The 244,355-nt window shown below is 38.7% G+C and overlaps 9 protein-coding genes and 2 long non-coding RNA genes across 14 annotated transcripts; 7 read left to right on the top strand and 4 right to left on the bottom strand.

Moving 5' to 3' along the window:
* Nucleotides 1–19,784: 19,784 nt before the first annotated feature.
* Nucleotides 19,785–22,929, top strand: LOC127946457 (ATP synthase F(0) complex subunit C2, mitochondrial). Its single transcript, XM_052543053.1, has 5 exons — nucleotides 19,785–19,892; nucleotides 21,320–21,367; nucleotides 22,199–22,273; nucleotides 22,354–22,541; nucleotides 22,615–22,929. Exons 2-5 carry the CDS (start codon nucleotides 21,329–21,331, stop codon nucleotides 22,727–22,729), a joined length of 417 nt encoding a protein of 138 aa, XP_052399013.1. The 5' UTR covers nucleotides 19,785–19,892; nucleotides 21,320–21,328; the 3' UTR covers nucleotides 22,730–22,929.
* Nucleotides 22,930–24,221: 1,292 nt separating this feature from the next.
* LOC127946468 (ubiquitin-conjugating enzyme E2 Z) lies at nucleotides 24,222–31,161 on the top strand. The gene is made up of 7 exons (XM_052543065.1): nucleotides 24,222–24,938; nucleotides 25,950–26,022; nucleotides 26,481–26,668; nucleotides 26,909–27,020; nucleotides 27,145–27,257; nucleotides 27,930–28,020; nucleotides 29,397–31,161. Exons 1-7 carry the CDS (start codon nucleotides 24,562–24,564, stop codon nucleotides 29,571–29,573), a joined length of 1,131 nt encoding a protein of 376 aa, XP_052399025.1. The 5' UTR covers nucleotides 24,222–24,561; the 3' UTR covers nucleotides 29,574–31,161.
* An 8,310-nt stretch (nucleotides 31,162–39,471) lies between these two features.
* On the top strand, nucleotides 39,472–78,544 carry LOC127946472 (insulin-like growth factor 2 mRNA-binding protein 1). 2 transcript variants are annotated; one of them, XM_052543077.1, is made up of 15 exons: nucleotides 39,472–40,304; nucleotides 41,555–41,615; nucleotides 66,620–66,668; nucleotides 68,209–68,260; nucleotides 68,466–68,529; nucleotides 69,151–69,441; nucleotides 69,585–69,719; nucleotides 70,061–70,183; nucleotides 70,286–70,421; nucleotides 70,544–70,660; nucleotides 70,849–70,965; nucleotides 71,346–71,420; nucleotides 71,523–71,654; nucleotides 72,188–72,301; nucleotides 72,444–78,544. In XM_052543077.1, exons 1-15 carry the CDS (start codon nucleotides 40,130–40,132, stop codon nucleotides 72,588–72,590), a joined length of 1,788 nt encoding a protein of 595 aa, XP_052399037.1. In that variant the 5' UTR covers nucleotides 39,472–40,129; the 3' UTR covers nucleotides 72,591–78,544. The 2 variants fall into 2 exon arrangements, with proteins under 2 accessions (XP_052399037.1, XP_052399032.1); XM_052543072.1 differs by having other exon boundaries at nucleotides 39,555–40,304; nucleotides 70,538–70,660.
* Nucleotides 78,545–79,817: 1,273 nt separating this feature from the next.
* LOC127946485 (ZW10 interactor) lies at nucleotides 79,818–85,291 on the top strand. Its single transcript, XM_052543091.1, has 10 exons — nucleotides 79,818–79,880; nucleotides 80,253–80,349; nucleotides 80,573–80,696; nucleotides 80,795–80,952; nucleotides 81,140–81,196; nucleotides 81,315–81,457; nucleotides 81,841–82,006; nucleotides 82,409–82,548; nucleotides 83,030–83,192; nucleotides 84,080–85,291. Exons 1-10 carry the CDS (start codon nucleotides 79,858–79,860, stop codon nucleotides 84,143–84,145), a joined length of 1,137 nt encoding a protein of 378 aa, XP_052399051.1. The 5' UTR covers nucleotides 79,818–79,857; the 3' UTR covers nucleotides 84,146–85,291.
* A 1,049-nt stretch (nucleotides 85,292–86,340) lies between these two features.
* LOC127946486 (nuclear receptor subfamily 1 group D member 1) lies at nucleotides 86,341–93,761 on the bottom strand. Its single transcript, XM_052543105.1, has 8 exons — nucleotides 93,420–93,761; nucleotides 90,405–90,716; nucleotides 90,240–90,328; nucleotides 89,949–90,093; nucleotides 88,284–89,002; nucleotides 88,014–88,199; nucleotides 87,710–87,920; nucleotides 86,341–87,348 (listed from the first exon to the last, which is right to left on the bottom strand). Exons 1-8 carry the CDS (start codon nucleotides 93,448–93,450, stop codon nucleotides 87,152–87,154), a joined length of 1,890 nt encoding a protein of 629 aa, XP_052399065.1. The 5' UTR covers nucleotides 93,451–93,761; the 3' UTR covers nucleotides 86,341–87,151.
* Nucleotides 93,762–105,844: 12,083 nt separating this feature from the next.
* Nucleotides 105,845–121,146, top strand: LOC127946491 (protein CASC3). The gene is made up of 13 exons (XM_052543117.1): nucleotides 105,845–106,076; nucleotides 107,467–107,491; nucleotides 107,819–107,874; nucleotides 111,809–112,003; nucleotides 112,230–112,366; nucleotides 112,528–112,704; nucleotides 113,528–114,369; nucleotides 115,358–115,419; nucleotides 116,105–116,213; nucleotides 116,408–116,524; nucleotides 118,522–118,727; nucleotides 118,823–118,945; nucleotides 119,649–121,146. The coding sequence occupies exons 1-13, from the start codon at nucleotides 105,891–105,893 to the stop codon at nucleotides 119,685–119,687; spliced, it is 2,274 nt and encodes a 757-aa protein (XP_052399077.1). The 5' UTR covers nucleotides 105,845–105,890; the 3' UTR covers nucleotides 119,688–121,146.
* Nucleotides 121,147–133,904: 12,758 nt separating this feature from the next.
* On the top strand, nucleotides 133,905–167,656 carry LOC127946511 (rap guanine nucleotide exchange factor-like 1). The gene is made up of 15 exons (XM_052543136.1): nucleotides 133,905–134,950; nucleotides 148,542–148,620; nucleotides 151,284–151,434; nucleotides 152,204–152,301; nucleotides 152,983–153,095; nucleotides 153,857–154,024; nucleotides 154,240–154,337; nucleotides 155,589–155,711; nucleotides 156,988–157,166; nucleotides 157,602–157,692; nucleotides 158,071–158,121; nucleotides 159,065–159,152; nucleotides 160,962–161,026; nucleotides 162,092–162,146; nucleotides 166,027–167,656. Exons 1-15 carry the CDS (start codon nucleotides 134,569–134,571, stop codon nucleotides 166,149–166,151), a joined length of 1,866 nt encoding a protein of 621 aa, XP_052399096.1. The 5' UTR covers nucleotides 133,905–134,568; the 3' UTR covers nucleotides 166,152–167,656.
* A 510-nt stretch (nucleotides 167,657–168,166) lies between these two features.
* On the bottom strand, nucleotides 168,167–203,263 carry LOC127946503 (neurabin-2). The gene is made up of 11 exons (XM_052543128.1): nucleotides 202,852–203,263; nucleotides 199,884–201,314; nucleotides 179,581–179,713; nucleotides 178,440–178,560; nucleotides 177,267–177,371; nucleotides 176,050–176,185; nucleotides 173,179–173,322; nucleotides 172,952–173,005; nucleotides 172,577–172,806; nucleotides 172,358–172,454; nucleotides 168,167–171,375 (listed from the first exon to the last, which is right to left on the bottom strand). Exons 2-11 carry the CDS (start codon nucleotides 201,228–201,230, stop codon nucleotides 171,322–171,324), a joined length of 2,421 nt encoding a protein of 806 aa, XP_052399088.1. The 5' UTR covers nucleotides 201,231–201,314; nucleotides 202,852–203,263; the 3' UTR covers nucleotides 168,167–171,321.
* A 3,747-nt stretch (nucleotides 203,264–207,010) lies between these two features.
* Nucleotides 207,011–221,139, bottom strand: LOC127946521 (uncharacterized). 3 transcript variants are annotated; one of them, XR_008151114.1, is made up of 6 exons: nucleotides 220,932–221,139; nucleotides 220,771–220,839; nucleotides 211,469–211,540; nucleotides 210,666–210,693; nucleotides 209,076–209,172; nucleotides 207,011–208,049 (listed from the first exon to the last, which is right to left on the bottom strand). It is a non-coding gene; the product is annotated as an uncharacterized LOC127946521 (long non-coding RNA). The 3 variants fall into 3 exon arrangements; XR_008151111.1 differs by lacking the exon at nucleotides 211,469–211,540 and adding an exon at nucleotides 220,354–220,425 and having other exon boundaries at nucleotides 220,932–221,137; XR_008151113.1 differs by lacking the exons at nucleotides 210,666–210,693; nucleotides 211,469–211,540 and adding exons at nucleotides 219,552–219,579; nucleotides 220,354–220,425 and having other exon boundaries at nucleotides 220,932–221,137.
* LOC127946529 (uncharacterized) lies at nucleotides 207,708–218,279 on the top strand. Its single transcript, XR_008151115.1, has 2 exons — nucleotides 207,708–207,856; nucleotides 218,020–218,279. It is a non-coding gene; the product is annotated as an uncharacterized LOC127946529 (long non-coding RNA).
* A 4,120-nt stretch (nucleotides 221,140–225,259) lies between the features above and the next one.
* Nucleotides 225,260–241,874, bottom strand: LOC127946536 (collagen alpha-1(I) chain-like). Its single transcript, XM_052543172.1, has 51 exons — nucleotides 241,554–241,874; nucleotides 239,971–240,162; nucleotides 239,575–239,597; nucleotides 239,327–239,362; nucleotides 238,624–238,716; nucleotides 238,200–238,271; nucleotides 237,870–237,914; nucleotides 237,450–237,503; nucleotides 236,902–236,955; nucleotides 236,640–236,693; nucleotides 236,456–236,509; nucleotides 236,304–236,357; nucleotides 236,172–236,216; nucleotides 236,029–236,082; nucleotides 235,688–235,732; nucleotides 235,499–235,552; nucleotides 235,056–235,154; nucleotides 234,919–234,963; nucleotides 234,671–234,769; nucleotides 234,470–234,523; nucleotides 234,144–234,251; nucleotides 234,007–234,060; nucleotides 233,750–233,848; nucleotides 233,585–233,638; nucleotides 233,357–233,455; nucleotides 233,105–233,158; nucleotides 232,938–232,991; nucleotides 232,599–232,652; nucleotides 232,445–232,498; nucleotides 232,166–232,210; nucleotides 231,960–232,058; nucleotides 231,702–231,809; nucleotides 231,466–231,573; nucleotides 231,318–231,371; nucleotides 231,167–231,220; nucleotides 230,932–231,039; nucleotides 230,744–230,797; nucleotides 230,569–230,622; nucleotides 230,297–230,458; nucleotides 229,446–229,553; nucleotides 229,123–229,230; nucleotides 228,961–229,014; nucleotides 228,761–228,868; nucleotides 228,618–228,671; nucleotides 228,403–228,510; nucleotides 228,248–228,301; nucleotides 227,973–228,080; nucleotides 227,600–227,879; nucleotides 227,290–227,480; nucleotides 226,947–227,189; nucleotides 225,260–226,625 (listed from the first exon to the last, which is right to left on the bottom strand). Exons 1-51 carry the CDS (start codon nucleotides 241,633–241,635, stop codon nucleotides 226,479–226,481), a joined length of 4,347 nt encoding a protein of 1,448 aa, XP_052399132.1. The 5' UTR covers nucleotides 241,636–241,874; the 3' UTR covers nucleotides 225,260–226,478.
* Between the last annotated feature and the right edge of the window lie 2,481 nt (nucleotides 241,875–244,355).

A 244,355-nucleotide genomic window follows, 5' to 3' on the forward strand; every position in this document is an offset into this window, starting at 1 on the left:
TCCAGGGGTTGGCAGTCAGGCCGGCCCGGCACAGCTCCGTGAGCACCCTCCGCAGCCACTCCAGATGGTCCTCCCAGGTCTCAGAGTGGATCACAACGTCGTCAGATAGGCCGCCGCATAGGCCTGGTGCGGCAGAAGGAGGACATCCGTGAGCCATTGGAAGGTGGCTGGGGCCCCGTGGAGGCCGAAGGGAAGGACCCAGTAGTGCCAGTGGCTGCTTGGAGTGGAGAAGGCCATCTTAGGTTTTGCCTGTTCCGTCAGTGGGACTTGCCAGTACCCTTGGTAAGGTCGAGAGTGGATATGAGCCGGGCCCTTCCCAACCGGTCCAGCAGCTCATCGACGCAGGGCATCAGATAGGAGTCAAACTCGGAGACCTCATTCAGGCGGCGGAAGTCGTTACAGAAGCGGAGGGTGCCGTAGGGCTTCGGGACCATAACGATGGGGCTGGACCATGAGCTGCGCAATGGTTCGATCACCCCTAACCTCAGCATCTCCTGTACCTCCTCCTCGATGGCATGTCACTGAGCCTCCGGGACATGGTAGGGCCGCTGCGGGATGATGGTTCCTGGTGGTGTGAGGACGTCGTGCTCCAGTATGTGGGTCCGCCCAGGCTGGGGGGAGAACACATCCAGAAACTGACTGACCAGGTGCTGCAGCTCTGACTTCTGGGCGGCGGAAAGTTGGCGATCCATATCGACAACCACGGGAGTGGAGCTGGCATAGGCGGAGAGCTGGGGTCCGGTCCCGACCCAGCGCTTCAGCAGATTAATGTGATATAGCTGTTCCTCTCTTCTCCTATAGGGCTGTCGCACACGGTACGTAATGGGGCCAACATTTTCCGTGACTGTATAAGGGCCTTGCCAGGTAGCTAGGAATTTGCATGCGGCTGTGGGCACAAGGGCCAGGATGTGGTCTCCCTTCTGGAACTCCCGTGGTTAGGCCGCCCTGTTGTAATGCCGTTGCTGTGCTTGTTGTGCTCTCACCCTATGTTTCCGGATGATGGGCATCACTTTATCAATCCGTTCCCTCATTTCACGCACATGCTCGATGGTGGTTCGGTGTGTCGCCGGTTGTTGTCCCCAGGCCTCTCGGGCCATGTCGAGCAGTCCGCGGGGGTGACGGCCAAAGAGCAGTTCGAAGGGGGTGAAGCCTGTGGAGGCTTGAGGGATTTCCCGAATGCCGAAAAGCACATAGGGGAGCATCTGGTCCCAGTCCCTTTTGTCTTCAGCTTCCACTCGGTGCAGCATCTGCTTCAAGGTTTGATTGAAACGCTCGACGAGCCCATCAGTCTGGGGTGGTACACCGTGGTGCGGAGCTGTTGTACCTTCAGTAGCTTGCAGACATCTGCCAACATCTGGGACATGAAGGGGGTACCCTGGTCAGTCAGGATCTGTGACGGGATGCCGACCCAGCTGAAAAGGAGGAAGAGTTCCTGGGCTATGGCCTTGGTTGTTGACTTCCGGAGGGGGACAGCCTCAGGGTACCGGGTAGCATAGTCCACGACGACCAGGATGTGTTCTTGCCCCCGGGCAGATTTCGGGAGCGGCCCGACCAAATCCATCCCAATCCGCTCGAAGGGCACCTCTATGATGGGTAGTGGTATTAGCGGGCCGGAGGGAATGGTTCGAGGTGATGGCCGATGGCACGTTGGACAGGCCTGGCAGAATCGACGGACCTCAGCCTCGAGGCCTGGCCAGTGGAAGCGATCACGGAGGCACTGTATGGTGTTTTGGGCTCTGAGGTGACCTGCCATCGGATGGGCATGGGCGATCTCGATCACTGCCTCCATCTTGCTGCGTGGAACCACCAGCAGGGTCTTCTCCTCCCCCCACTGCTGGGCGACACAGTAAAGCAGGCCATTTTCCACAATAAAATGTGGTGTTGGTTGGGGTGCCGGTTCCTTCCCCTCGGCGACCCTCACCTGGGCCCAGCAATTTTTGAGGCGATCGTCCTCATGATGGTCCTTAGAGAAACCCCCTGGCCTGGTCACCTGCTGAAACAGATCAAATTAGAGGTTAGGATGAGGGCGGGATAACTCACCATCCCTGGGGCTGTCGGAGGCAAGTTGCATGGGAAGTCGCGGGGCCTTCCTGCGGGGCTTCCTGGAGGGTCAGTTCCCGGCCGGGCTGGTGGGCTTGGTGATGGCGGCGAGGAGGTGGTCGGACCCTGGCCAGTCTCTTCCCAAGAGGACTGGTACGGGGAGGTCTCGGACAAGCCCAACGTCTATTGGCAAAGCGCCGACCAGTGCAGTGATGGTGACTCGCCACGCCGGCACCTCCCTTGAGTGTCTGCGCCGTTGCCAGGGCGACGCTGATGAGCGCCTGGGACACGTGTCACAGCACCTATTAAGTTGTTCTTGGGGGCAGGAGTTGACCTGGCTTTCTAGTCAGGAAAATAAAATGATGATTTCTGCTAAAAACGTTACCACTTCAACAGTGTACAACTATGTGATTGGACTATTACATGCAAAGCCGATTTGAAAAGCTTTGCTCTGATTGTTCAAATTGAATGTAACAAGAAATTACAAACTTACCTAGTGTCACAAAATAATGAGGTTCCAAATCTATACACATAGACGCTTTAAGAAGCATGAAGCTATAGTAAAAGTATAATATTTTGTCAGATCCATTATGGAAACTTGTGTACTTTCAATTTAATTTGCACACAGTATTGCAAAAGCACGATGACACAAAAATGTTTTGAAGAAAATGTTAACAAAGGTTCTGAGTACGAGTTCTGTTATTGAAAATAATAACATATAAAAATACAAAACAATAGAACCTAGTAAAGTAGATCTCGAGAAGGTACAGTTGGTACATAAAATAATCCGCCCATTTAAAATAATATTTTGTTGCTTTGCCGCCTGAAATTAAGATGGAGACAGTTTTTGCTTTATCCAGCTGTATTTACTTATGACATCCAAGTGAAAGATATAACGAAAGAAAACGGAAACAGACACAGAACAAGTTGGAAAAATGACTTTTTTATCAAGGTATGGTGTCCCATACTCTGAATTTGTGCTCTGTATTTCACCCATACAAGTGCACACACACAGTATTGAGTAGTGAACACACACCCGGAGCAGTGGGCAGCCGTTCCACTGCAGTAGCCAGAGAGCAGTTGTGGATTCGGTGCCTTGCTCAAGGATCCCATCTCATTTGTGGTATTGGAAGAGAGCGCTGGTCATTCACTCTGCCCACCTACGATCCCTGCCAGTACCCAGACTCGAAGCCACAACCTATGCGTTACAATTCAGACTCTCTAACCTTTAGGCCACAACGTTAGGCCAAATGGTTCACTCTGGACCCCTCACACCCAGCACGCTCCCTCTTTGAACTTTTGCTGTCTGGTCGGCGCTACAGAAACTGAGCACCAAGACAGCCAAACACCAGAACAGCTATCCATAGTTGATTGTTTGCTTCAGTTGCACTACCAAGAACTGAAATGCTCTAGCAAAGCTCTTTTCATGCTGAGCTAATCAAAATGATCACAGGTAATCACTGTTGAAAGTCAAATGGCTTTGTGTGCCACTGAGAAGGTGATTAGCTTGTGTTCGTCTTTATGTCAGGCTGCAAAGCAACAAAATTTTATTATTTTTAAAGGGGGGTATTTCTTTTCTATACCCACTGTAGATGTTAAGACATATGTACAGATGATACCTATTCAATTGTTGTGACAAATGCATGACTGTCCCCTTCCAGTTACACTGGTATTGGATTTCAGTTTTGGAAAATGTGGAATGAAGTTTCCTTTTTCAAGGTATTTGTCATTTGTTTATTATAGTGAATGATAAAATGGTGTCATTGTATCAATACAGTCTCATGCATAGTTCCCCTCTGGTAGCCTATTTTGCCTAACTAGACTGTGGTCTATAAACATATACAGGTGCATCTAAAAAAAATGAATATAATGGAAAAGGTCTTTATTTTTTGTAATTTAATTTAAAAAAAAGCTAACTTTCATATATTCTAGATTTATTGCACACAAACAGAAATATTCAGTTTTTTTATTTATTTTTATTCTGATGGTTAACACGTAGAGCTTAGTAAAATTAAAAATTCAGTATCTAAAAAATTATAATATTCCATTTTGAGCTTGATTAGTTATTTTTGAGTAAAAATACCGGGTTCCTCTTGTGCTCGTTTTAGAACATGCAACCACAATAATGGGAAAGACTGACTTGAAAGTTGTCCAGAAGACAATCATCAACACCATCTACAAGGAGGGTAAGCCACAGAAGGTCATTGCTGTTCACAGAGTGCTGTATCAAAATATATTCATAGAAAGTTGACTGGAAGGAAAAAGTGTGGTAGGAAAAGGTTCACAAGCAACAGGGATGACCACAGCCTTGGGAAGATTGTCAGGAAAAACCAATTCAAGAACTTGGGAGAGCTTCACAAGCAGTGGACTGAAGCAGAGTCAGCGCATCAAGAGTCATCACACACAGACGTCTTCAGGAAAAGGGCTACAGCTGTCACATTCCTAGAACCAAGCCACTCCTGAACCAGATAATATTGTCAGGAGCATTTAACCTGAGGTAAAGAGAAAAAGATCTCGACTGTTGCTCAGTGGTCCACAGTCCTCTTTTCAGATGAAAGTAAATTTAGCATTTCATTTGGAAATCAAGGTCTGAAGTCTGGAGGAAGACTGGAGAGGCACAGAATCCAAAGTCCAATGTGAAGTTTCTGAAGTCAGAGATGATTTTGGTGCCATGACGTCTGCTGGTGTTGGTCCATTGTGTTTTATCAAGTCCCAAGTCAATGCAGCCATCTACCAGGAGATTTTGGAGCATCTGCTGACAAGCTTTATGGAGATGCTGATTTCATTTTGCAGCAGGACTTTAGCACCTGCCCACAGTGCCAAAACCACTTCCAAATGGTTTGATGACCATGATGTTCCTGAGCTTGATTGGCCAGCCAACTCACCTGACCTGAACCTCACAGAGAATCTATGGAGTATTGTGAAGAGAAAGATAAGTAACATCTGACAAACAATACAGAAGAGCTGAAGGCCACTATCAAAGCAACCTGGGCTTCCATAACGCCTTAGCAGTGCCCCAGGCTGATCGCCTCCATGCCATGCCGCACTGAAGCAGTAATTCATGCAAAAGGAGCCCCTACCAACTACTGAGTGTTTTGTAAAAAAAATTTTTATTGATCTTTGAGAAAATATTCCTGATTTTTTTTAGAAGTCATAACCTTCAGAATTAAAACAAAAACTCTTGAAATATTTCAGTTTGTGTGCAATGAATCTAGAATATAAGAAAGTTAACTTTTCCATGATATTGAAACTTTTTAGATGCACCTGTGTGTATGTTTTGTATCTCTTACAGTGAAGATACAGGTCTATATTCCGAGTTACTGATCAAGTTTTATTTATTTATTTATTTGTATTTATTTTATTGGTCCAAATATGATTTTTTTTCTAGCTTTTTAGTGATTTGGTTTTATTAGCAGTGCTGGTCTGAAGAAACTGCTATTTGTCAGGTATTAATAAAATCTGCCTATTTATCCCTGTAAAAATATTTTGACAATCTCATTTGAGCTTTTAGCAATACATATAATAATAGTATTTAATTTTAGTACTATACAAAAATGTACGTTCATCTGTGACAGGTATGAGTATGACTTTAATATCAGGCCAGATCAAAGCTTCTTTAAGTGCTGTTTCTTATTTATTTATTTTTTATTATTATTTGTATACTTTGCAACCCAAAAATCTTCACCTATATAGTTCAATTATGGTAGTAGCTGCATTTTCTGGTTTATAATGCTGGTTTAAAAAAAAAAAATACAGCAAACTTAGAAGCCCTGTCTCGGATGCCCCCTACTGGTCAACAGCACACATGGCATCGGATTCTGCCTTGAAAGCATGTGTGAATGAGATTATTATCAGACTATATAATTATTCCCACAAATTGCAGTACAATTACAAAAATACTTTTGAGACTATTCTTATACATCATATATTCATTCCTTGCCTTTTACCTCAGAAACTGTAACATTAGTACAGCACAGTCAATGCATAAACAAATTGTGGAACTAAATAATTTTAATGACGCTCAGTTCTATAACTGGTTCTTGCAAATCTGCATTCTTTCACCAACAGAACACCTTAGTAAATACTGTTGCTTACTACAGCATAGCATTCTTAATAATTCTTTAAAAATGTCCTTGGGGTTCAGCAAAGAATCATTTTTGTTTGCACAAGGTTCATGAGTTCTTCAGCTGAAATTGTTTCATGGAGATTTAAAAAATGTGTTGAAGGTTCTTTATGTTCTTCAGATCACTGTAATGGTTTCTGGGTAAAAGAACCATGGGCATGGTTTCTAAAGAGCTAGAGAAGAACCTCTTATTACATCAGACCAGACAGCATTTTTTGGAACCTTTATTTTTAAAAGTGCAAAACAAAATGAATCATATTTCAGTTCAATTCTGTCATCATTTACTCACACTCATGTCCTTCCAAACCGGCATGATTTTATTTCTTCTGTGGAAGCATATATTTTGAGAAATGTTTCAGCGTTTCTTTGTTTTTTTCTCTTTCTCTCCATTTAATGGAAGTCAGATGGTCACTAAAACTATTTGCTCACCAAGATTCTTCAAAATATCTTCTTTTGTGTTCTGCAGAAGAAAGTACATCATGCATATCAAGTATATCATTACAAAATAGTGCAAAGACATAAACATGCATAGATTTCTACTGTGTTGTCCTCACCGGCGAGGATCTGACAGAATAAGTGAATAATTTTAGAAGACCAACTAGCAAAATAAATAAATAAATAAGCCAGATATGCTTTCCTAAAGCTGTTGAAATAAAAGAGGCAGGATTGAATTGAATTGTGATTGGCCTGCCTGTAAAAATCATACACCCTGATAGTAATTAAGCAAGAGGGCGATCTGACTTTTTGCGGTTGGGGAAGAGTCTTAAAAAAGGCTCAGCTCTTGTAAACAGCATCAGAGGGAGCTCATTCAGACCGACCTGCATCATTCACATGCCACTTATTACTCGTTCCCCAACCGTTAAGCCTTCTCTCTGCATTGTAAAAAAAAAGGTGTGCACCAGTGTGCAGTAAAGAAATCTGCAATAAACCGCCTTCACTGGAACTAAACAAGAGCCCGATCTTTAACTCCCCTGACTCAGAGTCCTTCAGCAGGCTCTTGAATGTCAAGGGGAATGTGAGATATTTTAACAGGGCTTGAGCTGGTGTGCTGGGTGCAAAGGGAAGATCTTAACCCTTAGGAGACAAACATGCATCTGCTACATCGCATGGATTAGCCTGGAGCTTCTGTTTAACTACTGCTTATGCTGAAATTGATGCCTGTACAGTTTGATGACATTCTCAAAGGAAGATTATCTCCATAGAACTGGCTTCTAATGTAACTGAGCTACTTTCCAAACCTTGCACATCAAAATTTGGAAAAACAGTGCTATTGCAATGTTGAGTGATATGTTTAAAGGCTCTCCCTTGAGTTAAAGCATCTCTGTGCAAATTTCCACGCACCACCCAGGCACAACTCACCCATGTTTGGGTGCGAACGCCCCTTAACCAGGCACAGACATCAAACAAGGGCTCATTAACAGGCCAGGTTTGTAGAGGCTGCAACCCAAGACATGGCTTTCATCGTTGGTGCTTTTCGGGGAGAACCCTGGGGGGTCTGGAAGGAGAGGGATGCTGGACACGGGAGTGGTTTTTATAGACAGGTACAGTAACCCGAGAGCACTGCTCCTGCCTGCTTCAGCGTCACCCGCTTTCTTTACAGACAGCCAGCTGGCCATAACCAGTGCCTGCCTCTGGGCATCACGTCCCACCACCCTCTGCTCACAACCTCCCTCATTCACTCACTCTCTGTCCTTTGGTTTGGGAAAAGATGGAATCTATGGTGATTTTGGCCAGCAGAAAAATAAACAGAGTGTGTGTGTGTGTATTTCAAAGCATACATGTAGTCTAATGAGTCATCATGGGGGGAAAAAACTAACTTTTTATGTTGTTTAAATTTGAGGTTCATGCAAACAACTAGCCAGGAAGATCTTTTAAAATCCTTAATTTGACATCTTTTCCCTTGGTTTTTTAAGATTTTGGGGCTTGAGATGAACCCAGCCCAGACAGTTTTGCCTAAGCCTTTTTAGAATCATGCACTCTTTAGTGAAAAAACAAAAACAAGATTAAATAAATAAATAAATGTTAGTGTGTAGTAAACAAATGCATTAAAATACCATTAAAAAGTAATATTGTAAAATATAGTAACAATTACATTTTTCCTTTTTTCAGTTTGACTCTTTTCTATTTTCGCGATGGCAAAGCTACATCTTCAGAAGAATTACTCCAGTGTTCAGTGTCATGAACCTTCAGAAATCAGTCTAATATGATGATAATATGATGATATGATGAACTTTATTATCACAGCCAACTTTTTTCCGGATTTATTTGAAATTGAAATTTTGTAACATTATGAATGTCTGTCCCATAAAAAAAAAAAATATTGCTAAATATAAGTATTACATTTGTTATGAAAATCTTTGAATTGCAGTATTTGTTTTTCTTTTCTCTTTTCTTCAACCCTTTCTAGGAACATATCATGTCTGTTTTATCTATGATTATGTTTTTGCAATATCCCTATACTCGTAATAACTAATAATAATGATAAATTTAACTCTCTCTATATATATCAATTTAATAAAACACACACAATTTCACACTTGTATAATATTTTATAAAAGCCAGTCACTCATATTTTTACATTGTTATAAATAAACGGAATAATCCTAAAAACAGGGTTAGTTGTTGGTTTATTCAGGAGGCGGTGGATCTGTTTCATGTTTTTGATCTTCAGGACCTTGATGGAAAATGATACATTCTTATCGCCAAAAGAACGGGATAAATAGGCAGATCCTATTTTGCACTCAGCTCAAAGAGCAAACATTAAACACATTTATTAACAAAAGTTGGTGCCACTGTAGTTTATTCTTTAACTTGCCTCATCACATTGTCTGACAGCTAGAGATGGCAATAAAGATTCACTCATGCTTACCGTACAGATTAAAGGTTAATGTTATCAGCAGAACAAAACCTTTAATCATATGCCGTGATATTTATATTTTTATTTTTTTTACAAATGTGTTTTCTACCTGATTTTTTTTCTGTAAATTAAATGACATTTCTATATTTTCTATAAAAAATACAGATCAAAATAACTTTTACAAAGGGTTAATCTTGTACAAATGTTATTAATAAAGTAAGCTGATTAGTTCCTCTATTTAAAATACAAACCCAATTTCAAAAACGTTGGGATACCATTCAAGTAAAAAAGGAATGGAATATTTTACAAATCTCATATATTTTATTCACAATAGAATATAGATAATTGTGATAATTTGTTGAAAACGAGACATTTTGAAATGTCATGCCAAATATTGGCTCATTTTGGATTTCACGAGAGCTACAAATTCCAAAAAAGTTGGGACAGGTAGCAATAAGAGGCTGGAAAAGTTAAATGTACATATAAGGAACAGCTGGGGGAGAAATTTGCAACTTATAACGTCAACTGGCAACATGATTGGGTATAAAAAGAGTCTCTCAGAGTGACAGTGTCTCTCAGAAGTCAAGATAGACAGAGGATCACCAATTCCCCCAATGCTGCGGTGAAAAATTGTGGAGCAATATTAGGAAGGAGTTTCTCGAGAAAAATTGCAAAGAGTTTGAATTTATCATCATCTACAGTGCATAATATCATCCAAAGACTCAGAGAATCTGGAACAATCTCTGTGCGTAAGTATCAAGGCCGAAAACCATACTGGATGCCTGTGATCTTCAGGTTCTTAGACAGCACAGCATCATTTTGCAAGACCTTGCATTTTCCAACATGACAATGCCAGACCACATACTGCATCAATTACAACATCATAGCTGCGTAGAAGAAGGATCCGGGTACTGAAATGACCAGCCTGCAGTCCAGATCTTTCACATCACAACATTCCTATTCCTAAACTTGAGGAACTTGTCTCCTCAGTCCCCAGACGTTTGCAGACTGTTATAAAAAGAAGAGGGGATGCCACACAGTGGTAAACATGGCCTTGTCCCAACTATTTTAAGAAGTGCCGATGTCATGAAATTTAAAATCAACTTTTTTTCCCATTAAAATTATACATTTTCTCAGTTTAAACATTTGATATGTCATCTATGTTGTATTCTGAATAAAATATTGACATTTTAAACTTCCACATAATTGCATTTAGTTTTTATTCACAAATTGTATAGTGTCCCAACTTTTTTGGAATCGGATTTGTAAGTAAAGCATGCATATTTATTTATTATAAATATTTTAAACTATTTACATGTATAATACAGAATGCATTTTTTTAATAAAGCAAAGGTAATGCAAGATAGGCTAATAGATGAATAAGATATAGAAGTATTGATAACGGTGTAGTGGCCAACATTTGGGACACCACAAGGGACAGAACTGAAAAAAGGAAGAACTAAAAATTGTTCCAAAAAAGCTCTGCTGCGATGGGACATCTGGTCTGCACTGGCCTTAGTGTGCAAAACTGACCGCAGAAGAAGAAAGCTGTAAAGGAAGGAAGATGAGATCATGAGCAGTATTTGAGTGGACCATCCTTATATTTGATGAAATACTTAAATCTCCTTTGTGTGGTGATGAATGAGTTTCTAACAATAGACCAATGAATGTTGAATGGCAGCCAACCTGAAACCAGCTCATCATGTCTCCAACAGCAAGGTGGCCATTTTCTCCTCTTCTTCTGAGTGAGACCTATAAATCAATACACGCCCCGCACCTTCCCTCCTCCATCCCAGTCCTTTCAATTAATCCAAATGATTTCTACAGGAAATCTGAAGGGCCAATCAATTCACCTGCACATCTCAATACTCTGCCCAATCCGTCCATAGCTCGCTCATGCCTTCATTGCTCTTGTAAAAACATTATTAATTGCTGCTCCAGCGAGCCATCCATCTTCCACGACCTCAGCAAGGGGGCCAAGCAGGCAGTGTTCAGCCCAGGAGTGTAATAATACTTTGAATGACTGCTCGGGCTCTTCACATCCCTCTCAGCCAATTAAAAAAACAGCAGCAGCTCCTCGGGAAAGCACTTGCTCACTGCGCTGACAAGGATGAAGCTGATGTCTGTGAGGAAAGGTTTGTGGGGGATGGTTGTGAAGAGAATCAAGGCATTTGTTCTATTGATTATGTGTTTTTTTGTGTGTATTATTATTATTGTGCTGTTATGGAGTGGCTAAATATTTTCTGAACACAGCAGTTGGGAGGTTTGAAACTGCTGGACCCCCAACAAACCTGTCACGAGTCTTGTATTCTTGTATTGTATGTTCAGATGTCCGCGTGTGTCCGTGTGTGAGCGTGAATGTGTGGCATCAAAAGGACGGGATGAGCCTTATTTACAAGAAGCTGTAACCAAGTGTTTCCCTCCCCCATCTGTCTCTTTTTCTCTCTCCCTCTCTGGCCAGAAACGAGCAGCTGGTCTCTGGGCTCCAAAGGGTTTTTTTTCTAAAGCCAAAAAGTCACACACACACACACACACACACACACACTCAGAGCTAGTCATTGCCTTTACTGTTATCTGTAAGGAAGGGTTACAACAACAGAACAATAATAAATCTGAGCTTTCAAAAAATAACAAAAATACACTACATTTCTCTTACTGCAAGTACAACAGATAAGACCTAATGTATCCCACATCTGCAGAAGTACAACACTTTCCTAGATAGATAGAATTTACCGTAAAATATCAATATTTACCGTATATACACTATTCAATCATATCATAAATATTCATATTCCAACATGATAAATACAGTTTTTGTGGACTGGGGTGACAGAACAAATACATTTTCCCACAACACATTGTGTTGGATTTAGTAAACTCCAATTAAACTTGCTGTGGATATTTAAATTCATGAAATAAAAAAGTGACCAACTCTGAATTTTGCACAAATCTGCCATTTGTTAACAGTAAGTAAATTGAAGTGAAATTTGCTTTTCTTTTGTAAATACATTTTTAAGTAAATAATGGATATAAGTAAATTATGAATATAAATTAAGTCAAGGAACTGAATTGACTGGTGATTTTTTTATCATAAAACCTTAGCAAACTCCATATAGACCCCATCCTCTCAGTCATAATTCCTTTGTCATGCTACTTGTTCACATTCATTATAAGATTCACGTGACTAAGCTGAGATTTGTACTAAAATTAGCCTGTGCATGAAGATGATTCATGGACATGATTTGATGTGTTAAGAGCAGGCTCACTGCAGCAGATGTAGTGATCAACCCTACACGCTCACTGTGAGTGTTAAAGGATGGTTCGCACATAGTATTACGCAGAGAACATTGTGAAGGCTGTGCTGATCAATTAGCACACACTGCCTCATTTGTCAAGGCTGAGGCCGGGAAATAAGCCTAGCTGGCCTGTTAAGAGCCTATTGATTTTACACCTACAGTCAGAGGATAGTGCAAGAGCAGACGTAAGAGGCAGAATGTCGCACGAAGTAGCATTTGCAGCAGATTTGTTACCAGTTTTGTGAATTTATGTGACAAACGATTGAGTGTAAAAGATCTAAGTAGTGCTGGTTATAGATTAGCACATCGAAACTTGTGAAAAGTCCAATAACTGTCACAATCAGTGATAATTTATAAGAATAAAGATTGTAATATATAAGGTGTCTACGTCAGCCAGTAATAACATTGCTTTTACTGAGCTTTTTGAAAAAAGTTTTTCAATTAATGTGCGTGACATATTATGCATTAATATGTCATTACATTAACCACGCCCACTTTACACTCAGTACCACCCACTCCATGTGCCAACAACATCCTGTTTCTGTGGCCACCACAATCCAGCTGTGCCTTGTGCTATAACCAGGTGTGATTTCATGGAAAACATCAGTCTGAGCCCCGTCAGACTGGTTGTGGCGGGGGTGTTGCAACAATATATAGTGATATTCTCAATGTTACCCAGAAAACAGGATACAGGTTTAACTCTTTTGAAATACTTCTGCTAAATGTTACTCTGTCAGACATGCAAAAGAAATCTAATGTATCTCTTGCTCTGGCTACTGTGTATAGACCACCAGGGCCGTATACAGAATTCCTAAAAGAATTTGCAGATTTCCTCTCAGACCTTCTGGTTACAGTTGATAAGGCGCTAATCATGGGAGATTTTAATATTCACGTTGATAATGCAAATGATGCATTAGGACTTGCGTTTACTGACCTAATAAACTCCTTTGGAGTCAAGCAAAATGTCACCGGGCCCACTCATCGTTTTAATCATACACTAGATTTAATTATATCGCATGGAATCGATCTTACTGCTATAGATATTGTACCTCAAAGTGATGATATTACAGACCATTTCCTTGTATCGTGCATGCTGCGTATAACTGATATTAACTATATGTCTCAGCGATACCGTCCGGGCAGAACTATTGCTCCAGCCACCAAAGAAAGATTCGCAAATAACCTGCCTGATCTATCTCAACTGCTATTTGTACCCAAAAATACACATGAATTAGACGAAATTACTGACAACATGGGCACTATTTTCTCTAATACATTAGAAGCTGTTGCCCCAATCAAATTGAAAAAAGTTAGAGAAAAACGTACTGTACCCTGGTATAACAGTAATACTCACTCTCTCAAGAAAGTAACTCGTAGTCTTGAACGCAAATGGAGAAAAACTAACTTAGAAGTTTTTAGGATTGCATGGAAAAACAGTATGTCCAGCTATAGACAGGCTCTAAAAACTGCTAGGGCAGAGCATATACACAAACTCATTGAAAATAACCAAAACAATCCAAGGTTTTTATTTAGCACAGTGGCTAAGTTAACAAATTACCAGACGCCACCTGATTCAAATATTCCACCAACGTTAAATAGTAATGACTTTATGAATTTCTTCACTGATAAAATAGATAACATTAGAAATACAATAGCGAATGTAGATTCTACAGCATCTAACACTTCAGTTTCATCCATCGCACCCAAAGATAAACTGCAGTGCTTTACAACCATAGGACAGGAAGAGCTAAATAAACTTAGCACTGTATCTAAACCAACAACATGTTTATTAGATCCTGTACCCACTAAATTACTGAAAGAGCTGTTACCTGTAGCCGAAAAACTGCTTCTCAATATCATTAACTCGTCGTTATCTTTAGGTCACGTCCCAAAACCATTCAAGCTGGCGGTTATCAAGCCTCTTATTAAGAAACCAAAACTAGATCCTAGTGTACTGGCAAATTATAGGCCTATTTCAAATCTTCCATTTATGTCTAAAATTTTAGAAAAAGCTGTGTCTGCTCAATTGAGCACCTTCCTACATAAAAATGATCTGTATGAAGAATTTCAGTCAGGTTTTAGGCCCCACCATAGCACAGAAACTGCACTTGTTAAAATTAGAAATGACCTGCTCCTTGCGTCAGACCAAGGCTGCATCTCATTTCTAGTCTTACTTGATCTTAGTGCTGCGTTCGACACCATAGATCATGACATACTCATAGATAGATTACAAAACTATACAGGTATTCAAGGGCAGGCTCTAAGATGGTTTAGATCCTACCTGTCCGATCGCTACCAATTTGTTTACTTAAATGGGGAGTCATCTCATTTATCATCAGTAAAATATGGAGTGCCACAAGGATCCGTCCTAGGTCCCCTTCTATTTTCAGTATACATGTTGCCTCTTGGTAATATTATTAGAAAATACGGAATTAGCTTCCACTGTTATGCTGATGATACTCAGCTATATATCTCAACGAGACCAGATGAAACTTCCCAATTATCTAAGCTAACAGAGTGTGTTAAAAATGTAAAAGATTGGATGACAAATAATTTTCTCCAATTAAATTCGGATAAGACAGAGATACTAATTATTGTACCAAAAAACACTACACAGAATCTTGTAGATTACAATCTGCAACTAGACGGATGTACTGTTACTTCCTCTACAGTCAGAAATCTGGGTGTTATATTAGACAGCAATTTGTCTTTTGAAAATCATATTTCCAATGTTACAAAAACTGCATTCTTCCATCTTAGAAACATTGCCAAGCTACGAAACATGTTATCTGTTTCTGATGCAGAAAAGCTAGTTCATGCATTCATGACCTCTAGACTGGACTATTGTAATGCACTTCTAGGTGGTTGTCCTGCTTCGTCAATAAACAAGCTACAGGTAGTCCAAAAGCACCTAGAGTCCTTACGAGGTCAAGAAAATATGATCATATTACCCCAAAGTTAAATTTCCTAAAGAAACAACACTGGATCATATAAGACTTGTTTACATAGTTTATATATTGAGTTTAACTGTAAAATAACTGTAAAATCTTTTCAGTTGTTTTTAAATAGAAATAAAAAGTGATGAATCTGACAGGCCAGTAAAACAACCTACAGTTAATAATAATTTATCATAAGTAATCAAACACAATTTACCAATTTAAGACCAAAAGGTTGTTTACATGTAGATCAATAAAATTTTCCTCACACTAAGATTTGTATTTTTATTTTTTAGAACTGTTCACTGAAGGGCTCTTTGGGGAACAAAAAACAATTATTCTGCAGCATCATTGCAAAAAAAAAAAAAAAAAACCTTTCGGATCTTTTATTTATGTGTATGTGTTTTTATGTTAGCCATTCTGTGTTTGAATTATCCATTATTTCATGTGCATGCTGCTCCTGCTGCTGTTCAACAAAAGTGTTCTCTTAGACTCTTAAACTCTGCAGCGCCATATGAATTACTGTCAGGGTGGGCTGAGGGGAATTTGACACCCGTTGACCAAGCTGGCACACATTTTGGTTGACCGGAATGTCCTGTTAATGTCAGCTGTCAGTCAAACAGATCCACAAAAATGTAGTCATATGCAAACTCATTAACATGCCGTGTGCGCATGTAATAGTTAATTCGATTTTGCATGATTGCTATTATTAATCGTATTAAAAATACCTTAATGAATGTGTGCAAAGTGATTTAATTAATTGCAGGAGCAGCAAACAGAGATAGTTCCTTCCTCAAGGACAAAATGGGTCTGTGATCAGTAACTCCAACTTCTGGGATAAATTCTGCAATGTTTTTGTTTAGCGCGCCCTTTCACACTGAACTCATATGAAATCTACATGTGTCGAAAACAGCCTGAAATATCACTTGGACATCTATAGGCCTCCATGGTGCAGTTGTTGAGCCTACCTCAAAATGCTTTACTTAGCAATAATAGGGCATTACAGTGGCGCCCTCTACTGGCAGAATTAATAAACTGACAATAAAATCACATTCTTTTTTGATGTAAAAGTTACATTTCTTGTTTCTTATTTTTTTATAAACATGCTTGCTCAATTTAATATTTTTATTGTTTCATTCTGATTTCTAAAAGCTATTTCTCAATATTATTTTATTCCAGATAATACTTTGAAGATTTATTTCTGTGTAATGACAACATTAAAGCCAATTAAATGTATTTAGGGGAAAAAAAAACTTATCAATGTCAATACAATACAATATCAAATGTGTAAGTATGTTTATACATGAAAATATGTAACAGTAAGGGCATCCTTTGCAAAGGAAAATAATTTATGTTTTTTTGGCATCTGAAAACCCCTGCAAACTACAATCAGTTCAGTATATATTTTGGTGGTTTAGCATACGTATTTCACATGCATTCACATGTTTCTTAAATAAACCAATACATGTTCATGGTCCTGTTCACATGCAAATACTTTTTTCATTTCTGAAATGTGTTCTGGTAAACTAACTGCTTTGTTTGTTGATAAAACACTTGACATATGTGAAGTGTGTGATTACAATTACTATGGATGTCACTCTGAATGAGCCCAGTGGCAGATCTTAGACATAACTCCACAACTATGCTTCAGCTGCGGCTCTTTGTGGAAAACCTCGCCAGCTTTATCTTGTAAAGACCTGTAATTTATGGCCGCTGTCATCTGTAAAACTTATCAAATCTACCTCCTGCTGAAACTCTTAGAAAGGGTCTGTTTCTGGAATATTCAGAAAATACTTTCATGGAGACCTGCAGCCTTTTTATCAACAAATACTGCTTCAAATTCAATTTCCAGTTTATTTCAACAGGTAAAATGAATTACTCATTTACGACATTAAAGTGGGTTCGATTCTGTGTGAACATAAAATTAAGGCTTTAATGAAACAACCCTTTCTGTTTCAAACCTCAGGCGAAATCCTACTTGAATCTTTCCATTTATCTCACGCTGTACACCTCTGATGAATTGCAGACTGTATCTAATTTCTTCAAAGTATGCTAAAAATCTGTGGAAGCTTTGGATGAATTATTGTGCAGTGAAACACATTTACTTGAGGGATGTGTTCTGCTTCATTTACTGTTTAATCAGTGACACAAGGGCTACACTGTGAGATTGTATTATCTAGGGCTATTTTTGTTATTAACATTTTAAAAACAAACAGGCATATTATGAAAATCAGACAAAAATGGTATAACTTGCCAAGCGAAATGAGTTACAGCAGTAAAACGAAAATTAGAATTTTATATTTACAAAATATATGCATTCATGATTTAGATATCAAATAGGCTTATAAATCAAATATCCATTTGCATCAGTCAGTCATTCATTATCATAAATCAGTTGAAAAGCTTGTTATTGTGCACCATAAACATGTTTCTGAAGGCAGTTTTCCAAAACAAAACAAAAAATAGAATAAAATCACAATTCAGCTTTTGGGGCTTCATGGTTTCAATCAGGCAGCAGATGAAAAATGTTAAGGAGAATATTTTTTTTGTTTTCTTTTCCAACTTGAGGTTTAAAGGAAGAGTTCGATTTGATTTATCATGCCCATAATGCATAAAAGGTCTTGTTCAGAAATGCAGTTAAAATGATATAGACACACTGGGGAGTACAAATGAAACTTAAACAGAGAAAGGTGAAGATCACACCAGACAAAGGTATTCAAGTCTCAACCACTAAAAGAAGCGGTCAGATATACTGCACATCACATGAATGGAATAAGACACGAACGCATGGTACATTGAGGGGGCAAAGCCAGGTTATATGTGAATCTTTCTCAGTGAATTGTAAGATAATGCATTCTTGTAAATGAATATATCTATATAAACTACACATAAAATGTATTCATTTATAATTGGAGCCTCTACAAGTTAAGTAGTTCTTGACTGAATACTGCTAAAATACATGTATTCATTGTTTTATTTTGAAATGTTTTGCAGATGTCAGGGAACATTCTCAAAACTTTGGCTAATGCTGTCACTGCACGTGATGCAAGAAACACGGCGAGAGAACCAATTGCGGGTAAGTCGTTTATTTGGGGATAATCCAAAGGGGTAAACAGTCCAGGCAGGGGTCAAAACCAAACATAATCCAAATCCAACATAAACAACACACGAAGACAAAGCAAGGCAAGAGTTGACGGACCTGAATAATACACGGCATTAAACAAGGACTCTGTAACACAAACTAAGACAGACTGGGTATAAATAGACAGAAGGATAATGAAGGAACAAGAGAACGATGGGGGACAATCAATTACACAACAAGGAGTAAGGTGACCAAATAAGGGAGGAGGAAGTGATCTGGTGACAGACACCGTGAGCAAGGAGGACATCTAGTGGAACCCCGGGGAACAACAACCCAGACACTGTGACAAATGCTCTGGCAAGGTTCGTTCAGAGTTATCTGCTTTAATAATGCTCTCAAAACATTAGCAAAAAAAATGTATTTATACATTGTGGATTTTTTTTCTTTTCTTCCTGAAACATTTTATTTGGATGTTCGTTAAACTTGTTTAATGTGTTTCAGTGTGTTCAAAGAACATTCAAAAGTAAGATTTCCATAATGTTTGCAAAACTATTAAATGGAATGTTTCCTTAATGTTTGCATAACCAAGAAAAAAACTTTACACAACAGTCAGAAATAACGTTTTTATAACTTAATGGGAATATTATTAAAAAAAAAAAAAAATTAAAAAAAAACTTCTGATAGCAATATTATAAATTAATCTGCATTGTTCCTATACCTGCATGAATGTATCACTTTCCTTGAGGCCAGTGTGGATCCAGTGAATGTGCTGCTGAAAATGATGAAAACACAAAGCATATATTAACTAATAATTATTAAGTTAGCATATGACATTTTATTATTTTGAAGTAAAATGTGCATATGCCATCTAAACCTGTCTTCCTTGCTGTGTTTCTTTAATCTGAAGTGATCGTAATATGAGGATGTGCACAGAGTTTGCGGATATTTTTATATAGATAATATTACATATAGATTATATTACATACATTTTCCTTTACTAAATGGGTGCCACGAATATGACATTGTACTTAAGTTACAAACTGAATGGCCTTTTGTAATGACTACTGACATTTCAAAGATATTTGAGTCAAAAACACGAAGTATTTCTTAGTCTATACAAAATACATCCGCTGCCACCTACTCTCAATTTCACTCAGCTGAGAGAGCACGGGTCGCCCTCTAATGATATTCAGCAGCTATTGCAATTCAGCTGCAGTAACCCTGTCCTCTAAAATCTACGAAGGCAGGATTTCCACCCAGAGCATCCAATAGAAACAGGGGACACGGGATGCGATTCCCGACTTTCCCGGTGTTCTTCCTCAAATCATTTAAACCAATCAAAGAGAGGCCGCCTTCTTGACAACGCACATGATTGGGTATGTTTTATGTATTGACATGCCTTGTAGCCAATCAGAGGAGGCGAACGTGACCCTCTGCCCAATCACAAACGAGGACGTAGTTCCGAAGCTTATAAATCACAAGGTGACAGTTTTACGGCGTACTCGTTACCTCTAGGCGTATCACTGCGACCCCGGTCCTCTAGTGCTGTATCTAATAGGTGAGTCTCTGCATTCATCTGGAGACGCATAATGGGGAACTCTTTGTTAGTTTGTTGTTTTAATGTTGTGAAAGTGTGCTGGAGTTGTCGGCTCGGCTAAGATGATTAGGTTCCATTCAGAGAAGCGCGTTGCTAAAGCTCCGCTAGCCGGCCGCTTGTCAAAGTCATTTCATGTGAATGAATGAATTAGTCAGTTTGCGATCACGTCTCAGGATCCTGACACAAAGTGCAACCGGTAAATAACAAAAATGTTCCGTGTCTTAGATATTTGTATTGCTTTTTAAATGCACGCACGTTTTATTCACGTACTGTTCGTGACGCTTCCAAAATGTCTGTCTCGCGCTGGGCCCGCAGCAGCCTGAGAGCTCGCGCGGCACCGAAACCGCTCAACTGCGAGTATTTTAATATCACCGTGACGTGCAATTATAAATGATGTCCGTTTCATGTTGTAAGACGGTTTATGCGTGTCTAGGTTTCAACAAAGCACCAGTCAATGCTGTCATTGACCTTGTCAGCCTGTCCGCGCGAGCAGTTGGGGGGCAAGTTCGACACCTGAAGCTTAAAACACAATCTTAATTTTAGCCAATATTATTAACGTCCTTTCTTTTATTATGCATTTTGAAACGAATAGCATGGACCTTATTCTCAGGCTGTTCAAAAGGTCATCTATACAGTCACCTGAAATAAGTCAAAATAGACAACCTGGGTAACTATGAAGAGCCTGTATGTAATATAACCCATATTGTTATTAAAAACTTGCATGAGAGGGAAATGATTGAGTAATCCGTAAATTGAGCAAAGAATTCATGAGTGGACATGGTTTGCTTCAGGTGTCATAGTGTGGACGATTTAACTGGTTTAATCTAATAACCTCAGATTAGATGGCTTAAACTGTTCCTTCAGTCTACAGTAGTCAACCTTCGAATTGGATAGTTCAGCAAAGTTGTCCTTTGACAAGAACGCATTTTGAGTTTTAGGACAACTTTGAACAAGATTTTTATCCACTTCAAATGTTGACTACTGACTGTGTATATAGTGTTAGTTAAAAACTTGAATAACTGTACTCAAAGCATCCAACACATTACCTCTGTGATGATCTTGCATCCTCTGGTTGGAGATTCACTTGTCCAAGCAGATCTAAACCTATCTTCTGTGTGCATACAAGGGGTCTTTTGGTTTGTGTGCTTATGAAATTATGGAACATAATTTCATATTTCTCATTAGCTTTCTCTGAAATGGTTTGGTCTTAAATTGGAAGTCACTTCATTTGTAACTTGAATTCTTGATTGCACAGACCTTTCCTGTTTTTGACTTTCCCATCTCTGTCATGTGTATCTATATAACTTAAGGACACGTGATGAACACTACATTTAATGTGTTGGACATTATTGCTTCTCTCTCACCTGTGTAACGTCTGTTTTCCCCAGGCTTCAAGCATGTACGCGTGTGCTAAGTTTGTCACCTCACCTGCTGTGGTACGTATTCAAGCCCAAATACACTCCAGTCACTCTCCATTGACTTGTCTCAGAAAATGACCTTAAAGGATTAGTTCACTTCCAGAATAAACATTTCCTGATAATTTACTCACCTCCATGTCATCCAAGATGTTCATGTCTCTCTTCAGTTGAAAAGAAATTAAGGTTTTTGAGGGGAAAAAAAATCCCGAATTTTTCTCCATATTAAATGGGACCCAACAAGTTGAAGGTCAAACTGCAGTTTCATTGCAGCTTTAAAGGGCTCTACATGATCCCAGCTAAATTTTAATTATGTATTTGCAGAAAACCTTAATTTCTTTTCAACTGAAGAATGAAAGACATGAACATTTTAGGTGACATGGTAGTAAATAAATTAAATAAATGTTAAACAATGAAGTGAACTAATCCTTGTAAGTTATTGTCTTTATTCTAACCACATTTATAATCATGCATTTTAAATGCTTGTATTTAAATTTTACGTTTATGAATTTAGAAGGTGCTTTTATCCAAAGCGACTTGCCGTAGAGGAACATAAAGCAATTTGTTGCAGAGCCAGCAATATTCATAGTAAACTATGCCATGTTTATTTGAAAGCTAGATTAGGAAAGGAGCTAAAGCAGTGCTGGAAAAACTTCTCTTCTCTGCAAGTGCAGTGGTTTAGGTTTGTTAAAAGTTGATAACATTAACACCAACTGGATCCTTGCACTTATTATAACTTATTATATATAAATATTTAAATTGGAAACGTGCTTTCTGTCAAGGTTTGTTGATAGAAAAACATGTGCATATGACACAGTTCTCATTCTGAGTGTTTTGTTTTTCGTCCCTCAGCTCCGTGGAGGATCCAGGGCTTTGGCCCGGCCTGTTTCAGTGCTGTTCAGCAGACCTGAGGCGAGAACTGAGCAGGTAAGATGAATAAAAGGGCTTCCTCAGAGTAACTCACAGCCTCTCTTGCATGTAGTTAAATTTCTTGCCCTGTCTTTCAGGCTGCTCTGTTGCCAGTCAGTGAAGCAAGCCTTCTTAATGTAACCCGGGGGATCCAGACCAGTGCTGTATCCAGAGATATCGACACTGCGGCCAAGTTCATTGGTGCTGGCGCTGCCACAGTCGGTGTGGCCGGATCAGGAGCAGGAATCGGGACGGTGTTCGGCAGCCTCATTATTGGCTATGCCAGGTAATCGGCCTCTTAAACTCAATTTGTTTCTTATACATTTAGCTCGTGCCTAAGTCTCTTTCTGCATTTACAGGAATCCCTCCCTGAAGCAGCAGCTCTTTTCCTATGCCATTTTGGGCTTTGCTTTGTCTGAGGCCATGGGTTTGTTCTGTCTGATGGTGGCGTTCCTCATCCTGTTCGCCATGTAATTTGGATGTCTTCTCCTCTCTCGCGGTTCGACTCATGATCTGGAGACTGGACACACAGATTAGGCCGTGGCACCGCCATTCCAACAAAACAACGAGAAGCTCTCCCTTTTTATGTTTCCCCCATACAGTTTTTCTCGATCTGAAAAGTTTTATGTAAGAACTCACTTCTCAAGACCATCTGAATAAATTGTTGAAATCTGTTTGCGGTTTCTCTCGTTTTTTTTTTCTGCTTTGAGGATGCATTGGAAAGGTAGAATGGTCTGGTGTGTTTTTAAAACTAATATTGGATTGGAGGAATGTTTATCAAAAAACTGAAATTAATTTAATGAACTCTCCATGCTGTCTAAAAAGTCACTCAGGCTAAATGTCTTAAGACTCTTTGGAGTAATTTGTTGCATGTTCACATTTCAATATACCCAGTATAAACTATTGTTCATAAGTTTGTTAAAGGGATAGTTCACCCACAAAGATTATAATTTTGATTTTGTGTGTGAACTATCATTTTAACATCCAAATTAAAATATTTAGCAATGCAAAGATGTGATCAAATCATAGAGTAAAGATTTCAACTGTTTTTGAAGAAAAAATTACTAAAAGGTTCATAAAAGATGCACTGTGTGCATATTGCAGTGCAATTTGACCAATATTACACCTTTTTCCAGTCTCCGTTTCACCACAAATAGCTTAAACCAGACCGTTCAACAGATTTTCAGTTTCAAACTTTACTTATTGAGTGTTTATAATGTTTACTTGAATTATAAGTGTGCTAATTTGAAGTAATATACATTGTTACTACTATGGTATAATTTATTGTACCATTTGTAAAATTGTAGTAAGTATAATTACCATAAGACATTTCTCCAAGCTCCTTACATTGTTTGAGGGAGATCCATGTTTCGTTTCTAGAGGAATAATTGTAGAAATGTCGGTAGCCATGGTCACCTGCTAAATATATTGTGGGTTGTCAGTATTAAAGTAATGCGCAAACTCCCTTTTTGTTTAAGCTAGGATTGATGATTTAAGATAGACGTAATGATTCCGTCTAAACGGTTAACATTGACGGTTCTTGAACATGCATCAGCGACTGCTGACCAAAAGGTCCTCCTTTCAAGTGAATCAAAAACATTGAAGTAGTCTGATTCCCTAACGAATGACTCTTATGAATCGATTCGTTTTAGTGAATCAAAATCAAAGCGCGACTAATGTAATCCGATTTCAGCGGATAAAAAAACGATTCCCGGATCTTTTTAACGAATCAAACACTTAACGGTTAAATACGACTCACTGAACCCCAGGTTTAAGCTAACCAAGAATGGTTACTGTAATATAAGACCGTTTTATATAACAAGTTGACGTGTGGTTTAAAAATTCATTACACGGAGTTTTGTTATAACCAGATAAAGTAATACTGAACGAATCTTTTGACTCCATCACGACTCCGGTTTAGCCTGAATCTCCTCCTCCAGGAGTGCACCGTTAGATGGCACTGTTTCCTTCTGAACCAAGAGGAAGTGCGGAGAAATAAAACAACATTAGGCCGAAGCAGGAGAAACTACGTTTGGGTGCGTTTAGACTCACTTGCTCACTGATGTGAACGTTAAGTGCTCCTCTGAGCTCAGCTACTTCAGATACAACATTAAAATCATCGGCGTTGATTTCGACATAGGTTGTTATAATTGAGGTCGGAAGAGGGGAAAAGGTAGAATATGTAACTTAGGAGTCATTTCTCTCTTCCTGCTCTCCTCCACTTGCCCCCCGAGCGAGGAGAAACAGAAACTAACCCAGAGACCGATCGATCTGAGAGCGGATCCGACGGTTTGCTCCGAACGTCGATGGCGGACAGCGCAGGGGAGGAGGCCGGCGGCTCCGGGGGCACGGCGCAGCTCCACGGGACGCAGGTATCCTCGAGTTTGGGTAATTCTGTCCCGGGGCACTCATCGGCCTCTCCAGAGCCCGGCCTGGCCGTGGTAGCCCCCGTGCCCGTGATCGCGCACACCATCAGTCCGGCCGTGGAGAGCGGGCTCGGTGTGTTGACCCACGCGGTGCCCCTGATGTCCGTTCCTCCGTCCGTGCAGCCCGGTCTCGGATCCGGAGTCCCGGCCGGAGCGGGCCTCCTGTCCCAAATACACGCCACCTCCTGGGATCCCACCTTAAGCACCGACTGGGACAACGAGAAGGCGTCTCAGCAGTGCATTCTTCGGATAAAAAGGTAATGCTGGACTGTCATATAGGTCTGTATCTGTTTTGGCAGATGTAAGAAAACTTTTTAAATTAATCTGCGTGATATTTGCATTGTTAATTTACTTTCCAACCCAAACATATGGTGAAGAAGGCAATGTGTGTCAGAAGACTTAATAAACAACTACTGATTTAATGCAAAAATTACCCCCCACCTCTCCAAAAAAAAATTTATTACTAAAAAACGAGTATTATTCATACTAGGTTGTTCTTCATTCCGATTTATTTTATTTTAGGTGTGCATTTCTTTTCTTTTTGAGAATTGATGCCTGATGCATAAATTTATTATTATGATATTTATATGAATAATACTTATTTTTTTGTTGAAGGAACTATTTCATTTTGTAGTTTAGTCGTTGCATTTCTTTAGAAACCCAACAAATGATGGCATTTATCAGTAGAACAGATTATTGCTTAAGTAGAAAAGATTATTGTATATAGGTAAAAAATATATATATATATATATATATATATATATATATATATATATATATATGTGTGTGTATATATGTGTATATATATATATATATATGTTTATGTGTGTGTGTGTGTGTATATACGTATATTGCACAAACCAATAACCAGTCAATCTCAACGTTGGCATGCTGAAACATTTTACAGCCAAATGTTGCAAGTGGATTAATCTGTCATAGGCGACTGTATTTATAAGACACTATGTTGCAACTTTCGGGAATTGTCACTTGACAGAAACTTTGGCCTTGGGATGAATGATAAAGGTCCCCGGAGGACTAATAATGGAGATGTGGACACAAAAAAACCACTCGGTTACAATGAGTCAGTTATGTTTGTGTCTTTAATCCAGGCATTCAGTGATCTGATGATTTTCTTGGCAGAGCGTGCATGTGACACTTGTTTCCTCCTTGTGTTTGGACAAAAATGGTGCAGACCGATGTTTCTTCATATTAGTGACGTCTCTGTGCTTTTAGGATTCTCACACCCCTTTCTTCTTTCCTCCTTTTAGAGACATTATGTCAATATATAAAGAACCTCCTCCGGGGATGTTTGTGGTTCCCGACCCTCATGACATGACCAAGGTAAGCATCAGCACACTTCTTCCTCATAATTACGGTGATTATTTCAAATAAACCTCGTTCTGTTCTCTGCTCCCTCTCTCATTGCTTCTATTGTTATGTTCTTAAAAAACGATAAAGGCATTAATTGCATGTGCACAGTTACAGTATTATGTTTCACCAACTAACAAATGAACAGTACTTTTACAGCATTTATCATTCTAGATTAATGTTAATTTCAACATGCACACAACTAAAGTTCGGGGGTTTTTATTTACCGTTTTGAAAGAAGTTCATACTTTTTTTATTCAGCAAGCATGAAATGTTGAAATTGATCAAAAGTGACTGAAGATTTTAACATTGTTTCAATGCAAATAAATGCATAATGTAGAAATCGCTGTATGTGTAATCGAGTGAATGTCTCTGGTTATTCTCTCTATAGTGTTTTAGAATAAACCCTGTCTCTTCTCGTGTCTCCACAGATTCACGCCCTCATCACCGGCCCCTTCGACACACCCTACGAGGGAGGCTTCTTCCTCTTCCTGTTCCGCTGCCCCCCTGACTATCCCATCCACCCTCCACGTGTCAAACTGATCACGACCGGCCACAACACGGTCCGTTTCAACCCCAACTTCTACCGCAACGGCAAAGTTTGCCTCAGCATCCTTGGGTAAGAATGATTGCTTTCTGTGTTCTGCTTTTCCTAAATGAAGACCTGTGTACACAAAAACAATAGCTATAAAGTTTTAAGATTCATTCTTATTCTAGTCCACACCACATGATCAGTATCATTGAAATCGTTTTCAGAGTTTTTAAGCAAAAGAACAATGATGATGATATGTTTATCATTATAGTTAGCTTTATCAGCTTGCCCTTTATTCAGATCCTGTTTTTTTTTTTCTATCCCCAGCACTTGGACTGGTCCAGCGTGGAGTCCTGCCCAGAGCATCTCCTCTGTCCTCATCTCCATACAGTCCCTAATGACAGAGAACCCTTACCATAATGAGCCAGGCTTTGAGCAGGTTCTACAGCTCCCACAATGCACTCTTAGTATAGAAGGCCTTTATGTGGTCCTCCTGTAATCTGATATGTGTTTTGTTCACAGTAAACGCTATAGTTTATTCTGCACTGTCATCTTTTTGATAGGAAAGGCATCCAGGTGACAGCAAAAACTATAACGAGTGTATCCGCCACGAGACCATGCGAGTCGCAGTGTGTGATATGCTAGAGGGCAAGGTGTCGTGTCCTGAGGCCTTGTGGTGAGTGATTATCCCTCAAACATTTTGCATAACCAAGGTTATTATTAAAGGGCTCTTAGGCTGTGCTAAACCTTTAAAAGTATTACTATTAGTGATGCACCGACATTTTGGCAACCAATCGTTTTCAGCCGAAACTGTAAAAAATAAATGTAGAGTGTGAGAAATCTACATTTTAATCTTTTTCTTTTAACTAGCACAAAATAAACATTAACGAACATGAGATGGCATGTTGAAGGAAATGGTAATTTACTGAAATGTATTTGTCTCATGTAATACATGACAGGAAAAAAATATATATTGGTAAAAACAGCTTACAGCGTTGTATTTACCTCAGGAAAGACATTCAACATCTATAAAGTGGTTCGTCAATAAATAAATGCAGTCTATTACATATTCATTATATCTTTACTTAACCTGTTGTTGTATAATGTTTATATACAAAATTCTGGTATAAAAATTTGACACACAAACTCCATTATCTACTATTTGAATGTTTGTAACTTTTTAATTGATTTATTAAATAAATTAAATTAATATATAGATTTTTTTTTTTTTTTTAATTTCGGTTTCGGCTAAATGAAAACTTGAATTTCAGTTTCAATGTTCAAAAAGTTAATTGTTAATTACTATTCCCTGAACACCCTTATAAGAGCAATGTTTTTCTGTTTCTAGGAGCGTGATGGAGAAATCCTTCCTGGAGTACTATGATTTCTATGAGGGGGTCTGCAAAGAACGTCTGCATCTCCAAGGGCAGAACATGCAGGTAATGACTGTTTGTAAATATGCTTTGCTACAATTCACATCGCGTCTTATGATGCAGGGTTTCCACGAGTCTTAAAAAAAAAAGTCTAAAAAAGTTTAGTTGTTCCTCTGCATTGCAAGGATCAATTTTGTTAATACTGATTTCATGTGCATGGTGAAATCCCAAATTCAAAAATCTTACTCCAAAGATGCACACTTTTAGAAAAAATGGCTTAAAGGTAAAAATGGCCATAAAACTATTTGGAAATTATTAATTTCTATTATTGCTGTGAACTTACCACACAGAAGACAGCAAGCTGTTAGCACAATTAGAGATATCAGCACAATAACACACTCTATAGCAAAATATTATCTAATTACCATTATCGATTAAATCCCCGAAGATAATCGAAATAAATCCGGGGTATGCGATATAGACAAAAAAAAAAACATTTAATTTATATAATTTTTTATCAATAATAATTAATTCTTCTTAAAATTGGCTCTAATATAGTTAAGCATTTTATAAAACGTTATGTTTTTGTTAAAACTTGTATCTGAACTGTAAATACTGCATTTTACAGTTTAATATGGTACTATAAACATCGCCCAACCCCCCTCATATGGTATTAATTTTTATTTGTGCAGGTCTTAAATTTGAGCTTAAAAATCCTGCAGAAACCCTGTGATGTGTCATTTCGATTGTCATTCGATTAACATTAGAAATATAACCTTATGCAAACATTTAGCATTGTAGCATTACAAACACTCCTATTCGCTGCGGTGAGTCACACACGTCAGCATTTACAGGAGACCAGCAGGAACAAAGAATCGAACACCTCCCAGTACAGAGTTGAGCTGAATCACTCAGCGCCAGCACACATTTCTGTGGGATTTCCAGAGTTGTTATTGTCCTCGAGTCACGCTATGAATCAGCATTCAGGCATTTTGTAGTCGTGTCGCACAAAGTTGAAAAAAGTGGAGCTGTTGTTTAAACTGTGATTGAGATTATATAACTATTTTGTAACTATTGATATAATATCGATTATAGAGAAGGTTTAAACAATTTCTCTTTTTTTCCACACAGACTGCACTTATTTTAAAAGGCAGTAAAAACAGAAATATTATTGCAAATGAAAACAACTGTTTTCTATTTAACTCTGTATTCCTGTGAGGACGAAGCAGAATTTTCCATAGACATTTCTCCAGTCTTCAGTGTCCCATGATCCTTCAGAAATCAATCTAATATGTTGATTTGGTGGCCAAAAAACATTTCTTCTTATTTTTTCCAAAAGAAGAGTTTTTATTTGACTTGGCATCTTAGTTTGATTTAATATCCTAAATGCTATCATTTTTGTTCTCCATCAGATGTATATTTTTTTGTAATATTTCTTGCAGGATCCTTTCGGTGAGAAGAGAGGTCGTTTTGACTACCAGGGTCTGTTGACCCGTCTCCGAGCCATCCAGAGGCGATTACGGGAAAAGTGCCCGCCCGAGGACAACAACGGCGACTCGGACTCGGACACCAGCTCTTCTGGCACCGATCCGGACAGTCAGGGCAGCTCACAGCCTTAGCGTGCCCTCTAGGGGTGCGAAGCCAGCGAGGTTAGATGGTTTCCCTTTACCTGCAGCTCCGGACTCCTCTCAAGTGAGCACAGATGTAAGGAGAGCTGAAAACCTGGAGATTGTACTGACGGAGGGCAGACAGAGTTTTGGTTAATAGTTTTCCTCTCACTCCTTGTGTGCTGGCCAGTGATTGCCTTTTGTTTTGCTGTTTTGCTTTGTTTTTCCCAAATGGAGAAGAGGTTCAGTCAATAGAGGAATGAGGTGTGTATATGTATGCGTGCGTATGTACATTTGTAAGTGACAAAGATGTATACGCCGGTCATCACAGCCTCCACCTTTGACTCCATGTTTCTCTGTCCCTTCCTGCATCCCGTGTAGCGCTTACTGAAAAAAAGAAAAAAAGAAAAGGCATACCTAGTCAAATAATTAAAGATTATAATAAAAACACTCTTAAAAACAAACCGGTTTACTTATAAATTCACACATTTTGCACGTCGTTTTCGAAAGCATTTTTATTTCGCTCGTGAAATCCTTTAAAAATGAATAAGATCACACATTTAGATGCAAATTCAGAATTAATTGAATACCACACTTTAAGAGCAAGACAAACGGATGCAACTTTAAAAAACAAAATGTGTATATATAATTGTTCATAGAGACGTTTTATCAGCCGCCTGCCAAGCGCTTCTAGGAACGGTTGGCTTTTGAGTGTCGTCGACTTGTTTGGTGAACTTCAGTCTGTCTCTAATTGTGAAGCTGTTGAGTGTCAGGTGACACATCTGCTCTGTTATTGTTCTGGGAATATCCTCGAATTTTCAGCAAGACGGAAACGTACTTTTACTCCCTTTTCTTTGTTATTTCACTCAGACAGCGATTCCAGTCCAGCCTCCACTCGTGGTGTCCCTCGACAATGCTACAAATGTTGTTCTCTTTACCGGGATACTGTGGTCACTGGTGTCCTCATATGCAACGGGACGAAGCTGCGTAATGCAGTCTGAGATGATCGTGGGATGATATTCAACTGTTACTTGACACAGAGGTTCATGAGTAACTGTGCTCCTAAATATTTTGCAAAAATCTATTGCAATCCATCCCTTTAAATAGCAGGCATATAGTTTTAAATAGCAGGCATGCTAAACCCAACCAAACCGGCAGCCTTTAGTATTTTGTATACATGTACAATTATAATGCATTTTATTCATGAACAAGCAGATTGCATATAGTCTTCACAAAACAACTGCTTTTACTTTCTCTGATGGGCCCAAGTACAGTTCTGAGGTTTTTTGCATGTGCTAGCATTTTGGTGCAGTTGATTTCTCTTAAATGAGAGAGAATATATTCTGGTCTAGAACATCATATTTCCGTAAGACAACACTGTTAGGTGGCTTGATTGTTTGTTTTAAATGAACAATTTGACTCTTAATAAAGTCTCTGTTTCTCTTCTAGAATGCCTTGCAACAGGAAACAGTTCCCTGACTATAAGTTTGACTTTGTGATGTACTAATGTTAGTGAAATGAGAATGAATTATGTAAATAATTAATGTATGGATCAGTTGCAACTGTAAGGAGAAAGTATATATAAATCTGGTTCTGATTACTTGTGCCTCTCTTTGATTTCATTAGTGTCTTCAACTTACCTTTTTTTTAATCATTCAAAATTGCAGGGGCAGTTGGAGTTACTGCACTTATAATGTGATTAAGGTCACGTTTTGGTAATTTATGTATTTATTGTTGTTTCAAATGACAGTCGAGAGTTATGTATCTATTATTTCCTGAATTTCTTTGTTAGATGTTTATGATTACATTTAGAAAATAAATCGATTCTGTTCTCTAAATGATCCATTCAGCTTTATGTATGATCATAGTAATTTTAAAACACAAAAGTGCCAAAATATAAACTTTATATATTATATATGGAAGATAAAACAGGGGTTATAAGTTATTCACTTTCATGAAGTTTCATACAGTGTTTTGTCAAAACCATAAGACAACAACAACAAAACGTATTCAGTTTATATATTTCTAAAACACTTAGGACTGTGATTGATTTGGACACCTTTAATTTAAATATCTTGTTCAAATGTTTTATGCACATTAGATCAACATAAAAAAAGTTACATTTTAGTTTCAGGGCACAAAAATAGTCCTTGTGTTATTTGAAAAATTTATCTGATAATCAAACAATTCTATATACACACATTTATTCCTGAAATGAGCTCTTTTAATAATGGAAAACAGTCGCTGTGTGTATAAAACTTGTGGTAGGGACACTGCTCTGTCATTAGGGGGCAGTAGTGTGTAGCTTTTGTCCCCACAGACTGATTCAACTATCATAATGAAGAAAAAAAATACCCAAAGTTCTGAATTTTTCATGATTTTTAATTTTTTAGATGTGCTTAAATTTTTAGAGGCCATTTGTGTTTGTTATGTGGATGAAACCATAAAAAAAAAATTATGTACAAAACTGTCAATGGGGTGATACCCAAAAATACTAATATGTAACTATAGGAGTAAATAAGCTATTTAAAAATATATACTTTATAGCTATTGTAAAAAGTAACATATTTGTGCCTTTTTTCTGCGAGCGTAAGATCATCAACAATCTATTTGACAAAGAATGAATCTTGGTGGAGATGTTCTAGAGTTAAAACATCTTCATAACATCCCCAAACTAAATGCTTAAAAACAGTTAGAATAACAGTGACCACAAAATTACTAACAAACACACTGATAATCAACACAGAACAAGACATTTATGTCACGGAGATTACATTTTTTAACTGTTCTTTTTTCTTTTCTTTTTTTTTTACTGTTTAAACCTTTTTTCTGTTTTGATATGTGAAACAAACAGTTTTAGGTGAAGCAGGTAAATTATTTTAATTGTATTGTTATATGCTATTGATCACCCGGTGAGAGATTATTAGTTCTGAAATTATCTTTGAAAACAGAACCCCATCGTCTTTATAAGCTTCGGTTATTGAAAGCATGGACCTTCAGCCTCTCGAGTAACGTTAGCTATTCACTCGAATTTAGTTTTTAATTCTTTTCTCTTCAAAAGTATAGCCACATGTGCTTTCGCAATGCCGTCACATGGATTCTGTATGATAGCTTTCGTCTACATGCATCTTAAATCAAGTGGAGCTTCTTTGTGTTAGTTTTTTATGAATAGTGCCTCACTTGTGCGGGATTTCTTACACAACCATAGCACAACTATGACAACATTTGAATTTTAGGGGAGGGGCGATGAAACCTGACGTTCCATTACGTCACTACATCCATCCCGCGTAAATTTAAGCCATCAGAACTCTAACCAACAGAGATCTAGAGGACCAACAGGCTACAACAACAAGACCGTGCACAGGGAAACTAAAGTTGAACATGACAACGAAAGTCAAGAAACCACGAGTTTGAGTCATTAACAGTATATATTACGTTTATTGGAAGATATCAGAGGAAGTCGTGAGGAAAGGTTAGATGGTGAACAGAGGAAAGTCGTGTCTTTTTATGCTTCGTACCTAAGATTTGGACAGCATTGTGCGATATAAAGGCGTTATCCAAGCTACAAAAAGTTGTATTTCTCTGAAAACGGCCCATTCTGAACTGTTTGAGTTTCCCTTGATTTGTTTATTAATCCAAAGGATTTATTTTCTAAGATAAATTATTATCTTTAGAAAAGTCATTTGATTGCCTCGAATTCGATTTGACTTTGGTCTTTCGTTACAGCTGACTGTTTATTTAATTCACACAATTATTACAGAGAGCTGAACATCTTGGTTGTTGTAACAGATTGACTTTGCACCTTTAAAATGTTTTAATAGCTAGTTAAATACACAGGACACAGTTAAATTTGTATTATTTATTTTCTTTACACGTGCTGAAAGTAAATAACAATCTTAGCAATGTGGGGGGAAATGTCAGAATCTGATATGTAGCTATGCTGGAAAATGAAATACGAATTAAGCACAACACGTTAACACAATATTTCGTTTACTTGGAGTTATTTTTCAGTCTTGTCGCGTTGAAAATATCTATAAATGTAGCCTATGCCTTTGTCAGTTAGCATTTGTGCACTTGACCAAATAAATAAATGAAACCAATACAGCCTACACGGGCTTTGGGTATCAATATGTGTAATATTGCTAACAGACCTGTCACATCCAAGTGACACATAATGAATGAAATGTCTGGTAAACAACACTTTTTTTCTACACCCCACGTGACATCAATCTGGCAGACGCTTCAAGTAAACGAAATCCATTCTGAATCGATTCCGAAGACGCATGCAATCTTCAACAGCCGTTTGGGATTTGCTCTCAGAATATAATGAAAATGTCACTGTGTTCGCTTGAAATATGATATTAGACATTACATGTCTCAAAGATGAATCCGTTTAATCGATTTTCATATGTTACATGTAAACACCTGCAAGAAATAAATTAGAATATCCACTTAAAATGAATTTCTTACAGTGAACAAACAATTCTCTGCGTCTCAGTTCTTCCGAGCATGCATTATCTCAAAATGCCCGCTTGGTGGAAGCAGCCACGTGCAAAACATTGCCCCAGTAAGCATAATATACTTAAAACCCCAACTTCTGACATCTAGCTGTCTCCTGATCTCGTTTTGGGGCGTTAAATATAATTTGTTTGTTTGCGTAACAGGGAGCTGATACAACTGCAGATAAGTTTGATCTCTGATATTAGAGTCAAAAGTAGCTTGTTTTCCAAAGCGCTTTCTCTCTCTCTCTCTCTCTCTCTCTCTCTCTCTCGGGTCAATCAAGCGCATTGGACACGGATAAATTAATAAACCTTGCGTATTGTGTTCAGGCTGTCAGTACGATAGAAATACTTCAGATTTGTGAAGAATAACATACACTTCGAACTGAAACATAACTCGTATATGCAGAAGAGGGATATGCAACTAGTGGTGAGTGTAATTGTTCAGATCGTACGTGCGGGGGTGTGTTTTGTACGTCACCCGTTTAGAGGCGAAGCACTTCTCTGATTGGACACGCCCTCCCCCTCTCCATTTTGTTAGAAAACGCATATTAGCTTCATGTTGCTGGTCATAAAAACTGTTTCTTTGTTGCTGGAAAACCGGATATCGAATATTCAACTTGTTATCATCGAGAAGTTTAATACAGTAGAGGAACTGATGATATGAATCAGTCAGGTAGTTCAACAACAGTGTGTGCATTGAATTTTAGTTACTTTTTCTTTCTTTCTCATTTATTAATCTTGTTTTGTTTTATGTTATTGTATGATTGTAGTTTACGTCAAACCGTTGTAAGCCAAAGCCACTTTTCTTTAGTCTGTTAACAAAACAACATTTTTTAAAAAAGCCTTGCATGATTAAATATTTCAGTGGTAGCCAAATACAATTGTGCTATGTATTTATTTTAAAAGTGCGTGTATTATGCGTTTAAATTACATATTTAAAATGATTACATTTACTTGTGTGTTGCTATTAAATACTTAGTTTTGTTGGAAATAATTGTCTTCCTAAAGGCTTCAAATAGGTTGTACTCTAAACTTGTAAACTTTGTTTTTATAAGAGAAAGAATCATCTTATTTAATTAAACTTTAGTGACTTATTTTATTAGGTCATTACATCATACTTAAACTTGTATTAGATTTAAGGAACTTATTTTATCTTGGGGGGCTTGATTATATCAGATATATCAATTAATTTACCATTTGAATTTTATGTAAAATCAAAAAACTGCTTGTGATATAGTGTAAATAAATTATATTGATTTATTTGCACTCAGGATTTTAATGAAACATTTCTATAAACCCACATGTCTTTTTCTGGGTTTGAGCAACAGGTTTTCTTTTAAAAAGTCATCTATTTTCAAAAAGACATCTAGTTTAGATGAAAAATATTTATAGATATGTGTTTATATTAAAGAGAAGACAGATTGAAACAGTTTGTTCAAAAATTTCAATTATGTATGTGTGCAACTAAACAGGAGTTTCAGGAGTTGGAAGCAACACATTAAACATACCTCCGGGTCTTCATGCGTCTTACTCCTTAGATTAATAAAGATACAGTTGCAAGATTTTACTAACCCAGGTTATGATGTGTTATTACTCAGCAGACAGCAGAGAGGATCTCGCATCATTTGAGGGGCATCATGGGAAATCACAGGGAACTGCCAATGGTTTTTAACTTCCTCCAAGAGGGCATAAATTGCATCACTCTTACCCAGTATTTAGTATTTTAAGCCCATTATAACCGTATACCCAATGCTGTTTAAGACAAATGTAAAAGATTTTAAAAATAAAATAGATGCATAAAACTATTTGCATGGTCTTGACGGTGAAATTGTATTGTTCCTTATTCCATGGTATTTAGAGAAGGAAATAACTTTTTGAAACATTTGTGTTCTCATGTTTGTTCATGCATTAAGTATAACTAAATGTATCATATTTAAAAGGGATTGAATTCTCTTTATAAAATGGATAGTTCCAGTCCATGGTTCTGATTAGTTGAGCTGTGTTCGTGTACACTACAAACATACACTTTTATTTACTTCTGTGTTGCTCTGAAACCACTTTGTTGTGACCAAAACGGTTTCTGGGGAACTACATTGCTTGGTGGAAGAATACTGTTTTTATGTAGATCATTACTCTTTATTTGCTCTGTTTTATTCCGTGAAACCTTAGTACGTATATGGAATAACCATTTTATAAAAGCAATAAGCCCCTTGAAGCCGTGGTTTACAGTAAATTTATTAACAGCTAAGGGGGTTTTAGGCACTCCACTTCGCATCGTAGCTAACAACACCCCTTAGCTGTTATAAATTCACTATAAACCATGGCTGCTTGGAGCTTAATGCTTTATTTTAACTGTCTAACTGAATTGTTTAAAGCGCTACTTCCAATTCAATATTAAAAAAAAATTATAAGATTTGATTAATGATCAAAACTATTTTCAGTTATTGTTGTATTTAATTTATAATTTATAAATAGTCAGAAAAGTTAATAAAGATTGTAAAGATCTTTCAGTATTGCCCTCCATGATGAGAATTGCATGAATATACAAAAGAAGCAAGAAAACAAATATGGAAACATTAAAGCAGACCAGAAATAATGAAGTATTTACCTCTTGCACTCTTAGATCTTCTTCTGAAAAATCCTTGAGGTGATCATGTGGGTTGCACAAATATGCATACTAATCTGCCTTTCTTGTAACAGAAAAAAAAAATGAAAATCTATTTTGGGTTATATATAAAAAATCTTGAGGTCTAATCCTGTTCAATAAAAAGCATACAATAAAAAGTAATTTACATGCAATAATGTATTCCTAAACTGCATTTCCACAATGACACAATCACTTATTGTGTTTATTTTTTTTCTTATTTATGTCACTTTTTTATATGTAAAGAGGCTGATTAAAAATGCATCACCGATTACATAAAAAAATAATTAACTGTCTATGATTTTTTTTTTCAGCTACTGTCTTCCCTTTCCAAGTTTAAGCCTGACCTTGCCTCTAGTTTCTATGCAAATGTTGCTTTCCAACTATGAATTGTTTGAAAATATTCTAAGAATTACAACATAAACATATGGACTATATTGGACTTGACCAAAACTAATGTAAGCTTTATGTATCAGGTTTACCTGTACTTTGTGTCTTTCTGATTTTCTTTTACACCATTCATTAGGCAATTTTCTTTAAAAGGTAACCTTAAGTTACTGAAATCAACTGAATAGCATGTAAGCTGTAAAGAAACACTTTCACAGTCTTCGTAGAGTCAGCCCCGCTTCTCTTCAGAACTTCCTCCCCACCACGCTTTGTTCCTCTGAGTAAGATCCTGAGCCTTATTGCTAAATGCAACATGACGCAAAAGAAAACAAAGCAATTGCTCATATTTTATAGCATCTAAAAACAATGTTATCAATAAAATAATTATTTAGTGTAATAAGCATAGCAATTTGTAAGGAATTGCAAGAAACTGTTTTCACTTATGCACCATGAGACTCTTAAATTCCTTGTTGTCCTGGATGAGCCCCATGCCTGTGGTCCTCCTCACCCAGAACAGAGATGCCCTACCCCCACACCAGCTATTCCTCATCCCCCTCACAGTGTGTGGTCAGGTCACAATCTCAAATCTCAGAGTACCTCTTAAACTCACAGGGGGTTGTATTGACATGCCAATGCCTTCACAGGACCACATAGTGCACCCCCTTGCAACAGTTACTGAGTGTAACAGGATTATGAAGAGAAATTAACATCTTTTGCAATGCAAGTGATGACAACTGTCTGTGGTTTTGCATGATATACTTGCCATTATAGGCTACACATGCATGTGATGCAATAACTTAAAAGCTTACTCAGTACAACCACTCACAAAACAACAAAAACAACAACCAGTGTTTAGACAGAGGACATCAGATCAGTGACCCCTTTAGTTCTTATCAGATCTACCCTGCATGTCAGCTGGAGCTGCAGCAGAGACATCAAGCTAAGGTGTGCAACTGAGTGCTCAATCTGTTAAAACTCATGTATGCCTAATAGAGTGAATTACCTTCGAATGACTTGGAGGCACGACAAAGAGCATACGTTTATGAATGGTGGTAAATGCATATAAAAATCAGGAGAGTAATCATCAAATCATCCTTTATTTACATTGTAGTAAACCTTGCGCGAGGGTACCTCGAGATGCGTAAGTGCGTCAGGGAACGTTTCATATTATTCCAGACATTAAAAAGACAGGGTGATTAATCACTACAGACGTGTTACAATTCAGATAATATACACAAGCTCTTTAGTCAACTCATCCTTGAATTAGACATCCTCGCGAAGTTGTGCTTCGAGGCCGTCGTGTGTGATTCAAACATGCGCGAAGGAACTAATGGAATGGGTTTCGTGAGGATCTGCGCGCTTGTTTCGCTTAGAATGTTGCTCTTAATGCATTTCATTGAGCAGCAGTTCTGGACCATCGTAGTACTCTGCGAGACGTGAAGCGCTTCTCACTCTTTGCTGTAATGGACGGGGAGCCATTTTCTCACAGAGAGCCAGTACTGCCGCCACGTGTACAATTTGAGAGCCACGTAACAAAAGTAACCGCTTGAAATTGCCATCTGATTTGCCTTTAACTCGTTTGAATGGGAATTTGAGGTCGGATTTTTCAGACCTGAGTGTATAGCTGAAAACCCCTAACAATGAAACATCATACACAGCGTGTACACACAAGAGGCAATGCAACAGTTGCTCACTTCCTGTTGGTAGGCGGTATCCCCGACGCTAGGCCCCGGCCTGATGTCTTCTCGTGACTCGGTTTGGAGCAACATGGAGGTGAGCACGAGAACTTTTGAGATGTCTGTGGAAACGTGTCTCTAAAGCTTCGGAGAGCTCGCTGTTGGAGCTGACCGGTTACAGTAAAACTGGATTCTGCGTTACATGCAACTGCCAAGTCCCCAAGAGCCGAATTAAAAAGGATAAAGTGTTTCAATAAAACCATGCATTGAATATGTGTCTTACTGCTTAATGTTTACTCCACCTCAAAAATGTTTGCCATAAACTTTGGTTGTAAAACTACTCTAATTAAATATTTTACTTCACCGCCCTGGTCGTGACCCACTGCTAACAATGTCGCGTAGGCTACATAAAGGCCATTGGTTTTAGTATTCAAAATACGTGTTTCATGATCAACTTAGCAAGCGACTATAAAAAGGGCAAGAATAAGTAAAGAGGCCGAGCGGCATCACAGAGGGCTTATATATATATATATATATATATATATATATATACATACACACACTTGTACAATTTAAAATTGCCTTTTTGTTCTGTAAATTGTCTCGTTGAAATACAACATGTCTTCGTGCATGTAGAATCAAAACGTTTTAAAGTAAAACAGGAAACGTTGAGCACATAAGTAAAACTGAAGCATGTGTGGGCTAGTATGAATATGTATGTCTGTGTGCATGCAGAGCATATAAGGTACAATGTACAGAAAATGTGCTTTCCAAGCACAGCTTGAGAGAGAGAGGGAGCGCGCGCGCACGAGAGAGCGCGGAGGACCGGCCCCTTCTCTAGCTACTCTGAGACCACGTGGTTTCTTCTTTGCAAACAAAAAAATTTAGTAAATTCGACTCGGTTTTAGAGGCGGTGCCATCGCCAAGTGGTAGGATCTGTGTGACAGTGCAGGGTACAGCTTTAGGTTGAGGGGCAGCGAGAGGAAAGATTTTCTCCCGATCCCGCTACATACTCGCCACTATTCCATCGTAACAAACATCAGCTTAATTCAAACTGATATCATTTCTGCACCGTGCTGGGAATTCGCGAAGCTTGCTACAGTGAAGAATATTTACCACTCGCCTGCAGGACCTGATCAGACTTCAACGTTTACTGTTAGTCGAACTTTCCCCTTTTTATTTTGGATTGTCTTGCAGTTAGATTTTTTTTCTACCCGTTTTTAATTCCAACCGGCTGACATCTACATGGTTTTATAATCTGCGGCGTGTCTTAGTCCTTTTTTTAAATTAAGAGCGTTTTGCCGAAAAGTTTTATTTTCATTTCTATTTTCGGGGGGAAGCGTTACAGTTTTTTCCACAATGAATAAGCTATATATTGGAAATCTGAATGAAAACGTGACCGCAGAGGACTTGGTTAAAACCTTTGAAGATCACAAGATCCCATACTCTGGACAGTTTCTCATGAAAACTGGCTATGCGTTTGTTGATTGCCCGGACGACCAATGGGCAATGAAAGCAATTGAAGCATTTTCTGGTGAGTAAATAGATTTTAATGGGCCTTTCGTTGCCGGTTTGCTTCTTCACCGGTTTTCTTTCGAAACTCACCTTGGTTAAGCTCCAATAAGTGTTTTTGTTTATAATTTAATTCCACTGTTAAGATAAAGATCTCGGGTTTTTATTGTTAAAAGAGAATCAGTTTCTACTCTTTGCCATTGAAGTCAGGGCAATGTAAGGCACTATAGTGCAAAAGTGCCCGAGACAGTGAACTTTTAAGGGCAGATGTGTTTGTAGACACTAAAAGCATTCATGCACACATCAACCACGACTTTACTTTCTTTGCTCTGACAGGTTTAAAACATGCAGTGTATTCTACCATTAAAAAATAAATATATAGCCTATTTAGCGTGATTCTGAACTGTAGGACGGAGTTCTCCTAATCTCAATCTTTAGGTTTAGTCCAGCCTACCCGGCACAGCTATAGATTCAAGTCCCACCCCTCCCCCTTTTGGCTAATAGGCCAGTGGAGCTAAAATGAAACATGTTTCGTAAAGCCCCTATTGAGTTAACCGATACAATACTAGGGGAAACCTTCTTGCCTTTAACACATCCGACCATGTTGCATTCTTAAATCCAGACTTAATGCCTTTTCACTGCATGTGTCCCACTGACCACAAAGTCTCTTCTCGGTTCTCCACATAGGCTATGTAGCATGTGACGTGTGCTCTATATAGCACGAAGGTCGCCATGCCGATAAGGATCCAGTTAAAACTATCCACCACATGAAGTCATGCACGGTCAAGATTATTTCATCTTTTTATCGCTATATGTCTCTTAGGTCTCAAGTAAACACGAACAACAAATAATACCCTACACGTATGGATTCTGTCATAGTGGACGCCAGCTTGTGTAGCCCTGAGCAGTGAACCTCGAAAGCGTCCTAAGATTTTTGTCATTTGACCTGTACCAACCAAATTTTTTTTTTTTTTTATGATTATTTATTTAATTTTTAGTTTAATTACTTTTTATCAACACCTACCCTAACGACCCCAACTCCTCAAAAAGCTCGTTTTGGCCATTCGCAATGCAAGTTATACAGTAAAAAAAAAAAAATTTTGCACACAGGGAAGGATAACAAAGCATATATTAAAATCGTTGTGACACACATTTATTATGTTTTAGGTTCTTAAAGTTTATTTAGATTATTAGGGCCACTTGAGTTAACTGGTGGTCTCTTTGTGAGTGGGATTAAAAAGAAAAATATATATATTTCTTTCCTTTTTCCAGGTAAAGTGGAACTTCACGGCAAACGAATTGAGGTCGAACATTCTGTCCCTAAGAAGCAGAGGTATTTGCTTTCTCTTGAATCGTTCAAAAATTGTTAGCTTACTGTATATAAAAGCTGAATGTATATATGTCGTGGTGTAAATATGAGTGCAGTGTAACCAGTGGATCCGTTTGGTTGTATCGCTCAAGTTGTTGTTACTTTTGAAGAGTCTAGCTCTCTGTAGCTATACGAATATTCTTTGTTTCTCTTCACGTGACGGATCTTATAGTGCTTGGATATTCAAGTGGCATATACTCGTAGCATTACACCACGTGCTGTTACATTCATAGTTACTACGGCGCTGTATAGCACTCATCCCCTACGTTATGCATATGCGTCCGTATTTGTCAAACATATAACAATGCTGGTCTCCGTGTCATTTCAATCACTTGTTCCCTGTTGAGTAGGCCTTGGCCTACTGCAAGGCCTAGGCCTCGGTGCTTGATTCGTTTAAACAATTCATGCAACACAGATTTAGTCTCCTAGCCCGCTGTGGTTTTAAAAGCTGCTATTACTTTGGAACACCATCGTTGTTCGTACTTTTGTTGCGGATATTTAAAGGATAGACTCTGTAAGAGAACGACGCTTCAGGTCAGCGCAGGAGAAACAAAGCGTAGTCTATAATGCATGGCTATGTTCCATAAACTACAGTTTGAACGATTTGTTGTCTAAATGATCGTTTCTCCCGTATTTCTGCCATTAGTTGTGAGTGGATGTGAATTTCAGAGTGTAACTTTTGCTGTTAAAAATTAAAATGATATACAGAAATGTATTTATTTGTGTTTTGGGGAGTTTGCATGGCGCGCAGAAGACTGTTTATGTGGAACGAAAAGGTCTCCCCCTTCGTCCCCACCCAGTTCAAAGCTGTTTCTTACCTATTTACACCTTAAATGCATTTTTTTCACAACCATCCGAGCTACACCTGTTAACCTAGCGTTTAACTCGATGGTATAGTGTTTTTAAAACGTTGCATACTGTGGAGAATCTTAATGGTGAAAAGATATGTGCTAAAAAAATATAAATAATTTTTTTTTAGCTAATATGCGAGGATCTGCTGCTCAAATATGTTTGAATAATTCTGTGGTAGGTACGTTGTTTTGATTGAACGCTTTCTAACCAGTTGAACCAGCGCTTTATTCATATTCCCCTGCTTTACGCGCTTTAGACATACATCTTTTGTCAGGGGTGTTGTGAGGAAACGTATGCTTTGCATATTTGATATTACACTCTACCTATGATATACCTGTTTTTGGGTTTTTGCATATTTTTGATGCATAAGCATTACGCGTCTCCAAATGTCTGTACTTATAAAACTGCCTTTTCATAAAATTATTTTGTAGCAGATACATGTTTTAAATAGATCTTAATGGAATTTGTTGTAATAAGTGTTGGGAGGCCACCGTTACACTGGTAGCCTAGTATGACACGTGGTCGCCATCAGTGTGAAGAGTAACTAACGTCAGCAATTGAGAAAATGGCGTACAATGTAGTCCTCTGTCGAAGGCTGTATTTGCATTAACTTGAATGAGTGCAAAATGCATAGCTACACATTCATTTGATAGCGCCATGTAAACAGTTTACTAATCCGCGAACTAATCCTCAATATAATTGTTAGGTGAGGTATTTTAGATAAAAATACCTTTTGCTCTTAAAATCACATATTTTGCCATTTATGTTTATACTTAAGGATTTTTTTCCCTCTCTCAGTGCGTATGATAATTTTAGAATTCATAAAGTCTGCTCTGGTGAGACACTGTGTGGTTCTTTTGATTTGAAAATTCCAAGTAACCAGAACGCACGTGCGCCCACACAAAACACAACCAGAGTTGTGGAAAATGCATTAGAAATGTTAATTAGAGTGGAACTGTTACTCGTCGCCATTTTGATAAACGTCTTTGTGGGGCTGGCCTCTGAGGTGCGGGACTTTAAAAAGCAGCGTACACCCCCAGGTCAGCATATATGTTGATTTGACCCTTTGTGATTGTGTATGCTTATGGGCTGCTCGAATTATTACTCTGAGGAATCCAAATATATATACATTATAAATAAAAATTGTGCATGGATACATTTTCAATTGCTTCGAGATACATTTGTTGTATTGTAGAAGTGTGAATGCAGGATGAGTAACAAGATTTAGGGTGGGGCGGAGGGTCAGAGCAGCTCCTTTCCCATTGTGCACACTCCTTGCGTTTGGTGACATCGGGTCTGTCTTATGTAATGCTTGTAAGTAAAATGAAAAATGTGTTTCATTGAAGATGTCTTATTGTTGAAAATAAACAAATAAATAAACTGAAAGGCCACCAGGAGCTGATATCAAGAGCATTTTATTCCATTGTTTAAAGTAATATGCATGTAAAGTAGTTGCTGGTAAAACTGAAGTTAAATGTGTGTAAAGAATAGAGTGAAGACCATAGAGGGTGTAGTGAGTAAGCCATAATGTTTTGTGCATAGAGCTGTGTGGGCGGCTCCATGTCTCACGCCTTGAGTTTCTCCCTGCTTTATGTAATGTTGCATTGGTGTGACTGGGCCATTTGCAATGGCTTGATGGGCCACTTATGAAGTTCTTTGGCAGGAGCGATTTAGAGACAAGAAGGAAGAGCCACACCTTTATGACAATACCGGGTGTTAAAAGTGTAACAATGGCCCTTCCCCCTTCTTCCAGATGCTACTCTGCGTGCTCCCTTCCCCTTGTAAGCAACTATCAAGATCCAGCAAGCAGCATGGGTTTTGTTGCTCTTAAAAAAATTCTCATTGTAACACAACAGGAATGTATATTGACAGAATGTGGCAATGCTGGCAAATTCTTTGTGAGCTGAACAGAAGTAGTGCAAGAGGCCGGTATGGTGCAAGTCGTTGGTGTAGAGCTGCAATAGAAATATTTATTTTATATGTACTAATAAAAATTGCATTGAACACATACTTTGGCAAAGGTGAACTAGACTGACTGAAATATTTCCAAAATAGGTGTTTAAAATAATATAGCCGCTCATCTGATTGTATGTGTGTATTCTTATATATTACGGGATGGGGGGGGGGGGGGGGGGGGGTAGAGCACTGTAGAACACTGTGTTCATGTTAATTGATAAATATTGAAGGGGAAGACCTGTTGTGGTGTTTGTGTGTGTGTAGTGTTGGCAGTTTCTCCCTGTTGTTGTTTTTTTTCTCTCTTCATGATATTCCTTATTATGACCGTCCAGTCTTGATTTTTCTTTCAAGTGCTCAATTTTGGAGTAAGCTGGAGACTCATTTAGCATGGCCCATGTTTTCTGTCAAATCCATTGTGCTTAAATAACAGCAAAATATCAGTTTAAAGAACAACAACAAATGGATTGGCTGTTGTCTTGCAATTAGTGAGTGCTGTAAATAGGCGGTTTTATGTGTGTGTTTTTATATATATATATATATATATATATACACACACACACACACACACACACACACACACAGAGAGAGAGAGAGAGAGTAATACACCCAGTATCTAACAAATGCTTTGGTTGCTTTGACTGAAGGAAAAACCTACAGGCTTACAGCAGAGTGTAAATAACAGCAGTTTTGTATAAGTAAGAATTTGTCCGTTTAAAGAAACTATGTCTTACCAGACCTTTGCAAAGTGGATTCAGAGAGAAAGAGGGAGAAAAAGAAGCTTCAGCTTTGAATTCGAATCGCGGCGTGTCGCTGGTTAAATAAACGAATGTGTTTTGCGATTGCATGCTCAGGCCGTCTTAAGCTACACTTGCCTGCTCTGTCCTCTCTCTCCCTCTCTCGTTTTCTCGCTGGCTCCCTCCCTCCTTTTCTCGCTGGCCTTTTCTCTCCATCTCCGCTTGTGATTGTAGTACTACAGAAGGCAGGGGGAGGGGTTTTACGGAGAAGGAGGTGCGACCAATCGGGGGCCAGGAACACCTGTGTGCAGTTTCTCAGAAGCCGTTGATGGTGCTGCACGCGAGGCCACCTTGTTCTCATTCTTCCTCTCCCTCTCCCTCTCCCAGCAGCATGCTCGCTCGTGTACAGTTTTTTCCCTTTTCTCTTCCTGGCTTGCACTTTTGCTCTGTCTGTCTCTTTCTTTCGCTCTTTTCCTCTCTTTGTCCCTCTGCATAGGCCGTCTTTCCTTCTGCTACTAGACATGCCTTTTTGATTGATTCCCACATTTGCAGGGTTACAGAACGTGCAGGCAGGCAGTCTTGTCAGTTCGGTCCTATGACGTCCTACTCGCAGGGCTTGCCTGAGCAGGAAGAGGGAGGAGAGTAAAGAAGAGAGGAGATAAGAGGAGAAGAGGAGAGGAGGGGGTGGGGATTGAGGAGGGAATGCATGGCAGCACTTCCTTGTGGGCTTCCCTTTTTCTGCTGTTACGGAGAGCGATTCTCTCAAAATGACCGTTGTGTTGAACAGGGAAAATAAGAGAGATTGAGAACCAGGGACAAATGGAAAAATGCTCATAGCATGTAGACATGCTGAAAATGTGAAAGCTAAGTGTGTGTTGTGCCTTTAAGAGCACCCCTCCCATTTTAACCCCTCACCAATGTTGTCCTCTTCTTTCCCCCTTTCCCTATTTTGCACCATCTGTGCTGTTTTTTTTGTTGTTGTTTTTTTAAATGGATCAAAGTCCCTTTACCTCAGCTTTGCACTAGTATCAGTACCACAAGCATAATCACACCCCCAAAGGCTTTTACACCAAAAGTAGATGATTTTGTGTAAACAGTTTACAACACATGATAAAAGGGAGCGTTTTTGCTGTGTGTTGAGCGAGGGTTTGGATGAACAGAGTTGGTAAGAGCGGATTGTTGTTCATTCTGTGGTCAAGGAACTAGTAATGGAGAATAATAACATTCTTGTCCATTGATAACATTTGTGACATGAGGCATCAGAAATCCTCTCTCAAAGATGAATATATTAACTGCAGAGGCTTGCTGTCAGAAGGCAGCGTGAACAGGTGGAGGGGACTTGGCTTGAAGTTCAGATCATTGGTTGGCGCCATTTTGCAGCATGGCTGCCCAAGTTGCTGTGGGACGGGTTTCAGTGTCTTGCCTGATTCAGATTCATATCTAAAATGTGACCCTGGAGCACAAAACCTGTTTAAAGTCACTGGGGTATATTTTTTAGCAATAGCCAAAAAACATTGTATGGGTCAAAATAAGCGATTTTTCTTTTGTTGCAAAAATCATTAGGATATTAAGTTAAGATCATGTGCCACAAAGATATTTATCAAAACGTAATTTTTGATTAGTAATATGCATTACTAAGACTTTAATTTGGACATCTTTAAAAGCGATTTTTTTTTTTCATTATTTAGACTTTTTTTTTTTTTTTTTTTTTTTTTTTGCATCCTCAGATTTTCAAATAGTTCTATCTCAGAAAAATATTGTCTGATCCTCCAAACCATACATAAGTGGAAAGCTTAAGACAGGTTTTGGGATCCAGGGTCACAAATGTAAAACGGTTCAATTTTGGAACAGACTTAGAACATTTAAATATTTAAATCATAAACACTGAATAAATTTGACTTCTGGAGTTAGTTCACATTGTGTTTAAACTGTGTTGGCTTTTCTACAAAAATGGTGCTGTTTGTGCTTCTTGGACTGAATTAATAAGAATTACTTTTAAATTCTCATGCGTCATTTTTTTTTTTTTTTGTACCTCAACCTTTTGTTTTCTTTTGAATGTTCAGATAGCATTGTGGGTATTTCCTCCAAAAGCAGTGCAGTGTGACAGTCTAGGGCTCCATGTGCTTTTGTTTTTTAGTGTGTGTGTGTGGGAGAGTTGTGAGACTAGGGGTGTTTCCCAAGGGGGAAAAAGTTCATGGTGGTTTACCCCTGTGAAGTATGGGCCCCCTGTTTGACCCCCCCATGACTCTTTATTTCTCTGGTACACAGGCCGTTCTGAAGGCGTCGCCATCATAAACACTGGTGGATGGGGGGTGCCCCTTGAACCTAAAATACTTTACATTTTTCTTTCTCCAATTTTCCCCAAATGGGCCACTGGATATGTATTGAAAGCCTGTGTCATAGTACATATGATGTTGACACAAGCGACTTGAACTGATTACTATTCATTCAAGTTTTCATTGCATATTTAAATGTATGCTCTGCTTGTTTAGGAGTGAAATAAATGAGTGTGTTCCAAACTGGTTTTGTTGCATTGAAAATAAAGCTTTTTTTCACATTGTTCCTCCGCAGCATGTGTGTGTTAAAAATGCTGCTGGCTTAAATTCCTGCACTATTTGTGCTCCTGATCCTGCTTGGGTGAAGAAAACTCATGCACAAGCAAATGCTTATTATTCACCTTATTGATATATTTAGACAGTATTTTATATTTCCACTCTTATATATTTGAGTGACTAATTTTCAAACTGAAATTGAATTGCTCAAAGATTGTTGGTTTTGACGTCTGTGTGCTTTTTCTTATTCTGTGTTAGTTTCTTATAGTGTTAGTTCTAGTTTAACAGCGTGTTCAAGAAATTTCCTCAAATCGCATGCTTTTTGTCATTTGTTTGCCATCTCTCTTTACTGACTCGTTCATACATACTTGCTTTTTTGATTTATATTAAGGTATACAGGTCAGTCAAAACAATCCTGTTTTCCTGAATGTTTCCTGATTCATACATGGCCAAACATTTACTCTAGCATTTGTGGAATTGGGTTCTAATAGAAGAAACCTGGCCCCCATCATAGGAGGGCGAAAACTAGGCTTGGGACATTTTTATATGGCTCCTAATGATTTCTTGTGATGCAGTTTTGGTGTTATCTTCCCAAAAAAAAAAATTCATACGTGCTCCTATTAATAGCTTCACTCTTTTAGTGAATTGATTGAGGATATAATTGTTCCTTGCACCTACAAATAATTAGAAACTAAATTAATGTCCTATTTGGGTTCCATCTGTTTTCGTACATTGCAATGTAACAAATTGAGAATAGTTTGAAAGCTCTTTCTCTCTCTGTTGCATTAATAATTCAAAAGGAGAAAAATCCCGGAAAATTTAAAAATGAGGATATGAGTCAAGTCCTACAGAATCACATTACTGCTGTATTAATCATCACAAGAACGTTACACCACACATTAGAACGGACGATGTTACTTATTTTCTCTTTAGTGACCATCTCCCCTCTATCTTTGTACAGTATATGAATAATATATGCATTTATATAATGTATCCATGTATGTAATATGTTTTAGAGAGCTGTGTGCCAGCTGACCTGCCATTGCTAGCTGTTCTGACCAAATTCAGCATTAAACGCAAATTTACCATTTATTTGAAGTGCATGTTATTAATCATATTGTGAATGATTCATCTATGCATATGTTTCATAAAAAAAAGGTTTATCTGCAGTTTCAAATTAAAATCTCTTAACTAGGTTTTCCAGAGAAACGTCAGACTTCTCTCTGGTGAGGCATGCTGAACTTTTTCAGTCATCTAGTCCACTTAAACCCTGAAGTTGCATTCAATGCTTATTTCAAAATCCAGCCAACAACTGATGGATAGAATAGTTTTTTATTTTCTGATAAATCATTACACTTGTATGTACGACACAGTATGGAAAAAGACTGATCAGTATTTTAATATTTATCTGCATTAGGATTGGTTTAGTCGTTTTTATTTCTATTTGTCATTTGCACAGTTCATAATGTTCAATCTGTGTTCCTTCATGAGCTGAGGAACAGATACTTTGACAAAACATTCATTAGAAAGCAGAGATGGGACCAAGTCACACATGTGCAAGTCTCAAGTAAGTCTCAAGTCTTAACCTTCAAGTCTCAAGTAAGTCCCAAGTATTTTTTTCTTGGGCAAGTCAAGTCAAGTCAAGTCACAAGCTATGTCAAGTCAAGTCCAAGTCAAGTCACCTTAATATTGTTATTTTACCTGCAGAATCTGATCTTAATAAAGTTAAAAGACAAGATATAAGTAACTGTCAGTAAATTAAAATAATTTGGATTTGCATTGTAAATACTCATGTTCAGTAAAATACATCATGGAATCAAACAAAATTGTAACTTCCTAAAATTATTTATTTTTCACTTCTGCCAACAGTGTTTGAAATGTTTTACATTTTCAACATTGAGTCCATAAAACAAATAACAGCTAAACATCCAACAGACTCCTCTCTGAACACCTATATCTCTCTCTCTCTCTCTCTCTCTCTCTCTCTCTCAAACACAGTTTACATACAACATTAAACTTTGTTACATTTCTCCTCTCTCTCTCTCTATCGCTCTCACACACACACACACACACACACACACACACACTCTCTATCTCTCTCTCTCTCTCACACACACACACTCTCTCTCTCTCAGTATAGAATATAAATATGAGGTATTTTCAGTTGTTTCATACTTTTTTGTTATGTACAGTACAGACCAAAAGTTTGGACACACCTTCTCATTCAAAGAGTTTTCTTTATTTTCATGACTATCAAAATTGTAGATTCACACTGAAGGCATCAAGGGCTATTTGAGCAAGAAGGAGAGTGATGGGGTGTATATATATATATATATATATATATATATATATATATATATATATATATATATATATATATATATATGCAATGTGCACTTCTCATGATTGGGTAATCGCGGCAGCTACATTTGTTTTTCTGATTAATTGTTTTGCTCAATATGAAAGACAAGGTAACAAAATATTCGGGGCTTATGCCCCCTTAGCCCAGCCCTAGCGCCGCCCCGGAATGCGTTTTTTTGACGGCCTGCTAGCGGATCATTGGGGGCCGTACACATCACGTCTTTTGCGCGCGCAAGTTCGCTATTTCCAATGTAGGCACGCGGTATGCGCGCTCATAATGGAAGGCACCGCATCGAGTTAAAAACATCTAAACTTTTCAGAATGCCGCAAGCGCACCGCGGGTCATGTGACAATAACTAACCAATCAGCTTCATCCTTTCCCGTAACAACGTTGAAAGCTCAGCTAAGATGAAGGAACAGCTGTTCATAGCTGTATATGGATTGCCATTTTGAAATTAATTTAGTAGCAGAGCTACTGCGAGCGATTTTTAGTGCTGCAAATCCATTTATCCTTTGCTGAAATTTCCGCGTCTCCATTGAGAGAGAGCGTGTCATGGATGCTTAGCAACGACAGACGCCCCAGGAGCACTTCTGCCCAAGCTCTTTGGAAAGAAGGAGAAAGCGGCGCACCCAGGCGCGAATTATTGAAGACAAAAGCGATGACCGTCGGTAACCCTCAGGCTGACATGTTGATGTGATGTGATATCTGATTTAAGTGGGCGTGGTGTGCGTAAGGTAGAGAGGGCATGACTGATGATAGTGTCCTGATCCAGTCTCGACGCTATTCTCAGCCTGCGCTCCAGCTGAGTAATCAACTTTATTTTAAAAAATAATTTATATATTTTATATTCAAACTGAAAACATGATGTGATTAACACTCAAGTCATTCAAGTCATCGTGTCTCAAGTCAAGTCAAGTCCCGAGTCTTTAACTTCCAAGTCCGAGTCAAGTCTCAAGTCCTAAAAATAGCGACTCGAGTCGACTCGAGTCCAAGTCACCAAGTCACAAGTCCCCATGTCTGTTAGAAAGGTCCACCTTTATTTTTATTTTTTTTGGTTAAAGGGATCACCGGATGCCCGTTTGATTTAATTGTTATAAGATGTGTTCCTGTAGCTCAATTGGTAGAACATTGCTTATCAACCACAAGGTTGGGGGTTAGATTCCCCGGGAACACATGATAGGTAAAAATTGTTAGTCTGAATGCACTGTAAGTCACTTTGGATAAAAGTGTCTGCTAAATGCTACATTTCATTTAATATAAGTTCATATGATTCTTAGGGTCTTAATGAAAAGTCTATAACATTCTTTGCTTATAACTTCTCAATGGTAGTCCAAAAGACACCTTTTTTACCCAGTCAAAATGAGCTCTGTTTTTAGCAAGCCATTCTAGTCCATGTTGCTTTAAATGCTAATGAGCTCTGCTGACTCCACCCCTCTCTGTTCTGTGGAGTGAGCAGTACAGTTTTCTTTAGCCGTGAAATTTTTTACTAGCACATATTAGGAAAGGCAGTTTGCAAAGATTCATAAGAAAAAAAATCTTATACTCATTTCTTGTGTATGAAGCTCGATCACGAATGATTTGCGTGAACATAGACGCATATATATAGATCGGGGGCGCATTCCCTTCAAAAGGAAAGTAAAGTAATGTTAATCCATTGCGTCTGTAGCGCCTCAGATGTCGGGAGTAAATGATGACTGCTATGTTCACTATTACATTCAACAACAAAAGACCTCAATCTGGTAATCGGAGATATTCTTGTCTTCCCCTGCATAATGGCAGTCAGCTCTCAGCTCACTCAGGGCGGGTCTTAGGTTAGACGGCCTTGTCAATCAACTATTGTGGGAGGGGCCTGTGCAGAACTACGTCATTCTGACAGGAATCTCAGAACAGCACTGATTTGAGAGAGAGGATTTAAAAAAAACAATTGGTGAATTTTTAGCATTATAGGATGGATGTTTACACACACTTCCAACACACATTTATGTTCAAACAACAACAAAAGTGAATGTTGCATCTGTTGGTCCTTTTAGCAACATGAGAGCTAGTATTCAGTTGTCAATATAAATGAACAAAAACAGAAGTTTGTAGTTTAATTTATTAATTTTGCTGTTCACCATGAAAATCCATCATATGCATGGCAGTTTGAAAGTGACAGAGAACCTAAATGGCTGCTTCACGTCTTTACCCCATTTCTCTTCATGAGGCCATAGAGATCAGTCAACGCTGTTCTTCTCTTTTTATGCTGTTTTCTCTCTGTATCCCTCTTCCTCCCCCTCTTCTTCCACATTGCAATTCCCTCCTTACCAGTCCAAATCACTTAAAATGGAGCCTCTAGATCACATGGTCTCATAACAGGCATGTGCTGGTATGGTCATGCTATCCTCCCTTTATACGCGCGCACACACACACACACGCACACAAGCATTTTAAAAGCACAGAAAGGGGGGAGGGGCTGGCAACACCCCCCTTAGACATACATGGAGTCATACCTTCCTCTTGCAGGGTATAGAGCGTAGGCCTTCTCAGGGGGAGGAGAACTGCCATCTGTGTACACACATACGAATATATATGTATGTTTGTATATATTATGACTATCCATTATATTTTTAGATTGCATGCATTTTAATGTGATGGTATTCAGAGAAACACTGCAGTGGACTTTATGTTCCTGATAATTTCTGTGCTATCAAAGTTCATTCAGATATTGTTATAACTTAGTGCAGAGATTGGTGTGAAATAGAGCTGACCAGGAATTGATTTCAAATTGTAAAGACGTCTCCTGCTTTGTTTCGTTTGTGGAAGATTTGCTGTTTATACAGAGAGAGTTGATTTAAAAAATGCTGTTTCTGTTTGTTGCTCCTCTTTTTTTTATATATATATATTTTTTTAATTATCTAATACTGTTTTAATACAGTAGTATAACATAATCAGGGAATAAATTGTTCATGTTTTGAATTTGTTAGTGTAGCTTCTTGTTTGGACTGGGTTTCTTATGAAAACTTTTTGTTTGGAGTTTGGACTGTGTAATTTAGTGTTTTCTTTTTCATGAGGTTGTTCTGTGGACTACTGAGCAATTTATAAACTTAATTTCTAACCCTTTTGGATGGACTAAAGAATATTTCCCCTCAAAGGAAACCACAAAAAAATAAGTCTTAGACAAACTGCAATTTCTAATCGTCATTATTTTTAAAGACATGGCAGAAAGGAGAGAGAGGAGAGATCATGAAGAGAGGTAAGAGGAGAGAGCTGCAGAGCTTGACTTTCATCAGGGGTTGACGTCACACTTTGTGAGGAAGAAGGTCCTTCACTTGGAACAAAAGAAGAAACTGGCTTTGAAAGAAAGACTCTGTCATCCTTCTGAAATTTAAGTAAAAATGTGTCTTGAACCCACAATATCTGTTTTGAAACACAAGGAACAAATTTATTAAACATTTACAAAGTAGTTTAGTGATTTTTTTCAACTTTTTATTAATATTGTTTTAAAACTCTTTTTTTTTTTTTTTACATTTAAATGTTAGTAATTTTTGTAACTTCTTGATATAACATTGTCTGTTTAAAAATACTGAGAAAGTATTCAGAGAGAAAACTGGCTTTTTTATATTTATATATATAAACTGTATTAACAAGAACTGTAAGACAGCATTTCTTACTGTAATGTATTAATTTAATAAATTTGATTTGGCTCAAGTTTAATGTCCAATTATTTGTTTGATTTAATATAACAAATCTGTTGAAATGCAGATCCTGTGAAGGTTGAGGTGTACTTGCTCCATTTTAAAGTTTTGTTTCTAACAATGCAATGAATTAAATATGAACAATATTTTGTGAATGAAAAGATTTAATTTGTTGGACTATGTAAGGCATTATGTAAATTAGAACATGTTGATAATTCAGAGTCTGATGAAACATATAAGAATATAAAAAAGTATAAATTTGAATTTAATAGTACTATAAATATCTGCCTTAAAAGCTTACCTTGTTTGTCTTAATATGAGATTATTTTTCTCTTTATTATTATTTTTTTGTTCATCTTAAGAAAGCCAGAGATTTTGAATCAAGTTACTTTAAATTTGCAAACAATAAGTAGGCATATATAGTAATCGATAGAATAATTAGTTTCTTCAATTTCTTAAGATAGAAAGTGGGAAATTTTTTTATTTATTTGTTTATTTAGTCTGTGCATGCAAAAATTCAGTTTTAACCAAAAAAAAACAAAAAACAGCAATTTATTTGATATTAGATGGCCTCAAAAACTTGCTGATTTTTTTCATTAATTAGCATAATACACGTAAAAATTTGGGAACAAGGCAAACTTCTAGAAATGTGACTATACTGTTATAGTGTATGCTTATTTGACTTAAACTATGCTTTTAAGAAACAGATAATTTATTAGAGTGAAACAATGTAAACTATGCTTTATGTGGGTCGAAACTGAGCAGGCCTTGCGAAATATAGACTGAAATATATGCACAAGATAATATCAGACTTTTCCATACACAGGGCATGTTCATTCACATTTGCAGTGTTTTAGACCATGCACTTAAATGAGTCGTTGTGTTTAAAATGTGACTTTCCCCTAACAACCTTATGATTGCCTCTTTTAAGTATAAAAAGAATAAATTATTTTACACTCGTATTGAATCTAACATTCAAGATCAGTTCAGAATGGAACGAAATTATTTATTCGAAATTATTCCCAGGCTTTTTATTGCGCGTTTTATCACCAGAACTATTAATTTGCTAATCGAATGGCAGAGACACGGCACATCCATAGGCTATGAGCTGTGCTCTTAAAGAGGACAGCACTGGAAGCAGGGCGAATTGTGACTAAATCGTTATTAAACCGTGCTGAGTCAGGTGCACTGCATTGTGGCACTTACAGCGTGGACCTTTTGGTTCTGCACGAGACAGTTTCTGTTCCGTTCCACACCCCCGTTTCCTCGTCACAGCGCAGATCTCCTCTCTCTACCAACCCCCTCCGTTCCTCGGCGGTGGGCGGTGCAGTGACTGTGTGCACCGCCTCTTTCACGGCGCTGTAGTACTCTCGAGTAGCCCGGTGACTTTATGAATGAAGGCATGTCTCCCCTCACTGCCTGCGAGAAGCTGAAGCCGGAGCGCGCGCGCGTAAAGATGACTGATCCAGAGAAGCGCGAGAATCGGCTCGCCAGCGTTTGCGCAGTGCTCTAAAGACAATTCCTCACATTCGACATCATTAGTCAGATGTGGCTCATATAAAGGAGCTGGTAATGGAGTATACAGTACTGTAATTAGCAGTGTACGTTGATTCATACACAACAGTGGACACTACACAGTGCAACAACAGTACATAATAGGCTACTGTAGTTTAAAAGATGAGGGTGGTATTAGAATTTGAAGCCATCAAATAAAACAGCAACATTGGAGTTAACATTTCATATTGTTGAGGTCACATGTAGCACTATCATATATGTACGCTATCGCAGTTTCCACATGCACGTCTTTTGTTTTGCAACAGCAGCCTTACGCAAACCACATTTTGCCTTGTGCTGACATGGATGCTTATTCGGCTCCTATATGTCACCTATGGTTTTCTAGCACATTCTGCGCCTGCTCACGTGACTGGGATGTGGTAATTGGGCGTTGTCACTGGAAGATGGCTGAACGCACACTGGCCCACATGGTTGAGATGTATGCAGGCCTATGAATGTTATCACACATCTTTCGCCTGGCTACAGTCAAATTGTATAAGTTTGCGTAACCTGAACTTCCGCGCCTACCTGTTCGCATTGGATATAATGGTATTAGAAAATAAAATGGGTAAAAGGCTAATCACGCAACAAAGGACACTGGCGAAAGAAATGTGAATGTGAATTTTAGTGCACATATTTATTGTGTGGTTCATGATTCACTATATATTTGATAAACTTTTACAGATAAGGTTATTTTACAATTTTCTTTTCTTTTTCTTATGTGTGTGTGTGTGTGTGTAAAAGCTCTGGTAAAGCTAACTGTTAAATTGCGCTTCTCATGTAAAATAGGCAACGTGATATCACCAAAATAAAACAGTTTAACTTTGATAGTCTTGTCTCGGTAAACTTTTTTTTGTCATGGGCTATGTAAAACATTAAGAATTTTATATATATATATATATATATATATATATATATATATATATAATCATTTAAAAATATATATTTTTAGTGTAAACTAAAAATGTAAACTAAATATGACCAATTCAAATATAGACCAAGTTTATTCATTTTTCCACCACTGCGAGTGTGCCAGTAAATGAAAACGCGCGTGAGACAGAAACTTAAAAAAATAATAATAATAAAATAAAAAATCATTTAACACGTTTGATTATCTGAATATATCGTGTGCACGTGTATTATCCAAGAGCAGCTCAAATGTGATTCTAGACTTTTGAAGCTGAACAAGTGTGTTTTGAAGTGCAACCTGCCATTTCGTTTCTTCCTGTACACTTGGCTTTCATGAGATGGCGAACATGCGAGACGGGGGAGGGCGGGATAATATTGCACTGATTTATTAAAAACTCATAAAACGTTATTCAACATTCAACACTGGAACGTCAGATTAATTTATAATTATCTTTGAAACTTGACTGGCGTGCAAGAGTCCTCATTCATTAAAGCCTGCAATGCTTGTCAGATTACGCCTCGTTAGTTAGCTTCATTCTTAAATCGTGTACGTGTTCTTTGTTAAACAACTTTGTGTGTGAATGAATAACAATGCAAATGTATTAGGACATATTAAGCTCACTTTATGTCCATGCACTCTTTAGTCAGTCATGCTGTCCCGTGTTCTGCTCCTGAGTCACAAAATGGAGGCGCGCGCTTCCATCTTCTCCACGCTGAGTAAGGCACAGCAGAGCGAAGCATGAACTTTGACCCAAACTAAGGACATATCGCCTTTTGCAAACTAAATGGATACTCAAGTTGTTACTCTCTACAGTTGTTAATCACATACCATCCACCAAACCAACCCCACCCGAGGGGGGGGAATGCCTATACGTATGGAATTTCTTTTTAGAAAGATGCAAGCGCGCTCGTGCTCGAGTTGCTTTTCTCCGAATGTACTTCGATAGGCTGCGCACTGTTTACATAAATATCGTGCAAGCCCAGAAGAGATTAGTTGCTTCATTTATGCTAGTTTGTTCTAGTAATAAAACATTCAGAGAAGTCATTCTGTTATTACTGATGAATTATGATTCAGGCAGCCCCGTTTTCAACAAGCCTTTTCACTTACCTGGCGGCCTGTTCTGAGAGCGAAGGATTGTTTTTTTTTTTTTTTTTTTTTTTGCAGCTCACCACAAATGTAATCAATTGTGATTTTAATATTTACTGTTGTATGTTCTGTAATCCCTTCCCCCTTGTTAACAGAGCCGCCATACCTCTGCATAATCTGCAGCCTCTTTGAAAAGTTCAATTGTTTGCTAGTAACCCCAGTCCCCTGCCCTGCCCTACGGCTCTTTTTAAAGTCCCGGCCAAAGCGTTCCCCATCCACATTGGGGTCAAGGGTTGAGATGCAAGGTTGAGAACTACTTGCAGACAAAACTCTTTGTCGATAACATGAAATCTCTCTCTTTCTCTCCGTGGCTCTCTGTCTCAGTCAAATCAAATAGCCAAGAGAGAGAAAGAGAGGATGACGGATGAGAGGGAGGGGTGTTTCACATGATAATGTGCAGGAAAGGACCTCAGGTTCTCTTGGCTTCACCCCCACCGGCTGCTGTTTCAGAGGCCGTTTGCATTCCTCAGCTGAGCATGTCGCTCCCTGCACACTTTGACATGCTCAAAAATCTGCAGCCGAAAGCAGTCGTTTCCCCATGCTGCTGGGCCCAAAGATCGGTTCAGGTCTAAACTCTGAAAACATTTTCATATCATTTGGAATTGCTTTCAGTGATTTATTTGCATATGATTCTTAATTTGGATTGTATCGATTTTTAAAATCACAGCTAAAGAGTTTGGTATATCAAGATCATTTGTAGAAAGAGAATGTGAAGATTAATTGTTGGTCTTGTAATTTATGCATTTTTAGCAGTTTGAATTGTTTTCAACTAGCATTCAAATACTTTTTTTGCTTGTGACAATGAGGGCATTCTTTCCTAATTGATTACTTTTTATAAAAATTCTATGCTGCTTTGTGATGGAACAGAATTTAGTAAAAAAAAAAAAAAAACAATACATTGCAGGCAAAAAACGTAATACAAACAAATATGTAAGAACTTTATAAAACATGTCACATTTACTTTTTTGTTTGATTTCATTTGAGAAGCTTAAGTTTCAATCTAAACTTTACAAATTATTATACTGTGTATCTGTTCATCTCTCTCTCTCCCTCTCTCTCTCTCTCTCTCTCAAATTAGTGTGTTGTAACTTTAAGTGAAGAATTACATAATCTTATGATGTAGCTTGTAATGAAAGCAGTTACTTATTGTTGTCTTTCTCACTTCATCCATCTTTTGGAGTTTATTGGTTCATTAATATTCGCATAATTTTGATTTATTTTAAGATATCTAATTGTAAAACATCTGGCTCACATCCTTGCAGCTGTTTAGAAGATTTGGCTTACTCAAATCTTTGTGTTTGTCTAATCCATTTTAGAAAGACACTTTCAGTCACTGGTCACTTTTGCATGGACTATGAAATATTTACTCTGATTTTTCTGCCAGTAGCATAAAAAATTTACTGTCACTGCTCTATAGCAGTCTATGAGAACAATTTGTCTCTTCTGTTACATTTGAATGCTTGAATGTCAAGAGATACATTTCTACTTACACACACACACACACACGTATATGTGTGTGTGTGTTCATGAAATAATCTGTTTATAATTATGCATTTGTAGTTGAATGCATTATTGCACTTTTTCCTGCTCACAATTTCATGATTTTAAAGACTAAAAAAGTTTCAGACCGCTTTTTGTTTTTAATTTTTAAGCAGTTACTTAATTCAGGACTTGAACATTTCAAATGAAAACACAAAAACGATCAGTAACTCGAGTCCCAGATTGGACGGTTTAATACAGATATTGTCCACTCCTGTCATGCTATTGGTCAATACCAGTGTTCAACGGCAAGAGGCACCTCTTAGAGGCGGGAGATTTATTTTTATTGGTTTCATTGTTATACGACTGTATTGCTGGGGCCGGCAGTAAGCAATATATTGCCCCTCGCTCTCTTCTTCTGGTATGTTACGGGTTGCATCAGCATGTGATGATTGCGAAGCTTGGGGAGTGACCTTTCACCTCTCAGAGGAATAGGGCAAGGGGAAAAAAAGTGGAGCGGCGAGGGGGAGGGAAGGCCTATCAGGTATTGCAGAGCAGAAAGCTCCACAGGGAGGAGTGTAGAAAGAGGGAACGTGAAACGGAGAATGAGAAAAAGCAGGAAAAGGGGGGGATGGGACGTCTGTTATTTCTGGTGAAGTCGTCTCTCCATTGCTGCTACTCTGTAGACCACTTTGATTTATGGCTTAACCCTTGCTGTTCCATTCAGCGACTGGTCCCCTCGGGCGAGAGGGTATCTCCAGTGCCACCCTGCATCTATAGCTTTCTGCAAACTGAGCTCCTTAATGTCATCACGAGGATGTTTTCATTGACTTGAGGAACCTCCACGTCCATCTAGACCTTAAGTAGCTTACAACGTCCCTCCGTGGACTTGCTGTTACGCAAAGAGCGGGAAAGGGAGGTGTGTGGCACTTAGGATCCGCCCCTTCCCCTCACACACTTACTTACCCGCCATTTTCAGCGTTGGCTGCAGAGGCCTTGCAGTAATGAAGCTCCGCTGGCAGTTTACTGACTGAAGTTCTGTTGCGTGTCTTCGTCTGTCACAGTGCCTCATGTCGAAAAGGTGCTTTAGCTTTGCATCATTTCAGTTTGGACTGTATATATACACGTCTATACATGACTGATTGAGTGGTATTGAATAGTATCTTGTGTTTTTGGGAGACTGATTAGATTTGGATTTTTAAATGTGATTTTATTTATTTTTTACAAAAATGATATTTTATAAAATAAGAGCTGCTTGTTGAAAGTAAAAAAAAAAAAAAAAAAAAAGAAAGTAACTAAAAAAAAAGCGTTTAATCTCAGTTTACTTAGAATTGTTAAATTTTACTTTATCATATATGTTACTCTATTTGACATTATTTTAATTAGCCTAGCAAAAATGACACAGTTTTTTTTTTCTTCATCAGGTGCAATGTCTAGCAAACTCTTCTTGGAGTGAAATATTTCTGCAAAGCTTTGCGGTGCGGAGTAGCCTAATCACGGTCTGCTTCCCTTTTTACTAGTTGATTTTTATTAAAGAAATATTATATCTTTGGATGTATTTTCCTGCATTTTTGTATTTGAGTATTTTGTAAAAGAGTATGTATTTTAAAAGAAACGCTTTGAAAATATTTAAAACAATAAAAGTGTGGTTTATTTAATTTCTTTGATTTCTTTCAGGAACGTTTAACATACAAAAAAAATAGCTAGGAAAATTTCAAATCGGTGCAGTGTGATTATGTGGACCAAGCTGGCTGTTTAGAAAATAAATGTATTTTTTTTTACTTAGTAGTAGTGTTATAATAAATAGTTTTTTTAGATCAAAATACAGGCTTCACGAGTCCTTTGGATTTTTGCTATTATATATTTAATAAAGTTCTTTTGGAGAAATTTAGACAATAAATTCTTCAAATTGCCACACTGGTTGAACTGACTCTATTACCTGCGTGAACGAATGCATGATGAGTTACGCGTGCTTCATTTGGAGGACTTGCAGCCTCTCATAAATGTTTTAGAAATAATCCGGGATGCAGTTTAATTTCAGATCCCTCTGATGTTCACATGCAGTTGAAATATGGGTTGATTATTTGCTACTTAATTAGCAATGTATGTTGCATGTGTATTATCCTATTGTTATGTAGCTCCAAAAACATTGGTGACTTAAATTTCATTTGATATTTTTTCTTGTAATTCAGGTATCTGTTATCAGTTACACTCCAGCCCATCATAGAAATAAAGACATAAAGCAGTGAATATATATGTGTGTGAGATGCATGAATACAAGTGAATAGTCTTTATCTTGCCGGCATATTCTCTCTCTTTCTGTTCATCTGCCCTTCCCCCGTTTCTAAATCAACTTCACCTCTGATTGGCTGAGGTGGAAATGGCAAGACAGGAAGTTGCACGATGAGGGTTGCGACTTCTAAGGGGTGATTTTTGACTTCCTGTGTACACCGTTTCCTGTTGGACCTCTCACATGGTGGGCCTTGAATGGTTAATGAGAGTTAGATCACTACATTATAAAGTCCTGTAATTTAATGCCACTGCGCCATCAGACACTGAGCTAAATGTAAGTTAACGTAAACTTCAAATCACATTAACCTCCTCTGACTAGTGTATGTCAAAATATTGTAGCTCCCTGTATTTCTCCTGCTCTTTTCTCCAACAAGTGTTACTCTGTAAACAATAAATAAAGGTGTCTAAAGCTTTTAAGATGATTGCACGCTAAAGCTTTTTTAATACAGTGTATCTGTTGAGACTAAACGGAGAGCGATGCTTGTTTATTATCCTCGACAACACTTATTTGTCTTCCAGATTTGGGTCTTTTCTATGATTTCCTTTGTTCTCCTCAGACGTGGTTGGGTGGATTTGAGCATGTTTCGTATGTTGCCTCGCACCTGTGTAGTGCTGATGGTGTAGGAGTCTGTCTATCTGGTGAACGTCAGTGTGACACATTTGTTCCCTGCACTGTGGGGTTGTTTGTTGAAATGTTTAGATTGTGAGTCTGTCTCGCATGAGCATGGGAGTAGCAGTTTTGCTTATCGTTTGAGAATTTTCATAATCCTTTTGAAGGAGTTTTAGATACCACGGCCAGTTCTGTTCAAATTAAATGTTAATTAATACTATCATACAAGACAAACTAGAAAACTAGAGCATGTAAGGGATATAGGCAGCATGCAATGTACATACTAGTGTGTTAGAGTTTGTGTTTTTGATATGGCAGTGTTAATATAATATGTGAATAAAAGAGCTGATCTGATTAAGAGAGCTCTGTTGATTCCTTCAAGCCCATCATGCATCTGGATGTGCTGGAGGTCTCGCTGATATTTAGCAAAGGTTCTGGTGGTGCACCTGCTTTGTGTGTGTGTGTGTGTTTGTGGATTTACTTGGCTATAGCTATTTTCTATAACTAATTATAGAGTTGCCTAAAAAAAAGACTGTAACCCATTTTTACTTATTAGTAGTTAAATGAACTATGTGCATATATAAAATATAAACAAATTATATAGCTTAATATTTACAAATTAAAATTGACATTAAAATCTAATACAAATATGAAATGCTGATTTGTATACATACAATATTTGTTCAAAAGTGTGTATGTTTTTGGAAAAAGTTGCTTGTGCTTGATAAGGCTGCATTTATTTTCTAATAAAAAAAATTTAATAAAATCAAACGTTGATATTGTGAAACATTATTGCAATTTAAAATAGCTATTTCTTTTAGAGATATTTTAAAATGTAATTCCTTTGTTAGCATAGTTGTTTTCAGAAGTCAGAAAGTCACTCAAGTCTGCAGTGTAAAAAATATAAGTAATAATAATTAGCTGTGGTTGCCAGAATAATTCTGTAAAAATACAATAAAGGGGGACATTTAAAAAAAAAATGTAAACACATTTACAAAACGCACATTTTACAGTATGAAACTGTTATTTACAATAAACAGAAGCTAAATGTGCATATCAGATAACAAAAACAAAAAGAAAACAAATTATTTAAACAAAATACTTTCAAATGTGAAAGTATCACACAGGGAAATCTGGGAATATCCGTTTACATTCTTTCACTGCAAATCAAATTAAATTTGATTTGCCTGTTTTACTTCTAAAATCTGTAATTTAGCAGTATTTTACTGTAATTATTTTTTTTTACATGAAATGTCCAGTTAGATCTTTTACATTTTTCCCTGTGTATGTAGTATAACCTATCAACACATTTTTGTTTCCCATAGTATTTTAACAATATTTTACATATAAAATTACATTGTTTTTTTACAGTGCATGATCCTTCAGAAACCATTTTAATATGCTAATTGGCTGCTCTTAATGCTCTTTATTATTTTTGTGGAAACTGTGATTTAATGCATCCTTGCTGAATAAAAGTACTAATTAAAAAAAAAACAATTCTCACTGATCCCAGTGGTTTGATATGTCAGTATGCCCTCTTTTAAACCGCAAAGTGTATGTGTTTGTGTTTAAGTACGACTGCATGATGCATGTGTGGAGGAACTGAATGTGCTTAACTGTGTCGAGACAAGGGTATTTTGGGGGGGCTCATGTGATGCTATGTGTGTGGAGCAGGGTTTTGCAAGACGCTCAAGCTAGTTTGTTTCTCTTTACTAAAAGAATGATCTTTTTGGATTATTTAATGATTATAATTTATATATATTTTTATCATTATTATTATTTTATCAAAAGCACATTTCAAACTCCTGTTATAGTCTGTGGAAAATCTTATCTCAGGGCATATTGTCATATCTTTACTGTTTGTTAGTTTTTTTTCACATTAACTAGTTCAAGATAGGGGTAAACTTCAGTAATGTGCTGCTGAGCCGTATTGCTCCTGTAGGACAATACCACATACCAATCCTCAACATACACACACCCTCCCCCTAATGCTATTTGCTTGCCTACACAGTCCTCACCTTTGACCCTTGTAGGGGGTGAATCCTTTTTTTGTTTTTCACTCTCTTCTGTTCATGTTATTTGGTCTTTTTATGAGCATTTTTATTGTCTTTTAGTGCTGCGTGATTGAACTTGCTGTGATTCAGCATGTGTTGAGATTCCCATTTTAACTAAAGCCAAATCTAAACATAGATTTTATTTGCCACACCAATAAAATCCAGTGAAACCCCATGCAACTCTTTCTGGAGACCGTGAGCATGTCAACAGATTTGGTTCTGTGATTGGTATCCCATCATACACTGCTATGGCTGGACGTAAGGCCTGCTGCACATCAGGTAAATTGAGTAATGCAAAGTTAAAGCTCGTTTTCATCTCCCCCCAAAATAGAGACCAAAACCGATGTCAGTCCTCCTCACCTCTTTCATCGGAATCTTTAATTTCCACGCCGTTGACCAATCAGAGTGGCCAGAGACTTGGTGGGACGTGACATGAGGGGTTTAAACTGGTTCAAAGGTGCCAAACAAGAAGGGTTGTTTTTTTAGCATTGGGGGTTGGGCTGAAAAACTCTGTTGCGGCTGAATGTGGGTGGGACGTGGAAGCGTCAGCTTGGGGGATGGGTTTGGGAACGAGGTGATTGATCAGCGGGAGAGCGAACAGATTGGTGGTCTCACCCATCGTGTTTATGTGGCCTTTGCCTTTTGTTAACATGTGTAGTACCTTTTGGTGCTTCCCTGGTCTTAACTTAATTAAAACATGCATGAAGTCATGTTGCTTTTCTCCTGATTTGTGCATAATCTTGGAAGCCAATGAAAAAGAAAGTATGTACTCTGATAAGTGCATCAAGGCCTCCAAATCTGCATGGCCATTTTCAGTATTGGACCATGTATGATTTCAATTGGTTTCATTTGGCCTAAACATGCTCCCATTGCTGATCTTCGTGGCGTGAAACACCCTTGCAGGATTCTTTGTTCTCTGATTGGCTGTTTTGCCCGCCATTTGCATGAAGAGAGGTTGAAAGCAGGCAAAAGGCGCCATTTTCTCAGCTTGTCAACTGGTGGGCGTCAACCTTCCCGAGTTCAGAGGTCTTTAGGGTTTCAGCTCTCAGTCACAGGAAGAGGGTTGCCCCTCCCACATGACCCCTGGCACCCATTTTCCTTCTTGATCCTAAACATATGCATTGCATCAGAAGTTTGCTGCTACGCCCTCTAGAGGTTCCAGAGGGCTACAGCTTTGTGTAGTTTATCAGGTCTCCTTATGTTAATGGTGATGGAGCAATGTCATGCTGCACTCCTCTATTGAACTTTATAGTTGATCCACTCATTTTTCCTTTGTTCCCCAAACCTTGCATTGCTTGGACATTGCTTTAGTTACTTGCATTTCTTTCATTTTCTCCCTCTCTCTTTTACGGGCGATGAGTTTTGGATGCTTCCGGGGCAGCTGGCATTAAACTACATCAGTGTTTAGTTTCAATATACCCATTCAGTCTCCTCTCTCTCTCTCTCTCTCTCTCTCTCTTCCTCCTCTGCCCATTCCACCTCGCTTCCATGAACGACGAGCAGGACGGATGCGCCCAGGCATCTTCACACACACAGTTTAATATACCTATAAATAATACTTTCTAGATCATTTTTAGATATTTTGTCTAACCTCACAGATCCTGTCCTCGATTTTGCATTGATACATGCTGCTAATTTATGAACATAAATCATGTCATATTAGAATTATCTGAATTATTATACAATCATTCTTCTTATGGTTTTAAGGTCCAGTCCAAGTTCTGGATTGATCCACATCTAATGATTATGTTTCCATTTATACTTTTATCTTAAATGACTTGGATTGCATTATCAGTTTTATTTTGAAATGTCATTAAAAAGAAACCATGAATGTGTTAAACGCAAGGACTTTAATACCATTCTTTTGTTATGAGCACACTTTTTTAATTTCTCAGTTACAATTAATCTAATTTAGTTTTTAGTAATATTTTTGTCATTTTTATTTTAGATTAGTAATTGAGTTTTGTAATGAGCTGTGTGGTGCAACTCTCCTTTTTTTTATTATTATTATTTAAAAAATGGAAATAAAGAAAAATTTACTTTGGAAAAAAAACATTTAGGAAATTATGATAAAGAGGTTTCAGTGTGTGTTGAGATTCCTGTTTTACCATTTACAATTTAAGGAAAACATGTTATTACACCAGCCTGAAACTTTTCTTGAAAATTGCATTAAAAGTTTTTTTCTTTTTCTTTAATTTGAAATCGAGATGAATGCAAATTATAAAAACTTGACATGTTTTAAACTAGACATTAAAATATGTTTTGAATGCTGTCGATAGCCTGTTGATCAGTACAAAAACTTTTAACTTTACATTTAAACTTGCAGTGTTAACATTTTCCTCAAAAAATTGATCCATATCTGTTTGTTTGATTTATATCTGTTCGTTCTTATGACATGTGAAAGGATGACATTTTTTTATATCAGAGTTAAAATGAAGTACCACAGATGCAAGTTACCATTCATGTGGATTTATCCCTGTTCTGACTTTGACTTTCACCTTTCCATGCATCTCTTTCCACATCATTTATATAAAGACGAGACCAGGACCTTTCTGAACACTAGCTGTCTGCGTAAATCAGCGTTTGGATGATGTTAGGTGTCATTAGTGTAATTAGGTTTTGTGTGATAGTGGGTGTAAACTTGAGCAGTTTTTGTTGAAGATGTCTGCAGCTGTAACTGCTACTCTCATTAGTTTTGTATTGGACATATTGACTGCTCTTGTTTCATGAAGCAAAGTTGACGAGGAAGCCTTTTTTAAACCTCATTTCTCTGTTTTGTTTCTCCCTCTACAGGACCAGGAAACTCCAGATCAGAAACATTCCACCAAACCTACAGTGGGAGGTGAGTCTGGGTGTGACTTCTTCAGACTTTTTCACTTTCTCTCAATCAACACAATGATGCTCATCACCCAAGCATTCTGCCGGAGTGCCAAGGTTGCTCTTAAGGTTGTTGTTGTTTTTTCAGACAGATTTAAGCATAATCTTAATTAATTATTTTTACTTGATGACTCTTCTCCATTCATAGACATTATTTTAAGTATGGCATGGAAAACATTAGGAAATTGCTAAAATGTTACAATGGTTGGACAAAGAGATAATCTTAACGAAAAACAAAATAGTGCCACTAAAATACTACAGTTTTGCTCATCTTCTGAATATTTGAGCTACATGTAAGATCTCTTTGCATATTTGGTGGGTAGAGAAGTTTTTTAACATCATCAAAATTACTTTTGAAAATCAGTATTAATTACAAACTAATTACGATTTAATAAAAATTCTATTTTAAAATGTAAAAAAGTATTTTTCAATCTCTTCAAAAAATATTATTTTATTTATGTTTTATTTGAAATATTCTTAAAATGTACATTATCATGTGCTGGATGGGATGCTTGGACGGATCTGTTTCAGTGCCACTATGTTGCTAAAAAGTTTATACTTAAAAAAAAAAAAAACAACAACAAAAAGATTTAAACAATACATTTGAAAATCAATCAATCCTTTTTAAAGTCTTTTCCAAAAAGAAACCTGACAAAAAGCAGAATTTTTTTTAAATGCATATTATATTTGTGTAAATTTCTGCAACACGTCTGTTTAATCTGACTCAGAGTAACAAAGTTGGAGCTTTCCCTACATGTTCTGGCAGGGGCAGTGCCTTGTGTTGATTTAAACTCCAAGTTTTATCCATGTCATTCAGGTTAGGTGATCTGTGTGTGATTATGAGATTACAGTGTCTGGGTGTGTGTGTGTGTGTGCGGGCGTGGCACAGTGTGTGTTTTCTCTGATGGTTGTTGTACTGGCTGATGTTGTTCTGGCGGGGCGGGGTCTCTCTTGGCTCGTCTCCAGCAGGCCCCACTTCTGCCCGCCACTTGTGCCAACATCAACCACAAGGAGGCGACCCCTTGGTGGCGAAAACCAGTCTGATGCCAACCAGGTTTTAATGGGTGAAACCTGTGGTTCAGTTTGACAGATGTACATTTTGTATGGGAAAAATTAAGCTTACTTTCATTCACAAGATACACACCTGGTTTGGGAGAAGTTTAAATCTGAGTTTGTAACTTTTTTTATTTTATTTTTTACAATACTTAAACTTCCTATCTTAATTCTTGACAAAAGATTAGAAAGTTCCGAAGTCCTAAGTGAAATTAGCATGGTTTCCAAACCAATAAGACCGGATTCTTAGTCAGTAATACAGAATGACATTGTTTAAACTAATTTTTGAAGAGAGCATCCTGGGTAACTTCATTAAATGAACTATACGCTCATGGCCCTTAATTTATAACTCTTGTGTGAAACTAATTCAGTCGGCAGGTGCATTGTTGGCTGCTACAATTTTAAGCAAAGTCACCATCTTCTCTTCTTTCGCTCTCTTTTATCGATTGCAGGTTCTTGATAGTATGCTTGCCCAGTATGGAACTGTTGAGAACTGTGAACAAGGTAAATAGTTTTTAGTGCAATTTATGTTATGAATTATGTAATACTAATGAAATAATACAGCAATTTGTATTACTTATGTCCAAAATCTATGTTTAGAAATCATACTGAATACCTGGAGATGTTGCCAGTGCTTTAACGGCATTAGCAGAGATTCAGAAGTTGTAGTTATTTACACTCTTTCTCTGCTCTTATTTTTTTCCCGTAGTGAATACAGACAGTGAGACTGCAGTTGTGAACGTCACGTATGGGACACGGGAGCAGGCTCGACAGTGAGTGAACCTTTCCCTGAAACCTTCAGTTTAAAGCTGAAGTGACGTTTGGTGACTGGTGGAAAAATACTGACTTTTGTCAAATAGTTTTCCCTTGTCTGCCATTGTTCGGCCAAACAGCTACTCTCCTTAAACCCACACGTCGCTTTGTTGGGTTGGTCTGGTTTCTCAATGTTTTAAAAATGCCACTGTGGTGTATACAATTTTTTGGTAAAAAAAATAAATATACAAAAGGCTGTCTGTGCATAATAAGGTGTGTTAAAAATAACGTATTTTAACCTAAGAATTGCACATTTCAGCTTTAAAATCACTTGTCTTTCTGTCAAAGTAGCATGCGTCCTCTCATTACGCTTTTTCCTTGTTTGCGGCTGACACCTGCTGGTGATTCAGCTGCTTTGCAAGCTTTATTCAGGTTAGCTAAATATATATATATATCTGTGAGTCTGGATTCTTCATTGGATTTAATTGTAATGTAACCATTAAATCAAACCACTTCTGTTGAACTGTGACATCCGTATGGTTTAAGCCTTGTAGAGCAGTCAGCATTCATCCACACCATCCCAAGATCCTGTTAAACCCTCTTGCATTCATGCATATCTTTCATGCTTTTCGTCTAAAAAGGGCAATCCAGAAGCTCAACGGATACCAGTTTGATAACCACGCCCTGCGTGTTTCATACATCCCCGACGAAAACTCCGATGTCGACTCGCAGCGAGGCCCAGACAACGGCCGTCGTGCCGGGTACGGTCCACGAGGACATTCCCGCCAGATGTCTCCTGGTTCTGGGATCCCCAGCAAACACCAGCACACTGACATCCCGCTCAGGCTGCTGGTGCCCACGCAGTACGTAGGGGCCATTATCGGCAAGGAGGGCGCCACCATCCGTAACATCACCAAGCAAACTCAGAGCAAGTGAGTGATTCAAATTATTAATTGTATTTATTTTTTTTGACTGATTGTTTGGATTTTCCTGGTGCCTTTTGTATATTTTACACTGTTTGTTGCATAACCTTTTACGATGCCGCCCTGTTTTCTCTTCTCCTCTCATCCCTCAGGATCGATGTGCATCGTAAAGAGAATGCAGGTGCCGCTGAAAAGCCCATAAGTATCCATTCAACCCCAGAGGGCTGTTCAGCTGCCTGCCGCATGATCCTGGAAATCATGATCCAGGAGGCCAAGGACACCAAAACGTGAGTGGCAACGACTTACACTAATAGTTTTTTTTTCTTCAAAATATAGAAGAAATAATGTCCACTGCATATAAATACATATCTACCTTGATCACAGGGATACATGGAAAACCGTTATTTTTATTTTTAATATTATTTCACAATATCAGGTCAAGTCAGCTTTATTTATATAGCGCTTTATACAATACTGGTTGTGTCAAAGCATGTGCTGATAATGCAAGAAGACAACTGAACCCAAACTTTCGATTACATTTCTTTCAACCTTCAGTTCATTGAGAGGTCATGATTGGGTCATGTCTGTCCTCAGATCAGTATTAACAGATATTGTTCACTTCTGGTAGTGCCGATGAGGTGCCTCTGAAGGTTCTTGCTCACAACAACTTTGTTGGCCGTTTGATCGGCAAAGAGGGACGCAACCTGAAGAAAGTGGAGCAAGACACTGATACCAAGATCACAATTTCACCGTAAGAAAAGAAAAGACACAAACACAAAACGAAACCAGATGCATCGTTTTCTAGAGTGTTCTTAACATGATTTTGTTTTTTCTGACTTGTCTCTTGATGCAGACTGCAGGATCTGACTCTTTATAACCCAGAGAGGACGATCACGGTGAAGGGCTCGATCGAAGCGTGCTGCCTGGCAGAACAGGAAATCATGAAGAAAGTGCGGGAGGCGTATGACAATGACGTCGCTGCCATGAATGTGAGTTTGTGGAAGAGAGAAAAATGTGTAGGAACACAAAAATAGAGAATGCTTTGTTGGGGCCAATAAACATGAGTTTTAATCCTAATCTGAATATCTATTCCGGCTTCATCCAGCAACAGACTCACCTGATCCCTGGACTAAACCTGGGAGCGATCGGCCTCTTCCCGCCTTCCTCTGCCATGCCGCCTCCTGCCCTCGGAAACTCTGTGCCCGGTCCCCCTTATGGCCCTATGGGGGTATGATTAACTTTGTCACTATTCATAATTGTAAAAAAATCATAGATATTGATGTCACATATACTAGACCTCTGTGGCATCTTTACATTATTATGGTCCGTTATCGCAATTCTCTTTTGTGGCATTCACCGTATAGTGTGGTGGGACGCTCTAAGCAGTCATTCATTTTTTTGTGTGTCTCCCCACAGGCCTCTGAACAGGAGACCGTCCACGTGTACATCCCAGCTCAAGCCGTAGGAGCCCTTATTGGCAAGAAAGGACAGCATATCAAGCAGCTGAGCCGTTTTGCTGGAGCTTCTATTAAGGTAACCTTTATAAAAATGCATCGTGGGTAATCTGTTTGGTTTCCAACACTTAAAAAAAAAAAAAAAAAAGAGTATTTACTTTTAAAAGAGAGAGTTCACCCAAAAATGGAAATTCTTTTATTTACTTATCGTTCATTGTCTTTCCAAACCTGTTGCAATGTTTTCGTTTGGTAAACAAATAATGAAAATCAATCTTACAGGTTTAGAACAACATGAACTTTTTCTCCTTTGGGTGGTATTACTGTTAAAATAATGATTACACAGGTAATCTCAAAGCTAATATTGTGTTGACATGTCAGGTAAAATATTAAGGTTCATGCTCTCTTTTTTCTGAAGTTCATAGTTGTGTCAAGATGACTCTCCCATGCATTTTTCCTTAGATTGCACCAGCAGAGGCTCCGGACTCAAAAATGCGCATGGTCATTGTTACAGGACCACCTGAGGCCCAGTTCAAGGTTTGCTTGAATGCATGCTTTGCAAACTCATTTCAGAAAATATTTGAGAGGAATATGCTGTCAGGAAGACCCAAGTCATTTAAGAAACCCTGTGTGCTTTAGGCTCAGGGCAGAATATACGGTAAGCTGAAGGAGGAGAACTTCTTTGGCCCCAAAGAGGAAGTGAAACTGGAGACACACATCAAAGTAGCAGCTGCGGCAGCAGGAAGGGTCATCGGAAAAGGCGGGAAAACCGTAAGTGGCACATCATTAACATATGGCTGAAATATATTCGATGACTTAAAGAAAAAGTGTGTTTTAAGTTACTTTGTTTAAATGTTAAAGAGATTATTACAGAGACACTTATTAGGTGTGCTTTATATATATCAGTGACAGTATGGGTATCAGCCATAATTATGTATTATGGCTTTAAATCATTTTTAGTTATTTGATGTACTATGCCAGGCCAATTGAGATATTAATACACATTTTATGATGTTATTTGTTTTCATATTATTGGAAGTAGCAAATAGTACACTTTATTTACCAAGCTCAATATGCGTTACCTTTTCTAGTCATCTGTTAAATGTTTTAATTGCTGATTACTAAACTAAAACCATAAAAAAGTGTTACTTACATTAAAATAAGCATTAGCTGAAAATATGTATGTGTACTGTATATATGAGTGTGTGTATGCATGTATGATAACTTGATGAATGATGAATGGAATGTGCTGATCAGGACTATGCTGCTGATTGAATTGATCTGTATTAAACGACCCATCACAGGTGAATGAACTGCAGAACCTCACCGCTGCAGAAGTAGTGGTTCCCCGAGAGCAGACCCCTGATGAACACGACCAGGTCATCGTCAAAATCATCGGCCACTTTTACGCAAGTCAGGTCAGTCGCACAAATGTACTTCGCTTAGTAAGGAGTGGACACTTAAAGAGTTTGGTTGAGGTTTCATTTGGCTAAAACATTCAAATAAACTGGCAGCGCAAACAATGATAAAATAGTGTATTTATTTTTGTCTCCTCTTTAGTTGGCACAGAGGAAGATCAGGGACATTTTGACACAAGTCAAGCAGCAGCAGAAAGGAGGTACAGGAGGTTCGCAGGGGTCCCATCCGCAGGGCATGTCTGAGCCGGGGACCCCTCAGGAACTGGCACAAGAACCCAGGAGGAAGTGAGATGCCGGGGCCGCTACCCAGGCAGACGGACAGACAAATGGGAGGACAAACGAGCGGACTGACTGAGAGAGAGAGAGAGTGACACACAGACCCAGCGGTAGACAGGGACAAATGAGCAGCAAAACGAGAGTGTATTAAAAAGACAAAAAAAAAGATGCCTGTGAGAGGGCGAGGAAGCAAGTTTAGTGAAAATGAACAAGAAAAAAAAAAAAAGTGATTTTTTTTTTTTTTTTTTAAAGAGAGATAACTAGTAAACAGAGACCAGATGCCAGGCCAGGTGGAGTGACTGAGGATGCTGAGGAGGTCTGTCAAAACGGAGCGCCCTCTGGTGAGAGCTTTTTACATAGGGAATAGGGTGTAATGAAGGTCACTCAAAAGTGTGTATTCATAAAGGATTCGAGCTTCATGGGACTCTCAGCCATCAGCAGTCACTTCAAAAAAATTTCCTTTTTTTTTTTTTTTTTTTTTGAAGATAGAGATATATGTATAGAAATGTTTATTCAGAGGTATTATTAATGAAATGCAGTGAGGTAGAGTCGGGAAAGAGAGAGCAGAGAATCCATCAAAATGTATGGTGGGGGCGGGGTCACTAATCAAGTGACTTCTCAGAGACGAGGGGAGGGGCCACAGTTGTTAACACTGCTCATGAAGTCCCCCGCGCTGAACTGCTGGGGGTGACGAGATGAAAAAAAAAGAAACAAATGAGGTTGTAAATATAATCTTCATGACTAATGCTGCACGTTTAACCATCGACAATCGGGTCCCTGGTTTAAGAGGGTTGCAGGGGTTTTCCTTCAGCTTCCCTTTTAGGCTGCGTGCCGTTTGTCCGGCGGGACGTGCGGCGAGAGTTCAGTAAGTGTGTGGGCTAAAGGTGACCTCTGCAGTTGTATTGCAGTGGCTCAGCTTTGATGTGCGGAGACCCATCAGTTCTGTCCTAAACCACGCCGCCGATGATGGATCGCTGCAGCGCTGCTCACACCCAAACGGCATATTTTATATATATTATATATATATGATATGTGAGTTAACCTGGCCCCTCATTGCATTAGAGCAGGCAGACACTGGAAAGGAATACATTGTTCTGTGTTTTCCTGGGAATAAATATGCAGAGACAGAATCAAGTACGCCAGGTTTGAAGTGACAGGGAACAAGTCTGCATTTAGGTCAAAGGTCAAGAACAGCTGAACACAAAATGGTTTCTGTGCTCTCTCTCTCCCCCACTTTGTTTGACATTTGCCGTTGAGGTTGCCAGAGTCCTGGCCTTGCTCACTGATCCTAGAACAGATTAGATAAAATGAAATTAAGATTAAAAAAAAAACTACCTCAGGGTATTGTTACCTCAGTATTCCTAATTTCTTCTTTCCTTTTTTTTTTTTTTTTTGGCTTGCTTGCTGGTGTTTTTATATAAAAGCTGATAGTCTTGAATATTTTATTTTTTTAAGGAAGAAGTATTTGACTTTTTCTTTTTGGGTATGAGTGTATGCGTGAGTGTAATTGAGGGTGTTTTTCCTCACCTGAGCTCAGAAGGACTCCCAGGAAAAATTCTGAATTGTTTAGGTGGTCTCTCTCACCTGGGGTCCTTGAAGAGTCGCACTTGAAATCACTGTTCAATGGGACGTAGGACGGGTCATACCATCTCTGACAGGAGCATAATGAACGTTGCCATACCACGGGATTTTAAATCTGACGCATATGCGTTTGTTTGTCATACAAGCTGATCGTAGAAATCTAAAAATGGCTTCTTTTTCTAACTTGTGCCATTTATTTTTGCACCTGTGGTGTGATGTTAATCATTCTGCACTGATGGATTTTGACATCATTGGATGACTTGCTTGAAAGGGCTCGACTTACTCGCCATGCTTGAAAAAAAAAAAGAAAGCATGATGACAATCTACAGCCCCAAGACACTGAATGTGAACCATTCGACATCTCTCTCTCCTGTATTTTTTTTTTTTTTTTGGGATTGAGTCTCGTCCTTCCCCATTGTCCTTGAGCAAGTGTGCGCGAGTGTGTTTTCTAAATGAGTTAAAGTGTTAAATCTTTATGTTGGGGAAGTGGTTTGGGTGTTTTAAAAAGGCAGGAACATAAAAAAACACTCAATTAAAAAAAAAAAAACTGACTGAGAACATAAAAGGTACCTTTGCAAAAACGGAAGCCAAAAAATATTAAGTAAATTCAAAAAACAACATTCACATCTCTCGAATTGAAACCTGTAAATAATTTGTTTAACGGAACAATCGGATTAAAAAGCTTTTTGTATTATAATTATTTTTTTTTTAAATAAAATACTAATTGGATAAAGGATGGAAAGACTTTTAAGCGTTAAAGATGGATGGACACTGCCAGACCACATCCTTTTCGGGTTTCATTCAGACAAAGGGTTTGCTAGCATGTTCATGTGCTTTAACCGCTCATGGTCTTTTATTTTGTTTTTGTGTAAGCTTCCCTTTCTCACAATAGATGGCAGTCTTCTGTTTTCTGCTTGAGGACTGAACTGTCAATGACTCCTCTCCATTGAGACACAATACAAACTGCTTTTCAGGCGGGACAGAAGCGTCTGTCCTGTTCCAGCCCGTAGACACACTCAAACACTTCTGCTCTGTTCAGACTGCAGCAGCCTTTTTTTTTGTATTTTGTTTTACTTTTTTTTTTTTTTTTTTTGACAGCAAGCTTTATTTGGACATGACATCTGGTTGCGAACTGTTTCATCAATAAAAGACAAAAAAATATGTGAGCGAGAAATAATAGCATAACAGCAGATCTCCAAGAACTAACATAGTGTTGTGACAAAAAAAAGAAAAATAGTAGATATATTATTGTAATTGCATTTTTTGTTATTTTGTCTCTTTTATTATTAATATTCTTTGGGTGAAAGGTGGAAGAGATGAGAGGGAGATGCCCTGGACCGTTTCAAAGGCCACATTTGTCCCCTTCCTCTTTTCCCCCACATGTTCTTACCTTTCACCCCCTTCCACCACTCGCTGCCTTCATCCGCTCATTCTGGTTTTGTGTTATTATCCGATTCAAAAGAGACTTGGTCGAGCGACCTGTGGTTTCATTTCTGGAGCTGAGCGCCCTCTCTCACGCTGGCCTCGTTTGTGACCGTTTCCTCTGTTCAGTTCAGTCGTCTGATATTAAATTTCTTTTAAGTTTTATTTTTCCTCATTCGTTTTTCAAATTGTCTTCATTTAGTTTGGATTATAGCTAGGTTTCATGATCAGAGTTCTTTATGCACAGACACCTCTTACACTGCTACTAGTTCATTTGAAATACTAACAAATGATTCATTCTTCACGTAATACCTGTGCCAAACTGGGGTTGGTTTTGTTGTTATACTCCAGGAAAAAGGAACTAATTAAGACTGTTCGCAGTCAGGAACGGATGCAGTGCTCATGTAGATACACAGTTCCCTGAGTACTGCGAGTCGGCCTCCCGTTTGGCACTTGGAAGTGTTTTCTTCTCTCCTTTTTTATTTCAAGGTCCTCCACACGTTGTCGGTGGCGAGGGCTTGGACAAACCGTAGAACCGTTTAGCATACTTGAGCTCAGAAAGAGATAGTATGTTGTTTACTTATGCAATTCTGTGACGAGTCAAGCGAATTGCTTTCGCTGGTCGCACGGACTGTTAAGTGTCCACTGGGAAAAGTTGCATTGCAGTGATAGATCACAGGTTGAAGCGCGGCTTAGTTGGGTGTGATCATCATATCGACGTTGCATGCCACTGTTGTATCTCACCGTGCTAGTTTCTGGCCTCTCCTTAAGGAAGACATTTGGGTGCTACAAATGACGAATCAAACCTCACATAACTAGGAACGCTACCTCAAGACTTAGCCATAAGATTGTTTTTATCAAGCAGATGAGAGCGAAAGTGCATGTTACATTTGACTTTTGAGTTTTAATTTATTTTTAGCTCTTCATTTCTGTAGACGTTTTGCGGGGCAAGGTGGCAGGACAGGAAACGGATGTGTTTGGTGATGGTTTGCACGGGAGGAGGACCGTTGAAGAGCCTGTAAAATTCTGTTAGTGCACACAGTTAAGTTAAAGTTACGTTGTGACTTATGGTGCATTCAAGTCATCTCGGAAAGATTTATGGGTTGAATGCACATGATTGCCACCGCAAAGTTGTGGGAAACTCTTTATTGGCCTTCCAAGATGTAGATGAGGTTGTTTCTTCATTGGAACAGATTTGGAGAAATTCAGCATTACATCAGTTACTCACCAATGGATCCAGCTGAACAGCTGATGAAAACATTACAACAATCCACAAGTAATCCACAAGACTCCAGTCCAACAGTTAAGTGAGAAGCTGCGTGTTTGTAAGATTGAACCCATCAAGATGTTTTTTTTAACTTCAAACTGTTGTGAAATGCAAGCCTTTTATCCATAATATTGCTTTACTTTGTGGATTACTTGTTATTGTGATGCTTTTTTTTTAACTCCCATTCTGACGGCACCCATTCACCGCAGAGGTGAGCAATTACTCAATGCTAAATTTTTCCAAATCTGTTCCGATGAAGAAACAAACTCCTCTAAGCCCTAAATTTTCAAGTCGGGGGGCGTCCTTGAGGAAAATATTGCAGGCACAATGGATCGCATGCACAAAATAAAGTAGTATTGTACAATTACGATTACAGCATGCATTTAATAAAAACATTTGCATTCTTTATACATCATATATGGAAGTAAAAAAATCTTTCACACCCATCAAAGTGACTTGAACACACCTGACGTCGTAATTTATAACTTCCCAACTCATAAATACAGACTGAACGCACCATAAGACCAGACTATTATGAAACTAATGGCACAAACGTAACCAGGCCAGCATTCGTAGAGTGACTAACGATACCTCTGTAGATGAAACACACGACTGTGCCTGCTGCGCTATTTCCTCTGTGTCCTTTCCCTTTTCGATGGCACCACACTACCTCCATGCCATGCAGCCTTGACCCCCAAGTACAACCCTCCCCATTTAGAAGCCCTTTTCTCACTGGTCTTGAAACAGTTTCACCTTCTTTCCTTTTCGGTGAAACTGGATTTCAGTCAGCAACAAAATAGAGCTTCTACTAATATTCTGTCCTCCACCTGTAGTCCCATCTTCTCACTTAACGGCCTGAATCAAAAGGCGCGACTCCTGTAACCATGTGTTTTTCATTTCTTTTGTTGATCTACCTCTCAGAATAAATATAAATCGATATAGAATAGATCATAAAACTAAAAAGGACACAAAAAGTTAATTTTGAAAATGTTAAGCTTAATGAATCAATAATAATAATAATAATAATAAATGACTTGAGCAACTGGGTAGCAGCATCTCCGTATACTGTAGTGCATAGGAGTCTTTTACTTCCAAAGATGATTTTTCTTCAGTCGTTTTTGAAATTGTTCTGGATGAATTTGGAAATGGAAATGTGGGAGGGGTAATAAACATGTCAATTCCACTATCCAGTCTCTTTATTTTATAATTTTTTTTTCTCCATTATTATTAAACTGACTTTATTTTTAACTTACAAGTTGTTCATCTTTCTGATTTATAGTTCTGATGGCTTTTTAAATATGGCATAGGATTGTATCTCTTATGTTTGCAATAGAATCCGCTCTCTTTCTCTGTGAACCGCAACATAATAGTATCTTTTCAGGCCGCACAGAGCAGCATGATGTTGAAATCGTTTGCATTTTTATTGTTTCATTTCACCTGTAATGATGCAACAGGAGAGGGAAGGTCTGTTGAATTAAATGGGGCACATTTTGGGAGGATGAGAGAGGAAGGAGACTACCTTTACTGGACTACCTTTATCCCTTCACTCTTCTTCCAGCAGGTGCCACAGACATTATCAGGACTTTCAGCCTCTGCCTGCCTGATTTACTTTGATTCTCATCCACAATTGTTTTGAACTCCTTGTAAAGAATACAGAGCATAGATATGAATGTGACAATAAATGATGAGTAAACCGGTGTCGTCTTGTGTCTGGACTGAATTTGTGTGTTTTTGTTGCATTTGGCTTAGAATTTCATCCTGATTTAAAATGCTTTATATTACAGTGCACCATTTTTAATCTTGACTGCTTGTGTTCTTCAGTGAATTTAATCCTTAGAAATTCAATGTAATTTTAATGCAAATATTGCTATTATTTACATAAATACAGCATGTTTTTTGATATGATCATGAGATTAATGTAAACTAATTTGACCAAGATTTGTTGTGACTAATATATATATCAGTAAATATAAGGTTTTGAGTCTGAAGTGCAGTTACACAACTATATTTTGTAAAAATTGTTTTGTATTTTGGTTTCAAACACTTTAACACAGTGGGACTACAGTGAAAGCAGATTTAAAAGAAAAAGATAGGCATGTGTTCTCAAGATAAGGAGATTTGTATAGGTCACAGAAAGTAATTAATTTTAAATTATCTTCTAAATGAATACATTATGGCAGATTCCCATTATGAGTCTGACAACTATAGGCCTGGTCTCCACATATCATTGAAAGAAAAAAAAATGAGAAAGCATTGAAAACTATACATTTTCTTCAGGTGGAATTTTTATTTTCTAAAAGTTGTGCAGACTTGAGTGTTTTTTTAAGGAGGAAACGAAATTTTGCTCCCCTCCGGTTTAATTGAGGAAGAGGATTCATTAAAAACTTAAAAAAAAAAGGGTTATTACAGAAATCAGGAATGATGAAACCACGACTGATAATAATAAAAAGTATTGTATTTAAGTAATTGTTTGTTTGTTCCAAACTAGCAGTTTACTGTTGCTTCATATTTTAATATTTTTTTTTGCATCTACGCATTTTTTTTTAATCTATTTATTGATTAGTCGTATTAAACGACTGACATACAACTGCTTAACTGTATTATTTAAACTAAATGAGAACGCTTTTGATGTACGCATAAACATTAATGTGCGCATAAAAAGTCTATTTCCTGTATAAGTCTATGTTTAAATAGATAAATATACATTATTAGCCTGTTGAAAACATGAATTAGGTTAAGTAGCCTACAGTGTGTGTATATATATATATATATATATATATATATATATATATATATATATATATATATATATACACACACACACACACACAATGTATGCAATGTTGTGGATATAATTTAAATACACTAATATGTTGTTATTTGGCTGTAAATTCTTGTCTTTTATGTACAGCTACATGTTTAGTTTATAGATCAATGATTGGTTGACATTTGTGACGTAGGCGTCAATGTTCTGACCAATCAGCGTTAGGCGGTAAGTTTCAAAACACAAATGGCGACGGAAAGAATTGAAGCGTGAGTATTGTCTGTCGAACCATAAAGATATATGGAAATATTTGAATTGTTTTTATAGCGCTTTATACGTTAAGAAATGCCCTTTCGCTATAAGAATCAAACTAGTTGTCTAGCAAGTCGTTATTTGGATGGCGAAAGCTAAACGCTCGAACTAAAAGTGCGTCGCCTTAAGTCACAGCTGTAACGTTAAGTTAACTGTAGTTTTACACACTGAACCGAGTACATTTTAATTTAATAATTAAAGTCATTTAGTTATTAATGCGTATATTTTGTATATTGTAATACAATACTGACGTGCTATGGTCCTTGTTTTTAAGAGCATGAAATATGAACAAATACGATTTGATAAACACTAATATTTTCTGCTTTCAGGCTTCTGGAAAGGACTGACCCTTCCTTCCTGAAATCATGCAACACCACCGAAGTGCAGGAAACCGGAGAGGGAGAAATTATGGCTCCCTATCTGATTGTAAATTTGTGTTCTGCTATGTGTAACTGTAGTTTATGCCAATAACTAATTTTTCCTTCAAATAATTTTATTTATTTTCAGTTGCATTGGCTAATACCCAATTGCCATGGTTTTATTGTAGTAACTATAACTCTAGAGCTGTGTTATAAAATTAGTTACATTAAACATATATATAAAGATGAATGAAATATTGCTGTTTTATGCTCTGTGTTTGATTGCGTAGGACTGCAGGCGAAAACAGAAGCATGCATTCAGACAGCTGTGTGTGGTGGATGACATGATCCAGCTGCTGGCAGGTCTGGAGTCAGTGGATCAGCTGCTGAGAGAGCCATGTCCCCGAAACCCAGGTGACACACACCTCATGGATCATTCTATATTACTGTTCATCGCTGTTCATTTGCTAAACGACGAGATGGTGCCTTGGTTCGTGTGTGTTGGCACACAGGTAATGAAGCTCGTTCTGCATGGAAGGCATTAAAAGCTGAATATCAAGAGAAAGTTCAGGAGGTGGAGGGGCTGATCAACACTCTCCAGGCTCGCACTGAGGAGCTTCAAGCTAAACGGAAAACCCTGGAGACTCTACTGTCCACTCTGCAGATAAAGGTAGACTTTTATCACTAAATTCAGGAGGAAAAAAAGCTCTTTATCGGATTTATCAAGCACATAAGATTTATGCATTGGATTAATCTTATAAAAAGCAGATTGCTGTTGTGTGGCCTTAAACTCGTGAATTTAAACACTGATAGCTGAATATAGATACATTTTTACATGAAATCTCATTCTTGTTCAGAAAGAGGAGTGCAAAGAGAAGGAGAGAATCACAGCTAAACGAAATCAGAGAGCTGAGGTAAGCCATCCACTCACTTTAGACTTCCAGTAGTGTCCACTTTTCTTCACCGAAAACGGCTGTGGGACAAACTGGTAGAATCAGCTTGCTCGAATTCTTACTCCTTTCTCTCACACAGAAACAGATCAGCTTTCAGTTGGAAGATTCCCTCCAGGCAGCGCAAAACGCTCTGAATGTGTGTGATTTGCAGCTCTCTAAGCTCAAGGATGAGGTTGAAAAACAGCATGCTCGAATTAGTGACTGGACAATATTAAGAGACGGGTGAGTATGTATAGACCTTTTTTTTTTTTTTTTTGCTACTGTTTTTGCTGTTATTCGAACTTAAAGATTCATCAAAGAATCCCCCCAAAATCTCAGATTCCACAGAAATACTGTTTTGAAAAAATAAAAAATAAAAAAGATAAAGGTTTCTTCTGTGGCAAATCAGCATATTAGACTGATTTCTGAAGAATCATGTGACACTGAAGACTTTGTCAGGTTAGATGGCATACTAAACCTGAGAAAGAGATAAATCCCTAATTTAGTCACAGTGACTGTGTTGGGTTGATGATTACAGTGAAGATTCTTCAAATATTCAAAACGTTTTTCCTGCACAAACACAATAAGCTCCCCTTCTCTTCCTCTAATGTTTCTTTGTCTCTCAGGCTGCAGACCTTGGTCTCAGTGACTCACAGAAACATGCAGTACAGGCTGCTGTCAGTCAGTTCCTCTGAGCTGTGCCTCGAGCTCTTGCCTCGTGCTGCCGAAAAATCACTCGAACCCCTGCGTGTGTCCATCACCATGACAACCAGCGATGAGTTTCATCTTCAGGTACTGTGTCTCCGCATATATTTCCCTATAGTAGTGATGCTGAGATCTGTGATACATGAAGTGAGTGATGAATTGCCAAAGAAAGAAGGTGCTTCAAAATTATAAAAAATATGTAGTTTGTAGTATGCATACACACACACTTCACTCACAGTACGATGATACTATAATTTGTTATGCTGAATTAAATAGGACTAGAATGAAAAAAAAAAAAAATTATATACAGCACTATTTACACTAACAAAACTTGGAACCTCTAAAACAATTTTAGACAAGCTTTTGAATCAGACTGATGCTGCCGGTATTTAAAAAAACGGATATTTTGTTTATATATCTTTTTAGCCTCATCTGGTTTAAATTTTCTTTGATTACATCAATGTAAAGGTATCTTTTTCTGTGTTCCAGGTGTTTCAGGGCACTGCTGGTCTTGTCGAGGAGGCGGTGGACGGGCGTCTTAGGCATGTGAGCGCCGCCCTTGTGGAGGTGATGGAGCGGTACATAAGTCAAGGAGAGATGCTGTCTGAGATTCAGGCTCTGCACTCCAGGTACAGTTTCCTTTAAAGTCTATACAAACATCTCTCATTAATCTTATTATCATTTCTATATTTTATGGCAGTGAAGTTCAGATTCATCACAAGTTACTGATGAAGAAAAAGGTTCATAAAACCAAAAGACGACATGCATTTCAGGCCTCTTTTTTTTCTTTAACCTGTGAAATGTTGTCGGCCAAATGTTCTTTTTTATTGCTTTATTTTTATTGCAAAAAAAAAAAAAACGACATAAATTATTTTTAATACTACACCATGCAAGCTTGCAGTAATGCATTTCATTCAAGTAACTTGTTCACCATTGTATTTAAAAAAAAAAAATGTTTCTGGTTTTATTAGATCTCAGTTGCTGAGAAATGTTTTAATTTAACAACACTTGATCTCAGCATTCTGTTCTATAAAGCAAGAAAACTGGGTTTACACTATAAAGCAATTTACTTCCTGTATCTCATTTGCATTTTTCTGCTTGTCTGGTCAGGTTTGCGATCGATTGGTGTCCTGCTGAAAAGCTTCTGATCTTCCTCAAGACTGCGACCACTGTTTGTCACCTGAGGGTCGAGGAGGGATACCCTTCACACGGCCGAGCTACTCTCCTGTCTGTGAGGAAAGACGGCAATCTGCTTGATATCGCCCATCTACAGGTGAGGAAGAGTGCAAAGGTTTTATTACAGTTCACTAATTCATGTTTCTTTTTTACTAGTCATGACACAAAGCATCAAAATATGGAAATATCCATGTCTTTGCTGATTTATGCACCAAATTTGTGCCTTATTCAAAATTCTTCAAAATTGTGCTCAACGTGTTCATGCTGACTTGGTTGGTCTTTGAAAAACATTTAAAGTTTTAAGAATTAAGTATGAAGAAGTACCATATTTTTCTTACACATTTAATGCATGTGAGTTTTTAATTTCAGAAACATTTTCAAGGTAAAAAGTTAAATAAATAAATATATATATGTATATATATCAGAAATTATTCATTTTCAGTTATCATTACCCTTTTGGGAAGTTGCCCCACATGTCATTTTACATCCTGAACTAACCTTACCTTAAAGTTTTTTTTAAATAGTAGCATAAATTATGCCAAATTATTTAACAGTGATTTCTTTTTATGAATTGAATTAATTTAATGATACATTCAAGTAATGATTTTTTTATTTTACTTTGTATTGCTTTATTACGATGTCAGAACAGTTGTGTGAGTGTATATATATATATATATGTATGTATGTATGTTCCAAAAGTATCAAAATTAATTTTAATACATAATTTGCATTAAAGTAATTGAAAGTATGAATTGCATTTTAATGCAAGTTAAAAGATCTGTCTTTTTGCATGTAATGTGAGCATGGTTGAGAGCCTTATCATGCAGCTTTGTGACCCAGCATTTTCTGAAAATATTCCCTAAGCCAATTAATTGTTATATCCCCTCTTATAGGAGGTCATGATGTTACCAGCTCAGATCCTTGCAATGTTTTTCTCTGCCATTTCTGAATTCAGTTTATTCATTCATGCATCACTGTTTTCAGCCGCCGGTGCAGCATCCTGTCCTGACAGAGTGGCTTGAGTTTCTCTCCTCCAATCCAGACATCTGACATCACCAGATTTACTCCAGCCCAGATCTTCTGGTTTGACTTCACCATGAATGTCATGAGTCAGAGTCTATTATATTACACGTAATCCACTGTACAGTTCTGGTTTCATTGCTGATACATATAAATTAATGTTTGTGTCTGCATTGTGAGTCTATTATCTAACCAACCCAGACTGCCATAATTATTAATAGAATTATTATTGGCATAAATAACCCATGCCAAAGCATTGTAAAAAAACAGCATTTCAATTTAAGTCTCATACTGTATGTTTTCAAGTAGCAAAGAGTTGTGCATTGTTCACTTCAGTAAATACAGGTCCCATGACATCTCTCTACAGTGTAGTTTAAATTTCCTGTGTCTAATAAAAAAATCAAAAAAGGTAAATAAACTGAATCTAAAATGTATTAAATGGCACCCGGTTTTCACTCCCTATTTCAGCTCTTGTTTCTCCACACTAGAGGGCAGCACTTCCTGTGTAGAGCCCCACATGCACATCTTTCCATCCACTATGGTCTGACATAACAGGTTAGGTAACGATATCTGGAGACTCAAGTTTATTCCTCTGCTGCCTGTATATTTAATACCCTTTTTTTTAACTTCACAACAGTTGTTTAGAATCATTGTTCCCTTCTGAAGTGTTGTATAATTCAATCTCAGACACGAAAAGCTGCTATCACGTTGGCTTCTGGCTTGTTACGAAACAAGAGATCAAATTTACAGTCTTTTTTTTCTTCCTGTGGTTGTTCTGACATACTCCACTCGACACTTGGAGCATGACTCCACTTTCTGAACCAGTTATCTGCGGCTTCAGGTGCTGCACAACAGGAGCTGCTCTCATTGGCCAGATAAGCTGTGAGGTTTGCTCTGGATTTGGCCAATAGGGAGCTGTGAAGCTGATTACGAGGGCACAGTGACCCAGTTCTGTGTGCATGTGTGTGGAGAGCATATTCTTAGCTTAGTCTGATGTCTGCGATTAGAAAGGGCCTGGACTACGTGATGTGCTTTGACAATAACCTTTGTAGATCACATAATGACTTCTGACCTTTTGAGTCCGTCGTCATCACCTCAGTAAACTATTGCTTTCTGTCCCTCTGTTTATCCTGAATAAAATCTGGTTTTGTCTATGTAATAAAAGCTTTAAAAGGATCTACAGAATTTGTAGTATCTTGTAATCAGTATTTTTTTTTTTTATATAGATATATTTGAAAATACTTTCTTTTTTTTATTTTCACATTGCTTTGTCATTTTAAAAAAGTACCGTTTATTTCTTGGTATCAGGGTAATGAGTTGATTAATAAAGTGTAGGTGTTTTTTCTCCCACTTGCTCAATGTTTTCTGATTACTCATGTTTACTGTTATTGGATGTTTTACCTTTATGCAAAAGTGTTCCTGTATTTCCTGTGTTAGGTAAAGGGATTCTATTGTGTCAAGATTCCGTTTATAGAACGTCACGTATGTAAATTTCCAGTATTTAATATTTTCAATATTTCTCCACTTTTTCCCCCCTTTCATATATGTGTAACTGTTCAAATACTTGGGGTTGGTAATTTATTAGTGTGTGTATACTTTGAAATATTTTTACAATATACGTAAACTATTCTATATTTTTTTTTACGTATTTATTTATAGTGATTCCTGTGTTGACAGAGCTGCATTTTAAGCATCATTACTGCAGTTTTTTGTGTCACTTGATCATTCAGAAATCATTCTGATATGATTTGCTGCTCAAGAAACATTTCAAAATATTAATTGCTGCTCGTTATTTTTTGTGGAAACCAAGCCTTTTTTTTCAGGACTTCATGAAGGGATAATTCAAAAGAGCGGCATTTATTTTAAATATATATATTTTTTTAAATATACGTGTGTGTGTGTGTGTATGTATTTTCTGTGACTTTTGATCATTTAAACTAGTTTATTTCTCAGTCCTGTTCAATGGCAGAGCTTATGGAAAGGAATTGGCATTATTTCCTGTCTTCTGTGCTTGTTACACACATCAGCTCCCACTAGAGGACCCAGTCTCAACCTTACTATTGAGGACAGAGATGGTACATTTTGCTCAGTGCTCTCTTGACATTAAAAAAAACAACTATTTAGTATACCTAGTATACTATATATATTACTTCATAAAGGTTTTTTTTTTGTCATTGAGTTAATATTTTATAAATTTTTACTTTCTTTACAATAAAAGTGTTCAGTACACAGATAAACCCAAATTTATTCAAGATGCAGGTTAAAAACATTACATAGAGATTTTTTTTCTTCAGATATCTACTTGAAAAAGATAAAACACTACATTCTCGTTTCATAAAATGCCTTTGTGAAGAAAACAACTGAAATACATGTCTTGATATTCTATAATATGCATACACTCTACTTATATATATCTGTGCTTGAATAGATTTATCATTTGTGTTGAGCATGTGAACTTTACAAAAAATATATATATATTATACATTTTAAAACATTTAAAGTATGTATACCATATTTACACATATTTTACAAAGTCACAGGGATGTGAATGTTCATGCCACGCATAGCTTGCATTATAGTAACAATGATCATCATTTTCTCTGAGTGTGGGTTTAGCAGGAACCCAGGCCGGACTGGGCACGAGGAGACGCTTGGTGTTTTTGTGCTGTCGTCCCCTCTCTGGAAGTGGCCTGGAGATCCCTTGCAACAGGCATTATGCACTTGTTCCCCGTGTAGATGCAGTCCACTTGTGATTGTTTTTGTCTGCTTTATTATTAGCTTAATCTTACCACCCATTTCAGGCAAGTACTGAAATTGGCTCAAGGACCCTTTTATCTGCCCTATATGGTGGTTATCAAGCCATAAAGGCTACTGACCGGCCATTAGACACCAAATCATCCCTTTAAATGTGTCATCAAGAGCTGTTAAGTGCCAACGGCATGAGTTTGCTTTCTGGTGTGTTCTCTTGGAAAAGAGTTCTAATGTTTGTGCCCGCTCTGTCTTTCAGTGGCCCACTTTCACCAGCTTCTTGCAACCTCAGACGTCAATGCGGAATGAGAGCAGCTTCTCTGAGTGCATGTTATTAAGCGTGCGCAGGTCAGGGAGTTTGAGCAGCAGCTTGGTGAATCGGGAGGCATCACTAGGGGCGTTCTTGCTGACGAGGGTTCGGAGAGCCCGGATTAAACTTTCCTGAAGCATCTCCACTGAATTCACGTTTTCAATGCCAGAACGGTCTGTGCAACAGAAACAAATAATGAAAGATTGAATTAATGAGTGGATCAAACTATGGTACACATATTTTTGAAGCTTTGGAATGACATGATTTAACTCATCCCTTTAAAGGTATAGTTCAGCCAAAATGTTTAATTATTTCATTATTTACCAAACCATCATGTTGTTTCAAACTTAATAAGGCTTTGGTTGATCTTCACAAATTAAGACATTTTTTATGAAACCCGAGAGGTTTCTGTCCATCGGTTGAAGACGTGTTTAGAGATCAACCAAAGTCTTCGGGTTGGGAACAATATGAGGGTGAGTTGATGACAATTATCACATTTAAGTGAACTTTCTCTGTAACACTAATATGCAACTGACCTGCAGACACCAGCACGACTGCAGTGAAGAGTCCCAGTTCTTCTGCTGAGAGCTCTAATGCGTTGAGTTTTTCACTGAAGTCGAACATGGTTCCCAGCAGATCGCCCATGCCCATGCTTTTCAGGGCCTCCAGGCTGTAAGTGGTGCCTGAGATGAACGTTACGGTCCTCTCTTTCACATTAAACAGAGAGGAGAAGCGCACCATGAGGACCTGCAGGAGATATTCAAAAAGAAATACGCACTTAGTAAAACTATCAAGACGTAGCTAGCATCATGATCTTGACACAAATCGACATCGACTTACCTCAAACGTTCCAGCCTTCAGCAAAGTGACCTGGTCGTTCTGGGGCAGCGTGCTAAACCCTGGGATGTGTTTGGCAAACTCCACCACCTCTCGCACCGCTGGGGTGAAGCTAAGAGAGAAGTCTTCCCAGATTTCGTGTGGTGTCTTGCTGGGGTCTGAGTAAGGATGCATGTTCATTGGGCAAGCCTGGAAAAAATATATTTTCGTCACTTCCAACTCTTATTTACTTGGAAATCACCTTTAAAGTCATTTTAATATCAAAGTTCTTACCAGCAGAATCTCCTTGCGTTTTTTCCACGGACAGCTCTGCCCCTGGGAGCTGCTGTTCATCTCCTGACTGTGGTGGAGGCTGAAGAGGTTACTGTTTGGAGGTCGTTGGCTGTTGTTGTTGAGCTGCTGATGTTGCCCAGGAGCTTGGGAGACCTGAAAATGGAGGCTACTGTCTGGTGGCACCTCGAAGTTGTTACAGTGTTGAGCGACATTATTATCATGGTGGTAGACGGTGTTGTGGCTATTGAGGTGGTATCCAGCCATGCAGTGGTTGCTGCTTCGGTTGTCCAGCTCATCGTTTTGGGGCAGCAGTGCTGGACCTAACTTATCATGGGTGTAGACAAAGGTCTCACGGTGTGCTCTGGTTATAGCGGCGATGGTTTTATCTACACCAGGACTGGAGCACGGTGGTGGAGAAGAAGTAAGAGCCGGGGGACTCTGAGCCGGCTGCACCGATGGGGAGGTTGGGGTCGGAGGGGAAGGGGACGGTGCTGTGGGAACTGTGGAGGGCTGGGCTTGCGGTCCCACTGTAAGCCCCGTGCATGGAGATGAGGAAGAGGTGGATGGGGATGAAGAGGAAGAGCAGGGGGTGTTGGATGTGATGCTCGCCAGCTGGAATTCATTCTGAAGCTGGTTGTTCACCATGTTGTTCATGGCGTTCTGCATCTCGGCCAGCATACGCTGTTTCTCGCGTTTTGGGATACGGCCGAAACGAACAGCTAGGGGTTAAGAAAGGAGAGAAAATGTCACAAACTCGTCATGTTTATGTTATATGAAAATGTTCTGTTTAGAAAAATTTCAAGGGATGTAGGATATAATGGTTCCATATCAGATACTGGGTGATATTTAAAAAATAATAATAGTAATAATTTATTTATCGTATCAGCTGATATTTGATATGTAGTGGTGTGTGCTCATTTTCACATTACTTAAGCCATAATCTTTAAAAAAAAGAAAACTAATAATTTAAAAACTAGTGCTATCAAAAGATTAATCGAGATAAATCACATCCAGAATAAAAGTTTTTGTGTACTGTGTATATTATATATATATATATATATATATATATATATATATATATATATATATATATATATATATATATATATATATATATATATAAATATGCATAATACAAATACACGCCATGTATATATTCAACAAAAACATGTTATTTTTATATATAAAATATATTTATATATAATGTAAATATATAAATGTACATGTATTTAAAAATATATATATAATGTATGTGTGTGTATTTTTATATACATAATAAATACACAAACTTATATTGTTAAAAAAAACTTTTATTTTGAATGCGATTAATCGCAATTAATCATTTGTCAGCGCTAATAAAAACATTTTACTTTTAACATTGCTTAACATTAGTACTAATATTAGTAATATTACTTTTAAGTATAATATTTAGCAAATATCAGAGTTAATATAAATTGTTATTCTGTACAATTATGTATATTGAAACTTTTTGTTAGTTTTTAAATAGTATAAAGTAAGTAAATTGTATTCATTTTAATATTTGTATTTATTGGTTATAATATTTTCGAAAGATACCAGGTTATCTGTATCATTCAGAATTCTAATATCAGTGCATCCCTAAACTTTTCTCTGTATTTTTCTAAGTCTGGTTGTATAGATATTTACCGTCACGGGACATTCCCACAGACAGACACTTTTTGAAACGGCACTGCTGGCACCGGTTCCGGTTGATCCTCATAATGGTGCAAGTTTCGTTCTTCAGGCACTTCTTGTACTGGATATTCTGCTGGATGCTGCGTCGAAAGAAACCCTGCAGACAAAGCAGAAAATATAAATGTTTTTCAATTAATGCTTCTTTATAAAAAAATATATTTACATTATAAAAGATTTGTTACAGATTGCAGTCAACACTATTTTTATGGTGCATGTGTATGTAAAGCAATGCTGTTGTCTTACCTTGCATCCCTCACAGGCATGGACACCATAGTGAAAACCGGAAGCCACGTCGCCACACACTTTGCACAGCAACACCATTCCATTCAGCTCTGGGGGGAAATTCAGCTGTTATAATCTTGCTCCTAAATACCATACTATACATTACTCATGTTTTTTATTGCTTACTAGTAAGGGTGGCAACTGATTTGTTGGGTGAATTGCGTGCACTTCCACCGTCTTCGCGGCCTCTTGGGGATCCACCAGAGCACGATGAGTTTCCGTCCTCTCCTGATCCTGAACTCGAGCTGCTGCTGCTGCTGTTGCTGGTGTACATACGAGAGGAATCATGGGATCCATTGGGGGATGGTGGGAACGAAGAGCCAAAGTAGGGTTGTGAAAGGGACTGTAGGCTGCTGTTGGAATTCTCATTGTACATGGACACAGGGCTGGTGCGGTTGGGAGAGCCACCACACGATCCGATGTATGATATTACCCCACCTAGTGACAGAAGAGAAAGTCACATTTAATAGATAGTCCTCATTGCTGCAATGTGGAAACACAAAGAGAGAGAGAGGCCCACCGAGAGGAAGCTGAAAAAGTTCTCAGGTATTTTTTCTCCTCCCTAAAATGGCCTCGTTAAAATGTTCCCATAAATACTTCTCTCCGCTATAAAAGCAGCTGCACCAAAACAGATGGTGCTATGGAAACAAGGAAGCTGAGGGAGCTAGAGAATCTGTTTTTGTGGAAAACGGATACTTTCTAGGAACTGTTATTGTAAACTGCATGGGGGCATAAAAAAAGAGAAAATACAGCGACCGACTCTTTTCTTCCTGAGTTTGTGCATCAGACGGCGTTTTTTGTGGTTTATAGTTTCAGTTGCACCAGTGTTTCATGTGAGCGAGCCACTTTGGTTTATTATTTCCGTTTATAAAACACGCAACCTTGCATGATGTGTCAGAAGCACATGCCTAACCATGTGTGCATTAATGCATGCTATTTACAACTCTGTTTTGTTTGAGTTGGATCCTACTCATCAGCGTCCATAAACTCAAATCAGATAAGACTACTCTTAAAACCTTGGCATTGACTCTAGCATGTGCACTATTCCCTAGTGTCTGATACTTCCTTCTGCCTTTTCCGCCTGAAATTAACCACAGTCCTTCGCTCTCATTTTACAGTTTCCTCATCAATGCACATGATGGAAACCATATTTTGGTGAGATTTGTGCTTATGTTGTAAATGATGGATGGATGGATGGATGGATGGATGGATGGATAGATAGATAGATAGATAGATAGATAGATAGATATTGCTAAAAAATGGTATTATCCTATGAGACTAGAATTATGTTGAGATGTCTTTGCAAGTATAATCTTTACAGCACTTTGAATGTCAAATGCAAACTGCTGTAGGTGTTACATAACAACTGTACACTAGCACAAAAGGTCAAAAAGTCACTGTGTCAGGTGGAGCCAAGACAGAGAAATGTGCTGTAGCTTTGACTGCCCTGTGGTGCTCTAGAAAACTTGTCTCGCATTAGATTTATCAATGCATGTCCAATAACCTGCAATTTTGACTTAGTGAGTGCACTGTGGATATTTCTGGTAGGCTATAGTTATATGAAACGGTGGGTTCAGATGGTCAGATACGTTCCTTTTCTGGCTCCTGGTTGTGTTTCAGTCCAAACACATAGACTGTCAAAGGAAATGTGTGAGCACAACGCGCGCGCGTGAGCTGTTAAAGCGCGTCATTGGGGAAGCACGCCTCCCTTCCACGTGCGCCATACAAGGACCGCCTTTCAACGGGACTCGCTTCTTTAGGCACGCCTCTCAAAACACACCCGCTTTTTAAAAAAAAACTTCAGCGTTGATTTACGCCTACACGCAATGAGCAAGCCTTTTACACTATACTACATTAATAAACGCTGTCAGTGTTTACGTTGTCCCGTAAGCCACAGTTAAAGGGTATTGTAAGACGATGCGAACCGGAAACCGTCTCATTCGTGATTAAAACTAAAAACTACATCGCTCAGTAAATAGTAAACATTAAATAAATCCTAGTAAACCTTTCCCCAGTTCATCATATGATTTATTAGAATTGAGTCGAAAACATTCGACGAGGACAAACAATTTCATAGGCTAATTAACTAACTCTAAAACTCTTTCCTAGTTGTTTTATTAAGTAAAGTTAGCAAGCATAACTCGCTCATAATAAATGTGTTAATTGCAAGAATCTATAAAAGGCAGAGGAGGGGATATTTTGTGACGCTGTATTCCTGTCAAAGGGAGAGAAAAAAACTGTTACGTTAAAGTGGATCAATTTCTCGTCCCACTTCTGCAGTGAACACGGGTTACAGTGAGGTCCAGCCCCGCGCATCGCTCTCCGGTCCAATCGCAGCGCGCACATGGCTCAGACTGCGGCGTCACACACGGGCTCGCGCTGGGAGGGCAAACACGGCGCGAGGCGGAATTATGTAATGAGCGCCTGCGCTTACCAATGACTGTAGGCGGAGATCGAATGAAAACAAAAAGCACATGGCTAGGCACGGCGGTCCATGTGAATCGAGCGAGGATCTTCGACGCTCGCCTGCATCACAGGGATGTCCGTACACCTGACTTTGCAGTTATGACCTAGTTCCCCGAAATTCACGAGAACAGTGCCTTAACCCGTGATGTCCTCCTTGCCATAGTTATAGTATTTACCTTCTATACATATCCAGAACTTTTATCACACCAGATACCACAGAAACATTAAAAGTATGCATGCTAGAACAGCCGTTTTCATTTCGCACATATTATGTTTTGAGAAGGCATAGTGAAGTAGCCTATTTACACACGCAAAAAAGGTATTATCATAATACTATTATGTACATATTTAAACACACCTTCGGGACTGTTTATTTCAGAACCATGTCTTAAATAGGCTGTTACAAGTTGACGAGGTTATTCGTCGAGCTACACCGCTAAATCGATTTACTAACATGTCAGGAAGGGAAATTATTAGGCTATATATCTGTGCCGCCCCACTGCGCCAAGATGTGCTTATAAATGTACAGTGTAGATCCGTAGCGCAACGCACAGTAGTGTGTAATACAAACATACTAACATGCAATTTGACAGTGAAGCAGAGAGGCGATTGATGAATAATAATAACAACAACAGAATGATCAACGAAGCTGTTTCTTAAAGCAGAAAGACTCACCTGTGTTGTTTGTATCTACTGCAGTCGTCATGTTGAGCCTCAGTAAAGTCACGCAGGTTTATGACAGAATCTCCAACGCAACACACAGAGAGATTCACTCTCTCCAGATGCACTTCAGTGTTTCTTACAGATCAGTTATTTTTTACGATAAAGTCATAACTGTAACGTAATGACCGTCCTATAACCGCATAAAATACGAGCAAAAGATGAGAAACTCTGCGCAAAGACGTCAGGGAAATTTGGTTAATTCAGTTCAAGTGTATCATACGCCAGTGCGCTCGTCACTCGCCCTATCTGTGTCGCTCTGAACTGTTCTGTCAAGTCGACCCGGTTTTGCTTTTGCCTCGTTCCAAGGAGCATGGATGAGATGAGCGCAGGCGCGCGGCTGCACGAGGCTTGAAATGTGTACATGTGACCCCATGAGCCTCGTGGCCCAGTGACACAGTTTCTCCAGAACACATCTCGGTGCGTATTTCAAAAATCCCCACGCACGTGGCTGCATCGGCATTGGGAAATGTAGTCTAATGTGAAGAGTTTGAAATCGCCTGTTGTCGAGAGGAATAGTTTGTATGACTGTATCTGGTTTCTTGCATCTCATGCGTGAAACGTGTTTCTGATTGAGCCAATGAGGGGAAGTAAAGGTGAAAATCTCCGGTACCTACTCCTTGAACATTTATTCAGAATGGTGGAAGATCTTTGCTCTCGCTACAAAAACAATGCATAAAAATGTAATCGCGAATATTACAGATCATGTCTAATTTGCAATTTCAAATTGTTTAATGTCTGATATGATGTCTGAAAATAGAATTCTTCTGTATTATCACCTGAGTGTATTGATTATTCCATAGAAAAACACAGAGAAATTGCAGATAGGTGTAGGATATATATTATACAAAAAAGAATAAGTCCATATTTAGATAGCTAAGTAAACGTGCATGCTTATGTTTTGGAATTTCTTGTTATTTAAATTGTTGTTATTTAATAATTCCACAGCTTAAGAACGATAGTGTAAACTTCAGCAGATCTTCTATGTTAAACTTATGTGTATATATCAGTATATGGTCATTGTTCTTAAGGTGGATTTCTTCCCCCAATCTTCCCCTATACGTGTGTGTGTGTGTGTGTGTGTGTGTGTGCTCTTGTTTTTGTGACATATCAGGACACAACTCTGTATAATGACATGGGTATGACACAGGTATTACAAGGAGAGAGTGACTTATGAGGACACAACCCATTGTGCATTTTTACTTTCTCAAAAAAAAAAAAAAAAAACTCATTCTGTATGGTGAGTTTTTTTTTTTATGAGAAAGTAAAAATGCACAAAGTTTCCTGTGAGGGTTAGGTGTAGGGGTGGTGAAGGGCGATAGAATATACATTTTGTACAGTATAAAAACTATTACGCCTATGGGATGTCCCCACTTTTCACAAAAACAAACGTGTGTGTGTGTGTGTGTGGTTATAATATGCAGGATGTACAAAATCCTAATGTCTAAAGTCGTGTGTTTTGGAGTTATTTTGACACTTTTTTTGTCCCTTTTTAGCATTTGAAGCTATTTTAAGGTTATTTTCAAAACAGCAATTTACCCCCAAAATAAGTTTCCACTGTGTCCCAGATAAAGCGCCTCCCTTAGAGAAAAACGCACCAGCCTTTGGAAAGCCATTATCCTCTTTTGGGGCTCCGGCAGGCACGTGGCTGAGAACAAGCAGTGCTACTTATTAAAATAAAATAAAAAAAATAGACCATCTCGCAGAAATGAGAGGAGTCACATCTGTAACATCTATTATGCTGACCATGGTGGCGCTGCATGAGCCGCTATTGCATTCACGTGAATCACTCTGGAGCCTTACTGCAGGTATGAATAATCGGTCTCACCTGTATAAGAACCGTGCATGACGCAACACGTGACAAGCGGGTGGAAAACATAAACGTGATGATTCACTGGTGTGACGAAGAACTGTTTGCACCAAGTATTGCCTGAAGTTGTGCATTGACCACGCCTGATGCTTCTATTTTCGGACTGTGACTTTATGAATTTTTGTGCTGGTTGTTTAGACTATCGCGGACACGGATAACATAGCATAAGCGAGATGGTAAAGCTTTCGTCACATTTGCACATCACGTTACCTTGACCAAACACAGTGTAATCAATTGAGTGGACTTACAGCTCTTGTAGCAAAAGCACGACTGTGTCCCAAGTGTGTTTGACACGTCGCTGAGTTATCACATGCAAAATCACTCCGCTTTACACGCGCGCGCACACCTCACATGGAGCGCATCGGTGTACCATAATCTTTGTTTATACTGTTACCAGACACTCAGTATCTTGGTGCTAGATTTTAAAGGCAAAACTTAAACGGACTTTTATGTCGAACTTCGAATTTTATGCTACAGTGAGAAGCATTAATTAATAATGAGTTATTTTGAAAAACAAACAAACAAAAATTCTCCAGAAAGTGATTTGACACTTGTTTTTAAAGATATGCGTTCATTTTTAAGTAACGCCCCTCTGACACGCTTACATAAAATATTTAAAGCCAGTTGTTGATTCGATTGTATACAGAATTAATTAGCTGCAATACTAAATCCTACACTGTTTAAAAACCTGTAATATTTACAGTAAAATAGGCTATTGGCAGCTATGGTTGCTGGAAAAAAATTCAACATTTTAGGTTTTACAAACTTGTGATACCACCATGAGAAAGGTGATGAGAAAGGCACATGATGAACCAAAGTTCATCCCAGCTTTTCCTCAAGCTGAGAAGGGAAATACTTATAGAAGGTGCACAGTGTCATTCACACAAATACCAAAACACATGATACTGATATAATGCAATAAACATTATTTTAACAACATTAGATGTAAGATAAAACCATAATGTATATAAGAAAAAACTGAGAAGAATCCTTTTTCTAAAAGAAAAAACATCAAATGTGAATTGACAGGGTTTTGCTCTGACAATGTTTTTCTTGTGTTTTGGTTCATGCGTCTATGTCTTGTTTCAGCCTCGTTTGTTTTTCTTGTCCATGTGCTTCCTAAGCCCCTCCTCCTTGTTTCCTCTTTGCCACGCCCTCTTGTCTATTATGCCGCGTTTCCACCGCAGGAACTTTACCCAGGAACTAGGGACTTTGGTCTGTTACTCGGTGTGTTTCCACCGCAAGAACCAGTAACTAAATAAAGTTCCGGGTAAAAAAATGCCCCTCAGAAACAGTGGCGGATACAGAACGTCATTAATAGGTGGGTCTGGTGAATATATGGAGGGGCCTCTGGTTTTTTAATCTTATACACCTGATTCCCAGGCTCCGTATTATAGAGCTTTCACACTACGCGCAGATGCGGTCCGGCGATCCATTCCATGTGCAGTGCAGTGCAGAGATCGTTTCCGCACCGAGTCTATTTCTGATGTGCTGCACGCGCTGAATTAAAGTGACAGGCTGACAGTGCATGGTTCCTCAAAATGAACACAGATTGACATGAAAATATAATAATCTCACCATAAATGCATTTAATGAAATGAAATGTATTAATCTCACCATAAATGCATTTAATTATACTCTTTTACACAGTCATCTTTTTTTTTTTACTTTAGGACCGTGGTAAAGCAAGAAAAAATAAAATTTACTTCAACAAGGCGACATAATGAACTACTGTCGTCTCATTCATGGTGGAGGTGAAAAAACAATTTCTTTGTGACATGCAATATTTATTGTATTAAAACTTAAATGCAAAAGAAAAGGCATGATAGTCGGCTGTTTTGTCAATTGTAAGTTTTAATTTGAAATGTTTGCGATTTAATATAAGTACTACATGGTTAAATATTTTACCACCTGTTTGAGCAACTTAATATATAAATCTATATAAGTAGCACTGAATAATACGTTGTTTAAATTGTGTTAAAACGTTTATTAAAGAGTGTATATGTACAAAGAGAATCGCAATGCTGACAAACCTTTTTTTTTTTTTTTTTTTACTTTTTTAATAAAAGTTTCTGATAACTTCTGGATTTGAAATATGTGGTTATGTGAGTATGTGTTTGTGGTAGCCTACAGTCATGGATCAGTCACGCACTGCACACACGGTATGTGTGTTTCACAGTGTAACAGTGGCGTTAGGCCACTTTTAAGTCAGTGCGCGCACAGAGAGCGTGTGGCTGGCCCGTGCAGAAAAAAAAAATCAGAAGACAATGAGCTGATTTTGTGTTTTAAAAAGAATCATGACAGAAAAAAACAGGTATGCTATGTGTTATATATTCACAAGGCAAACAACCAAATGCTTTTATTAATCTAATTGGGTGGGCCACCCATAAATCCGCGCCTGCTCAGAAAGTCCCTGCTGGCGAGATGGTACTTTTTCAAAGTTCCGGAACTTTCGGGGGCGGGGCTTGGAGCACTAAACATCCTGATTGGTTGAGTTCACGCAGCATTGGTTGACTTCAACCACCATTTATTCAGATCAACATTTTCAAAATATTACTGTTATTGTGTCATGAAATGTAATTTAAAAAGTATTTCAGGCGACAATGTAGTTGTTTAAAACTCAAATCTGTTGTTTAAATAGACAGCGCCTATTTAAAAATGTTTTTTCGCCGATCTCGTAGACGGTGAGCTCCACTCGATCAGCAAAGCTCAGTGATCATCTATCTGCCGAGAAGCAGCCTCACCTCGGCTAGACCTTCTCATATGTGCTGCTGGCTCTGATGTCTCTTTAGTGGTTAAACATAAAATATAATTTGTTTTGGGTAAATCTAACAGGTTATCTTTGGTCTGTATTCAATTTATTTATATGTTAAAATGAAAATAAAAAAGGCAAATCTATATAATATTTCATTTCATTGTAATGGCTGTATATACACATATCCCTGAACTAAGTACATTTCTGCAGCTGTTATTATGTTTAAATGAAAACGAAAAGAGGCAGTGGTATTTCATATCCTATTTCGTTTTATTGTAACTATACAGAGAGGAAAATTGCAATTAGCCAAAGCGAGCTGACTGAAGATATCAAGTACGCTGCTGTTTTCAGATTTACCGGATTTGCATCGTCGCGGACATCACACTCCTGAGTCGAATAAGCAAAGTCTGAACTACCAAGGATGCACGTCCAAAATCAGTGTACTTTGTATTGAGAAACACGTGCAGACCTACATCACCAGTATATTTGCCTAATCTTCCCAGTACTTTACACCGTGGTGGAAATGCAGAAAGCAACAGGTCTGGGGGGAAAAAGTTCCTGCGAAAAAAAGTTCCTGGTACAAATGTTCCGGGTAATTTTGGTGGAAACGCGGCATAATTGTGCTCACCTGTTCCTCATGTGTTTTCCTCTCTACTTATAACAAGTATGGTCTCTGCAGGAAAGTAATGGGAGTTACCAGATCAGGGTGTTTTTACACTATGATACCTGATTGGTTGACGCCATAGTGACGTTAGGTTTAGGGGTGGGGTTGGGTAAGGGGGATCATTTAGATTGCATGATTTAGAAACACCCAGCAGTTTGACAACACCCACAAGGTGATAAACGCCCACTTTTGCTCTATACAGAGACCTAAGTCTCACTTAGGCCCCGTCCACACGGAGAAGCGTTTCTGTGAATACGCACAAATTTATCAGATAGGCGTTTCGTCCACACGCATCCGGCGTTTTCTAAGGTGAAACCGCTATTTTTTGAAACCAGGTCCCAAAGTGGATAAGGCCCCGTCTTTGCGTTTTCGTCTGAACGGCTAATCAGTATATTATCAGAAACGATGACGTCATCAGCCCACGTCTCCCCCCTAGTCAGACACCTCTACATCACGTAACAGCAACAAAAACATGAACAAACACTGAACGATTGTCTTTTTATTAACTAACATTAACACAGATTAATAAATGTATTATTCCATGTTCGATTGTGTACCACACGCAAGGTTTATTAGCATAGTCCAAGTCTTCTTCTCTGTTTTTAGTGTATCTCTGTGTCAGAATTACAGCGCCACATACTGGTCTGGCATGTATACTACATCATTTTGCGGTTTCGTGTGGACGCGGATATTTCTTGAGACGAGGAAAAAAAAGATCGGATTGGGGTAAGCTCCTTCTCTGTGTGGACGGGGCCTTACAGTGCCCCTTTCCCTTTTGTGTTTGCTGGTACGTGGTCATTTCACCCCCTCTGTCACTATCTTAGTCGCTGTCTATGGCTGAATATGTGTCCCTGTCTCCCTGCCTGCCTGGTTGGTCTTGTGCCCTTATAAGTGTAGTTCCATGTCCTGTCTTGCTCCTTGTTTAGTATCTTGTTTGTTCTTGTTTTTTACTTTTATTTGTAATACTTTAGTTTTTCTATTCCTGATTCTTGGTTATGTTTGATATTCTCTTGGTTAAATTTGGTAATTCCTTACTTTTGAATTTACTCTTTATTAGTTAATTGGTTTATTTTTTCCCTTGTCTTCGGTTTAATTTGTGTTTCTGTGAAGCTTTGTCCTGTCTAGTCTTGTGTTAGAGTTCCTGACTTGTTCCCGTGTGTCCTGCCCTGGTTCTTGTATAGAATTACATTTGGTTCAATATAAATGAACAAAACTTTATGAAACAGTGAAGTGTTTTTCTTCCTTTGTAATGGCGTATTTTTGATAGTTTCTGAAAAAGTTACATTCAGTTTTATAAAATTTCGTTTATTTATATTGAACCAAATGTAATTCCATATTCTTCCTGCCTGGCACTTGGTCTGCTTCAGAGTCGGTGGTCAACAAGTGTCTGAGCTCTGCTCTATGGTGCCTTGTGTGGTCTTCGTCATCAGCCTGGTCTTGCCGCCCCCTCTGTTGCCAAAGTATTCTGCCAGTTGTTTTCTGAAGCTGTCCTAGTGGCCTTCCCTAGCTGTTTGTGTGCCTGTTGTGGTATCACTTGTGCACTTCACTACCCTCCTGTATCAGTCTGTTTTGTTAATTAACCCTTGTTATCTCACACTGCAATTGGGTCCTCCTTTCTAGATCCCTGACAGTGAAGTGTCATGCAGGGAACTGAATGTCAATTTTTATGGGTTTTTCACTGTTATTAATACATAACTTGTTCCAAATACAGTAACTTTTAACAGAAATTTACTGTAAAATTACATTAAATGTAAATAACTTTAAATTTCTTTACTGTGGCATTTTTAGTCTTTTACTATGTATTAAAATCGTTTTTTACATTTATGTTTTAAAATACATTAAGTCCATCAGAGATATCATGAGTATTATAAATTTGAGCTTAAATATGTAGATCACATTTACAATGTTACTGCCCTTAAAAAATATTCTACGTTGTGCTCTTAAAAATAAAGGTTCTTTAATGTCATAGTTGGAACCTTAGTTGTGTATCTGTATGGTGCGTGTATATATATTTTTGTGAGGTTGATGTTTTATGGGCTTCTCCAAGGTAGGCCTAATAAAATAACATTCAGTGTCCAAACCCTGTGGCAGCTATGATGTAGAAAACTGTTAATCTCATTATGCTTAATTGTGTCATTACCGTGGTGTTTGCTTTAAAATTTAGATGACACATTAAACCTTACAAGTTCTTTAAATAGCCTTATAATCCTGGCTCTCCAGAAATCACCACACCTTGTCAGCCGTGCATATTTTTAGTAACTGACATATTTTTAAAACTCAACCATTCTGCTGTAGTTTTATGCTTGTGATAAAAGCAAAACGATAAATTGAATATTGCCTATTAGATTGTTTTATTAAAGTCTACACCTCAACCCTAAACCTACTCCTTACAAAAATGCAAAAATAGTCATTATTGTTGTACAGTGTGAGAAAAAGTACGCATGCAGTAGTTTTTTCTGTATGCCATCTAGCCTTAACCTAGTTGTATCCCTGTGTTATTTTGTCCTCTTTGTGCTGTCTGGCGCAACAGCGCCCGTGCTCGACAACGTGAGGAAGTCTCTGCATGGCCAGCACTCATCAGCCTCTCATCACTGCGGTTTTCCTCTCGCTGAGAACAACAAAGGCGCCAGGACAGCCAAGAACATCTAAACGTGCTGATAAAATATTCAAGATGAGAAAAGCAATAGTCTTTGGACATTTACAGGACTCTGACATTATAGCACTTGCTCTTTTAATGATGACATACAAATAAAGCATTTCAAATCAGCCACACAGCGGACGGACTGAGAGCTATTTAAAACAATGAATTCTTAACAAAGCTGATTAATCCTTATATATTATCAAAAAATAATAATACAAGGAGTTACATAGCAACAGTGGACCACTAGCACGCTACTCCCATCGGTCTAAAATGAACAAAATCCCCATAGACGCTATTTGTTAATATTTTAAAAATAATTAGTTCTGTGCAAGATGAATCTCAACAGATCGCACCCTGCAACTTTACCGTAGACGAAGTTCTTAAAACAGTCAGCTGAAACTATAACAAGGCTCTGTCATCATTAAAATAACGTTTTAAAATGCGAAGACTAAACTGCAGCATTATGAATCTAGGTCACTCGAGCCGCCTCCTAACCTACTGTCCGCGTGACTCCAGCGAGGGCTCTCTCTTTCTCCCTGCTGCTTTAATCACATGTTTTTTAAATCATCTCTTCATTCCGAGATACCTGGTGGTCGAGTTAACCCTTTCTTACAAGGCTCATTTCTGTGCGATTCGTGTCAAATTTATGTAGTGCCTCCATTTCCTGTTTTTATTTTTTATTTTTATTAAAGCATATTTCAATACAGTCGTTTCTCTTAACTCAAACAGCGACAGTTCACTCGCTTCTCATGCGCGTGCCTCTATAGCTCTATAGAACGCTCGCGCTGGATCTTTCAGTCCTCAAGCCAATATGATAAACGACATTCGAAACCTCTTAAATGCGGCACAGAGAGACGTTCTTCCCTGTTTCTCTACTCGCTTCAGTCGCAGGGTCCCCGTGTGTGCCATGTGAGTCGTCCCGTACCTAGGAGAGCGCTGCACGCCCCGGAGCGTGACAGGGGTGTGTCGTCACCGACGGCCCTGTTGCGGATGCGCGCGGTCACCCGGCAGGTCCACGTGCGCGCACGACTTCAGCTCTGAAGTGGAACAGTAAAGTGGGCGTCGACCCGGCGCTCTATTTTCGGGGAAAGCGGGTAGTCTCGGTCATCCACTAATATAAACATCTCAGCGGTCTGAGGGAAACAAATAGTCATGTAACTGGGGTGTCGCTCTAGTTCAACGTGGATTCATACATGCAAAGCATACATGGTACCTGTCTACGTGATGATAAACATGTTATTGTTCTTCTCATTCAAGTGGCTTTTGATTAGCTCCTTGGAAGCTCTGATGTGCCTTCTATCCCAGGGGACCTTCAGGTGACAAGCTAACCCATCATTTTGATCAGGACACAAAGCATATATGAAAAATTTATATTTTAGATTTTGTTTTTAAATTCCACAAACAGAAGGACGTGAAAACTCTGGTTTTGACTGGTTCTATCAGTCGTTTAAAGCTTGGTAAATAATTAGCAGAGATCTTTTTTTTAATCTTTTATAAATCAAACATCAAGAAATCAAATTCTGAATAAACTATAAAATCCATTAGTCATGTTTATCTGTGTAGTTCACAGAGGGCATTTTATGACACATGGGTCTTAACTGAACTACTGGCCTTGACCTTGCATGTTTTGCAGGACATAGCAGTATAACATTTATCTTATCATGATATAGCTGCTATTTCTGGAATCTCATCCACTCCCATATTTACTTAATTGCCTCGTGGGAAGTTACAAATTAACATTGTCTTACTAGAAGGCAAAAACAGATAACTTATTAACAATGTAACCAAACTGTACACCTTATCTTTAAAAACAAAGGATCATAATCTCACTGTTTACATGCTATATCACTGTTTACATGCTAAAGCAGAGCCCTGTATGTATGCGTTCAGTAAGATGCTTGTTGTTCAGTGAAAGAGAACAGGATAAACCTGGCAAAGAGTGCATTCTAGTGGAGAAGAATGATCATTACAGCTCAGTTTTTTCACTCGGCATGTCAAACTCCCTCCCAGTCCCCCCTCTACAAAATAATAATAAATACATACAATTAAACCAGTCTAATGGGGTTTTCTGGACAGTTAATTCCCGTTCCTAGAGTTCACTGCAGTTCTTATGCTGGATGATATTGTCATCGGTCACTGTAACGCAAATGAGAGAAGTTTTGTCCCAGAGACGGCGCACAAATCTGACACGGAGTTAATTACCATATTAACTGTCTGTAAAGGCATAAACCAGGGCATGAAAACCAAAGCATACTATTTCATTGATTACCTAAATTATTCAAGAAGTAATTATTCTGTAAAGGTCTTGTGTTATTTTCTTGAGAGTGCACTAAAAAAAGTAATTTCATACAGATAGTTGTATTATGTAGGCTACACTATTCAAAAACTTGAAGTCAGAAGTTAATTAATTAATTAATTAATTAATTTTTAAATAAATTAATACTTTATTCTAAAAAAAAATGCTGTTCTTTTAAACTTTCTATTCATCAAATAATCCTTAAAAAATGTATCACAGTTTGATAAAAAATATTAAAGATATTACCATAAAAATATTAAGACGTACACATAGTTTTAACACTGATAATAATAAGAAATCTTTCAGTAAATCAGCATATTAGAATGATTTCTGAAGGATCATGTGATACTGAAGACTGATACTGAAAATCAAGCGTTGCCATCATAGGAATACAAATATATATATATATATATATACTTTAATTAACAGTTACTTTAATTTGTAAAAATTTACTGTAATTTTCAATCAAACAAATGCAGCCTTAGTGAGCATAAAAGACTCAAAGGATCAGTATGACTATCTCTAAGCAATATATATATATATATATATATATATATATATATATATATATATATATATATATATATACTATGTATATGTACTTCTGTTGTTGTGTGTTTTTGAAGTTATGGCTGCCTTTAATATACAGAGGAGATATTCACAGCCTGAGCAGGTACTGTTACAGTGCACAAAGACCGGAGACAGAGAATGACAGGGAAACCTGTTTATTCAACACAAGCAGTGGTGAAGGAGAACAATGGTGAATATAACTGAAGATGGAATGTGAGCAGTGGGTGAGGATATGCTGCTGAGGTCTTGGGAGGTGAGATGATCTGAAAGGTAGTAGCTTGAGACGATGGAGGAGGATGACACACACACACACACGATGGGAACAGGAGGACACTGGAGATCGCTGGAGAGTGGTAAGTAGGTATACGTTTAGTCCTTAGAGTTAGCAGGTAGGTTTGACCTAGTTGTGAACGAGAATGGACAGTGTGTGTGCATGTCTTTTAAGTGCTGGGGAGATTTCAGGTTCATGAGGGGCAGGTCAAGTTGTCCACCACGGCTTCGGGAATCCCAGATCTCGCGAACCTCGTAGGCAGAACCATCGTCCAGGATGAGTGGAAGGGGGGCTTCAAATGTGGGGTGGATACGATACTCAGGAGGGAGTTGTGTCTTGTAGGTGACCGGGTTGATCTGTGATGGTGAGACTCAGTTTGCGGCATGGTAGGCAGATCTCTGGTTGACAGCCAGACCTTCTGTTCTAGTTGGTAGGCTGGAGCTTTGGAGCGGTGAAGGTGGGATGTCATCCAGTGTCTACGTAGGGCCCATTGAAGGTGATGGTGGGCCGAGTCCCAGACCCTCTCGCTCTCTCGGAACCAGTAATCGACGGATGATATGTCTGAGGGTTTTCCTGACCAGGGAAAGAGCGGGGGCTGGTAGCCGAGCACGCACCGGAATGGAGTGAGTCCGCTGGAAGGTGGGCGCAGGGAGTTCTGTGCGTACTCGGCCCACCCCAGGAACTGGTTCCAAGAGTCCTGGTGGCCATGACAGAAGGTATGGAGGAAGCGATCAATCTTGGATTTTGCTCTCTGTCTGCTTGTTCGACTGAGGGTGGTATCCAGATGACAGGCTGACGGCCACACCTAGGAGGGAGTGAAAGGCCTTCCAGACTCGGGAGATGAATTGGGGACCTCTGTCGGAAACAATATCCTCAGGGATGCCAAAGTACCGGAAAACGTGGTTGAACATCAGCTCCGCGGTTTCCATGGCCATGGGTAGTCCCTTTAGAGGAATCAGAATATGATTGCATAGTTGAAAAGGGAGCCATCCCTGATTGAAAAACATGTCAACAGCCCAAATTATGCCAGTACCCTGGTACATTTTGTTACTGTTTTTATTTATTTACCTCAAAAAAGTACTGAATGTTTAGAATATTAGTGTACTGTGGTATTTCTTAATTTGTTAGCAATACATTAGTAGTTTACTATTAAAATGTAGTCACATTAATTAATTAACGATACCAAAAGTGATGATCCAAAACTTTTGTGAAAAGTGATTTGGAATCATCACTTTTGGGATGTTTAAATTATTTTTTTTTAAGTCTCTTCTATTCATGGAGAACAAGAGTGGATATGACGTACGCACGAGCCCCCATAATTCCACGCGCACATCCGCTCTCCCTTCCTTGAGAGTTAAGATGGCGGACCGGCGGCGACGGAGACGACGCGCCTCTCAGGACAGTGAGGAGGAGGACGAGTCCGCCTCGGGCTCCGAGGGCGGGAGATCCCTCTCGGCCGGCCGCAAGCCTCGTGGAAGAGACCCCGAGCCGCTCGAAGCGCCAGCGGAGCGCGTCGTCCCCAAAAGCGACGCGGAGTCGGAGTGTGTGAGTGCGGCTGTACATCTGCTTTTATAACCGATCCGAATGTGTATGTGCGCGCGCGGTAGTGTTTCACACTGAGCTGGTGTCACTGAAACACGGGTTTAGATGAGATACACGGCTACACGTTTGATGTGAGAGAAATGTTCAGGTTTGGATCAGACGCCTTATTTAATTCACAGGGATTTAAAGTTCTTGGTGTGTCTGTGGCTCTACACTCACATAAATGTGGCGTAGACCTCGTTCGACCTTAAAATGTGTCGCCTTTCATCATCTGACCCCGCGGTTCTCCATCAGGGTCCCGGAGGGTCCCCTGTCCTGCACATCTCGGATGTCTCCTCTGTTTCACGCCCAACTCATCTTCCTAAAGAGCCCGTATGAACTGAACTGGGTGTGTGTCAGATTAATGAGACCCCGAGGTGTCTGGACCTCCAGGAACCGGGCTGAGAAACACAGACGCTTGCATGAAGGGGAAGTAGTTCCCGAGTCGGTCTGCTTGTTGATTATTTGGGTGTCTGATAAGAAATTAGAGGACGTTTGAGGTTCCCAAGCATTTGATATCTGATCAGTCAGTCAGACGATGCTGTTCTGCAACGGGAAGAGAAAGATCTGCTGACCGCCAAGAGGAAGTCCAGTTTTAAACTGGATGCGCCGTAGTTATTCAATTCAAGTTTATTTGTGTAGCGCTTTTTATGATACAAATCATTGCAAAGCAACTTTACAGAAAATTAAGTTTCTACAATATTTAGTAGTAGCTTATACGTGGTGATCAGTTTATGTGCAAATGACAGGAATTTTCAGAAAAATGTATACAAGACATAGTCAACCAGACGATAAACACTATTAATAGCAATTATTATATGATGCAGTCACACTTGTAGTAATATTTGTTAGTTATGTTGTTGTTTCGGGGTTAACATCATCTGAGGTCCTCTGAGGGTCAGCATCATCTCTTCTCAGGTGTTCTGGATCCAGACTGGAGCTTGTGTAAATCCCGTGGCGAAAAAGAGAAACAAATAGAGACCTCATTACCGTAGCTGCTGTTCCAACAAAGTAAAATTAATTCGTTTAACCCAAGCTAAAGAATAAGATATTGTGTATTTGACCAGATACAACTGCAGTCACAATTTAAGAGATGCATTATTCGAATGCTTGGCAAAAGATGTATTTTTAATCTAGATTAAAACCGAGAGAGTGTGTCTGAACACCAAACATTATCGGGAAGGCTATTCCAGAGTTTGGGAGCCAAATGCAAAAAAGCTCTACCTCCTTATGCATTCACAAGTTTGCTTTTCTTGAATTGTTGTTTCTGGTCATTAATTCTTTAAACAAGGCTTTTTGTTTATTAAGTGTTCTTGCTTGGCTGGATATTTGATTCTCATCTCTTTCTGTTTAGGAAAGTGAAGATGGCGCTGGTGAAGGTGAGCGGATATTTTTATCGCTTTTGTCTTTTTGCTGCCGTCTTTGTTTGTTTTTTTTGCCATCATATTTGACATCAAACTCACAAGCATCTACTTCCAAAAGAGACCCAAATGATTGCAAATTATGTGATTTTAATGCGTTTTTTCCCTTTTTTTTATAATGTTAAATGGTTATGAACTGTCACTCTTGATAAAGTTAATCAAGACAAACTTTTAAAAAGCCAAGCCTGAAAGTTTCACTCTTAATGAGCCGTTCTATAGTCATATGGTTATTTGCTCTCAGAAATGTGAACAGAGTTGCTCAAATGGCTGATTTCTCTTCTCCAGCGGTCTTATCAGACTATGACAGCGCTGATCTGGAGGAGAACGGATCGCACACTGAGGTAAGTCTCTATGGCCATGTCGTTTATGGGGCTTGTTGGACTGCTGTGTAGAGGGGATGAATGTCTCCATTGCAGCCGAACTGTGTTTTGCTCCATCATGAGAGTGCTAACCTCTCTTAATGTAGATTTAAGGGTGTGTTTATGGTTTGATGTAGTCGATAAGTTCCATATGGAGCTGTCTAAGGAATGATTTAGAACTGAATTAAACGAGACTCGGCTGGGGAGGTTTTTGTATGAAGGTTTTTGCTGAAATTGTCAAGAATATTTTTGCTCCTCTCTCGTGGCGTTATGAGTACTGCCAATGCCGAGCCCCATGCTGTTAGTGCATCTGTACTCCTCATCTAATTTTAGTAGACACATGACGCACCGTCCACAGTTTTTGCTGCTCTTCTTCCTTTTGCATGTAGTCTTTTGATGAATGCAGGATGATCTGGTAATTCAGGCATATTAGAGAAGGCTGGGGTGCATTGCTTATGAGGCCGTGGCTTTAATTCACTACAGACAAGCACAGTCTCCTCACAGATTCAAAATGCTCTTTAAAGAAGATTTCCTAACAGGAATGTTTTCTAACATTATATGCACAGGTGCTGGTCATATTATTAGAAAATCGTCAAAAAGTTGATTTTTCATTACATTAAAAAAGTGAAACTTGTATATTATAATAATTCATTACACACAGACTGATATATTTCAAATGTTTTTCTTTTAATTTTGATGTTTATAACTGACAACTAAGGAAAATCCCAAATTCAGTATCTCAGAAAATTAGAATATTGTGAAAAGGTTCAATATTGAAGACACCTCGTGCCACACTCTAATCAGATAATTAACACCTGCAAAGCCTTTAATCGGTCTCTCAGTGACTACGTTTACATGCAGCCAATAACCCGTTCAAAACCGGGATATTAGCAATAACCCGGTCGCGCACGGCCATGTAAACACTGGCAAAAACCCGGATATGCTCATGGTTTTAAAAAACCGGGATATTATAACCTGGGGTACCCCTGTTCTAGCCTGAATATTTGGTCTTGTAAACACGTTTCGGCATATCCCCATCAAAATGTGTGTTCTGCGCATGTTCTATTCACAAGGAATCTTGGTCTTTTGAGTCTTTGGATACAGGAAGAAGAATCGGAAATGACGCATATTTCATATTTCGTCCAGACGCTAACCGTACGTCGCTGTTTACATCGGGACTTTAACCCGACCATAACCCAAATTTTAACAGCTTGTAAACGTAGTCAGTGTGTAGTTCTGTAGGCTACATGATCACGGGGAAGACTGCTGACTTGACAGTTGTCCAAAAGATGACCATTGACACCTTGCACAAGGAGGGCAAAACACAAAAGGTCATTGCAAAAGAGGCTGGCTGTTCACAGAGCTCTGTGTCCAATCACCGTAATAGAGAGGTGAAGGGAAGGAAAAGATGTGTTAAAAAAAATTGTACAAATAGGGATAACCGCACCCTGGAGAGGATTGTGAAACAATCCATTCAAAAATGTGGGGGAGATTCACAAAGAGTGGACTGCAACTGGAGTCTGTGCTTTAAGACGTATACAACAGATGTATGCAAGACATGGGTTTCAGCTGTCGCATTCCTTGTGTCAAGCCACTCTTGAACAACAGACAGCGTCAGAAGCGTCTTGCTTCAAAAAGGACTGGACTGCTGCTGAGTGGTCCAAATTTATATTCTCTGATGAAAGTACATTTTGCATTTCCTTTGGAAATCAGGGTCCCAGGGTCTGGAGGAAGAGAGGAGAGGCACACAATCCACGTTGCTTGAGGTCCAGTGTAAAGTTTCCACAGTCAGTGATGGTTTGGGGTGCGATGTCATCTGCTGGTGTTGGTCCACTGTGTTTTCTGAGGTCCAAGCTCAACACAGCCCTATACCAGAAAGTTTTAGAGCACTTCATGCTTCCTGCTGCTGAACAACTTTATGAAGAAACCGATTTCGTTTTCCAACAGGACTTGGCACCTGCGTACAGTGCCAAAGCTACCAGTACCTGGGTTAAGGACCATGGTATCCCTGTTCTTAATTGGCCAGAAAACTCGCCTGACCTTAACCCCATAGAAAATCTATGGGGTATTGTGAAGAGGAAGATGTGATATGCCAGCCCCAACAATGCAGAAGAGATGAAGACCACTATCAGAGCAGCCTGGGCTCTCATAACACCTGAGCAGTGCCACAGACTGATCGACTCCATGCCATGCTGCATTGCTGCAGTAATTCAGGCAAAAGGAGCCCCAATTAAGTATTGAGTGCTGTACGTGCTCGTACTTTTCATTTTTATACTTTTTAAGTTGACCAAGATTTAAAAATCCTTTCTTTAGTTTGGTCTTAAGTAATATTAAATTTTCTGAAATATTGAATTTGGGATTTTCCTTGGTTGTCAGTTATCATCATCAAAATTAAAAGAAATAAACATTTGAAATATATCAGTCTGTGTGTAAAGAATGAATATAATATACAAGTTTCACTTTTTGAATGGAATTAGTGAAATCAACTTTTTAATGATATTCTAATTATATGACCAGCACCTGTATATACACAGTGCCCTCCATATGTATTGGAACAGTAAAGACAAAAATGCTTTCTCTGTTGTGGAGTCAAGATATTTGCAAACATGATTAAAAGATGAATGTGCGACAAAACTACAGAATGCCACATTTTATCATTAGGTCTTTCGACACATACATGTTTTACCAAATAAAAAGGACAGCACTTTTAGAGTTCCTCCCACTATTTGATGTGAGCATTGTATTGGAACGGTTTAATTTAATGCAGATGTAAAAGATTAAAAGCTAATATTTAGTTGCAGTTCTCTTGCATGCAATCAGAGCATTGAGTCTGAAACCCATAGAAATCACCAGACTCTTGCTCTTATGCCTTGAAATGCTTTTCTCCAGGGGAGTTTCTGTATTTAGTCCTCTTCAGCTGGTGAAATTAATGTTTGATCGGATTTAAATCTGGAGATTGATTTGGGCAATCTAAGACTTTACATTTCTTTGCCCTGATAAAGTCCTCTACTGAACTGGCAGGGTGTTTTTGGGTCATTGTCCTGATCCAATATGAAGTGCTTTCTAATGAGTTGGGTGGGATTTTCTTGAATATTGGTAGCCAAGATGATGTTGTACCCTTCCAAATTCATTATGCTACTGCCATCATAGATGAAGTCATCATTAAAATGAAGAGATCCTGTTCTAGAGACAGCCATGCATGCCCATGCCATGACTCCACCTCCACCAAGCTTTACAGATGAGCTTGTATGCTTAGGATCATTTGCAGTTCCCTTTTTTTCTCCACACTTTTGCTTTCGAATCACTTAAAGGTTAATCTTTGTCTCATCGGACAATCAACTCAGTTCCAAAACTCTACTGGCTCACATTTGTGAATATTTTAAGTTGGACATGTTTTTGTTTTGTGAGGTCTTGTATACGTTGTCTTGCTGTGCCAATGATGATGCTAATTGTAACAATAACCAAATGACATCAAGAACGTTTTGTTTGTAAAAGACTTGATGTGATAAAATGATTTAAATTCGTAAAAAAAAAAAATATATATATATATAAGTAGTAGTCAGTGTGGTTTTTGTTACGTGCTTTTTTTTATGATAGGAAAAAGCTTGTTTTTGTTTCTTATCAAATGTTCTGATATTTGGGCATATTTTTTGGTGTGCTTGTTACAGTGCAATTATACAAATAAGTACTGCGTAATAATGACTAATGTCTATATAGTGTCAGTTGCTTTTTGTTATGCATCACTTAATGCTATTACTGTAGTAAGTACATGTAACATGTAACAAAGACACTGTAAAATAGTGCTACAAATTTCTATAATGGGTTTGTGTGCTTGATCGGAATGAAGTTTGAAGTGATCAGTTTTGGTTTGTGTTTTCTGACCTGAGCATTTGATGTTTGGTGCTGCTTGTTTCAGGGAGGAGAGGAGGAGGAGGAGGGAGAGCATATCAGTGAAGAAGAGGCCTCACATCCTGCCGCAGAACCGAAGCCCGCTGCAGATGCACCGACAGAAGAGCTTGGTGAAGAGGAGGCGAGAGATGAAGGGGCCAAGGAGGTTAAAGCTGATGAGAAGGGGAATCTAGCCGGGGAGCGACAGAGTGGGGATGGACAGGTCAGCTTGTGTGGCGGGAATGATATTTAAACCACTTTGGTTTGGTGAAAACGCTTAATTTGAATTAAAACAGTCGCACATAATTAAAATAATCCTTTGACTGATTTAAAGCAGTTGGTCACAATGCCACATTCTGGATTAAGACGATGCTAAATCACACTGCCAGTTTTAATTGTAAATCTTTTTTTAGGCCAAAACTGAAGTTGAGACCTCTACATGTTTACAGGAAAGCACCGAGGACCCTGAGAATAAATCGGGCAGCAAGCTGGATGATGATGAGGACCGGAAGAATCCAGCCTACATCCCCCGAAAAGGCCTTTTCTTTGAGCATGACGTGAGAGGCCAGGCTACAGAGGAGGAAAGGTGAGGGACCTGCAGGTTTTTCATTCAGGGAAAGCTCAATTTTCAACTATGCAATTATATTTCAATTAGTTGAAGATGAGTTTCAGGTGTTGAATCTGACACTAAACCCTGTGCTGTCTCTTTTCCTCCCCCTCTTTTTCTATGTTTCCATCTGTCATCAGGCCTAAAGGCAGGCACAGGAAGTTGTGGAAGGACGAGGGCCGTTGGGAACACGACAAGTTCCGGGAAGAGGAGCAGGCGCCAAAGTCACGCGAAGAGCTAATTGCTTCTTACGGCTATGACATCCGCAACAGCACTGGGCAGAGTGATGGACGATCGTACCGTTTCCGAAAACCCAGGTGAGGCCCATGTTTGTTTCCTTGCAGTCTGGTAATCAGTGCTGTTGGTGAAAAATATAACGTTTAGTTTTGTACTAGTATATAACTGTGTACCAGTGATGGATTCAAAAATGATCTAGGTTGATATAGTAAGCAATTTTAAGGGTTTACTCCCTTTTCTTACTTTTTTCAATAAATAAACCATTGCAATTTCTGAAGTCATTGTTAAATGTGATTACACATAGAAAACAATATATAAACTTATAAAAGTATCTAAAAAGTGTATTATATAACCAATTGTAGAGGTTTATGATTAGGTATGTAACTATTCTCTCAACTCACGATTTAATTTCGATTCACAAATTATACAATTTGTTTTTGCTTCAAAGTTTTAAATTACACAATGTTTTGACGTCAGTTTTGTGAAACTATATATAAAAATATCTTCATGAAACCGCAGACGAGCTGAATGAGATGCAAATTCACTCTCTGCCAGCAGGTGGCGCTTAAAGCGTTTCCTTGGTTTCCATTGTAAACAAAGCAGGTGCAATTATAAACTTTAATATGCATTATACAGAGGCAAGATAAAAAGAAGAAATAACATCTAAACAGACAGTTAGTCCCCCTCAGACATGCATTCATGTACTCTACTCATAATTGAATCGCAAATTATTTTTATTTTCAAGCATCTCCACCTATTTTAATCTTCACACAGTTGAATCGATTTCAAGACCTATTTATCATAATTTTATTTTATGTATAATTTGCATACACCCTACTATTCCAAAGTTTGGGGTCAATAAGAAATGTTGCACACTATCTAATATCTCTTGTTTCTTTGCAGATATTCTGGCTCACCCAGTCGGGAGCCTAGGCGCCATCGTGAAGGTGAAAAGTCAGTGCGTACAACGTGGCAGGGGCCTCCACCTGGCCATCGTAATACCGCTCCGTCTGTTACCCTGCAGTCAGGCGCACCTCCTGGTCCCCCTGCAGCACCTAAACCCTCCGGCCGACCCTCAACCCAGCCTCCACAGCGCAGCTTCCAGAGTAGTCGAGCCCTGTCGGCCGCCCACAGGACAGAAGGGCAGAGACACTCGAAGCCCAGTCTAGACGGCCCACCACCCCGAGGAGTGCGGCCACAGCCTGTGGAGGGTGAGAGGGGCCTGAGGAACAGGGGCCGTGGTTCACATACTGCTCACACTGACCGTACCCCAGCCACGGTGGTGGAAGACATCCACAGTGAGGAGGAAGAAGAGGAGGAGGAGGGTGAGATTCCAACAGCCACAACTACATGCACCGCTCACCACTACAGGACGGAGAGAGAGAGGGTACCATCTCCACGGAAACAGGAGTCTGGCCCAGCAATGGAAGGGGGCAGTGCAGCCGGTCAGGTGCGAGAATCGTCCCCTCCTCAAGAGAAGCCGGTGGAAAAGAAATCGTACTCTCTTGTGCGAAGGGCGACGCGAACACGACCATCTGATCTCGGTAAGCAGGCGTCATTAGATGACTCCTCACCCGCGGTCCAGCAAGCCCCTGCGGCGGCAAAGAGTGAGTCGTGGCAAGAGCAGAGTGATGCTGGAACACAAGGTGGACTGACGGGGCTCGACCAGGACCTGGCTCGTCTCAGCTTGGCGGGGCAGAACTGGGCCCAAAGCCCGCCTTCTTACTTGCAGGCTGAGATGAGAGGTAATACTTAATCTTTATGTAAGGCCTGGTTCACACGGGACTATTTTAAAATTGTCGGCCGATTTTCCAAACCTGAGAGACCCCACACACGGTGATAAAAAATCACGGGTCTAACAGTTTTGGTCGTTCAGTGTGTGGTGTGCAGCCACACGGCAATATCAACACATCACACACGAACCGATTTGACTCCCGAGCATTCCCAGGTCAGATGGGAAATCTCACAAAATCCCTCGAGATCAAACGTGACTTCAGAGTAAACAATCATGGCGGCCGAAGAGGATGCAGTGGCCATAGTTTGTGCTTTGTTTTTAACGGAAAAAAAAAACATAAGAAAATGCGATGGTCAAAGAGGTGGAGACAATGCAAGCATGGACTATACTTGCTAAATCATAATATGGAGATAAGTTGTTGTTTTATCTCATAGAAATGTTGTTACGTACTACACAGATTAATAACCGTTGAAATAAACGTTCATATATTCGTTTCCATGTACTCTGGTGGACTGCAGTTGTGGATGTAGTTATGCCCATCGACTTTATTTGTATTTGTTATATTATATACGCCGGCTGTTTTGATTTTTTTTGTTTCCCGGTACTTCCTCACCGCCTCGTCACCTCGCTTTCTGATTGGCTACATGCCACACTCCACAGGCTGCGTGATTGTTTGTCCTCGGGGGACACCACACACGAGAAGAAATCGGGCCAAATAAATCCAACATGTTGGATATCCCCGATTTGAGATCGGAGCGGTCCCGACATTCTTCCGAGCAGAGGAGAGCAGTCTTAACACACCACACACGGCAGGAATATTTGATCAGATTATTTTACGATAATCGGAGCATCCTAAGATTGTCGGAAGGGGTGAATCGGGGCTAAAAATCGGCCTAATTATCCTGCCGTGTGGACCAGCCTTAATTCATTTTACAGATTTTTTTGGTTTGTTTTTTTGAAATGTTGGTTTAAATTTCCTGCCTTTTTGTCCCCAACAGGCATCCGTAGCTCAGTGCACATAGCAGGAGGGCCTCCACAGTATGGAAACATGGAGGATATTGTGAGTCCACCGGTCCATCATTAATTGTCTATATGGATCAAAAAATCCCAAAGTCTGAATGAGAGTGTAATACTGAAAGTGAAATATCACCTATTCCAAAGCGACTATAGCACATTTCCCACATGCATGTAGTTTCAGTTTTGCTTAAATTCATTAAGGCCACTATGTTTACCCCCCCAAATACAGTTTAATTTAAAGGATTTATATTGTGGCATAAGGGGAACTAAAATAAATGTTTGTAGTGTTTATAATGTTTGCAAACTATTTACAAATGTTATTTATTTCTGAATATAGTAAAATGTGACTTACACAGCAATGCGTTTTTTTTTTTTTACCTAAATTTATTTGCAACTTATTTTCTTAAAATACAGTATGTAACCAAAAATTTGATCTCCTAATCATGGCTTAAACCTGACCCTGCGAGCTCTCATTCATCTGCCTCTGATTTAGAGTGCAGTGCCCACATCTCAAAAGCTAATCAACAGCTGAAGCATCTCTGTCCTGAATTTTTTGTTTTTTGAAAACCTGTTGAACTCAGGGAGCATGAAAAGTTCTGTTGCTACCACAGTTTCATCATGACTTTAACACTATTTTAAAAGTATTTTCAGTTTAGGAAATGTGTATGAACTTGCTGACCAAAGTTGTAAGCTACTACCTTGTTTCAGCAGTTGTTTCTTGTTATCAGGGTGTTGGTGGTGGCCGGGCTAAGCGGTATTCATCACAGCGCCAGAGGCCAGTTCCAGAACCTGCACCCATGCACATAGGAGTCATGGAGGGCCATTTTTATGAACCCAGTGAGTGCAGTACTGCTTCTGGCCCATAGAGGACAGTATTAAGTTAAACGGGTCATGGGAATGTGTCCTAAAATCACCTACTGAATGGTTGAACTTATAGTTAGTCCTTCATTTGAAAACTCAGGAGCTGTTTAGGAAATGTCATTTTTAATTATTCGAACATCCAAGATAGTAACTTGCATTTCCAAATGCAGTGTCATTCCAGGGACCAATCTACACACACGGTGACAGTCCAGCAGCCCTGCCCCCTCAAGGCATGCTTGTTCAGCCTGAGATGCACCTGCCACACCCCACCCATCCCGGACACCCAGGTGAGAGTTGTGGACGTTTGGGGGCTTCTGCTTGAAGTGGGACAGTTAATGGGAACACAATAGCAGCTCCTGGTAGTCTGTCTGATTTCCTCTCCTGAAATTAAAATCATAAACTGGTTAAAAATAATATGAGGAGATATATATATATATATCGTGTAACGGTTCACAAATTTCACGGTTCGGTTCGATATAATTCACTGGTGTCACGGTTCGGTTCGGTACGTTTTGGATACAGCAAAAAGAAAAAATTAGCAGATAAATTTCCTTGATTTTTAAAAAATGTTTTTTTTTTTTTTTTTTACATTTGAACAATGATGGAGCTATTCTTTACCCATCTTCTATGGTGTTTTCTTAGCAGCATACTGTATAAAACAAAAATAGCTCTCTCTCTCTCTCTCTCTCTCTCTCTATATATATATATATATATATATATATATATATATATATATATATATATATATATATATATATATATAATTTTTTTTTATATATATATAATTTTTTTTTTATATAAATATATATATATTTTTTTTATGTTATATTTTTGTAGCAGTTATGAACAAATACAAAGATGCACATTTTTATATGGAACTCTATAACTCTTTATATTGAGTGTTTTTACTCAATTGGTTCTCTATAGGACTTATGTTTTTTGGAACAAAGCAGGAATTACGGTCTGGCTGAAATGGGCTCATGAAGGAATATTGTAACGGGGCTCAATTACATTAAGCATGTTCTTAAAACCTGCGTTTTCCACTACAGAGTAAGGCGCTCGTTCACTCAGTATGCGCTGAAGGCTCGTTGCAAAATGGCTAAAGGGTCTTTCACACAGGACGCGGTATGCGCAGCAATGGACCCAGGGCTCAGCGTTGCCCTTCAGATACAACGCGATTTGCGCTGCACCATGCCAAGAGCAAAGTAGGTGGAGTTTTCAAAACTGCCCGTGCATAAGTTCTATTTATAACAGTTCTTCTATCTAATAACGTACAGGCCTGTTAATTGTATCGTACTGCTCAGGAAATTCCGACACAGTACAGTACTAGTCCATTTTGATTTCCGTGCTTGTTTGGATGCCCCGATCGATTGGTAAAGTGCACCCATACACCAGACCTGTTGGTTATTGGAGGATCTTCTGTTAAACGCATTGGCCATTTTGCAACGAGCATTCAGCGCATTCAGCTGAGTGAGCGAGCGCCTGACTGAGTAGCCTAACATAAACATATAAGTTGGTGTTTTTCTTCTTCTTCGGGGGTGTCAGGGGCGTTGCCTGTTACGTTGTTTGGGTTATTGGGCTACCTTGTTGAATGCATATCATTTATATTTCACTTTTTTAAATTTATTTTACCAAATATAATTAATTAGTCCAACGAACCGTTCGGTATACATAATGCGTACCGTGTACCGAACCGAAAGCCTCGTACCGAACGGTTCAATACGAATACGCGTATCGTTACACCCCTTATATATATATATATGTGTATGTGCTTGTTAAATTGATTAGTTTATGGTCTAGATTTTACCATAGACATTGATGTTCTTTCAAAAGAATGTTTTTTATTCTATTATCATTATAGAAATATAAATTCTTTAACCCACCCCTTACCTTTTTCACTGGTCTAGAGATTGCAGGTATGGTTGCTTTTAATGTCAGCATGATAAATTAACCCAATCTACTGTCCAAATGCGTGTAATTGATTTTATTGGGATCAATTCGTCCATGCATTTTGCATTTAAAAAAAAATAACAAACTTGGCTCATTTGTATTAAAAATACAGGACTTTTTTTTCTGCAATTGACTACAAGCCTGCATTCAGATCTCCCATCTAATAACCAAATGATAAAACAAAGTTCCCACCCTAATTGTTTTCTATTTGTATTAATCCATTGCTCTTGGATGTACGTGGCCATACAGTAGAAAAGACCTGCTGCTACTTAAGTTAACATGTGATCACTCCAGATGACAGTTCAACATTAACGTGTTAAATATTTTGTTTCAGGTTTACACCCGCACCAGTCAGGAGGGCCCTTGCCCAATCCGGCTCTTTACGCCGCCCCACCTGTTTCTATGTCACCTGGGCAACCGCCTCCACAGCAGCTGCTCCCCCCACCCTTCTACCCTCCACCAGGTGTCATGACCTTTGGGAACACCAACTACCCGTACCCTGCTGGCGCTACGCTACCTCCAATGTACCCCAATCCCCAGGTGAGCCTGTTTGACTATCTGTATCCCGAGACACTCTTCAGTAGTGAGTATCACAGTTTTTTTTGCTTGACTTCCTTCTCTCTGTCTCTCTCCAGGCACAGTCACAGGTCTACGGTGGTGTGACATACTACGACACGGTACAGCAGCAAGTTCAGCCCAAACGCTCCCCGCCCCGACGCTCCTCTCATCCTGTTACAGTCAGACCTCCCCCTCCTGAGGTAACAGCACATTAAACAATACATCATTCATTATATTCAGCCAGGAGAGATCAGGCAGGTTTTTTTTTTAGGAGTGCACAGAATATCAGTACCGTATTGGCTACCTGCTGATGCTAGAGTTTAATAAGATATCACATACCAGTCATGTCCAAAGTGAATGTAAACACGGGACAAAAAATCAGATATGGTCAAAAGATTAGATCTGTGCATTAGGAAAAACAGTCATATAGAAGAAACCTTACTATACCAGGGGTCTCCAACCCTGCTCCTGGAGAGCAACCTCCTGCAGATTTCAGCTCCCACCCTAATTAAATACACCTGAACCAGCTGATCAAGGTGATCAGGGATACTTGATGATTACAGACAGGTGTGTTGGAGCTGTCCTGTCTGCAGGACAGTAGCTGTCCCGGAGCAGGGTAGGACTAATAAGTGGTCGACTGATATGTGTTTGACTGCCGATATCTTGGAAAGCGGTCCTCGAACACATCTGCCAAGCAGAAAACTTATCGGCCGATATTTGAAAAATGCCAAATATCGGCTGATATATCGGCCTTGCCGATTATATTGGTTGATGACTAGGACTAATCCACTTGTTTTTACTTTTTAAAATATGAAAGAAATGATTGGCGATTTACATCATATTTATAGAGAATATTAACAGCTGATTTGTGGTTTGACTTTTGTCCCTTTTTCCATTCGTCAGGACCAGAGCAGAAAGCCCGCTGAGGAGATACACTCCTAGCTGACGGAGGACGAGGGGGCTGCGTGTCAGGACCAGCACCACTTTTGTATAAATTGAATTCACCATTTAGGTTTTAGCTTTAGTTTTTTTCTTTTAATACTGTTTGTGTATTCGTTATGCCTTTTTTAGGTCCACTGTCTCCATGCAGGGTTCTGTTTTGCGGGTCGTTCCTGTCTGTGGTATATCCATTCATAACCAGCGACGTGTTTTACCATTATCTGCTGTTCGGCTAGGAATTGAATGTGCAGTCTTAAGCGGCGAGAGGTTTTTATTTTTCTCTAAGCAGCTCCTGTATCTCTGATGTCTCTACTGACAGACGAGAATTGAAATTGTTTGAGGCTGCTGGACTTTCTGAATCGAGTTTGTTTTAAATCTCCTTTTACTCTTTTGGGAAAACAAATGGAGAAAAGCACTAAGATGAACTTGAGTATGGGAAAAAATTGGCCCTGCATTTTTTAATTCTGGACTAACGGTCTCCTGTTTCACAGCTTAGATGCTTGGAATGGAGCAATGAAGCCTGCAGACGGCTGTCATACATGGCAATGACCTTCAAATGCACAAATCCAAGACCGTTTTGGGTCAAATTAAAGCCCATTTTGCATGTTTTTGTCCGTTTAAGAGTGCCTGCTTAACCTGCCGTGATGGTGCTAGTCCCATTTCAGACTGGGGCTGAACCCCTCAAACCTCCTGTCTTCGTCGGTCCCTTGTATCTTTTGACATTGTGCTGTGTTGGATTCAATACTGTAATTATCAAAGTGAACAGTTAACCTTGCCAGATACTGACCTACTTGACAGTGTAACTTGCTTGATTAGCTTTCTATTGTAAGTGTACATATTAAAGTATATTGAAGCCAGTGGTTTAACAAATAATACTAAGAACTAGTCATTTCTGAAATGCTGTCAATATGAACAAAGGTAGCAGGGAAATCTAGCCTAAGCCTCTGTTTCTTTCATTTTTTAAATTTTAATTTCTGTAGTTAATCTGCAATTCAATGTGTTTTTTTTTGTTTTGTTTTTTTATGGTTGCATTTTTTTTTTTTAGGCACTGTACAGGCATGCATGGTTTTATAGATATATTTCATTGTGAAAGCAATTTTAGATGGCAACCTTGGCTGTGAGCTGTTATTCTTTGCCCCACTGTGGGAGTGCTATAAATGCATCTTTTTCAATTGTTCCCTTTATGATTGTTTCCGTCTGAAAAGAAATCTAACCGTATAACTGAGATGTTGTCGTTCCCAACATTGTTTAGACATGGCTCATAAAGACTATTAGAAGATGTTTAATTAGTTTCTATGCCTTAAAAGAGTTAATTGGTTTCAAAACATATCTGTTTTTGTTTGATTAGACCTGACAACACTGTGAGGGCTTGTATGTTTCATAGTTGAATAAGATTAAAATCGTTTCATTTTATTTTGGGGAGTAGTGTCAGGAGATGAAATTAAACAAGAACTGAATATAACATTTGACTTGTGTGTTCATGTATAGACACACCGATGTAATATTGGTACTTGAGTGTATTTTACTTTTAGCTTTGGATTTATTGTCGTTCAAGTTGATAACTTGATAACATTTGTTCTAGAGGCCATGCATAATGTGCATGCAAATTCAGGCAGCTTAAATGGCTTATGTTCACCAGTAAACATGCATAGCCGGTCTTAAAATGCCCGAGAAAAACTTAATTATAGCTTATTACAGCAGTAAAATGTGAAACCAAACCTCCGTGACCGAAACGTGCTTTAAAATGTCCACTTGGGGGAACTCATGTGTTTATTCTTCACTGCTGCACTGTCACTCTTCTTCTTACTGGGACTACACACTAAAACTGTTCATACCAAACCATTATTATTGTAGTAGCTGATTTTCCCTTCCTTTAAATCAGAATTTTTATATATTTACCCTCTTCAGTTATAATTCAGCTTGATTGATTGATTAATTATTGGGCTTTTTGACATTTAATTGTACATAAATGTTTAATCATTCTGATTTAATTGAGTTAATTCACAATATTAATAAATACTGTACTTTTAATCTAAAAGGGTCTTTAACCCTCTGATGGACAGAGAGACTGGTTCATATACTGAGTGTGGAATTTGTTACCTGGCCTATAATAACATATTACCATATCAATGTACCGTTTATGATGCTTTTGTGAAATCATTAAAATAGTCACTATTTAGAATCATATTATTGCTAATGTTTTGCTTTACTTTTACATTTTACTTAATACATTTTAATGGAACATTTAGCTTCTTAACTTAGTTAAAGGGATACGCCACCCCAAAATGAACATTTTGTCATTAATAACTTACCCTCATGTCCAAACCCTTAAAAGCTCAGTTCGTCTTCAGAACACAATTTAAGATATTTTGAATGAAACCCTGGAGGCTTGAGAGAAATGCAAAGTTGTCGTCAGAATACTCCATCTGCCATCAGATGTCCAATCTGGGTTATATGAAGCGACAACAACTTTTCGTACATTTTATGGACCTTGACACTTATTTACTTGGCAGTCTATGAGACAGTTTTAAAAAATATATATTTTTACAAGATATTTTGTTTACTACCAAATTCACCTAATTCTGTTTGTGTTATTTAATAGGTTTGATGATCTATTATTCTAAGCTGTGTAAAACCATAACAAAATAGTGACAAAGAATTAGCAAGTGTGTCCAAACCTTTGACTTGTGCTGTACATGAAGTTATCAACTTGAAAAGCTCTGTCTTCTAGAAGACTATAAATAGTCTCAGTTCAGAGTAACCCATGGCCTTAACCAGAGTGTGAAACTCACTTCTAAGTGCTTCGGTTTTCAGACTCGGCTTCTTAAGACCATAAGCTGCCTCACCAAACCAGTCTCACTTGCAAATTGAGATTGACCCCTATTGCTGGAAACGATGACTGATGCATGCATCATCTCGACTACAGCCTACCAAAAAACACCCTCTTCTACCTCTTGAATCATCATAATATGATGATTATTATGCACAACATAATAAGGAACAGGGAAACTGCTCATAGTCTCACTGACCTACTTATAGAAGTATTTAATCTAGTGCATTCACTCTTTTGTGAAGCACGTTGGGTAGAGCATACCTACACCATTGCTTACAGGTTCATGTAACAAATGTTATTTGGTGAGTAACAGTCCTGTGTCACTGCTGAAAGGGTGAAACAGGAAGTGGAGGGTTTTATATGACCAGATTTCTTATTACAACCTACGCTTCCCAGGGTTCATGTATAATAACACTTGCTAAGGCAAACGCAGACTAAATACTATTTGTCATATTAATGAATGGGGATTTGTTTTAAACTGATGAACTTAAGTATTAGACTCGAGCTATACTAAAATGTATACCTCAAACTTTGTGGCTTGTTGATGACAAATGCTCTAGCATGATTTTTACCCTGCAGATGATTTAAGAAAAAAGCTAGAAAATCCTATTTGTATTGAAGGAGGGACCCGACACAAAAAGTCTTTTCACACTTGAAATAGTTCACCCTGGGTCATTCGAAACCCTGGATGAAACTAAATCCCGGGTTATTTTGTTTCACATTTCACACTATTCATGCTTTAATTGGTTAACAATTAGTCTTGGGTATTTATAATCTGAAATTTCACACTGTACACTCCTAAACCCTGGCTAATGTTCTTATTTGCATATTTGCAGTGTCAGTGTCACTGATTGGATAAACACAGCATGTGACCTGCTTACATACAGGCTGTAGCATTGCGCATACTCATTATTTTGCTTACTGTACAGTAAAGTTTTTTTACCTGAATGGACTTTTCTTACTGTAAAGGTAAGAACGTATGGAAGGCTGGTAGGGCCAAAAGTATTTAAATCTGACCATGTCAGCATGCACTGTTTGTCTGCGTTAATGCAACAACATACGCAGCAGCCAATGAAGTTTCTGTATCTGAGATTATATTTGCACGTGACATGATGGTACATTGGTATGTACACATCAGACGCCATGTTTATTCATGAAAGATGTCATAATGGTACACATGTACGCAAGCATCAGCCATGAAGTCAGTCTTATGATTTGTCATGTCCTTTTTAGTAGTTTAGTTCAACGTTCTTTCTCAGGTGGAAAAGTCAGTTGATATCAGTCAAGCAATGCTACAAAAAAAATAAAGAACGGATTATTATGTGGATAAATCTAGAAGTAAATCTGCTTTTAAAAGTACTGGGAGACATGTTTCCATTTGTCATCTTAACACAGTAATATTGTTTAAAATCTTTACACATACTAAAGAAATGTGGAGGAATCTGATGCCTTAACGGGGCCAGTATGTGCGTGTCTACACATACAAAGGAAATACATACCAAATTCCCCCATTAATACAGACAAACAGTTTGATGACAATCAAATTTCACAGGTTCCACATCTGACTTCTAGCCCCATCAGCCTTCCATATAAGAAAGAAACGGTCTCTTCTTCAATTCAGTTGACGCCTTTTCCATCACAATTGGACTATTTCCACCTCAAACATGAAAACTACTGTTTATTCAACTCGCAGCATTTCCGTGACTGTCCAGCGCACCTGATTACGAGGCACTCAATTGAGTGTCTGTTGCTAAGTGTGGCACTACATAACATTGTTTCACACTGTACAAGTTTGTCCTTCTTCCAAGCAGGGTTAAACAAGAACTTCATAACCCTGCATTTAAATAACAAGTGTGAAACGTCCATCTACCCTGGGCTAAAAGCGGGATTTAGAACGACGATAGGGTTAAATGTCATGTGAAAAGCCATTTAGAGACCAAAATATTGAAGCAACTTTGCAGTTGACTTTTTTTTTTTTTACTGTAAGCAACCTACAGAACACCCTAAATATCACCTTAACAACCACTTAGCACAAGCCACATTTTAAAACAATCTAAAAATCAAGATTTATACTATTAAAGTTGTTTTTTTTTCAGCTCTCTCCTCTTTTTTTATCTAGCCATTCCCACTCTTTCACTGACAGCAACCCCATGCATAAAGCAAACCCTCTTCGCTCTTCTCCAGCTGACTTCATCTCTCTTCATCTGTTATGTATGGAATCTCTCTTATTCTGTCTCTCTGGAATAGCAGTGACTTGCACAGACTAGCCAAATGTGGGCATTAGGTTCTGAAGGGTCCCTTATTAATTTTTTAACAGCAAGCCTTGATATATTTCCAGTCCGACTGATGCAGTGTTTACAAACACACTCGCAGCAATGCTTTCCCACAGCACATGAAGGATGCCGGTCACGTGGCTGAATGTGTTTGTACGCTGCATCTGAGTTCACTGAAATGTGACCTGACTTCTGGCTTCAGGCCGCAGATGACCTGCACAAACCTGACACGCGTCACAGATTCTTTTAGAGTCACAAGCCCAAACACATTCCAAGATGTCACTGTGTAGGATGGGCCTCGTTTGCTTAAAGATTCGCATTCTTTTTCTGACCAACATCCAGTTCCGTTTTGTTTTTGTTCTGATTTGCGCAGTTTTGTAAGATTTATGCATATTTCTGTTTATAAATGTAGCATGTAGCAAATGTGGCTTTGGATTCAGAAAGGCTGAAGAACCCAGAAAAAAAGCCCTAAAAGTTATACAGCCCTAAATCTGACACATATTTAAAACTCATGAATTCTGCACAATTAGCAAACCACTTTTAAAAGCTTTTTCCCACCAGTGCATTTTTAATGCTTTAAGTTGACAGTCTCTGTATATTTAACAGTATCTCTTCTCTCATCCTTTGTTATGTATTAGAGATGCACATGGGCGAGGTGGGGCCTCCCCCCTCTGGCGTCTTTGTGGAGTGACAGTAACCAAACAAAGCCCACTGTCTCTCAGGGTGATGTCATTTTGGGTCCCCATCCCCCTGCATGGGCCAGGGCTGTGTGTTTATGTGGGTGTCATTAAACTTTCGCATGATTCATGGGAGCTGTTTGGAAGCACCCATGCATTGAGACAAATGATGTGTTTGTATAATGAGAAGTGTGTGTGTTGTGTGTCAAGCTCAGGTAAAGATGCTCACTCACACAAAGTGACTCAGATGTCTGAGACCCATAGAAGCTGTCATTTCTTTTGATTGATTTTCTCTCTTTTCTCTTCCTCACTTTCATGATGTATTCTTCTCACATTCTCTTCACAGCTGAGAGCGGCACGGAGGTGTGATATCACAGTCAAGGAAATTGCTTTAACCTGCATGCATCCCTAGGTGAATGCAAGAGAGCGTGTCTGTAATCTGCGGTAGTGTTCCGCAATTGTAGAATAAGAAAAAAATGAGTCTCTCTCTTACTTCCTAGTCTTTTCTGTCTCCTTTTATATTAAAACTAGGTTATTTTTCATATTTAATTAGTAACGGTTTATGTACATGGAATGGTCCACCAATGTGGACGAAACATTAAAATACTCAAAAGTGTTTCCTGCATCAAAAATCATATAGTGCGATTATAGTAAAGTCTGATACACGAGTGAGTCATTTTTATGAGCCCTTTCTATTAATCAAACACATGCAGCGTGATAAACACAGAGTCTGATTCTTGAGCAACTGACTATTGTGAGGGGATGCTTTTTATTGAATCAAACATTCATCATGATAAACACACACATGCAGTTTTCTTGCAAATTACTCTCGCGCTGGTTCTTCTGCACGTTCTACAGGGGTCACATTACCATCTGAATCTGCCAGACCGACAATAGGGCGGCTGCATTGACGTAAGACAAACGGCTTTCCTCCTTGTGATGTTTTTGGATGTGTATGGGCATCAGGGTTGAGAAGGGGGGCTTCTGTATGATAGTGTTTAAAAGTGGTTCTGTTTAATGAGTTAAAGATAATCTTCTTACAGCATAAACAGCCCACACACACGACTGATCCTGCACTCTAGAGAGGTAAAGCATTCATCTGAGCTGCTGTTTGTGCATGTGTGTGTATAAAAGAGTGAGTGTGTGAGAGGCTTCTGTCTGGATTTGAAGGGGTTCCCAGTCTACTCTAATGTGTGTGAATGTTGGACATGATTGATCTATTGTTTATTGTGAAAATACAAAGCTGAGTGTCTCTGTATTCTGACTAAGGACATTAAGTTTTGTTGTGTTTGTCTGTACAGGCTCTTTTTCACAGTGCAGAATGACAACATCGTGAGCTTGTGCACTAGTGCTTGTGTGTTTGCATTGTGTACGATAACACATGGCATTAGGATGGCGTTGTGGCAGCATGGAGGGGTGGGGGATGTATTTAATGAGTCATCCCAGATGTGAGCTCTGTTCTCCTCACTCCAGGGCAAGTGCGTTAGGCTGCTGAGGTCATCCATCATCTGCGTCTGTGTGTGTGTGTGTGTGTGTGTGTGGGTGGGTTGATGCATCCACAAGGATTGGTGGGCTTCACTGCCAGGCAAATATATTAGAGAGTCATGTTCATTACGAAGACAAATATGCTTGTGGAATTACCATGGTAATGACTTTGTTTGCTTTTGTGGAAATGCTGCTTTGTTTCTGTTGGATTTCTAGGTGGAAACTAGCACAAATGTGCAGACACAAAAGGTTTTATGAGTAGAGATACACAATATCTAATGCTACTTGGGCCAATTGCATCATTTTTCAAGTTATGAACATAAATATGATAAAGCTGATATTGGAAGCAGATAATTTTAAGATAATTTCACCCAAGTCAAAAACAGTAAACACTTTTCTATGCCAGGTTAACATTTTTTACATTATGCTCAGATGTAAGCATAAAAACCTATGTTTATATATATATATATGTACAATGAAAATTTGTGAAAATTTCACAATTACAAAGACAGCAAGTAACATTAAATTAAACAAACATGAAATTTTGAAGAATTATATAACTATATAATATAAATAAAATATTATATAACTATAGATTGCAATACTATTTTCTTCAGAAACATTTGTATATAACAAAATAAAAATGTATTTTTTAATCATAAGAATTGCATACTGTACTTAAGCTTCAGTCTGTTACTTATATGAAATGTAAAACATACGTAAAACACACCCACCCACACACACACACACACACACACACACACACACATATATATATATATATATATATATATATATATATATATATATATCATAATCAGTTATCGTTCGTGACATAAGTATTTTCTTTGTCTGTGCATTCCTAATTTTGTCATTCATTCATGTCATTCCCAGTTGCAGGACCTCATCTGGCCTCAGAGTTAATTTATTTAAGGGTTCATTACCCCCTAAATTCTCCTGTTGAGAGCACAGAAAACATGATATAGTCATTTGCAGCACTTGGATGGCCAGCCTAATGTTGTTGTGGGGGTTCTTGTGATGAAGTCAGACTATGCATGTTAGCATTATGTCAGTCATCTTCAGAGAAGTTGATGTGACTAAACGGCATGACAAACACTTGACCAGGTCCTTCTTTTGACACACACACACACACACACACACACACACACACACACGTCCACATCTGACAGCTGGCCTAATGCTGTGTACTTCCTTGTACAAAAGGCCACAGAAACCTCAGAGTTAGAGGTGGGATAATGCGAGAGACGACATGTGGTGAGATAAACAGGGGGAAGCCACTAACCGGGAGATGTACTAGAACAGATAAGTGCATAAATTTGGAGAGAATGAGTGTGTTTATTATGTTAGTTTTTTGACCAGTGGATGACTGCATGGTTCACCCGATTTGTGATTTCCACTTCTCTGCAGAATGGTTTCGCTCTCATTTCCATGGTGACAATGAGGACCTATACTTACACAGAGCTAAATTTATACCAGGAGTCTTTTTTATGGCCTGCTGTTTTGAACTTGCAGACAGGCTGAGTGAAGTCACACATGTCTCATATTCAACAGGGTCATATAGGATGTAGCTAAAGTGCATTTCACACTGCCTAACTTCAGCACGTGCAGTCAGTGTAATGTCACAGACGGCAGAAATACTCATTCTGAGGTTTTTGCAGTGCACAGTCATCACATATGATGTGTGGAAGAAGATCTAACCACAGCTGGGTGGGTTCATCACACAGTTGAAAATTAAACAGTCGACCAAATGCAGATATATGTTTTTAAAGAATAGTTCACCAAAAAATTTAACTATGAAAATTTGCTCACTTTAAATCCTGCCAAGATGTAGATGAGATGGAGAAATTTAGCATTACATCACTTGCTCAACAACGGATTCTGGATGGATTTGCTTACAAACACACAGCTTTTAGATTCACAAGACATTAATTAGTGGGCTGGAGTAATGTGGATTATTGTGATCTACTGTTTGGACTCTCATTCTGATGGCACCCATTCACTGCAGAGGATCCATTGGTGTACAAGTGATGTAATGCTGAATTTCTCCAAATCTGTTCTGATGAAAAACAAACTCATACATCTTGGATGGCCTGAGGTTGAGTAAATGTTCAGCAAAATTTCGTCTGTGGGTGACCTATTCCTTTAACCCTTGCACGTTTTTTTTATTAATTTTTTTTACATTTTGAATATTTAATATTTAAATCGTAGCTTCATCGTAATGGTATGAAACTTGGTGACTTTTATGGCACTTGGCATGTGAACTAAAAAATTGAGGGTATGATTCGAAAAAGCTAAGTGCTCATAAGAAAATTACACTCATGGTTTCAGTCAAAAATGACCAACCATAGAAAATTAATGGGAAATGGCAAAAAAAAACAAAAAAACAAGTAAAATAAAGAATTTTTTTGAGTGTACAATCTACAATTCCCCAATGATGCAGAAAAAAAAATTGCATAGCAATGAAGGGGTGGAACTCTAAAACATCTAGAGTGCAAAATCAACACATGTGCGGACAAACACACACACACACACACCCCTATGAACTGGTGTGCCTGTAACACAGCAACTATGTAAAATAAAACCAATAATTCAACAACAATTTAGTTTAAAAAAAAAGTGGACAGCAAAGAAGGCGTTACACTCTAAAACATCAAGAGTGCAAAACAGACACATTCACTCACACACACACACACACAACTATACACACTCAAATGAACTGGTATGGCTATAACCATATAACCAAAATGAGACAGAAAACTGAAATAAGAGGTTAAAATCAGATCAGGCCCATATAGATTTTTATGTTTTGTATAACAAAATGCTTTCTGTATTCACGTTTTAATGTAGTAACAAAAATTCAAAAACTGACGCTTCAAATCAACATTTAAAACAACAAAAAAACTTGCAAAAAGTCTTTGAGAATGCCTAAATATATATTTAAATCAAGCGGCAACCTTCCGCTTCCTCTCTTGAAACCAAAGCCCCTTTCACACTGCACGTCGGACCCAGAAAATTGCTGGAACATTGCCCGGTCACCTTCTGTGTGAACACAAACATGTTCCGGGATTGATTCCGGCACTGATCCCAGGTCGGGGACCTAGTAACATTGCAGTGTCCAGTCCCGGAATGAGCGCTGTGTGAACAAAAGCCAGAACTAATGCCGTAAATGGTGTATCGTAGTGATGACGCATGTTATCACGCGACACTTTTAGTGGGTGCTTTGAGGGCAGATCAATGTTCGCGACAAAACAAATATGTGCAAACTATAATGAAGCAGAGATCAGGTAGTTCCTCACTTTCCACACTGAAGCTGAGATCATTCGCCAGTTTAAGTGAAAGTTAACATGCCTAGCGTTTTCGACTCGTACATTACACGGCACACCCTGATGTCACATTTACATTTAATCATTTAGCAGACGCTTTTATCGAAAGCGACTTACAAATGAGAAAAATAGAAGCAATCAGATCAACAAGAGAACAACAACAGTATTCAAGTGCCATGACAAGTCTAGTACAGTTAGTCTAGTACAGAACATGTAGCCAGTGTTTTTTTTTTTTTTTTTTTTTTTTTAAGAATATGATAAACAAGAAAAGAAAAGGTAATTACTAGTATTAGTTGGTTAAGTGCTGGCAAAAAAGATGAGTCTTTAGATGTTTTTTGAAAATGAGTAAAGACTCAGCTGTTCGAATTGAGTCACGTGTCATTACGGGACCTTTACAGGTTGTGTGTGAACGCTCGCACATATTTCGGGTAATCACCGTCAGTGTGAAAGTGCAAAATCTAGTGACCCGGAAACAATTGCTGGGACACATTACCCGTGTATTTTCCAGAATCGCAGTGTGAGCATAGACAGTAAAAGAAATGGACACAGCGACCCCATTGGAACTCAATTGAGACAAATGAAGCCCAGTTTTAGCGTTTTTTAGCACTTCCGTTTCTGACGCGCAGACTCAAACGAAGCTTGAAGATGTCAGCAACCTGTCTGACAGATGTAAATCTTCTAGTAGCTGTGCGTGCAAACTGCCATCGTTAATCTTGCAGAGACGGCGAGCTTGAGCGGGGAGTTTTTTGTCGTGAGTGAGCAGGAGTAAGTATTCGGATTAATTATTTTGTATAGTATTTTAAAATGTAACGCCAGTACGCCATATTAAGTTAATTGCCTGCGAGCTTCTCCACCTGTCTGTACGGTAATGCGACAGCGAGCCGAGTGGTTATGACGCAATCGTTAGCCTATTTTTTACAAAAACTGTTTATATGGGGCCATAATGTAACATAGAAGGTAATGGAGCCCTTTATACATTGTCGTGTATCTTTAGAAATAAATAATGGACAAACAGAGTCTTTAAACGCCTCAGATGTAAAGTTATTCGCTGTCAAAGTGACGCCAAAATGAATGGGAGTCAATGGGAATGCTAACGCAAGTGAAGTTCTGCTAAAAGATGGCAGCCCCCACCCGACTTCAACTTCCGGTCGAGTTCCTTGCCCCTTGAGTGTGAGGGGCTCAACAAGGAAGTGACTAAAACTACACTTGATTGACAGGTGGATTGCTGTTGCTGTCACCGACGTCGAGCTAGTTGGGTGTGGTTTCACCAACAAGCTCCCGCCTTTTTGGCCATTTTCGATGTCGGTAACACTACCAGGATGGCGACTGCCGCCTCCACCCTCCTTTGGCTTCAAAAACGCTCTTCGGAAACTAATGGTGATGTCACGCAGTCCATGATTTAAATCCACAACCTAATAAAAGTAAAATATGATGTATTAGAATGACTAGCCAATTCAAAAGCCTCTCCATAGATTCCTATATAGGCATCTAATGGTTACACCATGAAATTACAGGTTTTTCTTTCTTTGCTCTCACCAGGAGGTGCTAATCTGACTTTTAAAAAATTATGTTAAAGGCCTAGTCTCTATTTTTTAATCAAAGATAAAGCATTGTTTGAACTTTTTTTTTAATTAGAGAAATAAATATTTTGTACTGTTTTCAATGGGGAAAATGTATCACAGTTATTGCATAAATATCGATTATTACCATAAAATTCTCTCAAAATACAAAAAAACGTATTATTGAACAAGTTAAATTTCCGGGATCCATTCACTTTTGATGGCGAAGACCATGAGTGTGACTCCCAAATGAGGAGCGCACAAGAGTTAATACTATCCCGAGATAACTGCTGTACAAGATAAGCAACAAAAGATTTAGTTTTATGCAATACTTTTTTTTTGTTTTTGAGGTTTATTACAGAAAGCCAGGCCATACGGGTTATGTACAACAATAGTTTATTGTGTTTTATAAACATATAAAATATATATATAAAATAGTTAATCTATTAAGAAGATTCTGTTCTGTTCCCACTATTCTGTATTCAATTAAGTGCCAGCATAGTGTGTTAACTGGATCCCATATTTACAACTCATAGGTGTCTTGGGATACTGTTTCCTGACAGACATTTGAACAAGACAACCACGCAGGCCTCCTAAATGTAACTTAATACTGATAATGAAGTTGCTTACCCTACTGGCTCATAAACCACTTGTACCTTGACCAGGCCTGAGGTCTGACGGTGCCTGAGCGTGTCTCCTAATAAGTGCCTTTGATTAAATGCAGTGCTCGTGTTCATGAAGTAGTTGTGGAGGAGATAACTCCTCTTTGTGCTTTCCAGCTGCGCAATTTGAAACCATACAGCTGGCGAACTGTAGACCTAAAGGACAGCAAGGCACATGCTAACTGTAATTGATACAGAACTTTAGTCTCAGGTGGTTCCTTAATGAATTTTTATGCTTTAAAAATTTGTTTATTTTATGTTTTAAAAGATAGACATAAGGACTAAAATATGTTGCTTTTCTACTAATATGCGGCTTTTTTTAAATTCTACGTATTATTTGTATTGTTTTTATTTCCACTATTTCTAAAATATAGAGGTAATGCAAATGCACAAAAAGTTATTTGTCATTCCTTACAAAATATACTATAAACTTTTAAAAATAAAGGCCCAAAATTGTTTTTAGGGGGGGTTGACCATAGAAGAACTGTTTTCGATTCCCAAAAGAACCTTTCAGTGAATAATTACACACACACGCACACACACACGTATATATATATATATATATATATATATATATATATATATATATATATATACATACATACATACATACATACATAAATACATAAATACACACACACACACACACACATATATATATATATATATATACAGAAATATATATATATATGTATACAGTATATATTTTTATATATAATCTGTGTGTGAAGATCAATTAAATTACCAAAATTACTTTTTCCCACTATAAAGAACATTTTGTGCAATGGTATTAAAACAGTTCTTCATCGAACCAGAGATGCCAAAACAATACCCATATTTTAAATGCCATAATAGTTCATGTCATAATAGTTTACTTAATAGTTTATGCCATAATTGTTTACTTAATAGTTTAGGTTCAGCAGGTAAAGTGGGCATTCTTTGTTCTAAATATTAATTTAAACACTTTAGGGGTAAGTAGTTGCCTTTTACTAATTTAAACTGTTGCATATAAATATTGTAAAATGATATCTAAGCTTGAGACACATAGTACAAATATAGTGGTAGAAACATGGTATTGTTGAGCGATAACGATTGCCAGCAATAAAGTGAATAGCAGGATAATTCTTCAATATTTCGATAGGCCTATAAAAGTCCCATTTTGACCTGGATGATTAAAACAAATGGAAATGCTTATTCTAATGCTGAGCCTTTGGCGCACATGTGGGCTCTTGTTAGTATATGAGCTTGTGACTGCAATTGCTGCGATTCAAAGCAATTGAGCAATATCTCTTGACACCACCAATAACACAGGCACTCAGCTGCAGAGAAGGCGGGTGCACAGAGAGAGAGAGAGAGAGAGAGAGAGAGAGAGAGAGAGAGAGAGAGAGAGAGAGAGAGAGAGAGCTCAGTATTTGTGCGGACTCGTGGCGCAGAGACACTCGGTACCGTGAGAGAAAAATAACTACGGATACCACTGAAGCGGGCAGGGATCTACAGACACGAAATCCTCATCAGCATCGCGTCGCGTGTCTCGTCTGCGACAGGAGCCTGTTTCCTTCGGTAGACGATTCATTTATATGGTTCGGCATCTTGGCAGAGACTGGTTTGTATGTATATGCATTTTTAAGATACACCTGCTGCTCTTTTAATCTTTTTTTGTCTGATTATTCGTCTAATTAACTCATCGATCAAGGCTTCGTTGACAGTGGCAATGGTAGCTCGCATATAAGCCTTCTTCTTCTCGAGCTGAAGGACTGCAGTGGAGGACGGGTGTCCCTGGGACACGTTTCGATCTTTTTTTTTTCTTAGCGTAGTAAGGACTCGATCAGCATCCACTTGTGTAACCTGAACACTGAACATGGCCGTGTTTTATTCTTGACACCTTAACACTACGGAGAATCATTTCTTCAGGCATTTTTCCTATCCGAGTTGGGATCCATCATCATCCAGCTATGATGTAGACGCTCAGGTCCATACGGTCGTCATCACTGTTCATTATTGAGTATTAATTAGGAGCAATCCAGGGCCTTCTTGCGATTTCTGTCATCAAAATGCCGGCTGGAATGAAGCCTCTTGAAAAATTCTTAAAGAAACAGACCAATGCACTCACTCGGGCGGGTGGATTTGGGGAGAAGGCCACCGGCACCGGGGCATCCAGGCGGCGGGCCAGCCTGTCCCGTGTGGTGCCGTTCTTCAGGGAGACTTCTCCCGAGAGCGGCCCGGCGAGGGAGGTGTTCAGCCCGGAGACCGAGGAAGCGCCGTGCTGGCCCTCCGCCACTGCGGACATCAGGAGTCCGTCGCTGTCCAGTGATGAGCAGAGCTCCGAGGCGAGTCTGGACACGAGCTGGACCCCGCTGCCCGCGGACACGCCGGACAATCTAACGCTCGCGCTGCTGGATAGTGTGGCAGGAAAGCGCTTCGCCAACTGCACAGGTGAGACGAGTCCGTTTCCCACGCTCACGCTCCACTGACAGACGTTCTTGGCGGGTCTTTGAAGATCATTGCGTTCGTTTTAGAATGTTGTAACGTTACTAGCATCGTTCCACTGTGTTGCTATGGTGACCGTTAACGGCGCATAGTTGTAGTAGTGGGTTACAATAATAATCGTTTCCGCAATTCCTTTTCACGATTATCAACAGATCGCTAATTTTGGCGATAACCGCTATTACCGTGCTCTTTGAATTCACTTCCTTTTTTTATATTTAGACGAATTTGATGTATGTAGCGCAGACATTAATTGCTAGCCTACTGCATAAAATTTCAATAGCAGGCTAATAATCAGTGTAGATATTATGTAATCCAGACTGAAGTTGGATTAAAGTGGACCGAAACTATTTCAAACGTTTGTAAACGTGTTAATGTTTAGTATCAGCGCCATATTTGTTTATGAATATTTAAAGGAGACGTAGAGTTTATTGTATGACTCTTATGTGATTGAATCACTGATCTATATTAGAGATCATACATAGATCAGTGGAATAAATACATTTTTCGTAAGATGTGTTCCTATGTTTATAAAGAAAGTGACATAAACAGTTTCAATCTTGAATAGCTGTTTGGTTTGAATGAAAATGTATCGCCAGATCATGATAATGCCATGTCTGCAAATGACTTTAACCATTAGCTTACTTTTATACTAGATTTTTAATTTGTTAGTCGTTTTGTTTCATGTAGTAGTTTTTTGTGTCATGCCACAAAATGTTTTTAAGATGACGCATTAACAATTTAACTTCATATAGTCAATATGAAAGAAGACAAAACATTTTACTTTGGGAATGTGGTGTATTTTGGAGAAAATTATTATGTTCAACAAGAAAAAATGGCAGGGCGTTAATTTTATTTAAATTGTAATTGATTAAATTGTGAAAAGTGTCGTCGAACCAGAATGGAACCAGACTTTAATGTTGCAAGAATAACCAAACTGAATCCCTTAGATTTTCTGGCCTCACAGCTGGATTTTCAGGAATCTACGGAATCTTGACAACTAGTCTCTTACATCATATAATGCAGTAGCACTTCTGTAATTTACTTTAGTCACTACCCCTATGGTTACAGATGTTAGTCACTGCTATTATGAAAATAATTAGTTCATAAAGACAGTATATGGGCCAAATGAACAACACAATTTGAATTTCACACCAAATATTAGGCATAATCTTTACATCCATAAAGTTATTTTTTTTTTATGCCATGACATATAGTAATTCGGTTAAACAAAGATATATAAAAAATTTTAAACTGAGGAAAATAATTATTGTTTTAGCCATGATTATTTAATCTATATGTGCATTTAATACTCTCTTTATTTTACCGAAATGTGGCATGACACTGACAGTATTCCACTGTATTCAAGAAAGGCAGTCAAAACTTGTCGTAAAACTTAAGTTTAATTGAGAACTGACAACACTTAAAAGGTCACACCAAAAATTCTCAAATACTGTCATAAAACAAAATGTTTTCACATTATTCAGAGGAAAATCCTCAAACAGGGTGGTGCTTAGGTAATTCCTTGGCTATGGGAAAGCGAAAGAAAATGTTAAATGTTTCAGGTGCTTTCCTTTCTGTCTTTCCTCAAATTGGTGTTATGGATGTTTCATGAACCGTCGTTACCACCCACATACAGCACTGAGCACCTGTATGCAGAAAACACCACAAACCAATCAATTCCTGTAACAAATGAGGGGATTTCTATTGTAGACTCAGACAAAGGATGTTTTACAGGGAAATGACACACTGTGATGTGTAGTGATGGGAATGGGGTGTCTTTAACAAGTGCATACATGTTACCTGTTCCTGTAAGAGCCAGGACTTTTGTGCTATGAAGAATGGCTCTCCCACACATTCATTGTCAGTGATGCTTTGCCGCCATAGTGCAGCAGTTCACATTGCACATGTGCATTAGACTGTTTTTGTGAAGTAACCATGGAAACTGGAGGGGTTTCGACCGTATGCCAGTGCGTAAAGAGAGAATTATGCTTGATGTAAAATCAATGACCAGACGGACCATTTGCATGGTTCAATGTGTTTTTAGGATATGCAGTTTCTGGAAAAATGTCCCGTTTTTTTTGGACAAGGTAAATGATGATGACTGTTCAACCTGTGTGAATAGTTGAAAGGTGAGGAAAGGTTTTGTGCACATCAAGCTGAGTTGAGGTAAACTGTATGTGTAATAAATCAAAAGCTAAAAACACAGAGGCTTTTTAAGGACATGTTGGATTTTTGCATCAAAATGGACCTCCTTAATTTGTAAATGTGGCTTGAAATATTAAACTTTTGAGGCCAAAAGTTCACTCAACATGTTTAATTTCTTTTCTAAACACATGTTATTAGAGCCCTTGATAAACTGATGTCTCGACCTAAACTGTCATTCATTTTCATTTTGTACACTTGACAGCTCATGTCGCTCTTCTTCCTTTGGAGGTGATTTTAAGCAGTTTATCTCAAACATCTGCTCTATATCTAGAACAGATCAGAGAGATTTCAATTTCATGTCACAGACAGAGACATTTGGCCTCATTCTCAACCTGTTTTACTTGTGAAGGGGGATGCCTTGCCTCTAGATAAGGCTGACATTTTCTCAGCAATTTGTTATCCAAGCCCGGGAAAACTTTAAAAAGTGCCACTAATTCTGGATTAGCCAACATTGGGCTTGCAGTTTGTCTCATCTAGTGTTGTTGTCCGAGGGAAGTCCACTGATCCAGGGTCAAGAGGTAACGCACTGAAATAAGACACTGCTTGCATATCAGTTCTGATGCACAGTCAATCTATCAGTGTTAAGACAAACAGGCCAGCTGTTGACTGAATGAGTCATAGTGAGCATTTAGATTTTAAAGAGCATTTTGTGCAATAGAAAGGTTCCATAGATGTGAAAGGTTCTTCATGGAACCATCAATGCCAATTAAGAACCTTGATTTATTTATTGTTTTTAGAGTGTATATAGTTTTAATACCGGTATATCCTGGATATTGTATTGTGCTATTTAGTGCTCTTCCAAGACAGAACTTCTAAAAAAACAGCTTTATCTCAGGAATGTGCACGGACACCTCATGAGTGTGTGTAATGACTGCTAGTGTGTAATGGAGTGATTTGGTAGGGCTCATTGAACCGAGATTAGCAAGTCGATCATTACATAACTTTGTTTACCTTTAGCCCTTCCAGTTGTGAGCCAGAGGCATCAGTAATTCTGTCGGCTGGCGTGTCAGAACAAAGTTCCAGTGGGCAGGGCAAGAGCAGTGTAATGGCTGTGATTCGTTAGTGGTGTTAGTTGACAATTTTAGGAATTTTTCCTCCACTTTTATGTGCCGAGGGGTGTGGCTCATACCGTCATGCTTTAAAGCTTTTTTTACTGTCAATAAAAATGTTCTATTGTGATAAAGGTTTTGTTTATTAAAAGGTTTGGAATGTTATCATGTCAGCCCCTGCTGGCAGATGCTGTAACTACACTATTTGGCTGCAAATAGCATCTGTTTTTACATTGATGACTATTTCAAATTATATTGAATATTGTTTTACAAATTCTATATCTATCTATCTATCTATCTATCTATCTATCTATCTATCTATCTATCTATCTATCTATCTATCTATCTATCTATCTATCTATCTATCTATCTATCTATTATAGCAATAGCCAAAAATACATAGTATGGGTCAAAATTATAGTTTTTTCTTTTATGCCAAAAATCATTAGGATATTAAGTAAAGTTCCATGAAGATATTTTGTAAATTTCCTACTGTCAGTATATTAAAACGTAATTTTTGATTAGTAATATGCACTGCTAAGAACTTCATCTGGACAAGTTTAAAGGCGTTCCATATTTAGATTTTTTTTGCATCCTCAGATTTTCAAATAGTTGTATCTCAGCCAAATATTGTCAGATCATAACAAACCATACATCAGTGGAAAGCTTATTTATTCAGAAATCTGTTTTAGGAATTGACTCGACTGGTTTTGTGGTCCACAGTCACATATCTTTTTTAATAAAATACTTATCACAATGTAAATCACATTGCTGCATGATTTAAGTTTCACAGTTAGTTTGATATGCATTTGACTAAAAGAACCGGTTCAACAGAGTCATAAGTTTGGGAATCAGACTGCACAGTTTGCGCTGTGTTTATGATGCACTAAAAATATTCGACTCAGATGAATCACTCGTTCAGGGCAACTTACATATCAGTCCTGATGCACAGTGCAGTGAAAGTTTGATTCACTAAAAATAAAAATAAAAATTGTGTTCCTGTAGCTCAACTGGTAGAGCACTGCGCTAACAAGCAAGCAAGCGCAAGTTTGGGGGTTCGATTCCCCGGGAACACATGATATGTAAAAATTGATAGCCTGAATGCACTGTAAGTCGCTTTGGATAAAAGCGTCTGCTAAATGCATAAATTTAATTTAAATGTAATTTTAATTTAAAAAGAACCACCATTCTGTAATTGGACTTCAACACTGATTTTTGTGCTGTTAATTCACTCAGGTAGCATTGCTGCAGCTTCACTGAATATTTACAGGCAGAATGATGCATGTGTGAATATCACGAATGAAGCCAATCGTCATTCTGTATTAATTTTTTTTTTCATAATGAATGAAAACTCGATCTTTGTTCGAGCCATACTCTTAAAAGCCTTTCACATCTCAAGGTCGTTGGCAGTGAAGGTTTGGGACTGTGTGCGTTCTCGTGGTGTCAATCAGCATTTTCATGACGTCATTGTCCTGTGGTTCCACAATGATGCCATTTGCAGCTGGTCCAAACCAGATTTCTTCTGGAATTATTATAGCTGATTTGCCTTTTCATCATAAGCAAATTAAGGCAAAAAGAGATGTAGGTAGTCTCTGGACTGAGGCCTGGTTGTGTAAGGACCACCCCACTCTCCACGTGCTGCTTTCCTGTGGGCCGAAACTATCCTGAGGGTGTTTTAAAGAATCAGCAAGTGTGGAGAAAGAAATAAATGCATGGAGGGAGAGAGAGAGGTGTGCAATCAGAAAACGTGTATTCGTGTAGGAGGAACGCTGGCATTTTTTTTATTGAAAAGAGTGAGAGATTAGAGTGGAATGACTGCCCACACACTGGCCTCCCTTTGCAGGGCTTTACATAACATCCTACGGAAAAGTGAGATATCGCTCTTTTGTTTTGCGGTATCACCCTCTCGCCCCCAACCCCCTTCATCTTGATACTTAATGGTTAGCCCACTCGTTTTGTGCTTATCCATGCACCTGGGCAGCTCTCCGCTGAAGAGAAGCTGTGCCGTCTACCCCGACTGTGCTTTTTAAGTATGTTTATTTTGATGTTAATGCTGCAGATTTGATTTGATTTGTGGAGGGGGTGGTAGTATATACACAGTAGGGCATTTTCAAGTGCTTGTTGTATTTTGTGATGAATGTGACTCGTTTGCACTGTTCCTGCATAGGCAACATTTGCTACAACTAAACACTCACTGAGAAAATAGAGCTCACAGTTGATTCCAAGACAGCAATGCTATATTATCTAATAAGCATAACATAATCATTCCATTTATGCATTTGGCAGATGCTTTTATATAAAATGCTGTTTGTTGCATGCAAAGTGTACACATTTGATCAGTTAACGCAAAACCATGACCTTGTTGTTGCTAACACAAACTGTTTTACGAACGTTTTGTTAACGATCCCATTAAGTCACGAAAACATTATTTCTGAATGTTCTGTAAACTTTCAAAATGTCCAGCTTTTTAGTAAAAAAAAAAAAAAAAAAAAAAAAAAATATATATATATATATATATTGGCTATGCAAGCATTAGGGGAATATTCTATGTTATTATTTTATAAATATTACAGAAACATTACATTTCAATGTTTTATGAACATTCTGAAATAATAGATGAACATCCAACTTAAATTTCAATTGGATGATGATGAAAGTTCTGAAAATCTTATAGTTCATTTAACGTTTTAATCACTATTTTACAGTGTTGCATTAAATAGATTTAGAATCCACCGTTCTTGATAAAACATTTTTCTCTGAGCTTTGCACAGTAGTGCTGCCTCAGAATTTGGTGGAGAAACATATTTTTCCCTCTCAGTCTCAGCACCTGTTCACATGGCAACTGGCGCCCTCGGAGGAGGTGGAGGTGTAGGAAGATGAGATAAATGGAAGGAGGGAACAGAGGGATAAGTGGAAAGCAAGTATTAGAATTATGCAATAACTTTTAGGGCATGTTATGAGGTCTCGGTCTACTGTTGCTATGGTTACCTCATCAGATGAACGCCTTTTCGTGTTGCGAGGGTGTATTTACTGCAAGATGAAAATTCATACTTATATTAACTTGCAATCATGCATTTGTGGTTACAGACGTTTGAGAACCCTGACGAAGCACAAATAACCAATAAGCTTCTTGTTTTGATCTTCTTTTGGTAGGTCATGTCTTGTTTTAAGCATTATATTCTCTTTGCAAACCCCCATAATTCATACCCTGATGTTACTGGCTACATAGACACAATATTTGAAAGCGATTATAAGGCCGCACTTCTGAAGCGCTCCCTCTCTCTCTCTCTCTTTCCCTGCTCTTTTCATTCTGCATTACAAAAACAGCATTGCAGTCAGTGCGAGTCAAAGGCTAAATCAAACCATAGCAAATGCGCCACGTGACGCCCCTTTGAAGTGACAGCAGAGGTTGCTCTTTTTCACCACGCAGTTTGCACAGTCAAACACACACGTGCACACGCACACACAGATGGCCTCGAGCTCCCGGATCAGTGGCTTGACCGACAGCCCTAATAACAGCCTGAAAACAGCCTCCTGCTTGCTAGAGAGAAGGATGTGATTAGCACACAGTGATCAGTCCCACCAAGAAGCAGGCGCACATGGAAAGCCTCCTTCCAATCCAAACAGCTTCCCAAGACTCTTCGAACAGCATCTCATGCTTTTAGATCACAGGCGTAAATAGTAATGCAGAAAACGAAGAGCGTAGGGAGGAGACATACCAATCACTGCATACTATAATGGTGATGAAGTTCTTTCACTCTAGTGGAGGAGGACGATGATTATATACAGGAGCGTTTGGAAACAGAGCCATAGAGGAGCTTTTAGCTTTGATGATGATCTTAATCAAACATGTGTAAGATGTTATTTTGAAGTATTCTCGCTGTGACGATAGGCTGGGTGTGTGATCTCTCTTCGCCTGCAGGAAAAAGAGCAATGGGAGGCAGAAAGTGACTTTTTTTAAATAAAGTTTATGTTGTACAAACACAGGCTGGCTTCAGCATATTTACTGTATATATGGCATTGAGGTGTGTGATACATTTTTAAAAATGACATGATATTTTACCCAATTCTCTTTCTTACTAAATGGTTTTATTGTTTATGATTCATCAGTGCACATTATTATTATTAATATTATAATTTTATTTTGTTTCATAATTATTGTTGTCACTGAAAATGCGACATGTATGGATAGGGGAACATAATATTAACCAATAATATATTTTTTTATTTTATTTACCAGCATAATTTATAAATATACATTGCTGGACAAAAGTTTAGGATTATTGAGTTTTTTTTTTGTTAGCTTTAAAATGAGTTTTACTATGGCCATATTTATTTGCTCAAAATAATAATAATAAATAATATTACAATTTAAAAGAACTGTTTTCTGTTTGGAAATATTATAAAATGTGATTTATTCCTGTGATATCAGTGCTTATTTTGTAACATCATGACTCTAGTCTTCAGTGTCACATGATTCTTCCGAAATCTTTCTCATATGTTGGTTTGCTGTTTAAGAAATGTTTCTTAATTTATCTAAAAGACATACTTACCCTGCATTTTTGAATGGTACACATACATAAGAGTCTTAAGAGATGTGTGCAATTTCTTTGAAGAAATCATGTGAGAAAAATGCACGCATTCAATTTCAATAAATGTAATAGCAGCATCAACCGTCTGCCTCCAGCGTTATCACACAATTTGAGAGCTAGGTTCGAAGGTTGTGCAAATGGTTAGCAAACAAAAGGGTGCTAAATGAATCCATTACCTCTGCTGTGGATTTGTTTTGCATGGGTGTTCACTGGTAGTCTTGCTGGGTTCTGTTGTGTCGTGCTTTCATGTGGGCACATCTTGGACTGATGTTGTTCAGCCATTAGAACTACATCTCTCTCTTTCATCTTGTGCAATATCAGTTGTGAAGGTTTCAAATCATTTCTCGCGTCTGGCCAGAGAGCAGACTTTAAAAATCTATGAACAACCTTTCCCGGGGCCAGTCTGAATTGGGTTAGACCAAAAAAAAGTGGTGATCTTCTAAATTCAGCAAGCTCTGTTTTAGTTTACAGGCCGTAAGGTGTGTGTTTTTTTGTGTGTGTGTGTTTTTTTGGAGTCACGTGTTAATCACGTGTTGTGCTAGGCTGGTGGCTTGACGTGGACTCTTTCTTGCTTTTGTCTTGCATAGCACATGTATTTTCATTTGCACCTGCTTTCTTCTTTCCAAACTGTATGGGAAGTTTCACCACGAGCATTCATTTCAAAGGACTGTTTCAGGAAAAACGGCGGTCCTCCAGTGGCGTTTGTGTATTTCCTTATAGTTGGCGGCCCGCCAGAGGAGATTTGCATGTGAATGATGGTGTTTTGTGTTACGATCCAAAGAAAAGATGGGAGTTGAAGGGTGAAATGCCTCCCAGAGTGGATGGATTTTGTGCATGGGGGCCGAGATAAAGCAGATATGAAGAACAAGTGCATAGAGCCTCAGAGAATGAGCAGAGACCTTCAAAGCACACACGAATGAACACACACGGAGCCAAAAGGCACCAACGTGAGGGAGGGAGAGATGAAGAAAAGACGGCGTGAGGAAGAAAAAGGAGAGCATGCGTGGGTAGTGGGGGGTTCAGATGTGATAAGGCCTCCATGGTAACGGAATGTCTGTCATGGTTTATGCAACGCCACCGTGGTCCTCTCCATTACGCTCTCCTGAAATCCCAATCTGAGATCTCCAGCTGATTACCATCTACATTGACCACATCCGTGCAGCTGGGACTCTCAGCGCTTTTTACTGACAGCCGTTTATTGAGTGTGTCATGATTCCCCATGACCCCGAACCTGAAGGTCCCAGTGTCTAAAAAAACATTTATATATATATATTGACTCAGAGGAAAATGAAATTGCTCAAATGATGCTACTTTGTATTTTCGAAAGACCTGAAGGAGTTCAACATTTGTAAGGCATGGGTTGGCCAGTTTGTAATTCATCTTAAACTCTTTTTATAAAGTTTAAAAAGTATGTAAATGCATGAATCCTGTTATGTTCAAGTGAGCTTTATTTTCAGTCCACTATATGTGGAGACATACAAATGAGTGAAACGTTCAGCCTCACATGACCATGGACCTACATATTTAAACATATATAAGCATAGACACATACATTTAATCATATGAAACTCATAAAATATAAAACATATAAACAAAGACATATAACATGCATTACCTGTTGAAAGAAGTGATCTGACTATATATATATATATATATATATATATATATATATATATATATATATATATATATACATACATACACACACACACGCACACGCGCACACACACACACACACACACACACACTCTGGATATACAGGTGAAACAACAAGTAGTCTAGTGGAGAATTAAGTTTGTAGTTGTAAACTCATTAGTGTTTAGGAGAAACAATTGAGATCTCAGTTGTAATTTTGAGCTATATGGACAAAGGAGAATAAAAGCTCAGCCTTATGTGTTGAGAAATGAGTTTGATCCTAGTTTAGTCTCATGAAGGTCATTTTTGTTGCAACTGAAATTCTTCCAGACGGCCTTCAGCTGCACACTCCCCGTTTCCTTCCATCGTCTCAAGGCAGTGGGGTTATGGTGTTTTCAGTTGGCAAGGGCTTCTCTTGACCTCAAGAATAAAAGAAAGGGAGTGATTTTCACTTCTGAACGATGTGTGATGGGTGTCTGTCTGAACTCCCTCTTGCATTTCAGTCTCACAATGCGAGAGCATGTGCTGGTGTAGAGAATACATGTGCAGTTTCTATATTTGACTGTGATTGTGTGTGTGTGTGTGCATTTGCTTGTGTGTGGTGTGTGCATGTGGGTATCAGGGTGGGTGTTGGATTTAGCTCTATTCCCACTCTTGTCATTTAAAGAGAGGTGCTTTGTGCCTATCTGGGCTGGAGATTTGCTACACTTCATAATGTAGACTAGTGAGTCGAAAGAGGAAAATGCATGAAAGGAGGCTGGAGAATGTGGGGGCCGTCAGAGAAAGAAGGGATTAAATGGAGAAAAAAGCATGCAAGGCGGAAAGGTGTCATATTTGTGTCTTCTGTGCCTCATCTTCATGCCGATTTATATTTCCAAGCTAAACATCAGCACTGACTATTTTCACACTAAGGGTAGGTATCAAACTTTTACACAGTAAATCCACATAGATAGTTTCTTATGAAAGCCTGTTTCCACCTAAAACAAGGTCAAAGAGACAGAAGATCACATTTAAAATAAGAAATTAACACATTTTGAGATAAAAGCTGCAGTTATGAGCTATAAAGGCACAGTTAAAGTAGCAGTTGTAAGATATAAAGTCACAACTGAAACTGATCTAAAGTTGCAATTATAAGAAATAAAGTTGCAGTTGTAAGATATAAAGTTGAAATTTAGAGATATCAAGTCACAAAAGAAAATAGGTTGCAACATATAGTCACAACTGAGAGATATAACCGCAACTATAAGATATAAAGACGCAATTAAGAAAAAATAAAGTTGCATCTGTAAGCTATAAAGTCAGAATTGAGCGACTGTAAGATAAAAAGTTGCATTTTTGAGAAATAAAGTTGCAGTTATAGATTTGTATTTACTAGAAATAAATTCAAATGCTTTTATCGTTCCTGCCTCTGCAAGGTGCAAAAGCACAAATTCTGTTTTCTGTTTTATTGCTTTGCTCTACCTTGATGTATTAAAACTTTATTAGAATAAAACTCATCTTAAATTTGGCTTGTATCTGTTGCGTCGAAGTCAAGGACAGCTGGATGCATTAAATGTGCGTCCTGCAGTGATTCTTCACGTGATTCAGGAATTTACTTGGCTCTTTACAGCAGATTTGATGCTCTCTGCTAAGCATCATATGCCTGAGGGAGGCAAACAGACCCACGCACTCACATAACACAAGACTCAATTACAGCTGCAGCAGTTCTTTTAAAGAATTATAAACTCACACTCTAATTTAATCTCAACAGCCATGACAAATGCTAATCAAGAGAGATGGTCATTGCCCTAGAAAAGAATGTTTACATTTGACCGGAGGGTGTCCAGAAGTGTTCCCGTCAGCACACACACCCGCTACAGTCACTAAAAGTAAAGTTGCTTGAATATATTTCACACCTCATCATTTCCTCATCAACTTTAATAGAACTTGTCTGGTGCGTATTTTCTGTTTGGTTACTAGCATGTGCCTTCAAGGGTCTGTGGCTATCAGAGATGGTAATTAACCCCGTCGACTCCTCCTCCAGTCTTTCTGGTCCTGTTTTTCACAGTAACTTGACTAACTCGTAGGTCGGCGTGTCGCTGTTTCTGGCTTTGCATTCCATTTGCTTTTTTGTGGGTTTTACCTAGAATCTTTTTTGCCCCTGTCTCGCTGTGTACTTCTGGCTGTATTTTGTCTGTTTGTCTCGCTCTTGGTCTCTCATCTTTTTTTATTTCTCCTTACTCACTGTGCAGCATCTAAAGTCAGCGTTGCCATAGCAACCCCAAAAGATCAGCAGCTGCAAAGATGTGGAAGTCTTACTCCAACGTGCATATATTTTATTCAACAAGTATGAAGTTGGGACCCTTTAAAGTCCTGCTAAAGTCTGCCATACATGGTAAACAACACACACACACACACACACGTGTGTGTGTGTGTGTGTGTGTGTGTGTGTGTGTGTGTGCGTGTGTGTGTATGTTTACACACACACACACACACACATATATATATATATATATATATATATATATATATATATATGTGTGTGTGTGTGTGTGTGTGCGTGTGTGTGTGTGTATGTTTACACACATACGCATTTATTTAAATGTAACATAAATGTTTATTTTAAATACATATGTATGTATAAAAAGTAATGGAATGCATTATATTATTAATTAATTATTTTATCAATATTAATTTGCCTATATATTCCCTATTATATATATAACATTTATTGAAAAAAATAAAATAATACGCTACTGTTTAAGAAGTATGAATATATCATTATTTAAATTAATGTAATAATATAAATACTTTAAATTCATCAATTATTTATATTATTAGAAATATATAAATATTAGATATTTTATATTATTTCAGATATAATACAATAATAGACTGGTGTGCATGTGACCTTATTTTACCCACGCTTCCATGATGCCTCATCCGTAACTCTCAAAGGAGGTGTGACTTCACAAAAAAAACCATGCACAGATATGTGAAGTGTGCAGGTTTGGACATGTTACATTTCTAAACTGCACGGCAGAACGCCTTGTGTCCCGTAGTGACAGGAGGACATTTGCATCATTTCTCGATAGTCCAAATCAAGAATTAAAACAAACACGTCTGCACCAATCATTGATCGGTTGTTGCCTGCAAATCAGTATGCAAAGCAGAGCATGATTGTGGGAAACTTTGCTGTTCAGACGAATGAATCAACTGAGGAAATTCAACTGAGAGTTCATCTTAATTAAATTCATTATCTGACTGAACCAACGATACACATTTATTCTGTGTCAAAGCTACTGCTCTGAAATGCAAATGGATTAGTTCAGCTTTTAGAATTGAACCCTGTTTTGCTCTAGTTCATACATGCTTTGCTTGATTTGCATGACACGTGAAAGCCTTAGCATTTTGAACCGACGTGTTCATTTTGTGCGACTGACTCATTTCTCATTCCTATCAGCGATCATGATTTTAATAGTTTAGTATTAATGATTTATGTGCTCCGCATTGATATAACCCACATACATAATCAGCATCATGTCCTCTCATCTGTCAAAATATAGTCCCTGAAAACCTCACTGTCAAGATGTGCCCCAGATCGAAAAATATTACGCACATTTCTGTTCCTTTTTACAGATCAAGTTTTCCAAAGGATGTTTGTAATGCCTTTTTCACTGTTTCTTGACATTCATATGAGCTAGTTTGTTAGTTTTTACTTTCAGCTGCTATATTGTACAGACAGATGTGTGTACAGTATATCACCGCAGCCTTTGGGAGTGTCAGTGGGCCAGAAAGCATCGTGATTTCTTCAACCCACAAACCCACTGTCCTTGAGATGAGTTAGCAGAGGTGAAAGCTGGTGCTGTCAAGTTCAATTTCTTTTCTCTGCACACATACTCACAGAGCGAGTGTTCACAAGTACAGCTGAGTCTTCACAGAAGACATCATTTTCCAGAATTATACAGTCCTCCTCGTGTCAGTCGCTGCAACCCAACACTTTCAGACAAACATGAGCATCTTGCTCAGTTGTGATGTCACTAATAAGGTTGTGTTCATCTCTCTGTCTCCTTGCAGAAATACTCCTGGATGACTTCATGCTGACGCACCCAATCTTCTTGGCACCAGACAAGTTCCAGCAGTTCTTGCTTCAGCAGTATCCTTTCCCCTCGCCAGAACCATAAGTGACAAATTTACACCTTTTAACTTCTGAAAATCTTCACTGGACTGTAACCCTACCTTAATGAGATTTTTCCAAGTAGAACAGGGTTATTCAAATCTTGGCTGGAGGGCCAGTGCGGTGCAGAGTTTGGCTCCAACCCTAATCAATGATCCCAAAAACAGTGTGTTTGACATCATATTTGGAAAAAACAGCTCTATTAACCAATTTTAGGGCTATGACTGGGATTTGGGGTCTTATCAACATATAATTTATGTTAGCATTAACATCAAGATTAAAGTTTAGGCTGCAGTTTATGATAGGAATGTTCTGGCATTTGGTAAGGGCAAGTTTAATTGTTTGTAGATCAGATTTTTTACATTTAATTGAATATTTTAAGATTGTACTTAATTTCATTCCCTTTGAACGTATTATTTATTCTTTGTTTTGAATTATCTATTAAAACAGAAGCCTTATAGGATTGAGGGACATGAAAAATTATGTTTAAAAAAACAACTATATTTTGCTTTATGTTTCTTAGAAATGTGATACAAGAAAACGCAAAAACGTTGAAATATTATTTCTCCTCCCATCTAATATTTTTCCATCAACATCATGTCCTCTTAGGGGCTCTTTACTATAGAATGAGGTCATATCCTGCTTTCTATAACTATTACAGTGTCTGGGAAAAAATTTGACATGATCAAAGTCTAGAGTTTTTGTAACTTTTTATTTTTTTAGCTAAAACTCCATTTGTTTTAGGTCTCGTTTGTGTTAATGCTATTGATGATCACACTGACAGCTATGCTAGTGTCCTACAAGTTCTCCAATCAGTTTGTTTACGTCACAAAACTTCAGAAGAAGAATTTGGCTCTAAATTATCAAGCACAACACTTGAATGTCTTCAAATCACTTCCAAAACAAACTGAATTATCTGCCATAAAACAGCCAGTACACACAACCGAAGAGCCTGGCCTCTTTCTACCGCAGGGGGCTAACAGTCGCACATGCCGTTTAAGATTTGGGTCAGAATGATTTTACAAATTAGCCGCAATGCTAACCTACCTCTGTTAGACTCTGCAGGCTAACACCCCCCCCCACCCCATCCCATCCCTTGGGATCAATCGGTTGCCTAAATTCAGATTAGAAGTGTGCAATGTGGGGAATGCTTGTTTTGTTAGCTTTAGGCGTTGTGTCAGAGTGTGTATAAGTGTGTGTGTGTGTAGAGGACACCCCTCTCTCTCTCTCGAAGTCCCCTTTCATTCAGTGACCTACATTCCTTCTGTGAATGCCATAGCCCCCCCTGCCCAGATCATAATGCCGTCTGAGGGGCTTGTCTGCGGATTTAAGCACAAAGGTATTCCTGGGGAGGTCCGTCTGCATGCCTCAGCGCTCCTAATGCAGCGTGTCTGCTGTGCGGCGGCCCCCCGAGTGTCTGCGGCAATCAGTGACCCTCGCTAATCTTCCCAGACTGCCGTCATCACCTCAGCTTATGATCCGCTCCTCTCTTTCTCTTTCCTCTCCCTCCTCCCAGGCCATTTATCTTGACACTTTCCACACCTTTTTTCCTGGTCTTTCACTTGACCTAATCCAGGCCTAATCAGATCTTTTTGTTGAGGCAACATGTCTGCTTCCTGCTTAGAAAAGCCCCGTCTCGTAGACTTCCCACCCGTCAGGGCTCATTTGAGGGGTTTAATAAAAAGATTTCAAAGCAGGATGATTCCTTTTCACTCAGGACTGATAGGGCTTTTAGCTCTTCACACATTTGACAGTCCCGGTGGAGTCTGCCTGGCAGGACTCCAAACCGCTGCTGCAGCCGCGATCCAGGGCTCGTGCGAGGGAACAGAGTTCAAATTTCGCAGTTGTCCAGCGGCTCAGACTATTTTTTAGCACCCAAGCAGAGGTGACGGCTCTGGATATAGATTTACTAGATCTGTGATGCCATTTGCAGAAACTCCTCTTGGGTCTTTTTTGTATGGGAATAGCTGTCGATTTTAGATGGGGTGTCGGGACTCTTTAATTATAGGCAGAGAGGATCAGGGATTCTCCAGTTTAAATTTAGTCCGCCTTTCAGGTTTTCTGCTCATATGAGTGGTAGGATTGGGGACAGGGAGTCTTTGCAGATTTTCATGTCATTTTATGTGCCGATAAAGTATATGTCTTTGCTTAAATGCTACAGTGTGACTTTACTAACTTATGTAAGCCTGCGAGTAGAGAAAAATTCATTCCGCGTGTGTGTTTATGTTGTAACTTCTGTGTGTGTGTGGGTGTGATGGGTGTGTTGCATCGGCCTCAATACTTTTCAAAGGTTGTAATTATTGTGGCTGTCTGACCACAGAAGCATAGATTTAGTTTTTCCAGTGCGACATCTGTGTCAGGTGATCAGACAGCGGCTGTCTGAGTATGTGTTTATCTGCAGACACTCGTAAAAACACACTCAGTGCAATTTCTGTGCTGAAAAACTATCTATCTATCTATCTATCTATCTATCTATCTATCTATCTATCTATCTATCTATCTATCTGTCTATCTGTCTGTCTGTCTGTCTGTCTGTCTGTACAGGTTAAGACGTGTGTGTACAGTTGTGTTCAGTGTATCTATTGAGCGCAGCTGTGTGTGTGTTGGCTCGTGAGTGTGTTGTTTCTTAACTCCTGGCTCAGATTCAGCTCAGAGGGGAAGCAGGGTGAGGGTTGGCCCGGCTGGGACGGAGCTGAGCGCAAACTTGCAGTTCTGACTGTGGCCTTCCGCTTTCTGGACACATACAGAGACTTACTGCAGGAGGAGGGAGATCGCTCCAACACTTTCCCAAAGGTACAACGCACACGTTTGTAAAAAAAAAAAAAAAAAAAAGTCAAATAAAAACCTCATATTTTTCCACATTTTTGAATGCATACAAATAACAAAATAAAAAGCAAAAAAATAAACAATAATCTGCAAAATAGACTGAAAAATTATAATTTTTAAATTTTTTTAATGTTATTATTTAATCACAATTTTTGTCTTGGTTTCTCAGTAAAATATCTAAAGAACTTTATTAATTGATTTGGGAAACAACATAAGTACTGTTCAAATAATAAATCTTGAATTTCTTACCCCATTGCTCATTGTTTTAAGCATGAACCTTGTTAGAAGTTTATTTAGAAAAATAAAGCTAATTTCAGATTTTTATATTTCGTACATTTGTAAATTTTTTATACAGTCCTCAGAGTTTCATCACTGGTATAAGACTATCAGGGTTACTATGGAAACCCAGTTAAGGAAAATATTGCACATCAGTTTTTCTCAATTAAAGACAAACACACCTGTGCTCCAGATGTTGTTTTTTTCTTGTTTATCATATTTTGTTCTGGTACATGACTACACAAGATTTATTTTGAAGCCTGTTATTTTCTTATGTTTTCTTGCAGCTGTTTTTAGAACATCAGACCATGAATTAGAACAGTCTGTTTTCACATTGTCGTTTCATTAATATTAAAATGCTTATTGAAATTCTAAGAATTTATAAAAAAAAAAGGTTAGGTTAGGTTTTCATCGTTGTTTTCTTCCTCCTTGTCTTAATAATAAATGCACATCGTTTCAGGAGCTGTATTTGTGCGCCGTTCAAGAGCTCAGCCGTTTTCCTGAACTGGTGGAGGACGTCCTGAAGCTTCAGCGCTGGAGTGAGATATTACACAGCCCGTAAGCAACAAATCCCCTTCATCCTCGCAGTAGAATATTAATACAAGCTATAAATATTTTTTAAGAGCTATAATGGCTGCAGAAATCATAGAAGAACAGAAAATAATTTAATATATGAAGCCTCTTAGTTTGGTGAAGTCCAACATGAGTTGTAAAGTATTAAATGAGGCACATGTAGTAGCCCATTAAGAGCTTTAGAACCAGATGAAGAATTAATGTGCAAAGAGATTAATACTCTAATGTGTTTTGTTCGATTTCGATAGTGTCATTAAAAGCCTCTCAACAGGGCAGCAGTTTTGTCTTAAACCCTCAAACATTTTTTCTTTTTTTTTTTTCCTGTAGCTAAGTTTATAGAAAAAATAAACACATTTTTTTCCTGGCACTGGCATGTTTGGTCTTTCTGCATCTTTAAATTATAAAGATGCCATGCAAACATAATCAATGCCATTTTATATGGTTTTGGAAGATTGGAGTTTAACATTTCTTGCTGTCCAGTTATAAACAGTTTAAGAGCGTGCAATGACTGGTCCTCAAATATCTGTCCCATGCATAGAATATTTTCCATCCCTGATGCCATTACTAAACACATTTTTGGTTAATAATAGTCTTTTGGAGACAAATAACTTATTCAGTTGTTTACTTGTGAATTGCTGAACCTGATTTGTTATATCAATCCGACAGAGCCGAGGAGGACAAGGAAAGTCGCAAGAAGCAAGTCCGCCCTCTCTTCCGACACTTCAGACGCATCGACGCCTGCCTGCAGCCCCGAGAGGCTTTCCGTGGCTCGGACGAGAGTACGTTCAAACCTTTGTTTTAATAGGATGCATGAATGTTGCACAGGCTGACCACAGTTTATTACCGTTGCTTTAGCTTAGCCGTGCAATAACACCCATGAGAATACTGTAAGTGGATCATCTTATTCATCCTTTTTTACTTTTTGCGTGTGAAAGTGCCAGTCTGCTTCCACTTCATCCAGTCCAGGATGACAAATCAGGTCACAGAAGCAGCGTCTGCCAAGATTTATAGATGCAATGAGCTCATCTGATGAAATGAGACTCTTTGTCAGAGAAGTGGCTCAAGCCAAGCTAAGTGATTTCCCAGACCTTAATCAATAGGCAACAAATCTGACAGACAAAACGCTGCTGACCCTGAAGCCTCCGGTGACCCAGTTTGTGCTTTTGTCAGAGCCGTGTCTGGTAAACGGAGAGGAAGTCAATAATGTACATAATTACTACTATACAAAGTTTTGCCTCTTACTTGAGATAAAATGATTCACTAAAAATGGGTAATGGCGATGTTAATATTTAGAAAGTCTGTATATATATATATATATATATATATATATATATATATATATATATCTAGTGGATCTTGTGTTCTTCCAGATTGATATTTAGTCAGGAGAAACATAGGTCGATGCAATACCATTCAACGATTTATATACTAATAAAAGTATTTTAATCAATTTTATAATGTACCAGAAGCCAGTGCAGTGAGACTAAGATGGGAACGATATGTATGGGGTAATGGATTTGACTGTTTGGTCCTTGTTTAGTTTTCTGCAGGGTTTACACACCAGATCACTCATACGTGACCATTCGGAGCCGTCTCTCGTGCCGGGTGGAAGAGATCTTGGCTCTGGTGAAAGAGAAACTCCAGTACAGCGAGGACCAGCCCACCCTACCCGCCAACCTCATACTGGTGGCCGTCACCTCATCTGGGGGTAAGAGAGTTAAAGCCCGTACACACGAACACCATGCAAACTTACTACGACCACACTGGCACACTGGAACCCCAAACAGCGTGTAAACATTTGTGTAAAGAGGCATGACAGTTTATAATGATCCAGACCTTGACTCACTGTTTGGGAACATGACATCTTTTGGTCTGACTTGGCTCATCTGCTTTAACATCCCAATCTAATCTGTGTTTGTTCAGAGAAGGCTGTGTTCCGTCCCAGCGACGAGGCCGTTTTCACCACTCTGGGCGTCAACACGCACCTGTTCGCCTGCGAGCCCGCGGAGCTCGAGAGCTTGGTGAGAACCGTTGAGGGGGGGGGGGTTGGGGGTGTGCTGCTCCCATAGTGACTGTAATGGTCAGCCTACTAATAGGCACCACAAATTTTGTAGCCAAATTAAACAGAGGCAGTATGAATACACAACTTTGAAATGTAAACAAATATTTATTTAAACTTACAAAAGGGCAATCATCCAAGCCCAATAATATAATTAAACATGGCAAAAAATAGAAGGAACAAAGTCTTAACCAAAAAGAAAAATCCAAATTAATTTCAAATGCAAAATAAGTTTCCAAAAATAACTTCCTTAACAACAAGGTCAATGTCAAAATAACTAAACAAAATACCCACAATACCTACAACCCTCAGGCCACACTCTCCACTGCAGCAACAAACACAGACTACCTTCCATTACAAAGTCATTCACATTTATACTGGTGGCCAGCACCATTACCCCATGGGGAGGGACAAACTCACATACAACACTTTACACATGTTCACCTAAATATACAGCGTCTAAAAGAAACATATTGGCATGATGTTATAATTAATAAATCTACTTCGATGTTATTAAATCATTCACATTAAACAGGAAATAACAGCAACAACTTGGCCGCGTTGCCCCTGAAACCCCCTCGCTCAATTAATACATGGTAGATTCCCACCCTAAGCGGAACCAATAATTCCTGCCATTGTTTCCTACCGGGACTCTAAAAATCACGGGACAAATGCTACACGGGAACAATACACATCATTTACAGGTATTCCATTCACTCAGATCAATAATTACAATAAACTCTTATCACTAAACAGTCTCTGTGTGTGTTTGTAAGTATGTGTGTGTATTAAAGTCCATGTTGAATGTGCGGTCTTCCCGTGACCGTCACAGTGACCCTTATAAATTGCAAGCACAAGTGTTCTGTATTTGCTACAGTCATCCTGGAATTCTGGGATTGTTATAAGTTAAACATCACAAATTAAGATGTCATCTTCTGCAGCGATGAGAACTTGATTCAGTGGTTTAGAAAGCTTTCGTTTGCCATCAAAATCTTGTTTTATTTAACCACAATGCTTTGTATTGTAAAGTAGCGTCTCATCATGATTTAAACAGAGAGCTGTAGTTATTTAAATAAGTGTGGGAGAAGAATGCGGTAGAATGTAAGCAAATGTCGAAGACTTGGGGGCACCTGATGTTAAAGTTAGTGAAAAACCCATGTTGGCAGTGTCTTTTGGTGATCATGGTCCTCATCCACATGTCTCTGTCGGTCAGATACCGCTCCCTGAGGAGATCCACTGGTCCCCGGGAGACAGCAAACTCCATGACATGAGCGCAGAGGAGGTGGCCAATCAGCTGGTGGTGTTCGACTGGGAACTCTTCAGCTGTGTGCACGAGGTCAGGACACTACAGCCATTAGTATTCAGCTTCACCACAGACAGACACAGGCCCAATACTGCAGTGTATCGTGCACAACATATCAAAATCTTTAATGTTTCCACATCTTTTTTAATTGGAAGATATCAGGGGATTCATTCTTAAAAGACAGAAATTCCTTATATATTAGTTGCATGGCAGTGTGCATGGCAGATGATTTTTTTCTAAAGCAAATTGCAAGGCATTTGAGACACATTTTATGTGAATTTGGGAATCAAAGCCATGACCTTTTTAGTTGCTAGTGTCATGCAAACAATTAATTAGTCATTTTACATGAGTAACCTTTATTTATTTATTCTTTATTAGTTACGTTTAAACTTTACGTTTTAAGGTTTTAAATGCACAAATAAATTTTTTTTGTTTGGAAGATTATTTAATGTCTATTTCTATGCTACATTCTTAGTTTCTTTAATTTCCTAAAAAAGTAAGTTACCTAAAACTGAAATTATTAAAAATCACAGTGGCACTAAAACTAAAAGTATTAAAAATCACAATGGCAAAAATGCAGGGTAAGTATGTCTTTTTAGATAAATTAAACAAAATAAAGGTTGTGAACGTTGTTGTTGTTATCTGAAAATAAACCTAATAAGATTGAATTTGGGAATTATAAGAAAGATGAAAGTAAATAAAACAGAAATATCCGATGAAAAATGTACTTAAAAAACGTGGAAATATTGCGGTGACAATCAACTGAAATAAAATATGATTAGGTATTGAAATGCCTAAAACCAAAACTAGAATAAATTATCAAAGCTTTATAGAATAAAAAAAAAGTAAAAAAAGAAATACAATTAAAAATACAAAAGTTCCCAACAAAATGATTAATACTTGAACTAGAATTAAAATAATACTGAAAATGTAAAATAAAGGCTAATTCAAAATAAATATTATAATAGTATATAAATAAAATTTAAATGACACTGTCCTGAAATTGTAAACAATATATCTTAATTTGTCAGTATGCGTATTTTTAATTGGTAAATCCTCATATTACTTTTTTACTACAGTATTTACTACAGATACTGATACAAGACTTGTCTAGTGCTACAATGCATCCTCTGTAGTTTTCCATTGCAAACAAATTTGTGCCTTAGGAAACTGGCTCTTAGTTCAAGGCTAGCCACACAGCAAAGTTCATGTAAAAACAACAAAACTTTATGCACGTTATGCAATGTTTTCCGTGTGTCTTTGTTCCTGTTCATGTTTGATTTTTTGGGGGGCGGGTTTGTTTGAACAGGTGGAGTTTGTGTGTTACGTGTTTCACGGGGAGCAGGCTCGCTGGCGCCCCCTCAACCTGGAGCTGATCCTACAGCGATGCAGTGAGGTGCAGCACTGGGTCGCCACAGAGATCCTGCAGTGCCAGTCGCTCCCAAAGAGGATACAGCTACTGCGCAAGTTCATCAAGATCGCAGCCTTGTGAGTGTATATGTCTTCTGGAAGGGTACAAGCTGAAACCGCTTATGAAGATGACAAAAATGAATTATTCAGGAATCATCACGGCACTGAATTGTGTCAGAACTGTGAAAATGATAACATATAACACCCCATCTGTATCAACACCTATTCAGTATTCTGGCTTTCAGACGGGGTGGTTGGCCAATCATAAAAGAGTTCAGTTGATATAGTTTTAATGGCCCAGTAGCAGAAAGAAGTTAGTTGCCAAACATTTTTTAGTTTAAATTAAAATTTTTCATCATATATTTATTTATTTGATTTCAGCTTTATTTATTCAATTACCAAAATTGTGGTCAAATTTGTAACAGTTTTAGAAAACTATAAAAACACTGTAACGTTCTTTGTTAGGTTTGTGTATGTAATGAGTGCTGTTGTGTGTGTGTGTGTGTGTTTCAGATGTAAACAGCAGCAGGATCTGCTGTCGTTCCTGGCGCTGGTTTTGGGACTGGACAACCCTGCAGTCAGCCGCCTACGCCTGACCTGGGAAGTGAGTGCATTTGTTTGTTAATCTCACTTTTCCACGCTCACACACAGTCTCTTAACACCTCTGCCTACTCTCGTTCCTAAGAACCGTCGAGTGTTATTCTGGGCAGGAGGCTATTAGCCGTTGTGATAACAGAACTAAATTAGCTTGCGCTGTTCCAAAGGAAATATTTCTATGTCCACCTGTACATTTAATGTCAGATTATGCCTTTTTATTTAAAAAATAATAATGACCCCTCAATCCTCTGGATGTTTATTTGTTATGTTTTAAATGCGTTCACTCATCCGATTCCTGACAGAGTTTTAATTGGTACGTGAAATGTGTCATTCGCTAATTGCATATGTATGTGTGTGTGTGTGTGTGTGTGTGTGTGTGTGACAGGGTTTGCCAGGAAAGTTCCGGAAGCAGTTTCAGCAGTTTGAGAGCATTGCAGTAAGTGAAGAAAAATCCCCAATGAAATTTAATATCTGAACTGTTTCTGCTAGACAGCAGTGAGATTAAACGGAGAGCAAGCGGAGACTTTTGCTTAGGTCTTCTGCTTCTCCGTTGCTTATCTCCAGAGAAAGACTCCTAGAGTTTCAGATAACATCTAAAAATGTCTTAACTGAGTTCAGATTTGCAAAGAACAAAAGTTAGAGAACTCAGTATGTGCCAGTCATTTGTATCATTTCATATCATTTTTCTTTTTTTTTATTTATTAAATTCTTCCATGATCATATTATCTGAAACTATAAAATCCATGTTTATTTTATAACTCTGCAATCTAACCATATGTCAACAATTGTCTCATTTGTCTATTTTTATTTCTACTCCGTACTTGTAGAAATGAATACTTGTATTTCTTTATTTCTAAATGAATATGTTATTTTTGAGTTAAAGAATAGTTCACCCAGAAATGTTTCAGTTAAATTCATGCCATCCAAGATGTAGATAAGACAAGACAATGGGCTCCGTCACTTTAAGAGACAAAAAGGCAGTTACAGGAAACACAAAATGAATCAAATAATGTTTGTTTTGCTTGAAGAGCTAATTTTGTGTTTCCTGTACCTGCTGTTTTGATTCTCAAAGTGACTCAAACTTGCATTTTATAAATCACCAAGGACCATGGGTTCAGCTAAAAATCTTCTTTAATGTTCTACCGAAGAAAGAAAATCACCTACATCTTGAATGGCCCGAGGGAGAGCAAATAAACAGCAAATGCTCATTTTTGGGTGAAACATGCCTCTAATAATTGAGTGCGGTGTAACTGAGAACTCCATTAAGACTCTTGATCTCTGAAAGAACAACCTCTGAGCAATGTAACTTCTCACTCTGAAGGATCATTTGACATTAATCGACAGCATTTGTGATGATGATGTTGTTTGTGCTGCTACAGGACCCGTCGAGGAACCACAAGTCGTACAGAGACCTTCTAGCAAGCCTGAGAGCCCCACTCATCCCCTTCACTCCACTGCTGCTAAAGGGTGAGTCTCTCAAACACACACACATTCATATGTTACAGCAGCACCAGTGTGTTCTCAGTCTCTTCCTCCAGCTGTTGTCCATATGTGTTCCTATAAAGTCCCCTCCTGTGGTGACTGCCTCTGTGATTTGAAGTCGGTCTGAAAGGCCCCTCTTCATTAATTAACACCCCTCTGATCTGCAGCTCCTGTTTATGCTGGGTTTCATACCCCCTGCAGCCAAACATGCACCAGGGATCAAGACGCATGCATGCACATTAGTGATACACACAAACACATGTGCATTTTGTATTATGATGGTCCCAGTTTGTGTCTTTTGCTAAATCAAGTTCAAGTTCAAGTCTGCTTTATTGTCAATTCTTCCACATGTACAGTACATACATACAGAGAATCGAAATTGCGTTACCCCTAGTGCACACAAATAACATTAACAGTAGAGCCTAAAAATCTAGATCAAAATATAAAATGTAGATACAACTATACAATAAGGGAATGTTAAAAAAGACATATAATAAAATAAAAAATAAAGTTAAATAAAGCAGGGCAAGGCAAAAGGCAGATAGAGTGCAAATCAATGAAGTGAACAACAGTGCAGATAAAAGATTATTTAGTGCAAAAACAAAAGCTTATTAAGTCTGATTAAAGTGACAAAGGGCTCATGAGCAGTTATTTTATTTAACTGACTGATGAGGCAGTGGAATGATGTCAGTTCCATGGAGAATGAGGTAGTGAGCAGACCAATGCTGCACAAAGTGACTGGTGCATGTCATCGTATATTAGTCAACTACTAACATCTGACTCCGCAGTCAGATGTTAGTAGTTGACAGACAGTATCATTTGTGTCTTGAAATGTAAACTGATCTGGAACTCCATCATACCTTCAATGTGAATCCAGCAGGGGTCGTGTATGTGTGCACATGTGTAATGCAAATGCATTTGGCATCTCCTCTAGTGAATTAGATTATGCTGATTATGCTGCATGCTTGAGGACAGTAGCCACGTTTTATCTTCATCGTAAATGTAGATTGAAGCGTCAAATATGTTTGAAAATCGACTCAAGTGATTTGGGTGGGCATTTTCAGAGTTTAAGAGCTAGAACAGTGACCTTCACAAGAAACCTGGAGAGGTCGTTTGAGATGTTTGTTTGAGAAGGCAAGGCGAAATGTGACACGTGTTGCATTTTTAATGGCTTTTTTGTTAAAACCGCCTCAGGTCTCAGAGTAGCAGGTCAGGAGGTGAAGCATGATGCACCCCTCCTTCTTTCTCTCGTTCTCAAAATTCAGATACATTTATTACCATGGCTAAGAAAACACATTTTTATTTTATTTTATTTTATTCCACCATTTTTTTCTTCAGTTATCAACAAAACTCAGTATAGCAGGGCTGCACAACTCATTAATCGTGCACTGTGCAGAAAGACAGTGAGCTCACACTGAAACTGTAAGCATGCAGATATTCACTTTTATAGGTCGATACATTGGCACCTGGCCTCTCTCTCTTTTTACTCAATCATCTGTATTCAGTACACTCATCCTGACAGCTTGTAGTGTCTCTAACATCCTCCTTTCCTCTCATGTTACCTCTCTCTCTCTCTCTGCACAGACAGATCACCCATCATGACATGATGCCTGTTCACTTCTCTCTCTCTCTCTCTCTCTTTCTCTTTTCTTGCGTGTGAAAGTCAAGCCTCAGTTCAGCTCAGCTAGAAAGAAGACGCCTGGCTGAGCGAGTGATGGCATGATGGCATGTCATTACATAACTGTTCCCTTTATTATGCATTCACTCTCTCACTCTCTCTCTCTCTCTCTGCAGATCTGACCTTCCTCCATGAGAGCTGTAAGACTTTCCACGGGGAGCTGGTTAATTTTGAAAAGATGGTGAGTTGGCATATATAACGGAAGTAATGATGTGCTTACATTAATGCACACACATGTTTACGTAGCTACTTAAATGAGGACATACCATAGACTTCTGTAATGCTTGACAAAGATAATTATAATTTCTACAGACTAGCTCGAACCTTAATCCTTCCCCTAACAGGAACTAAAAAAAAAAAAGTAAATTAAATTGAACAAAAAAATAATATTATTTGCTGTATTAAAGACTTTGGTTGAATTATTGTTTTTATATATTGTAAACACTTTCCATGTTTTCATTAATGATTCTACATTGCAGTCAGAACGGAACAATAAAATCTGCATATTCATCAGAGACACCTATGCTTTTTTTAGTGTTGTGACAACAAGCATGCATCTTAATTTCTGTCAACTGTGCATGAAAATGAATAATTAACTTTCAAGCAAATGCCTAACTGTTTCTCACAATTTCAAATATCTGTGTAAATATTGATTATATATCCATTACCGTTCAAATGTTTGGGACTAGTAAGATTCTTTTTTTAAAGCAATCGATCAAAAATGACAGTGAATACCTTTATAATGTTACAAAAGATTTCTATATGAAATAAATGCAGTTTTTTTACTTTTATTTACATAAAAAATATTAAGCAGCATGTTAATATTAATAGCAAATGTTAATAAACGATTAAGAAATGAGCAGCAAACAGCATTTTAGGATAATTTTGAAGGTTCGTGTGACACTGAAGATTGGAGTATTGATTCTGAAAAAATACATTTTACATCAACAATATTACTTTTTTTTTACTGTGTTTTTCATCAAATAAATGCAGCTTTAGACTTTTTTTCAAAAACATCTGAAACAAATTGATGAGGGAATGCAATGAATGCAATAAGAATTGTTTTCATTGTGCATTCTTTTTCCCTCAAAAAGACTCAAATAATCATTAGAAGTATCAAATGAAGTCTCTGATTAATACAGAATATCCTGTACAGCTAATTAGTGCCCACAGGTACAATATTTTTTTTGCCGCTTACCGTTCACAGAATGACTGTCAATCAAATCTCTGTCTTTTTTTTCTCTAGCACAAAGTGGCTGAGATGGTGCGAAGCATCAGACGGTTTAGGAGCACTCAGCTAGGTATGTGTATTCCTGCACACACACACACACACAGACATCGGCCTGTCAAATAGGATTAGTGCAATAGTAGAGCATGTCTCCACCCGCCAACATAACAGCATACCTACATGAACTCGTACACACACACACACACACACACACACACGCTCGCATACACACCTGTCTGAGTGGATTAGTTCTAGGAGACTGCTGCTCCACCCTGCCACAGCCCATCTGTTTGGGACAGCACAGCCCTCGGGGCCATGAGCCACAGGGCACCGCTTCATAACACACACATACACACACACGGCCACAACAACACACACAAACACAAGCAACAGCTGGCCAGCGCTTCAAAACTTTTATGCTCTAAGTCAAAAAGTATGATTAGTGGTACATGTGTTTGCATGTGCATAATGAGTCAAAGGATTGATTATAGAGTGCAATGGTCAGGTTCAGAGAAAGAACTTTTCCATTTTTACTTTTAAAAAGACAGACCTGCTGTGTACTCCGAGGTTGTTCATTGATGGTATGTGCTTTTGTTAAATTATTTGCATTTTTATTTTTTTTACGTTATTTTAAAAATAATTGTGTTTAACAACAAAACATGGCGACTTGGTTTCTTTATGCACTCGAAATACTGAAATAAATGATTGTTTTATAGATAAGGTCAACAAATCTCAATGATTAGTTTTAGACTCAATGCTGTTCGAAATGTGGATGGGCATTAATGCACTCTATTGCTCTTTATACTGTCAGTGGGTGTTCAAACTATGGACTCGGTGCCTTTTGTGCTGAACTTAATGTCTTTTCTCTCGAGTTTTTTCTGAAGCTTAGATTAGTTGAATGTCACTTTCTGTCTTGATTCCACTGTTTTGGAATCTTGACTCCCTAGATTCAATCTCAACAATCACAAAAACCAAACATGGCTTCCATGGTTACTGTGGCGTTCCGTGAGGTGTCCTGACTCTGCACACACCCACACACTCTTCAGTTCATCGTATCCATCTGCACCATCACAGCCTGCACCAGATTCTCATTCCCTTCCTCTCCATGAGGCTGCTTGTTTTGAGGTCGTCGTGCATAATTTTATCATTATCATGATCATTTCAAAGCACCATTTCGATGATCATCAAGTGGTAAACAAAACAAATTGACATGATTGTGGTAAATGCGCTAAATGTATTATTTTAAAAGAGATTTGAATAAGATTGAGAATTCTCTATAAAAAAAATGTAATCCCGAGAAGAATAATAGTGGTTGAATTTTTATAATAGTAGTGATTTTTTATTTATTTATAATAATCGTGACAACCGTCTATCCATAATCATCTATTAAGTACTTTTATAATAATAAAAAATATATAATTTTTTAACTCAACAGACAAACTGTAGCTATGACAGGAGAAAGCAAAAAAGAATCGAATTAGAAAACTCAAATATCATAACTCTCAATACAGCAGTTTGAAAGAGGTATTTTATTTTCTCAAGAATGCACATGAAGAGCCAAGCTCTGTTGTAAAGTATGTTATTGAAAATCTTAAGCAACAGGAGATGTACTTTTATACTGTTGTTTAAATTTTGGAATCCTGAAAAATCCTGAAAAGAACAAAAAATCATCAGCGTTTCCACAACAACATTAAAAATATAACTGTCCTTAACACTGATAATAATAATAAATGTTTGTTTAGCAGCAAATCAGTATATTAGAATGTTTTCTGAAGACTCATGTGACACTGAAGACTGATAATTTGTCATCACGTTGATAAATTAACATTTTAAAATAAAAAAGAAAACGATTCCTTTCAACTGTAATAATATTTAATAATACTGAAGTTTTACTGTATGTTTAATTCAATTAATACAGCCTTGGTGAGAACAAGTGACTTCTTTCAAAAACATTAAAAAAAAAAACTGACTGACCTTGAACTTTTGAATGAAAGTGTATTTATTTCCATGCATGTTATGTTATGTATTACCATACTGCTTATTACCATAAAGGAGGAGTTTCCAATATGGCAACACTTATTAATATTGTGCCATATATGAGGAGCACTACAACTGAGACAGCCAAATGTTATTTGAATTTTTTTTTTACTTATCTAAATAACGTCTTTTGGGCAATTATTTTAGTAGGGTTATTTCATCAGTGCTTTGTTCACTTCTCTAGCGGCTCTGTATTGTCTCCAGTTTGTCTGGTGCGTCAGGACTCTTATTTCCCTGTCTCTGGCTCTGATTGAGAGCTCTGTAATTATCAGGGCTCATTCTCCCTCCATCTACCTGAGTGGATTGCCCTCATCCATTTCAATTAGAGGGATTGATGGCTAGCCAAGCGCATGGCACTTTTTTCAGTCTGGTGGCCTTTCTTTTTACAACCATCCATTTTTCTCTATGTGCGGCAAAGGATTTCATTTAGATGCATCCAAAACCTCCGTCCACCGTCATCACACATTCAAAACACCCTATTGTGAGCTAATATTTATGTTGAATGTTTGCTGGCGTAGCATGACATTCAATCTCTTGCCCACGTAATGGGACCCCATTTGCAATGACATTTCTATATGGTGGCTGAGGCTCATCTGGAGACGTATCGAGGCCAAAGGGCATCGATTTCAATAGATACACTGCAGCCATTGACATTTGTAAGATCATGCAGAGCTCCTCCTGCCACCGTTTCCCTTACAGCAGGTTTGAACTCAGATTTGAGACTTAATGACTCTGTAATTGTCTCTAATGCGCTCCTGCTGACAAAGTGTCAACGGAAGGAGGCTGCAGATGATCTCAGATCAGTTCTGTGATCTCTATTATTGTTAGAAAGAAACAAACTCAGAGGAAATTAAGTAAGTCTCCAGTGTTGCTTCAAGACTTTGATGAGACGCACATGCAAATAGTCATTTTTCAGCTTGAAATTCCTTATAGGATTTAAGATTAAGTCTAAGATGAATTGATATGGGCTCTGCTATCTACATATTTTTTTTTTGTGTTATCCTAAGCTATTTTTAGGAAACATCTGAGAAAAAGTTGCATAAATGAAACATGACCTCAACAAAAGATGAATGTACACTAAGGTTCAAAGTTTGGAGTCGACGCGATTTAAAAAAAAATGTTTTTGAGAGAAAACTCTTATGCTTAGCAGTGCTGCATTTTTACAATCAAAAGCACTATAAAACAGTAATATTGTGAAGTCTAATTTTCAGCATCATTACTCCAGTCTTCAGTGTCATATAATCATTCTAATAAGGGAGATATATATATATATGTATTTGAAATAGAAAATGATTCTAGCAGCATAGGTCAAAGTAAATGAGCGGTTGGTCTCGGATGTGTGTGAAGCTGCATCCGTCTCTCCATAACTTGAGTGACAGCTGAATCTGATGCAGAGGCGGAGCGACAGATTTTTTTGTCTTGAGATCAGAGAGGACAATGTGCAGCTATTCATAGCTACTAAAAGAGCTGTTTTCCTTCCTCCTGCTTTCTCTCTCTCTCCCTCTCTCTTTTTGAAAAGTGTGGCTTAGCAACGGATGCTGTGTGTGTGTGTGTGTGTGTATGAAGTCAGGTCAGCTGGACTTGAGTGTTTGTGATCCTGTATGCTGGTATCTCAGCTCTACCACGCCACCATGTGTTCAGCCACAGTATCACCTCTAAATCAATACATATATTCCTCTGCAGTTTACAGTAGTTATTGGAAAAAGCTGTCATCATTTGCCTAATTTAGGACGATTTGTGAGGATTGGACAACCCTGCCATCAAAATTTTTTACAGCTAAAAATCTTAATTGTGTGATTGCAATTTTAGCTCTAAAATTTTAATAAATTATTTTTAAATAATTTGTTTGTAATAAGTTATATCTATTAAAAACAGTTCCTTAATTGATTTATTTTTCTCTTTCTGTCTTTCTCAAGCAATGGAAGCCGAGCCGTCCCCCTCTCACCTCCAGACAAAAGCATATGTTCGGCAACTGCAGGTCATCGACAATCAGAACCTGCTTTTTGAGATGTCCAGCAAGCTGGAGCCAAAAGACATGTGAAGGGACCAAGCGTACCTACAAGCCATAGTTCCCACCAATAAACCCCCACACCCAACCCTTCATTCACCATTGTCACAGATCAACCCAGCTGGGCTGTCAATCATCTCAGGCTCCGCCTACAAATCATCAAACGAGGAAGTTTGTTCATGAAAATGGTGTGAATAGTGCTTTGAGTGAGTCTGTGTCAATGTTAATTATGACCACGCATAGTGGTCTGGATTCATTTCTATTTTGTATTTTTTCCTGGCTGTTCATGACTGAAGGGAAACCTGTTCTGATTGCACTGCCATCAGTTGAACTGAACCAAAACGGAATAAGCTTAATCTGTACAACCTGTCATCCAGGCCTTCAGAAACACAGACTGCATTTTGGCCATTCATGACCCCTAAAATACACGAGACAATCTGACCTCTTGAACTCTGACCTTTGGTCAAACTTGGCACTTACTGCAACTCTGTGCAATTGGCTGCAGTCATTTGATGTTAGTGTTCTGAACAATATGGATCCCCAGCCATCAAAAATGAGTCCCGAATCCAAGACAAGCTGCAACGTACAGCATAGTCTTTAATGAACCTGAGTAATGTAAATGAAGAAGTCAGAATATATATATAATTTAATTAAACTGGTCTTGTTTTAAGGATGTTTAGATAGAAAAACAAGACTAATAATTTTTTGCAGCTTTGAAGCCAAATTAAACCTAGCTGTTAATTTATTAAAGATTAGTTACAGAGCAGAAAAACTGACCAGATGCAGTATTTTGTAATGCAGTTTGCCCTTGTGTTATGGTGAAAGGGCCTGGGGTGAAGTTAATTCTCATAATAAATGGGAAAGTGTCTATTTGCACCCAAGTTTTTCTCCAGAAGGATCCCAAGCTGAAAACGGGCTCTGTACGGGACGACTTGTCTTGGATCGGACTCTCTCAGGATCTCCTCCTGAGGTCACACAAGGGACTGCACTGTACATATGTCATGTAAATAGCAAAAATAAATATGAATATGACTCTATTTTATGTAAGAGCTATGAGATGGACTCTCAAGATGAATATTTGTTTTGTAAATCTAAGAAAAAAACATACGTGTACAGTTTAAAAGGCGACGTCCCAGACAGAGTCTGTGGTTTGCGATGAAAGAAATTGTATAGCATATTCACTGGTTTCTGTTGTTTCGGTTTGATATTATTTCTTATCCATTACAGATGACTTGTACATATCCTCTGTTTTGGTTGCATATTTTTTTTTTGCATTGTCTCCAATGGATGAATTGTACAGCATGTAGGTGGTTTAGTTGGATTTTGCAGTTTTACTTTGGTCAAAGTTTCTCATTTGTTTCTGGTTGATCTTTTTAAAGCGGGTATTCTCTTCTCGTTTTTTTTGGTTTTGTACAGAAGTCCGTGTTTACAGTGCGATTATCTGAAACGCAGACATGTCCAGTGAAAGACACTTTTTTTTCTTGACATGAGTCAAAGATGCATCTAAAATAAAGCCTCTTTTGATGAGCTCTCCAGACGCTCGGTCTCAGTAAGAGTGTGTATGTGCATGGTGCAAGAATAGTGTTTTATTTGATATTTCTTAAAACCTAAAGGCTTTCTAGCCAAAGATTTTAAAATGATGACTTTCAGACCTTGTTGGTAAGTATAATCAGAGCTCTCGAGCTTCATATTACTCTCGTTTTTTGCTCAAGTCAAACAAGACCAGGGGCCAGTTGCATAAACAGTCATTAAGTTAAAATGTCTTGAAATAATAATAACAATAAAAAAAAGGTAATCTCAGAAATAATTACATATCCAGACATACTAATATCACAGAAGCAATACATTGTTATTTTTTTTGGCAGTTTTTGTGCAAATTAAAATTTTTGTGATGTACATAAAAATGATGACTCTGTGGTCTCCTGTATGTTTAGATAAATTAACAATTTTTCAATATATTACTATAGCTATTAAACTTAAAAAACGACAGCATCTCTCTTTCTCATCGATCGCACATTGACTTTCAAAACAGACACAATTTCAAACTGTTGCTCAGCACACTTCTGCATTTATTATGACAGCACTTATGCAATTATCAATCATGATGATGATGGCGCTTATTTCAAACGAGGAACATCTGCCTCTGGTTCATGTAGCGATTTACATGGCGGGGTGAAAAAACAAAAAACAAGTAATTAAAACAGTACAGAGGAAATGGAGTCGAGTTCGTTAAACAACTATTAAATCAGGGTTCCTGCTTTATGTTAGGTGTCAGACAAATGTGCCAGTGTCACAATTACAGCAATTACCCTCAAATTACAAAACTGTGGCATTTGGAAACACTTCTTTTTCTTCTCCAATATAGTTCCAAGCAAGTTGCTGCTTGTTTAACGACACAGCTACGTAACATCTTCAAACATGTTATCTGTACTCATCTTATTATTATTATATGAAGTACACTGTAGGACACCAAAAATAAAGAGGAACTTACTATTACACCAGCAAAAGTGAGGAGAGAAACACAGCTCTGTCCTGTACATGGAAGCAAATTCATTTCATTAAAGGCAGCAGCTAAGCTAAGCTAAGCTAAAATGTGAAAATTTAAAAGCGTTTATAAGATTCAAAGGGTCCTTTACCTCCAAAACTGTGCCACTGTCTGGACATCCATACACATGGTCATCATGTACTAGTCAGCACATTACAATATTACATTTCAGATAACAGAGGCTCACAGTAAACAGAACTATACACAGCAAATAAGACCGTTTTATTCAGATATCTTTGCTGAGGTCCTTGTCAAGCCAGAGGGCTTTCTTACGTATGGGAAATCAAGGTTTCCTTGACACTGTGCAAATAAAAGAAAAGAAATCCCTCAATATGGCTTTATTATATACATTTACTGCTGCATTAATCGTCGCAGAATCATTTTAATTTCTCAAACACCATTCTGCACTTGGTTGCTAGATAACAGGTGTCTATTTGGGTTAAAGAGTTAAACTACGAGCAGTACAACTGAGAAAATAGTCCCATCTTTAACAGAGCGAGAATATAATTTCCAGTCAGTGCTTGTTCTCGCTTGCTTGGACAATTATTTTAGGTGACTATGACAAGGAAAGTCAGACATAAACTCAGTCTAACTGTGGTTTATTAGGATGATTGAAGTTCATGTAGGTTAGCAGAATAGCAGTGACTTTAAGATTCCTATTATATGACGTTCCTACCAACTGTTTCAAAAAACTCCTCAGTGTTACCCTGTTGCTTGATCAACATGACGCTCAATCGATGTAAGACAGAAAATTACTTGTAATATTAAAAATAAATACAAAAAACTTAACAAACGGTCACATATACAATGTGAACAGTTCGTAAAAAGCTGAACGACAAATAATTCAAGGAGGGAAATGGGAAGAACTACAATACTCTTTAAGGTTTTCAATACTAAGCTGGGAATATGGGTTTTTTGGCATTTGAAAAACCAACTTGAATCTCTTTCATTAATATGGTTGACGTGAGAAGCCCAACAGTTAAAATAGGACACAACTATACGATTGAACTAAAGAAAATGACCTGCACTCCACGAACTGGGCACTGTTCACACAGAAGACGTTCTGTTGCGTAAAAACTCGAGACGCAGTTTAACTAAAGGAGAAGAAAGGAACGCAGGGTTGACACTTGACAGTGTCTTACAAACGCGAAGCTCATATGTTTTGCGTGAAAAAATAACAAAAAAAAAGCAACGCAGTAGAACCCTTACATTTACGTGGGGTTGGTTGAACCAAAATGTCTTTTTCGTTTTCACTGCTCTACTTTTGTGTAAACGTGTGCTAGATGGACGTGATCCACCTTTGCACTGGCGTCTTGTGGCTTTTTCAGCATCTTGCACATGTAACTGCATTTTGCTCCAATTACAAATAAGTTCAACTTAAAAAAAAGTAGTTGACACGTCTCAAAACGTTTTTGTGTGGAGAGGGGAAAACACTGGTTCAGTGTGAATTGCCCCCAAGAGTGGCTTAATGCGAGTTTAACAACTCATATCTGCTTGTGTCCTACGAATGAGGCTCAGCATCTCGAACATGCTAACTTAAAACCATATAATTAAACTCTCAAATTCCTTCAATTGCCGTGTCAAAATTCCAGTTTTCCCAGGAGGACAAACTCATTTAAAAAGAACAAAAGATCCAACTACAAGGAGATTCCTCATCATAGTATAGGGGACGATAATACTGAATAAATCCAAGTCCATCGGGAGAGAGGAGAGGAGGATGGACACGACTTTAGGATTCTCCTGGACTCAATAGTACAATCTGAGTGCACTTACATCGGCGTAAACACACGACGAGTCTGCTTTAACAGAGAGGGCTGGACAAAGGTTGTGGGTAGCAATAAAACAAGGCCATATTTCTGATGAATGCAGAAGCAGTCTTTCTCTGATGTGTCGGAGAGTCAGACCACGTTGCAGGGCTGATCGAGGCACATGAGCACTGCACCGACTAACCACAAGCACTGAAGAAATCATCACCCAGAAGCCCCTACTCATTCTACACTTTCATTTACAAAAAAAGCAAACATGAGAAGCCCCTGAATGCTAACTGTAAATGTTCAGGATTACACTTTTCACACCCAATTTTGTCATAAAAAGGCAATCTTGCCATGCAAAAACTGGACCGTTTTCACTGTATTATTTGCGTAGATGTGAAAAGTAAAGCCCTTACGCCTTTCCTCCCCCCAGCACATTGCTTAAGCGATTTTAATATTTAAATATATGCCAGAATATGTACAAACAGTCCTCTTGTCAGTCACTGCTATACAGGCCGCCTCTCGCTCAGATCCTACACTGTGGGCATGCCATCTTTGTCCAGCAACCGTTTCGTGTTTCTCCTGCAAGCATGTGAGTGAACATTTATTAACGAAGAGGTTCTACATTCCTGCCGAGAGCAGAGAGGCTTTAATACTTTTAAGGGCGCTTAAAAAGAAATGGAGAAGACGACTAACAAATGACTATAAAAAGGGCCTCCTGATGGCTTGACGTCCCTCAGGTGTCTGGTACGGTGTTTGTTTTGTCCCCTCTTTGTCCCCGGTAACATCCCCTCGGCATGTTTCCTGTAGTTCATCAAGCTCTTCAGGTCATGGAGGGAAAATGTGGTCGGAGGGTAGAGTGGGCGGCGTTCCTGTCGTTCTCTCCATCATTTCCACAGCGGAAGGTTTACGACGGCTCCAAGCTCTTCAGAGCACCGACCTTTGACTCCAAGTCTGTGAGCTGAGATGGGAAAAGATGGAAATTCAGGTCAGTTACACTTAATATCAACTTTTGTTTTTATGCAGACATTCCGGTTCAAACGTTTGGGGTTGTTAATACTTCTGAAAATGTATATGCTCACCAATGCTCCATTTATTTGATCAAAGATACGGTAAAACAGCAATATCGTAAAATATTACTACAATAATAACTATAACTGTTTTCTATGCAAATATTTTTGACAAATTTGATTTATTCCTGTGATGCAAAGCTGAGTTTTCAGCATCAATCCTCCAGTCTTCAGCGTCACATGATCCTTCAGAAATCATTCTAATTCTAATCATGCTAAATTAATATCTTGTTCTCAAAAATAAATAAATGAATGAATTTTGAACAATGCAATAAATGTAAACCCTTAGGACAGGTTCACACAATTGTTCCTTTCCCATGCATTATCTTCCCATTGTTTTCTTTGTGCTCTCTATGCTCACGTCTCGCATATTTTGCAGCATCTCATGCATGAAACGCCTCTGTAAAAATGAGGTGCTCAACTAAAAACAGAATTAATAATAGTGATTTTTCAGGTTTATTTCTATATTACAATTTAAAACAAAAACACAGTGAAGGAGGTTACACAAAATACTCTACAATACATTAAAAGTCAAGAAAAACAAACTTTAAAATCAGAAAGTGTTTGAGCACTTGAGGCTCTTCCAAAGTTTTGGTACAGCTACTGAAAAAGCCAGATCATGTCTCAGTTTTATTCTTGCACCTCTGATCTGAAAATCTGAATTCTGCACATAGACAGAAGGCTCGATTTGTAAGTAGATGCCTGTTTAAAGATTTAAAGACTAATTAAATAATCTTTAATTTAGCAGGCACCACTAATAAATGCAATATAAAACCAGTACTTGCATTCACCCTGTAAATCTCCCAGTGTAAATCTTGTAAATCTCCCAGTGTGAGAGTGAATGAGTATAAATGGTTTCCTGAAAACACGCACCTTCTCCTGGAGGTTTTCTGTCTCCACCTTGTGGGTGGCCTCTGACTCCTCTTGTGCTCTGCGCTGGGCCGTCTCCTTCTTCAAATACTCAATCTCTCTGCATTAAGACACACACGTAAGCATTAAACCCTTCGAACATGCTTATTTTGTTTTGTGATCCTGATTTAAATGATTATATTGAGTCTGGACTTGTTAATATCCCCAATGCCCTGCACTCACTTCTGCTGGTACTCTTTGATGAGGCGTTTGGCTTTGCTGTACTTGCGCTCCAGTGCTTGGTACTGCGCCTGTGTCTCTTTCAGGTGCTCGTCCACCGCCTGGCACAAGCTCTGAGCCTCCATCCAATAGCCCTCCAACTTCTCCATCCGCTCCTTATTCTCTCTCACCGTCTGCTCCAGCTGAGCCCTCTCCATCCGCCAGCGCAGCTTATCCTGCTCGGCGTGAGCCAGCTGGAGAGAGACAGAGAGACCGTCACGAGGGCAAGCAAAGGTTGTTTTAAGATCTCTTACAAATGTTTATTACTCTGAAACTTTAAAGCAAACGCAAGCAAATAAAACGGCATGTACAAGTGATGTCTGGGACGGAGAGTCATACCTTCTTCTTGAGCTGCTGGATCTCAGCCTGGGTCACGGCATGTTTTATCTGGAGCTGGAGACACAGAGATGCACATTTCTTTTTTGATTATTGAGTTCATACAGATATCTACAAACAGTTCAGTATTGGAGCTTTAGTTCACATTAGAACGGCACATTGCACTTTTTTTTCTGGTCATGCGTCTGTAAGTCGTCAGCTTTAGAAGTATTCTTGTGTGTCCCACTGACCTCCTTAAACTTGTGTGTAAGTTTCTCAGGGTCCATCTCCACAGGAGAGAGCATGTCTTCATTCTCTGCCAGGTCAAACACCTCGATGGCATTAGGGAACATGGGGCTCGTCTCTTCTTCTTCATCGGTGGCATATTCGCCCGTCTGAACATGAGAAAGAAGAGAGATTGATATTGAGACCCGTGCTGATTTCAGTGAAGCTGAGATTAGTATATCTGAGCTCAATCAATTCATGGATTTTGAAGCTAAAGAGGTTTCTGTATCAGACATTTGATAAGGATTCTTGACTTAAATGACTCGGGCATGTGTTGGTTTCTGATTAGTGTGTTGGTAACATTAACCACTAGATGTCAGAGTTTAGTTAGGCAGAAACCAACTGGATCAAGGGGAAACACATGCCAGGACATTGTAAAAAACCGTGTGACTGGCCAACCACCATTTTGAATTGACTGCAGCTGCAGGGAGAAGTGAGGGAGAGTAGAAGCAAACGGACAGAATTGCAACCACGCAAAACAGTGATGTGCCACATCTGAAATGATTTGGGAGCGGTTGAGAACATCTCGGACCATAAACAAAACATACAAAGCCTCTTGGGAGTTTCTGAGGATCACCCCCATGAAAGCATGTCCCAACACATCTGAAATAAAACGTGTTCTCCACATCCTAAAACTGCAATTACTCTGACCTCAAAAGGCTCCCTAAGAGCCACTGCAAATACAGCACGATCACAAACATGCTTTTAACAGTGGACTTCCCCTCATGTTGGGACATGAGCAAGCAAACTCCCTCACGATGACTTCCTGTCTGGATGAGTGAACGCAGTGCAAACTCTCATCAGTTAATGACACATGACACAATCACTTGGTGAACATCTCGATTCCTCTGAAGAAACCTTTTCTTGTAAATGACCTTTTCAATTGGTCAGTTTTGTATGTTAGTATCAGTTCAGCATCAAGTGATACAATTAATATTATTTGCAATAAAGAGTGGAAATCAAATTACTACAGTATATACAGTTGAGTATATATATAACTGTATTATGTATATATATATATATATATATATATATATATATATATATATATTTAACATGTATGCTCTATAAAATGTCATTTACTTACCACTTGTCACCAATACAGCCAATGACATAGAACATTTTTTAGAAATTCCATTGTAAAACAAAATTTTCTCAGCAAACTGAAGTACAAAATACTTTAGTTAAAGAATATATTTTCAGATCAAATATTTATTTTTCATATATTATTCTGTACATTATTTCATATAGATAAAGAAATGAATGTAAAACATTATAACATGTCTGATACATATAAATATAAATACTGCATTATTAATAAACTTTAATTATATATATTAATCAATATTTACTTAAATTATGTCACCATTTATTATAATTATTTTATATTAAGCTTGAGGTCAGGAATTTTTTTTAAAATGGTCTTACAATTAAAAAAGCTGCATTAATGTAATGAAAAAAATAATGTAATCAAAACTGTAAGGTTTTAAAATATTACATTTTAAAATAACCGTTTTTTAATTTTATTATATTTTAAAATATATTTTATTCCTGTAATACCACTAGCAGTCATTACTCCAGTCTTCAAAATTCATGCTGATTATTAAAAGAAACATTTCTCATATTTTTTCATATTTCATATCTTCTGTGAATATAAGATTCAAAAGGACAACATGTATTTGAAAAAGTTTACATTGTAAATGTCTTTTCTATCACTTTTGATCATTAAGTATACATACAGGAGAGAGGACGGGCTTCTGTATTTATAAATATATTTTGTCATTCTGTCTCCCCAAGTCCATGCAACGTTTTGAGCTCTGCAATGTGGGTGAAGAAGCAGTTTCGGCACCTCTCAAATGTTAAAACGACATCAGACTGACGTGAGCTCAGTGTTGCAGAGGAGAACGCACTGAGAGAGCACTGAGCTGGCAAACCTAGCCGTGAGACGCACTGCCGTGGCATTCTGCCTTCACTTTCACACCCAAGATCTCCAAGAATACAGACTGCAAGAACTATCGAATTATTAATCAATTCCCCTCACACCATGCCAATGTGAGCAGGTGTGGAGGACAATTAGGAGACACGTACAGCACGAACGTGTTAGCAGTGCTCTAAAAACAGAGTTAAATACTGTGATTTCATGATTCCTGATTGTTGACGGTGTGTGTGTGTGTGTGTGCACACTGGATGGGTAAAATGCAGAGCACGAATTCTGAGTATGGGTCACCATACTTGGCTGTATGTCAAGTCACTTTCACTTTCATTCCTGAAAGAGTGTCTCGGTGAAGAAACATACTGTGACATACCGCCTTCCACTGCATGCAACCAAAATCACTTTAATAACCCATCATTAAGGGGTACAGCTAGATTAATGCAATTAAATTGTATGTGACATATGCAATACACAGAGTGCCACTCAACTGGAGGCAAAATAAGAGATATTCTAGAGGTTCTATAAAACCTACAAACTAAAAATATATCTGCATTTAAAACATCCGAAGTGCACACACACACACACACACACACACACACACACTGTGAACACACACCCGGAGCAGTGGGCAGCCATTTATGCTGCGGCGCCCGGGGAGCAGTTGGGGGTTCGATGCCTTGCTCAAGGGCACCTAAGTCGTGGTATTGAAGGTGGAGAGAGAGAACTATACATGCACTCCCCCCACCCACAATTCCTGCCGGCCCGAGACTTGAACTCACAACCCTTCGATTGCGCAAACACGCAGTGCATATATTTATTTAATGAAGTCCCATGTTACTTACATTCAATCCATCTATCACAAATCAAAAAAAGTGCAATCATCGTGTATCCGATGAAGCTTTACCTCTTCGTCCTCTTCCATGTAGGGGTTGTAGCGTTGCTCCATCATTTCTCTCTGCCATTTCTCCTGCTCCAGAGTCTGCTGGATCAGCTGGGCCACCTCACTCTGTTCCCCCGGCTTCTCCCGGCCAATCACAAACCTGCAACACAAACACCAGCCAATCAGACCTAGTGGACTAGCTGTCATTCCTTAAGTGAGTTCTCCACTGCTTTCAGGTGTGATGATTAACGGGAAGAAAAGACCTGCATTATGCAGCCTAAAAGGCTTGTAAACTTCATCACCATCCTGCTGGATGCCTTCAACTGCATCCTATTTACAAGTGACCGATTGTCAGTCTCTTCTGTGCTGAGGTATTCCACAAAAATAAAAGTTATTATTAAACGTGTTCACTCCCACTGGACTTAAGCTTCGTCTATTAATCACATTTTCCATTTCCCGGCGCTACAATCAAGCACCATCCATGCCTCGCCAGAAGAGCTTAAGAGAAAACAGGACGCAAATGCGTGAGCTTGTTTGAAATGCTACCCAATCCCTCATCTTGACTGAAGATACAATCACACAGGTCAAAAAAATCAAAGTAATAAAGCATTATTAGAGATGATAATGAATCAGTGTACATCTAATGCAAAATGAGATGACAGAAGATAATGCTGGATTAAATAGAGAAATTAAATTCTAATACACTAAAGCCTGAGGTCTACCTGAATATGATAATAATCTAATGAACATATAGCTTTTTAATTATTATTATTATATTTTTTTAATTGTTTGGATACAGAAATAAAGAAGTGTGGCATTGGTCTAGATATTTTTTAAGTATTTTTGTCATATGTAATTCTATCACACACACATTACTGTTTCAGATCACGAAGATGAAAATTTTTTAATAGGAAATGAATGCTTTTATTCAGCAAGGACACAATAAGCTTAGAAAAAGATGAGATAAATGCATGTTAATAAAAAGAATGATTTCTGAAGAATTGTGTGACACTGAAGAGAAATGGGTGGCAAAATTACTTAATTAAAATATATTAAAATATAAAAAGGTAATTTTAAATGTAATACTAATCAACACAATTCATGTTATGATTGTATTTCTAAATAATAAAAAAAAAACTTTAATAATAAAAAATAAAATAAAATAAAATATGAGCAGGCCAAACCTTGACCTGTGAGATCCTAGATGAAGTTTCAATGAGAAAGTGGTTTCATTTCCTTACTTAACAGTGCCGCTGGTGTTCCTTAGGACCGTTGCAGCGAAATTCTGGGTCACGCCCACCAGACTGGTTCCATCCACCTCCACGATCAGGTCATTCACCTGGATCCTACCAAGAAGAAAAATAACCAGCATAACAGCTCAGGGAGGAAAAGAAAAATGGCTGCTACACCTTGGGCCAAGACACTGATCAATCTCATCACTATACGTGTAAAGCAACTGACAGTGCCAAAGGAATCATTTATTCAGTCTGAAAGCTGAACTAAACCTCTTCTTGTATTCCAAGCCGTTAAAATGATCGATCCATCCTCTCAGTCTTAAACATGTCAATCTATCCAGCCCCATCCAAAACCCGTCTGCCAAGACACGCGTGTTTGATAGACAGCAGGAGGACCAATGAGAGTGAAGGTGAGGTCCTTTCAGAGCGCAAAGTGTCTGTCCCACTCAATATCTAAGCACTTCTGTCACACGTGTGGCGACAGCTCGTTTCGGCATTGGTTTATTCGATTTTTATATCTCCTGTGGCTTCCAGGCCCACTGTTTTTTTTAACTGTCATGCCAAAATGAGAAAGAAGCCACTGCAATGCAGCATGAACCTACTGACTCAAGACCGGAGAGAAATGTTATGAGTTTTTATTAAGATTGCTAACACTCGCTGAATCTCCTGCGATCAAAATGAACGTCAGAAGCAAAAGTGGTCTTCTCTAGGCTGAACTGCTGTTATTTCTCAAAGCTCTTGAGCTTGACGGATAGGAGTAGCTTCTCTTTGACCTCCATGACTCACTCCAGGGCCTGAAGAGCTCAGATGCCATTGCAAGGTCAGATTCTACTCATTATAGATCGATAAATAGCATCCCTCCATCCATACACATGCGTGTTGACTACATACTCGATCAAGAATAACTCCAGGTGCACTTCTGTTTTATAGATACAAAACCATGAACACTATTCATTTTGACAAAAGCATAAATGTCATATCATATTATATCAGTCTAATGCATGATCCTCACAGTTTCCACTGCATGCCTGTGTCTTTGGTATTTAACCCTTTTTGCAGACTGACGAACTCGGATGTCCAAGGAGTAATAAATGGCAGAAGGTAAAGGAATCCCAGTATATTTTCACTCTCGTTTTCACTCATATAAATCCCACTCTATCCTGTAATTCTCCGACTGACCTTCCGTCTCGGTGGGCGGCTCCTCCTTCCGTCACTGTCTTGACAAAGATTCCCAGTTTTTCCAGGCCCATGTCCGCACCAGCACCCATCCCGATGATGCTGATTCCCAATCCGTCTTTATCTGACCGGAAGGAATCACAGCGTTACGGTTTACATGACTTCTCATAAGTGAACACAACATCAAGCATTAGTACACAGAGGAACTTTGAATAAAGGATGACAGAAATCTTTTAACTTTTTCTTTAAAACTTTTAACCAGGAAGAAATGAAGTCTATAGACTGTAATGCTGTGGAAATTACCCAAGCAGTCATATGATCAATATAACAAAACCTTCTTTAAATCAGTGTTGCTATTATTAATTCAAGTTTTGGGGAATTAAAATAAAGCTGAAATAAGATTAAATATAAATATTTGATGGAAAAACTTTTAGAAATTAGAGATTTAACCTAGACCGCTAACCGTTTTGCTAAAACTAAAACACAAATAAATTAAAGCTATATGGAAATATAAAAAACTAAACAAGAATTAAAAAAAAGCACATAATGAAATTACTAAAACTACAATTTTAAATGAAAACCACAAATCGAAAAATAAAAGCTAATTCAAAATAGTATTATATACTAAAAAAATGGTAAATGTGCACTTCAAAAGAGATTTAAGGCTTTTAGACGGCAATAACTTAAATATTAGGATAATGAGCTGGAATTAGTGTGGGACTAATCCTGTGACTGTAAATCATTTGAGCAGGTTTTAAGATTATAATTATTTAGCAGTTATAAATACATTTGACTCCAAATAATCCTCTTGAAGTTATATCGTTCTTAATCACTTCTTTTCAGCCCAGAGCGGTTATAACTGTAATATTCCCACTGGAATATAAAACTCCACAGCTGAACACAATGCCTCTATGTCTATGCTGTGATATTCGGTAGCTATCGTAACCACCAGACCGCTTTAGGAGACAGGGCCCGACCCCTCCGATTTTCTAATCAGGAAAAGCTGCTTACTTTACAGATCAAAACAATCTGCTTCAGTCAGTTTGTTTGGAAACAGGAAGTTAAGGACCCTCAAGATAACATGTCACACAGGCTCTAAACACACATGGTTTAGTCAGGAAATCTCCATCAGCGGCTCGAGTACCTTTCTCCAGCTCGACGGGGAAAAGGTCCAGTCTCTCCACCCTCTTCTCCAGTTCATACTCGGCCGAAGCCGCCATGGGGTCGACCTCATCATTACGCCTGTCGTAGTCCTCGTTCGAGTATGTGGTGAAAACCTGGGAAAACAAAGCCAAAAAGCTCAAGTTTAATGTATAGAGTAGTTTGTGTTTTTGCTTTTCTCTGTAAGTCATCCTCACTGACAGTAATAGAGCAGGTCAATTACTGTAAGAATTATGAATTAATTAACACTTGCTGTCAGGAGACTTGGGTTCAGATACAGGTCACAATTGCTGAAAATGGTTTCACTGGGCAACAGCAGATGGAGTACAAGTTTTTAAAAATTGGTATGAAAAATTTTGTCTATAGCAGACAGTACAGAAGTACAGATTCATAATAAACAAGATCGAAGAGCTTGTAAATTGTAGTTGTAACACGTGCCAAATGGTTTCACATGGACTTGAAAAAATTTGTTTTTCAAGAAATTATCATATATTTATGGTAATATAATAATAATAATAATGGATCAAAATAATCATAAAACATTTTAAAATAGCATTAAAGTAGTTTTTAGTCAAGTACATTTTTCACAAATATTGTTATTTACTTTGAGGAGTCACATTATGTGATATTTTAAAAGCTGAAATATCCTTGCGTGTCATAAAAAGGCCAAATGATCTGATATTATGATATGATGGAGTGAAGGGGTCAAACGTAGCATGGGCAGTTTCATGTCATGACTTCAACAGTCCTCAAAAAAATAAAAAATAAAAAAATTGCAAAAACAATGATTTCATCAGAATACAAAGTTATTACTTGAATGGCTATATATGGAGAAAGCAGCTTTCCGTGTCCAGATGCTGCAGTTCTGACCTCCACCAGCAGGCGCTAATTGGGCCGTGCTACTAACATGCCAAACAATGTCAGACAGATGGAGTGTAGGGCAGACAATCGTTATTTTAAAGTTTCATTTGGTGCAGCTAGTGGAAATTACACCTTTTGGAAAACAGTCCAGAGCTGAAGTCATCTTCTTTCAGTGAAGATGTTTTTTTCTCTCTCTATAGCTCTGGGCACCACTTACTGTGCAGCTAAAGCAGCAGTTTATACAGATATAGTCATGCATCATGTCCTCTGTCAGAGAGAACAGGGCCCTGAAACCACAACAGCATAAGGGTGCACATCCGTGGGTGCACTTATATGCTGAGAACTACAACAGTAAGCCGGAAAAAAACTAGTGCCATTCTATATAAAGAAGCATAGTTTACCCACGAGTCTTGTGTACGTCTACTGAATATCTGTTGGTAACAGCTTCCTGTTTAGGGTCGTCTTTGATCTAAGCATATTTTCGTTCTTACTAAAGCCGATGTTACAAGCACTGAGGGGGAGTAGCAAAATACAGGAAGTCACTCTTTCCATTTGACACTACTTGACAAGAGACAAGAGTTATTCATTCAACAGATTCATTCAAAAATGTAGACTTAGGGACAAAACCAGAACTGTCTTGGTGAGTAATCATTGAAACATTCAATCAACCCTATCATTTAGCACATTTGTTCCAAAATATTGAAAGATTCGGTGCTGCTCACTATTAATAACAGCAGTCTTACTCATGCATCATTTCAATATGTAATATTATGTGATTAATCCATTACTTGCCAATTTTTTTTTTACATGATGATAGATTTGAAAAGAGTTTCAAAACACATCCCAAGTTTAGAAATATATTTATTACGGTCATGTTGAAATCTGACTAGATTTTTCCTTCCACCATCCATCGTTGTTATTTAAAGTAGATCACAAAGTTAAACATTCATTCTGAAATAAATTCTGACTAATGACATAAACGTATTTCAAACAAGGCGAAGTTTTACGGATAAATGATTAAAAAAACCTCCCCTCCCCTCCCCTCGTTTCTTTTTTTTTTTCTGATCTGTTCCCATTCTACTGCAAATCATGATCATATCAAAAAATGCTGGTGGAAGAAATGTTGGGAGAGTAGCTCTAACACAAGCAGTAGTGATCATTCCCCAATCTATCTCTCTGGTGCTGCTCTCTTTTTCTTGGAAAACTTCAGAAAATTATGCACATAATAGTGGGGTACATGAGGACATAATGCAGCAAAATTGCAGGCATTTATTTTTCTTTTCATTTTTGTTTAGTCATTTTCAACTTCCTCATCCCACCCCATCCTACTGCGCTTGTGTCTTTCACAACCACTCACTTCCTCTTGTTTCATCTCCCTCTTTTCATCTACTCACCCTGTACATTATATTCTATCATTCCTTTCATTTCAAGGAACAGTTTAACCCAAAAATGAAAAGGTTTTCATTTACTACTTCCTTTTCTTTTGTGGAACTCAACAGTTTGCGCAGGTCTTTTAGATACGCAGACAGTTCACTGACAAAAATGACCTAAAACAAACAAACAAATAAACAAACAAAAAAACATAAAAAATTCTATGAGTGAATCATGAATGAATATCCCAAAAGAACTACCGTATTTTCCAGACTATAAGTTGCACTTTTTTTCATAGTGTGGATGGTCCTGCGACTTATAGTCAGGTGCGACTTATTTATCAAAATTAATTTGACATGAACCGAGAGAAATCAACCAACAGAAAACATTACCGTCTCCAGCCGCGAAAGGCAGTAGACGGTAATGTTTCTCTTGGTTCTAAATGAATGTGACTTATAGTCCAGTGCGACTTATAGTCCGAAAAATGCGGTACCTCAAAAAAGCTTTAATTACATAGCGGAGGGGGAGGGGCTACCAGACTCCGATTATGAATGACAAAATAACCTAATAATCCTACATTACATGGTTGAGTGCATAAGTACATACACAGCGTATAAGTGCAGTGTATAGAGCCTTACAGCTATTGAATATAGCGCATGAGTCATATTCACTTTGTTTACTGCCATTTTTGGATCTGAACAGCTATTGTCGCTATGAAGCGAATGGAAAGGACCAGAGAGAATATTCTTCAAATATCATCTTTTTTCACTCTACAGAAGAAATAAAGTCATTCAGGTTTGGAATGACAGGGAAATGAGTACGTTACCAATAAAGTATCTCTTTAATTTCTCAAAACACCAAATAAAATGGAATTGTACATGTTATAATTGAGGTCCAAGGTCACCAGCTCCAGCTTTAAACCCAGTCTACCTGCCATCTAGACCACCTAGATACAGCTACCATCAGGATTTTCCAGCACAGCTAGATTTAGTGTACCACATCACCGTTTTATTTCTCTCTCACACCTCCTCACGTCTCTTCTCTGGGTCACTCCTCCCGTCCTCAGATTGCTGCATCTCTCATCTCTCAGCAGGTCGGAGCATCCTCACTGTGAATGCCATAGGCCTGCTCACATGTCTCTGTCTCCATGGCAATGGCCCGGATTGGCGATTGTAGTTATGACGTTGTGTCACCCCCCCCCCCCCCCCCTCCACATTCTCTCCCTCCTCCTCCTCTCTCTTTATTCCTGTCTCCGTCTTGATGGTTGTGCAGTGCAAATGTATTTAATGATGACATCATGTCAACCTTGCCTGCATCACTGTATATGAAATTCCTGACTAAAGTTGAATAAGATAAAATGCCATAAATTGGAATTCTGGGATCTCTGGATTCCAGCACACAGATGTGGTCAATCCCTGTCTTGTAGGCCTGGTCAAACAGCGCATGCCAGGTGCCATCTGTCTTAGGCTAGGAGTCTGTTCCATCTTTCTGTCTCTTTTTGGTGTCTCCCTTTTCTGTACCTCTCTCTCAGACGGAATGTTGGACGGGACGACAGAAATTCACAGGCCAGATGTGTCTGAAACACATGCAACCTCTGTGAACTCCTTCCTCAGAGCAGAAGAGAGTTCATAGTCTTTGTAGACCTCAGTCAGAGTTCATGCCACGCTTAATTTGATGCAAAGGAAAACAAGGATTTGGCCGCATACCGGACGCACTAAATGGTTTGGGAAGTGATCAACTGAAATGAATCGTAACAGTGAATCCTTTAAATCAGGGATTTTGAAACTGGGGTCCAGGATTTTCCAGGTTTCTTGGGAGTCCAGACCCTCCCCCGAATAAATGGACAAATACATACAATGAAATACTACTAAAAAGTTTGTAGTAGACCAACTGAAACTTTATAAAACCAACTAAATAGATGGTAGATGTGTTAAATGGTGAGAAGCCTCTTCTAAGGTACACATTACCACTATGGTCTTGTGGCTCACTTCCCATCATTATTCTCACAATCAAAGACATTAGTGTCTAATGCCTTCTTGATGCACTATATGACACTAAAACAATAAATTACATGATGTGACAGATAATACTGCTAATATGAGCTCTAACCCGGACATGCATTTGCAGTGTGTGCATGTGGAATGCAGCTGGTTTGACTGTGTGTTTTTGGCTCACACCCTCTAAACTCTCACTTGTATACATGGGGACAGGGCAGTGTGTTAGCATTACATGCACACACATGCACACACACGCACACACACGCGCACACACACACACACACACACACACACACACACACACACACACACACACACACACACACACACACACACACACACACACACACACACACACACACACACACACACACACACACACACACAGTGAACCAAACCAAACCGAACTGTGAGCAATCAGAACCGTTACATAGTTTGTATGCACTTTTCTATTCCACTAGCTTATGTATTGCTCTTTTCCAAGTAAGCGACTGTGCTAACACCTTTCTCTCCGAACCACGGTGAACATCAGCCTCTCTATGCACAGTTTTGACACTCCTCCCCTGGTTGCCATGGAGATTGTCTTTATATGCAGACGGATACACACTCCACACACACTAATAACACACTCACAAACACGAACACAAGGTGACACCGGCACACACACGAGAAACCCTCAGCGCTCTGAAAGGAGGTGACAAATATTCTTAACAAACTGTGTTTGCCTAATAATCAAAGACCTCAAAATCACATGTGATTCAGGTGCAGGGTGGTCTACAGTATCCCCCCAAGACAGGTCAAGAAGAGTGAGAGAGAGAGAGAGAGAGAGAGAGAGAGAGACAGAGCACGCCAGCACAGAACAGCACTGAACGATTGCTTCGTTCCCTTCCAATTTAATATTCATCTAATGCAGATTAGCTCATCTGCATATAACAAAACCAGTGAGGTCCTTCTCTTGTAGATGTTTCATTAGTATTTAATCCTTTGTTGAATTTCCAATTTATGGCCATTTATGAAATATTCAGACTTATGAAACAGACATGTGCAAAGTTTTTAATATTTAAAGTCCTTTCCATCTAATGTTATAATAACACTAGTGACATAGTATGTACTGATGTTCCTGACCATCACAATAAAGGATGGTGGATAAAAACTGGCATATACCAGCATATACAGTAGCTTACTGCAAAGTATATCATGCCACAAAATGCTTATAGGTTTTTTTTCTGAAACAGCATGCAGTATGCAAAATCTTCAAACAGTAGTATGCTATACTGGTTATCGACTTGATGTTGTATATTAAGCAGATATCAGCTCAGGAATAAATACACTAATATTGTATTTTAATAATAACACTAATAATAATAAGAAGAAGAAAAATGGGTTACTTTTGGCTCATTTGGTAAATGTTTTTAATAAAACTATTAAATTAAAATTAAAATAGTTAATTAAAATAAAGCTAAATACAGAAGAGGATTACGGCCAAGCAAGAAAAAAAAAAACTCAAACCATCTCGAAATTGAAGTTGTTCAATTTCGAGGAAAAAAGTCAAGACAAAATGTTGAGATTAAACTCATTTAATTTAGAGAATAAAGTCATGTTTCGAGAAAAAAGTCGCTAAATTGTGAGAAAAATGTCAAAATAAAATGTACATCAGTAAATTCCTACAAAAAAAGTCTAGAATAAACACACTGGTGTCATGCTCGCTTCATCTCGTTGGACAGTGTTATTCAGTGTCTACAGTCGGGTGGGTCGGAGAGTAGTGTATGATACGATCATCTGGGTTCAAGTCCGTCTTTTGCCAAACTCACTTTTCTCATCACACACCGGTAAAGTGGAAATTAATTGCATAACGACTCCGAGTGTTTAGTAATAATGTATTAATTGGTAGGTTTAGTCTTACTACAGTAAATCGATTGTAAATATTAATTTGTGGATTGAAAAGTAGCCTATTCTTACTGCACTGCTGTCACACAGTGTTTCTCCTGTTTCTCAGTGTTGTTGAGAATGGCAGCGCAGTTTCATCTGCCTTTAAACTAGTCTAAATCACTGTGACATCTGTGGATTGTATAGGAGAGCTCTGCTTCTCACAGCGCTGTTTAGTGACTGAGACCTGCGAGTAAACACATTTGTTCTGAGCTCGCGCTGTGCTGTCTTTAGGCAGAACTAATAATGATCCATGCTGCATGCTTCACACGAATAACGCTCTTCCGCTTTCAGTGTGCTAAAGAAAATACAGCGCATATGAGAGAAAATAGCCATTCTATTTATGTTATGTTATTTATGCTATTAATACTTAGTTATTACTTAGTATATTTATACTTGGCAGATATTATTCTCAGTAGCGTTGTACATTAGCAGGATGCAATAATAAAATTAGGTTTTATTAACAATCATTTTATCTATTGAAATGATTAAATAGATGCTGTCTTATTGGGACCACAAAGCCCTCCCTATAGCCTGCCTACCACTTATTAATACATTATTATTAAACACTTGTAAAGCAATTTATTTCCACTTTTCTGATGTGATATCTGATGAGAAAAGGAAGAAGTCTCCAGTGCATTACTCTTCGACTGCAGACAGCGTCCAATGCAGACGCTAATTAACAGCGTCCAACTAGATCAAATGAATGTGTGAGTGTGTTTATTCTCAACTCTTTTCTTTAAAAATGTAACTGTTTTTTTTCCTTCGGAATCAACATTTTATTTTGACTTAGTAGTAGTGGCCGGGATAGATTTTAAATATCAGTTCCACTTGCAATCTAATCCTGTTTACATGAAATAAGCAGCTCCCGGACAGGTTTAAACTTATGGATCTGTTGCTATGACAGCAAATCCAGGATAAGCCTCGAAGAACCAAATAACCCAAGATCATGCCAAATCATCAACAATCAAATCCAGATAACTGAGTTAGCGATGTATGAAGAACGGGCCCCTGAAATTGTATTAACCTTTGTTTTATTTACAAGCAAATACGATTTTAGTCTTTCTAATTCAAAGTTTCAAGTTTAATTCAGTGTGTTACTTGGCATTTCTTTTTAAGTATTTGTGAAATTTTAAAGCAAAAACTGAAAACTGTTTAAAGTCATTTTTCTGTGTAGTTGGTAATAGTCAGCCAGTCAGGATCTTCAGGTGCGTTTGAAAATGAAAGGCTGGCATGTAAGAGCAGAGTTGTGGGTCTGTAATAAAAATGAGATACAGTGAGCAACCTCTCACTCATTTTTACCAAAAAAAAAAAAAATGTAACAAGCAAAGAAACAGGATGCCAACTTTCACAACAGGAAGTTGTTGATTACGATCGATGCTTCACCAAGCAGAGTAAAACACTACATAGTATTATAGAAGTGGCAAAGGAAGTCCACTAACACATAAACTATTAGCATCAACACCTTCATAAATTTCACCCTTGTTTAACTGTGACATTAAAATCTATCCGTGGTAAAACACTCATTTGTGTGCTATTGATCCTGAGAGGCATTAAAGGGAAGCCAATCAATCAACTAATCAATTGATTAATAAACCAATCTCTTACATCACTGCATAATGATCTGCCTGTCAATCCAAGTGTCGTTTTCCAGTTTGCTCAAAATGCACCATTTCAAACACAAACAATATTATTTAATTTTTTCCCCTCCATTTTCTTAATAAGGCGTAGCTTTTTATCCTCTACAGCATAAATGTCAAGTATCAACCAAAAAAAAACAAAAAAAAAAAACACCCACATCTAATGATCATTGAAATACACACATCCATTTTATCCATCTAGGAAAACAGACCCAGAACAAGTCTACAGCTCTCACCCTACCTCATCTCTGACTGAGTTTAGAATAACACACATTTATTTGAGAGAAAATGTGACAGTAGGCGCCTCCACAGCAAATGTAAGTACATTTTTCCATTTAGAGGTCATGTGTGAACAGGACTTGTTGTTGAAATGAATTTGGTTCGGCAATATGTCTGACTAAAGATCCTGTATCGGAGCAATGTGTGAAAAAAAATCCATAGTATTACACCGTTTACACACCAGACACAAGTGACGGGATGTGCCCAACATGACAATAAAAGTGATCATAAATAGTGATTCTGAATATACTGGATGCGTCATTGCGGTGCAAACAATCTAAGACTAATAGAGAATACTTTGTGTAAACCATGGAAAGTTGTTGCTTTTGAGGAAATGCTGTATCTTTGCCTGTAAAGTTTTTTTTTTCTTTGAGCAATAAGCTTTTTAATAGATGTGTTTGAAGGAGACTAACCACCCACAACAAGTTAAAATACTAAGAGAAGCACGGAGACACATTCTATTCAAAAATGTATCTTATGCAAAATAGCTTCTATTTTTAATTGCTTCTATTTTTATTAGATATTTTTATATTTGATCAACTTAAACTAAGCAAAGCTAATCAGAATAAAAATGCATTTTAAAATATATTTCTGCATGATAGCAGCAGACTCAGTGTCACATAATTCTTCTGAAATCATTCCAATTGATTTTTTTTATGCACGGGAAACATTTATCATTATGTTGAAAACAGTTGCACTGCTTAAATGTTTTGTAGAAACTGTGATATATATATATATATATATATATATATATTTTTTTTTTTTTTTTATGAATAGCAAGCTCAAAAGAACAGCATTTAATTGAAACTGTCTATTGAAACATTATAGAAGTCTTTACTGTCACTTTTGAACAATTTAATGCTAACAAGGATTTGTTCTTTTCTGACAAAAAACGGACTCTTACTGACCTCAAACTTTTGTACAGTAGTGTATTTATTTGCTGTATTAAAATGTGTGAAAACACGGTGGTTATAATAGATAACAGTCCTCTAATCCATCGCTTCTAATCCTTAAGAATCAACCTGTTGGTTTAATCTCTCTGAGCTGCTGTGAGCCCTGAGGACAACTGACCTCCGCTCAAATCACTGCTGTTTGCTCTGTGCAGTCTGTGACTGAGGCATTGTGGGTGAACGGACATGGACGAAGAGCTAAAAGTAACTTTGTTTAAATGGACTAAACATCTTACATCAGCCTAAAGTGTTTACATCACATCTTAACAAGACAAATTCAGCTTTTTTTGTTAAAATGCATGTACACATACACGTACTTGAAGCATAATGGGCTCTGATGATGTACAGACCTTGAAAATACTATCATTTACTCATCCTCGTGCCATTTCAAACCTGTATTTACATTATATTATTTCTTCTGTGGAACAACACTGGACCCCACTGGACTTTCATTGTATGGACAAAGATACTGGTTTGGAATGACATGAGGGTGAGTAAATGATTTTTGGTTGTATTATCCCTTTAAGAGTAGGGATTTTTTGTATACTAACCCAACACCATATTATATTATTATATTTAGGGCTTGAGCAATGCTTTGCGAGGATCCTATTGGAATTGCTCCATTTATTACACGAGAGTTTAGCAGTGTGATTAAAACTCAGCACATACTGTACTTGTTATTCATTGGGCAACTGGAGCTCACAGAGTCTGGGACAGTATCAGTGAAGGTCATTTGAGTAAAATAAACAGGCTCTACCAGATGAAGGAAAAACAATCCAGTCGCACACACCTTCAGGGCTTCCTGTCCAGGCCACAATAGCTGGTCCTGCTGCTACTAATACTACCTTAATATTGATTTATGGGCTGACCAGCTGTTCCAGCAGTTTCCAGTACAAACACACAAATGTGAGTAATTGTATTACAGTCTCTGGACACCAGGACTTGCTATTCAGAGCGCTGGAATGCAGTCTCTCGGGAGCGAATGACTTAAGCCTTTGTGATTAACTCAACGACAAGTTTTAACGGCTTGTGCATCAGTAACTGTAGCCAGTCTGTTTCAGGAACATCACAGCAAAAGGAGAAAGGGATACAGGCTGCATTTATGTTATTACTGTTGTTGTAGTTTTCTATTTTTTTAAATATATATTTTAAATCAAATGTATTCCTGTGATGGTAAAGCTGAATTTCCAGCAGCCATTATTCCAATCTTCAGTGCCATATGATCCTTTTTCTAATACGCTGATTTGATGATCCAGAAACACATCGCTATATTATCATCACTGTTTAAAATAGCCGCGCCGCTCAATATTTTTGTGGAAACTGAGATACATTTTCTTTGACTACTTGGAGGTTCAAAAGAACAGCATTTATTGGAAACTGAAATTAACAACTTTACATACATCTGTATTGTCACTTTTGGTCAATCCGATTCATTCTTGGTGAATTGCTGAAGTAATACATTAAGATCTTCCTGAACCAAGAACTTCAAACACTGATGTACATTCTTCTGTAGAACAAGAAAGGTTCTATGAAGAATACTCTGGCCACTCTTTTCCATATAATAAAAGTGGACGGGGATTATAAACTACAAACGCCATTACATAAGTAACAGACAGGAAGACGTTCACTTTTTGTGTCACACAGAAGAAAGTCTGTGGGTTTAGAAAACCATGAGCGTGGAGTAAATGAGGACTTTTTTTATTTGGTAAGCTTGCCTTTAACTACTGACAGCAGGTAAAGCTGGCGACTGTATCTGCAGTGGTGCTGTCAAGATGTGAGCACGACAAATGGGTTTAATAAGAAAACATAAAGGGCAAAGCAGCTCTCGATTTGTGCCTGCCTCCACTCCAAGCCCCTTCTCTGGGGCATTCAGGGAAACCCATCCAAGGATATGCTCTCAGAGCAAACAAAGCTGCCCAATATAGACACTGCAAACTGTCACACACACAAAAACAATGATAACATAGTAAAAAAAAATAAACAATGTTAATATAATCCCCACCCATGCTGACTACTGTGCTCCAGCGTATGGGCTGTACTGTACTTTCATGTCTCCGAGAGCTTAATAAAGAGAGTGTTAACAGAAAAAAGGCTGAGTGAGATAATGTGAGATGAAGAAGTGGAGAACAGAGGCTTCAGTGTGCCACATTTCTCTCTCTCCAGACGGCCAGCGCTCGAAGAAGACAGCTATAGAGAAACAGACAATGTGACAAGAAAGAACGAAAGAAAGAAATGAGTGCATAACAGACTCCCTGTGAGTTTTAAGGACATGACGTTCTGCTCTTCCACACAGAAGGAAAAAAAGATGCTTTCTGCCTTGGCTGGCATTTATTAAACAGGAACCTGAAAGTGGCTAAAGGTGCACTGTGGACCAAGAAAGACAAAGACTTTGACTCACAAGCAAGAACAAAAATAACTCCATCCCACACACCTCAGTCGAAACATGTTCAGAAGAATACTGCTTCTGTCTAGTTGATGTCCTCAAATCGGCTAGATCAGATACTGGTCAGAGAGCTCAGAGAGGGACACATTCCTGGCTGAAAACATCTGGGACGATTATGAGAAAATTACAGCTGAAATATGTATCAAACCAAATAGATTTGCTCCAGAGCTTCAGAGACCAAATCACTCAACAGCAAACACAAATGATTTAGTAAGCATGAGCGGTTATTACATTCATTATTGTATTGAGCTTGGTTATGTGCAGAATCTTTACATTAGGCAGAACAATGACTGCAGAGCTGTGACCTAGTGATTCAAGATTTGATCACCAATGCGTATATATATATACATACACAAAAAATAAACACTTGTAATAAGTGAGCTAACAAATCACTTCAGATTAAATGCGTTGCTAAATTCTTAGTTTGTGGCTAATTGGGTATTTGCAAAAATTAAAAAAAAATATTTTATGTGACAGCAATTTATTCTCAAACAGTTCTAGTCTAAAACAAAGATGATAGTATACTACATAAATAATACGGCATCACATTATTAGTCATTATTATAAACAAGATCTTTACAATGTATTTGATGTACATTGTAATGATGATTCATTTACCTTGTTTTACCTGAAATCTATTTAAAATTGTTTCTGTATATAAATATCGTAACATATCAATAAATAAATAAACACATTTGTAATTGATTTAAAGAAAGAAATAAATCTTGTTCTATTTCAGTAAACAAATACATCTACACATTTTCTCTTTTCTGCAGGAAGCATAAAACCAATTTTAAATTGTTTCTGCATATTGGTCATCATTGAATATGTCACTTAACAAAATAAATAAATATTTAAATAAAAAAATATTGTTCTCTCTTTTAGTAAACAAACAAACAAACCTTGGTTCATAATTTTCTCTTTTCAGCATTTCTCTGCTGCTCTAGCTTGTGCAAATCATGTTTATATTTAAAACTTGGCATTGTGTTCTGCAAATATTAGTCTTACAGAATAGAATAGAATAGAATGTATTGCCATTTGCTCAGGTACATTTTAATTCTTGCGCATTTCAAAGGGTCAATTTTTGTAGAAAAGGTAAAGAAAAAAAAAATCACGAATGAAAACCAGCTCGTGATGCACCTCAGTTGTAAGTCAATTAGGATAAAAGCTATTAGATAATTATTTCAATAAATAAAGGTAAACTGTCATTAGTACAGTACTGGGCATAACGATAAGAAAACAATAGACTAATGCTTGATTTCACTAAAAAATAAAGGCTTAGAGAAGACATTTCTATAATTTGCACAGTCCATCATTAGAATTATTATGCAAACTGATACCGCTTTTGCAGTGCAACTATGCCATTATTTGTCATTCAATAAAGCAATTTCTCCGGAAGCTAATGCATGTCTCATACCAAGACAATCCCACCGGTTTAATGGGAGAGGTTTTTAAGATGGCGAAGCTGATGCAGAATGCAGAGCTGTATTATAAAAAGATAAACATCACTAAATGGCTCGTAACATGAAAAGAGCAGCTGAATAACGGCTCGAAGCAAAAGACATCTGACAAGACAGAAGCACCTCTGATCTCCCCGTGTATCTACTCTGACTCTCCCCAGGAGCAAAAACAACCAACTACAAGCCACTGAGAAACACTAGAAATGATCAGTTAGACTACAGAGTCGATCAATGGAGGAAATGACAGCTTTTCCTTGATTTGACGCCACTGTTCATTGCTGCAGTAGACGGAGCAATGCTAATGATAATAAAACAATCAGAAACACCATCTTAAAACCTTTACAAAAGTACTAGAAACCAGCTTGAATCAACCAACAGGCTTAAATGATAAAACCTCCATCACAAAGTTTTTTGTCACTTCCAATGAAACGCACATCTGGATATTGGATAACCTTTAGTTTTTTTAATTAAAGTCAGACTTTAATATTGGCCATCAAGTCATATTTGCCAGACTGCTGCTAAACAAACATATATTTGACAGTGAGTTTAACCTTGTTAGTCGTTTTATACTGGGAAGCTTGTAAACATAAAGTCTGGGTTTGACCTGGAGGCATTTAAACACATCAATATCATAATCCACCATCCGAATCTGAAATTCAAAAGCAATTATGTTTGGAATATTATGATCCAGTCTTCAAAACAACAACAATGATATAAACGAGCTGCTTTGAAATTGTGATCCTTATCAGATTTCATACATTACCCTGCCTTTTTGAAGCCATTTTCATATGAAAATGTCAAATAATCATTCTCAAAATAGTTGACCTAGTCTGCTTAGCACTTAAGACCCTGTTTTTTCCCCCAGGAATCACTGCAAACTGTGTGAAATGCCAGACAAAAAAGATAGAGAGAGGAAAAAGGCATTCAAGAAAACGACGTACACTACCCTTATAAAGTAAAAGATAGCTACAAATAATCTTTTGTTAATGCTCTTCTATCCTTATCGAGAAAAACAACCAGAAAAAGGTTGTGCGGTGATATTTCTGTCTTTTTTTTTTCCCACGGTGAGTAATAAGGATGCCACAATACTCAATACAACATTGAAACGTTCGGTTCAATACGTGCTTGTGAATTGTGTTTATTTATCGGTTTTGTGTTTAAATAATTTCCATGAGCTCACGGGGTGAGTTGAGGAAGCGCGTCACTGCTTATAACATGCATTAAAAAAAGCAACACACGTCGAACATCCACTGTAATGACGTGTAATGAGAAGCGTTTCTAAACCCGTTGTCCACCAAAAGAGAACATTATATTCACTCCACAACATCAGTCGAATGTGAAAAATCTGTAAAAAAAAAGTCTATGCCAATTAGCAATGGATTACAAGTATTATTAATTACTACCGAGATGGCTTGAAGGACACAGACATAGTGTCAGAGTACATTGTCGCAGTTGATTGTTTATTGTCTTAATGTTTCATCATTCAAATCGTTTCTATCTTCTCTAGAAGCGACACGAATAAGACTTTCTGTTAAATAATCGCTGTTGTCAAAATCCCCTAGCCTACTCTGTAGTGAGCATTGAATGCATAAATCATACTGTTTGACATCTACCGTAAGTCAGAAGTAATCCAAAAATTATTCTTTATTAGTGTCATTGATATGTTTTTAGGATAATGCTGACATAAAGATGCTTTTGTGTTCCCTGCATGAACACAAGCCACCAGCCCAGGCCTTTCTCTGTTATGTGTAAGATTTTAAATGGTGTAGCTCATAAGAATATACTAATTATTCAACTTTGTGGGTTGGAGGGATTGTTCTTTTATGCTGGTTATATGGAGGGTGATTTTACCCCAATATCTCAATGCAGATGTGAATTGTTTCGTCATAACTCTATCTGTACTCCCTGACCACAACCATTGCTTATGAAGGAGATCCTCCTTCTGGACTCCTTGTATAGTAATCAAAGCTTGGTTTTGGAGATGACCAGCACAGAGACATCTTTAGGTCCATGTTCTTATGGCATATAAAGTCGACAGTATGCAGAAATCTCCATTCAATGTCCGTCAGGTGAGCTTTTCTATTTTCTTTCTTAAAAGGTTTCTATAAAGTTGTTGTACTTTATAGGAAGAAGAACTGAATACTAATCCTGTAATATTTCAATTTCTGCGATCAGGGAGTGGTGGTGAGCAGTTTGAGACAGAGGGGTAAGTGTACTAGTTTCTGTACACCTCAGTGTGTTGTATCATTCATGAAGTCCCTTCCCTTGCCAATGAAAATAACTGACCGTACTAAGGCAACACAGCACAGATGAAAAATGCTAAATGCATAGTCATAAGACATCAATGAATCATGCCTTGTCATTGCTTTCATAATCACCACAGTAAATGTTTTTAATGTCAAATGGTTTATCCATAATGTGAGACTTTTTTGTGGTTATATAGAAGAGACACTTTTAATTTCGTTGTAAAAAGCTAAACGTGTGAAATAATTCTTGGCTGTTTGCGGTGTGATCAATTCTTTCTCTGGTAGTCCATTTTCTGTGCTCTAGTTTTTGATAAAAATCTGTCCCTTCATGAAGGCTGAGGAAAAATTTCTGCGAGGACCATGGGAAACATGGTCAAACATCAGATCCTGCACTTATTTACATATATTTTTTTTTTCTACAACTATCCAATTTTTGCTTTTTGTGGGGGCATTTTGACAGCAGGAGAGTCATCCATGTTCACGTTTTGAATAAGTGCTGTTAATAAATAATATTGTTACTTCATACCAAAAAAAGTTGAATGGCCCTTGGAATTTTAGAAAGGGATAAACTGTGTCTGTCTTCAACACATATGCAAAGAAAAAAGTCACACAAAAAAACACTCTGATGTGCCAAGCCATCAGAACCAAACTGAACCGAAAACCGTGGTAAAACAACTGAGGTATGAACCGTGGGCTAAGTGTATTGTTGCATCCTTAGTGAGTACGCCTGAGGTCTGAGTGTGTGCATTACTCCAGCAAGCCATTGACTGAGAGGACGGGCACGGAGAACTATTTAACAAAATGAGGTCATACATCAATCAATAACCTCACCAAAAGCCAGCCAAAGGACTGAACCAGCCCTGCTTGTTAGTATATTAAACAACTGGCCTAATAATGTCTCTGTCTTTTTCAATCAATGTACACCACTGGATCACAACATATCAGCGTTCTAATCGGAAGGTTGGAGGTTGTAGTTCAGGCAAACTAACAGGCTTGTTTGGCAACCTCATGGCTAAAAGCAGGGTTATTCCTATTGGATTAAACAGACAAATGACCAATGTAACAATGAAAATATAGATTTGAAGTTGTATTTGAGATTTGAGTTATATAGCTAAAATTGAACTTAGTACTTAGTACTTAGTAACTGAATTTAATTTTTCAACTAAAATAAAACTATTACAAATATTTTTGTTAACAGAAATTAAGCTGACATAAAATAATATTGGGAAACCCCAAAAAATAAAAATAAAATTGAAAATACAAAAATAATACCTAATTCTATAGATTTGACTACTATTATTAAATACTGTAATAGTACATAAATAAAAAATAAATAAAAAAAGGTAATAAAAAAAAAAATTTTTTGGGGGGTAAACAGCAATTTTTGGTAATTTGATTAAAAATGTTTAATTTAAGAAATAAAGCATAATTGTAACCGGTGATTATAAGCAAAAATTTAAAAATTGTTTTCTGTACTGTATATCACTAAAAAACGCAAGAAAAATCATATTCAGTAATTTTATTAATATGCACAAAATAATATGCACCCTAAAAATAATTACTAAATCGTTATTTACTGATGCTCAAATTCTACAACTAACAAATATATCATAAATATCTGGCATATCGACCAGCCCTACCGACTACCCAGCAGTCCTTGACGACATTCTTCAGATACGTTAAATCTGAATGAATGATGCATCATTAATGTCGCTGAAGAATAAAAGTGGGCTGTTAAGCTATGATGGTATGCTAGATTAGTTTTCATTAGAGGCATAGCTTGGCTATGAGGCAACCAACCAGATGCATCCACTGGTGTCAGCTCTTCATAAATAAAATAAAAAATAAAATCTGCACTGTCCCTTTAAGGCAGAATTTCCTTTTTTTTGTCAGTTTCCTGTTGCAGCCTGATAACGGGCCTCATTCGGCAACGCAATGACACCCCACAGCACTACTATTCCCTGTGTTATTGCCTGGAATCAGTGCTACCTTGATCCAGAGAAAGCTCCATCACCACCTGTAGTGCAGAGAGAGAGTAAGACTTTCTGGATTATGTGAAAGTGGAGAGAACACTACTATTTTTAGCAGCAGGAATGGAGGTTGTGAGCTGCTAGAGCACACATATGCCAGCTGAGACAATCAGACAGGGTCCAAATACAACGGTTTATCGAGGCTGTGAAACAGCAAGGTGTAAGTGTAATGTTATGCTATATGGTGGATGCTGTTCTGCCATATTTTCTTCATGGAAAAATGACCTATATGCATCAAAGTAGGTAGTGGCAATCTAGAATATTAAGTGTCTAGAGTCTAGACAACATTAATATCACTTCCTCTGTGCTGTTTTTTCCTCCAGTCTACCTCAAGTTAAGTAAAACTTTCATTTTGCATGCTGTTTTAGGATCTGATCATCACATCTAAACCCGGAGCTTCTCTCTTCTGAGCAAACCAAGTCTGAGATCAGCTCTGAGAGTCAACTTCTACCAACGGTCCAGCATTAACCTCCTCTGAAATTGCTGTAGTTTTTCCTGTGTTTGAGAGCATAAGAGGGTTTTTCCACGCCTGTCTGGACTCACAAAGCACCTAGTAATAAGTCTGCTCTATAAACTAGATGTGAATGCTAAATCATCGACGAGAATCCAGATGGTGCAATGAATATTAATGAAAGCAAACATGCAACAACATTAGCATGTAAACAACAGCAGATATGGTTTCACAAAGAGTCTTTCTTTTCTTTCCTCCACAACCAACCCAAATTTACACAGTTTAAATACTAAATACCAGGGATGGGCAAACTTTGTCCAGGAGGGCCACTGTCACTGTTCAATCCACAGCAAAGTGTCGTGGTGTTTTGGATGCAAAAGCATGTTAGAAAGCAAAAAACCCAACTTTGCTCTTTGTTGACCACATGCATGAACAGTTTGAAACGATGAGGCTCTGATAGTGTTGATTATTATGTGAATGTGCCACTGTCTGAAGAATAGAAATTCAGTTGTGAAAGTCACCAAAACACAGAGGAACACAACCATGTGACTCTCATACAGAGGACACTGTGCACCACCTGACCAACCATGCTGTCTGTTAATTCAAACTAAAAACATTCAGTGAGAGATCGCTCTTAAACCAGCAGAAGTTAGCCGTCAGCAGCTGGAGAGGGCCAGTGACATGCGTGTGCTGTATCAAAGTGCTGACAGTGCTCAGAGGTGACTCTGCAAGCAGTGAAGCAGTCCTCCCTTCATTAGAGAACCCTTATCTGAACACTGGATGAGACACAGGCATCTACCACTTCAGCGTCACGCCAATAACAAACAAAGGCAGCGTATATGTTCCATTCAAAGGGCATTAAAGTGAGCGAGACGTGAATTTTAATTGTCTTTAATTACAGAGGTATGTCACACTTCACACATCTCTAGTAGGTTTCGTCTGTGTGTGAAGACGCTGCTAGCCATGGCGGGCCTAGTTCTTATCTACCTCAGGGATCCAAAACTTTCTTTGTCAGCTGAATCCCTTTGACATAAACTATTACCCAGAAATACCCTATGAAATTTAAAGTTAATATTTCAATAACTGAAAAACACATTTGCTTGTTCATAACGCTCTGATGTTTATTTATGGTAACATGTAGGTAGGGTAAAAAATAATGAATATTTGATCTATTTTTAATATGTATAAAATTATTTATTTTAATTTGATATGGGTTAATTATTAGCTTTATCAACTCCCCTGCAGTTCCCTAAAAACGGATCCAATGCAACAAAACTCATACATTTTATCAGTGGCAAGAGTGCTTTTTGGTGGCCACTCTATGTACGAAAACAAGTCATGCACATCCTTATTATACACAATAAACAGTTATACACAATACTTGTCTTCATAGCATTTGGTCCTTTTAGTTCATTAAACTTCCTACTGTTTTACAAAAAACAGCTCATGACCCTGACATTTACATACAAACACACTCACACACTTCCACTGCTACAACAGGCCTCTCTCTATACCTTGAACAGAGATCGAGGATCAGAAGTGGTCTACTGACACCAAAGCGGAAAAGACTAATGAGGCTGTGATCAAAGGATGCAAGAGCTTTTTGTCAATCTGAACTTGGCTCATGGTGGGCTGATGTTCATGCCAGATTTTTATTGAATGTCAGTAATGAAAAGGTCAACATGCAGTGAAAAAGTATTGCTACTGCTAATATTTTTGATGTGATTTAACGTATGCTACCTTTTTTCTAGGAACAGAAAGAGACCAGGTCAGCCACAGTTTATTAACACAGGGCAAACCCCCTGGTATCACATCCCCTTGATCTCAGTGAGATTACACAGTGTTCACTTAAGATACAGCATGCCTTTGGTATGCCTCCATTGGGAGCTGGCAACTCTCATGCTGTGAATCCAGGACCTGCAGAGCAAAGTGTCGTGCTGTTTTGGATGCGAAAGCATGTTTGAAAGCAAAAAACCCAACTTTGCTCTTTGTTGACCACATGCATGAACAGTTTGAAACGACGTCGCTCTGATAGTGTTGATTATTATGTGAATGTGCCACTGTCTGAAGAATAGAAATTCAGTTGTGAAAGTCACCAAAACACAGAGGAACACAACCATGTGACTCTCATACAGAGGACACTGTGCACCACCTGACCAACCATGCTGTCTGTTTATTCAAACTAAAAACATTCAGCGAGAGATCGCTCTTAAACCAGCAGAAGTTAGCCGTCAGCAGCTGGAGAGGGCCAGTGACATGCGTGTGCTGTATCAAAGTGCTGACAGTGCTCAGAGGTGACTCTGCAAGCAGTGAAGCAGTCCTCCCTTCATTAGAGAACCCTTATCTGAACACTGGATGAGACACAGGCATCTACCACTTCAGCGTCACGCCAATAACAAACACACTTTTATGCACAATTCCCCAAAGAAATGCAATCTTCAAAGACTGGTTCCTAATTTCTTATGCCTGTGGGCATCCAAACCCTTCCCATCCATACTTAAATACAAAGTGTTGGCTACAACCTACTAATAATTTATTCCAGCAAACCCAATATTGAAACTGTGCCCACAGCTTTTAAGACACAGTACACAGTTTCTTTCTGTCCTTGCTTTCACATGTTTTAGGAACTTACCTTGATGGCGTTTGTACTGAAGCGGATCTTCCTGCTGGGGGGCGGTTCGTCTTCTGTAGGCAGCCCAGGGATTTCCGAACAGCTGGATTCTGGTTCGTAAGCATCATCGTCCTCAGCCTCCTCATCTTCATCCAGCTGACTCCCACCAGAGTCCTCTCCGATCCCGCTGTACGCGCTGACGTCCACCAGGTCTGCTTCGGAGATATCCTCTCTGTGGGGTTCCTCCTCGGCGCAGGCCTGTCCGATTTCCTGCTTTTGTTCTGAGAGCTCATGGCTGTTGGTGGCCTCTCCATTTTCCAGAGAGGCGTGGACATCCGCCTGTACCAGTCTGCTCCCTGCATCCGGTGCTCCTGGTGCTGCACGCTCCTCTGGTTTGGAAGCCTTGCCTGATGCATTATGGATCTCTTCTGACCTGGACATACTGAAATCCGTACCAGCATTGCCAGACGCCATACCCACGGATGATTTGCTTTTGGGTCCATCAGCTTGGAAGCTTGCAGGTGCAGCCTCTTGGTCTTTGCACTGAGCTTCCTCTCCTTGATTCTCTGTCGGAGGGGAGACTCGACCCTGTCTAGTGACAATTGTGGAGCTGATTCCTTCCACTTTGCCTGGGGTCGAGCTCACCCCGTCAGAAGGCAGCGGGGAGGTTGAGGACGGTCGGTGAAGGTTGTTGCGCTGGTCTGCTCGTTCAAACACTGCGCTCAGTTGGCTGACTGTAGGGGACACTGCATCTGCACGACTGTCCACCGTGTCCAGTCTGTCTAGTGACTCCGTGCTGCCATTGAAGCGCACCAGCACATCCAAACGGCTGTCTTGGAAGCCAGATGCCCGCTCTTTCTTCAACAGGATTCGATTAGTCGCAGCCTGCTTCTCTTGCAGGTGGCGCTGCTCAAATATCTTCCGTGTCTCCTGTAGCTTGGAGAAGCCTGAGCTCGGTCCACGGGAGCTGCCACCGTCGGTCTTTCCATCAAAGCGGCTAACTCGCTCTGACACAGTCCCGCCGAGTTTGAGCAGCGCGCTGTGATTCACGTTCTCATTCAGACTGCTCGCTCTGGGGAGGGAGAGTCGGATGGACTGGTCTTTGGGCTTCGACGGATCCTCTTCATCCCCAGGGGAACCCATCTGCATGAACATATTCTTGATGCGGTGCACATTGGAGCCGTACCTGCGGCCCCGGCCCAGTGGTCGAGGTTTCCCATCCTCCCCGTTAGCAGCACTGGAATCTTTTACCGGCTTGAGAGATTGAATTCCAGCTTCATAGGTGTTTCTGTGCGGCGATGCGCTTCTTGCTACGAGGGTGGTGCCAGTGCTTGCGCTGGCTGCAGATGAGGGTTCAGTCTTCATCATGGTTAATCAAACAGCAGTAAAGACGAGCAGAAACAGCATAGCCCTCTGCTTCTCCTCCTTACTGCATGAATAAGAAGTGGCAGCCTTCAGGATCAGTCCATATTATCAGCCGCAAAACAGAGAAAAGGACAAAGGATGAATAAGACAGAAATATTTGCTGAATTATATCTGCTGAATTATCAGAAAAAAGAATGCACACATGAGGTGTTGTGTGTAAATTACCTGAATCAGTGCATTTAAATGGAAAACATTTAACCAAGTGGCATTCGCAGACAAATCAGTTTTGTTCATACATAAAACCAGTTCACTAAGAAAGACATTAAATGAGACATCATTTTATATTTTGCATCTAATGCAATGGAATGTATTTATTTTTAAGTGTAGCCTATGTACTGCATAAATACTTTTGACAGCTCATTTACAAATCAACTAAAAACAGCAACTATATAGGGCAAATGTCTACATGTTTAGTAACCTAATATGGTTATTGAGCATTGACTGACAGCGCTGCCATTGCTAAACAGATGCCCCAGGGTCATAAAGCCAGAAAAGCTGCATTCTCAGATGCCTCTTACTTTTACAGTTCACCTAAAATTACACTAAAACAATAGTAAATAAAGATGCAAGGCCAATTTTTTTATCTACAACCTTTAAAGAAAAAAAATGTAGGCTTACATAAAAATCACAACAATATTAAAAACTACAAAGGAAACGGTTTACGCAGTGATGCAAAACACTTCCGTAATGATTCAAATTTCCTTGAGATGTACTTTGAGGTGTAGTCTACATCTCACATAACAGTCTTCATAGCTTTTTAAACACAAAACATTCATTCTGGCAGACAAAGGTATTTAAATGAGGCTGATAGCTGTGCTTTGGTACATGGGAGCTTGTTTCTAGACGGTCTCAGGTGATCATTAGCTGGCAGACCATCGTCAAAAAAGCCTCTTAAGATGACCAAGCTGGTTTTAAATCATAGTAGCTGTTTAAAAATCAGCAAGAAAATTAACTACAGTCCAACCACCATGTTACAAAACACAGCTCCCAGCTTAAACTGGATCTCTCTAGAAACAAATTGATCTTTCTGTCAGATAAAGGAAGTCCGATCATGAACGAAACCGTGAACAGAGTCACAGGAACTTGAGACAACTTTAAGTAATTTGATATATTAAATGGTGCTTGAATTCTTGGGAAATACCACGCATACTGGCATGGACAAGCAGGCTTTGTTGTGATCCCATGCTGCTGCTGCCAGTGGATTATTTATCTCGGCAGCATACATCAACCAGCGCAACATCAGCTGTCGTTTTAATTCCGCTTTGCATCGAGAAATGCAAGACAGACAATATCGCTAATTAAAATCGGAAACTGTAAGATATATGTTTTCTGTGCCGCCAGTTGTGTTAAAGGAGTGTGAACAGACTGAAGCTGCAGCCTGTCAAACCTCACACTAGGACCCTGCGGCGCGAGCGGCCCGCTCTCTGCACTGATGCCTCGACACAGAGACGTCGCTTCCTGCATCCTCCACCGTCCAAATAACGGTTCCACCGTTACAATCGAATGGAAATTAGGAAAAGCGCGACATACACCGTGTCACGCTCTCCTCAGAAACGGGACATACCTTGTTTCTCGTGCTCATCGAAGACTCCGTCCTTTAATCAACGAAAAAGTCCTTCCGTTCGCAAATCCATTGTGTCCACGAGCCGTTTCCACTCTCTTGATTTCCCCCCACGAGCTTGTGACGCGCCTGCCTGCCTGCGCGCTCGCGCTCGCGCTCGCGCTCTCTCTCTCTCGCTTTCTGTCTACCTCTCTCTCTCTCACTAGGACACAGCAGCCTCGCATATTATTTTAACCCTTCAAGCACAACAAAATATATACATATACAGTGGCAAAACTGAACAGTAGATTTCCACAGTAGTAGCATAAAAAGTAGCAGCGGCGTAAGCTGGTAGAAATAAATAAATAAATAAATATAATGTGTACATTAATTCTCGAAATAATAATTAATACGTAAAACACTTTACTGTAGCTACTATTGTTGTAAAGTAAACTCCAGTACTGCAAGTTTGAGATATTTTATAAAGCATACCATATTTAGGCTACATTTCCCCCCCGATTTTATAAACTAGTGATATAATGTCAATATAGAGATTTGTTTTGTACGCCTTTTTCATTTTTCTCTTCATTTACTTCAGATTTATTGTCTCTGTTTTGAATTGCTGTATGGTAATATTGAGACTAATCATTTGTAGGCTATCTATCTATGTACACTTCTTAAAATTGGGCATATATGTGAATTCATCCCATTTTATTTAATTTTAACTGTACTTTGTCGTTTCCATTTTATAGAATATCTTAAGCCGCCTTGTTTTATTTACTTATTAATTTTTTTCGGTAGCTTTAATAATGTAAATAGCCTACTGACAATCCTGCCAGTACAGCTTTGGTGATTGATAGATAGATAGATAGATAGATAGATAGATAGATAGATGGATGGATGGATGGATGGATGGATGGATGGATGGATGGATGGATGGATGGATGGATGGATGGATGGATGGATGGATGGATATGATTCTCAAAAGGTAATTAAAAAAACACAAGCTACCTACTGAAACATTATGGCCAGAGCGTTCAATAAAACTCAAATCTGTAAATAAACACGTTTAATACAGCAGTCAGCGATCTACTCGGCTAAACTCTTGTCTAGTCGGTTTTTACTCCACGTGTCAATCTCTTATTCAAACCACTGCAATGCGTGAAGACCTAGACACACTGACCCATTTGAGCGAGATTTGAGCCTCTGGTGTGTAGAGGGCGACATCGTGTGGCGAGTCTTAGAAGTTCAGACTGTCCCTAACCATTGAACAGACTGTAGCCAGGACAGCGGTGCGGAATCCCACACCCTGGGGTGTCTTTGTTACCCTTCCAATCTGTGATTGTGGAAACCGTGTCTGTGGGCACTCAATATGGACTGGAGATGAAGCGAGACAACCTTTTCAGCTCCATTCGCATTGCAATTTGACATGCTGGAGCAAATAATTTTGAATGAAGGGATAAAGGAGATTTTTCCTGAGCCTATGATGTAGCACACTGCAGGTACAAAAGATAGACAGATAGTGTGTGACAATCATGTTTGTAGAATAGGAATCTGGTTCAGGGGCTGTGAGCTGGCTAACAAACATTAATCTGACTATTATTATTGTATTATTATTAAATATTTTAGATTACAAATGACCCACATTGCCAGTTTAAGTTTGTAGATTATAAACTCACCTTAAAAACCCAGATTTGTAACTGAAACGGTAGAAAAATAGTTATTATTTTTATGTAATAATTGTAGTTATATTATACTGGATAGCAGTTGCTACAGTAAAGGTTAATTTAATGTTATACCACATAAAGAAGTTCATTTAAACAGTGGCACTCTCTCACGTTCCTGGTGACTGCAGAACAGTGGGAGCAGATGACTTCCCTTGGGACTCAGAACAGCTGAACACTGCACTTCCAATCTCATCGCTAACATCTGTGTGGTTGCAGCAGCAACACTTGCATACTGCCTGCCACGGTGACCCAAATTTCCTCTGATATTAATCTCACTACTCACAAAGCACACACAGACTCCCCTGCGCTGGGCTTTAATGCAGGGATGCTCGGTGAAACAGGATCACACAAGCTATTGTTTGTGTCTTTGACATGGATCACTCTCAAACAGAATCACAGCGAGCCACGAGCCCCCTCTAGATACTGAACTACTCCACATGAATCATTGCTCAGTTCATTATTATCCTATCTAGGTGGGTACATAGCCAGGGAGTTGGATTCTCTCTCTAAAAAATATTATTCAATCAAATTCTGAATGGCCATTGGCTGGGCTGACTTGATTTGATTTGTGTTTGGATTCTTTGTTGCTGCTAAACTGGACTAATATTTGTGTGTATGTTTCACTTATTGCCTTTTCTTCATAATCCTTGTTCTAAGTCTGCCTCAATGCAACTACAGTTGCTATCAAAATATTTCTACCCCTCAGAGACTGCAGTACTTTACAAATAGGCTACAAGCTTTCCTGAAGATCCAGGATTTTATAAAAATTGCATCTACAGGGCTTGCAAAATTTCAAAATCCCTGGTGGCCCTTTTGGCAGGTGCTCTTCAGATTTTGGTAGCCCGAACATTTATTTAACTAGCCCAAATTAAAAAAGTACTAAAATATTTTTTATTTATTTAACATAGAAAATCAGAAAGGAGTTTAAATGTCAATTAAAAATATTTTTCAATACACAATCAACAAATATGAAGGAAGTATTAAACAAATCTATTTAAGACATGTATGACCCATTTTAAGAGCTGCACAAGTAAAATGAACTCAGAGTAGGGTCGGATAATGTCCATGGTAAAATATAGTTTATCAGTTTATACAGGTCATCTGTAATGTATCTGCTTGTTGTTTTACACTCTTTGGCCACCAGGTGGTATTTTGTGCTATTGAAACCACAAGAAATTAACCCTTTTGTGAACCGCGTGGCTGAAAATCTTCAATGCTCAATGAGGATAATTTCGCCACCACTAAAAATAAATAAATCAGAAAACAAATTTTTACATACATTTAAACACTAAGCTCAGCGTTTTAAAAAAAACTATATGATATCAAACATTTATAAGCCCTTGATTTTAGACAAGGGGACGGGCGATAGTGATGGTGTATCTGCCGCAGTGTTGCCAACTTAGCGACTTTGTCGCTAGATTTAGCGACTTTTCAGACCCCCATAGCGACTTTTTTCCAAAAAAGCGACTAGCGACAAATCTGGCGACTTTTTTTGACAGACCTTATTTAGTCTCTGAGACTCTCCGGTACTGCCGCACGAGCTCTCTCTCTCTCTCTCTCTCTCTCTCTCTCTCTCTCTCTCTCTCTCTCTCTCTCTCTCTCTCCCAGCGTGCGCACACGCCCCTCTCTCTCTGCATCTGCTTCTGCTATGTTCAGCGAGCAGAGAGAAGCAGCACTTTCTGTTAAAAAAATATATTCTGTTGCTTCTAACTCTATTTTACATACAAGTATAGCCGAAATCACAGTACAATCATTATCTTAATCTTATGTGTATGTGATTTAATTAGACAATGTCGTGAATAGGATTTTAGTGCAGAGATTAACATCTTTGAGAGCTGGTTATGTATTCTTAATGGACCGCGTTTCAGTCATTATAATATTAATTCCGTTGTCGGACAACAAAAACATTAAAATATAATAATAAAAAACTTTTGAGAATTTTGGCTGCCTTAAAACGCAGTACATGAGCATAGAAAGAGCGAGATAATATGACGCACTTACGTCATGAATATGCTAATTAGCATATGACGTCATCTAGCGACATTTAGCGACTTTTCAGGCAGGGTTTAGCTACTTTCCATTGAAAGAAGTTGGCAACACTGATCTGCCGTCCCACCCAGCAAAAACTCGTTGAAAAGACGTCGAAAAGACGTCATTGGCAGTCGTCTAAACAACGTTAAAATTTAGTTGAAAAGTGAAAGGTGAAACGACGTCTTTTTCATGTCGTCAAAAAGACGTCTATAAATAGACGTCCAAATTACGTTTAAATGTGGTTGAAAAGTGAAAGGTGAAATGACGTCTTTTTCAGGTCGTCAAAAAGACGTCTATAAATAGACGTCCAAATTACGTTTAAATGTGGTTGAATAGTGAACGGTGAAAAGACGTCTTTTCCAGACCTAATTACAACCATGAATTATTTGTCATATTCCTAATTAGTGAAAATAAGACAATTCACAGTATATTGACACATTTATTGACACATTACATCTTTCATGTAAAATCTTGATCACATCTTAAGCTTCCTTTGATTAAACAGACCGTAAAAACTGTAATATTGTGAAATATGACTACAGAAATAATTGTTTTCTATGTGGATGCATTGTAGAATGTAATTTATGCCTGTAAACTGAAATTTTTAACACAATTACTTCAGTCTTCAGTATTACATGATCTTCAGAAATCATTATAATATACTGATTTGCTGCTCAAGAAACATTTCTGATTATTATTAGTTTAAAACCGTTGTGCTGCCAAATATTTTGTGGAAACCATTACATTTGTCCGTATTTTTTTAATAGACCTTGCAAAAGAGTAGTATTTATTTCGATTTTTTTTTATCAATTTAAAAGGCTTTACTATAAACTTATCAAATTAATCCATGTTTCTGTATAAATATATTTTTTCAAGACAAATAAACTATGACCAATTATAACCACATTAGAACAACCAAAAATTTTAATTCTGTCATTAATTACTTACCCTCATGTTGCCCCAAACCCATAACACCCTTTTGTGCAGAACACAAATTAAGATATTTTTTTAACAGATGCCTTGTGTACAAAAAAAAAACAAACAAACAATAACAACAGCAAAACTAATCTATTCAGAAATTATGACTCCCCAATGGATTTTCACAAAAGCACAAAAAAAGCGCCAGCTCTCACGCCAATGCAACACTGATGCATCATGGTGCTTGTGTGAATGTGTTATTTTATATAAAGAAAATAATCTCAGATTTCATTAAAAAGTTCCGCATTTATGTTTCAAGGATGAACAAAAGTCTGGTTTGGAACAACATAAAGGTGAGTGAGGAAAATCTTTGGTTAAACTAACACATTAGGTAAATGGGGTTCCCACAGGGGCACCAGTAGATCTCCGCCTGATCTCTGATCTTCTGCTTCTTCTGCTCCTTCCTCCATCCCAATTCTGGATTAATGAGCCACGGCAGATGTTTCCACTTTGAATGCTTTAGCCTCGCTCTTTTTTCTGCAGCATCTAAAGTGAGAAAGAAAACCGTAACTAAAATGTAAATTAATAATAAAAAAACAATGTTTGTCCAAAATGTACAAATTAAAGTGTACTCATTCTTTATGAGGGATTATTAACTAATCAGTATGTCAGGGGTTGTCAGCTCTGGCCATTAAGGTGAGACTTAGGTCTCTGCAGAGTAAAAGTGGGCGTTTATGACTTTGTGGGTGTTTTCAAACTGCTGGGTGTTTCTAAATCATGCAATCAAAATGATCCCCCTTACCTAAACCCCACCCTAAACCTACCGTCACTATGATGTCAGCCAATCAGGTATCATGGTCTAAAAACACCCTGATCTGGTAACTCCCATTACTTTCCTACAGAGACATATGCTTGGATTAAGGTCCACTGTCATGCAGAGTTTACGTCTCAATCAGCTTCACAGTTTGCCAAGTTGTGAATATATTGTGTACACAAATGTAGGTACTGGTAAGCACTGTGGCTCACTATACACTGGTGACTATCTCTGTCCTCATTGTACAACATCACTACTGACATTAATGCACAACAATAAAACTGATATCTTACTTTAATGCTATTTACAGCACATTATGATGAATACTTTATTACATGTATGTGCAAGATTTAATTAATAAATTAATTGGAAATGTTTACTAGATTAGACATTACCTGTCTAGTGATATGTTTATGCTGAAATATATTATTGGTTTGTGTTTTAAAATCTATTACATGTTTTCTTATAGCGAATTATCAGTGCACCGTAAAATGAAAATAGTGATTGAGGCAGCCCTTCACCACTGAGTACTGAGCAACGGACCTGAGTGAAACACACCCAGTGTTTACGTCCACACCTGATCACACTCACCTGTCTGTGACTTATAGTTAGCAAAACTGAAGACCTTGATTAATGTGTTCAGGTGCACTGCACTAGGTTGGTGCAAAACTCTGCAAGTAAAAGGACCTTGTGAGACAATGTTGAGATCTCCTGCAATATGTTCTGAACATTCACTATAAAGAGACAGAATGACTTACAACACTGGTGTCCAGTCCTGGGCTGGAGGACCACCGTTCTGCAGAGTTTCTGCTGATCCTTGATCGGCTGCTCAGGTCTGCTTAACTGGGGTTGGAGCTTAATTATGAAAAAAGAGAAGACAACTAGGGATGCACCGAAATGAAAATTCTTGGCCGAAACCGAAAACCGAAAAAAGAGAAAACCAAGGCCGAAAACCGAAACCCCGAAATAAATTATGCCAATTATTAGTACCATTGCATTTATTGCTATGACCGTGTACTAACTTTACTAAAATTAAGACATTGCAATTGCATAAATTAATATTAAAGTTTCAAAGATAATTACAATTACATAACTTATTAAAAAAAAAAACATAAAAAAACATAATTACAAATGATGTAAATATTTATTAAGCACATTGCAACAATGCACAGTATAAAATAAAATTCAAACTAAAAATGTATCCCACTCATGTGTATATTTAATAATAATGTACAGGCCTACTGGCTGCAGAAAGGTTTTAAAATGAACAGTTCTCTCATAAAAACAAAATGCATTTAGGTGAAGTGCATTTGAAATTTTTCTATGTAGGACTAGAAAGTGCATTACTTCTCCAGTTGGCAAGACTGTTATCACTTCTGGGGATGGGGACTTCAGACAGATAACCGTCTAGCTGTTGAGCAGTTGAGCTTGTCATCTGCCTGACATTTGAGAAATATTTGAGAGAGTGTATTTAAATAGGGCCAGGGCATAAATAAACATTTTTATCAAATTAAAGCAGAAATATGGCTACAATCTGATATTATGTATGTATATATGTTTGTGTGTGTGTATAAGAACAAAATAGCCAATGTATTATTATTATTATTTGAGGCACTTTCTTGCAGAATTCCACTGAACATATCAGACAACGATGGTGCATGCCCCTCATCTGGTGCAGAGACGAGTCTTTTTTTCTGCGCTCTGATCTGTCTCCTGCGCTTGGCGCTTCTCCGTCTCCACGCGGGTTCTCCGCATACAGCGCGGCCTGGATCATTTCTCGTGCGCGCTGCCTTATTTCCGCATCCAAGTAATGGTCTTTATAACGCGGATCAAGCACATTCGGGATGAAGTGCAGAGGATCCGACAAGATCTCAGTGAGACGTGTGCTGTCTTAATCTCTTTGTTAGGAGACGCTTTAGTGATGCTAATAAAGGAGTAAGAAGAGAGAGAATGTTCTCACTGGTGTTAAGTGAATGTCGCGTGGAGCTCGTGGTCTTTGCTATGCAGGTGCACGTGCAGGTCGCGGTTTCTGTTTGCGTCATCACAACATTTCGGCCGTGTTGTTTCGGTGATAAAAGTCTATCGGCCGAAAACCGAAAAGGCCATTTTCAGCCGAAAATTTTCGGTGGCCGAAATTTCGGTGCATCCCTAAAGACAACCAATATTATAATGTTAAAAAGTTAAACAACGTTAAATAATTTGATCAATAAATATGCACAACATCTGAAAATGCACAAAGATGAGAAGAAAGAACTTTCAACATTGAAAAATAAGAAGCAATATTAAATCACACATGCATTTTCTTTTCTTCTTATTATTCCTCTTGCAATAAGTTTATTCACAATTACCTTGTGGTTTATCAATGATTTTCAGTCTCTGAAATAGAAAAGATCCATCAATGATGAACTATTATTTACCCCGTTTATATCTGCGAGGTGTTCATAACACATTTTACCAGTGTGTTAAGATCAGTAATTATGACTGTCGAATGTCAGACTTGACTCAATGTATTCTGCCCCCAAACATATGATTAGACTATCAGTCGAATATCGGCAAGATTCAAAAATTCTGATTCAACTATGAAAAACCTTAGTCAAGGACACCCCTAGTAATTTCAAATATTACTATTTTACTGTATTTTAATCAAATAAATGCAGCAGTGGTGAGCATAAAAGATTTATTTTAAATACATTTTTAAATAATATTTTCTATTTCTCTTCCACCTTTATTTGATCCTCTAACTTTAACACTCACTATTCTAATTCTATTCTTAAAAAAAATCTAACTACCTTTCTAATCTTTTTGTATTATATTTTCTTTACATTTATTATGCAATTGTGTGTATGTGTGTGTGTACGAGTAAAGACCTCTAACTAGCTTGTTCTACTCTTTTTTTTTTTAATTCTGTTTTCTCTTTATTTATTATATTATTTAAAATCCCATGCTATGTGTACCGTGTTAAGCTAACTGAGACTTGTTATAGCACTATAACATTGCTTATATATCATTGCTCTTGTTTTTGATTGCTTCCACTGTCTTAATCTGTAAGTCGCTTTGGATAAAAGAGTCTGCTAAATGAATAAATGTAAATACATGATAAATCTGACCCTTAAACGTTTGAATAATAGTGTATGTTTGAGGTATTACTTACTAGTTATATGTTTCATAATGTCTAAAAATGTTCTTCAGCTGGATACAGGCACGGCCATCAGCATGGAAGAATCTAGAACATAAACAATCTGTCATTCTGTCAATCTGTCTAAGCCAACAATATTTATTATACAATGCCATGTTTATTATAAATAAACTATAGCAGAGGTGAAATGCAGAAAAGAAAATTAATTTACAGATTATACAAAAAAATTAAAAGAATAATAACAGAATTTAAAGTTTTAGGTTTACTAATCGATTAATACTCTTACAGTGTGGACATCAAAATAACTAACATGCAAACAAACACACACACACACACATTATGAAAATATTATATAAACACACACATATATAAGAAAATTACAGATTCATGCTGATGTAGGCGAAATATATTGTGAAAAATGCACATAAAGTTACCTCTTGTAGTTAGCATTACAGTTGAGATGCTAACGGACTTTTTATGAAGACACTGACCATTTCTATAAACTACATTTTCAACGAAAGCGTGTCATTTACATGAAAGAAAGTTTCAGGGACACTTTTATGTAACATTTGTGTAATTTAGGGATTAAACTTACCTGAAATTAGTGAAAACAACCATGAGCGACAGCGTCTGTTCAGCTGCTTGACGGTTGAGCTGAGCCCCGTTTCCATGGTGACTCCAGTACAGCGCGTGACCATCAAGTGTTTTCAAAATATATTTAAATATATTTAACAGTGCGATCAGACATGATGTCTAATTTCTTCACTAGTTTATGTTAATGGCTTTGTGGTGCGAAATAAAAGTTTTTTTTCTGCTAAATTTGGACTAAAGCCCATTTACATCTATTTTTGGGCTAAATAAAAAAAAAAAAAAAAAAAAAAGACGTTAAATGTCGCTTTTTGGGCTTAATTTGGACCAAATCCGACGGACCAAACGAAGACCAATTTTCAACGTCGCTTTTTGGGCTTAATTTGGACCAAATCCGACGGACCAAATGAAGACCAATTTTCAACGTCGCTTTTTGGTCTAAAAGATGGCCATGACGGGCCGACTTGATTTAGACCAGAAAACGACGTCCAAATGACGTCTGGTGCTGGGTGGGGTGCATCTCATTAAGGATAAAGTATTTCCAAGGTAATCAATAAAGGTATGAGGTCTGTTGTTGTTATCGGGGGAATTTTTTATGCCAGTGCTGTTGAGCTTCTTGCCGAGGCTACCGTGCCGGGACGTGGATTGGATGTTCCCTCTCGAGGCGGTAACTCAACATTACGTCAGCTAAGACGTATATGGGAACTCTTCCCTTCTCCACTTTCACTGAAATCTTATTGGCTAACGCCAGCTGGGGACAGCTGGCCAATTGACGCGAAGCATGCAAATACTGGCGGGTAAGCGTGCAGTATAAAATGCATGGGCGCGAAAATTACGTCAGAATCTCTTTCTTCACGCTAGAAGTCTTATCTAAGTCATCGTGGAAGTTGCAATAGAGGACTACTCACCCTGTTTTTCCTCTCCGCATCCGATGGCTGCTAATGCTAGATTCGGACCTTCACCAGTTCTGTGTGACCTGCTATGGGATTCTCACACGGACAACACTTGCGCCCACTGTACCGAGAAAAACTGCCAGTGCGCGCCCTCAGAGCCAGAGTGGCTCGGAGGACGGCGGGAATGAGGCCCACTGCCGCCAGCGAGCCGCTGGTGGGCCCTCCCCCGCCCGAAGACGAGTTTGACGTCGGCGTGGTGGACTATAGCTTCCGCGTCCTCTTCGGAGCTGGCGAGGAAAACGACTCCATGTCGCTTCGACGTCGAAAAAAGGTTTGGGCCTCTCAGTGGGACCGCCCCGACCAAGAGGGCCCTGAGACCTCCAGGAGAAGCTCGTCAGGGTCTTCGGAAAGGTCGTCACGGAGCTGAGTCTCGCTTGCAACGCACATGACGAACCTGTGATAGGTAACTAGACTCGTGGCTCCTCCAGTCGAGCTGCTACCAGATGGCATTTAAGCATGCAAGAGCTCGTGGTGAAATCGTGGGCTGCACCCCAATCGGCGCGCACCCACTCTGCTACGAAGGCCATATCACGCACGTGGACGGGACGGAAACCCTCCCCCCCGTCTAGGAGACTGTTACCACACACCTGTGCTCGTCTCCCTCTGCTTTTGGTCCGGACCACAGTCTAGAAAGAGCGAGTGCAGCTTCTGCTCTTTGCCAGGGCAATACTCAAGGTGTTTCAGGCAAACGGCGGCACCGTAGCGCTGACGTCATCAGGATCTGCACGCGGCAACTGATCTCGCGCTGATTGCTATTAAGCGCTCTGCTCAGCTGTTTCACGGAGCTCATGGTCATCTTTACAGGCACCTATGGCTTACCCTAGCTGTCCTGAAAGACGCGGACCGTAGGCCGCTCCTAAATGTTCCAGTTGCTCCCTCCGGCCTCTTTGGTGACGTCATGGAGCTATTCTCAGAGACGCAGAAAGCGCGCCAAAGTATGAGCCATGTGATACCCCGTCGCTCACCCCAGTCTTCTTCTGCGAGATTCTTATGCATCTGGCCAGGCTCTAAAACCAGCTAAAATAACCCGCAGTGGCACCCCTCTCTGAACCGGACGCTCGTTTCTGCCGAAACCAGCAGTGGTAAGAGCCTGGAAGGTAACGTCAGGGTCAGTTGAGGACCCCGCGCCGCGAGAGACCCAGCGCGCCATACGAGCCGTCTCCCTGACGGTGAAAGAGTGAGTGAGCGGGAGGCCCCGCCCCCAAGCGCCATGTTCATATGCATCATATCCCCCATTTCCTTCGGGCGACGATTGCTATGTCTGTTTGAATGCTGTTTGTGTGAGTTCCACAATAAAAGCAGGTATACAATCAGCGAAAGAGCTTTACTGCCTCTTACACTCATCTCTGTGTCACTTGCCCTGTCTCAGAACAGTGCAGAGCCACAACCCTTGATTATACTGGCCTCGCGAGAGTGCCAACACCACATGAACACGGTGTCACCCTCAATGTTCAGATGCATCATGTCCCCCATGTTTCTTCGGGCGACGATTGCTATATGTCTGTTTGAATGCTGTTTGTGTGAGCTCCACAATAAAAACAGGTATACAATCAGCGAAAGAACTTTACTGCCTCTTACACTCATCACTGTGTCACTCGCCCTGTCTCAGAACAGTGCAGAGCCACAAGCCATGATTATACTGGCCTCGCGAGAGTGCCAACACCACATGAACACGGTGTCACCCTCAATGTTCAGATGCATCATGTCCCCCATGTTTCTTCGGGCGACGATTGCTATATGTCTGTTTGAATGCTGTTTGTGTGAGTTCCACAATAAAAGCATGTTACAATCAACTAAAGAGCTTTACTTCCTCTTACACTCATCTCTGTGTCACTCGCCCTGTCTCAGAACAGTGCAGAGCCACAACCTATTATTATAATGGCCTCGCGAAGGAGCGAGAGTGCCAACACCACAAAGACGCATGCATCATGTCCCCCACATCACTATGGGTGACGATTGCTATATGTGTTTAAATGATGTTTTTGTGAGTAAAAATTGTACTAAAGAAGCATATATACAAATTCTTGCACCCAACGTTGTGTCACTCGCCCTGTCTCAAACAGCGCAGAGCCACAGTCCATGATTATAATGGCCTCATGATGGCGCAAGAGTGTCACACCATTTAGCGACGCGCTCGCCCTCCCGCCAGTGCTTCCAGCCTCGCGGGGGCGGGGCCCTAATTAAAATAAGCCATCAGTGGCTGTAGAGGTAACGCGTCCGCCGTGTCATCTCATGGACGGTAAGAGGGCTATCCCGGGCGTTTCACCGTGGATACTGGGAATAATTCACGACGATATTCTCTCCATTTCAAACGCAGACCTCCCCGCTTCAATGGCGTGGTCCCGTCACTGACTTTGCCCCAAAACCGTCCTGTTCTGCGACAGGAAGTTCTCAGTCTGCTCGAGAGAGAGCGATAGAGCGAAATTTCCCCTCAGATCGAGCGGAATGCGCATGTTGAATTATCTGGACGATTGGCTGATTTTAGCCCACTCAAGAGATGTGCTATCAGTCACGTGGAAACAATGCTTCGCCATTTGGATACGCTGGGACTGCGTGTGAATATGCAGAAGAGCGTGTTTTTACGAGTCGGACTGTAACATATCTGGGAATATGTTTGGACTCGATGGCGATACAAGCCCATCTCTCTCTAGAGCATTTCATCGACTCTGCGCTGTTTCTGACTGGGCAGGTCGTTTGCACTGAGGGAATTTCAGAGGCTTCTGGGACTGATGGCGGCGGCTTCTTCAGTGTGCCATCTGGGTCTGCTACATTGCGGCCGCTACAGTTTTGGCTGTAACTCGAGTTCCGCCGAGGGCGTGGTCTTCGGTCCACAAGCACTTACGGTCATTCACAGTTGCGTCAGCACTCTGAGACCGTGGAACAGCCCGGATATGTTCAGCCCAGGAGTTCTTTTCTCTGCGAACGCGATCTAGGCCGGGGAGCAGTGCGTCTGGGCCTGTGGTCGGAGTCACAGAGAAGGTGACACATAAACCGTTTGGAATAATGGAAGCGGTGTCCTAATATCCCTGCAAGCCTTTCGGTCGAGATTGGAGCGGAAACATGTACTGATTCAAACCGACAACACGTCTGTGGTCTCGTACATAAATCGCCAGGACGGCGTGCGCTCCAGAGCTCTATTCAAACAGGCAGCGAGTTTCCTGTTGTGGGCGGACCGACACTTAATCTCCATAGGAGCGTCGCACATCCCCGGTACTTTGAACCGTGGAGTGAGCATGCTTTTGAGGAACGGGATTCCTCAAGGAGATGTTGGCTTCACCCAAGATCAGATCTAATGATTTGGGAGGGAGGAAGTGGATTTGTTTGCCACGAGCGAGAACACGTTTGCTATCTCACTCCCCCTGCTGGGAGATGCTCTGACATCGCGCTGGCCGGAAGCCAGGCTTACACATTCCCTCCTGTGAAGATTCTGCCTGTGTTGTGCAAAATCAGGGAGGAGAAAGCATCAGTTATACTCGTGGCTCCGAACTGGCCGAATCAGCCCTGGTTCGCGGACCTGAGAGAGTTACTGATGGCTCCCCCATGGCGAATCCCCCTCAAGCAGGACCTGCTGTCCCAGGCGAATGGCACAATATAGCACCCCAGCCCCGAGCTGTGGAACCTTCATGTGTGGCCGCTGCGGGGACCCTAATGAGCGGGACACTCTGCACTGACGAGTGCTAAACACACTTACTGAGACGCGAGCATCATCAAACATTCGCTGCTACGCGCAGAAGTGGTGAGTTTTCACAAAATGGTGCGAGAACATTTATATTGACCCGGGGACCTGTTCCGTGTCGGATGTTTTGCGCTTTCTACAGCACAGTTGGATAGCGGCCCACCCAGCAAAAACTCGTTGAAAAGACGTCGAAAAGACGTCATTGGCAGTCGTCTAAACAACGTTAAAATTTAGTTGAAAAGTGAAAGGTGAAACGATGTCTTTTTCATGTCGTCAAAAAGACGTCTATAAATAGACGTCCAAATTACGTTTAAATGTGGTTGAAAAGTGAAAGGTGAAACGACGTCTTTTTCAGGTCGTCAAAAAGACGTCTATAAATAGACGTCCAAATTACGTTTAAATGTGGTTGAATAGTGAACGGTGAAAAGACGTCTTTTCCAGACCTAATTACAACCATGAATTATTTGTCATATTCCTAATTAGTGAAAATAAGACAATTCACAGTATATTGACACATTTATTGACACATTACATCTTTCATGTAAAATCTTGATCACATCTTAAGCTTCTTTTGATTAAACAGACCGTAAAAACTGTAATATTGTGAAATATAACTACAGAAATAATTGTTTTCTATGTGGATGCATTGTAGAATGTAATTTATGCCTGTAAACTGAAATTTTTAACACAATTACTTCAGTCTTCAGTATTACATGATCTTCAGAAATCATTATAATATACTGATTTGCTGCTCAAGAAACATTTCTGATTATTATCAGTTTAAAACCGTTGTGCTGCCAAATATTTTGTGGAAACCATTACATTTGTCCATATTTTTTTAATAGACCTTGCAAAAGAGTAGTATTTATTTAGATTTTTTTTTTTTTATATATTTAAAAGGCTTTACTATAAACTTATCAAATTAATCCATGTTTCTGTATAAATATATTTTTTCAAGACAAATAAACTATGACCAATTATAACCACATTAGAACAACCAAAAATTTTAATTCTGTCATTAATTACTTACCCTCATGTTGCCCCAAACCCATAACACCCTTTTGTGCAGAACACAAATTAAGATATTTTTTTAACAGATGCCTTGTGTACAAAAAAAAACAAACAAACAATAACAACAGCAAAAATAATCTATTCAGAAATTATGACTCCCCAATGGATTTTCACAAAAGCACCAAAAGCGCCAGCTCTCACGCCAATGCAACACTGATGCATCATGGTGCTTGTGTGAATGTGTTATTTTATATAAAGAAAATAATCTCAGATTTCATTAAAAAGTTCCGCATTTGGTTTCAAGGATGAACAAAAGTCTGGTTTGGAACAACATAAAGGTGAGTGAGGAAAATCTTTGGTTAAACTAACACATTAGGTAAATGGGGTTCCCACAGGGGCACCAGTAGATCTCTGCCTGATCTCTGATCTTCTGCTTCTTCTGCTCCTTCCTCCATCCCAATTCTGGATTAATGAGCCACGGCAGATGTTTCCACTTTGAATGCTTTAGCCTCGCTCTTTTTTCTGCAGCATCTAAAGTGAGAAAGAAAACCGTAACTAAAATGTAAATTAATAATAAAAAAACAATGTTTGTCCAAAATGTACAAATTAAAGTGTACTCATTCTTTATGAGGGATTATTAACTAATCAGTATGTCAGGGGTTGTCAGCTCTGGCCATTAAGGTGAGACTTAGGTCTCTGCAGAGTAAAAGTGGGCGTTTATGACTTTGTGGGTGTTTTCAAACTGCTGGGTGTTTCTAAATCATGCAATCAAAATGATCCCCCTTACCTAAACCCCACCCTAAACCTACCGTCACTATGATGTCAGCCAATCAGGTATCATGGTCTAAAAACACCCTGATCTGGTAACTCCCATTACTTTAGTACAGAGACATATGCTTGGCTTAAGGTCCACTGTCATGCAGAGTTTACGTCTCAATCAGCTTCACAGTTTGCCCAGTTGTGAATATATTGTGTACACAAATGTAGGTACTGGTAAGCACTGTGGCTCACTATACACTGGTGACTATCTCTGTCCTCATTGTACAACATCACTACTGACATTAATGCACAACAATAAAACTGATATCTTACTTTAATGCTATTTACAGCACATTATGATGAATACTTTATTACATGTATGTGCAAGATTTAATTAATAAATTAATTGGAAATGTTTACTAGATTAGACATTACCTGTCTAGTGATATGTTTATGCTGAAATATATTATTGGTTTGTGTTTTAAAATCTATTACGTGTTTTCTTATAGCGAATTATCAGTGCACCGTAAAATGAAAATAGTGATTGAGGCAGCCGTTCACCACTGAGTACTGAGCAACGGACCTGAGTGAAACACACCCAGAGTTTACGTCCACACCTGATCACACTCACCTGTCTGTGACTTATAGTTAGCAAAACTGAAGACCTTGATTAATGTGTTCAGGTGCACTGCACTAGGTTGGTGCAAAACTCTGCATGTAAAAGGACCTTGTGAGACAATGTTGAGATCTCCTGCAATATGTTCTGAACATTCACTATAAAGAGGCAGAATGACTTACAACACTGGTGTCCAGTCCTGGGCTGGAGGACCACCGTTCTGCAGAGTTTCTGCTGATCCTTGATCGGCTGCTCAGGTCTGCTTAACTAGGGTTGGAGCTAAACTCTGAAAAAAGAGAAGACAACCAATATTATAATGTTAAAAAGTTAAACAACGTTAAATAATTTGATCCATAAATATGCACAACATCTGAAAATGCACAAAGATGAGAAGAAAGAACTTTCAACATTGAAAAATAAGAAGCAATATTAAATCACACATGCATTTTCTTTTCTTCTTATTATTCCTCTTGCAATAAGTTTATTCACAATTACCTTGTGGTTTATCAATGATTTTCAGTCTCTGAAATAGAAAAGATCCATCAATGATGAACTATTATTTACCCCGTTTATATCTGCGAGGTGTTCATAACACATTTTACCAGTGTGTTAAGATCAGTAATTATGACTGTCGAATGTCAGACTTGACTCAATGTATTCTGCCCCCAAACATATGATTAGACTATCAGTCGAATATCGGCAAGATTCAAAAATTCTGATTCAACTATGAAAAACCTTAGTCAAGGACACCCCTAGAAATTTCAAATATTACTATTTTACTGTATTTTAATCAAATAAATGCAGCAGTGGTGAGCATAAAAGATTTATTTTAAATACATTTTTAAATAATATTTTCTATTTCTCTTCCACCTTTATTTGACACTCTAACTTTAACACTCACTATTCTAATTCTATTCTTAAAAAAAATCTAACTACCTTTCTAATCTTTTTGTATTATATTTTCTTTACATTTATTATGCAATTGTATGTGTGTGTGTACGAGTAAAGACCTCTAACTAGCTTGTTCTACTCTTTTTTTTAATTCTGTTTTCTCTTTATTTATTATATTATTTAAAATCCCATGCTATGTGTACCGTGTTAAGCTAACTGAGACTTGTTATAGCACTATAACATTGCTTATATATCATTGCTCTTGTTTTTGATTGCTTCCACTGTCTTAATCTGTAAGTCGCTTTGGATAAAAGAGTCTGCTAAATGAATAAATGTAAATGTAAATACATGATAAATCTGACCCTTAAACGTTTGAATAATAGTGTATGTCTGAGGTATTACTTACTAGTTATATGTTTCATAATGTCTAAAAATGTTCTTCAGCTGGATACAGGCACGGCCATCAGCATGGAAGAATCTAGAACATAAACAATCTGTCATTCTGTCAATCTGTCTAAGCCAACAATATTTATTATACAATGCCATGTTTATTATAAATAAACTATAGCAGAGGTGAAATGCAGAAAAGAATATTAATTTACAGATTATACAAAAAAATTAAAAGAATAATAACAGAATTTAAAGTTTTAGGTTTACTAATCGATTAATACTCTTACAGTGTGGACATCAAAATAACTAACATGCAAACAAACACACACACACACATTATGAAAATATTATATAAACACACACATATATAAGAAAATTACAGATTCATGCTGATGTAGGCGAAATATATTGTGAAAAATGCACATAAAGTTACCTCTTGTAGTTAGCATTACAGTTGAGATGCTAACGGACTTTTCATGAAGACACTGACCATTTCTATAAACTACATTTTCAACGAAAGCGTGTCATTTACATGAAAGAAAGTTTCAGGGACACTTTTATGTAACATTTGTGTAATTTAGGGATTAAACTTACCTGAAATTAGTGAAAACAACCATGAGAGACAGCGTCTGTTCAGCTGCTTGACGGTTGAGCTGAGCCCCGTTTCCATGGTGACTCCAGTACAGCGCGTGACCATCAAGTGTTTTCAAAATATATTTAAATATATTTAACAGTGCGATCAGACATGATGTCTAATTTCTTCACTAGTTTATGTTAATGGCTTTGTGGTGCGTAATAAAAGTTTTTTTTTCTGCTGAATTTGGACTAAAGCCCATTTACATCTATTTTTGGGCTAAATAAAAAAAAAAAAAGACGTTAAATGTCGCTTTTTGGGCTTAATTTGGACCAAATCCGACGGACCAAATGAAGACCAATTTTCAACGTCGCTTTTTGGTCTAAAAGATGGCCATGACGGGCCGACTTGATTTAGACCAGAAAACGACGTCCAAATGACGTCTGGTGCTGGGTGGGGGGAGTTTGAAACCATCCACGCTGAAGGTGTATGTGACCGCTATTGCCGCTTTCGTTCCCCGGTTACGGGTAAACGATCGGTAAGCATGCTCTGGTATTCAGTTTTCTCAGGGGAGCAAGTAGATTGTGTACTTCATGGCCGCCCTCCGTGCCGCCGTGGGATTTCGCTCTAGTTTTGAGGGCTCTATCTCTTATTACCGTTCGAGCCATTAGCTTCGATTGCGGTTAAGGAGCTTCCCTGAAGACTGCCTTGCCTCTTGCTCTCGCCTCAGCGAAGTGCCTTGGAGAATTTCGTGAGTGTTTGGTGAACGATATTTCATTGGTTTCGGGCCTGGCGACTGTAATGTCACTCTCCGGCCGAGACCGGATTTCGTTTCGAAGTCACTCAATACACCGTTTTGTTTCCCTGCCCGCCTTATCTGTTGAGCCGTCAGCCTCGCGCGACGCTGATACTCAGAGCGCCGGGCCCCTGTTAGGGTTTTACGGATGTATATGAATTGCTCGGCCGCCTTTCGTCAGTCGGACCAGCTGTTCGTGTGCTTGGTGGATGTAATAAGGGACGTGCTGTTTCTAACAGAGACTTTCTCACTGGATCGTGGACGCTATCAAATGCCAGGGGAAGGATTACCCCCTCAACATCAGAGCTCATTCTGCGAGGACATTATAAATGCTTCCTGATGGGCCTGGTCTAGAGGTATGTCTGTCCAGTATTTATGTTTTGCTGCTGGCTGGTCTTCCCAGAACACAATCGCCAGGTTTTACAAGCTGGATGTACCCTCTGTAGCGTCACATGTTTTTCGGTGAGTTAAGTTTTATTCATTAAAGCTGTTATACCAGCTATACAGTAGTTACCATGGCTGCTAACTCTGTGTTATGGTTTAAATGGTTTATGCAGCAGTCACCGCAAACGCCGTCGACTCTGTTTAACTCTCATGCTTGAGTGCTTATTGCTTTGTGTCTGCCCTGGTTAGTGCAGATTTCGATATATTGCTTGAAGTTATGCATATTTTGTTAGGGTCGGAGCAGATGTCTCATTGGCCTAGTTCCGCCTATCAGATGCAAGCACTCTTAGCGACACGGCCATTGGCTAGAACTGTACTGCTTGTGTGAGGGTGATTGACTCCGTTCAGGGCTTATCTTCACTGCTCTCACGGCGGGATTTTATACAGTTCCCATATACGTCTTAGCTGACGTAATGTTGAGTTACCGCCTCGAGAGGGAACGTCTCCGGTTACTATCGTAACCTCGGTTCCCTGAGAGGCGGGAACGAGACATTACGTTAGCCGCCGTGGTCGCTGTTTGATCAGCTGTGCTAGCGTTCAGTCGTGATTCTGACGTAATTTTCGCGCCCATGCATTTTATACTGCACGCTTACCCGCCAGTATTTGCATGCTTCGCGTCAATTGGCCAGCTGTCCCCAGCTGGCGTTAGCCAATAAGATTTCAGTGAAAGTGGAGAAGGGAAGAGTTCCCATATACGTCTTAGCTGACGTAATGTCTCGTTCCCGCCTCTCAGGGAACCGAGGTTACGATAGTAACCGGAGACGTTTTACTGCGACGTGAGCGAAGCGGTTGGGAGGGATAGTTTATATATTTAGTCTTGGGTTTCCCAACTAAAGTTCGGCGGACGCCGGTTGTTTTCCCGAGCGCTGTACCCCATGTCCGGTAGCGGAAAAGAAGACCAAGGGTGTATTCTAGAAAGCAGGGTTAACTTATCGTGAACTAAACCCTGAACTCTCGCTTGATTAACCCCAAACCTTGCTTACTCGAGGTATGTGGTTCCAAAAACGCTACCGGGAGTAAGTTCATAAACTCAGAGTATGTTCCTGGTTAAGACTCAAGACATTCTCAACAGAGCGACGAATCGACGAGTCACTATAGAAACGGACGCTAAGAAAAAGCGCGCCAAGCTGTTTCTTTCTTCTTCTTTTGTTCATTAGTTGTTTACATGCTTAGTGCATATCGCCAACTAATGGATGGTTGTGCAATCATTTTTATTTTTATTTCCATTTAATCTTTAATCCTTGAGAATGTGAATTAATATAGTTTGTTTTATGCTAAGTCATATCAGATATGTATTTTGATTTAGAATTTAGACATTATAAAAAAATACCTCTCCATGTGTGAGATATTCCATGTAATAAAATATATATATAAGTTAAACATTACCTTGTCATAGTGTTTTATAATTTATGCATACGTCTTAATACATAATTTATAGATAAATCTTATATATGCCAATAAAAGAAATAATCATATTAGAATAATATATTACCTTATTTATTACTTATGTTAGCGCTATATAAAATAGGCTATATTACATATTGTAATATTATATAATGTTTTATAATGGAGCAGGTTACGGTCAGAGAGTGAGTTGCTAGGACTGCTAACATACCCTGAAACATACCTCCGTTTTTGGAACCGAAATTTGAGGTTATCCGCTTACTTACTCTTAAACATACCCGGGTATGTCAGATAACCTGCTTTCTGGAATACCCCCCCAAAAGAGGGGAGCTTATCCCGCCCCCTTCGTGAAGGAGTCACAGGATATGACTACAATCTGTCTCTGTGAGGTTAACGAGGGGCAATGCAGCTTTGATGTATTGCACCTGTCAGGAATCAACCCAAATATATATATCTTAAATTGCCTGTATTATAAATACATTTTTGTGCATAATGTACTGGATTCAACATAACTGAAACCTAACCCTAATAAACTGCAACAAAACCATCCCATACGAAAGGAAAATATATTTACCAATATATTTCTTAAAATATATTGTCATATATTGTAATATATTATTTTCCCTTTTTATTTCCTAATATATTCTATATTTGAATACATTTAATAATATATTAATGAAACATATATTATATAATATATTGCAAAATATACAAATGATTGCCACTTTCAATATATTGCAATATATTGAAAAAAATAAATATATATAAGAATATATGCCTAATATATTACATGATATTTTCCAATATACTGCAATATATTTTTGTTTCATAAGGGATAAACACCAAAAATGAAAAGAAACTTTAAGTTTTGTTTGTTTACTCCTAATAAATAAAGCCCACTCTTTCACTTTAGTTTGCTTTGCAATGTTTCCCCTTCCCCAAAGAATTTCGGTTTATTAAATTGAAAGTGAGCGCATGGATCTAGTTAGCTGTTCAGTATATTCAAGCCCCCCACTACGGAAGCCTCCACATACCTTACCATACAATGGCCCTGTTGTGTCCTACAGGACTACCACCTTCACCACACACCACCTTTAGCATTTGAGTGAACACTGCAGCAAGAGTGGTTCTCCTCAGTTCAAGCTCCACAAAAAGTTATACTTTTAAATAATTAGCATTTAAATATTTAAAAACTACAATTATTTTTACAGCAACATCTCTCATTTTTCAAGTCAAATGAATTCTCTGCTTGTGGATTATACTTTCCTCGACGGCTTGGATGACCAATGAAGTGGAGTTCTGAGCATCAACCAACACAATGAAGCCTGATCTGGATATTCACCAAAGGATCATTTGGATTATCAGTGGAATACTTTGCACATCAGCTTGGAGTGCAACGACTTAAAGTCATTTTCTTTATATCGCAAGTACCTCAAGGCTGCACCAGGTTAGTACACGCAAGCATCAGAATATGCAGTTTTTCCTATGCTAACTTTAAGATACTTTGCTCGAAAGATGGCTTGTTCAGTAGAGTTTGCTTGGTAGAAAATGAAAAAAATAAAAACACCCCAAAAAAGTATCAGACATTTCTGAGATTTTATTTAATCTTTCCTTTTAGTCAAAACAACTGTGACAGGTGCAAGCTGTGCTTCATTCAAGTCCTTTGGGCAGTCAGGGACGAGTCAAGATCACTTCGGACAAACATAAGGTCGACAACTTAACATGCTTTATTTCAGCATTCAAAATAATTAAAAACATCTCAAATTATTATACATATACAAAATAGGTACAGATCCTCTTGTTTTAACCCCCCATGGTGTGCTTCTCTCATAATTTTAGGACTTTTCTATTTGATTGCCTGTTTTACGAAAAAAAAAAAAAACCTGGGTGAAGACAAAATTGATGATTGCAGAAGGATGGGAAGGAAGTGGGGATATAGGTCAACGCTGGGGGGTGGGGGGTATTTTGTAAAGAAACCAAAAGACAACAACCAAAAAGTGTCAAAAGGTGTTTGGAAAATAAAAACAGACTCCACCTGCTTATTCTACACTTGAAAAGACTGTGTGTATCACAGCTACAGTACTGCTTCTTAACAAAAGCTCTGCTGTCTGGCTCTTAGCTTACACTTCAGAAAGAGAGGCATTTGTTACAACTGGGCAGCAAGATATTAGGATTTATTTAGCACCAAAGGCCCTGTGAGCAAAGCAATGAACAATACATTACTTTTAGAAAAAGCAAAACTCTAGAATTTCTTGCTGACAGGACCTCATGAGGAAATAGCACCTTTACAGCTGTCACTTGATCCTTTACCATACTTCTGCCACGTAAAATCCTGACCTGGTGTTGGTCAACACTAAGAATTGCAGGTTTCTTTTTTGAGGTAGCCATAAGACATCAAAACAAAGTTGAACCCCTGTCTCTACTAGATGTACTCTGTGTGACTCTTGAGAGGAATGTTGGCATTCGGCAACCGGTGGTCCTAATGGGTATAACACAAAGACACTTAAATGTCATTTTACAGATTTATTTAACACCTGAACATGGTACAAAGCATTTGGTTTTGCTCTTTCATTGTCCTTCCTCAGTGGTTGAAAAAAAAGTCACTTGCATCAGTGATGTTTCTTTAAAACTCCAGGGGGATTTTACACTTTATAAGTATATATTATTTTCTTGTTGCCAGTGAAACAAATGAGTCTTCTAAAGTATCCTCAGTGTTGGTGGTGACAAAATAGTGGTCCAAAAAAGCCTGATAACACACAATCACTGTCTTCTGAAGCGCAGGTCTAAGCAAGTGGACCATTTGGACAGCCAAATTGAATTCTAGGGTTGATTTTAATGCATAGAAAAGATTTTAGAGAGATGACTGCTAGAAAAAAACAACAACACACACGCACACAAACAATCTCAAGTCCAGATTTCTTTTTTACAAGAAGCAGACTGGGCCAACTTCAATGCCAAATTCCTGATTAGGTGCACCAACGTCCATAGGGGCGATGTCAATAATAGGCAGACGGGATGTTTTCGTTGTTTTGTAGTCAATGACTGTCTTGCCCCATGCACCGGTGTGCGACTGGAGAGATGGAAAGAAGGAAAAGAGGCATAGAATTAGAGCCTATACAAAACCATTCTTTGTTGCTATAATAATAAACAGTTATGTTGCTAAATGGGTAATCACTTGTTAATTCCCTTCTGCTTTTAATCTCACAGTTAATTCAGATGAAAGCTACTGCTAAATGAGTAACTGTAAAAGTAACCCCACTGAAGTCATGCTTTGATAATGACATTGTCTGTCATTTTAACAGTTTATCTTGTTAGGGTTAGGTTGAGGTATTAAGATGCTGCATTACTGTGTGATGGTCACATTAAGAAAGGATAAAGATGGAGAACTCACCGTGCAACCATCCTCAGTGACACTGTATGTGAAGCGGCTGTTGCCCTCTGCTCTGATCTCGATCTCGTTGGAGCCCTGCAGCAGAAGAGCCTTCTTCAGGTTGCCAGAAGCCTGGTCCATGTATGCAATGCTGTTCTTGCAGTGGTAAGTGATATTCTGGGAGGCCTCAGTGGACATGAGGCGCAGGAAGGTGAGTTGAATGTTGACATCCTCAGGCTTAGAGCCCTCGCTGCCATACTCGAACTGTAGGTTTTGAGAGGAAAGCACAAGAAAATTAGCAAATTTAATAAACAGACATGAAGATAAAACCTGTTATGTCTTTTCGCATAGTTGACATCCTCACCTGGAAGCCATCGGTCATGGCCTCTCCAAACCAGACATGCTTCTTCTCCTTGATGTTCTTGCTTGTGTACCAGTTCTTCTTGGGAATGGAGGACTCAGCTGGGTAGACGCAGGTCTCGCCAGTTTCCATGTTGCAGTAGACCTTGATGGCATCCTGGTTGCAGCCCTGGTCAGGGTCAATCCAGTATTCGCCTGTGTTTTATTTTTGAGAGGAACGGGATTAATTTAGGCATATAGAATGAAGCAGGGTGAGAAATGTCTTTAGAATTTAGAAATTTAGAATTTTTGTGCAATGGAGAAAGGGAACGTACCGCTCTTCCAGTCTGGGTGGCACATCTTCAGGTCACGGCAAGTGCGAGCAGGATTCTTCTTGGTGCCATCTGGGCTCATGATGCTCTCAATCTGTTGGCTCAGGGACTTAAGGGTGGTGTCAACCTCGAGGTCACGGTCGCGCATCACATTGGCATCATCGGCACGGTAGGAACGGAAGGGATCAGGGGCCTTCTCCATTGGCTGGGCAATGAAGCCGATATCAAATCCACCACCAGAGGGTCCAGGAGGTCCAGGGAGTCCGGGAGGTCCAGGAGGTCCCTATATCAGAGAGTAAACCAAATATGCTGGGGTTAAATTGTATATTTGGTTTTCTGGGTTCAAAGTCATGTAGAAAAGGAAAGAATCACCCACAGCTGGTCCAATTTCTCCATTGCGACCACGGGGTCCAGGAGGTCCAATGGGTCCAGGAAGTCCACTCATACCATCCTTACCAGCGGCTCCAGCAGATCCACCTGGGCCCTATTAATATAAAAACAGAAACATCCAATTCCAATCAGAATGAACACTGAAACATACTTAGGCAACCGTGTATGTGTAATAAATGATTAGCAGAGAAACAATGGAAGTACAGATATGCAACAAAACATATTTTATAATAATTGTAAATATTTTATAATAATATTTACTCTAGGTCCAGCGGGTCCAGAAGCTCCAGCAGGTCCAGGCTCTCCAGAAGGTCCCTATGGACAAGAATAAAAGAGATGAAAAACAGGTTTCAAGCTATGGATGTTATATTCAAGATTTACACTCTAAGTTCCATAAGTTAAATAAAGTCACTTACTGGAGGTCCTGGGGGTCCCTGCATTCCGGTAAATCCTCTGTGTCCCTTCATGCCTCTCTCGCCAGCCTCACCAGTTTCACCCCTGTCTCCACGAGCTCCAGCGGGTCCCTGGATAAAGACATTACACCTCAGATGATAATATAATGTGTATTACAGATGGAGCTACATGCAGACTCTGGTTTGGCAATTCTTTTGAGGTTTGAGTCGGGACTTACAGCGGGTCCACGGGGACCAGCAGGGCCAACAGCACCGGCAGGACCAGCAGGGCCCTAAAGAAGGAAAAATGGACTATTTATAATACTTGCATGGTTTTTAAGCCATCAACAGTTAATTACATCATTGGAGATGGGACACTTACAGACTCTCCACGATCACCAGTCTTTCCAGCAGGCCCAATGGGTCCAGGAGCACCAGGAGGCCCAGGAGCACCGGGAGTGCCAGCAGCGCCAGTCTCACCACGGTCACCCTATATCCGGAGCAGAAGAACATCATTTTGTAAGGGACATAATCTGTGTCACACAGCCTAATGTGTGGGAAACCATGAAGACTGCAGCTCACCTTTGGTCCAGCAGCACCATCACGTCCAGCAGAACCCTCATTACCTGGAGTTCCCTAATGTAAAGGAAATTGCATAGATGTCAACAAGGCAGGATGATATCTATGGCTTCAGTTATGGCAATGAAATTCAATAGGTATGGGTGTATAGGTGTATATCCTCACCTCACGACCAGGCTCACCGGGAGGTCCAGCCAGTCCAGGGGGTCCCATGGGTCCAGGAGGTCCACGTTCACCAGAGGGACCAGAAGGTCCTTGTTTGCCAGGCTCTCCCTAAATGGCATGACGAAGAGAATAATGAAAGCTTTACCATGATTGATGCATGATTGATGCCAACTTTCTAACAAGACAAACACTTGAAAGTAGACCCTGGCTTAATGCAACAACCATAGCTCATGACTGTATGGAAGAACATCAGAGATTTACGTGTTCACTTATGTTCAATTGAGTCATCAAAGAGAGTAAAATGAGGGAGCCAGAATACTCACAGATTGGCCGGGGAGACCAGGGAAACCACGCTCGCCTCTTTGTCCAGGAAGACCAACAATACCACGCTGACCAGCAATACCTGCAGGTCCAGGGATACCAGCAGAGCCCTGAAAGAAAAGTATTAGTGGAATATTATTGATATAATATAGGAAGTACATCACAGGCACAGGCATGTCTTTACTAGACAGTATGATTGTATTCAAAACTATAACTTTTTAAAATATCTAGAACAATTAATTATATCTACCAATCTATACTAGCATGGACATCAAGATGGAAGACCAATCAAGATATGGAAGATGAATCGCATTTCCCTTTAGCAGAGAATGAACTATGACCAACAATGTGTTATGTGTTAAGCACAAAGTTGTCTTCGAATTGGCCTCTACCAATAATCAATTAAATAACTACCACATGTGCAATTATTCAAGTTGTAAATTTGTAAGATAACTGTGAAAATTGAACTAAAACGCATAAAGTAAAACAAATCCATAAATTAAGAAAGAGTACGAATTAATATCCTTGCATTTCAAGACATGTTGCCTGTAGCCAGTAATAAGGAGATACACAGTTTACTGATCACTATGCAAAAATAACTATATTAAAGCATGTCTGCAATTTGCCAACAAGCATTGCATATTGCCAGTTGCAATGTTGGAAAAGATTCTGAGGTCAGATGAGACCAAAGGAAATAACTTGTTCACATACGGTGTAACACTGCCAAAAAGTGTGAGGATTTGAGACATCCTAGTAATTTAGCTAGACACTGCAATTGACTCTGGTTACGGTCGGGTATTCGAAAGGCCAGAAGGCAAGGCAACAATGTTATTGATCATGATGAGAGACTTACGGGAGCACCCTCAGCTCCGGGATTTCCTTTCTCACCAGGGGCACCAGGTGGTCCAGCAGCACCAACTTCACCAGTGCGCCCGGCAGGTCCAGTCTCACCACGGTTACCTTTCTGGCCCTCCTTACCAGGGGCTCCAGGAGGTCCTGCGGGTCCAGCGTTTCCCTAAGACAAGAAGCAAGTAGAGAACCATTGTTAATTAAGGAAGAGGATTACTTTTACTTTTTTGATGTATTAATTAGTACTATCTATATCAGTGTTGTAGAGATTCTTACAGCAGGGCCAGGGGGTCCAACTCTGCCAGCAGCACCAGGGAAACCAGTAGCACCCTTAACAAAAAATGTAATAATGAATTAGCCCAATTGTAATATGTAATTTACAAGTGTCTTTAAAAGAAGAATATACTGTAAGTTTTTAATTGTGGTAAGTATAAACATAAGTCATACTCACAGGAGGACCAGCAGCACCACGGGCACCCTTGGGTCCGGTAGAACCAACGGGACCCTGCAAAACACAAATCATTCTGATTAAAAATGTGCATGTTAACATTAAGAAAGAAACTATGTTATTACATAGGTCAAACATTATAGACCCAAAAGTCTATTGGATGAGAAGATTGTCTGAGAAGATGATCAAACCTGAGGTCCGGGGGCACCAGTTGCTCCTGCAGGTCCAGGAGCACCAGCATCACCTTTAGCACCATTGTCTCCAGGCTCTCCCTTAGCACCAGGCAGACCATCGGCACCCTGTTGGACAGAAATGAGATGTTTGACATAAGAACTGGCCTGTGATAATTTAAACATTATATGTTTGTATATATATATATATATATATATATATATATATATATATATACTAGAGTTTTGTACTCACAGGAGGTCCAGCAAATCCAGCGGGTCCAGGAGCACCAGTCTCTCCACGCTCACCCTATTTGTAATTGAAGAAAAAGGAACTTCAACTTTCCTTCAATTCACCAATTTTGAGTAGCATATATGTGTATCTTAAAGTTAAGGATTGTGCTTACAGGTGGTCCTCTGGCACCATTAGGTCCAACAAGTCCAGGAGCACCAGTCTCTCCCTATGTTAAAATACAAATGATAGAACCATGGTTGAATATGTTCTTCGACTTTGTGAGATAGATGCATTGGAATCTAGCCCCAAAAGACACTCACCTTGTCACCGGGAGCTCCAGCAGGTCCGGGAGGTCCAATTGGTCCGGTCATACCACGGATGCCATCTTTACCAGGGGCACCATCAGTACCCTTGGCACCTTGGTCACCCTGGGATAAGAATTTGTCATCAGTTTTGAGAATTTGTACCATTCAGAGTTCAGTTTGCTGAGTATTTGTATTGGTCTTTCGTCAGGAGCAGATCTCAAAGTTCAGAAGAGTGCATCATTAGTACTCACTCTGTCACCCTTAAGACCTGGCAGACCAGCAGAACCGCGTTCGCCGGGCATTCCTTGAAGTCCGGGAGGACCCTGAGCACCAGGGGCACCTGGGGCACCAGCATCACCCTAAGGAAGCAAGAACAAGTCTTAATGATGATACAGTGCAGTCATACAGTTCAGGAATCTGATTCATATTTAGGGGTATCCTTCAGATTTTAGCCGATTACTGTAAATTTGTGGTCATCAACAAAGTGTGTCAGGATAGGTGAGACTCACCTTGGCACCATCATTACCAGCTGAACCAGGAGAACCACGGGCACCAGCAGGACCAGCAGGGCCAGGGGCACCACGCTCACCAGGGAATCCTCTGTCACCCTGGGTAAAAAAGTAAAGAGAAATACCATCAGTTGTCATCCACCTCACAAATCTAAACCTACAGTCAGCATTATGTGCCACTTGACAATCATGCTGTAGATACTCACTCTGGATCCAGCAGGTCCAGGAGCTCCAGCCTCTCCAGGAACACCCTGTTATAGGCCAAAGAAGGCAAATTAGCAATGCATCACCTGGCCCTTCATTTCTAATGAGGGTTTCTAAGAGACTTCATTACTGATGCCCATAGCCAAACTGTATAATCAAGTGTCCTTTAAGCGTGAGTGTCTTTGCAAGGACTGATAGACCATAAATCTCCCCTAATTATTTTATGTTATAGGAAAAGTTTAAACAGCAGTTCTATATCAACACACTGGATAGCAACCCACCTGCTCACCAGCTTTGCCAGGCTCACCAGTTGCACCCTGAGGTCCTGTCAGACCCTGTCAATCAGATGCACATCAGAGAGATGAGCACACCGACGTCAATGTCTATAGCAAAAATATTGTGTTTTTGGTTGGGGAAGATGAGAAACTCACTCACCTGGAATCCAGGAGGACCAGCAGGTCCCTGTTCACCTCTCTCACCAGTAGGCCCCTTCATGAAAAATGATCATAAGACACATTAGCCAAAGTGATTAATTAGAGTAACAATATTTTTATGTTATAGAGAGTATAACTACAATGTAATAGATTGAAGGACAATTTAAGTTGAAGCTATATATCTTAATATTGTATTTATGGCCATAATATGAACATTTTGAAACTGTTTGTGTTATGCGTTCTGATTAGGAGGACGGCTGTTTTAAATGAGACTGAAATTATGTTGCATGAAGAAAAACCACTTGGCAAATGCCTTATGGGATATTGAAGTGCTACTTACAGCAGGTCCAGGAGCACCAGGGGCACCAACATCACCATCTTTACCAGGAGCGCCCTATAGTTAAATACAAAACACAATAGAATGAACAACGGACTATGACACTATGAACCAAACAGGGTAAAAGTTGAATGTGGTGTGGAAAACGAAAAATAACTATAGCTACTTACAGTGGCACCAAGAGCACCCATCACACCTCTCTCACCAGGTTTGCCAGCCTCACCCTGTACAGGGGCAGAAGTAAACATCAAAATTAGATGCTTAGTAACAATTACACACTGAATCTGACCTCAGAAGTTTCTTGTACTGTACATTAGAAATTAAACCATCAAAGTCTGATTGTCTGTAATTCGGTCTATACAAAGTGCATATAGACTTTTTATGCTGTCGTTTCAAACTGAAAGAGAATAAGGATCACTCACAGCAGCACCCTTAGGTCCAGGGAATCCCATGACGCCAGGCTGTCCTCTGGCTCCAACGGGACCAGGTGGTCCAGGACGGCCATCTTGTCCAGAGTTACCCTGTCAAAAAAATCAAATAACAAGAGCTTGATCCATACCCACCGTGTATGAATCTCTGGATATGCATTGTCTGCATTTATGACTATTGAAATAAAACATTTTTGTTGATAATTGTGTGTGGGCACTCACAGGAGCTCCGGTCTTTCCATCAGGTCCAGGGCTGCCAGGGCTACCAGTCATACCCTGTTATGAGCATGAAGATAGAGGGGGTCAAACAGTGCTCACTGGCACATTAATACACATCCAATACAACCAAATGACGTATAGCATTCCTGCTGATATCAACATTCTCACCTTGGATCCTGGCAAACCAGGTTCACCGTTGCGGCCAGGCTCACCAGTGGCACCCTTAGGTCCAACGATTCCAGGGCCTCCACGCTCACCAGTGGCACCCTGTTATTAAGATCAGAAAGTGTTGCATTTATCATGATCGCTATTTACCACTGGTGAAAAACTGTATATGAATATGAGAATATCCTAAAGAGATTTCGCGCAAATTTCTGCTTAATTGTTCATTTGAAAATTATGTTTTGTATCTTTTGTAGACTCACCTTAGGACCTGCAGATCCATCAGCACCAGGGAAACCACGAGCACCAGGAGCACCCTGCACAAAGAGGTGTGTGACTATTATGTTCAGGCCCAATTTTAAGGTCCTTGCTAATGTAGAGGTTTGATGTGGGTACATACACGTTCACCAGGGGGTCCGCGGGCACCAGCAGAACCGGGCTCACCACGAGGTCCTCTCTTGCCTTCCTCACCAGAGGGGCCAGGGGGACCCTGAACTCCTTGGGCACCCTGGGTAAGCACACAAGAAAATGAAGATGGTTAGAATTTTACCAGATTTTTTTTTTTTAGTACATTTTTGTAAAAGTCGCTTTGTGAAAAATCAGTACTACGCCAATTTTTTAATAAAGCTGTATAATGTTTTACCAAAATTTTGCGTGATAAGATGGAAGATGAAATGGAGTGAGTGACAAAGTTATCAAGATCAAATAAGTGAAGTTTATACTTACAGCCTCTCCCTTAGCACCAGCCTCTCCTTTGGCACCAGGAGCACCAACCTCACCCTGTAAAAGTAACAAAAATGGTCAAGAGAAGTAGGCAGAATGACCTTTTCTTGAAAAAACTAAATAGTAAATGTATGAAATAATTCATATTTTGTCAAAAAAAAAAAAAAAATGTAGCTCATGATCTGAGAAGAAATGGACACTTACAGTGTTACCCTTAGGGCCAGGGGCACCAGCAGCTCCAGCAGGTCCAGAAGGACCACGAGGTCCAGGGAAACCTGGAGCACCAGCAATACCAGGAGCGCCCTGCAGGAGGCAGCAGAGAGTAACACATATGTGGCTGTTAATTTACTAACACCAATGTTTTAATTCAGCAAGAGGAAATATGTTGACCTAATTCTGAACTCTTATCAAGAAGGAGAGCAATTGTTGAGAAATATTAAGACAATACTTACAGGAGCACCCTTAAGACCAGGGGCACCATCAGCTCCATTGTTACCCTACAGAATGCAACATGGACAAGGTGTTTAGGACTGAAGTGCAAACATGACTGGAAATTGGGATAATGTAATATGTAAAACGATTCACTCACAGCGGGTCCAGCAGCACCAGCAGGTCCAGGGTTACCAGGCTCACCACGGGCTCCCTGGGGTCCCTCTGCACCACGAGCTCCCTGAGCACCAACCTCTCCCTATGGAAAGCAAAGTGTAAGAGTGCGATGGGACATCACCTATGAAGTGCCACACGGGGCATCTCAACCCTCAATGTAAATGCAGCATTGTGTATAGAGTCTATAAAAAAACCCCCAAGTATTTCTATGATGCTAGAGGATACTGTAGGTTTGTTTGTCAGCTTTGACCAGCTCTTCATTAATTGTTGGCCTACATAATTTAGATGATGACAGCGCTGTCAGGAACATCTGGCTCCATCAGCCCAATTACACTGCCACCTTGTGGCACTCTAGCTCCTGTTTGGTTTGATTTGTAACATGAATATGTGTAATAATGTGAATAAATGAGAGTAATTTTTTTTTACCTTAGCTCCAGGGCCACCAGGGAATCCTGGAGGACCAGCAGGGCCAGTTGGGCCCTAACAATAGAGAGAGAAGATAAATTATAGTTAGCTTAAGTTGTCCTTTTTTACTCATTATATTTTTTCAGATTGATTTAGTACTGGTGGATTTACAAAAATCTTATCTATTAAATAAATAAAAAAAACACTTACAGGAGGACCAGCAGCTCCAGCGGCACCATCGTTACCACGAGCACCCTGAAAAATAGAGAACATATAATTATTTGGAAGTTATTCATTATTACAAGGTTTAATCTGTGCACTGTAAATACTGGGTTTTATGTTTGAGGGATGATCTCAACCCATTTAAAGGATCCAAAAAGGGCAGAATGTCTTTTCAAAATGATGTTAAACTAGCATGAAATTCTCAACATACACGTCTGTACTTTATTTACAAAGTGCACAGTGTCAGATCTACAAATAAAGTATAATACTGTGACATAAGTCGTATAGTAGGACATTAGGGTTAAAATCATGTTCATAAGGTTACTCACAGCAGCACCAGGAGGACCAGCGCGGCCTCTCTCACCAGGCAGACCACGAGGACCCTGGGAAACAGAGTTACTTTAGTAAAGAACTACAAATGTAGATGTTGAAAATAGGATGAAAGTCATGGTTATTCAGTGTGATTTCTCACCATAGCTCCAGGAGTTCCGTTCTCACCAGCAGCACCAGGCTCACCCTAATGGGCAAAGCAGCATGTTATGGGGTCTGCTTACTTTGAACTTCAGATCTAAAGTGTGATATTGATTTTAATTCTAAATTTCACCTTAGGTCCAGCAGGGCCAGTGTCTCCCTTAGATCCATCTAGACCGCTGAATCCCTGAGGTACAGAGGATGCACATAAAGATTTAAGTAATGTCGCCATAAGTTGATATTCATCAAACAAGAGAAACTGCTTCCTAGAGTTGGAGAACGTACTCTGTGTCCCTTGATGCCTGGAAGTCCTGGGGTCCCGGGGAATCCACGAGCACCCTAGATAGAAAGAGAAAGGGAGAACATTTAACAGCCATTTCTCCTTTTGTGGCTCGCACACTACAATGCTAATACAATGCAATTATAACAGCAGTAAAATCCTGTGAAGTGTGCTTTTGGCAACACTCACCTGAGCGCCAGGGGGTCCGCGCTCACCAGGGCGACCAGGTTTGCCAGACTCACCCTACAGAGTCAGAAAAAAACAGACAAGAAGAGATTGAAAAGAATGATGCATTATAATAGTAGACATTGATAAATACAATCATTGGTTTCCTGAAATCTTAATCAAAACATTTTACTGTATTATAATAGAAGTAAACTGCATAAACTAATGAAGTTCATTTCGTATATCTTCTTAAATTAAAAAGTAGTGTTTGAGTAGAATTACTTACATCTTCTCCGTTCTTTCCAGGGGGACCAGCTGCACCACGGGGACCCATTGGACCCTAAACCAGGAAAGAATCAGAAAAAAATCTAGGTTAGGAAAAAAAACATTTGTGTCCATGTGAGTGTATTTATGTGTTTCACATTGTGGCCGCATGAGTGAGTCACACTTTGGCAGTGTGAATTATCCAGAAGAAAAAAAGTAAAATCTTGACTAAAAATACTATTTGCTTGCTAATAAGAAAACTCTATTATACACAGACTGGATGTCATGCATGCATCCATGCAAAACAAAAACAAAGAAATAAAAAATAGGTGGCTGAGGTCAAAATTCATGAACCCTGTACCTTTTTGACCTCATTTGACCCAAATGCCACATATGCAAGGAGGTGAGGGTTATTTTAAAATCATTTTTGATTTCTATGGTCTATCTGCGAGCTCTTCTTAAAACGTCAGTAGAGGACATGTAATTAGGCTTTTTGCTATTTGTTATTTAAAAAAAAAAAGCTGTGTGTTTGATTTGATAAGTGCAGGAATGATTAGTTTAGATACTTACAGGAGCACCAGCCTCACCAGGCTCACCAGGGGGGCCAGTAAATCCTTGGGGTCCCTGTAGAGGGGGACAAAGAGCACATATTACAAGAAACTCAAAACTGAAGAACACAGTGCAAATTAAATGAGACAGTAAGCCTTGAGGAAACAGATAGTGGCTCATTTTGACTTCCTGGGCTGATCAAATTAAAATGAATTTATTCAGATTTTCCTGGGTTCCAATTTGCAGTAATAAAACTAATTTTTGGTTTTAAACCGGTTAATGAAAACTGCTACAACTGTATGGCGGATATTTATCTCGAACTGCATGGTGTATACTTAACTTAAAATAATAGCTTGATTTTATTATGACTTCCAGTATAGAACTGGTTTAAAATATATGTTAAAATTATATGGTTTCTTAGAACTCTTAGGGAGTACTCACAGGAGTTCCAGGAGGTCCAGGAGGTCCACGGGGGCCCATAGCTCCCTGTAAAAAACAAAAACAACGGAGATACTGTAAGGAAACCTGACGAAGTAATAACTGATGATTGCACAGGGCTTCATATGCCTTAAATTAAAAATATATTAATCATGTGTTTGTAGTGCAGCGGCTGATATGTTGCTGTGTGTTAATAAAGAGCTGAATTGTGATTATATAGATAGACAAATAAGTGTATATGTATATTGTACATTTATTGAACTGACATTTGAATCACTCAGAGATTTGTAGGAAACATGTGTACTGTATGTGCATGCATATGTGCATTTTTACCATGGGGCCTGGGACGGCCATTCCTCCTCCGGATTTCTCATCATATCCACCAGACATCTGAGGAGAAAAGTTCTGTGGAGGGACAAAGAGAAAAAGCAAACACCTTGTCAGTCAAAAGATGAGATGAGAAAAAAAAAATCTTCTCATTTTAGCATTGGACAGGATGAACTGTAACTGAACTTATCGAGCTCATTCTTAGGCTTAAGCTTTGCATGCCTGAGTGCAACTGTGGCAACTGCCCTGAGGGTGCTGTCCACTTAAATGGTGCTGAAATGTGTCAGCCATGTGACCTAAAGGTATTTTAAATGCAATCTGATTTCAATTGATGGCCTAAACAACTCCTGAAATTTTTCACCTGGCCTAAAGCGACATATAAGTCACACCTTTCACCTAGCTTTTGGGGTGTTTAGGGTGAAATACTTACTCCACCAAGGCCAGGAGGTCCAGGGGGGCCTGGAGGCCCAGGAAGGCCAGGCTGTCCAGGGATTCCGTCATTGCCGGGAGGGCCAGGAGGACCCTGTTTGAGATCAAGGGAAAGGAACATTAGGATTTAAGTGAATGAGCCTAATGCAAAACTATGATACAGACAGGTTTGAACACCGAGCAGTTCACATCAAAACCCATACAGTTCAAAATTAAGCCCCACATCTATAGATCAGATTTTTGTAGAGGTATAATTAGAGGAAAGTGGTGGGCTGATATATAATTCTGTTGTCTTTTTACATTAAATACAGACCAAATCATCTCTCTCATCTCAAGTGTGAAGAGTGCCACATGCACCATATAATAAGACAAAATAAACCAGCAGCACTTGCTTGTAGCTAGTATCACATTTTTGTTATGAAGACTTCTGTTTTCAGACATATTATTATATAAGTGTGTGTCTATATATATAACTTGAAAATTACAATCATGACTTGTTTTAGATCAAATCCAACTGAAAATCAGGTAAACTATAAAAAAAATAACTAATCTTGATTATAACCTCTAAAGTTGTGTGCTGTGGTAATGAAAGCTGGTTTGAAATGTATGTTTTTTGATCTCCAAGAACTTTAAGATGTTCTGCAATAAAAACAAAACCCCTGATGAAGCAATACACTGATAAAAAGATTGAAATATAAACCTACCCTGTCCCCCTTCTCACCGGCAGGACCTGATGGTCCCTAAGAGAGAGAATGATGAACACAAAGGCATTTATAAGGATTTGTTTTTTTCCAAACAAGTAGCAAAATAACTTGCTTCAAATGAGTTAAAATTAGGCCTTGATTATGGTTTACTTATTCATGTAGGCCATTTATAAAGATCACTTTATAAAGGAATGAACTGAAAACTTATTTGAGAAATTATAAGCTGATAAAAGTAAAACAACATTTACCTCAACACTGGGCTCCAGGAATTCTATAAAATTGAGGGGAAATAAAAATCAAAATTAAAACCATATAAAAACAGAAATGAATCAGATGCCTCTTTTGGTTTGTAAATGTTTAGCACTAAAATGATAACAATCGGCCTAACCAGTGAGTCTGGTTTTCCCCAGTTAGATTTTAGGCCTTGAGCCTGATTTAGGCTCACTAAACCATGAAGGGAACCACAAATTAATCCAGTGAGTGACCATAAAGCCGGAAGCTCGAAGATCTCATTGAAAAATCCAATAGGGAGTGAATGTTGTGGCTCCATCTGAATTTTCCCTGACATTTAAATGAAGGGATGTGGGGTGGTTCTGTTTGCCCAAGGTAAGAAAAAACGGGGCGTGAGAATCAAGGCGTCGTACCGTCGTCTGGGCAGACGGGGCAGCACTCGTCGTGGGGAATCACTGGGTTGGGGCAGTGGGTCGTGTCCTCGCAGATCACCTCGTCACACATAACGGTGCCACTGTCGCACACGCAGATTTGGCATGGCTCTGGTTTCCAGACGTCCCTGTCATTGTAGACCTGGCCGTCCAATGTGCAGCTGCCACCTGTGCCTACGGGAACAGGGAGTAAAATAGTTGCATGAGTATGACAGTAGAAATGTAAACATCTGATACTTAAGTATGTCACTGAATGTAAGATATAGGTCAATTTGTTTCTTGTTTATTGTCATATATGCATGAAGTTAAATCGGTGACAGAAGGTGGGAAATGCTTAGAAGATGCTTAGGGAAACGCGACTGGTTTGGTATTCTATCTATCTATCTATCTATCTATCTATCGAAATGAGGTCATCTCTTGAGAATTTTGTTTTGTAAACATTTCCCGTGGACGTGGGAACAGAGCAGCTCGTGTAAAACGCGCACCTTCACTTTAGCTTGAAAAGGTTTGTTTTGAGGTTCACCCTTAGGTGGCGTAGTGCCTTTATGCCCAGATTCCATTCATCGGGGTGAAAAGCTTGAGGGAAAGTTTCCACGTCTGCAGAAGCTGACCGTCCATCATGAAGTAATTGAAAAGTGTCGGCTTGGCAACGAGCAACGTTTTCCTTCAGTGGAAAGTCTGCAGGGTCCGCATGTGTTTTCAATCATCATAACAGAGGGGGAAAAGGGGGGTTGTTAAAATAAGATGTCATTGCATATTTAACCACCAAGTGGCGCTGTGAGACTGCTAGAAATACTTGAACTCTTCGACAGGTAAAATTATGGGTCTGGAATACTATTAATTAAAAGTCAAACGTACATTTAAATGATTTGCATTTCTTTATAATTGTACAGAAAATCAAGTAATTTTGTTTTAATTTAGTTAGTAGACTTAACGTTTTATTTTGGAAAACGAAAAATCATCCAGAAATGAGATCATCGGGTTCTTCTCTTTGGTTTGGGGAAAAACTTTTTTAATGGATGTCGCCCGTATCCAGATTTTTTTTATTTTGCTGGATTTGCACATTTTTATTCTAAGTTGCTTGTTTTCCCCTCCTCCAACTCGCCAATCTAATCACTATGCAATGACTTAAATCTGAACTTTTTATCTTAAAGCTTTAATTTCCACATTTTTTTATCAGTTCATTTTTTTAAGAAGTACTGAGCACATGGCCTATTCTCTTTGTCTGCTTTTCTCTTTTAGCAGCTGTTGATGATAATAAATTGCGCGTGGTGGAGAGCCTATAACCTGTGCCAACTTGTCTCCAAAGGCTCGCGCATGCAGAGCGTGAAAAGGCCCAGTGGGTCTACTGCACATCCAGACTGAACAAAAGTTCTTCTCCTATATCAAAGTGGAAAACATAGCTAATCTATGCTTGAGGCTATAAGAAAAGGCCTGCATAACTTGTTCAGTCATGAGAGAATAATTTCTCTCCACAGCATCACAGAATAGCCTCACTGCTTCACTTTTGCTCTCACTATAGCCTCCAGCAAAAGCTTGAAAAGTTGTAGAAAAGTTATACTTACGATCATCCTCGCCTTGTCCTCTTGCCAAAAGCACCGTTGCGCTGAGCAACAGCGCCAACCGAATATCCACAAAGCTGAACATGTCTAAATATTAGACATGTAGACTCTTTGAGGCGAGGGAAGTTCTTTTTTTCCTTTAGACTCCAATCATACACGGTAGGGTCCGGTCTTCAGTGACTCCAATCCAGACCCCAGCAGAAACTCCCTACTGCCTAAACCAACTCCAGCTCCTGGCTTTTATACCCCAAACTTTCTGGGAGGCGCCGGGAGCCCCAGATAACTCAAGCATGTTCACGTTTAATAGAAGAGCGTCCCTCCTTCACCGGACAGGGGGCTGTCTTCACAACGTTTTCAGAGCGAACATCTAAAGAAACTTGATCTCTTAATAAAAAGGTGAGGCTTTGCTCTCAAAACTTCTTTTTGGTGAAGCTAGGTTGTGTGCCAAGGTGACCACCTGTATTGTGGGCATATCTCCGGACTTTTGTTTCAATCTCGAATTCCGGCGAGACCTTTCGACCCAAAGACGTAGCTACTTTCTTCAAACGAAGACCGGGAGATGAGGACGACGCAATATTTGTCATCGTTTCTTTATTCTTTTTCTTTCTTTCTTTGTTTTTTTAATGTGTACACCGATGGTACACTTCTGTTTTATTTATTTATTTGTATAATTATTTTTTTAATGTAGAAAGTTATTTTTGCAGCCAAGTACTGAACATCTATTCCAAGATAAAACTGAAAGTTCACTAGCAGAAGAATGTTCTATCTATCTATCTATCTATCTATCTATCTATCTATCTATCTATCTATCTATCTATCTATCTATCTATCTATCTATCTATCTATCTATCTATCTATCTATCTATCTATCTATCTATCTATCTATCTATCTATCTAGTAGGCTATTAAATACCCGAGCGTTTAAAGTTATATATGCAGGCTATTGTTTATAATAATGTTCTAATTATTATTCACCCTTATTGAAATTATTCGCCAAATATCTACAAAAGTAGTTGTATTTGGTTAATATCTGTAGCGATTAATGCTGATTCATGATGGGCACACTTTCTTATATTTTTCCGTATAACAACAAGATTTTCTTTTATCTTGTCACCATCAATTCTATAATTTATAGACCTACTGGACTGTATAATTTTCCTAAATTTCATGCGTTTCATTTGATCAAAAATTACATTCTACGTGGTCGAAAAAAATCCATGCCCTTGGCATGGTTTTGATTTTATTTAAAACTTTATGGCATCACTTAACCTTTTTTATTTATTATTATTATTATTATTTTTAGTGGGCTCATTAATAACGGATACGCTCTTAAAGCTGCATATCCTTAATACGCGGCAGGCACGAGCCATAAAAAGTGATTTGGCTCGTGAGCGGCTGCATCTCTCTTCCGCAGACACGTCGCACCTTTGGAGCTGGCCAATCAGAGCTTACGCTCTCCCCTTCTCTCTTCATCTTCATAGCAGTGTCTCATCCAAGAGCCGCGTCTGCCTCCTCATTCCGCTCAGAATCAAGCAGATGAAAGGAGTCGCGAGCCTTGAGAGAAAGGGAGGGGGAGAGAGAAAACGCCACCTCATCGCTTTCAGGTGCACTTAGGGTCAGTCGCGAGGAAAGCACTTGTGCTACTTTCACACACCATATATGGAGAATCAAAGCAATATGACTGCAGGCATAATGGAAAGGAATTGATATTTAAACTAATAACCTTCTGAGAAACTTTGATTATGACAAGTGCAAACAATGTCAGTATGATCTTTTTTCATTATTTTATTTTTTTGCAGTTAAGTGTTGTGTGCTTAATACTATTATATGTACTAATATTTTTATATACATACGTTTATGTACATAAATTATGGCATGAAGATACAAAAATGAATTTTTCTTTATTAATTCTTAAACAAAAAATATCATTTAATAAGAAGGCTATTTTGTTCAAAGAAATTTACAAATAATTAAAAGCCAATAAGAAGCCACATTACCAAGTACAAAATCAGAGGCAAACAGAGAAAAGATTGAAGAGAAAGTGTTTTTAATACATTTTTATTTGATGTTTTTTTTCCCTGTGGTGAAAAGCACTGGTATTGGCAACACACACTTTGTCCTCCCTACAAATCCACAAAAATGAAATTTTTTTGCTTCTAATTTGTTCCCTCATCCAACAATTTTCACAAAAATAGTAAACAAACATATTTCAAATGAAAGGCATGAAACAGGAATTTCTGCCAAAGTCTTGCCAAGACATTTCTACTGAACAAAACAGCAAAAACACATTCATCTACTCTACTTATAAATATCAAAAGTTACAGAAACACATGTATAATATACAGTCATATGCAGTTATAGCCGACCTTAAGTTATAGATGATTTCTGAAGACTGAAGATGGTGTACATTTGAAAAAAATGTTGATGCTTAAAATCAAGCAAATTAACTTTTCATTGCCAATCATAAAGTACTTTGTAGTAAATGCGTATGAGCAACACTGTGACAAAAAGTGCAATAAAATAATTAAGTGTCAGTGTTATGCTAAAGATGTCTCAAATTCAATACTGTATATAGCATATTTTGCCATTCGCTGTCAAGAAATGTGCAGAATGTGCAGAAAAAAAATGTCTTCACATGGCTCTATCATTTGTCTACGTACTATAAATAAAGAAATACCCAGCAGTGGCCAAAGTAGACTTGAAAATTTATGAAAATGGATGCAACCACAAGAAGCCAAGTATTAGTGTTTAGCCTGGGAGAGCAAAGCCTTCTGGGAGCTCTCACATTGTCCAAAGCCAGCATGA

Source organism: Carassius gibelio, chromosome A3, assembly GCF_023724105.1.
Source record: "Carassius gibelio isolate Cgi1373 ecotype wild population from Czech Republic chromosome A3, carGib1.2-hapl.c, whole genome shotgun sequence".
Classification (NCBI taxonomy): Eukaryota; Metazoa; Chordata; class Actinopteri; order Cypriniformes; family Cyprinidae; genus Carassius; species Carassius gibelio.

What these genes read in the sequence shown, in the direction of transcription:
- LOC127946457 (XM_052543053.1), top strand. Translation starts at nt 21,329, where the DNA reads ATGTACGCGTGTGCTAAGTTTGTCACCTCACCTGCTGTG. An exon ending in CTGAGGCGAGAACTGAGCAG is followed by an intron (nt 22,274 to 22,353) that starts GTAAGATGAATA and finishes CCTGTCTTTCAG; the next exon opens with GCTGCTCTGTTGCCAGTCAG. An exon ending in CTCATTATTGGCTATGCCAG is followed by an intron (nt 22,542 to 22,614) that starts GTAATCGGCCTC and finishes CTGCATTTACAG; the next exon opens with GAATCCCTCCCTGAAGCAGC.
- LOC127946468 (XM_052543065.1), top strand. Translation starts at nt 24,562, where the DNA reads ATGGCGGACAGCGCAGGGGAGGAGGCCGGCGGCTCCGGGGGCACGGCG. An exon ending in ATGAGCCAGGCTTTGAGCAG is followed by an intron (nt 27,021 to 27,144) that starts GTTCTACAGCTC and finishes TCTTTTTGATAG; the next exon opens with GAAAGGCATCCAGGTGACAG. An exon ending in TCGTGTCCTGAGGCCTTGTG is followed by an intron (nt 27,258 to 27,929) that starts GTGAGTGATTAT and finishes TTCTGTTTCTAG; the next exon opens with GAGCGTGATGGAGAAATCCT.
- LOC127946472 (XM_052543072.1), top strand. Translation starts at nt 40,130, where the DNA reads ATGAATAAGCTATATATTGGAAATCTGAATGAAAACGTGACCGCAGAG. An exon ending in TGTTGAGAACTGTGAACAAG is followed by an intron (nt 68,261 to 68,465) that starts GTAAATAGTTTT and finishes TTTTTCCCGTAG; the next exon opens with TGAATACAGACAGTGAGACT. An exon ending in ATGACGTCGCTGCCATGAAT is followed by an intron (nt 70,422 to 70,537) that starts GTGAGTTTGTGG and finishes GGCTTCATCCAG; the next exon opens with CAACAGACTCACCTGATCCC.
- LOC127946485 (XM_052543091.1), top strand. Translation starts at nt 79,858, where the DNA reads ATGGCGACGGAAAGAATTGAAGC. An exon ending in TGTCCACTCTGCAGATAAAG is followed by an intron (nt 80,953 to 81,139) that starts GTAGACTTTTAT and finishes ATTCTTGTTCAG; the next exon opens with AAAGAGGAGTGCAAAGAGAA. An exon ending in TGGACAATATTAAGAGACGG is followed by an intron (nt 81,458 to 81,840) that starts GTGAGTATGTAT and finishes TTTGTCTCTCAG; the next exon opens with GCTGCAGACCTTGGTCTCAG.
- LOC127946486 (XM_052543105.1), bottom strand. Translation starts at nt 93,450, where the DNA reads ATGACGACTGCAGTAGATACAAACAACACAG. An exon ending in AGTAGATACAAACAACACAG is followed by an intron (nt 90,717 to 93,419) that starts GTGAGTCTTTCT and finishes TTCTGTCACTAG; the next exon opens with GTGGGGTAATATCATACATC. An exon ending in TGTGGGAATGTCCCGTGACG is followed by an intron (nt 89,003 to 89,948) that starts GTAAATATCTAT and finishes CTTAACCCCTAG; the next exon opens with CTGTTCGTTTCGGCCGTATC.
- LOC127946491 (XM_052543117.1), top strand. Translation starts at nt 105,891, where the DNA reads ATGGCGGACCGGCGGCGACGGAGACGACGCGCCTCTCAGGACAGTGAG. An exon ending in GACAGAGTGGGGATGGACAG is followed by an intron (nt 112,004 to 112,229) that starts GTCAGCTTGTGT and finishes ACATGTTTACAG; the next exon opens with GAAAGCACCGAGGACCCTGA. An exon ending in CTTGCAGGCTGAGATGAGAG is followed by an intron (nt 114,370 to 115,357) that starts GTAATACTTAAT and finishes TGTCCCCAACAG; the next exon opens with GCATCCGTAGCTCAGTGCAC.
- LOC127946511 (XM_052543136.1), top strand. Translation starts at nt 134,569, where the DNA reads ATGCCGGCTGGAATGAAGCCTCTTGAAAAATTCTTAAAGAAACAGACC. An exon ending in AGTGAGATATTACACAGCCC is followed by an intron (nt 152,302 to 152,982) that starts GTAAGCAACAAA and finishes TCAATCCGACAG; the next exon opens with AGCCGAGGAGGACAAGGAAA. An exon ending in TGGTTAATTTTGAAAAGATG is followed by an intron (nt 161,027 to 162,091) that starts GTGAGTTGGCAT and finishes TTTTTTCTCTAG; the next exon opens with CACAAAGTGGCTGAGATGGT.
- LOC127946503 (XM_052543128.1), bottom strand. Translation starts at nt 201,230, where the DNA reads ATGATGAAGACTGAACCCTCATCTGCAGCCAGCGCAAGCACTGGCACC. An exon ending in AACACCAGCGGCACTGTTAA is followed by an intron (nt 176,186 to 177,266) that starts GTAAGGAAATGA and finishes TTTGTGTTGCAG; the next exon opens with GTTTGTGATTGGCCGGGAGA. An exon ending in TCCAGCAGCTCAAGAAGAAG is followed by an intron (nt 172,807 to 172,951) that starts GTATGACTCTCC and finishes GTCTCTCTCCAG; the next exon opens with CTGGCTCACGCCGAGCAGGA.
- LOC127946536 (XM_052543172.1), bottom strand. Translation starts at nt 241,635, where the DNA reads ATGTTCAGCTTTGTGGATATTCGGTTGGCGCTGTTGCTCAGCGCAACG. An exon ending in TGGCCGTCCCAGGCCCCATG is followed by an intron (nt 237,915 to 238,199) that starts GTAAAAATGCAC and finishes TGTTTTTTACAG; the next exon opens with GGAGCTATGGGCCCCCGTGG. An exon ending in GCGGACCCCCTGGTGAACGT is followed by an intron (nt 234,061 to 234,143) that starts GTATGTACCCAC and finishes CTCTTTGTGCAG; the next exon opens with GGTGCTCCTGGTGCTCGTGG.